This window comes from Rattus norvegicus, chromosome 9 (genome assembly GCF_021556685.1).
Source record: "Rattus norvegicus strain SHRSP/BbbUtx chromosome 9, alternate assembly SHRSP_T2T, whole genome shotgun sequence".
In the NCBI taxonomy this organism is placed as follows: domain Eukaryota; kingdom Metazoa; phylum Chordata; class Mammalia; order Rodentia; family Muridae; genus Rattus; species Rattus norvegicus.
This window is the reverse complement of record NC_141542.1, coordinates 29,163,573-29,409,589: the sequence shown is the minus strand read 5'-3', so window position 1 is coordinate 29,409,589 and position 246,017 is coordinate 29,163,573. Positions and strand designations below refer to the sequence as shown.

The following is a 246,017-nucleotide window of genomic DNA, read 5'->3' as shown; positions in this document are numbered from 1 at the left end:
TTTCTTTGTTTCTTTGTTTCTTCCTTCCTTCCTTCCTTCCTTCCTTCCTTCCTTCCTTCCTTCCCCTTTTCTTTTTTTGAGACAGGGTCTCATGACATTGTCCAGGATAGACCCAACTCTTGATCTTCTTGCTCTAAATCTCCCGCGTGCTGTGGTTACAGGCCCTTGCCACCAATAGCAGTTGGTTTTTGGGGTCTAGATAGCTATTCTAAGTTGGTGGATGCAAGCGATACAGAATTACAGTTTTACTGCATTTCCCTAACGAGCCCTTATTATTTATTTACTTACTTTCAAAGGCTCTCATGTCGCTTGCAAGCCTGCCAACTTTTCTCAGACCTGTAGTCTTTTGTCATTGGGTGTTTGTTTGTTTGTTTGTTTGTTATGTGCATTGGTGTTTTGTCTGTGTAAAGGTGTCAGATTCCCCAGAACTGGACCTACAGACAGTTGTGAGCTTGCATGTGTGCGTGCTGGGAATTGAACCACGCTCCTCTGGAAGAGCAGCCAGTATGCTTACCCCATGAGACATTTCCATAGCCCTTTTGTTTGTTCGTTTGTTTGTTTGTTTCGGGACCAGGAAAGAATTTCAAACCTAGCGAGCCCCCGCATGTCTAGAGAATTCATATTAATTCTGCTTTCTCTTGGGCTGAGCTTAGGGTGCGTTTGTCCTTCCAGGAGTATGCCAGAGGGTTCCAGCCGGGACTGCAATGTGAGACCCTGCCTCAAAAAGGAAAGGAAAACAAAAGCAAAAGTGTGTGCGTGCATCGTTTAATCTTACCCACTCCACCTCCTTTCTCTGATAGGAGACATATTTTGGTTCGAGTATAGCACACAGGAACTAATTAACCCAAGATTGCTTGCAGAATAGCCCTCGCTGACCTTGAAGTCTCCTTATAACACGTTGTGTCTCTTCTACACACACCTTTATTTCTTCCTCTCCTTTATTCTTGTGCCAGCCTTGCCCCACTGTGCCACTGTGCCGGGAGGGCAGTTTTAATGGCCACTTGCCTGCCCTCTCCTGACCCTGCACAAGGGCCCTTGGGGTGGCTTTCGGTGCTGTGGGCTCCACATGTTCCCAGGCCCTGCTGGGCCCAGGTGCAGCACGGTGGCTTCCCGCCCTGCAGTGGGAGGAGGGGAGGCAGGTGTCCCTAACGACTCTGCCTCTGTCATTCTCCAGTCTGGGGAAGTGCTGGCCCAGGCTCTGTGACCACAATGCAGATGGGAGAGGGGCCTCGAGACAGAAAGGCAAGGAATGCTAGCAGTGTGAGCAGCTGCTGGCTTGGTGACTCATACCCAGCCCAGCTCCCTCCTCCCTCCTGGATGGCCGGGACAATCAGTCTGGAAGCTTCTCCTTCCTGATCCCAATATCTGTTCTCTCTTTCCAGAAGCTCCAGAAGGTCTCCCTGGCCCTGAGTCTCCAAAGATCCTCACTCAGGGTAAATAAGGATGCCATGCGTCTGCATGCACCTGTCATGTGCAGGTCACAGCCCCTGCCTTGGGCCTTAACTGCCTGTTTCTGGCTGAGGAGCTCAGGCTGAGGGAAACCAAGTTATATCACTGAGAGCATTTATTCTAGCAAGCCATGAAGGGCCTCATGTGCTAGGCCAACCCTCTATCACTGAGCCACATCCTCAGCCTGGATCCCGCCTTTGAAGAATCTCAGTGTTTGGCTTCTAAATGGCCAGGGTGACATCACCTACAGTCAGACCAGGGAGTCCAGTGCTGCTGACCCGTGAAGCAATTCCAGCCATGAGAGCAAGCCAAGGACCCTGGCGACCCTCCTCTTGCCTCTTCTTCCTTCCTTCCTTCTTTTCCGTGATAACAGTTTGTAGGAACACGGATGATGTGTGTACACATTTGTGAGTGAGGGTTGCACAGAAAGAACGTAATGGAGTCAGAGGACAACTTCAGGTGTCCACCCTGGCCTTCCACCTTGTTTGAGACAGGATCTCTTCCTTCCTTCCTTCCTTCCTTCCTTCCTTCCTTCCTTCCTTCCTTCCTTTCTTTGCATTCTTTTTTTTTTTCCCCCGGAGCTGGGGACCGAACCCAGGGCCCAGGGCCTTTAGCTCGCTAGGCAAGCGCTCTACCGCTGAGCTAAATCCCCAACCCCCCTTTCTTTCTTTTTAAAAGATTTATTTGGTTTTTTTTTTTTTTTCTTTTCTTTTTTTTCAGAGCCGGGGACCGAACCAAGGGCCTTGCACTTGCTAGGCAAGCTCTCTACCACTGAGCTAAATCCCCAACCCCGATTTATTTGTTTTATGTAAGTAAGTACACTGTAGCTGTTTTCAGACACACCGGAAGAGGGCATCAGATCCCATTACAGATGGTTGTGAGCCACCATGTGGTTGCTGAGAATTGAACTCAGGACCTCTGGAAGAGCAGTCAGTGCTCTTAGCCACTGAGCCATCTCTCCAGTTTTCTCTCTTTTGTTGTTAGCATTGCTCGCTCTGGGCTAGCTCAACAAGTTTCCACCGTTCTCCTGTTCCCACCTTCGCCTAAGGTCACTAGGAATCTAGAGCGTGCTACCATATCCAACTGTTAGGACGGCGCTATGAATTCAAACTCAGATGGGTCCTCAGGCTCTCTGGGGAAATGCTTTACCTACTGAGCCTCTCTTCAGTACTCTCCCTCGATTTTCCTCCCCTCCCCCATCTTGCTAAGTAGCCCAGGTTGGCCTCAGACTACTCTCCTCCTGCCTCAACCTCCCATGTGCTAGGATCACAAGCAGGAGCTACCCCACTGCTCCCTACACATTTCTGAATGGTTCAGTTTGGGAAATGTCTTCTGGCTCCTTTAAATGTGTGACCGGGCTGGCTCGAGTTCATACAATAAACCCAGTCCAGCATTCTCATCTCCAAAAAATTCCAATTCCTTCTACAGGATGCCAGGGAAGCCCTAGATCTTTAAGCTTATTAACTGTGGGCTGCTAGTAAAACTTTACAGCTTTAATTAGCCAAACCGACAGCCACGTTAGTGCTCCTTCGAGGGGCTGGAGCCGAGAGAGTAAATCCCAGCTCTTGGATGAGCATCCGTGGAAATGAACTTGGGTAACCTTTCGTTCCAAGGGTCCTGTCTTCTTCCCCCCTCCTCTCCCCCCGCCCCATCTCTGAGACAGGGTCTCGTGGAGCCCAGTCTGTCCTCTCTCCATCTTTTTTTTTTTTTTTGGTTCTTTTTTTTTTTCGGAGCTGGGGACCGAACCCAGGGCCTTGCGCTTCCTAGGCAAGCGCTCTACCACTGAGCCAAATCCCCAGCCCCGTCCTCTCTCCATCTTGAACTGACCCTCACACCTCCATCTCCCAAGTGCTAGAGGTAGAGGATCACGACGCCACTGCGCTTGGTCATATGTGGTGTTGGGGATGGAACTCACGGCTTCATGCAACCAATCTTCTATCATTTCAGCTACACCTCCAGCTTGGTTTATTTGTGTGTGTGTGTGTGTGTGTGTGTGTGTGTGTGTCTGTGTGTGTTTATGTGTGTCTGTGTCTGTGTGTGTGTTTATGTGTGTGTATGTGTGTGTGTCTGTGTGTGTTTATGTGTGTGTGTGTGTTTATGTGTGTGTGTGTCTTTATGTATGTGTGTGTCTGTGTGTGTGTCTGTGTGTGTGTTTATGTGTATGTGTTTAAGTGTGTGTGTATGTGTGTGTGTCTGTGTATATGTGTTTAAGTGTGTGTGTATGTGTGTGTGTTTATGTGTGTGTGTATATGTGTGTGTTTATGTGTCTGTGTATATGTGTGTGTTTATGTGTGTGTGTGTGTCTGTGTATATGTGTTTGTGTGTGTCTGTGTGTGTCTGTGTGTGTGTGTTTATGTGTGTGTGTATATGTGTGGGTATATGTGTGTGTATGTGTTTAAGTGTGTGTGTATGTGTGTGTGTCTGTGTATATGTGTTTAAGTGTGTGTGTATGTGTGTGTGTTTATGTGTGTGTGTATATGTGTGGGTATGTGTGTGTGTCTGTGTATGTGTTTAAGTGTGTGTGTCTGTGTGTGTTTATGTGTGTGTGTATATGTGTGTGTTTATGTGTGTGTGTATATGTGTGTGTTTATGTGTGTGTGTATATGTGTGTGTATGTGTCTGTGTATATGTGTTTAAGTGTGTGTGTCTGTGTGTGTCTGTGTGTGTGTTTATGTGTGTGTATATGTGTGGGTATATGTGTGTGTATGTGTTTAAGTGTGTATGTGTGTGTGCGTGTGTGCACGCGCGAGCATGTGCGCACGCATAGGACAGTGTGTGTGTGTAAGTCGGAGGACAGTGTATACCCTGAGTTGGTTCTTGTTTTCCCCCTGTCGAGGTGGGGGTCCCTCATTTATGTCACAGTACATCTCTATCTACATATCGACATGGATATCGTAGCTATGTAGACAGAGATACATGATGTCTCTGACCATCTCAAGGTCCACTCGGTAACTCTCACCTTTCTGATTTTTGCAGACAAGATCTGGAAGGCCAGGGGTGGGAGTTCATGCTAGAGCTGGGCAACTAAGGCACATGGGCGGTGAGTTCAAGGCCCTGGCCTACAAAAATGAAATCCTGTCAGAAGAAAGGAAGGACTGATGTACTGGAACCTGGTGACCTTACAGGGATGTCTCAAGGCCAGGTTTCTGCCAGGGTGCCAATCCAAGCGACCATCAAGGTACCCTGGGTGTACCCTCACCTTCTGTCTTAGGGTTTTACTGCTGTGAACAGACACCATGACCAAGGCAACTCTTATAAGGACAACATTTAGGGCTGGTTTACAGGTTCAGAGGTTCAGTCCATTATCACCAAGTCGGGAACATGGCAGTGTCCAGTCAGGAATGGTGCAGGAGGAGCCGAGAGTTCAACATCTTCATTTAAGGCTGCTAGCAGAATACTGGCCCCTAGGCAGCCAGAACAAGGGTATTAAAGCCCACACCCACAAAGCCACACCTACTCCATCGAGGCCACACCTCCCAACAGTGCCACTCTGGGCCAAGCATATACAAACCATCACACCTTCTGTCAGATGTTAATGACCCCTTTGTGTTCTCCTGTGGGCATCAGAACAAGCAACAAGACCATGCACCTCATCTATTCATGATTTCCTCACACACAATACCAGTCACATGCATACCCTTCAACAATGTGGGAGGTGCAGTCATAACACACACACACACACACACACACACACACACACACACACACACCCTGGAAGGAACCACTTCTAGTGTTGTTGGTGAGGAAGGGCAGGAAAGAGTGATACAAGGGCATTGGAAAATCTGAGGAGAATTTAGTAGAGTCCATTGACAGAGATGTGGGCAAGGACAACGGAGTTCCCAGGGGCAACACAGCACCTGAGAGAGTGAGAAGGGAGCAGTGTCAGAACCTTAAACCAGAGGGCTGTGTTCGTGGATGGGCTGTGCCAATGTGACCTTGAAGAGGGGAAACAGAAGGAAATCTGTCATATCCTTCTCTTCTTTTCTCCTGCTGCCCTCTCCCACCTCCTGGTCAGACCCCAAAGCTAGGGAGCCCATTGAACTAACTTTGTCTGGTCCAGGAAGTTGGATGAGCTAGGATGAAGAGACAGCTTCAGGGGCTACAGGAGAGATCACTGATGACTCGAAATAATGGCCTCCAGGAATAAAAAGATAGCTCAGTGGTTAAGAGTATTGGCTGTCCTTCCAGAAAACCAAAGAGTTCAATTCCCAGCACCCACATGATGGCTAAAAAACAAGGGTTCTGTTGCCCTCTTCTGGCTTTTGGGAATACTGCATGCATGTAGTACACAGACATGGATGCACAGAATAAAATAAAATTAAAGGGGAAAATATTAAAAAAGACAAGCCGGGCTGTGGCAGTGCACACCTTTGATCCCAGCACTCAGGAGGCAGAGGCAGATAGAGCTCTGTGAGTTCGAGGCCAGTGTGGTTTACAGAACCACACTGGTTCCAGGACAGCTAGGGGCTGTTGAATAGAGAAACCCTGTCTCAAAAAGAAAAAGAAAAGAAGAGAGATGGGGGGAGGGGGCATATATATGCCCTCAGAGTTTCACAGCGCTGAGGTGGGAATTGGATGCGATTGAAATCACGCTATTGTATGGTGCTATGACAGAATAGCACACACTAGGTTAATTTATGAGGAAAATAAGTTGTGCTCAGGATATACCCCAGTGATAGAGTGCTTGCCTACAGTACAAGGCCTAGGGTTCAATCCTCAGTTCCCAAAAGAAAAAAAAAAACGAAATTATTTCTCACAGTTCTGCAATATGAAAACTCTAAGAGGTTCAGCGTTACATGAGGAAGAGGGTGCCATGAGGGGCTGCAAGACATAGAGTAGAGGGCTTGGCTAATATATATAAACTCCTGTGTTCTATTCCCAGAACCATACAACATGACGGTGCACCCCTTTAATCCCAGCACTGGGGAGGTTCAAAGCTAGAGTTGGGGGGTTGGCGATTTAGTTCAGTGGTAGAGTGCTTGCCTAGCAAGCGCAAGGCCCTGGGTTCGGTCGGTCCCCAGCTCCAAAAAAAAAAAAAAGAAAAAAAGGAAAAAAAAAAAAAAAAAAGCTAGAGTTGGGATTGGTCAGCAGTTAAACGCCTGCCACACAGGTGTGAGGGTCAGAGTGCGAAATGCCCACAAACCCAGATAAATGCCAGGTGGGCGTGGAGGCCTGCCCACAGTCCACAGAGACAAGGATCCACAGTCGCACACGTGCACGTACACACACACACACACACACACACACACACACACACACACACACACACACACACACACACACACACACACACATACACTATATTTTGAGTACAAGGTCAGTTTTGGCTACAGGAGACCTTGAAAACATCAACGGAGTGGGGATAAAGGTCAAAAGCCCTACCTGCTGAGCTACCTCACCCACCCCACCTTTTTGGGTTTCATAGGGTTGTTTACAGTGAAGGGTAAGCGTGCTATATGCTTCTAACATTATGCAGAGTATGCGTTCTTTTCTGATTCCTGGGGTGTGCCAGATCAGGCTGCTTATTTTTTATATATCTACATCTTTCAGTATGTAGCTCAGGCTGGCTCTATGGGCCAAGCATATGGTACTACAGGCGTGGGCCACTTCTCAGGCTAGTTTTGATAACTTCAGAAATCAGAACATCCGAGCTGGGAGGTGTAGCGCGGCAGACACTGTGGGAGACGATGAATCCTTGCCTCAAAACCAAACCGGACAACCAAGTCCCAAACAACAGCACCCCTCCCCCACCTCCGCCCAGGGACTGGATCCTTAGTACCACAATTAACAGATGTGAAGAGCGGCACGCTTGGGGAAAGCGAACAATCAGTCTGGACTTTAGTGCCAAACTTAATCTCAAAAACAAAGAAGACCCTCCCGGTCTTGCGCACATTCTGCGTGCGCATGCAAGTGCGGAAGGGAGGTACTTTTTTTACAGCCTCGCCTCCTCACACTTGTCTCAGTGGGTGCAAAACCTTTTGGCTCGTTCATTGCCCCCACACCCCAAATATATTTCACGTTGCAGAATGAGACCTGGAGGTTAACGGAGGCTTCAGCTTCTGCACAAATAGCTCGGGTTCTGGGGGTCTACCCTGGGCTAGGTTCCTTGATATGGTGTGAGGCCTCCCCTCCCCATTCCATTAAGGTGGTTGCTTCCACGCCACCCGGAAGTGCTTGTGGCCCGGTTCCGGGGGTGAGCTGGTGGCAGGACATGGACGTGCCTGGCGGAGTCTGCAGCCGGAGCGGAGCACTTTCGTCTGCGGATCCGGCTCCTGCCTCGGTGACCCTGGCGGAGCTCCTGCATCTGGTCCAGAAGGGCCAGGAGATCCCAGGCCTGGAGAAACGCCACATCACTGCGACCCACGGTGAACCCACGGTGTCTCTGCTCCCACGGAAGTCCAAGCCCTGGGAAGACGCGGGCTCGGCCGCCTCATCCTGCACTGCCGCCCTAGACTCGAGGACGCAGCCTCCGACCATCGAGGAGCCGTCCCGGGGCAGCCCAGCCTACCAACTCGATGGAGGCCCAAGGGATTCCTGAGGCTCGAGGTGTTTCCGCAACTGAGATCCGGAGGGCGTGACAGGATCCTACACGAACTTGAGAGTCTGGACACATGCCACCTTTACTCATCTTTCTGCATCTGCCACGATCTGTCTCAAGCAGACCCAGTATTCATGGGGGATTCAGTGTTGCCCAGTAATCTTGGTTTTGGACGGTGAACTTCAACTTTATACTGTGTTCTAGTCCATCTGTGTAATTGAAACAAGTTTTCCTAGTCACAGTAACAGCACGACCTCCTGGGTCAGCTTATTCTAATAATACTGATAAAGTGAAACATATCTAAAAAGCGTTGGGGATTTAGCTCAGTGGTAGAGCGCTTACCTAGGAAGCACAAGGCCCTGGGTTCGGTCCCCAGCTCCGAAAAAAAGAAAAGAAAAAAATAAAAAGCATTTCTAATTTTGCAGTCGTTTGGGTTTGATGAAAAAGTTACTTCCCGGAATGATGCATAGAACTCCTGTATCACGGAGGCGGGGGTGGGGTGGGGGGCGGAGTTGAGGGCTCAGTGGTTAAGAGCACTGACTGCATCTCCTGATAGAGTCTGACAAATACAGAGGCAAATGCTCACAGGCAACCATTGGACAGAACAGGGTCTCCAGTGGAGTCGTTAAAGGACGGAAGGAGCTGAAGGGATTTGCAACCCCATAAAAACAATACCAACGAACTAGACACCCCAGCGCTCCCAAGGACTAAACGACCAACCAGAGTACACACGGAGCAACCCATGGCTCCAGCTGCATGTGTAGCAGAGGATGGCCTTGTTGGGCATCAATGGGAGAAGCCCTTGGTCCTGTAAAGGCTCGATGCCCCAGTGTAGAGGAATGGCAGGGCAGTGGATGGGTGAGCACCCTCATGGGAGCAGGGCGTTGGAGCATAAGCTAGGAGGCTGTGTGTGTGTGTGTGTGTGCGCGCGCGCGCGTGCGCGCAGGAAAGGGGTTAACACTTGAAATGTAAATAAAATAACCAATTAAAAAACTAGTAGTGGGGTTGGGGATTTAGCTCAGTGGTAGAACGCTTGCCTAGGAAGCGCAAGGCCCTGGGTTCGGTCCCCAGCTCCGAAAAAAAAGAACCAAAAAAAAAAAAAAAAAAAAGAGCACTGGGGCTGGAGAGATGGCTCAGAGGTTAAGAGCTCTTCCAGAAGTCCTGAGTTTGATTCCCAGCAACCACATGGTGGCTCACAACCATCTGTAATGAGATCTGATGCCCTCTTCTGGTGTGTCTGAAGACAGAGACAGTGCACTTACATAAAATAAATCTTAAAAAAAAAAAAAAAAAGAGCACTGACTGCTTTTGCAGTTAAATTCCCAGCAAAACACATAACTCACAACCAGCTGTAAGAGGGATCTGATGCCCTCTTCTGGTGTCTGAGGACAGCTACAGTGTACTTCTACACATAAATCTTTTAAATCCTGATTGTTGGAACAGCTAAGTCAGGTAGTGCGAGCAGAGGCAATCTGAGAATTGGTGCCCCTTGTAGGCTTTCACCTCCCATCATGCACCAGACATCCCAGTTAAGCTCTGGTTTGGCCAGATGCCTTACCCACTGAGCCATCTCCAAGGCTGAAAAGAATTGTTTGGAATTAAACCCAGGATTTCTGAAGGAGCATCAGTGCTCTTAACCTGAGTCGCCCTTCCACTCCCCTACCCCAGAAGACTTGTGAAACCCTGTCAGATGCTTTGGGGCTGGGTGAACAGCTTTTAACCAAGAGCTGACCTTGGGCCCCCTAAAGTCTGATTTTGAGGGCAGTGTCTGATAGGCCTTTATTACATGGATCTGTGTCTGCCTCCACATTGACACCACACCAAGCTTCCCTGTAGTCTTTCAGACAGGCTCAGTGGCTGTTTCTCCATAGTCTATAAAACCCAAATGGCAGGCAGTATGCTAGCTGCGGGAATGTCTATCCATGTAGTTAAGTAGCTAATACATCTGGCTGATAACCAGCAATATGGACAGCAGAACGTCTTGTTTTGGGGGTTTCAACTCATTGTTAGGGGGCAACACCACTTGTTTTTTTGACAGTCTATTTAACCCAAGCTACCTTTGAATTTGTGGTCCGCCTGGCAGGCATCACCAAGCTTAGAATAAACCACTTTACCTTTGGGGCCCGAAGGCACATGCTAAGAGGACTTGCTTCTGCAGAAGGCCTAGAATTGGCCCCAGCCCCCACAGGAACCTTCACTTGTCAGTATATCTAACTCCAAGACATGGGGACAGTTTCTGGCTACTTTGGGACCCACACTGATGGCACATACTCACACACAAAAATAAATTTTAAAAATCATCTTTTACTATATAGAAAAAACCCTTGCTTTAAACTCTGAGCAACTAGAAATGGAAGACTTGGCTCAGCTCATCCAGGGGCTCTTACACAGCAGACAAGCACCACCAACACTGCAGTGCTCCCCAACTTAGTAAGATCCAGGACTCATTTCTCCAAGACTGCAATGCATTTTTGGTCACCTCATTTCCCAATGCCCTACAACAGTTACCACTGATATCCCAAGGCCCCATGAAGTCAGGGTTATAGGCAAGCCCAAGGGAAGCATGTGTTAGGAATGTGGACTCATGTGGGTTTTAAGGAAAGGCAAGACGGGAATCCTTAAGCCAAGGGCGAAGTTTAGGGGGCGTTTCCTGGGTATGGGAAGTTTAAAAACAATAGTCTTTCATATCATTGGTTTTTGTTGGTCTTTAATATTTTCTCTGTGTGTAGCCCTGGGTATCCTGGAACTCTGTAGAACAGGCTTGCCTGGCCTTGAACTCAGGAGATCTGCCTGCCTCTGCCTCTCAAGTGTTGTGACTAAAGGTGTGTGCCATCAGGCCCAGCTAAACACTATTTCGTAGTTGAAAACAAGTGGTTGAACTTCAGTCCCCTCCTGTAGCACAGAACAAGACTAGCTTCACAGACCAATGTGCATAGAAAAACAGGCTGTCCTCACAAAAGACTTCCGTGTGCCAAGAGGGTGTGTGTCACCGTTGTGGAGTTCCAAGCACAGTGTATGGATTTATGCTTGTGTTTTTCTAAATCCTGAGCTACAGGAAAGGACTGTCACTGCAGGTCAGGGTACAAATGCTGTTACACTGATCAAGGGCAGCAAGCCCCAGAGGTCCCAAAGCGGTTGTAACATGGCCTCACATAAGACTGAGCACCACCATTGTTGCCTTTCTGCCTGAGGAACAAGCCCCCAGGCTTATACACCAACAGCTGGGGGTGGGCGTGGGTTTCAGGGCGGGGCGGAGGCAGGGCTGCTGTGGAGTTTAAGGCTAGCCAGGGCCACACAGGAAGACGTTGTATTGAACAAACCAACCATCTCTGACAAAAATAAAAAGTAAAACCAAGACCCTCTTCATCCAGATTCAAGTGTGCCCCTTGGTCTGCCCCACTGCTTTAAGAGTCTTGGAGGGCGTGGGAGGGATACTTGGGCTAGTCGCTCACCCAACATTAAACACCGAGATGGAAGGAAGGCAGGGCAGTTCTTTCCTCCACAGCTTGTGCGGATCTCAGAGACGGGCAGCCAACTGGAGAACAATCGCCCTGTTCCATGAACTGGTCCCTGCTAAATGTCTTCGATGCTCGCACACCCTACTGTGGTTCTCCTGGCCCTTTCCTTCAGTTTTTGAAGGCAGAAAATAATCTTCTCTGAAGATACTTGGTAATTTTATACAAACAAAAGCATTTCCAATTCATGCTTTTGGAAAACCTAAGGAAGGAAAACACAGTTGTGTCGACAAACCAATGGCAGTCTAGGACTGAGAGCAACAATAGCGGTATACTGCTCCAGGCTGACCCCTTCAACAAACCAGCTAACTGCTCTTCAGTCTTTCTGAAATCAGCTGATTGATTTCTTCTCCACTGGAGGCTAAATGTCCACAGCAACACAGACGGTTTCTAGCCTGTGACCTAACAGTCAGAGCTGTATTAGGGTCTGTCCCAACAGGTCAACACGCGTGTTCCTGTCTTCCGAGGACTCTCAAATTCCAGCACACACAAGCTCTCTCCTTGCAGTACTAGGTCTACGAGCTTGCATCCTTAGCCAACTGTACCTCCAGCTCACAGGGACTTCTAGGTGACAGCACAGCCCACCAGAAGTCAGACACGGTGCTGACAAGATGGCTCATTAAGTAAGACTTCTTGCCATGAAGACTACCCAAATAAAGATTCTCAGAACCAATGAAGGAGAGTGCTGGGTCTGGCATGGCCTTGGTGGGGACAGAATGACATGGCTCCCGTCTTTGAGACAGAGCCAGCAGGTGTGGGCTTCCACAAGTGTGGTGGTCACTACTGGCGAAAGACCTGTTTGCATAAATGTCTGTATAATAATTTATACTTTTCAGGAACGTCCTCTCAGTTAACATTAATGATTCCATGGTAATCTGAGACAGTGTGAGTCTGGGAGGTGAAGGTGTGGTTAATGTCTCAGCAAAATGTCCTGATCTCGGGAGTTGGGGATTTAGCTCAGTGGTAGAGCGCTTGCCTAGGAAGCGCAAGGCCCTGGGTTCGGTCCCCAGCTCCGAAAAAAAAGAACCAAAAAAAAAAAAAAAAAAAAAAAAAAAGTCCTGATCTTCAGGACAGCCTGAAGGTTGTGGATAAGGACTCTAAATACATGGTTCAAATACATGTTAATTTAAGGCTGGAGAGATGGCTCAGCTGTTAAGAGCATTGACTGCTCTTCTAGAGGTCCTGAGTTCAATCCTCAGCAACCACACGGTGGCTCACAACCATCTGTAATGAGATCTGGTGCCCTCTTCTGGTGTGTCTAAGGATGGATATAGTATACTCTTTCTTTTTGTCTGAAGGGGACTGGCAGAATTACTATATGCAGTTACTCTGCTAATGAACCTTCAACTATTAGTATAGCACATAAGAATTAACACTGCTCCCACAGTCAAAGGAAAGCAGGTCAATGAATGTGCAGTAGTATACCCATAAAATAACAAATCTTTAAAAAAAACATAATTTCTCAAGAAGTAAAGATGCAGTATGAATTACAGGAGGGGCCTATCAAACCTAAGGGTACAAAAGCAGCTCTACTGTAAGCCAACTTGTGAGAAAGACAGTAAAGAAGGGGACAAATGTAGGGAGTGATGGTCACAGACCCCACCCAGCTAAGGTTTTGTTGTTGCCACTGTTTACGATGACAAAAGCTGACAGGTTCCTAAGTCCAGGGTCAGCTGGAGACAGAGCAAGGTTGGGCCCAGCAGTGGTTGAGATGGTGATGGGATCCCACCAGCTGGCTTATTGTATGTGCTTAACAGAGGTGGGCAGACCTCTGAACTCTTTTGCAAAGTAAAAAAAAAAAAGCCATTTGCTGTCTCCTGAAAATTAAGGAGCTGGGGTTATGGGTGCTGACTCTGGAAACCTGGAGTCAACATCTGGACTGATATGTAAAATAAGAGTTGTCCTTATCATCTGCAAGAGATGAGCTATCCAGTCAGTCTCAAGCAGAGAACAGAGCCACCTGGGGATCTTAGGAGAAGACGGAACAAAGAAAAAGGTGTCTAGAGTAGAGCAAGGCCACAGCTCCGACCCAGCACTGACTGTGAGCAGTCTGTTCCTCCGCTCCCACACACCCCGTCCGTAGCCCCTCTCAAAGTCTTTGGCAACAGGAGCACTGGCTGTACTGTGGCACACGCCGGTCTCACCTGCTCCTGCTCTAGTTGAGCTGCCGGATGAGCTGGTTGATGCGGTCACCCCGGTAGCCAGGCGAGCCCATCTCCTTGAGGAAGCCCACTCTATTCTTGGTAGCATGACGGGCCACAGAGAGGTGGAAAGGGCACAAGAATGAAGAGATCTGCTGGAAATGCTTCCCAGGGAAGGCAATTTCATGGATGAGGTCTTCCAGGCAAATGACACCAAACTGCCCTGAAAAACAAGAGGGTATCGATCCCCTTGTTCACTACTAGCCGGTACACAGGAAAAAAGCTGGGCCTGTAATGTGAGGAACAGACCCTGGGTCCAAATCCCAGCAGCCACCAAACCCCCATGCTGCAGCACTCACCCAAGTGCTCCTCAATCACTGTGTTGTCGGTCAGAGGGACAGTCTTATTGTTAATCTTTGCTTGTCCACGCTTCAAGATGAGTTCTCGGACAGACTTCAGATTTGGAAATCTACACAAGGCACAACAGAGACACTGGCCATTAAGAACAAGCTGAGAAGAGGTGTCAGCCTCTCGACCCGGACCTCCCACAGGCAGGGCGTGGACTACTGAGTGACAACTGAGAGGAAGAATGAAAAGCACAGTGGCTCAAGCCTGCAATTCCAGCACCTGAGACAGAGGCCGGAGGGTCCTGAGCTATCTATACAGGAGTCTGAAGTGAGCCAACTGAAAAGCCCAGCACAGGCTTAAGAATATAATTAGAGGGGTTGGGGATTTAGCTCAGTGGTAGAGCGCTTGCCTAGGAAGCGCAAGGCCCTGGGTTCGGTCCCCAGCTCCGAAAAAAAAAAAAAAAAAAAAAAAGAATATAATTAGAAACTTAGGCATTTTTTGAGATCAGGTCTTATGCTGGCCTCAAACTTGCAGCAATCCTCCTGCCTCAGAGGTTTTACACCAAGAGGTACACAGCTGTATTTGAGTGAGGACAGCTATGAAGCCTGCTAAGTGTGGACACGGCTTCCCAGCACCATACCTTGTACCTTCACAGGACATATGTCCATGAGCGATACTAAACTTCTTCATGTCTGTCCTTTGGTGTACAGGGATGGGAGGCCCAAGACACCATGCTCAGTTCTAAAATGTGTTTTTCTTTCTTTGAGAACATCTTGCAGCAGAATGGCTCAGGCTGGCCTGGGATCCACAGCAACCTCCCTGCCACAGCCTCCAAGTGCTGGGATGTAGGTGTGAGCCACCACACTCGGCGACGATCACTACCACGGTGGCTTCAAGCACTAATCTCTGTGTCATTCATTTTACCTTCTCTCTCTCTCTCTTTTTTTTTTTTTTGGTTCTTTTTTTCAGAGCTGGGGACCGAACCCAGGGCCTTGCGCTTCCTAGGTAAGCGCTCTACCACTGAGCTAAATCCCCAGCCCCCATTTTACCTTCTCTTAACCGACAGCCGAGTAAGTCCCAAACACTTGGGGCATTATCAGCATCACTGACCTTCCCAGGTTCTAAGGCTCTTTATTTCTGGTGACTGGCCACAGCAAAATGGCCAACACACAGCATGAGCCTTGGAAGACAATACCCTGTGTGTCTTACACACTCAAAGAACGAGGTGATTCACGTGGGAAAACGGTACTTACCCCCAGGTCACATAAGGCTCCACTGTGCGCAGCATTCTCATACTCTGAGGGGTGACCCTGACAAAGACGCCACTGAACAACTTCTTCAGGCCAAGTTTCATGATGGTGCTCTTTACCAATAAACTCACTCCTTGAATCCTGAAACCAACAGGCAGGCGTCTGAGCTCAGTCTACGCTGGTCTGCTTGCAAGCAGCTCTGACACCAAGACTGCTAAATAGAATCCACCTCAGAGCTCAAGAGCAGTGGGAGGCAGGCTGGAAACAGACCTCGGCCCATTTTGTGGAGCAATCCCTGGGTGCTACAGGATACAGTTCCTGATGGACTGGGGGGTTGGGGGGGGATGCTAGGCTATATGGTCAAGTATGTCTACCCGAGGAAGCCAGATTGCTTCAGTAGGTAGGCAGTAAAAGCAGGGAACATAGTCACAGCAGATCTGAGTCTGACATCAGAACCAGGGAAGCTTGAAGAGAGCAGAGCTCAGAGTTTTAAACACAGAGGTTTTACACCAAGAGGTGCACAGCTGTATTTGAGTGAGGACAGCTATGAAGCCTGCTAAGTGTGGACACGGCTTCCCAGCACCATACCTTGTACCTTCACAGGACATATGTCCATGAGTGATACTAAACTTCTTCATGTCTGTCCTCTCTCTGTGCTTCAGTGTTGGGGTTAAACCTGGCCTACTTTCCTGTCTTGTGTCAAGCTGTGGTTCCTACTTTAGAAAGGGTAAGAGCCCCACCTTCGCCCTGAGTGTCTGCGTCACTGAACTTATGTCACCTGTGGTCCTAACTCTGAATCCTACACAATCTACTGTAACAGGTTAGGCTTTATCTCCCTACAGAGACATCAAAGTTGAACCAAAAGCTCATCTGCCCCCGGGACCCTGAAACACACTGGTACTGTACCTTTCCATGCGTATAACGAAGGCCAAGGAGTGTTTATCAGGGACCTCCAAAGCGTGCGGCTTCACTTCTAGTCGCCGGACACGCACCTTGTCTCGTTGCTGCCGCCAGGAATCATGCACGAAAGATTCTAGTCGTCTAAACCGGAATTCTTTCCCTTTTCTCTAAGGTAGAGAAGACAAATATCACCATCTCTTGCCTTCCACAATCAACCCAGGAGCCATTAAAAAGAGAGCTCATCTCTCCCATGTTCTGCAAAGGGGGGCAAAACTCTACATAAGGGACACACGAGGAAGCCAAGGTGGAACTGAGAAAGCTTAAGACGTTATGAAGAAAACTTTGTGCTGTAAGTTTATATGCTGGTAACATTTACAACAAGTGTGTATGAAACCCAACACTAGATTAGGAATCATTAAATACAAGAGGGTTTTCTTCTCTTTTCATTCAAAAATCTTGTATATACTATGTGCAGAATCCACACATACACAGACTCTAAATAAACTTTAAAAATTGTTAAGATACTTTTGGTTTGAGACGGGTTCTCACTGTACAGCCAAACTCTCCATTCTCCTGTCTCAACCTTCCAGAATGCAGAAATTGCCACAGTTCAGTTGGCAGTTTAATCTCAGCATTGCAGAGGTCGAATTAGACTGATCTGTTAGTATTCCAAACCGTATATGCAGACCCTGTCTAAGAAGCAAACAAAAAACAAAAAACAAAAAAAAAAAAAAAAACCAAAAAAACAAAAACAACAACAAAAAAAACCAAGAACTTTTTTCTCCCAAATTTGGTGTTTTACCACTTAATATGAATTTAGAAAATGTCTTCACTTTTCCCTTAAACGCCATTCTAGCATTTTGCTCACAGAAAGATGTAGGGTAAATCTTTGCTATATGGGAGAAACCAGTGAGGGATCTGCTAACAAATCTAGTTCAACAAACATCCTCTAGTAAAATCCATCCACCTCAAATCCTAATATCCCTCTTCCCTTGCTCCCAGATTTACCTCTCTCTTTGCCAAAAGAGCCTGCTTTGCCTGAGTGGCTTTGAGCGCTTGATAAGCCTTCCTCTTTTTCAGGAGATTTTCTGGAACCAAAGGGATCTTTTTTCTTTCCCTGATAAAGAAAAATTGACATCAACAAAAATTACTAAACCAACATTCAGGGCTTTCCAAACCAAGTCGAGATCCTGGTCTTCCTGGGACCTATGGTTTCTGATCAGTCTTCACCATGGACCTGTATTACTTGTCCCCAAAAACCTTTGGTCTCTGGGTTCGTTTTGGTCCATAGAGCTTTAACAACTATAGCCTGTCACAGTCACTAGCGGCAAGGAAACACTAGTAAAACCCGCAAAGGGTTGGGGCTGTTACAGATCCACCAAGAGAGTAGTTAGTCAAGCTAGGGTGAGGTGGGGGAGACACATGAAAGTAGGAGGGAGACTTGGGGAGAAAGAGCTTGGTGGAAGACAGGGGGTGGGGGGGGGGGAAGAGATGGTAGGGGGAGGGGATAGGATCAAAATAACACTATGTGTACGAAACTGTGAAAACATATGGTAGCCAAGTTGAGCGAACCAAACTCTGGCACTCTCCAGCCACTCTCCCCTCAGTTCCTTTCCTCGCTGCATCAAAAGTCGCCCCAGATGTCCTATCCACCGTCGAGGAGCCCTACGGTATTTCAGTCCCCATCTTTATTGCGTAATATGGAGCCTTTTTCTTTCCTTTCCACAGCCCACAGTATCCTTTTGTAGCACCAAAGTACAAACAGAAGGGATGGCATCGGATTCTCAAAGCCCCACTAGAGAGATTCAAAGACCAACACACTCACCCTTCCTCCGCCATCTTCCCAGTGCTCCAGCTACTGCTCATGCGCAGTCTCACCAGGCAGGGTAGAGAGGCCCGCCTCTATGTCTCCTTGATCATAGAGACGGGACTCTCGCTCACGCTGGAGGACTCAGGCGGCCTGAGATTCCTTAGCGGCTGTGAGGTTCTGAGAAATGGTCTTGCTAGCCCTGATTCCAGCAAAAACACCTCCAGTTTCCGTCACATTCCTTCTAGGTTTTCTAGAGTCTGACACCCGTCTAGATCCAGCCTTTTTCGGTTAGGAATGTAGCGCCTCGAACACGGCCGCCTGTCAACGAGTTAAAGGCTTCCCACAATGCATCTGCAGCTTCCACTACAGCGCCGATGACACACTTCCGGCACGGGCTCTACGGAAGTGGACAGCCTTGCTGCTGTGATGTTTTTAATCCCCGGAGTCTCGAGGGACCGTCTTGGCGCTCACACTTGGGTGGCGGTTATTTGTGGAGGATTTGGGGAAATAAAAATGTGTCTCCTACTCTGTGAGCCTTTGAATTTCTTACCTCGGGTTTCCTTATCAGTACAATTAATATATGGGCGTTCCCAGTAGCCGCTAGGAGGCGCTTTGAGATTTACAAAGTATTAGCACAAGTTGGGTAAACAGTCGAGCCTAGAAAGGGTTCATTTTTCATCTCAGCTATTTCACTTGTTTAAGTATCGCAGAATTTACTCACGTTGCCACATTCTTGCACAGTGCCTTTTTATGCTCTAGCCTAGGACAATGCCATTAACAGCACTTGAAGGAGTCGCCACCGCCTTTATCCTTCTACACCTTTGGCTTATGGGCAGGAGACTTTATTTCCTCTGTGTCTCTTCTACACATCACTACAGTGGGACTCTGCAAGGAATTGTTGTTAAGTACCCGAGGATTGGTGCGTCATGTTGACACACATTAAGAAACTAGTCCACTCAGAACGCCAGCTGCTCATTACCAGATGAATGTCAACGAGGATTAAAGGCTTGAGAGATGGTTGAGCTATTAGAGGACCCATGGTTGGTTCCCAGCACCTACATAGTGGCTCCCAATCATATGTAACTCCAATTCTAAGGGATTCATGACCTCTTCTGCCTCGGGCACCAGACACACCGACATACATGCAGGCAAAAACATGCATACCATTCCCAGTGGGGAATTTTGCTGTTCATCTCATACTTTTTCATTTTTTTTTTTTTTTTGGTTCTTTTTTTCGGAGCTGGGGACCGAACCCAGGGCCTTGCGCTTCCTAGGTAAGCGCTCTACCACTGAGCTAAATCCCCAGCCCCATACTTTTTCATTTTTAAAGATTTAATTAATTTACTTTACTTATATATGAAAACACTGTAGCTGTCTTCAGACACACCAGAAGAGGGCATCAGATCCCTTTACAGATGGTTGTGAGCCACCATGTGGTTGCTGGAATTGAACTCAGGACCTCTGGAAGAGCAGTCAGTGCTCTTGACTGCTGAGCCATCTTTCAAACCCTGGTTCTCTTGGGGTTTTTTTGGTTGTTGTTGTTTTTGTTTTTTGTTTTTTTTTTGTTTTGTTTTGTTTTTTTGAGACAGGGTTTCTCTGTGTAGTCTTGTCTGTCCTGGAACTCTCTCTGCACACCATCTGGTCTCAAACTCAAAGGTCCTCCTACCTCTACCTCCTGAACACTGAGATTAAAGGTGTGAGTCACCACTGCCTGGATCACCTCATATTCTTTTGATTTTAGCTTAATGCTCTAAAATTTTTGTTCAAGTATAAATCTCATCTTCATATTTGTAAGATTATTGTGTAACTTTCAGTATCTCAAGATTTATAAGCATATTGGGTACAATTAAAAACCTGAAACAAAAGAGTTAGGGGTTGTAACAACCAGGTTGAGAGTAAAAAAAAAAATCTATATAGGTAATCTTAAAGGAAACGTGTGGCTTGTCACTGTCTTAGCTGATGTTCCTACGTAGGGACGGAGGCAGCCATCTTTGCTAGGGTTGGAAAGGTTGGATTTGGTCTCGTGACCTCATTACCACCTTTTCCAGTTTATATTTTGCTTTTTGGTTTTGAAGGCAGGCTATCTCCCTCTATCCCTGGCTGTCCTGGAACTCACTCTGTAGATCAGGCTGGCCTCAAACTCACAAGGTCCACCTGCCTCTGCCTCCCAAATGCTGGGATTAAAGGTGTGCACCACCACTGAGCTGCTCCCATCATGATTAAAAGTAACCAAGGGCAAAGCCAACCAAGAAACAGCTCCTTCTAGTGTAAGACTCAAAGTGAGCCTTAGCTGCCGGGAGACCCCCAAATGAGACTTGAGAATGAGGTTTGATGCAAAAGCAAGAGGTTTATTGTTCCAGCATGCTGGTGTCGTCCAGCACCCAAAGGAGAGGAGAGGGGACCCTTCTCTTTCATAAGCTTTGTATGCAAATTTTGAGGGCAGAGTCTAGCAACAGCAATTAGGCATGTAATGATTGGTGATCCTGGTGACTTTTACATTAATTGGCTGGGCAGGGAGGGGGACTCACGGACCCTCGATAAGGCCCAGTGGGAAATTCTGAGTCAGGACTCTTTCTCAACCACATGGCATAAGCAACTTCTTCTAGCCATCACACTCAAACCAGAGATTTCTCCATTATTTTTGATCATGCTAACAAGCTTCCCCTTCTCTGCCCATCCCACAATCCCTTCTTTTCTGATCTGGCCTTTGCTGTCAGTCTCCTTATCTCAGCAATGGGTCACCCAAATCAATACCCTCAGGCACCTACTTTGAGCCCACTTGCAACCCTTAGTATCCCTGTTTCTCCATGCCACTCTGCCGTGGGAACCCCTTTACCTTCCCCTACCTGGTCTAACCCAACCATGGTTCTCTGTCTGGAGGAAGTCACCCAGGTGAATGGCTTGGTCTGAAGGGCTCTAGGGGCTTTCGCCAGCCTTACCCCCACCCCACTCCGGGCAAGGCTAGGTTGAGTTCCAGCTTCCTGACTTGGGTCAAGCCTAGTTCCATTCTCCACCCACAGGAACATTCTTGAGTAGAAAATTCTCAGAATGTACCAACTAATGCTTGCTAGCCAGTAGATTTAAAGGTCAATATGCTTAGCCAATAAGTTTGAACTGTAACTGAAAGATCCCCATTTGATATTAGTGCAGCCATTTCTTAAAAATGAGAATCTTTTAAGGTGGCCCTTGCTTAGCCCCTAGACATTAGACAGTAGACCAGAAAGTACAGAAAGCACATTCCTACCCCTTCTCTAGGAAGCTGCCCGACCATAAGAACAGATGGTATAGATCGTATTCACTGCAGGGCAATTACAAGACAGGAAACATCTCTGGGAAGCTGACTGACCACTATAGATTGTGCCCCAGGACAGGAAAACCTATATCAAGTTAGATGTCCTTGGTACTGACATAGCTATAGCCTTGTCCTGGGAACTCCAGAAGAGAAACATCTGCCAAGTCAGATATCCTTGGTCCTTGTCCTGGGAACACCAGGATGGGAAAACATATATCAAGTCAAACATCCTTGGTACTGAAATGGCTGCGTTGATATGGTTGCGGCCTTGCCCGAATTCCAGGACGAGAAACATCTGCCTTGTCAGTTATCCTTGGCACTGAAATAGCTGAGCTAATGAAACTGTGTAATCTTAAATGAATATTTAAGCTGTACATTTCTGCTGTTTGAAGCTCTTCACATCCCTCCTGCGTGAGAACCGTGTCCAGCCCCAATGCATTGGTATCCCAAAGTAAACCTCTTGTTTTTACATCAAGACTGAGTCCTGCATGTTTGTGGGGTGGTGGGTGTCCTCAGGGTTGGAGCGAAGGTCTCCTCAATCTGAGGGTCTTTCATAACCTTGCTGAGGTAACTTGCACCCCTAGGAAGTATAAAAACTGCTTGTAATAGCTGTTCAGGGTCAACTTCAGGTCACCCCCCTCGAGGGACTAATTGAGGATTGACCTCGGTGCACTAGAAAATAAACTCTTGCTTTTGCACAGATCTGTGCCTTTGTGTCTCAAGGGGGTGGGGGTGGGGTCTCAAAGTAAGTACCACTGACCAAGGGTTGGGGTCCTTTTTTTTAAAATTTTTTCGGAGCTAGGGACCGAACCCAGGGCCTCGCGCTTGTTAGGCAAGCGCTCTACCACTGAGCTAAATCCCCAACCCCAAGGGTTGGGGTCTTACAGTCAGTGTACACACATGCTCTACTCATTAAAAGAAAAATCTCAAAGAGAAAAGGGCCCATTGCAAGGGTCCATGATTTGCCAAAGAATGATACTAAACTCAATTAGTATGCAAAGGGGAAGAACATTTTATTCTATAGAAGCCCAGCATGCTGGGGTCTACCTTCAGCGAGATGGAGATGCCCAAGTGAGCTCACAGGCCCAATTTAAAGCTCATTAGGGGAATTTCAGGGAGGGGTAGGTGACCTTTATCTTAATTGGTTGGTTCTCTATCTAGGAACATTCCAGAACCATTGCTGGGAGGTTTAAGGGGTTTTTGGGATTGGGACTGGAAACTGTTTCTGGGGAAGCCTGGAAACTGTAGCTGACCCATTGCCCTTGCCTCAGGCCAGGTGTGGGACAGCTACCGATGACAGGGCAGTTCCTGGTTGGGTGCCTGAAGCCTTGAGGCAGGGGGGTTGGTGGTGGTTAGGGGTGAGGGGGTGAGGGATGTTTCCAGTTATTGACTTGCCTAGTTCTTGGAAACAGGATCTAGGCCTAGTCTCCTGAACTGTCATTTTGCTGCCTGTCATGGCTCAGTCCTCTTACTATATATACCAATGTTGGGAGCGATGCCCTTGAAACCCTCCATTATTGATGTTATTATTATGGTTAGAATTAAGTATGACTAGGTTCATGGAAAATCCCCAGCCAGCTGCAGAAGACTAATACAAATCTGGTGGTTAAGATGAATAATGATGGGGCTGGAGATATGGCTCAGCGGTTAAGAGCACTGACTGCTCTTCCAGCGGTCCTGAGTTCAAATCCCAGCAACCACATGGTGGCTCACAACCATCAGTAAAGAGCTCCGATGCCCTTTTCTGGTGTGTCTGAAGACAGCTACAGTGTACTTAATAAATTAATAAATCTTTAAAAAAAAGGATGAATAATGATATGATAAAGTTCTGACCTTGCTGAGAAATACATCTGATGTCAAGATGCCCAATGTGATGACCTGTAACCTTCTGAAAAACCAACATCTTGCTGACTAATAGATATGACAAACCCGTGACCTTTATAACATCGTGTTAACGTCAGTCAGTTGCCTGACCGCACGAATATTGTGTCCTTGGCCTGTGTAAATGTTTCACACTTCCCCCTGCCCTCTGTTACCCCTGTTATGGTATAAATTCAGCCTTGGGAAAAAATAAAATTGTCACATTGATCAGACTCTTGTCTTGGCATCCTTCTTCGTGTCCCTTGTCCCCCATTCTCTTCCAGGAACCCTCTGCACCCTCGTTGACCTACCAATAGTTCTTCTGCGCTTTATTAAAGAATTACAGTAGATTACAAATATATTACCAATCTTACAACCTTACTTTCCAAGACGTTTATGATTCTTAGCAACAAGGTTCTTCCCCAGGATCGTAGTCTTCCAATGACTTTTGATGACAATCCAGTGACCTTCTCCCTTGAGGACCGACCTCAGGCAAGTCTGGGACCAGGTTAGAGCACATACAGGCAAGTCCAGACACCTTGCCTCTTGGTCTGTCTCTGTGAGCCTGCCCATAAAGAGCTACTTCTCCTGACATTATGGCCAAATTTAAACATCTAGAGAGAGGCCCCCAAAAACCAGACAGGGGCCAATCTGATACAACCCACAGCAGGGTCTTTATCCTAGCTCATCCCTCCCCCCAACACACTGCCATCATGCAGGATGGTTTTGGTGGCGGGAGAGCCCCGAATGTCTATGGACTGAGGCTTTATAGTAAGCAGCAAGCAGGGAGTACGTGTGCAAGCATCTAATTGGAAAGCTACTGTGGTCTTTAACATAATTGGCTGGTGCTGGGAGTCCTATCATAAACCTAATTTCTGCTTCCCTCTCTGTATGGGTGGTCCTTAGGGAGGGGGTAGGTTGTAACCTGGGGGTGCAGGTTTGTTGGGGGAATAACCTAGAAATACTGGTTTTGTTGAGGATTAGGCTAGAGACTGGAGCTAGGCTGAGGTTTTATTGGGGGTTAACTTGGAAACTAATGCTAGGTACCAGCCTGTTAGTTTACCTGAATTCAAACTTAGGTCAGGTTCTCTAAAATGGAGTCTGAACTTAAAAGATTTGGCCTTTCAGGATCCCTGAGTAGTCATCACAGTACCAGGGCAACACAGATCCCCCCTTCTAGGCAATGGTGTCATCTACTTGGTCCTGACAGATGTTTGGTGGAGAACAGCCTTATTAACCTCACCAAACCCCAGCACTTAATTATATCCTCTTATTGGGACAGGACCTCTTAGTCAAAGTGGGGGCCTTTATCTCCTTCGCTCCCCCAATCTGCTTGAGCGTAGGATCACCAATTATTCTTTTCCTTCTCCTCCAAGTTACACAGTCTGACACACCCTGTCCCCATCAGCTTTCCAGGTGGATCCCGGAGTACAGGACACCCAATCCCCATCCAGCCGAGCATAATCCTTCCCTCATCTAACTACAAAATCCTTCCACACCCACCCAGGGCAAAAGCAAATGTGTGCTCCCCCCGTCCTGGTTGTTGGAAGGTTTTGAGAGTGCCGATGGGTCGGCTGTGTCTCTAAGTCTTGGAGCGAGCATGGGAGTCAGATGAGAATGGGTCAGGCTCAGGGGGATGTGTGAACTGCTTACTTTGTTTCTGACCGGTCTTTGAACCTGTGAGCTTTTCTGTGCTCATTGGTTTTGTGTTTGTGTAAAGACCTGACTGAGACAGACAAAGGAGAACAAAAGGATTCGAAGGAACTTGCTTTGCCATGACGGCTCTCTCGGGAATGGTTAGATGGAGAACGCAAAACTAAGCTGGGCATAGTGGTCCATGCCTTTAATCCCAGCACTTGGGAGAAAGAAGCAGGTAGTTCAAGGCCAGTCTGGTCTACTGAGTGCTTTCCAGGACAGCCAGTACGACATAGTGAGACTGTCTCAAAACAAGCAACAAAACAAACAGGGTGGAGAGATGGCTCAGCAGTTGAGAGCACTGACTGCTCTTCCAGAGGACCCAGGTTCAAATCCCAGCATCCACGTGGCAGCTCCCATTGCCAGTAGCCCCGACACACAGAGATGCAGGCAAACACCAATGCACATTAAACAACAACAACAACAACAGCAGCAGCAACAACAACCCTTAAAGCAAGATTTGCAACTCTAAGAAGTGTCTAAGAATGTCACAGCTGGGTTTTAAGGTAAATGCAAATTGTAAGGGTATAAAAGAGTCATCTAAGGTAATAAAAAATGTTTCTGATTTCTTGCTCCCCTAGGCTTTTGTTATATTGATTGGAAAGGTTCAGGAAACCTATACTCCATGGTTTGGCCAGACCACTCACATGGTGCGGTCTGGCATGGCCAAGGCAGGGACAGTATGGCATGGTTCCTGCCCCTGGGACAGAGCCAGCAGGGTGCGGGACCATGTGTGTCAATGGTCATGTGTGTAAGGCTTGTTGCTCCTCCTTCAGGAAATATTCTCCCCGACCAGGTTAATGACTCCATGATAATTAGAAATAACGAGAGTCAAGGGTGTGTCTACGTCTCTGCAAAACCGTAAACACCAAGACCTTCAGGACAGCCTTCAAGGCTGAGGGAAAGAACTCTGAAAACAGGAGTTCAAAACATATAATTTCTCAACTATGCAAAATATAAGGACACAATATGAATTGTGTAAAGAGCTTCGCAGATGTAAAGGAGCAGAGGCGGCTGCACTCTGAGCCAGCCTGTCAGAAAGATACTAAGGAAGGAGATAAAGAGTTAGGGAGAGTTGGGGGTTGGGGATTTAGCTCAGTGGTAGAGCGCTTGCCTAGCAAGCGCAAGGCCCTGGGTTCGGTCCCCAGCTCCTAAAAAAAAAAAAAAAAAAAAGAACAGAAGAGTTAGGGAGAGTCGATCCCAGGGTTGCAAAGACAGGCAGATTCCTGAGTTCAAGGTCAGCCTGGGACATGAGTTTAGGTCCTGGCCCACACCTGGCTTATTGTCTGTGATTACAAAGGTAGACAGATTGTGTTTGCTGTCTCTAAGAATCAAGGGGCTGGGGGCACGGAACGTTGATTTAGACGGTAATCAAAAGAGAACCTGGGGTAAGGACTGAATTGATATGTAAGTAAAGACTGGGCTTCTGGTTTGCATGAGATGAGCTCTCTAGAGAGGTCTTGGAATTTGCAAGAGAGCTGGGGAGAGAGAGAGAGAGAGAGAGAGAGAGAGAGAGAGAGAGAGAGAGAGAGAGAGAGAGAGAGATATCATGCTTTCTGGAAGGCTGTCTCAAAAGAACATAGCCTGTCAGCTTGTACCCCACATCCCCACATTTTGAGTTGCTCTCAGGCTACTCCCAAACACCTTTGCACTCAGGAACCCCCTTCCCAAGCAGGGCACTGAGGCTCCTCACCAGCATACTGCTGGAAGGAGATGCTTTTTCCTATAACATCTAGACGTATGGAGACTCCTCTCATAGGAGATATGATGCATATTCAGTAAAGCATTTGTCTTAGGGTTTTATTGCTGTGAGGAGACACCATGACCAAACCAACGCCTATAAAAGAAAACATTTACTTGGGGCTGGCTTACAGTTTCAGAGGTTCAGTGCATTATCATCATGGCAGGAAACATGGCAGTGTTCAGGCAGACATGGTGCTGGAAAAGGAGCTGAGAGTTCTGCATCTTGATTCACAGACAGCAAAAGGAGACTATGTCACCGGGCTTAGATTTAAAATAGGAGACCTCAAAGTCTGCTTCTACAATGGCGCACTTCCTCCAACAACGAGGCCACACCTAGGACTACTCCCTCTGGCCACGCATTCAAACCCACAAGTCTATGGGGCCACGCCCATTCAAACCACCAAGGCACCCTACCTTTTATGAAGAATGGGGAATCTTTTATACCCTAATTAAGGACCCTTGACATCCCAGATGGGAGACAGGAGTCATTGGTAAACTTTGCTATAGAATATATAGACATGTTAGTAGTGGTCCAGTGCTCTTCAAAGGCGCTTGCCTCTCTAACATCACCCCTTAGACAATGTTGATCTACGATCCTGTCACACCATCTGGTTGAGTGTCCCTCCTGGGTCAACTTTGCAACCATTTGTGGCCTCACCCGTTGTCTTGTTGCACTCTTCACCCTGATGCCCATTAATTGCTCTATGTCAAATATCACTACCACCCCCTTATCTGTCCCACATCTCTCTTTGGTATCACAGGCTTCTTTAACTCCTCGGGAACATGGTTTGTGGACACACTGGCTTCCGCGAACTGCAGTAATACCTCGGTACTACCACCCAAACTCTAGACCCAAACATTTGCAACGCCTCAGCTATCTTCGTGACTACATACAGCACTGCCTACTCACTAGGTAGTCAGAGACTTGTGCCCCGGTGCTCCTTTTTCCAAACCAAAAATGATCCAGTGACAAACCCTTGCTGCTGCTTCCTCTCACGGGATCCATAGAAGCAAAGCGTGACAAACCAGCAGTTCAGGTCATACCCTTTCTCCAAGTCCTGGGCATAACCCCTGGTATGGCCACAGGAGTGGCAGCACTGACTACCTCCCTAGCTTTTACCATTGTTTTCCTTTAAGTTCATTGGATCTCCAATTGGTGGGTCATTCTTACCATCCAGGGTCAAAGAGACACACTGCCCGCCGTAGTGCTACAAAATCAGCAAAGATTTACTAATGGCAGGGAGAGGTGGCCTTTGCTTCTGTGTCAAACCAGTCAGGTATAGTGAAAGTTAAGATCCAACACTCAAGATGGATCTCCAGAAAAACCATTAAAAACAGCTTGACGGGCTGGAGAGATGGCTCAGTGGTTACGAGCACGGGCTGCTCTTCCCTATGTACTGAGTTCAAATCCCAGCAACCACGTGGTGGCTCACAACCATCTGTAATGGGATCTGATGCCCCCTTCTGGTGTGTCTCTAGACAGCAACAGTGTACTCACATACATAAAATACATAAAATCTTAAAAAAAAAAGAAAAAGAAACGGCTTGATGTCTGGGGCCAGTGGATCACCAACAGTCCAATGTGGAAGTGGATACTGTCCTTCTGAACCCCCTTCTCCTTCTCTTAATCCTACTAGACACATTCTACTTTATAAACTTGTCTAGATTTCTTCAACAAGAGATCCAAAAGATTTCCAACCAGACTTGGAAAAATCAGTTGCTATTACAAGATTACCAGCCCCTAACTGGAGCCAGAGGGCTATGACATTCCATTATATCCTGATGGCGAAGATCAAACTTCCCAAGGACTTCACCACCCTCATCCAGTAGGAAGCAATCTAACCACAACGTCACACACTTTTCCCAACCCCATCCCTCAAGGCACTGGAGTAGCCAGGCCTTCTAACTGATGGCGTCCATCCACCAAGCCCTGACCTCCAGGGCTGACTCTTACACTCTTCCCCAGCCCCTCAAGACACAGGCAGCCAAGCCCTGCTCTACACAGTCAAAAGCCCAAGGTCAGGACTTTGAAAACCCACAAATGCTCCAACCTGGAAAACTCTACCAAGAAACTATATACGACCTGCATCCTGTTCAGTTCCCTGCTGCTTCTTGCCCAAGCAGAGGCAGCCATACTCTTGTGCCTTTTTAAAAAGTATTTAGTGTATATTACAGATGGTTGTGAGCCACCATGTGGTTGCTGGGAATTGAACTCAGGACCTCTGGAAGAGCAATCAGTGCTCTTAACCTCCGAGCCATCTCTCCAGCCCCCATTAAATCTCATGTGAGGTTTGTTGTGCTGTGTGATTTTGTGGTATTGCTTGGCTCCTGAGTGCCAGGATACCTTTCCCCTCAGAGCTGCAACACTTAATCCGTGGCTGCTGCAAGGAACTGCTGCTTAAGCCTTCCCTCTTCAGCTGGGTACCAAAGATGTTCTGCCTCGAAGGGAAATCAGAGCTGAGGCACAGCCACGCTCTGGAGTCCTAGGCTACTCCCCACAGGACAACACAGTGTCCTGCCAGTGCAGTGCTGTGCCAGGGTCTCCAGCTACAGAGGAAGTTTCTATCTTTTTTTTTTTTTTTTTTTTTGGTTCTTTTTTTTTCGGAGCTGGGGACCGAACCCAGGGCCTTGCGCTTCCTAGGTAAGCGCTCTACCACTGAGCTAAATCCCCAGCCCCAGTTTCTATCTTTCTTGATGTTTCCCCCAATAGCCCACTGGCTGCTCTCTCTGAACCAGAACTACCAAGATGCCATTTTCTAAATGGTGACCGCCCTAAATCAAACTGGGGCTTTCACTAGCCTGACAGAAGCCTTGGGTCACCTCTGGGCATGCCAAGGGAATACAGGCACTTTATCCCTAACAGCAATCAGATGAGCCTTCCTTTAAAAAGATGTACCACATTATTATTATATTTTATTTATGTTCATGGGTGTGTTTTCTGTATGTATGTCTGTGTACCACTGCATGCCTAGTACCCTCAGGGGCCCTGTTACCCTAGTAACTGGAGTTACAATGGTTTTGAGCCATGTGGTTGCTGGGAATTAAACACGGCTCCTCTGGAAGTGCTTGTTTGGTGAGCCATCTCTCTTGTCCTTTTTTATTATTATTATTATATTATTATTATTACTATTATTATTTATTATTGAGACACGGTTGGCTTGTCATGTAGATAAATTTGATGGTCTCAAGCTCACAAGGGATCCGCCCGCTTCTGTGTTTGTCTGTCTCTATCGTGCCTGTAGCGGCTAGATGGCATCGGATCCCCTAGAGCTGAAGTCACAAGTCGTTCTGAGCTCCCCAACATGGTTGCTAGGAACTGAAGAGCAGCCAATGGCTGAGCCAGCTCTTGAGTTTCTACTCTTCCTATTTGAAGCTTCATTCCCGGGGTGATCAGTGCCCAAAGCAAAGGGCCTGAACAGGGGCCATAATGCGATGTTGGGTGCAGACTTACACTTGGCACTGAGAGAAACATGACCTCAGGGTAACACAGTAAAGGACACCAAAGGATCTGTGACATTGCAGCTTGTGCCAGGATGAGGAGACACTGCCCTGACGTCCACTGGTCCCCGCTGAGTCTAATCTACCTCACGGAGCACAGGACACCTTGAGTCAGCTGTGCGTGCAGCCGTGGATAAACTCGAACTCCTGCTTCTCTTGCCTTTGGCTTCAGTGTCATGGCCACAAGCAAGTATCCCTGCTTAGGTGTTTATGGATGGGATCAAAGGACTTCCGAGTGTGGCAGGTAAGCACTCTGCCTCCTGGGCTGCTGCTGAGGCTGAAGTGCCCGACCTTTGCTTACAGCCACCATTAGGGCAACTAATCCCCCAAGGGGCCCAAGTGTCAATTCTAAACCCCGAGGGGGAAACCAGTGGGTCTAATCCCATTCGTGAGGGGCGTCTTAGGGCTGACATTACACAGAGGATTCCATTACGCATGCTCACTACAATCTGGTTAATATGGGGATCAAAGAGAAAGGTGACCATTCTAGAGGAAGTGTTACATGAGATTAATCTTTTACCCCTTAGCTTTTTCCTTGTCCCTGGAAAACCAAATGAAACTACTGAAAAACTGAAACAAATGCAAACCTTCCCGCACAGGCTCCATGATGCCGTCCGGAACGATTCCCACTGTCCCTAAGGACCCAGGTGCCAGCAGGGAGGGAGGCCTGACACGTCCGAGAGACATTTCACTCAGCAAACTCGGCCTACCCTGTGACCGTGGGGAGGCTGGCCGGTTGGGATCCTGTCTTCCCAGTGAAGGCCGTTTCTGACTATGCCCACTGGACACTTACCCGATTCTGGTTGCAGGAACCGTTCCTGGTTGCAAAATGAAGACAATCACAGTTACATTTTCCCAAATCTTTGGCTGTATTGCAATGGTTGTTTCATTCTGTAATCTCCAACTGAACATTTCCTAACCATGGATTAACAATATAGGTACTGACTGGTTTAACAGTATTTATCCAACATAACAAAATAAACTGCAATTTCTTATACTTTTTTTTTACAAAACATTTTATAAATATTTTTACAAAATGTATACAAAGCAATTTCAAGTGAGACATACTATACAAATGAAGGTATTTAAGCAAATAAAGCCCACACCACACTGACAGTGAGTGACCGTCCTCGGAGCCGGCCAGCCTGTGAGGCCTCCCAATCTAACAGAGCCCACTAAATTCTCCAGAGCTAAAGGATTTCCTTATAGTAATTGCCACTTCAAAATTTGCTTCATCTTTAGGCAGTACTTAAGGACACAGAAAATCAATGCGTAATAACAAATTCATACTTTTCCACAACAACAAACAGATTAAAAACAAAGGGAAGGAAAAATGATTTTTGTTACTGAGCACGCGTTCTAAAACTCAACTGACTAATGACCCTGAACCACCAACCGTTGGCCACTGAGGCAGAGCATTTCCCTTCACCAGCGGGGGCTCGTGAGTGAGTTATGACCCATGTGGTGTAACCTGATCACAGGAGTAAAATACACTTTGTAATCTTCATTTGTCATTATCTAGAGTCTTTCCTCCATAGAAAGTAAACTTACATACAAGGACACAAAAATTTACAAGTTTCATTTTGGTACGGTAGGCTCTCGGTGTGTGGGACCAATGTCAGGGATGAGAAGCCCTGTGATTTGACAGACAGGAAAGAAAGCTGGGGCTGGAGCGGGAGGGAAGAGGTAAGGAATATACACGAGACTTCTTAAGAATTCCACTGATTTGCAATAATTAAAGTAATTCATCACTAGCCGTGTGCAGGCGGTCATGAGGCTATGAGAAGAGCCTGTGACGCCAGAGAGAGCAGGGCAGGCTGGTAACCCAGGGAAGCCCAGACAGAGTCCTAACTGGCACATAACTCATTTTTCTAATGTGTTACAATACAGGAAGGAAGTCAGCAACTTGGATATTGGCACAGAGAAGGAAGAAAAGGGCAACTCTAAGACAGCCCAGAGTTTTCTGTTTCGGTTGGCTGGGTTGTGGGTGGGAGAAGGTACATTGCTCTCAAAGGCTGTCTGTCTGTCTCGCAGAGTTTGTCTATGTAGTGGACACAGGGGTAGAAAGGGTCCACACACTCTGCTATTTCTCAGCTTTTTCTTCTTGTTTGGCCTTGAACCTGTGACTCCTGCTTCAGTCACCTGACTGCTGGGATTACAGGTGTATGCCAACATGCCTAGATTGCTGCTGTGTTATTTGAAAAAAAGATCAAAGTCAAAATCAAAAGCCTTCCTTTCCACTGCAGGCCAATCTGGAAAAGAAACACTCCACATGATGACCGAAGGGACAACTGCGTTGGGGGATGACGAAGCAGAAATCAACGGGTACATTTACACAGCCAGAGGGATGGCCGGAGGGAACGAGCCCTCACAGTAACCAAAACGACCTCCGATCCCCGCTGACGGCTGGGGTGGAGGTGGTGGGGAGGCAGCAAACAGCAGCACCATGACCTGTTACTACGGCAGGAAGAGAGCCAGTAGCAACAGAAGCATCATGCCTGGTACAGGCCCACAGGAGCGGAAAACAGGGAACGCTCCCCGCAAAGAACATAAATAAAAAAGAGGAAGGCTCCACGGGTGAGTGAGGAGCACCCACGGCGAGGCGGGGCCAGGACATGCCCGTCTCCTGCCTCAGTTCCTTCCTTTAGTGGCCTGCTGGTTGTGACCTTTGGTTTACTGTGTTTGGGAATAAATGACACACTGCTGACTACTATTCTCACAAACGAGGCCAGCGAACCCTTCAAAAGCGTCAACTGAGAGAGCACAGCGTGATTTTCAAGTTGAAAGCCTTTTGATCCTTGGCTGTGGGCTGAGGGAGAGGAGACACAGAGGCTAAATGGAACGGAGTCAGCAACACTAAAGAACATAGGTTACGTTGCCTTTACCCGGTTGTAAAACGCAAAACTCTTTAAGCTGCACGCACCAAGACCCTGGGGGCTCCAGCAGCCTCCCCAGCTTGCTGCCTTAGAACTGGCTCCCATTGTTCCCTACTGAGCTCGTGAGAATTTCAAGGCGTACACCTGGGGTTAAGAACAGAACATTGGCAGACAGAATTCAACATAAATATGCTTAAAAAAAAAAAAAAAAAAACAACAAACCCAAAAGGCTTTGCTTCAGCAGCGTCACACAGCACTGGCAGTCTGAGGGTGCTCTGCGCTGTGCTACTGGCGTCTAAGGCCAGGCCTGTGGGGTTCCAGGCAGAGCACTGGCTGTCACTGCTCAGAGGGCCGAGCATGGAGGAGAGTCATGGGGTCTTCCCTACGCAAATACCCTCTCCCCCAAAACAGAACAAAAGCAAACCACTACTTTGGAGCTGCAGTGAGAGAGTCTTTAAAAAAGTGGCTTCTATCAGTCCTGTTTGATTTTTCTTTAATAAGTCTGTTCTTTTGAAATGACTTATGATTGTCAAAATGTTACCCAGGGCCAAGTGTACTGTGGTCTCGAGTGACAGTGCTAAGAAACAAACCACAAAACAAATTAACCAACAATGGCCATAAAACTTCCATGACACTTGAAATGTGGAGGGCCTATCGGACTGCTTTCTAGAGAGGGGGGTTTACTGAGGGTCTCTCTGCAGCCACGAAGACATGTATTGCTCTTCAAAAGAACAGGGTGGAGATTAGAAAGATAACCTGTGACGGAGGACCAAGCAGGCTGGGGACAGGAGACGTTTCCATTTGCTTTGCTGGGAGAGAATGTAACTGGTCCAGGGCAGGGTCTGGGGGAGGACGGCTGCTATTAACACTCTAGGATACTATTTACAGCTGCTTCTAAAATGGAGTCCGTTTCTACAACGCCTTCGCTGTGGTCCGGGATGAACTTTTCCAGGCAGTTTTCCTGCGAAGCCATTGGAGAAAAGCTGGGGAAGTCCAGGTCCACCGCGCCGCTGGCCGCTGGGTCGTTCTGCGGCCGCCCCGCATTCTTGAGTTCCAGGATGTTCTTAAAGGTTTTCTCTAGGCTCTTGGTGAGCTGGAGATCTGGCTGGGGTTCACCCGACCCTTTCATGATGTCTGTGTGTAAAACCTCATTCTTTGGGGAATTCCTCAGGGCTTTGTCCTGGAAGGAGTCGAGGCACGGCATCTCCATGTGCGAGCTGGCCAGGATACCCGGGAGCTTGCTCTCAGAGCCATGGTCTGGCCTGGGCAAAGTTTTGCGGTGGCCTTCAGGGCCTGGAGAGCACCCGCTGGCCTTGGCAGGGTCCCTCCGGCCGCCCTTGTCCTCAGGCGGACCCCGGTATTGGCCTAAGACCCCTTTGTCAAATTTCAGTGTTCTACTGTGGCCTTCTGACTTTTTAGAAATGTTTCCCTCTGCAGAGACCACTATGTGGTTAGGCACTAGATGAAACTGGTCATGATTCGTTGCTTCTGCCACGCCTGGCTTGGCTCGGTCTCTGCTTTGGGCCCTGGGCACCTGATGGAGCGAGCTGGTTTTGCTGCGATGCTGGTCACTCCTGTCAAGCGGTGTCTCAGGTGCAGCTTCGTCAAGTTTAAAGGAACAACAGAAATCGGCCTGAAAACCCTCTGGAAATGAGATCAGAAAGAGCTTTAGCGGTCACAGGATTAGCGCTGGGCAGTCTCTTGATTAAGGGCGGTCCTACAGTAGTGGCTAGCCCCACCCCCTGTCCTCTTCCCGCCCACTCCACCTGAGACCCGGCCCACAGAGACACAGAGATGATTGGAGTGTCTTCAAGTCCCAAGGCTCTGGGGCCAGCTTCTCCACAGGAAGCCGCACGCAAAGGAGGTACTCTCCCAAGTGAATTATTACAAGCCTACTGCCCCCAGTGTGTGAGAACTGACTGCTTTAAAATAAAAGTTCTGGCTGCAAGCTGCTTCCTTCCTGAGAGCAGTGGGCTTTGTGGCAGAAGGGGATTAACACAATCTGTCTCTGAGTGACCTTTGTTTACAGACAGGTGAGGATCATAAAACAAATGGCAAAAAGGCACAGTTATCTGCATGGAAGGACAGCAGGGCCAGGGCATAAAAGAATGGTGGTAAAAGAAGCATTTGTGAGGAGTTGAGGTAGAGAACACAGCAGCTATCGAGATAGGCCTGAGGAGTGTTAAGGAAGGAGCAGTTACATCTAGATAACCAGACAGGACGCAGAGCACCGATCACACCTCCAATCCCAAGCTACTGGGACAGAGGCTAAGACGTAAAGAGAGGAGTCCCATCTGGTTGACACTGGCTACACAGCTCTCACGAAGGGCATGACAAACTGACACGGTCATCACAAGCTATTTTACCAAAGACAGAGATTTCAGTTTCTCAGAAAAGGGATAGAAACAGATCTTCTAACATTGCCCGCCTGTGAGATTCCTGGTACATACCCAGTATTCCGTCCACATGCTACCATTCCTAGCACTGCTCAGTGTATTTATAAACGCCTTAGCCAAGGTCTAAACAGAATCTTTACATTTAACTGTCAGTGAAGAACAGCTAGGCATGGTGGCTCTTGTCTGTGTGCCAGCACTGAGGCAGGTGGATTACCTTGAGTTCAATACCAGTTCAATATCATGAATTGTGGCATAGCTTGAGCTTCAGAGTGAAATGTTATCTCAACAAACAACCAAAATGACAACCCAGACTAGAATACTGGGGGACAAAGGCCACGCAGCTGTCAGGGCACTGGCTGTCCTTGCAGAGGATGCAGTGTGGTCCCCGGCATTCACAGGGTGGCTCATGACCATTTGTGACTCCAATTCAAGGAATCTGATGCCCCCTTCTGGGCTCCGTAAGCATGTACGTGGTACACACACCCACACACCCACACCCACCCACCCACACACACACACACACACACACACACACACCCACACACAGGCAAAACAACCTTATACACAAAAGTTAAAAAAGCTAAGCACACACCTTTAATGTCACTTGGGAGGCAGAGGCAGGTGGATTTCTACCTGAGTTTGAGGCCAGCCTGATCTACGTAGTGAGTTCCAGAACAGCTAAGACAGAGAAACCGTGTCTCAAAAACAAACAAACAAACAGAACAAAAAAAGACAAGGTGTTGGAGGAAGGAGACTACAGCCAAGGAACACAGCAGTGCAGCCGTAGGGAGGAGCCCACTGAGCCCCCTGAGGTGTGAAGCAAATGCACTCAGACGTTACTGAGCAAGATAAGAACTGTAGGGATTCCATTGGTGTCTCAAAGGAGCACCTGCTGTTCTACCAGAAGACCTGAGGTCACGGCACCCGAGAGAGAGAGAGAGAGAGAGAGAGAGAGAGAGAGAGAGAGAGAGAGAGACAGAGACAGAGACAGAGACAGAGACAGAGAGACAGAGAGAGGCAAGAGCGCGTGTGAGAACGAGTGCGCTCACACAACTGAATGTAACTCAAATTCCAGGAATCTAAAGCTCTCTTCTGGCCTCTGAGGACCCCCATATGTGGCATCCAAACACACACAGACAAAAAGTATATCTATTATAATATATGTGTGCATATAAATAAACCTATAACACACATAAATCTATCACACACACACACACACACACACACACACACACACACACACACCCCTACCTTAAACACCCAGTGTCTTAAGGAGCTTGCCACCCAGTCTGATGACTGCAGTCCAACCCCAGGACCCACAAGTTTGAAAGAGAGAGCCAACTCCCACAGGCTGTCTTCTGACACACACATGTATACTGACATTGTATCTTTCTCTCTCACCCATACATTTTTTAAATTAAAAAAAAAGTATAAATGCTAGGATGCTATTTAAAAAAACTCAGAATGTAAAATCCTATTAGCATGTGACTTCTAAAACCATTTGTTTTTTACATTTATTTATTTTATTTATGAGTACACTGTAGCTGTCTTCAGACACACCAGAAGAGGGCATCGGATCCCATTACAAATGGTTGTGAGCCACCATGTGGGTGCTAGGATTTGAACTCAGGACCTCTGGGAAAGCAGTCAGTGCTCTTAACCATTGAACCATCTCTCCAGCCCCACCTAAGACCATTTTTATAAATAAATCCACGTGAGGCCTAACATTCCATGAGATCAACCTGGGCAATATACCTAAGTGAGTGAGGCAGGAGCACCCACGTGTTAGAGCTCAGGCCTGTGAGGTGGCTCAGAGAGAGGAAGCTCCCTCTGCAGGCTGGAGAGATGGCTCAGAGGTCCTGAGTTCAATTCCCAGTAACCATGTGGTGGCTCACGACCATCTGTAATGAGATCTGATGCTCTCTTCTGGTGTGTGTGAAGACAGTGACAGTGTATTCACATATATTAAATTAACCAAGCAACCAATCAATAAATATATCATTTAAGAACTGAAATAGAAAAAGATTTAAAATAAGCATTTAAAAGGGCAGACTTGGAGCTGAGCGCTCACAACTTTCATCCCAGCACTTGGGAGGCCATGAGTTCAAGGATAGCCTGGGCTCCAAAGCCAGACCTTATGGGTGGGGAAAATTGAAAGTATGCAGGAGGTGGGACCCTGGTGGGATAAGGGAAAAGTACTTGGCTCATAATCAGGGACTTGCTTCCCTGATGTTTCTAACTGCGGCCTGCAAACAAGGGCTTTTCCTTATGTACTGAGAAGCTTCTGGCTTAATTTAGTTCTCAAAGACTAGAAAGACGGGATTTGAAGTTTAACGGGGGAAAACCAGACACTTAACTGAATGAAAATTCCAGTTTGGATTTTGTGGACTAGAATCATTCTTGGTATATTCACATATACTCAAGTGTGTCCCCAGAATTCACCTTCTACCTTTTGGACTCACCAAAGGTTGGTTCACACAACTTCCCACTCTGCTGGGGAACTGTCACAGCCTACCTGTACCCTACCTGTACCCTGATGATTCTTACCAGGATCTACGAGCGCCAGACGCTTGTCCCGTGACAGGGAAGCTCTTTCCTCCTGGTTGAACATCCTATCAATCATCACCATCTCTGCAGAGGGGTTGATCCTCTGAAAAGGAGAGGGGACAGTCACTTCAGAAGCTCTGACTGCGTGATTCAAAGCTCTGGGTTTGGGGACGGAATGGAGCAGGGTAAGTGAGAGGGAGCATGGCGTCCACATGCTCTCAAGCCCCCTGCTACCCGATGCTCTACACACCGAATACTATTATCACATTTGCTGTTGTTTTACAAGGGTCTCATGGAGCCTAGGCTGGCCTTCGACTTGTGGCCATCACGTGCGTCAGCTTCCTGACTGCTGGGATTGTGGGTATGGGCAGCCATGCCCAGCTGTGCTTGCGGAGCCCTTCTCAAACAACAGAGCTAATCTTTAGAGACAGGGTCTCACTATGTAATCTTGGCTACCCTCAAACTCACTACTATGCAAACCAGGCTGGCCTTGGATTCACAGAGCTCCATCTGCCTCTGTCTCCTGAGGGCTGGGAATACAAGTGTGTGCCACCATGCCTGGTGAGGGAGTCTCTTGTGATGGTTCAGAAATTCTGTATCAGAAATGGCCGTAAGTGACATTAACTGCTGTCCCTCACAGTGATGGCCAAGTGTGCAGTTTTCCTTCAACCTTAAACATTTCTGCTTTATAAACTGTGCCCCGGGTGTGAAGTCCTGGGCCTTTCCTTCTCAGTGCCTTGGGGCTGGCTGAGCTGCGCAGGCAGCCATGCTGGGAAGCACATGTTTACCATGGCGTCTTCGAGGAGCAGGGATCTGTATTTGTTCAGCATAGCGTGGGTCCTTTTGAGGAGCTGAGTGGCGACTTCTTCAAATTCACTGTCCACTTTAAAAAAAATGCAGGGAGAAAACAGTAAGGGAGAATCATCCATAGACTGGCTGGCCCTCTGTTCCCGAGACTGATACAGACTCACTCCAGCCAATGTGCAGCAAGCTTCCTTCTTAGAGAGGACTAGCACCTTGCGTAAGCCGCCTGCAGATGCCTGGGGTTCCTGCTCGGCATGTAGTAAGGGAACGCACTCTAACTGTTGAAGCTGCTATAGGGGGGCCGGGAAGAAAGAGCAATGGGCTCTACCCTCTGGCTGATGGGCTAGTTCCCGAAGCCTCTGTCCCTTCGCGGAAGCAGTGACAGGAAGAGTGGAAACGGTGAAGACTGGGCTGAGAACACACAAACCAGGCCACGACACCTGGCACGTCATGACCTCTCAGGAAAAGTTACAACTCCCCATCCACTCTTCCTAGAATCTTCCAAATATTTGCTGTTGAGTCTGGAAGCCACTCACCAGCCCTCCTAGGAAGCCCCAGTGTGTCAGGAAATCAGAGGTCCTGGGAGGATCAAGACCATGACAGTGGAGGAAGATGACATCATGGAGAGCTTGGCAGATGGGGGGGAAAGCAGGGTAGCACCAAGTCCCTACTACTGGACTTATTCACAGAACAAACAGGTAAAGGGACTGGGGTGGGCGGGGTTCTCCGTGGTTCTTAACTTTCTTGTTGGTTTCCCAAAACTGTTGGTCCTCAGACATTCAGACTTGCTGGGGACCTCAGGGAGCTGCTAACCTGTGCAACAGCTAAGGTGGAGGTCATTTGCACTGCAAAGTCCCTGGTACAATGCCACACGACCTATATAGTCAGCAGCCTCAACTGTGCCTCCCAGTCACTGCTGCCCCTGTGCGAGCAAGGCACTGCCTTTGGAGATGCCGTTCTGGGACTGTTAGGAACAAGTTGCACCTTACCCTCGGGCTGGGGTATCGAGTAACAGAAGACAAGCCATGCCTGTGATGGGCAGACTCGTCCCAGGCAGGGTGCCACACTGTGTTTCCGGACTGTGCTGCTCACCTTTGCTCAGGTCTTCCTCCGTGGGCATGGAGCCTTGGCACACGTGGTAGGAGAGCAGTCTCTGCACGGTGTCAGTCAGTGATCGGAACTGGCTTTTGTCCGGTGTCACAGCATGGGCTTGGTCCCTCTGTAACTGCTGGAGGATGCTTTAAGAGGGAAACAGTGAGTGTTCAGCTAAGGCCACGTTAGGAAACTCATAGGTCAAGATATTTATCAACGGTGCCGTTTCTGTAGTACGTTTTTATTCTGTATGTTGTTGAGCTATGACCCTGACCTCAAAACCAGTAGTTTTTCCACCAGGTCTCAGTGTGTGAGAGACCACGCAATGGCTGACCACTGGCTAGCAACTCTCAGGCCAACACCACTAATTTACATACAAACCGTCTCTCCAGAGAGCCTCTGCCTCTAAAGACAGGGACTCACTTCAAGAATAAAGGAAGATGGGGCTGGGGATTTAGCTCAGTGGTAGAGCGCTTACCTAGGAAGCGCAAGGCCCTGGGTTCGGTCCCCAGCTCCGAAAAAAAGAACCAAAAAAAAAAAAAAAAAAAAAAAAAGAATAAAGGAAGAGTGTACTTTATCTCATCTACGGGTCCTGGTGAAAGCAAACTATAGGAAAAGGTGTTGAAAGTGAATCAGTACCCCCGCCTCTTTTCCTGTGCGAGCATGTGTTAAGCCCCACAGCCCGCACACGTAGAGGCCAGAGAGCAGCCTGCAGGAGTCGGCTCTGTCCTTCTACCCTGTGGGCTGCACAATCTGAGCCACCTCTGGCTATCACTTGCTGGGCCATCTCGTGAGGACCCGATCACTGCCTTGTTTTTTGAAACAGGTTCTAAGTGGCCTGGACCTGGCTAACAGGCTCGGCCAGCCGAGATTCCCAGGGACCCACCTATGCTCGCCTCCCAGCCTGGGATTAGAGGAGCTGGCTGGCTGCTGTGCATGGCTTGTTTTCCATACGTCAGAGACTGAACTCTGGTCCGAATTTGCCAACTAAGCCATTGCCCAGCTCTCAAATTCCTTAAAAAGAAAAAAAAAATTGTAGCCCTGGCTGGTCTGTCATTTGAAGTACATTTTTAAAAGGAGGAGAAACTCAAGCGCTGTGAGTGAGGTGTGTAGTGTTTAGTGAACACAGCCCTGAGGTACTCTGAGGAAAAAGGAATGGAAACAACTCACAAAGCTCCTTTAGTCAGCTGTTTGGCAGCAGGCCTCTTCTGTCCTGAATGACTGTCCACCTAACGAAAACACAGGAAAAAATAATCACAAAATATACTTACAGGGAAAGGTTACTGTCCTCCAAGTGTTTCCCATTATCTGTCAACAAAGACTTCAAAATGCATCCTGCTAAAGACAGAGACCAGCAAGCACACCCACTTCCTAGTAACACAGAGAACCAGGTATGGCTACCGACAGCCGGGCAGCAACTTTAGTTTTTGTTTTCAAAGACAGGGCTTCTCTGTGTAGCCCTGGCTGTCCTGGAACTCAGAGATCTGCCTGCCTCTGCATCCCCAGTGCGGGGACTAAAGATGTGTGCCACCACTGCCCAGCTAGCAACTTTTATTAAGCTATTGATCAACAAATTTAGGGTAAGAAACTAAGGTCTTAGAGAGGTAAACACGAGGCGGCTTTCCTGCCTTTTTAAGACTAGCAGTCTGGAATGCCTTGAGATTTTACACAGTACAAAGTTGGGTCCAACAGCTACAGAAATGGCTTCTTTCGTGCATTCATGACTGGTCCTTATATAAAAACAAACAAAACCCCAACCCTCCCCTATCACCATGAACAGGCACACTTGTTTGTTTTTGAGTTAGCCTTGCCTTGCTGTGACCCCTGGCTGTCCTGGAGCTCATATAAGTCAGGTTGGTCCCGGTTTGTGGGACAGGAACCCCTCTGCCATGGCAACTGTTCTGATTTTCCTTTGTGGAGTGCCAGGGATCGAACCCTGGGACATGTGCTCACCAGGTAAGGGTTAATTACTGATTACACCTTGTGAGTGAGCGGAGAGCCACCGACTACAGGTGGCATCTTCCCATGGAGTGAACAAGGAGGTAAGTGGGCACTGCCACTTTCAGTTTCCTGGCTGAAGACACAACCCGGCCAGCTGCTTCCCACTGCGGCCATCAGCATGTCCCTGCCAGAGACCACCCTCTGCAACAGGGAGCCGGACCGAACCTTCCTTCCTTAATTGCTTTCCGTCCAGGATTTTGCTTTCAAAGCTCTATAATCTGCAGCCTTAAGAGTGCAGTGTTTTAAGTGGCTAGCACATGCTGGCTACTGTTCTCTCTCTCTCTCTCTCTCTCTCTCTCTCTCTCTCTCTCTCTCTCTCTCTCTCTGTGTGTGTGTGTGTGTGTGTGTGTGTGTGTGTGTGTGTCCTGCACTCTTGGGACTCAATCCCAAGGGTGTAGAGTCTCGGCAAGTGCTTTCCCACTGAGCTATAGGTCTGTTGTTTCCTTTCTGCTGCTGTGGTAAGACTTCTGATCAAAAGCAAGTTTGGGGAGAAAAGCATTTCTTTGGCTTACAGTCTCAGGTTAAGGCCCATAGGTGGAGGAAGTCAGGGAAGAAACTAGCAGAGGCCGTGAAGAGACACTCCTTGCTGGTCTCTTCTTCAGTCGCAGGCTCAGACTTAGCTTTCTTTTTTTTTTTTTTTTTGGTTCTTTTTTTCGGAGCTGGGGACCGAACCCAGGGCCTTGCGCTTCCTAGGTAAGCGCTCTACCACTGTGCTAAATCCCCAGCCCCCAGACTTAGCTTTCTTAAACAGCCCAGGTTTACCTGCCCAGAAAATGGTGGCACTCATAGTGGGATGGACCCTCTGTCGACTATGACAGTTAAAGAGAGTTTCTTACAGACATGCTCACTTTACAGAGAGGAAACCTCATCTCTAGGCAATTCCTCAAGGCTTCTGTCTCAGATGACTCTAAGCTGTGCCAAATTGAGAAAACTAGCTAGAACAACTCATAATCAAGCAAGCACATCCATCTATCCATCTGTCCATCCATCTATCCATCCATCCATATGTCCATTTAATATATGTAGGGTACTGGTGTGCATGGCTAGGCATTAAACCCAGGGCCTTGCCCATACTAGGCAAGTGCTCTACATCGTAATCTATGATGGGTTCACAAGGCACCATACATAAACACATCAGGAACAGCTGTGAGAGATACATCCTGGAAAGGACGTGACCAGGCCTGGCCCGGGGAAGGTCTTCAGCATCCACACTGTGACAAGTGCTTGGAGGCAGACTGGTGGTGTGCACTGTGCTCGATACCAACCACCAAGCCTCCTGAGACCGCACACTCTGCCTACCAGTCAGGAATGGCGCCTGCAAACAGTTTCCTACCTGCACGGCTGTCTGGCTCGGGGAAGATCCAACTGAGTTTTCCTGCTGTGGCTGTGTGGTCCCCAAGGGTGCTGGCATAATTTTGCTTCCACAATCCTGTCCTGTTAGAATGAACACAGAAGACGGAAGTCAGATCCAGCATGTGTTCCGAAAGGCAGTTCTTTTTTTTCTTCTTTCCTTTTTTTTTTTTTTTGATACGAGGTCTCACTTTTACCCCCATCTGGCCTGGAACTTGCTGAGCAGACCAGGCTGACTTTGAATTTACAGAGACCTGTCCTGCTTCTGCCTCCAGAGTGCAGAGATGAAAGGGCTAGATCACCACAACCAGTCTGAGAGAATTTCTGGATGAATACCTGTTGGGAGGACGGGAGTGGGGGACACCGGTCTCTCGGCTGTGGAGGCAGAGGTAGGCACTATTAAACTCTGGCTGGGTAATAGAACCAACTTAATCCCAGGTAGTGACAGAACTTCGTCTCCCTCTGACAGATACACGTCAGCCTGTATCTGTCATGTCATAACCCACCCAGGCACCACACTTTGTATCAAATGGCAGGGTAGGTGTGTCTCAGTGTTTTCACTTGCTCAAGGCTGTGCGGGCAGAGTCCAGTGATGGCAGGAAACTTGGTATTGTCATTTTTATGGCTCAGTAACTGTTTTCTATATGTAGAGGACAGTTCTTCCTCACCAGCCTAAAAGATGATTCCTGGAGACTACCACCACTTGAAAAAGCAAGCAGCAGGGATAAAGGTCACGCAGCCCTGACAGGCAAAGGGCGTGGACAGAGAAGGCCATCTGGCTGCTGACTGGTTCAGACTGGATGGATCAGGAGTGTGGTTTTTTAAAGACTAGATCAGAAGGCTGAGTCTGGGGCTGAATGACTGGGTTGACAAAGGAGGAAGAGAAGCAGGCAGGACAGAAGCAGAGTGGAACAGGGCAGGGAGGCAGGCAAGGTGGAGAGGCACAAAGCCAGATTAAGTTAGGGGCTGGCTAAGAGACTGCCCCAGCAAACAGGCCAACAGACTTATCCTGTACAGATGTTCTGGGTCTTAATTATTAAACCTCAAATGGGAGCCCAAAAATACACCTGCTGGAAGGGAGCTCTAGAGCCTTTTTTTTAACCATGTGTCGAGCTGGTAAGAACAGTCAGTCGCTACACTCATCCTAGTCAAAAGGCTGCTTGTACTCAGTATGGATGGAGTCCAGCAGGTGGTAAGGGCCTTAAGACAGGATACAGCCTACAAACACACACACGCACGCACGCATGCACGCACACGTGGGGATAGTCACAAAGCTGTGTGCCTTGCATAGCCAGGACTCATCCCTCCTCAGAGGCACATTTCTCTATGTAACTTACTGTCATAACTAATGGTACCCTGCAGCCACAGGGCCACACTCTATTCTCTGGGTGGGAAGGGAACAGAGGAAAGGAGTTATCAGGGAGAACTCAGTGATTAGGCAAGATTCAAACAGAACCACTGAAAACGGAGGTGGGCAGAGCGTGCTCCAGCGTGGGCAGAGTGTGCTCCAGCGTGGGAAGACGGGCAGACTGCAGGGTTATCTGCAGCAGGCTCCTCACCTGGCAGTGCTGTGCTCAAGAGCCCAGGGATCTGTGGTTGCCGCAGGCTGTCTGTGGTCTTGGACGTGGGAATGGGGGCGGTCTGGTTCAAACACTTCTTCGGAGCCTGTAGAACAAAGAACCAAGAAGGATGTTAATGTATTGTTTTAAGTCCTAATAGATTACTTTTTAAAAGATTTATTTCACGTATATGAGTGATTTGCCCTTGTGTATGCACTGTGTAGGACCGACAACAAGCCCTCTGGCTCTGATTCGTTTAAAGACTATGGTGGTCTGAATGAGAACGGACCCCCAAAGGTCCACTTGGTCACCATGGAGAGCACGAGTATTTGATTTCAGACCTGGGACAAGGCCTGAGGTGCATATTTTACATATCAAAGCAGACTTCCCTCCAGGGGCTGGGCTTTTCCTCCCTGAGAAAGAATCCAGACCTTTGATTTCCTAGCCTTCTTGCTGTCTTCTCTCTTTGTGTGCAAACCCTTCTTTCTCTCTTCCCCACCCCCTTCTTCCCATGGTGATCCCCCCTTTGCCCCCCACCACCTTGGTCCTTGGGACCAGCTTCCCAATAAACCTGCATTTCATATAATCCAATCTGGCTCGAATTGGCTCATTCCACCAGTAGAGAAATAACTTCTCAGATGGGGCCTTGTTGGACATGTGTCACGGAGGTAGGCTTGGAGGTTCCAAAAAGCCCATTCCCTGCCTAAAATTTCTGTCTCTTCCCACTGCCTGTAGGTGCACCATGCCTGCTGCATGGCACCAAACTTCCCCACCAAGATGTCAGTGGACTGAATCTCAGTCCCGATTCCGCGCTTCTGCATTGCTGTGATCATGTCTCTTCACAGCAATAAAACACTGATTAAGACAAATATTGTGACAGACCAGTGATACGGATCAGTTAATAAGAGCGCTTGCCTTATTAGAACCCTGGGTTCTGACTCCAGCAGTGCATAAACCCTAGAAAATGGCACACTGATTTTAGCCCTTGGGAGAAACAGGAGGATCATAAGTTCAAGGTCATCAGCTACTCAGCCAGCTCAAGACCAGCCTGAGATACTAGAGATCCTCCTAGAAATTTTGCAGTCCAGCCTGGGCTACAGAGTAAGACAGATACTGTTTTTTTTTTTTTTTTTTTTCTTTTTTCTTTTTTTCGGGGCTGGGGATTGAACCCAGGACCTTGCGCTTCCTAGGCAAGTGCTCTACCCCTGAGCCAAATCCCCAGATACTGTTTTTAAAGCAAAAGCAAACAAAAGTTTCCCTGACTCCTGATCTTCACAGCTCCCACCCTGTCAGGAGCCTCTGTTTCTAAGTTGTCCATGCCTACGACCACACTTCCCCCCCCCTCTCTATAAATATATATTCATATACTATGTATGTATGAATGAATGTGTGTATGTATGAATGTATGTATGAATGCATGCATGTATGTGTATTTTCCACATTTATTTATTTAAAAGTTGTATCTTATTTTAAATTATGTACATGTGCATCTTGCATATAAGTCAGTGTCCACCTAAGCCAGAGCTGTCAGACGGCCTGCAGTTGGGGTTATAGGTGGCTGTGAGCTGACCCCAGCTGAGCTGCTGGAAGGCAATCTCAGGTCCTCAGCAAGGGCGGTAGGGCTCTTTACTGAGTCATCTCTCCAGCCTGGTTCCCCTTTAAAAACTGTTGACTTATGCTAGGTGGTGGTGGCACACCTTTAATCCCAGCACTCAGGAGGCAGAAGCAGGCATTTCTGAGGTTGAGGCCAGCCTGGTCTACAGAGTGAGTTCCTGGACAGCCAGGGCTACACAGAGAAACCCTGTCTCAAGAAAATGAAAACAAACAACTAAAACAAACAAAAGCCAAACAACTAAAACAAACAAAAGCCCCACAAAATCAATTAGTGATACTGTGTGTGTGTGTGTGTTTGTGTGTGTGTTGTGTGTGTGTGTATGAGTGAGTCTGTGTGTATGCAAGTGCATGGTTGTGTACACATGGTGTGCATGTCTGTACATAAACTTAGAGGCCAGAAGAGGGTGGCAGGTGTCTTTCCTGTCACTCTTGGCCTGTTGCTCCAAGGCTGGAGTTCTCTGGGCTGCATCATAGCCATCCTGTAGTTTCCACCCCTCAATGTCAGCATGTGTTGGACTTTAGGCTCCCCACCTGGAGAGCCCAGCCCCCAGCCCTTGTGTTTACACAGCGAGTGCTCTTAACCACTGGGCCATCTCTCCAGCCCTTCTGTTTTTCTGAGAAAGGGCCTCATTGTAAAGCCCAGGCTGGCCTCAGTGTCCCAAGGTCTAGGTCTTCAGGAGCTCTACTCCTTCTCTACCTACAAAAAGAAGTTATTTCACCAGTGTCCCAAGTGTCTAGGTCTTCAGGAGCTCTACTTCTATACCTACAAAACTCCCCGTTCATCCCCGTCACTATGACAGCCTCAATTATAGTGTACACACTGCTCCATCAGTTCCTTTGCGTCCATACGTAGGCCCTCACTTTTATGGCTTGTTTAATACCAGCTGTCCTTTGGCTTCCTCAGGTTGAATGAGCACACCTGAGACTCAGGAACTTCTCTAGAAGTAAGAATGCTCTGTTCTCTCCCTCAGGGAACCTGAATGTCACTGTCAGGATCTGTGCCATCCTTGCTCCTCAACCACGCATGGTAGCCATGCATGAGCTCTCACTCCACTGTTGGATTCCATGGACTTACCGCCATGTCCACCACTCCAAGGCTAGCACGGTCCTCACTACTTCATACTTAAGTTAATGTGTTGGCTTCTTTGGGATTTTTTGAGAAAGGTCTCACAAAGTCCACGGTGGCTTCAGACCTGCTTTGTAGCCAAGGCTAACCTTGAACTCCTGATCTGGTCTCTACCTGCCAATTCTTAAGAGTCAGGACTGCACACAGGTGTGTGTCCACACCTGGACTGCACACAGGTGTGTGTCCACACTTGGTCCATGACACTGGTTGTTTTGTTTGCTTTTGAGACAGGATCTCACTAGGTAGCCCTGGTTGTCCTATGTAGACCAGGCTGGTCTCAAACTCAACAACATCTGCCTGCATCTGCCTCCTGAGTGCTGGGATTGCATGCTCATCTGGCGTAACTCGGCTTTGACCTCTAAGACCCACAGGATAGGCACCTGACACACCTTTCCCACCCCACATCTTATCTCCTGGACTTGCTTTCCTTGCCCACAGCTCACGCCATCTTCTCTTCCTGGCTTTCACTTGTGATTTCTCCTTTCTGGACCAGTCCCCACCCAGACCCTCTGTCTTGTTGGCCTCTGCTGCCCTTTGGAAGGTCCCAGATCAGCAGCCAGCAAGAAGGCTCAGCAAGTGAGGGCTCCTGCCCTCAGGCTTGATAACCGGAGTGTGGTCCCTGGGTCCCTGGGGCTTGGGAGGGGAGAAGAGAACCGGCTCCTGCGAATGGTCCTCTGATCTGCATCCTCCCTGTGGCATGTGCGGCCGCACTCTCTCATAATAAACAGTGGACAGTCCTCGGCCAGTCAGCACTGTCTTCTTTGCTGTCCCATCCTAACACATGTCCATTTGGGACACAGTGTGTGTAGACTGGCTTCTCACTGATCCTGGAACAAGGCTTTATGTTCTAGTGCCTGACGTGTGGCAGTGCTCCGTGCTGAGTACAAAGTGGGGTCATGTGCTTAGTGGTCAGTACAAATGACAAGAACAACAGGTGAAGAGATTCCAGAGGAAAGGAAAACAGTCTCTGAACTCCCAGCGGGTCTCTGGGTGGGAGCACAGGGAGGAGGGCTGCTGAAGCAGGATGGGAAGCGGAAGACTGATACCAGAGCATAGGTTCACAAGCACCATGTGTCCCGTCTACTCAGAGGACCATAGGGGACCAGAGACCTTGAGTGTAGGCCAGCGATGTGTGTCTCCTCTTAGGAGTGGGTAGCTCCCAGAGGACCTGGCTCAGGTCACCAGGCAAAGGGTTTAGGAGGATTAGTGTTGTGGAATCGAGCTGTGAGGAAAGGCTGAAGGCACATCAATCACTCTGACAAGGAACACATCTATGTCTAATGATAGACATAGGGCTGTGCCGACTGTGGGAATGGCTGGCCCTATGCCCTCCACCCGAGCTGCACTTTGGCATGTCTTGGGAGCTTCTGGAAAATGCTGGTGCCTGAAGTGCTTGCTTCAGGCTGTTGAAATCAGAATTTGTGGGGATAAGGGGGGCAGGAATGTCCCCCAGACGCCTCTACTGCACAGCTAAGCTCTGCTTTTCCTGACCTGAAGACAGGCTTAGCCACAGCTGCCTACTGACAGGGCATAGGCAAGGATGACTGGCTGGGCTTCCTCCCAAACGCCTACTTCCCCAGGAGGGCTACCTGCAGCCTGCTGCAGAGTGACTGTGGGAAGGGAGGGAGAGGGGAAGATACCTAGCGGCCCTCCTCCTCCTCTGTGCTGTGGGACTGTCACAGGGCTGCTTATGTGCAGCTTCGAGGAAAGGATTAAAAATAATCTGTTCAAGTCCCAGCACTGTCTTGGTTACTGTCAATATCTCTTCACTCATGGAGAGAATGTTTGAGAGATTTTCACAGAAGAGTCTCAAGCTGGACGTGGTAGTGTCTGTCAGCTGTGGGGAAGAGGAGGCAGGTGGATCTCTGTGAGTGTGAAGCCAGCCTGAGCTTATTAAAAGGGAGGAGAAAGCAAGTCCGTCTAGCTGGACATCTGCAGACACAGGAGGCAGGAGGGAGTAGGGATGGGAGAGAGGCAGGGCTGGAGACCAGGACAGAACTCAGGTCGCTCGCACCTGCACCCTCACACCCAAGGCCATGAGGGTGGGTGCATGCTGGCTCATGGGTCTTGAGGAATTTTAGATCTACTAAATCTTTTGGAGCTCTGAAAAGGTTTGGCCCTATCATAGTTTTGGCTTGGTCACTGACATTTTGATCCAGTCAGAAGACAGCGTAAAGGCTTCGGCTCAAGGGGCTCATGGAGGATGACTGGGTCTCAGTTTGAGGCAAGGCATTCCCAACCAAGCCTTCAGCAGGGAGAAGTGCTTAGTGCAGTAGGAAACCTGTCAGGGTGGAGGGCCTGTGTGAGGGGCCCCAGCGGCTCACCCCTTGGGGCAACTGGAGCATCGAGGGGAAGGAAAGAAGGATATTGGAGGTGTGCACCTGACTGTCTGGACTGGGACAGAGTTGGGAGGCACAGATGAACAGTCGGGGCCAGGAGCTCCTCTGGGCCACACCCAATCACTGGCTCAAGATTCAGGCTTATTACGCTGGTTTATCTACTTTGTCCAAATATTTATTTTTACATTTGTGGGGTATGGGGAGGACATGCTACACGTGTGTGGTGATCAGAGGGACAACTTCTGGGACTAGGCTCTCTCTTTCCAATGTGTGAATTCCAGAGATTGTACCGTTACCTACTGAGCTACCGTGCAGGACCTCAAGTCTTTTCAAAAATGCTGATTTGGGGGGGGGGTGAAGTGGGGCTGAATATGGTGTATGACTTAAAATTAATCCTAGCACTCAGGAGGCAGAGGCAGGCAGATCTCTGAGTTCAAGGCCAGCCTTTTTTTTTTTTTTTTCTCGGAGCTGGGGACCGAACCCAGGGCCTTGCGCTTGCCTAGCAAGCGCTCTACCACTGAGCCAAATCCCCAACCCAAGGCCAGCCTTGTCTATAGAGTGGGTTCCAGGGTAGAAACGTCAGAGCCCCCCCCTGGAACTGGAGTTATAAACAGTTGTGAGCTGTCCCAGGGGGGTGCTGGGAATCGAACTCTGTAAGAGCAGCAAGTGCTCTTAACCACTGGGTTGAAGGTATAAACCACCAATGAGCAAACAACATCTGAATTCTGGGTGGAAATCTATTGTAAAGTGTATTAATGTCTTTACTCAAAGAAATCTAACATTATTTGACTTAGCGCTAAATCTCTTGGGGCAGTAACAACACGAAAGTCAGGAAGCCCCTGTTCTCAGAGGGTGCTGAAGAAGTTACAGGCACAGTCAGTGTTTATAAAGGACTGAGGTGGTGCAGAGGAAAATGTGTTTGTTCTTGTGCACACCATACAGGCACGCAGACCCTTAGTACAAGTAACACAGACACTGCAGAGTCTGGGCTGTGGGAAACAGCAGGGGAACAGTTTCCTGTTGCCTTCCAGTTTCTGTGGCTCTGCAGTCTCTGCATTCTAGAGAGTGGGAAGCAGACTCAGCCCAGGCTCCAGGCTCCGTTAAGCAAGTGGTGGCTGGAAAGCAGGGGAGTGAACATCCTGTTCTCTGTGAGCGTCTGGAGCAGGCTAAGGACCTACCCACACTGATCCAACACCAAGAAATGCAGTCCTCTTGGGTGTTAACAATTAAAAGTATATGACTATTACGTGTGTGCACGTGTGGGCTGGTGTGCATGTGTGCCAGTGTGCATGTGTGAGGTAAGAGGACATCTTTGTGGAATGGCCCTCCCCTCCTTCTACCTTTGCATGGGTTTCAGGGATCAGTTCAGGTAGCTAGGCTTGCTTAGCCATTACTTAACTGTTGAGCTCTCTCACTGGTCCATACTATTAACCATATATGTTATTAAGTGCTGGATGATGAGACTGGAGAGCTGGCTCAGTAGTTTAGGGCACTGACTGCTCTTGCAGAGGGCCAGAGTTCAGTTCCCAGCATCCACCTCGTTGGCTCACAACTGCCTGCAACTCTAGCTCCAGGGGACGGGCATCTCCAGCTACCTCAGGCACCCGTGCTCATATACCTATCCCTACACAAGCACACACATCAACAAGTTAAAAGTAATAAGGCAAATCTTTAAAAAACATTTGCTAAGTTAAAACTTTAACAAACATACACAGTACATACTTCTGATAATGGCGGGGGTTTTTTTTTGTTTGTTTTGTTTTGTTTGTTTTGTTTTGTTTTGTTTTGTTCATTACAATAGTCTGGGATTTCTATAGAAAATTTACGCAGCAATTCTCAAGTGGAGTCACTCTTGGTGCCATGGATTTAACGGCTGGTGACCTAGTTATTGCCCTGCAGTGCGTGCTGCCCCCAAAGCTCTGCCCGCATCCCTTCACTGCAGGACGGAGTTCCCAAAACCTCCAGAGGAACACCCTGGACAAGATACCAACGACCTACTCCCCTCATCCTGAGAAAGTCACAAAAAACTATTCTGAAGCTTCTAGGAGAGGCTTCTTGTTAGCTTCATATACAAGGAATTGGGGAGTCAGCCATATGCTCCCCCCACTTGGGGGGGAGGGGAAATGGCGAAGCTATAGGTGAAGATAATCAATTATAATAAAAATAAAGCAGATCATATGTACTATCTCAAGTTGCATAATGGAGTGCAGTGTCCACAGTGCTTCAGAGAACAGCCTGTGTAGCCATGTCACGTTAAGTACAGAGGCTGTGTCACAGGGAATCTAAAGGTCTAGCAAGAATGGGGCCTGGGGGGCTGGAGAGATGGCTCAGCAGTTAAGAGCACCCGACTGCTCTTCCAGAGGTCATGAGTTCAATTCCCAGCAACCACATGGTGGCTCACAACCATCTGTAAAGAGTTCCGATGCCCTCTTCTGGTGTATCTGAAGACAGCTACAGTGTACTTAAATATAATAAATAAATAAATCTTTAAAAAAAAAAGAAAAAAAAAAGAATGGGGCCTGGGGAGATGGGGACCGGCAGACTGGTGATGAGCGCGTGACTATTTGGTACCAATCTGTATTTTATCGTCGTACAGACTATGTTTGAGTCAGGGTCTGTAACTCTTGGCCCAGGCTGCATAGAACTTATGACAATCCTTCTCAGCCTCCTGTGTGCTGGAACACACACCAAGGATCCATGGATATAAATGATACCAGAGGAGAAGGGAAACCACCGGAAAACACGATCAGTACAGAACAGCTATGGAAAAGTCCCCACCTGCGGACACTGTGGTAGTGACAGCCACACCTGGGGACACTCTAGTGACAGTCACACCTGGGACACAGTAGTGACAGCCAGGAGTGGCCACTGGGGACACTGTAGTGACAGCCAGGAGTGGCCGCGGAAGGCTAGACTAGTGTAGTCCATCTGAGGGAAATCTGTGTATCTGCAGAGTCTCAAGCATTACTATATTGTAAAAAACTGGGTCTCAGGTAGCCCAGGGTAGCCTCGAGTTCACTATGTAGCCAAGGCTAGTTTTGACTCCTGATGGTCTTTCTTGCTTCCATCTCCCAAGTGCTGGATCACGGGTGTCCCCCCTCCCCCCAGCAGAAGGAAGCATAGGGCGAGACCTGGCAGACAGCCAGTGCTCAGAGTTAACAGTTTCAGGACAAGACCAATCACATGGAGTCTTGAGGACTCAACATCTGAGAGCCCTGAAAATTATAAAATTATCCCGAGTTCACTCACAGTAACCCAACCCAGGGACACCATAAAAAATAACAGCTTTGTATTTTTCCAAAACTTGAGGACAAAGAATGACTAGGGAGCACGCATGCGTACATACGTACACACACACACACACACACACACACACACACACACACACACACACACACGGGCTGGCGATATCTCATGATATCTTAGACAGTCAGGGGGCTTGCTGCCAGGTCTGAGCTGAGTCTACTTCCCGGGGCCCAGGCATGGTGAGGAGAGGCCCCATCAGCTCTCCTATGACCCCCACAGTGCTCATGGCATGAGTGTATACCATCCCTCCCTCCAAAATAAATAAGTAGTTGTGCTAAGAAACAAACAAGTAAAAGCAGCAGCAGCAGTCAGGAGAGCCGCTGGAGGCTCTGGAGCTCGGCGCCGAAGAAGAAACAGCCGTGACCACACACACCAGATGCAAGGGCCCTCCTCCTCCTGCAGCCCAGTGCAGACTATAGTAGTTAATATTTGTGAAGTCAACAAAAGCTGAGTCACCTGAGAAGAGAGAGTCCCAGTTCAGGAACGGCTTCCATGAGACGACTGGCCTGTAGGCAAGTCTGTGGGACATTGTCTCACCATTGATGTTGGAGGGCCCAGCCCACTGTGGGCAGTGTCATTCCCTAGGCAGGTGGTTAAGAAACTAGCTGAGGAGTGGGGCCTAGTGGTGCACACCTTTAATCCCAGCACATGGGAGGCAGAGGCAGGGGGATCTCAGTAAGTTTGAGGCCAGCCTGGTCTACAGAGCAAGTTACAGGACAGCCAGAGCTACACAGAGAAACTCTGTCTTGAAACAAAACAAAACAAAAACTAGCTGAGCAAGCCATAGTAAGTAAGCCAGGAAGCAGTGCTTCTCCGCCCTATGCACTGAGCCTGTCTCCAGGGATCCACTCTGAATTACCACACTGGCTTCCCTCATTATGGACTCTGGCGTGAAGTGTAACCCGCTCCTCCTCACGGCGCTCTTGGTCCTAGTGTGTCATCTCAGTGGTAAGACGGTAAGCTAATACAGCAGCCCTGCACAGCTTGTGTGTCAATGTCAGAGGGCCACCGAGGGGAGCAGCTGTCTTCTACCATGTGGGCCCCAGGGGTCAGACTCAGGTCACCTCACTGGCCCCAAATCCAATTTGATTCCAGATTTTCACTGTAGAGTGGCTAAGGAAGAATGGCCAACCATAAAGCAAAGACCCTAAGTTCTAAGTACATGTCCTCTAAGGTGACAACCGTATTTGAGCAAATGCAACAGGAACTCCCCTGTCACACATGTGCCTGGCACTGACCTGACAGAAGAACTGCTGCTGAGTCCCCGGGGTGCTGCTCAAGGTGCTGGGAGATTTGGAAGCAGAGACTGGAAGACGGTGGGACACACTGACGGGTACCGGAGTTCTGTTTGCCTGTGTCAGCTGGTCTCCTGTAAAGTTTGATCCTGATGCCCCAGACTGTACTGCAGGCCCAAGAGTAGGGTGGGCAGTACTAGCTGAGCTGACGGCGGGGAACCGAGCAGGTCCTGACATGCTGCTCACCGAGGCCATGGTGGCGAAGCCTGGCCTTCCTTGGGAAACACTGCTCTGCCCAGGCGACAGGTGTAGCACAGTTGGTGAGGCCTGCTGCAAGGGCATCTGTCCTCCCACGATCTGAGGAGAGGCATGGTTGACGATCACTGGGCTTCCAGAGGTGGCAAAAGTCTGCCCAGACACCAGCTGGACAGCGGCACTCTGGTTGTTGAGCATCTGTCCGGCATATGGTTGGTTGGTCCTGAGCATGTTAGAAGAATTCCTATTCAACATGACATGCTCTGAGGCCACTTGGCCAGAGATGAGCTGGGAGGGCTGAGTCTGAACAAGTTGCCCATTTATAGTCTGGACATGGTGGACCGAGTTGGAGCTGACAGAAAGGCTTGTGGGTATAAGGAACTGACTTTGGGGTGTGTGAGGCTGGCCCATGGGGGAGTGAATAACAATGCTGCCCCCTGCGCTGCTCACCGCCTGTGAGGTGACAGGCTTCCTCGTGTTCTGTTGGTTGACAATGTTCACAGACATGTGTGGACCAACCACGGAGCCCTGGGGCGAGCTTGCAGAGGCGAAGGAGATCCCTTGCTGGACGTGGTGCTGCTGGAGTCCAAGGCTGTTCACATTGTATGTACTCTGCTGACCCATCTGGATCGGCTTTGGCTGGATATTAATTGGGACTTTATTTGAATTTGGTGCGAGACCCCTTTGAATAATGATGTTATGCACAGGTAGAGATGCTTGAAAATTTGTGCTGTTAAATGGGACGGTGACAGGCTGTGCTCCGGGGCTGGAAGTGGGGTTCCCAAACAAAGAGTTGCCGTTAGGAGTCTGTCTGTGAACCAGAAGCCCCCCACTCACACTGGACGGGGCTTGCTGCCCACTGCCTTTCAATATGATTTGAGAGCCATCTAGGTTATTAATAGTCATCATGGAAGGCTGATTACCAAAGGACCCGATTAACTGAATCTGACCGGAGCCACTGATCTGGCTGCTATTGGGCAAATGCTGGCTGGGAACACTGATCCCCACGTGTTGCATAAAGCCATGCTGTACACCCACTGTATTGCTTGCAAACGATGCTCCGACAGGCACGTGAGTCACCCCGATAGGCTGCAGTGTCTGACCTGAGTAATTAGAAACATTAGAAGCCTGAGTAAAGGATGCTGATGAAGAAGGATGAAGCTGGGCTTGTGCAAACTGTTGGCTCGAGCCTATACTGGCATCCAGATATGCCTCTTCTGCCAGCGTCTGTTCAGTGATATTAGCCTCCTGCAAGGATTTCTGAAGAATGTCAAAGGGTTGGTCCTCACTGAGATCAGGGAGAGGAGAAGACTCAAGTTCATCTTCAAGAAACTGAAGGCTGCTTGCAAGCGGCAGCCCGTCACTGGGCCCTTCTCCGAGCTGGTTACTTACACCTTTGAGGGATGACTTAGGGTCAGCGTTCTAAAAAGCAGAAACAGTGTGTTACAAGGCACATCTAACCTTCAGAAAAGACACTCATAAATCCCACTGCTGAATAAATAAATGTAAATACAAAGTTTAATGATAAGGTTTCAGGGCATGCTGATTTTATAATTGCTGTTATGTTGAAACAAGGTACTGCTCAGGCTGGTCTGGAACCTGCAGTCCTCCTGGAAAATACAGCTTTCTCCAAACCACTTACTTTCTTTCTCCTGTCTTATTTCTTTTTTTTTTTTTTTTTTTTTTTTTTGGTTCTATTTTTCGGAGCTGGGGACCGAACCCAAGGCCTTGCGCTTCCTAGGCAAGCGCTCTACCACTGAGCTAAATCCCCAACCCCGTCTTATTTCTTTAGTTATACTGACTAGTCTGTATGGCTATTGCTTTGACAGATGATTTTATAGGGAACATACAAAAACCTAGCTGAGGTGAGGCTCACGTGTGCTATCTCAGCGCGGACGCTCAGTAGGGATGACCAGGAATTTGAGGTCAGCTTGGGCTGACACGCAGGGTGAGGCCAATCTGAGCCACATTGTGAGACTCTGTCCCACACATAAAGACAAGCTAGACATGCTGGCGCAGGCCTTTAAACCCAGCACTCTGGAGGCAGGAGAGCTCCGTGAGTTAACACCACCACCACCCACCCCTGCCCCCCAAAAAGGAAAAAAAGCATGACCCAGTAGCTCAGAGATAAGAAGTAGATCTCTAGATGCCCTTAGTCATGTCATGTGCCTGTCTACATCTAGTTTCTTGTTTTGTTTTTGAGGCAAGTCTTACGCTGTAGCCCTGGCGTCCTGGAACTCACTATGTAGACTAGGCTGGCCTTGAACTCACAGAGATCCATCCGCCTGCCTATTTCCTGAGCGCTGGGATTAAAGGTGTGTACCACCAGTGCCAGCTAGCCTTCCTTTTTGAGGGGGTGAGTGGGGGTGCTAAGGATTGAACCTGCAACCCCAGCGGTGATATGAATTCCCAGAAATACTTTTTCAGGTTGTTTCCAAGGTTTTATTGGGATTCAGCCCAGGGGGTATATATCCAGACCACCGTACACCAAGGAGTCAAAATGGGTTTGAGGAGCCCTGGGTATCACTCTACTAGATGTCCAAGAAGGTATCTCTACAGTCCCCAGAAGACCAGAGCAGACCAAAGTGAGTCCCATGTAAAATGAATGCCCTTCTGACTTCCTATAAACATTTACTTATTAACACTCTAGTAGTTGGGAAAACTATCTCAAACTAAAAACAAACTCGGGTAATTCCAAAGGAAAAGCCACCCCTTCCCAGATATGCATGTGTGTGTTAGTTATGTCCTGAAGGAACCCCCAGGGAACAGACAATGCATGGAGGCCACAGTGCAGACCCAGGCGGGGAAGCTGAAGAGAGTAATAGGAGCTAAGACACCTGCAGGGCCCTGCCATCCTCTGTGGCACGGACAGGAAAAGGGTTTTTTAAAGATTTATCTACTTATTTATTTTATTTATATGAGTACACTGTGGCTGTCTTCAGACACACCAGAAGAGGGCATCGGATCTCATTACAGATGGTTGTGAGCCACCATGTGGTTGCTGGGAATTGAACTCAGGACCTCTGGGAGAGCAGTCAGTGCTCTTAACCACTGAGCCATCTCTCCAGGCCTAGAAAAAAGTTTTAACTTGCTGTTCTGGAAAAGGAACCAAAGACATCATGCACGATGAAGGCAAACTCTATCTACCACAAGCCCCCTCATCCCTCAGGAGTGATTCTGCTCTGTGTACTATACTATAGTCAAAAAGAAACAAAAAGAAAAGGAAAATTAAAAACAGACTGACCAAGCATTCTAGTCCAGTGGTGGTGGCGGTGGCAGTGGCAGACACCTTTAAATATCAACACTTGGGAGTCAGGGGCAGGTGGATCTCTGAGTTCAGGGCCAGCCTGGTGTATAGAGTGAGTTCTAAGACAACCAGGGCTACACAGAGAAACCCTGTCTCAAACAAAGCAAAAGAAATGAAATAAATGAAAGAACGAACGAGTATTCTTGTGTGTGGTGGCACACACCTTTAGATCCCAACACTCAGGAGGCAGAGGCAAGCAGATCTCTGTGAGTTTGAAGCCAGCTTATAGGTCTATAGGGCTATAGAGAGAGACCCTGTCTCAAAAAAAAAAAAAAAAAAAAAAAAAGAAGGAAGAAAGAAAGAAAGAAAAAAGCCTTCTGATTTGCAAAACTCTGCGCAGTTCTGAGTCTTCAGCTGGTTGAGTATCAATGGCTGGATGATTAGACAGAAGAGCCAAGGCTGGGCTACCTCACGGCAGGTCTGAAAGAACCATTTGAGAGGTAGTGGGAAGAGCAATTGAGGGGCTGGAGAGAGGGCCCAGTGGTTAAGAGCACTCAGTGAAGGAACCCCTGGGGAACTTATATGTAATGAGTACATCTTTAAAAAGAAAAGCAAAGCAACTGAGAGCCAGGCGGTTATGATCTCTGGAGCAGTGTCAAGGCAGAAGAGAGGCAGGGCGGCCGGCACCCACAACTAGCATGTAGAAGGTCAAGCCTGGGAACTGCTGAGAGTTGGGGGTCATAATGGACTCAGAATGAGCCCAGCCTTAAAAGAGAAGACAGGATGGTGGTGGAGCACCTTTAGTGCTAGCATTTGCGAGGCAGAGGCAGGCGGTGTCTAAGTTCCAGGCCAGCCTGGTCTGCACAGAGAGACACCATCTCACGAGGCTGGGGGTGGGGTTTGGGGATGCAGCTCAGTAGGTAGAGCACTTGCCCAGCATGCATGACGGCTGGAAATGGGTGCCCAGCTCCAAGACAAATAAAAAGGCCACTGAGTCACAAGACTTCCAGGACATCAGCACTGAGGCTTTGAAGCCACCAAAACAGGTCAAGGTTCGTTACATGATGTGATCAGATAATACCACTGAAATACTCGAAAGACTTGAGCATGTCCACAGACTGTGTAAGCCATCGAGGTCCCCAGATGAGGGACACAAGGCTGTAAGGGATGATGCTGAGTCCGTGTTTGGTGACTACATAGCCAAGTGGTCTCTATGAACCGCTGTAAGGTAGTTTGTTATTGTGTTTTCCTACTGAGAAAATAGAATATCATTGAGATTTACAAACCTACCTATGATCAGCATAACTCGTGAGTGTCAGAAGGACAAAGGTTTGGGCAGTCCCATAGCAGACCGTCACGTGTAGAAGAGGAACGCAATGGAAAAGATTAAGGTCATGTAAGTTTAAAGAGCAGCTCTTCATTGTGTGTGCATGGTGTATGTGTGCATATATGGTGTGTGTGCGCACGCGCGTGTGTGTGTGTGTGTGTGTGTGTGTGTGTGTGTATGTGCATGGTCTATGTGCATGGTGTATGTGTCATGATGTATGCATGATGTATGCATGTGTGGGCCTAGGTATGCATGGACAGGGGCCTAGGTGTCCTGCTGCCTGCCACATGCTATCTGACTTCGGTGAGCCAGGGCCTCTCACTGAAGCCGCAGCTGGGCTGGCTCCTGTCATGACCCTCAGCCCTGCGGTGGACGCACTTCCGCAGCTAGAAGTTTTATGTGGGTCCTGGGGATTTGAACTCAGGTCCTTCTTCTGGCCCAGCAAGTGCTCCCACCTTGAGGCCTTTCCCCAGCCCCTAAACACAGGGATCTGAAGATCTCCAAGTAAGACTCTAAACTTTCCCATCTTGTCTACATGCCTAGAGCTTAATAGTCTGGGCTGTAGAGGCTGGGGCCTGAGTCAGAATCCTAGCGCTGCACCTCTTGGCTGTGTAAAAATCTCTCTGGGCCTTGGTTTCCTTGTCTATAAGACCGAGTTAATGGTAAAACCACTTCGTGCAAGTACTGTGAGTATCAAATGCAGTCTGTACGAGCAAGTGGTGGTCAGCACCTTTATCTTGGTTTTAAGATTAACATTATTTGTAAGTAACTATAATTAAAATGTCTCCTTAAAGCAAGATTCTAAACATTCTCATGCGCCTTCCTCACATCACAACACTGTCATTTCAGGAGGTTAAGGCCTTAAAAAGCTGGCAGTGCAGGGCTGGAGGGACAGCTCCGTAGGCGAAGGCTCATCACAAGGTCTGAAGGCTTGAAAGTGATCCCTGGGACCCACTGGGTGGAATGAGGCAACCAGCTCAAGGTTGTCTGTCCTCCTCCTGACTGCTGCACACACACATGGGCCCATACGTAAGCCCTCCTACACACATACACAACATAAATGTTAAAAACAAGAAGAAACTGGCAAGGTATGTGTCTTTTTTTTTTTTTCTTTTCTTTTCTTTTTTTCGGAGCTGGGGACCGAACCCAGGGGCAAGCGCCCTACCACTGAACTAAATCCCCAACCCCTAAGGTATGTGTCTTGAAAGCCTGATCCTATAACAAGAAGAACACTGACATATGGGTTTTTCCTCTCCTGTCAATTACAAGGTGAGGTAATGATTCTTAGCACTCTACGGAGGCAATTAAAGTCTCTCCTGTTAGGTTTCCTTGAGAGAGAAAGGCTGCAGGTTCTGTTTTCAACACTCACCGTGGAGTTGGCGAAAATTGAATTAGAATTGGCTGCAGAATACCCTGCGTTCGTCACGTCATCGCCGCTCTGCAAAGTGGGAATTCAATATGGCAGTTACTGCAGGGTGTGGAGAAACGAAAGCCAAGCCTGAGACATTGTCACTCACCGATTTACTGCTAGGTCCGTGCAGAAAATAGTTCAATGCTTGTGGGTCTCTAGAAAGAAAGAAAAGAGAGGGAAAACAAGTAAATATTGCTACTTCTATTTAAATATGTCGCTGATATTTCAGTAAGGCAAAAAGAGAACGACGTACTAGCCTGAGTAAAATCTCCCCATTCTGACCATTTCTACAGCTCTGCCTCCTGAAAGCACCTACTGTTTCAGTCCCGGGCATTGAACTCAGGATCTTGCTCAGGTGAGAATGCTAAAACTAAGCCACACCCTGGCCCTGGGTCCTTCCTGAGACTTACTAAAAGATAACAAGTAAAACCAAAAGGAATGGATTGCTGTGTTATGACCCGTGTGTAAAACTAACTGCCTGTCTGTCCCAGAGCTGTGGCCACGGTAAATGATTATCTTTTATTTTAAGAGCCCAGATGCTTCAGAGAGCTACTGAGTTCGTTTTGTTCCTCACACCTCACACAAGTGGTCCACCCCAGGTTCCGCAAGAGCATCTTACCCAATAAGATCGAGGAGACAGGAGTCATCGTCATCATCCATGACAACTGCAAGGAAAGAGGACAGTGAGTCTGAGCAGAGCGACTGGCAGTGTGGACGCAGCGGGGCTGCTGCGCGCTGAGCCTCCTTCTGCAGAGGAACTGTCATCATGGGAGCTTCCTCTAGTCGCCTGTCAAGTTTGCCATTTGCAAAACGTTGTGGCTGTTGGGCACAGTCATTTGCCAGAAGTCCTGGCTACTCAGTTAGGACTGAGAAGGGAAGGGAACTTGAGTCTAAGAGTTCAAGGCCAGCCTGGGCAACAGCAAGATCCCCAGTTCATAAATAGTAAACACCAAATACCAAATACAACCGAGCAAGCCAGGCATGCTGGCAAACACCTGTGATCCCAGGAGTTGGAAGGCAGAGACAGGAGGATCAGGAAGTGAAGGCTATCCTTGCCTACATGACAAGGTTAAGGCCAGCCTGGGCTACATGAGATCCCATGTCAAAAACAAAGTTAATCAAAATAAAGGTAGAAACTATAAAATTAAGTTACTTGGATACGTTTTTGACTTAAAGGTGTTTTCACTGTAAGTCAGTTTTCAACTTAGAGGTCCAGAGGCTCACACACATCTAAGACAGCTGTAGCCACCTCCCATGTGCAGACTCCCGAGAGGACCATGAAGGACGGAGTGACGCCATCAAATGGAGAATGAGCACGGGCAGAGAACAAATTTTGGTTTAGAAAAGCTCTCAGACTCTTAAGTCTTTCAGTGTTGTAACTGGATACTTCTAAACACTGAGAGCAATTCCGATTTCTCAACATATTTTGATGATTTCTAGGAAGGCAAAAAGCGGGTTCTCTCCACATCTGGAGACAGACCAGGAGGCCGTGTGGTGCAGGCCATACGGGCTCCAGGAGCGGGGCCTGAGTGCTTCCCAGTGCAGCAATACTGTCTAAGTTCAATGCTGAATAGTCCATAGCTGGACCAGGAATGTTTAAAGTAGAAACTGCAGCCCAAGCTCGCCCCACTGCAGCTCGGAGCTCCCTCTCCCTGCCCGCAGCAGCCACACGCACGGCCAGCATAGCTCTGGCCCAGACTGTAACAACTGAACAAATTCCAGGAGTGGTTCTCCCCGAGAGCCAGTCAACTTACACTAGTGATCGACACCTGGCAACCCTGCTTCTCACCCATTTCAAGCCATGCGTGGAATAATTTACATCACAGAACGCCAGGGCCAAGAGTTCTGGAGCAGTTGGAAAGGGCAGTTGTGAACGGCAGTTGGACGGAGGAATGAAATCCTGTAGAGATGCCCAGAGGAGGGGCATGCCCAGGGATGGCAGAGGGAAGGACGAGTCAGACGGAGAGATTTTTCTCTGTTCAAACTCCCTGCTCCCATTAGTTCCCCCAAACCAATCACAGGGCTAACAGATGTGGAATTCCCTCCTGCCGGGAAGGGCGCTTTCTCTGCTCTAGAAGAGTGGAAGGGTAAGTTTCCCCGAAGTGGGACCCTCCTGGGGGTGCTGGATTGGCAGGGTTGCTGAGTGGCCAGGCTGATTTCAATCCACCGAGCAGAGCGCAGGGTGAGGAGAGAGGATGGGTGAGGGAGATGGAGATGGGAGAAGTGAAGCAGAAGAGGCTGCTGGCCACTGAGGCTAAGAGCAGTCAGCCATGAGAAACGGGCTCTTTAGGACCCAGGCTGAGTCATTTGAGGTCATACTGGCACCGATGTTCCTGCACACATGACTTCTGGAAACAAGACTGGGAGGGAAACAGGAAAACTATCATCAAATGGATATGTGATCTGTTACACAAGCCAGGCATGGTGACATGATGACATCTGTGTTCTCAGCCCTTGGGAGGCAGAGGCAGAGGCAGAGGCAGAGGCAGAGGCAGAGGCAGAGGCAGAGGCAGAGGCAGAGGCAGAGGCCTGATGCACGTTTAAGGACAGCCTGGTGGTCTACCTAATGAGTACCAGGACAGCCTAGGCCACATACAAACCTGCCTCAAACAAACGCCACTAAAGAGAAGACATGTCCTGATAACAGGCAGGCATTAGCCATAGCTCGTGTCATTGTAAACCCCGCCTCCACCCCAGACGTCACAATCACACGGAATAAACTGTCCAATTATGATGTATCTTTTGGCCTATAAAGAATATGTTATTTCCTCACTTTGACATGGCTATTCAAATGAAGGATCCCTGTATCCTCATAAAGTTTTTTCTTTTTTCTTTTACTTGAGACTGAGCTTCACTATGTATCCCTGGCTAATTTGGAATTCACTGTGAAGACGCCCCTGGCCTTGGCCTGAGAATGCTGGGATTACGAGCATGCGTGATCATGCCTGCTCCTTCTGAACTTAATTTTTAAAATCGAAGCTCAGACTCGGTAGCCCAGCACACATGAAGCCTAGGTGTGATCTTTCCAATCACAAAACCACAGCATCTAAGGCTCTAGTACACAAGGACTGAGAATACTGTGAATGTTACTTAGGAAACGGCTCATTGGGTAAAGAGTTTTATTCTTAGCACCCAGATATGGTGGCACACATGGTGATCCCAATCCTGGGGTGCACAGAGGCAGGAGGATACCTGGCACTCGCTGACTTGCATCGAAGCATAACTGACAAGCTCCAGATCCTGTCTTAAAAATAAAGTGGGTTCCCCAGCTCCGAAAAAAAGAACCAAAAAAAAAAAAAAATAAAGTGGGTTACTCCTGGGGGCTGACACTCAAAGTGGACTCCAGCCTACACACACACACACACACACACACACACACACACACCACGCACACCACACACACACATACAGTACACACACACTACACACCACGTACACTCTATACACATACACTTTACACACCACACACACAGTACACGCTCTACACACACTACACACCACACACACACAGAAAAACGTGTGAAAACTCTCCCTCCCCCCACAAAATATGTGCACACCCTCCCTGCTGACACCCTTACCTAGCTCCTCTATTTGACAGATTCTGTGAGGGGAACTCAAGCCTTTGCAAAGGGCTAACCACATGGTCTCTCCCGATAGCATTCCAAGGTCGAGGTTGTAGAGTGTGAAGTGAAGGGCTGCTCATTAAGTGGTCCTAATAGAACAATTAGGATTTGATACATACAGATTTGATAATTGGGGGTGAAGCCAGGGTACGCAGTGAGCATTCTGTCCCCACGTAAACAAGTGTATACTATATGACGAACTTAAGTTGGGATACAGTCTCCTCTACTGAACCACTGTCACTTGTCAAACACTTGATCTGAAAGACAGCCCAACCAAGGCTGGCAGCCTTCTTGATCTGTGTGTAGAAAGCTATCAGCTTTCATAGTCAGGGGACCCTGAGAATTCTACTTTTTAAAGGGCCACAGCTGGCAGTGGTGGTAGACGCTTGCACTCCCAGCACTCTCCAGGGAGACTTAGGTGGATCTCTGTGAGTTCAAGGCCAACCTAAGCTACATAGAGATCCTATCTCAAACAACAACAGACGGGCCTGGGAGAGGTCTCAGTGGGTTGAAGCATCTGCCACACAAGCCTGGTAACCCGAGCTTCACCCACATAGCACACACGGGGTAGAGAGGAAAAACCAGCTCCATAAAGGTGTCCTCTACCCACTACACGTGCACTCCCCACAAGAAAAACAGAACAAAAAAGGTTCCCCAATTTAAATCGATTTATTTTCATTTTGTGTGCATGAGTGTTTGCCTGCAAGTACGTCTGTGTACTGCCTGTGTGCCTGGGGTCCGAGGAGGAGGCCAGAGAGAGTGCTGAACCCCTTGGCACTGGAGTTCCAGATGATCTGCCAAGTAGGTGCTGAGAGTTGAACCTGCGTCCTCTGAAAGGGCAGCAAAGCACTCTGGAGCCTTCTCTCTACTCCCCAACTGAAATGATAAATTAGCTTGTTTAGTGTGTGTTGTGTGCATGTCATGGCCCATGTGTGGACAACGGAGTCAGCTTGGGCCTCCTACCATGTGGGAGCCATCCCTGGGCCCTCTGAGATCCGTGCTCTGTGCAATCTTCCTGGTTTTGTTGTTTGTTTTAGGTTTTTTCAAGGGTGGTGTAAGGGGCTGAGGAGAAGCAATGGAAGCCTTGGAAGGTAATAAGACAGAACTTCAACTTCTTTACCAGGGGAACTTTGCAATCTAAAGGTTAGTGGAACTATTCCCCTCCCTTATTTTGCCCTGTCTGGTTTTGGTTTTTCTTGTTTGTTTCGTTTGTAGTTGTTTTGTTTTGGGTGGGGCAGGGGAATCACATTTAGTACCCAGTGTCACATCTTTTGTAGCGTCTCATCTGCTAGATTTACCCAGATTTCTCATTTACTTCCTTCCCTCTCCTTCCTTCTCTCTTTGCGATAAGAGTGTCCTGTAGACCAGGCTGGACCCAAATCCAATCTGAAACCCAAGATGACCTCGACCTCCTGATTCTGCTTTGCCTTCTGGAGAGCTGGGATTGCAGGTGTGCACTCCCACCTCTGGCTGCTCGAGAGGTACCAGGGAGGTACCCCATTAGAGCAAGCAGACGGGCAGGCAGGCATTCTACCAGCTCGGCTACAGTCCAGCCCTGGCCTGCTGTGTTTTTATTTTCAAACACTGTTTTCATATCTAGAAGGTTAGAACTGTGTGAGGGCACTCTCTAGGGTGTGTGTGGGCAGAGGATAAGCTTAGGTGTTGTCTCAGATGCTGTCCTAAGGCTGGTTGAGTACTTAGGCTGGCTGTCCAAAAAGGCGGGATGTGTCTGTCTGTTTTTCTAGGGCTGCGACTACAGGTGTGAGGCGCTGAGCTTGGCTTTTTGGGATGTTCAAGGATGGAACTCGGGTCTGTGCTAACACTGGGTCTTTTTTTAACCTTCATTTACTGTATTTCATTTCCCCTCTGTGGTCTTGGCCCTTTCTGTGGTGCTGCAGATAGAAACCAAGACCTCAGGCTCGCTATGCATGCGCTGTCACTGAGCGCTATCCCAGGCCTCTCCTCTAAGGTTTTAAGCTTATGTAAAGTAGTGGTAACCATTTCCCTCCACAAAGTCCGTCCGCCATTTACTGCCTGCTCATTATGAGTGGCATTTCTTGCTGCTTTGATCTCTTTTCAGTCTTGACTGAATGCCAGGCAAATATCTCTCTTTTTTTTTTTTTTTTTTTTTTTTTTTGGTTTTTCAAGACAGTTTCTCAGTGTAGCCTTGGCTGTCCTGGAACTCTGTGGACCAGAGTGGCCTTGAACTGACAGAAATCCTCCTGCCTCAGTTTCCTAAGTAGCTGGGACCACAGACAAGGGTGGACATAGTAGGCCTCACATCTGTGTATGTTAAATTTATATTACCAGGTGCTGAATATTTTTTTTAATAAAAAACTATTTTTGTGTATGGGGCTTTTCCTGAATTATTTTGCCTGTTATGAGTACCTAGTACTTCGATCTGGTCCTTGGAAATTGTGAGCTATCATGTGGGTGCTGAGAACTAAACCTGGGTCCTCTGCAAGAGCAGCCAGTGAGTGCTCCTTAAGAAGCCGCCTCTCCACCTAGGTGCGGGGCATTCTTATGTCCATATAGATACCTTTCTGGTTTAGGATGCAGTGGAAAAAAAAACCATTTTTCTCCTTCTAAATCTTGTGGGTTTCTTGTTTGTTTTTGTCTTTTAAGACAGGGTCCTGGAATTCACTATGTAGATCAGGCTGGTCTTGAACTCACAGAGATCTGCTTATCTCTTTACTAGAGTGCTAGGATTAAAGGCATCCACCACCATGCCTGCCTGCTTTTAAATTTTGTTTGTTTTTGTTTTTTTGAGACAGGGTTTCTCTGGAACTCCAGCTGTTCTGGAACTCATTGTGTAGACCAGGCTGGCCTCAACTCAGAGATCCTCCCGGCTCTGTCTCCTGAGTTCTGAGTGGGAACTTCGATGAAGCTTAGGATGATTTTTGAACTGATCTTTCTATGCACCTCCACCTCTGGGTTACATGGTTCTGGGGAACTTTCCCGGAGCCTAGTGTACTAGTCAATGCCTCTCCTGGGCCACAGTCCCAGTCCACGCTTCTTAATTTTACTTTATTAGTATTTATCTTATTACCCTTATTAATATTTATTAATATATGTTAAATTTCAGTAGGGGACGGCTTGTGAAAGTCCACTGTCTTCTCTACTGTGTGGGTCCTGGGGATTGGAAGCAGGAAGCTCGACCTGCTGAGCCATCTTACCAGCCCCTCGTTAATTTTCAATAGAGGGTTAATTTAATTCCAGTCTAGACTGAGGCCCTTCTGCGTACTTAACTTGATGCCCCAGGAACTACATGAGTTAGGAGGGAGCTTCGTGTGCAGCTGGCTGTGGTCCTTTTGGCTGGTTCCTAAGACCTGTGGGTCACTAACGCTAGGGACTGAGTAGAGCATTTGCCTAGAATGAATGCATCAGGTAGGAGCTAAGGAGGGTCACGTCCAGTCCCCAGGAACTTCCTCTCCACCCCCACACCCTTAACTACCAGAAGAAAGAGGCAGTGCAAGTTTTCAGAGTGTGTTCTCTGTGCAGCACTTTCCTGCTGCCCCACTGTGTGCCAAGGCCTCACAGGAAGCTGGGCACTTAAAGGCTCATCACTAACTTCCCCTCTCAGGGGTCAGAACTTTGTGCTGCCTCAGACCTAGTGGCTAAAGTCTACTGTTTCATGTATTATGTTCAAAGAGGAAGAGCATTACATTAATTAATTCGTGCATGCATGTGTGCACGTGTGCGCAGCTATGTGCATGCCACACAAAGCAAAGGTCAGAGGACAGCTTCGGGGCGTCAGTTATTTTTGTTCCATGAGACAGAGGAGACAGAGCTCCCGTCTTCAGCTTGGCAGCCTATACTGAGCTGCTATGCTAGCTTTCCAAGCTTTAATTGTTTCTTGTGTAGGTAGATAAAGCCACCACCGCTCTGCAGTGTTTTAAATGTGTTTAGTTTCTTATCTATCTTTGTGGGTGTGAGCATGGGGGCCTGCATTCCTGTGCCCAGAAACTAGGACAGCGGCTCTCTGCCGTTCCCACATCCCATCATATTTGAGATGGGCTCTCGCACTAGAACTAGTTTGCCATTTCAGCTGGGATGCCTGGCCAGAGAGCTTCTGCACTGCCTTGGCCTCTCTCTGCCTCAGGAGCTTCTAGATCTGCCTGCCTCCTCCCTGGCATCCTTGGGGTTACAGGAACACATAGCTACGCCCAGCATTTTACTCCGCTGGTTTCATCTAGACCTTCATGTTTACACAGTAAGTGCTAGAACCGCTGGGCTATCTCCTTAGCCCTCCTACCCCTGAGGTTTCAGTTAAAGAATAAAATCACTTTAAGGGAGCTAGATGTGATGATGTGTGCTCCTGTCTATAATGTCAGCCAGAGGGAGGCTGAGGCAGGAGACTTGTCTAGAATTTGAGGCCAGCCAGGGCTACCTAGTAAGTTTTAGTCCAGCTTGGACTGAGAATAAGAGTTTGTCTTAACAGGAGCCAGTGGCCTCTGAGCCTTGGCTGCCACTCTGGAACTTCCTTGGTGGGAGGAGGGAGCTGATTTCTCCTAACCACCAAATCCCAATCGTGGTGTACCGAGTTCCAGCATATTCACACAAGGTAAATGTACCCGAAACTCTGAAAGTCAGGGAGCATGGACTGAAATCAGACTGTCCCCAAGAGTGAGGACGGGGCACTTCCTCTTTGACTGTGATGGAGCTTGGGAAACGCAAGGCTTCTTGTAACGTGGTCAGTAATCATGTTCAGGGCTATAAGAAGATCCAACTCCTACTGTTAGCCAGGTACTATATGAGGGGCCTGGACATCAAAGTAGGACGCCATGACATGTAATGAAGGCAGAAAGCTAGCAGGGTTTTGTGGCACAAGCCACTGGTCACAGCACTCCAGAGGGAGAGGGTGGGAGGCTCTCTGAGTTAGAGGCCGGCCTCGTCTGCACAGCAAGCTCTAGGCCAGACAGGGCTCTATACAGCCTAAGAATCTGCTTGAAGGGAAAGGTAAACACAATGCATGTTTTATAGGACTGAGAACTTTACCCACTGTATAAGGAACTGTTTCCAAAGGGCACCCAGAGCTTGTTAGGCAATGCCCACTACTCACAGAATAACTCATTTTTTTTATTTTGTTATTTTGAGCAGGGTCTCTCCACATAGCCCTGGCTGTCCTGGAACTCACTATGTGGATCAGGTTGGTCTTGAACTCACAGAGATCTGCCTGCCTCTGTCTCCAAAGCAGTATGATCAAGGGCGTGCAGCACGGGGCCAGCGTCAGGATGAGTTGTACTTTACTGTCATTTAGGATGGTGCTGGGCTGGCAGGTCTGTAGCTACAGGATGTCACCCACTAGGGTGTCTGCTGCCTCTAGGGAGCTCATTGCCTTTTGAAGGAGGCACATGGAAGCTGGCAGGATGGCCCAGTGGGTAAAGGTGCTTGCCACACAAGCCTGGCAACCTGAACTCAATCACCAGCGCCAACTGCACGGAGCTGTCGTGTCTCCAGGCGTGCACTGCAGCTGGTTCGCCCCTTCCCCGTCCCGGAACACTCTCCTCGGCCTGATTTCCCTGACTTTTCCAGGTGAGCTGACGAGAATCTTCCTGGACTGACACCGGTAGCAGGGGTGGAAGAGAGGAGCTGTCTCCAGTGGATGGAAGTCAGAACAGCTCCGAGGACACGGAGCAGGCAAGACTGTAGGTCACCCAGGCGGCAGGCACGGGCTGGTAAGCAGGACGACTCATTGTTTCACTGTCCCTCCAGGTTAATTCTGTTCCAGGGAGCGAGGGATACCAGGCTTGGCCAACAGGGTACAAGCAGCGCTGTCCGCGGACCACTAAGGACATCAATACTCCATATCTAGTAGCTGGTCTTTCCCACCTCGTTCTACCTCAAGCACCAGATTTCTTATGAAATATGACCCCGTGAGTTAGAAAAGAACATGACTGTGTGTTCAGTTGTAGTCCGTGGGAGAAGACAAACTAAACTGAAGTTGTCAGGGCAGGAGACAGGACTGGCAGGTGTGACGGTTTGAAGAATGGCCCCACAGGCTCACCAGGGAGTGGCACTATTTGAAAAATGATAAGGATCAGGAGGGGTGGCTTTGTTTGAGGAAGTGTGTCACTGGGGTGGCCTGTGGACTGGGATGTATCTCAGCTCCGGCTCCAGCATCACGTGGGCTGCAATGCTCCTAGCCAAGATGATAATGGACTAAGCCTCTGAAATTGTAAGCAAGAAACTAAATGCTTTCTTTAATCCCATGCAGCAGGGAGTCAGGCAGTGGCCAGCAGATCGCTGAGTTCAAGACCAGCCTGGTTCATAGAGTAAGTTCAAGGTCAGTCAGGGTTACACAGAGAAACCCTGCCGGGGGGCTCAGGTCGCCTTGGTTGGAGTTCTCACTGATGGAACAGTGACAAGAGAGCAGGTGAAGTGCTTACCTACAGGACTAATATCCTGAGACTGAACCCACATCTCTCAAGAAACTAGACAGAGCTGTGCACATCTAGACTCCCACTGTCTCCCTGGGGAATGGCCAGAAGTTCATGGCCAGCCAGTGAACTGAAAGAGACACTGTCTAAAACACAATGCAAGTCAAGGCCTGACACCCAAGGTTATCCTCTGGGACACATATTCAAAGACACATATGCATCACACACACAAGGAGGAGGAGTCAGACTCAATATGCTTGCCTCCGGCTTTGCAGCTACTGTTCAGTTAAAGACATACATGTTCACTGTGTCACCAGCTAATGGCCCAGCAGAAGGGGAACGTAGAAAAGGCTAAGACGGTGACTCTAACAGTGGGCAGGCAGAAACCTCTAATGCCGTGTGGTTTGCAGGCCTTTTAAATTACGTCTTGACCAGGCGTGGTGGCACACACACTAATCCCAGTACCTGAGAGGCGGAGGCAGGAGGGCCACAGTAAGTTTCAGGCCAGCCTGGCCTGCATAGTGAGTTCCGGGTTAGACAGGGATCTATAATGAAACCTTGCCTCAAAAACAATTTAGGCCCTCTGTGGTGACATGCGCCTTTAATCCCAGCTCTTAGGAAGCAGGCAGACCTCTGTGAGTTCACAGAGAGTTCCAGGGTAGCCAGGGCTACACAAAGACCCTGTCTTAAAAACAAATAACAAAATTAATTTTAAAAAGCAAAAAGGAAATCCTGTCTGAAATGAAGAGGGAGAGTAATAAGGCTAATATACTAAGCACCACGTCAGCAAAACCAAATGCACCCCACGTGGGCAGCAGAGAGGCCTCGCAGTCTGAGGAGCTATAGGAGCAGGGTTGTGCAGAGGATGGGGACCTACAGGAGACGGGGCTCATTTGTTTTGGAGAATGCTTTAAATATAATAAAGGCAATAAATCTTACCTGCTACCATGTCTAAGTTTTTCTATTATGTTTACTTTGTGTGTGCGCGCGCGCACACGTGTGTGTGTGTGTGTGTGTGTGTGTGTGTGTGTGTGTGTGTGTGGTGCATACATGGGCGTCAGAAGACAGCCTGAGGGAATCAGTTCTCTCCTTACCTGGTCCTGGGTAAGGAACCAAGTTGGCAGGCTTGGCAGCAGACGCCGTTCCTAACTGAGTTATCACATTAGCTCCTGTTTTTTTTCTACTTAAAAAAAAAAAAAAAAAAAAAAAAGACACTGTTACGTGCTGTCAGGGAGGCGAGCTGCCCCACCCAAGCCTAAAGTTCACTGAACACATCAAAACTAATGAGGCAGCTCCAGGGTTGGGGGGTGGCTCAGTATGTAAGGGACTTGCTGCCTAAGCAATGGTGATTGAGGTCAGATCTCTGGGACCCATGGAAAACAAAAACTAAACCAGACACAGGTAGACACTGAGCGTGCCTAAAAAAACACGAGGAAGGGTAAGAGAGAAGTCCGTGTGACAGTAGCCCCAGATCTCTGCACACCCACACATATGTGTGGCATACACTACATGCACACACACCCAAAATTAATTAGGGGCTGGAGAGAAAGAGCACCAGCTGCTCCCGTAGAGGACTCTGATTCAGTCTGCAGCACTGACATGGCAGCTGACCGCCATCTGCACTCCAGCCCCAGGATCTGCAGCTCTGTGGATACTGTATGGGCATGGTACACAGACACTGTATGGACACGGTGCACAGACACTGTATGGACACGGTGCACAGACACTGTATGGACACGGTGCACAGACACTGTATGGACACGGTACACAGAAATATATGCAAGCAAAACATCCACATATATCAAATAAAATGGGAAAAAATTAATTAAAAAGATTTCATTCTAACACTTGGGAGGTAGAGGCAGGAGGATCAGGAGTTGGAGGCCAGTCTGGGCTGGACACCCAGCCTCGGAGGGGAGAAGGCCAGAGATGGAGCAGTTCTAAACAACAGTGCTTTCTGTGGTGAAGCCCTGACTGGTTACGCTCGCTCTTCAATCCCACTGCTCTGTCAATGAGTACCATGTAAAATGTCTTGGCTTTGCAGCATGTTCCAAGGAAAACAGCCCTATGGAAACAACCAACAGACAGAGGAGTTGCTGAGGATTCCCCTTCCTAAGGGCACCTCAAGGAGAATGTGTGGCAAAATCAAGTTTTAAAGGAGAAACATGAGAGGACTTTTAAACAAAAGTTTAAAATGATTTAGCTTGTAATGTAGCAGGACAGAGGCCAAGGAAGGGTTCTGAGTTCAAGACTGGCCTGGGTCACGAAGTAATCATCTTCCATAAACAAAGTAGTAACAGGCTGAGCCTGCTGGCTACACCTTTAATCCCAGCACTCGGGAGGCTGAGGCACCACTGAGAGTTCAAGGCTAGCCTGGACCACATGGGGAGTGCCAGTCCACCCACGGCTATAGTCCTTGCTTTCACACATAAGCACTCAGGGAGTTGGGCATGTTAAATACACAGGCTTGCTCCATTAAAGGAAGGGATGTAAAACCTGCTTCCACGCAGAAGGCCAGGAGCAGACGTGCTTAATGAATGAATGGCCTAGTAACCACTGCACTATGTGGCTGCGAGCACAGCAGACCCCTCCCAGGCCCTTGTCATGAGCCTGTCCATCTACAGAGCCCACCTTTATGGAAGATGTCACATGTGCCACATCTCACTACACTACACGTAGGGCTAAGTTCATTACCACCGGGAAAAGTCTCATGCTTTAATATGCCTCAAGTAAACTGCTCGGCCAGGCTCTCACAACACACACACACACACACACACACACACACACACACACACACACACACACACACACATGGCCGCAGAGTGAGACCCTACCTCAAAATAAGCAAAGAAATCTAAAAGCCACAGGACAGTGAGTGGCTCAGCAGACAGAGGTGCTTATGACAAGCTTGACTGTGATGCCCAAGACCTCCATGGTAGGTAGAGGTCTCCTACCTGTTATCCTCCCTTCTCTAGTATGTGCAGCAAATAAATGTATTAAAATATTTGAAAATAAAAGTATAATTAAACAATCTCTAAGTATAATGAGGATAGTAAAGTCAGCATTTCAAACCTCGGAGGAAAAGGAGCATTATCAATCAGAGTTCCTAGCATGTGCTTGCCGAAGGCACGGAGTCTAACCTGAGGAAGACTAGGGGGGAACCTCGTCTTTCTTTGTTGAGATGGGGTTTTGCTCAAGTGACCTCCCTGGCAGGCTCCTCAGTAGCTGGACTACAGGTAGATGCCAGCACACCAGGAACAGATACCTTATGAACCAAACAGCAGCGGTCCCACTGGAGAGACGCTGCCTGTGCACCACAGGCCTCTCTGGGCCTCCTCTCTGTGGTAATTTACAAGGTAAATTGCCCATCTGCTGGATGAAAGTCGCTTCCCACGGAGCCTGCCTTCTTCCCCAACTCCTTTTCCTGACTTAGCAGCTCCCAGAAGGCCAAGCGTGGCTGTCCTTTCCAACACAAAGGTTACAGGGAGAGCTACTGAAAGTGTGAATTTTCTAGCAGCAAGTGTGTGGGGGCTGGGGGTCACCCAGGACTTGACACATGCCCAGGTACACAGCCTGCTCTGGGCTGCCTCCTAGAGCCCCACTTTAAAATCTCTCGAGGGAGGGAAGGGGAGGTAAGTGTGTGTGCTCTCACACGGGCATGCGTGCGGACATCATGCTTGTGTGTGAAGTCAGAGGACAGCTTTTTGGAGCTAGGAGGCTCTCTGGCTAGCTGCTGCACTGCAGACCCAGGTCACCTGGGATGAGGCACTCTCCTGTCTCCACTTCCCACCTTACCTCTGGAGTGCTAAGATTACATGTGCACCCCCACATCTGCCTTTTCACAGGGTGCAGGCAGTAAGCCCAGGACTTCAGACTCCCGGGCAAGTGGATTTACACTCTGAGCCACTTCCCTGATTCAGTGCCCCAAATTTCTAAAAGTATAATTATAAGTAGCCCAGCATATCTAAGATATTAATTAGAACATGTAGTTAAGGGGTTGGGGATTTAGCTCAGTGGTAGAGCACTTGCCTAGCAAGTGCAAGGCCCTAGGTTCGGTCCCCAGCTCCAAAAAAAAGAAAAAGAAAAAAAAAAAAAGAACATGTAGTTAATATACTTACAAGATACTTTACATTTTTTCAAGACAGGGTTTCAAGACAGGCATGCAAATTTACGAGATCCTGGTCTACAGAGAGAGTTCCAGGACATCTAGGGCTATACAGAGAAACCCTGTCTCAAAACAAACCACACACACACACACACACACACACACACACACACCCCAAACCCAAAAACCAAAACACAAAAACCAAAAACAAAGACCAAAAATTTTTTTGAAGAATTGAGCTGAGCATGGTGACACAGGCCTGCAATATGGGAGGCTCACAATGGAGAAAGGCTCAAGACTAGTCTGAGCTACATACACGCAGTGAGACCACTGCCTCACCGAGAGGAGGGGACGTGGGGAGGCCTGGAGAGGCTCAGTGGTTCGAACCAGTTGCCCCTGCAGAGGTTTCCTTTGGTTCCCAGCCACTCAGAGCTCACAACTTTCTGTAACTCCAGATCCAAAGGATCTGACACCCTCTACTGGCCTCCGTGGTCACCAGTCATGAGTGATGCCACACACAAAACCAATCTAAAATAAAGCAGGGGGAGCGGCAGGGAGGGGGGACTTGTTAGAAGGATATGAGTAAGGCTGGTGGACCTCAAGGTCATAAGACCCTGGGTTCCACCTTTCAACTGCAGAGAAGTAAAGAGTGGACAATATCCACCCCGAGTACCCCTACTTGCTTCTGCAGATTGAACCCAAGGCCTCGTGTATGCTAATAATGCTCTCCACTGAAATGCATCTGTAGCTAGGTCAGGGGTGAGGACCGTTCAGTCATCACAGAAGTAACATCTGAGTTTGCCCAACTTGGAAAGCGGTGCGGCCTTGTCTACCCTGTACCGCTTGAAGGCTCCCGTGAACTGGCCTTAGCTTAGAGTCCTCCTACCTCCTCTTCCCGGGCACGGAGATGACGGGTGTGCACCACCACACCCAATTAATGCCACGCTGGGACCAGAGTTACTCAGGAAGGCCTGCGTGTCTGCTGTGTGTGTATGGTGGGTCTGTATGGCCGCAAGTGTGAGTGCATGTGTATGTGCATCTGTAGGCATGCAAGTGTGGAGGTCTGAGGTGGTTACCAGACCCCTTCCAAGATTAATTTCCATTTTTATTTATTGAGGCAGTGTCCTTCAACTGAACCTAGAGTTTGCCAGTGGCGAGACTAGCTAGCCAGCTTGCCTTGGCGTGTACATCTCTGACTCCTGGGTTCTGGGATTACAGGTCACTGCCAGCCCAGTCCACATGGCTCTTGTTTTGGGGGCTGGTGACCCAGAGTCCAGTCCCCATGCTTGCACACAAATGCTGTCATCTCATTTGCTGGGAACTGGATTTTTTGGTGGGTGAAGTGAATGAAGTCTACAATGTTTCCCACCTAACACACCACTCTGCAGGAAGCTCGGGAAGGACAAGGAGGGAAAACCTGAGGCAGATTTCTTCAGGGAGGTGGGGAGAACACATGTCTGTCTGGTCCCAATGCGGTTAGCTACGGTGATTTCTGGTTATGCTTCCAAGTGACTGGCTTGCTTGAGAACCGATTTTGTGACGTGCAAGTAAAAGCTTTTAACTGTTGGGCCTTCTGTTTAGTGCGCAGCCCAGCCTTCTCTCCTGCGTACACTCTTTCCTTCCACTCAAAGCTGTCCCCTCACAGCTGCCTCTCTCAGTCAATCCCTTTGTGTGCCATTACACTGGGGTGTCCACTGAAAAGGCCCTGCAGCGCTTGAGGGGAGAAATGCTCCTGCAGCGCTTGAGGGGTGCCCGTGCACATTAAGGAGCAGCCACACTGACAGGACGGGGAAAAGCTACTCCATCTCTCAGGTGAGGACAGACAGAGGTCCCTCTGCCTCTGCTTTTTCTTAAAATGTGTCCCCTGTCCCACAGAGAGTACCCCTTTAAAACAAGCTCCTCTCGGAGAAACTCCACTCCCATTACTGTAAAGGCCAACTCCCTCTTTCCTGCTCTTCTTACACAACTGAAATGGCCTGCACCGGCTCTTTGTGTGCCTGGTTCCCAGCCCTGTGGAGCCACAAGTGCAGGGCTCACCACTCATGCATGCTCTGTGCTCAGCTTGCACTCCACTGTCTGCTGGCACATCTTTCCTCCAGAGCCGCATGCTTGCCTGCTACCTCGTCCAGATCTCTTCCTACCTATCACAGCCACATACACTTCCATCACCCCTCGGCACGCTATGAACCTTACTCAGCTCCTCTGCTTGTCCTGAGGAAGGTGTAGGTTAGGATTCACGGGAACACCCTGAATACTCCCAAGAGGACCTGATAGACCTGCTTACTGCTTGCTGAGTGAATGAACGAATGACGGCTGCTCCCATGCCACCCTAACGAAGGCTTTCTCTGTCCTGACTGTACTTCCACTTAGCCACAGATCACAGAGTCATCCTCCAAGATACATGTACCCCCAAATGCTCTTTCAAGTGCTGTGCACACACACACACACAATTAATACTTAGTATTTAATGGGGAAGAAGGGCTCAGGAGATGATCAGGAGTAAAGGTGTATCCAAGCCTGATAACTTGAATCCCATCTCTAGAATTCAAAAGGTAGGAGAATCAACTCTCACGAGTTGTCCTCTGACCTCCACTCTGGAACTGTTGCTACATACATATACACACATACATACAAATATACATACGTACATGTAATTTTAAAATTGCAAATCAATATCGGATGGGGCTGGGGTTATAGTTTGGTAACACATTTTCCTGGCATGGCTTCATCCCCAGTACCAAACCAACCAACCAACCTATCAACCAAACCAACCAACCAACCAATCAACCAACCAACCTATCAACCAAACTAACCAACCAACCAACCTATCAACCAACCAACCAACCAACCAACCAGCCACTTATCAACCAACCTACCTACCAACCAACCAACCAGCCAACCAACCTATCAACCAACCAACCAACCAGCCAACCAAACAACCAAACAACCAACCAACCTACCAACCAACCTATCAACCAACCAACCAACCAACCAATCAACCTACCTACCAACCAACCAACCAACCAACCAACCAACCAACCAACCTACCTACCTACCAACCAACCTACCAACCAACCTATCAACCAACCAACCATCCAACCAGCCAACCAATCAACCAACCTATCAACTAACCTACCAACCATCCAACCAACCAACCAACCTACCTACCAACCAACCAACCAACCAACCTACCTACCAACCAACCAACCAACCAACCAACCAACCAGCCAGCCAGCCAACCCACCAACCAACCTATCAACCAACCAATCAACCAACCAAACTATCAACCTATCAACCAACCTATCAACCAACCAATCGATCTATTAACCAAGAGAGCGAACCCCATAGAACAATGGAAGAAAATTTGGGTTATTTAAAACTGAACGTAAAGACAAGGCAGTCTCATTGTGTAGAACAGGCTGGCCTTGAACTCAGACATCCTGCTGCATCTGCCTCCAAGTGCTGAGGTTACTATGCCTGACAAGAATGGAAAATGCTTTGAAGATGAATATATACAATCTCAAATTCATTGTGGTCAGGATGACCTGGAGCCTCTGGTCTTGCTTCCCAAGTCCTAATATTTCAGACGTGTACCACCACGCCTGGTTTATGCTGAGCTGGAGACTGAATCCAGACCGTTGCTGGACTGCTATGGCAGCTCACTGGACTACATCCTCAGTCCCTTCCTGTGCACACCTCTAGACAACTTATCCCAAATACAGTGTAGCTCTCATATTGTACTAAGAGATGATGAGTCTAGGGGTTTTCTCTGAGTATTTCCCCCTGGTGGTTAGTTGAATCCATAGGGGTGGATCTGGACAAGCTGATTGCATTTCTCATGTGTGTAGTGTGCATGTGTGCCTGCATGTTATGTGTGTAGATATGTGGCACTGCAGTCTTGCTGCTCTCCATCTTATCCTTTGGGGCAGGGTCTCAACTGAGCTCCCTAGTGTCCCAGTCTAGCCAGCCAGCCTGCTTTGAGAACTTTACCTTCCAACGTCTAGAATTACAGGGGGGGCCCGCCCAGCATTTGACCGGGTTCTGGCTGACCCAATTGTGAGGCAAGCAGCTGATCCACAGAAGGCACCATCTCTACAGCCTGAGAGAGGGATATTTTAAGGGCATTAAATAATCACTAAGGTACCTGACGCTATTTTACAATTTTACATTCAGGTAAGCTCTCTAGGCCCTCTGTTTCAAACATTGCCTGTTACACTGTTTCAAGTCCACCATGTACACCACATATGCGACAGATGTTTCTGCTGTTTTAGACAAGGGTCTATGTGGCTTGGTTGTTCTGAAGGTGGTCATGCCTGGAGTTCCAGAGTTCTGACTCCCTCTGCCTGCTAAGTGATTATAGGGGTGTGACATCACACTTGGACAAAGGTCCTACTTGTAAAGAGAAGCAGACTCTGAAGTAAAATAGCTATTAAAAAAAGGGGCTATCTGGAAAGCCAAATACAGTGACTTCTGTTGTAGTCCCAGGACTTAGGGCTAAGGCAGGGCTGCCAACAGTTCAAGGCCAGCCTGGGCTGGATAGCTCATGAAGGAAAAAAGGGGGGAAGGGGGTTAAAGAGCAGATGTGGCTCTAAACACAGTGGCAAGGCTTCTATTTTTCTTTGTGTGTGATCTCACCTAGAGGAACCCCGGGCAGACTTCTGCAGTTTTTAATGTCAAATGTTCACAGATCAGAATACAAACAGGAGTAAGGATTAGCCTACTTCTAGAATACTTACTTGCACTCCTAGGAAATCTGAGTTTTATAAAGAAAAGATGGCTTGCTTCTTTTATATTAAAAGCTAAAAGTAAGGCTGGGTGGTGGTGGTGGGTGGCTCATGCCTTTAATCCCAGCACAGGCAGAGGCAGGCGGATCTTTGTGTCTGAGGTCAGTCTGGTCTATAGAGAGAGTTCCAAGGCAGTGAGGACTACACTGAGAAACCCTTTCTCAAAAACAAAAAAAGCAAGCTAAAACAAACTTCAAATCAAAACCACAAAACTGTGGTAGCAATCAAAGGCGTGTAACTTTAGTTCCAAAGGATCTTTGAGGCCCTCTTCTGGCCTCCCCCAAGGGCTGTATGCATGTGGTGTACATACACAAATGCAGGCAAAACATCCATACATGTAAAATAAAAATATGATCTCAAAACCACAAAAACAAAATATACTTTTTTTCGGAGCTGGGGACCGAACCCAGGGCCTTGCATTTGCTAGGCAAGCGCTCTATCACTGAGCTAAATCCCCAACCCCCAAAATATACTTTTAATCAGGCACAAATGTGATTCCAGGATTCAGGATGCTGAGGCAGGAGGACTTTTTTGAGGCCAGTCTCTTGGGTGAAATAAGTTCTAGGCCAGCCAGAGCATCAAATGGTCCTTGTCTCAAAACAAAACAGGTTGGGAATGAATGTGACAGGCAAGCCTGAAGCCCAGGGCTTGATCACCAGTAAACACCCAGATAAGCTGTCAGCTCAGGCCTATAATGAGACCATCTCCAAAACTACCTTACTGCCGAGACCCACTGGATATTAAATTAGTCATGATTATGGGAGTCTACTGTGGTATGTGTGTAGAGGTTGGAATTTGGGGTTGGGGATTTAGCTCAGTGGTAGAGCGCTTGCCTAGCAAGCGCAAGGCCCTGGGTTCGGTCCCCAGCTCCAGAAAAAAAAAAAAAAAAAAAAAAAAAAGAAGTTGGAATTTGAGTCTCTCCTTCCACCCCGGGACACACAGGTGTCAGATTCATGGCAACTGGTTTTTACTACTAACCGTCTCATCTCAGCAGCCTTGATTTTATTAAAAACACACACACACAAAACAACACCACAGGGACCTGGCTAAGGTCAACTTTACCTTGTTCGACCGCAGAGTTCTCAGGTGTCTATAGTGTGCTGGTTGTAGATTAAAGTTTAATAGGAATGGTGAAATGAGATTCACGGACTCCCTGCAGCGACCTTAGGCAAGTCGGTTGCTTTCATAATACAGAAATTAGGGATAGAGTCCAATTCTTCTGAGACTTCAGCAGTATGCTTTTGAGACAGGCTCTCACCATGTAGCCTTGTGTGGCCTAGAACCCAGTGTAGACCACGCTGGACTCAAACTTAAGAGATACTCCTGCTTCTGCCTCCCTGAGAGTTGGTGTGCGCCACTGTACCAACTTTAACATCTATTAAATGGCCATCGGGGTGTGAGGCAGAATAAAAGTCTGACAAATAGTATTTGTGAAATGCTCACATTCTAGCCAGAGACAGAGTTGAACTCCTGATGATTGAAGCAGCTGGACTTGGTGGACCGGAAATAAGCACTTGGAGAGGGAACACCTGTCCTGACTTATGGATTCAAAGGTTCTGCTAATGCAATGTTTAATGTGTTTGTAGCTAGTGAGCCAAAGAAGCCACAAGAACAGAAGTGTCCAATTTACAACTTTATTAAGAAAATTATAATTAAACAAGTCACGACCTTTTAAGAATGTGGTTAGGACTAAGGCAGATCTCAGGACTTTCCCTGAATAGAAACACACATGGGTAGAGAGAGCAGTAAAGACCCAGTGGACCCTCCCAGCCCCAGGGCCCTCTTCTCCCACCTTCCCTAAGAGCCTGGGTGGGCACTACGAATGCTCAGTCTGGCCAGCACAGCCTCACCCTGCACTCCAATTCCAACCAGCCATGTACACGGTAGCCCATCCTAAGGCTTTCCTTTAAGCATCTTTTCTGCCCCTCGATGGACACCACCCACTTTATCAACATTACTCATCTGGAGAGGTCTGTTCCAGACATGCTGCTGCTCAGTAGCTATTTCTTTTACCCACTATTTCCATCAGACTAGGACACTTTCCACAAATGCGTCCTTTCTCCTTATATTCAGGCCTTTTTAACCTCCATCCCTAACAAATGATTCTGAATCTTCTAAGATGGCAGGAATCTGTTTTGAAACCCCCCCCACCCCCAATTTCCCTCTACTGTTACTTTGTAGCCAGTTCAGAGGACAGGAAACTGAGGAAAAAGTAACACCAGCTGCTTCAAAGACAAAGTAGCCGGTTAAGGGTTTATACATTTCCACTGGCATCCTTTGGATACTTTCTTCCCTCCACTCCTCCCTCCTCCAATGGAACTGTGCAAAGATCAGAAAGTCAGCACACTTAGTGCTCAGACTCGGGACTCCAGCCAGCAGCCAGCACGTTTCTTAGGTCCCACTTGCCCTGCAGCCCAGATGACCAATTTCCTTCTGAAACCAGTCACCACCTGTTCTTCCTAAAGCAGGCTGGCTGTGCTTTGGGTTTACACACCACAGCCTTCCTCCCGCTCCCTTCCCCCTCTCCCACAGTTACACTCCCTTTAATCTGCGCTCACTTTGTCTGCCTTCACTCCACTCTCCTCCCACCCTGACAGACCTTGTTCTTAGATCTGAAATTCTCTGTCACTTTCTCAAGAATCCTGCCCCTTTATCAGACTTCCTGTTTTATTAATCTCTCTCTTTGGTAGACACTCTCAGCTCAAGTGAAAATGAATTTCTGGGATGGGAAAACGGCTCAGGAGGTAAAGCACTTGCTGTCCAAGCCTTGGGCTTGATCCCCAGAGCCATTTGAAGATGGAAGACCTGACGGCCTCCACACACACAGCTCTCCTCACTACGTACACAGAATGAGAATGCAATCATTCGCCCATACACATTCTTTGAGCCCACTTCCCCCAAGCACTGCTGGACTTACACTGCAACACCCTGCAGCAGCCCTTCTACCCACACATCAGAGAAGCTACTTGTCAGGGTGGTCAGCCTAACTTTCACACTACTGTCCTTTCACAGCTTGTTCCTAGCTGCTCCTGTGATCACAAATGGCCTGGCCGCTCCCAGGACACACCTCCCATCTACAGCCCAGTGAGTGACTTCCAGCAGCCCAACCTCAGTACCCACAGGTACCATATGCATTCCAGTGACCATCCCTTCCAGCTAGCCCTCTTTTGCTCTTTTCTCCAATTGTAAGTGGCACCATCAGCCATTCAGGGCTTGGTCCATAAATGAGAAGGCATTCTTAAGATTCCTTCTGTCTTGCAGAGCCAGCCTACCGTGCACACCTCTCTCATCCCTACCTTGTACCCTGCAGCCATATTGTCTATAAAAAATATGAGCATCGGGGCTGGAGAGATGGCTCAGCGGTTAAGAGCACTGACTGTTCTTCCGGAGGTCCTGAGTTCAAATCCCAGCAACCACATGGTGGCTCACAACCATCTGTAAAAGAGATCCGATGCCCTCTTCTGGTGTGTCTGAAGACAGCTACAGTGTACTCATGTATCATAAATAAATACATTTAAAAAAAAAATGAGCATCTTTGCACCGGCTGTCCTAGGACTCAGGAAGCTGAGGCAGGAGGATCACACGAACACAGTACGTGAGACCAAAGTTTCCGCAGTGGAATGCTCCTTGGCAGGCACTCAGCCCTGATTTCAAATCCCCACCCCTCTCCCTTGGGCCCCTGCTTCAACTCTGCATGGCTTCTCACTGCAATTAGGACAAAAATCTAAAATCTCCCTAACTGGCCTAATCAAAGCAGCCCCAGAGAAGAGCTGCAACAACCTCTTCCTTCCAGTCTGCACCCTACACAGGCTCGGAATGTCAAACTCTGCTGAGATGTCTAACACAAGTTTATTCAAGTTTCAGCTCACGACATCTCAACAAGACTTACTAGCCAAAAAGGGTTATTCCCTTTATAACTTCCTGCTTACGTTTTCTCCCACTGCCTGTAAATTCCATGAGTTTAGACATCTTATTTTAAATTCCACTCAACATTATTCTTTCCCTATATGCTAGATTATTTTAGAGAAACCATTGTTTTAAAAGCTTTTTTGGATTTTTGCCAGACAAGTCACTTTAAAACAAATGTTTACAAACTTTGGGCTTTTTGTTTGCATGTATGTGTAAACCTATTTTTTTTTTTTAAAAAAAGATTTATTGGGGTTGGGGATTTAGCTCAGTGGTAGAGCGCTTGCCTAGGAAGCGCAAGGCCCTGGGTTCGGTCCCCAGCTCCGAAAAAAAGAACCAAAAAAAAAAAAAAAAAAAAAAGATCTATTTATTTTATGTATGTAAGTACACAGTCACTTTCTTCAGACACCAGAAGGCGGCATCAGATTTCATTACAGACGGTTGTGAGCAACCATATGGTTGCTGGGAATTGAACTCAGGACCTCTGCAAGAGCAGTAGGGGCTCTTAACTGCTGAGCCATCTCTCCAGCCCATAAACCTATTTTTTAAGTTGCATGGCTGCCCTGCCTACTTGGCCTGGCTGGACTTGAAGGCGGGCAGTTATTGGCCTAACTCACTCTCTGTTTACTTCTTTTTTTTTTCCCCACCCCCACTCCCCTCTGTTTACTTCTTAATCTTTCCTCTTGAGTCACCTTGAATTCTAGGAACAAGCAGGACTGATAAACATCCCTGTGGCATGGGCCTCAGGGACAATGTGCCTGCCTGAAGGGGTGCCCAAACCCAGTCACTATGGTGGTGGGGTGACTGGTTGGAGCAGAAGCAACTTGTAGCTTCAGAACCAGATTACACCTGAACCGGATCTCCTGCATTCCACCCCCACCTCATGCTTTCCTGAATAACATCAAAACCAGCTGGGGATGGAACTCTGGATAATGTCAACACCTGGAAGGTGGGTTCCAGGTCACTGAGTCCCTTGACTGTCCCTGTCTCAATGAGTAAGCTTTTCACTATTTACTTGCCTTTTAATGGCGTAACGGAATGGGCATGGAGGGGTCTAGCCTATTGGTACTGCCAGAGCCAGGCTTTTGCCCTAAGTACTCCAGTAATTGGGCCACAAAAATGGCCCAGGGAAAAGGTGATCTGCCACAGACTAATGCCCCAAGTTTAATCCTCAGGATCCACGTGGTAGAAAGGAAATGCAGTTTAAAAAACCCTCCACTAACGTTCAAACTCAGTACTAATATTTTAAAATCTCAAGATATCTAAATTTTCTACAAGAAAATGTTTTAAATGACTTTAATACATGGCAGGAAGGGGAAAATAATGAGCAGTCACACAAACCAAAATATGGACCTCAAATCTGATGTTTCAATCCCCCACCCCAAAATGTACAGTCTAGTTCTATATCGGCACTTACTAGCTTTCCCTGAGGGCTCTCAAACAATGGACTCTCATTCTGACTTCTCCCCGGTGGGGCTGGAATTTCAGTCCTGAGGAAGAATGCCAAGCTAAAACTGAACACAGCCTCTCTTGGTAAACAATGGAGATGACAATCTGGTTTTTAAAAACATCTCCCAGTTCATTTTGATGGTCAGATTAAAAAATTAAGTATGGAGCTTTTGGGGGGAACGCAATTTTTGCTGCTTAAAATGATACCACCCTCAACTAGATTAATAAAAACAGTATCTCAGGATGATAGAATAAACCTCAAGTATTTAAAGCACTAAACACTTTCTGGAATAAAAGTGCTCAATGTGTGGCCGGATGACAAAGTCCCTAACACCCACTGCCTACTGCTGTACTCAGAACACAAAGAGCAAAGCCACTGCTACTTCTGCCGACCAGAAACTTAACTATTTCCATCTCGGGGTGACTCCTTAGCTTTTCAAGCTGCTCTCTTTTCCTTTAACATTCTAAGATCTCTACACACCTAGCTGTATTTATGTACATAAGAAAACTTGTTTTTTACAAAGTGAAAAAAGTGCATTTTTAAGCTTATCTTAACTTCTTCACATCAGAGATTTTAAAAAGTCTTATTTTTGAAGTACCCTGAAGGCCCAAACCAGAAGTCACTTGCAACCATCTCGTCCCCGCATTCTGAGGACCAGATCCGGGTCTGTTTTACGATACAACCGACTGAACATAACCGGATTAAATGAATACTTGGGCCACTGGGTTACCGGAAGGCAGACCGACCCTGTTCTTGGCTTTGTTAGCTGGGGCTCTAACCCCCAATAAACAAGAAAACGAAGGGTCCCAAGTCCTGCCCTCGGCCGGGCCTGAAAGACCAAACCGTCCAGCCCAAGATCAAAGGAGAAAACACGGGGGAATGCGGGGAGACAGGGAGGGAAGCCATCAACCAAGGACCCCGACCGCATCCCACTATTTTCGGCCTGAGACAAATGACAGAAAGCAAACCGCCGCCAACTCAGCCCCTTCAAGCCCCAACCCAGCGAGCCAGCCTTTTGGGTCAGGGGTCGTGGTGGTCGCACGGGTCTCCGCGGCCTCGGCTCCATCCTCCGGACCCGGCGGTCCGCTCCTGGCTCCGGGGCTCCCCGGCTCCGCGGCTCCCGGCATAGGCCGAGCTTCCACACCGGGCGCCGCCCGCGCCACGAGGGAAGATGGCGGCCGCCGAGGAACTGCGCCACCAGCCCTGGCCACAGGCCAGGCCCAGCGCCATCTTAGCGTCCTCCAGTCCGCCGTCCCCACCCCGAGAAGCCGCTTTCGGGGCGACTCGGGAAGGGGGACCCTGAGAAGCCCTCTGGGTCGAAAAAAAAAAAAGCAAAAAGAAAACCAAAACAAACAAAAAAATCACCAAAACACAAAAAGCGCTCCCCGCCACAGTCCTCGGTCTCCCGGCCCGCCGGCTGACACGGGCCTCGCAGGCGGCCTCCCCACGGCCGAGCGGAGCGTGCAGCGGCCTGGGCCGCGTCCTCCGCAGGGCCTCGCGGCCGGCCGACAACCGCTACGGCAGGCCGGGCTTGCGCCACGACCCAGGCCCGGATGAGGCCCAGGGAGCCCGCGAACCCGGCACTGCCTCGGCCCCGGCCTCCCCCACGGCCCCGGCCTCTCTCCGCGGACGGGTGCGGCGGGAAAGAGGGAACCGCCCGGGTGCAAATGGAAGCGGGCTCTCGGGCCGGCCCCGCCGCCTCCCTCCCCTCTCCTCCGCCGACTCCATTTTTTTTTTCCTTCCCCGAGAAGCAAGAAAACGCGACTCCCCACCCCAGAGCCTCGGAGGAGGCGAGTGGGAGAGAAGGACCGAGGGGGTGTGCGGAGCCGCGAGGGGAGGAGATTGGGAGAAACTGATTTTTCTCGCTCGGCCGCCGTCACTCCAGGCCCTCCCTCGCCCCCTGCTCGCGGCCCCGCCGCGCCGCCGTCCTCCCCTCGCCGAGCCCCGCTCCCTCCTCCGCGGCTCCCCGGGCGGCTCCGGGGGGCGGAATACACACACTCGCGCACACACACTCGGCGCACACAACTAATTTGAAAGCGGCTCAATCAATGAGTCATTAAAAGGCTTCCCTCCCCTCCTCCCCTCCCCAGCGCCAACCGCCACGCCGCCACCTCCCCTCCTTTTTTATCCCACAACCCCCCCCCCCCCCTTCCCGGGCTCTCCCACTCCCCGCTCCAGAAATTTGCATCCGCGGATGGGGGGGGAGAAGGAAGAAAAAGGAAGGGGGGGAAAAAGGCAGGCGCCAGGCCCCCCACGCGGCCGCGGCGCCCCCCGGCCCGGCGCCGCCGCCCCCGGGCCGCCCGCGCCCCCGCCCGAGACACTGAACTTGGTCTTCCCAGGGCCCCGGCGGCGCCGGGAGAGGCATCCACACTAGATTCCCCTTTTCTCCGTGTCCATTAAACATCCACCCACCACCATCACCCACCCACAAACCCACCCCCCCCCCAAAAAAAACACAGCCTTAGCCAATAGCTCTCTGGGCTGAAACCTAATATCCTGGTTTTGGCAACTCGGTGTTTAATTTGCTCCTCTTTCTTTTCTGTCTGGCTGGAGATCTATCTCCAGCTCTCCTCCTCTCCACCCCCCCCTTCTCCTTCCCTCACTTCTCCCCTCCCCGAAGGAAAAAAGAGGCAGAGGAAGGAGGTTGTGTTTTTTTTTTTTTTCTCCTTGAAATTTTTATCACAAAATTATAATACACTCAAAGGGAAACTCACCGTCATGAAAAAGCAGTGCCTTGTCAACGGGGTTTCTGCGCCATCGCACCAGGGGCGGCGGCGGCGGCGGCGGCGGCGGCGGGCGCGGGGCGCGGGGCGCGGGCGCGGGAGCTCCAGGCCGAGCGGCGCCGGCCACACGCGCTCCGCTCTCTCTCTCGCTCACCCCCGCGCCGGGCGGCGGGCGCCCGCTCCCCGCGCCCGCCCGGCCTTCATGCTCTGCGCCCGGGCAAACGGCTCGCCTGCTCGTCTACCTCAAACTTCGGTCTTGCCTAGTTTTAAAAAAAAAAAAAAAAAAAAAAAAAAAAGGAGCAGCAGAAAGATTAGGATTTCTTTAATTAAAATTAAAAAAAAATTTTTTTTCAAAAGAAGACCAAGCTCATGGCGTGTTGATTTCTGTTTCTTTTGAGAAAAAAAAAATGGGAGTAGGGGGACTTTGAAATGTACTGGGGTCGATTCAAGAAACAGGTTTGTTTGTGTATCCACCCTCCCCCATCTACAAGATGTGAGTTGATTCTCCTTAGGGGCCCTGTACACACACACACACACACACACACACACACACCAGTTTTAGCTTAAATTGGAGGAGGGATAAGCAAAAAATGGTTGAGAAACTCCAAATAGAACCATAAGAAATTTTTTTGCATATTTATTTAAAAACTAACGCATCCATTGACTTTAACTTGGCAGATACTGGGTTAGCCTTAAGTTTCTCATGTGCTACTACTAAACTTTACAATATCCCTTTCCACTCCGAAATGCTGTGCAATCTTATCTGTGAAATCTTAAGATTAAAAGGGAAAATAAAACTAATGACTAAGGAGAGACGCTAAGTATTCCCTGGCCTTCTCTATTTAGACTATCGTTTGTAGTCATGTTTGTGGGGTTTGCATTAAATAACTTCCATTCTTAAAAACGAAGCTACAAAACCCTTTAGCACCCTTTGGTCCAACCATAATTACCACCTGTTTTAAATTTCAAATTGTTGACACTTCTTAAACCGCCTAGTAGTACGCAAAACATAAGTGTTCATTACCAGAGTTCTGTGTAGCCTAACCACTAATGCCCAAATGCCCACGAAATATAGCAAGGGGTGGGGGGCCTGTTGTCACTTGTTTTAAACAAATAACAGAAATAGGCAACATGTGAGTTGTACAAGAATGTAATTCAGGTTTTAAGATACAGATTTAAGCCTTAATTTTTTTTCCTGATATTATTTAAAGTTAGCTGATGAGGTCTTTTTTGTTGATAAACATATATCGGGTGAGTTCTAAATAAAATTATCCCCAGATCTAAGTTCCTTTTTTTTTTTTTTTTTTGGTTCTTTTTTTCGGAGCTGGGGACCGAACCCCGGGCCTTGCGCTTCCTAGGTAAGCGCTCTACCACTGAGCTAAATCCCCAGCCCCCAGATTTAAGTTCTTTAAAATACTGTTTGGATTCTATATCCTTTCCTAGGAATCAAAACCAAAGCTTCAGGGCAAAGGTGGAGGTGATATCCAGTGAGTGGTAGAGCGTAAGCACGTTCTGCCTGTGGGACATCCTGGCTCCAGCCCCAGCACATGCACAAGTGCTTTATGCACCTTGCTTACTTATGTGAGCATAACATCACACTACAGTTTGTCAAAGCTGCTACGGTATGCTGCTTCATTCAACTTCTTTTTCAAAAGCAAACCACCTCACGTTTCAGTGACTGGCACTCCATCATTCTACATAATGTGGGCTTGGTATTTAGACCTGATGATAGATAGATACATAGTATCTATCATTGAGGGTTTTTTCTTAGAAGCCTTGTATGTATGTATGTATGTATGTATGTATGTATGTATGTATGTAGTTAACTAATTAATTTGCTTTGAATTCAGCAAATGCTTCCCTGGACCTTGCATATATTAGCATTTCTTTACACTTGATGGTTGGATCAACCAGTTTTCTAATTGGCTTGAGAACCTTTAAAACATGTTTTAAAGTGCCTTTGGATTGGTAGGAATTTAATTAGAATGCCCATGAAGTGTGCGTTGCGATCTGGGCAGAGTAAGCGGTACAGCTGGTGTTCCAGGTTGCCAATGAAACATTAATGGGTTTCAGGAAGATAGCCTTCCTCATTGGCCAAAATCCCAAGCAAACCAGAAGTCTCGCTTTAAATCTGACCTACCACTGCCCAGATTTGATCATTGGACAATGTGTGTGTATATTCCATGTAAACATTTTGCACCTCATAAATATGTATTATATAAAAAAAAGCTATTACATAGCTTTCGAGAACAAAATTAATTTTTAAAAAGATGACCTAGGGCACTGCAGCCTTTTTAGTGTAAGAACAGTGGTGTGTGCTGAGTGGGTACTCGAGGCACTTTGCTATCATTCCCGTCATCTGTCTGTCCAGGTCATCTGTCTGTCCCAGTCACCTGTCTGTCTCAGTCACCTGTCTGTCCCGAAAACTTGCCCTGGAATCTAAGGAACCTAAGTTTTAATGACTCTGGCTTTGCAGATCGGCTCTCAGCACTTTCACGGATTTGTATGAAGTCACTAACCTACTAAGGACTGACGGGAGAAGCCCCACCTGCTGGTTCCAGAACTTACCCCTCTCTCAGGTCTGACAAGTATCTTGGAAAAGTGTAGCCTTGCCGTGTCGATGTCATACCAGTCCAGGGGAGAGGCACAGGCTGAGGGGCAACCCTTAATTAGTCCAGACCTACTCAGAGATGGCCAGTTGTCAAATCTAATTTAAGTCTGGGGGAGGGGTTTGCAAAATACTGGGACAGCAGAGGGGTGGGCCTCAGCCTCCAGACATGCTTACATTTGTAGGCATGCCCTAATTCTGTGGACTCACGGGACTAGAACAGCAGTTTAAACAGGGAACATGCTTAAATTTGCTTGTAACATTTCAAACTCTGTTGTAAGGGTTTTGGAATCTAAGTTAAAACTAAGAAACTTTTTAAGAGGACGTGTTTTTCCTCCAAAGAGGACCATTCTTTTTCTTAAAAAAAAAAAAAAGAAACAACATTGTTTCATTTTCTATATACAGGAGTTTTGTTTGCATGCTTGTCTAGACCACGTGAGAGCCTCAAGCTCATGGAAGCCACAAGAACTGCAGGGACAGATGGCTGTGAGCCTCCATGACAATGCCGGGAGTCAAACCGGCTCCCTCTGCAAGAGCAGCTGGTGCCTTTACCCCCCAAGCCATCTCCCCATCCCAGGACTCTTTTTTGGGTTTTTTTTTTTTTTTTTTTTTTGTTTTGTTTTTTTTAAAGACAGGGTAGACCAGGCTGGCCTCGAACTCACAGGGATCCACCTGCCTCTGTCTCCTAAGTGCTGGGATCAAAGGCGTGCGCCACCACCGCTTGGCTCAATTCTTCAACTTTATGAGAGATTTTCTCATTATTTTATAAGGAACAACAAGGGAGTTAATGCCTAAGCCAAGATTCTCTTAAACTAAATTCTCTGGAAGTCTCTAGACCACCCACTGCCTGTCACCTGGACCATTCTCAAAATGGCTGTCCTACATGTAAATGAGCGTGACTGTACACGCAACGACTTGATCTACAAGTATTCCTTTCTGCGCAAGAGACCGAGAACAAGGAAAGTCAGACACGCATTTTGAAACAAACAAACAAACAAAAATGATTGTTTCCAAATGTTCTAGGATGTGCTTGGACCTTCAAATAAATAGGGCCCAAGTTCACATAACTTAAGAGTGAATGTGGGGTGGAGGAGACAGCTCAGCCCAGTACAATCCCCACCACTAGGGCAATAGAGAACATGAACCCTAACTCGGTTGGACTTTCTTAGAAGAGATGCAGGCCAGAGAGATGGCTCGGCTGGTAGCTGTGTCAGCCACAGAGTCTCGGAACCTAAATTAGATTTCTGGGACCCACATGGTGGAGGTCAAAAACCGGAAATGACTCTGACTTCACACAAGTATCACGGCATGCTAACACACATGCGCGCACACACACACACACACACACACACACACACACACACTCACTCACAAATAAATAAATAATAAATAAAACAGAATTTAAAAAGCAAGATTCGGTGGTACAGGAGGTAGCTTTGTGCGTGTGTGCACACCAGCCAGAGGAACCCACTGTGGAGGTAACAGGAGAGCCATCAAATGAGGTAGCAATGTGCGAGACACGTTCTACATTCTCAGGTGGGCAGCTGGCTGAGTGGGCAGACACTCGCCATCATCCTTGCTGACATGACCTCCCATAGTGGAGGGAGAGAGCTGACTCCCACAAGCTGTCCTGTGGCCTTCACAAGTGTTCGTGGTACGTATGTACATACAATGTGCACACAGAAACACTAAAAGAATGTGACAAAACAAAATTATTCTAACTCTCACCGTCTATCCATGACGTTTTTATCTTTATATCTTTGCTTCTACATAATCTAGAGCTCTGGGATCAGTCTACGTGGGTTCAAATTCCACCTGTGTCACTCCCAAGGTGGTGGCACTCCCCCGTTGGAGCCTCAACTCTCTCATCTATAAAATGAGGCTAATTATAGTATTCACCTCTGAGAGTTATTTTAAGGCATTGGGAACTAGTGCACGGAGGACGTTTTAGCAGGGCACTAAGAACCAGATGAGCTTGTGGACTCTTCCAGAGTGAGCAGCCAGTGGTAGCCTTCTGTGTGACTTGGGTGTACTATATTTGTTTGAAACAGGATCTCATTGTGCATCCATTGCTCTCCTAGGACCCTCTATGAAGACCAGGCTGGGCTCTTGACCTATAAGATCTGTTTGCCTCTGCCTCCTGAGTGCCCAGATTAAGTATATGGGCCACCATAAAGGCCACTGTGACTTTTTATACATGTGACTTTAAGGGGGACATGGGACAGGGATTGAAACAGGCTCTCTCCGTGTAGCTCAGGTTGGCACATAACTTGCTCTATAAACCAGGTTAGCCTGGAACTTATAGAGTCCTGCCTGTCTCTGCCTCCAGAATGCTCGTATTAAAGGTATATGCCACCTCGGCCTACCTTTTTGACATCTTAGTGTGTGTGTGTGTGTGTGTGTGTGTGTGTGTGTGTGTGCGCGCGCCCACGCAGGCACACACCACTCAGGTCAGTAAGCTTGGCAGCAAGCCCTTTACCCGCTGAGCTGGCTGGTCAATCCTTTAGCCTGCCTTTTAAATGTCTCTCCGTTTCCTGTTTGTAAAAAAGGGGGCAAGCAATACATGTGTCTGAGGTTGGTGTGTGAGCTAAGGGACACTCGTGACAGGAAACCCCTTGCTCGGTGCCAGGTAAACAGTGGACATTCAACAAAAGTTGCCATTATTCTTGTGACTCCTCCTGCTAAAAGTAATGTGTACGTGGAGAGACAGCTCAGCAGTTAAGAGAGCTTGCTGTTCTTAGGACCAGAGTTTGATTCTAGTACCCAGAGTAGGTGGCCTACAACCACCTGTAATGGAACCGTAGGAGAGCTGGTTCTGGCCCCCCACAGACACCCACCCATACAAACACACACAAAGAAAATTAAAATACATCTTTTAAAAGGGGAGGGGGAGGTTGGCTGGGCAGAGTGGTACAGGTCTTTAATCCTAGCGCTCAGGAGGCAGAGGCAAGTTGATCTCTTTGAATTCAAGGCCAGCCTGGTCTACGAAGAGAGCTCCAAGCCAGCCAGAGGACTGCATAGTAACACGGCCCCAAGTGTAGAGGCACTCAGGGGGCTGAGTGAGGCAGGAGGCTTACAAGTTGGTGGCTAGCCAGTGTAATAGAAACACAGTGAGGCCTTATTTCAATAAAGTAATAAGTGACTGAATAATTAAATGAATGAAAAGGACAACTACAGTGAAAGGTTTGTGGTGTGGCTAAGTGACAGCCACCCACTCAGCAAGCTGGAGGTCCAGGGTCCAATTCCCAGACCCCTCCCCTCAAAAGAAAGCCTGAAATTGGCTTCAAAGGGATAGCTACCCAATGTATTGGACCGATGCCACTGCTCTCACTATCTTGTCTACACTGTTACTTTGTTTGACAGTGGCTATGAACACTTTAGAACACCCCTCTTGATGCCAAGGCTATTTAAGTCATGACGTGGTTTCCGGGCTGGTCATTTTCCTTGACAGACTTTTTAAAAACTCTGAAGTCCTACAAGCTTCTAGCCCCGAGACAAGGAGTTGATACAACACCTCCGAGATGTTTGTTTTCAGAGGCAGCCAGCACTCCCACTGGCCGCCAGTCTCACACACCCAGCCTGTTTCCCCACAGGGAACAAGTGGAGGAGGACAGCCACTGGGTTAGGAGGTATCAGTCTTGGCTGGAAGACAGCTAGGGGGCTGGGCTGGGACACCTCCCTGTGCTCAGGGGGCCCCCAGTGCCCTACCTGTCTTAGGCAGATCCTTCCACTCCAGGCACCCAGAAGGACGGGGGATGGTACAAGGCAAGAAGTCAGTCACGTGATCATCCAGGCAGTAGACTGCTGTTTTGGAGGGGGAAAAAAAAAAAGTCATTTTCAGCCAGGTTTGGTGGCACACAAATGAAATCCTTGCACTCGGGACATTAGGAGCTAGGGGCAGAAAGCCACACAGTGAGCCCAGCTCTCTGGAAAGTTCGAGGACGGCCTGGGCTGCACATGCCAAGGAACTTGCTTCATCATTGCGCTCTCCTGAAAATGAACTTAGTAAGCTGACGAAGATGAGTGTGCCCGTGATCCTAGAGGTGGAGGCGGCGAGAGGCTGCTGCAAGCCTGAGACAAGCCCGGGCCCACTGCAAGACCCTAGCTCAAAATCTAAAACAAGGGGCTGGAGAGATGGCTCAGAGGTTAAGATCAAAGGATCTAGCTTCTTTTTCCAGAACCATCGTGGCAGCTCACAACGGCATCTAACTCTAGCTCCAGAGGGTCTAATACCCTCCTCTGGCCTCTACAAGCACCAGGCACATATCTGGCATATACGAACATAAATATACAAAACACAATATAAAATGGAAAAAAAAAACCAAAAAAGCAAAAAACGTGTACTAAGCCAGTCAGATGTGCTCAGCTCAGCGCTTGGGAGTCTAAGGCCGGAGGATCTCTGACCAGCCTGGTCTACAGAGTGAGTTCCGGGCCAGCCAGGGCTACATAGTGAGACCCCATCTCAAAACAGAACAAATAAGGGGTTGGGGATTTAGCTCAGTGGTAGAGCGCTTGCCTAGCAAGCGCAAGGCCCTGGGTTCGGTCCCCAGCTCCGAAAAAAAGAAAAAAAAAAAACAGAACAAATAAGAAAACACAAAATAAACAAGACGTCTGAAGAAGGGGTTGATGTAATGGTCACTTATTAATGAGATGGGGGAGAGAGAGAAGCAGGTATTAAGCAGGCCTCTAAGATGTATTCTCCACACTCACGGAACACTGAGGAGGGCAGGAGAGACGGCTCAGTCAGTAAAGACACTGCTGCACAAACATGAGGACCTGAGTTCAGCCCCAGAAGCCATGATAAAGAGCCGGGTGTTGATGGCAGGAGCTTGTAGCCCTAGCACTAGGGAGGCAGGAAGGGAAGGCCAGAGGGCAGCGAGGAGGGCCTCTCTGATGAGTTCCAGGCCAGAGAGAGCCTGACTCCAAAACAAGGTAGGTAACTTCTGACAAATGACACCCCAGGTTGTCCTGCCTCCACAGGCACATGCACACACACGTGTGCACACACATGTGAACATACACACACACACACACACACACACACACAAAGTAAAAAGAGGGAAAGCAAGGAGAAGGGACACTGTGGGACTGACATCTGGGACCATTCTGGTCATTCAAGGGCCACATGGTTTAAAGGCGCATGGTTCTTGGAACACCAAAGGGTTAACCAGGTGTCGACGGAGGACGCCCTGTGCAAAGGTACAAACACTCACTCTCACGTTGCACGCACCATGTTCGCACGTTGACTGGTGATGAATCACACCAGTCAAATACCAGTTGGGTACAAGAGTCATCTCCTTGTGAGTTAACATGAGTCATATCTGACACAACCAGGAGGTTGTTCAGAAACTGAGAGTCAAGAGCGAGGGGCACGGGTGTTCAGGAGGAACAGAACACAAGGGCCTGGCATGGAAGCCTTATGAGTTCATCTTACCCACAGAAAGCAGGACGCACGGAGAGTCACGTGACCATTTCTTCTAACTGTTCTTTCTAGTCTCCACATTTGTGACTCAAACCTTTCCCCTCAGCCACGCCCTGGACACTGTAGAGTTCTGCTTCCTCATTCTTTCCTTCAAAGCACAGAGCCCACACATGAGCCTCCCCTAAAGCCAGCCCTTCTCCTCCACAGACATTCAGGCTTCATCTCTTGCTTGGCCCCCCATCAATCTCCTCCAGATGCAGAGGCATCTCTCTAAAGCAGAAATGCACCCCAGCTCCATCTGCACCTCACTGACTGGGGAGTTGCTCAAAACACAAGCTCCCCAGCTGGGGCAACGCTCAGTACAGGCCCATGCTGGGCCTCAACCCTGGCCACTCTGTAATGAACTAAGATACAGACCCCTAAACCGAAGGCCCGGAGCTTAGGCTCCTGCCTGTAACCTCATCTTTAACTATATGCAAAGTCTTGGGTCAGCCTGGGCTGTGTCTCAAACAAAAGCTGGAATCTAGGGACGTGGCTCAGTGGTTACAGCACTGCCGGAATCTAGGGACGTGGCTCAGTGGTTACAGCACTGCCGGTGTAGGGGACCTGAGCTCACATCAGGGGACTCACAAACATCTGCAACTCCAGCTTGAGCGTAACTGACGCCACCTCTAGCCTCCTCCTCACCTGCATTCACTTGCACATATAGCCATGTGTGGACACGTATGGCTACGCATAATTAAAGATAATAAGATAAAATTTGGAAACGGGCTGTGGGCGTGGCTCTCACTAGAGTTCTGGCCTTGCCTAGGGTCCCGAGCTCCCCCTCCATCGAGCATGGTGGCTCATAGCCGTAATCCTAGCATTTTGGAAGGTGAAGCCAGGAGGATCAGGAGTGCCAGGTCATCCTTAACACAGTGAGTTTCAGGCCAGCCTGGGCTACATGAGCCTGTAGCTAAATTGTAATGGGAAAAAAACTCGAAACAAAGAACAAACAACAACAAAAAACAGATTGTCTTACGGAAATCACGTCAGAGGACACAACTGGGAAGGACCAAGGTTTGGCTCGGACTTTCTTATCTTACTACAGATTGAACCCAGAACCTCATGAAGGTTACTTATTCTCTACCACTGAGCTACGTCCCCAGCCCAGGAACCAACTGTTCCTTATCTCCTCCAGCTTCCCTGGATACAGACATCATCGTCATCGTCATCGTAATGGTCAACGTCAACGTCATTGTCATTTTATTTATTTTGTGTTTTTCAGGGGGCATGTGTGTGGGGGTCAGAGGACAACTTTTGGGAATCAGTTCTCTCCTATAACCACATGAAGCCCAGGGATCAAACTCCGGTCTCTCCCCACAGAGCCCTCTGCTCAGCAAGCCTCTCCTATGCCCCACACTCTGACTGTGGTGACTCCTAGCCCTGGGACAACAAACGATTTGCCTAGACCCCTCCCTTCGTCCTTATTCTGAGGCAATCTACCACAGTCAAAGTCACTTCTCAAAACGCCACCTTGCCTTCTGTGTCCACAACAGCAGCTTTCAGACTCTGACTGAGACCCAGTCTCAAGACCTGTGTTTCACATTAGAATGCCATGGGAATGGAGATTTTTTTCAAAAAAGGCCTCCAAGCTTATTGAAAGAATGTCTGAGCCAGGCGTGGCGACACACACCTGTAATCCCAGCATTCTGGGGCAGAGGCAGGCAGACCTCTGAGTTTGAGGGCAGCCTGGTCTACAAATCAAGTTGCAGGACAGCCAGGGCTACGGAGAGAAACCCTGTCTCGAAAGACAAAAATGCGACCAACTAACACACAGAATGACGAAAATCAGCAAATGACTTTTCTGCGCACATCTGACAGGCACATACCATGGCTACGGCAATAATCCATTACACCTGTCTACACAGTTCCCCAGGATCTGCCCCATAATCAAGTGTACACAGCCCTTACACACTACTGACAACTCCAGGAGGGAGACTCTGAAGAAAGATTCTTTAACTGTTTCCACTTACATGAAGTATGTGTGCATGTGTGTTTAGGAGTGTATGAATGTATGTATGAGTTTATTTTTTCCTGGTTACAGTTCACAGCATACTGAGGTTCCCAATCGCTTGGGAATTATGTTAGATTAGGCCCTAAAGTTAACAGTAACTTTTATTAATTAATTAATTAAATGTACACGAGTACACTGTAACTATCTTCAGACACATGAGGGCATCGGATCCCATTACAATGGTTGGGAGTCACCATGTGGTTGCTGGGAATTGAACCAGGGTCCTCTGCAGGAACAGCACTGAGCCATCTCTCCAGCCCATTAAGCACAGTTTCACCAAGGTGTAAATCCTTCTCCACTTTAAAAGTAAAAACCACACACAAAACCAACCAGAAAGCATCTTCTCAGGTTGCTAGCTTGCCAAGATATCACAAATGTGGGCAAGCAAATCTCTCGCTCAGATACTCAGAAGCAATACTCACAAACCTCAAAACCTCCTTCCTGCCACTTCAGAAAGGAAACCCCCTTGGGTGGGTGCAGCCAAGGCCTCTCTACTGTGGTGACGGTAGATCCACTGTCACTATGCTGTCCCCATCGCCACAGACAAATAAGAAAAGTGGAGAAAGTAAAGAAGAAACAAGAGCAGTCCATACGGACAGCAGCAGTGAAGCTTGCGGACAAGTACCTGGGATGTATGGATGGATGGACGGACGGACAGATGGGTAGCTGGGTGGGAGGATGGATGGGTGGGTGGATGGGTGTGGTCTCAGGGAGGGAGGGAACCCTGTATCAAAAAGAGAGAGAGAGAGAGAGAGAGAGAGAGAGAGAGAGAGAGAGAGAGAGAGAGAGAGAAGTTGGAGAGCAACTGAAGAACACACACCAGATGTTGACCTCTGGACACAGGCACACAAGAGCACACAAAACTAAAGGTCAAAGCCACCATTTCAGAGCAGAGGTAAGCACAGCCGGGGAGAGGCAGATTCCCACTGAGGGAGGGGAAGAGACTGCGAGGTGATGGGCTAGGCTCTCAGAGGCCTGCCTGCCCCAAAACGTCCTTTACCCCTGTGCATCCGACCCACTCTGAGCCCCCGCTCTGCTTGCTTATCATCATTTATTTTTATCTCACAAGCATCTGGCCTGCATCTAGGCATGTGTGCCTCGTGTATGCTCGGCACTGGAGGAGACCAGAGAGTGTCAGGTCCTCTGGAACTGGAGTTACAACCCAGTGAGCCCCCATGTGGGTGCTGGGAATCGAACCTAGGTTCTCCACAAGAGCAGCCAGTGCTCTTAACTGCTGGGCCGCCGTCCCTCATGCCTTGCCTTACTTTTAGGTTTTTTTCTTGGTCACTCTTCAGAACTTATTAGTGGCCTGATTATATTTTTTAAAAGATTTATTCATTTATTATGTATACAGCGGTCTGCCTGCATGTACACCTGCAGGCCAGCAGAGGGCCTCAGCTCTCACTACAGATGGCTGTGAGCCACCATGTGGTTGCTGGGATTTGAACTCAGGACCTCTAGAAGGACAGACAGTGCTCTTAACCTCTGAGCCATCTCTCCAGCCCTTGCCTTACTTTTTTTTTTTTCTTTTTTCTTTCTTTCGGAGCTGGGGACCAAACTCAGGGCCTTGTGCTTGCTAGGCAAGCACTCTACCACTGAGCTAAATCCCCAACCCCTTGCCTTACTTTTTAAAAATACTTTTTAAAAATATACTTTTTTTATATTTTACTCTTCGATGACAATAGGGTCTCACTATACAGCCCAGGCTGGTCTTGAACTTGTAGCAATCCTCCTGCCTCCACTTCCCAAGCACTGGAATTGCAGGCTTGCACTATCGCACACAGCAAATTCTAGTTTTAATAACGGAAGTTTGACAGATAGCCTCTCTCCAGGGCAGGGCAAAGCAGCAGGCTCCCGCTGTGGCCAGTCAGTCTCTGCGGGGGAGTTTAACAGCTCGCTGGAGACTAGCTTTATTTGTAGGTCTGTGGAAACGCCGTGGATTGAGTAAAAAGCCCTTCTGGACCACACAACTCCTTTTGTACCTTAAATCCTTGTCCTGAGCAATCCTTTGGTTGGTTTCAACACCAGGCACAGACATTGGGTAAGTATGTGCCTACTTTATAAATTCAGACTGGCTGGGCACGGTGGCACAAGCCTTTGATCCCAGAGCTGGGAGTTCAAGTCCAACCTGGTCCACAAAGTGATTTCCAGTACACCCAGGACTGTTATAAGGAGGAACCTTCTCTTGAAAAACCGAAAACCAAACCAAACAAACATAAAAATAAAATACCTGGGGTTGGGGATTTGGCTCAGTGGTAGAGCGCTTGCCTAGGAAGTGCAAGGTCCTGGGTTCGGTCCCCAGCCCCGAAAAAAAAGAGAAAAAAAAATACCTAACGGATTCACACTTTGGCCTCGGAGCACAAATCATTCTTGGGTGATCTCCATCTCCTTCCCACTGCTTCTGTTTGGCCCCATTGGCTTTTCCAGGGAACCACTGCAACGGCCTTAACACTGCCCTCCCAGTTCCAACCCATTCTCTTCACCTTCCCATCCTGAACGACCCAGATGCCAGGAGTTCTGATGTTCTCCAGAAACCCCAGGATGCCTGCCAGTCAGTTCTGTTCCTGTCCCCCCTTTCCGGGGACACTCATTTCCTCTGGCTCCTGTCCTTACCCTCGCTCCTCTCTCCTTTGTACTTCCAAACAACTTCCTTTCCCTTGATAACACACACCACATCGAGTGACTCATAGTCACTCTGGAGCCTGGACTCCGAGGCTCCAAGAGACGAGGACCAGGCTTTGTCTATTTTTATACCTCCCCATCTCCCCTGGGCAGCTGTGGCATCCTGCATCAGGACACTAAGTGACCACTTCTTGAGTCTCTGTTGTGTCAAGGCACCTGGCTGCTGCTGGAGGTAGCAGATGCTTCACAAAGGCTAGTGACTTGTCCCCACCAACAGTGTTCTCCAGACTTAGGACGTTCAGCCAAGACGTCCTCCTCAGCATGGCTGTGTGGAACTGAGACAGCCGTTAGGCTCCTGGGTAGTGGTAGTTGTTTTTATCCCTTCCCTCATGGGAAGGACAATGGTTGAAGTAGAGAGAAGAGAGGGTTGCCACCAGACCTATAGACTTGAGCTTGATCCCTGGAACCCGGAAAGTAAGAGACAATAAGAGGCTTCCACAGTAGCTCTCACAAGCTTGCTCTGACGTGTATACCCACACGCATACAGAAAACACACAGATGACTGCTTTTAACAGAGTCACGTCTTATATCCCAACTAACATGCTTCTCTTTTTTTCCTCATATAATTGCTTTAAAAACAAATAAAACAAACAAGCAAAAAAAAAAAAAAAAAAAAAAAAGGAGGGGGCTGAAGAGATGGCTCAGTGGTTAAGAGCACTGGCTGTTCTTCCAGAGGTCCTGAGTTCAAATCCCAGCAACCACATGGTGGCTCACAACCATCTGTAATGAGATCCAATGCCCTCTTCTGGTGTGTCTTAAGACAGCTACAATGTACTTATATGTAATAAATAAATAAATCTTAAAAAAAAAAAAAGAGGGTCTCTGTAAGCTCAGGCTGGTCTCAAACTCTAAATCCTCCTGCCTCAGCCTCCAAAATACTGGAATTACAGGCGTGACCCACCACCCGGCCTCCTGTAGGTGGGAAGGAGAGATAATTCTGAGTGTTCCTCAGGCACCATGCACCTTGGTTATTTTGTAACTGTACAGGTGTGTGTGTGTGTGTGTGTGTGTGTGTGTGTGTGTGTGTGTGTGGACTTGCTTGAACATGTATGCTTGTCCTCACGCGTGCTCCACTGTGTCTGTAAGTATTCAAACGTGTGGAGGCCAGAGGACATGTTCAAGTGTTCTTTCTTACCGGCTCTCTACCTTGTTCTTTGAGATGGGATTTCCCGCAGGAGGGGACTCAGCGGGTAGGCTAGGCTGGCCAGCCAGCAAGGTCTAGGAATCCTCTAGCCATGCCTTCGCAGAGGTGGGACTGTAAGTGTGGACTACCATGTCCAGCCTTTTCTTAAATGTTGGTTCTAGAAGTCGAACTCACATCTCGATGCTTGCAATAGCAAACGCTCTGCTGACTAAGCTCTCCTAACTCCAACACACACTTATGAATAAATAAATGTGATAGCAATTTTAAAGCACGGGGCTGGAGAGACGGCTCAGTGGTTAAGAGCACTGACTGCTCTTCCAGAGGTCCAGAGTTCAATTCCCACCAACCACATGGGGGCTCACAACCGTCTGTAATGAGATCTGGTGCCCTCTTCTGGCCTGCAGATGTACACACAGGCAGAATGCTGTATGCTTAATAAATCAAAATAAAGATTTTTATAAAAAAAAGATTTAAACACAAAAAGGAAGCTATGACGGCTGTTGTTTGCAACCTGACTACACATGGAATTAACTAAAACCTGAGAAGCTAGGCACACCTGTGAAGGTTTTTTCTTTTTTTAAAGAATTATTAAAATTTATTTATTTATTTTATGTGAGCGTGCTATCTGCATATACACCCGCATGCCAAAAGAAGGCATCAGATCCCATTACAGATGGTTGTGAGCCACCATGTGGTTGCTGGGAATTGAACTCAGGACCTCTGGAAGAGCGGTCAGTGCTCTTAACCGCTGAGCTGTCTCTCCAACTCCCAGGGGATTTTTTTTCTTAATTAAATCATTTGAGGTGGGAAGATACATTTTTTTTTTTTTTGGTTCTTTTTTTCGGAGCTGGGGACCGAACCCAGGGCCTTGCGCTTCCTAGGTAAGCGCTCTACCACTGAGCTAAATCCCCAGTCCCGGAAGATACATTTTTAATCCAGATATTTTGAGGTGAGAAGAGTCGCCCTCGATCTGCGCCACACCTTCTGCAGGCGGCCACTTTAAGGACATGGAGAAGGAAGCTCTCTCTCTGCCTGCTTGTTCTCCCTAGCAAGTCCATTGCTTTAGTCGTTACAGCCTAAATGTTCAGGATTCCGGCTATACTGACCAACTGAGACAAGCACCTTTGTGGACTGAATAGCTACTGGATTTTTGGACCTTCCATTCATAGGCAGTCAGCATTGCAATAAATCTCTCCTCCCTCCCTCCTCTCTCTACATACATACATACATACATACATACATACATACATACATATATATATATGCTTCCCATGGAGGAGTCGCTGACAGAGTTATGCCTCAGAATTCTAGGAAGGGTATCAGGCTCCTAGAAATGTGCTCCATGTGTTCTCTCCAAGCAGCCGTCCCTTACGACATTTGGTTTTGCCTCCTTTTCACTGAACCATTTATTCACTGTGTGTGCATGTGCGTGCCTTCGTGTGCTGTGGAGGTCAGGGGGCAACTGTCAGGAACCAGTTCTAGCTCTCACCTTTCTCTGTGTGGCTCTAAGGACTGACCTCATGTCCTCAAGCTTGACGACGAGCTTCCTTACCCACGAGCCACCTCACCAGCCCTGTTTCTGCTTCTTGTTAAGGAAAGGAAGGTTCATACACACCACACCTACGTCTCGCATACGCCATGCAATGATTCAATACTGCCTCGAATCAGCGCCAACTCTCGCATGTTCTAAAAATACAGGAAAGACTATGATATGGCAGGGCTCACCTTAACCCTTGTGCTTCGGAGGCAAACTCAGGAGGAGTACCAATTAAAGGCCAGGCTGAGCGACACAGGGAGAACCTGCCTCAAAAACAAACGAGCAAAATGGGGTGGATGGGAGACAGTAATGTGCTCACCGCGCAAGCATGAGGACTTGGGTTCAATCCCCAGCACCCACAGAAAAAGCCAAGTATGGTAGGGGATGCTTAAAGTCTCAGTGCTGACAGGTGGTTAAGAGATTCCTGGGGCTCACTGGCCAGCCTAATGAACAGGCCTTAGGTCCCAGTGAGAGAGACTGTTTCTAGGGACATGGTAGGGGTCTGGAAGACAGCTCAGGGAGCAAAAGCTAGCCAAGAGGCAGGACTGACTTTGATCTCCAGGAACAATGTAAAAAGCCCAGTATGGAGGCAAACATCTATAAACCTAGCATTCCAACAGACAGGTGGGAGGCAGAGGGTAGAGGACAGGGGGCAGAGGGCAGAGGGCAGAGGCAGGAGAATTACCTGGAAGTTCAGCTCCTGGGCCAGCTAGCCTGCAGTAGTCGGCAACAGAAAGTAAGGGATATCACCTCAATGAGGTGGGGTCGGAACTGACTCCTGAAAGTTGTTGTCCTCTGACCTCTGCATGAGTGCTCCCCCCCCCCCCAAGGGAGGGAGAGAGGAAAGGGCTGGAGAGGTGGCTCTTGTAGAAGACCTGAGTTCAGTTCCCAACACCTATGTCAACTCCCTGTGATCACAGCTCCTTCAGGGAGCTCTCTTACAGCCTCCCTGTGCCCTCACATGGTCATACACACATACGCATGATTAAAACATGTGATGGTTTGAAGAAGCTTGGTCCATGATAAGTGGCACTCTTAGGAGGTGTGGCCTTATTGGAGGTATAGCGTTGATAGAGGAAGTGTGTCACTGAAGGGGTGGGGCTTTGAGGTTCCTATGTGTAGGGTCTGCCCAGTGGGAAAGAGACCACCCCTCCCCTTCACCCCGCTCCTGGGAGCCTGTGGAAGACAGTCTCCTCGTGGCTGCCTTCGGATCAAGATGTGTAGAACTCTTGGAACTTCTAGCACCATGTCTGCCTGCACGCTGCCGTGCTTCCCGTCATGAGGATAACGGACAAAACCTCTGAAACCGTGAGCCAGCCCCAGTTCAATGTTCCCCGTTATAAGAGTGTCCTGTGATCATGGTGTCTCTTTGCAGCAAGGAAACCCTAAGACAAAACATAAATTCTTAGGGGAGAAATAAATAAGAACAAGGTGGATGGCTCCTGTGGGTTCCAGGCCGGCCTGGCCTACATTGTGAGTTCTGGGACAGCCAAGGCTACTCAGAGAAATCCTGTCTGAACCACCCCCTCAAAAAAACCCCTTTCACCCTAGGTTCCTTCTGCTTCACAGCTGCTCCTCAGACACAAATGAAGTCTTTGTCACTTGAGTTAAGCTTAAGGCAATGAGCAGGAAGAACAGCACACAATGCTCACACAGTCACCGGAGTAACGCTCACACTCGGAATGCAGTCAGGAGGACTGGGAGTGCAAGGCTAACCTCAGCTATACGGTGACTCTGGAGCCGACTGGGCCACACGAGACCCTGTCACAAACACACAAACATGCGTGCGAAAGATGTCAGTCACTAAATGATGCTCCTCCCCCACAAACCACCACGGAGATGCTTGTACCTCTGTCTAGGCAAGTCAAGAGTCACCGGTCACCATAGACGCTGGGGCCTCCTAGAAAAGAGAAACCTCGGGCCGGCTACACACACCCTTTACCTACACGTGGGTGTCGCTGTCCCCCGAAAACCGGCAACTTTTAAAAGTACGCATCGGCAAGCTTTAGTTAAGTTGCAAACTAAAGGAGGAGGCAGTCTCTCGGCACGAGCGGGTCCCCCTTGACAGGACACTCAATAGTGCTACCTCAGCATATCCGTGACTGACACACGGGCTCTCTCTTATCCTCTCAGTCAGACCTTCTGCACATTACTACACACAAGGCCGACACAGCTGCTTTCAAGCCCTCCCTCACTCACCTCGCTCCCTTCTCTCTTCCAGTGTTATGACTTGAACTAAGTACCAAAAAAAAAAAAAAAAAAAAAAAAGATCTAGTCTACTGCTAAGCTTTAGACACAGACTTTTTTCATATGACAACCTATAAAGAGAAACCGAGGGCTGGCAAGATAGCTCAGCGGGTAAAGATGACAACCTGAGTTGGATCCCCCCAAGACGCACGTGGTAGACAGATCCAATTCCCACTGGTCCCTATGACTCTTAAAAACTGTCGCTGCTTCAGATCATTCGCTTTGGGGGCTTATGCATAGTAAGTATCACTACAGGGGCTGGTGAGGTGGCTCAGGGGAGAGAGGCACTTGGTGCTAAGCCTGGCCACCTAGGTTCGAACTCACGAGATGAAAAGAGAGAACCAACTCTCTCAAGAGCCCCTCTGACCTCCACACACATGCTCTTACACAAACAAGTACAGAATAAATATCACTGCAATCCCGCCTCTAGACTGAGTGTTTACTCCCTGAACGAGTAACTGTCCAGAGTCTACTCTGACAGGCACTGCTTTTGTACTGGATCACGGTATAGCATTTTGACTCTGTGCTGACAGTTCCCTAAAGGCCTTGTGTTGAAGGATTGATGTCATCCATTGGCTTTAAGAGACAGAGTCTAGAGGGAGGAAATAACTCACTGGTGACAAGCTTTCAGAGGGGATTCAGGATACACCTCTTCCTCTCCTACCTCCAAGGGACAATACGGTGAACAGGCCTCCAACTGAAGCTTCTGCCATGGGCCCGAAGCATACAGGGCCAACTGACACAGACTGAAACCTCGGAGGCCATGAGTCAAATACACATTCCCTTCTTGCAGGCTACTTATCTAACCTGTTTATCCCGTCGTGACAATGAAAAGCTAAGTAACGCAGGCATGAAGATACCAGATATAGGCCAGGAATGGAGGTACACGGATCTCTTCGTGTCTGAGGCCCAGCCGGGTCTACATTGTGACACCGTGTCTCAAATAACAAAGAAGACACAGTCACGGTCCTTACAGAGCTTAGAGTCACACAGGGACTCAGCAATTGTCGCATGTTCTAACCTAATCTCGAGGCATGTGCTTATTGATATCAGTTAGGAGAGGTGGGGTTAGATTAACATTCCCCAACATAGAAGATTATAAACAGTAAAGTTTACACAAAAGAATCATAATGCCTGGGTCTGGTGACGCCTGGGTCTGGTGATGCATGCCTACAACCCCAGCAATAAGGAGATCCCGAGTTCAAAGCTTGCCTGGCCTCAGAGTGAGTCTGAGGCTGGGATATGACAGAGAGCTTGCCTAGCATGTTCAAGGCCTGATGTTTAGTCCTAAGTAATGCAAGGACAGGACAGGACAGGACAGGGGGGTGGGGGGCAGAGAGAGCTGAGTGGTTAAGAGCTCTTCCAGAGGACCTAGGTTCGATTCCCAGCACCTACATAATGCAGCTTATAAATGCCTGTAACTCTAGTTCCAAGGGATCTGATGACCTTTTCTGGCCTCCACGGCCTGCCTTCCTGCCCACGCACGCACACACATACACACATTCTTCTAATTAAAAATAAATCATTACGGGGGCTGGAGAGATGGCTCAGTGGTTAAGAGCACCGACTGCTCTCCCAGAGGTCCTGAGTTCAAATCCCAGCAACCACATGGTGGCTCACAACCATCTGTAATGAGATCTGATGCCCTCTTCTGGTGTGTCTGAAGACAGCTACAGTGTACTCATATACAATAAATAAAATCTTTAAAAAAAAAATCATTACAAAGGTTCTGAAAGACTTACATGTCCTAACATGAAAAGAAGCCGAAACTATATGTAAATGGTAATGCGATCCAGCTACCAGGGAGGCTGAGGCAGGAGCGTGACAAGTTCAAGGACTGCCTGATGTAATGGGGTGTGTTTACGTCAGCCCGACCAACTTAGTGACCCTGTCTCAAAACCAAAAAGGGCCAGCAACGTAGCTCAGTCATGGAGCACTTGCCTGGCATGGGAGCGTCCGAAAATGAGTCCCCAGCACCGCTCCCATGCAGAGAATAGACAACTCACAGTTATCACTCCATCTCAAGACCCCATGAACTAGACCCCGCTCCTCATCAGCTCAGTACATTCTCTCTGGGCCTGGACCCCTTCTATCGTTAGCCAGAAGTGAGAACAGGCTCAGGTCCCCCTTGTCACACTTCTAAGGGAAGGTCACAGAGTGCTGGGCGGGCACACCAGCCTGCTCGTTATTCCAGAGCTCAAACTGGTGCCGGCAATTCCCAGGACAAGCTGCCTAACCAGACCAGCCCCTCTGCGATTTCTGGGTTCAACTGAGAGACCCTGTGTCAAAGAATAAGGTGGAGAGTCATCCAGGAAGACTCCTGATGCCCGCTTCCAAATCTAAGTACATACGCAGCCACGCCAATTCGAACACGCGTCCACGCAAGCCTGCACACCGCACACGTTATATGGGGGGAAAGAGAGGCAGACAGTGGCCTCACCGCTCACACACACCAGTGATGGAGAACACAGCCCAGAGAGGAGGGGCGTGACTGACAGGTCATGTAGGAAGCAAGTGTTTGGTCACATGGAGAGGATAACGCATGCTGTACTAGGGAGAGGGATAACACAGACCTGCTGGCTCTCTCAAAGCCTGTGCCTCCTGGCTCACAGCCTCGAGCATCACGGTTCCCCAGGTTCCACAGCCTCGGCTCCCCAGGTGGAAGTTTCCCGTTATCACTAAGTCCTGTCTCGTCCCTTCTAGCTCTCTCTGACACTTCCCCATCCCTCCTCTCCCTTGCTCCCAACTCTAGTTGTTGGTGACTCCAACCACTCCCTCCGGCTCCTGCAAGCTGCTGAACTGACAACCATTTGACAGCCTTGGCTCGACTCTGAATCATGCTGCCTGGGGCTTCCAGGCTGACCCTGGGTTAGAATGGGAGGGGGCGGGAGGGTTAGCACGACACTGTTATTATCCAGCTTGTATCCCCTAGGAGATGTGAAGGTGCCTTCAAGATGAAGTGTAAAGTTTCTGCCATGATTTATAAGGACCCATGGTGGTGGGACTCAGCTCACCTCCCAATCCCGTCTCTGATCTCTGTTTTGGGGCAGGGGATTCAGAATCCCAGGAAGGCTGGGTGTGGTGGTACACACGAAATACCGGGATAAGGAATTCGCAGCCAGCCTGGGCTGTACAGCAAGTTTGAAGCCAGCTTGGGCTATACGAGGTCTTGTCTCAAAAAACCATTGAACATCAGGTGTGATTTCTCCGGAGATCATCAGAGGGAACCAGAACAGAGAGGAAGAGAGACAGGGACGTGCTATGCTGGCATCACAATGTCATTACGTCCCCACGTGACACAGCAGGGCTGATACTGCTGATCTGGTCAGACTAGTCTTTCCCACAGATCTGGGTTGCCTGCACCTGCTTTGTTGCTAGGCGTACTGGAGCCACGAAACCAGACCTCGTTACCTCTCTCTCCTGTCCACTGCTGAACTCCGGGCACCCAGCACCTGAATGAAACATTTGCCAAAAGAAACGGAGTAGAAGAGTAAATGTCCCTGTCACCTAGTTAGCCTGCCTCACACCATGCTGATTACATTTCTCTCTCAGCCCACACGCTCTGCAGGAGCCCTGCTTTACGAGCCCCCGCCACACTTGCATGTCTAGCAGGGTGGCCAGCCTAAGGTAGCCCGACTTTAAAAAGTGCAGCAGGACACATGGAAAAACAGGACACATGGAAGTACGTGAATGTCCTGTGCTGGGCAAAGTGGGGATTCAGGGTGGCTACAGAGGCGATGGTGGCAGACGGGGCTGGGAGGCACAACGCTGCTAACAGCTTTGTGACCTTGTGGCCACCCGAGGAGGCAGAGGCGGAACTCTTTGAACAATAAGTCAGCAGACTTATTTTTACACAGAGTGACTCTATCAGCTTTAACTAGCACAGGGGGCTACGGGCATTCAGGGAAGCAGAATAGAGAGGAAGAGAGAGGCAGAGATGTGTTCTAGATGATCCTGACGTCGGTGTGGAAGACTGTGGCTGGAGCACAATTAGATGTGGCGTCGGGGTCAGACGATGCGGCAGCTTGGATGCGGGAGCCAGACTGCCTTGATTCAAATCTCAGTGTGTGAACAGGGCTTCGGGAAATGGGAAAGTCAGACAGATAAGAAGGGAGAACAGAACAGAGAGTGAAACTCTGCCTGGCGGATGAAGAAAGGGAGAGGAAGTCTGTGAAGAAGACAAGAGGTAGTGATCAGGGGGAGCAAAGAACCGAACCGAGAGAAGCACAGCGGTAGAATACTTTCCGTTACAAGCAGCTACGGGGTGGGAGTGGGGGGCAGCGAGGAGGTAAAGGCGCTTGCCATACACGACTGGTAACATGAGTTCAAACCCTGAAGACCACAAAAAGCCAGATATGGTGGCTCACATCTGTAATTCTGGCACTCCTAAGGTGATGTATAAGGTGGGGACAGGAACTGGAAGCTCTGGGCTTCTTGTCTGGAACACCGGCCCCAAAACAAGATGACACTGGTGAACCAGAACCCATATGGGGGAGTCAAGAACTGATTTCTGATTTCTACAAGATGTCCTCTGACCTCCACATGTACACACACACACACACACACACACACACACACACACACACAAGCACAAAATGTAAAACCAAAGTGGGGGTTAGAGAGATGGCTCAGCGATTAAGAGTATTTGCTGATCTTCCAGAATTCACTTTCTGCACTTCAAGAATATCCACACACACTCACGGCACACACAAACACACATTCGGACGCATGCATCAGACATAAATTTTAAAAACTAAAGCTAAGAGGTGGTGGTCCACCTTTAGTCCCAACACTCAGGAGACAGAGACAGGAGGATCCCTGAGTTCAAGGTCAACCTGGTCTACAAAGCAATTTCCAGGACAGCCAGGGCTAAACAGAGAAAACCTGTCTACAAAACCAAAATAAATAAATAAATAGATTAATTAATTAATTAATTAAAAAAAAAAAACCACCACAGTGCTAGAAAGATGTCTCAGTGGTTAAGAGCACACACTGCTCTCACAGAGAACCCAGTCATATTTTTTTCTTTCCCTGAGACAGGGTTTCTCTGTGTAGCCCTGGCTTCCTGGAACTCACTATGTCGATCAGGCTGGCCTTGAATTCAGGGATCCTCCTGACTGTGCCTCCTGAGTGCTGGGACTACACACCTATACCACCGCCTCCTGGTGAGGACCTGGGTTTTTTTTCTCAGCATCCACACAGAAGCTCAAGGCTATCTGTAACTCCAGTTCTAAAGGATCTAACTCCCTCTTCTGGCTAGTGCAGGAACGGCACGTATGTAGTGCACATACGTAAATGCAGGCAAAATCATTTTAAAAAGTAATTTAAGGAATTAAAACCAAACCTGATTGCAGCCAGGAAGCATCCTTTCTCCCATCCAAAGGGAACCTGTGCCTGGCCTCACCCCCTCCAGCCTTCGAGGATGGCCTAGGTCTTATCTCCCTTCTAGGTTTTTTCCTCTCCGCTGAATCTTTCCCTCTGGCCTACAGACATACATAATCAAAACAGAACAAAGCACCTCACTGGCTTCTATTCCTTCTCTTTCTCCTCCCCAGTCAAGGAGTTGCCAGCTGACACTTGTCCTAAATCTGTGTGATTATTTCCTAAGCTTTTGGCTTCCAGGTATATATCTGTTGTTTTTTATTTATGTGTACGTACACACACACACACACACACACACACACACACACACACACCACACACACACACCACACACACTCGAGTGCAGGCCAGAAATGAGCATCGGACCCCCTGGAACCAGAGTCACAGGTGGTTACGGGCCACCTGACAAGAGTGCTGGAAAATGAACTCTGAGCCTCTGGAAGAGCGGCAGGCTCTCTACTGAGCCACCTCTCCAGCCCCACTGAGTGTGCATCTCTGTAACTTTAGCAGCCCCAGGGTCTCCCTGGCATAGCTCCTTTTGCTTTTGATGTGTGTCTTGTGTGAGGGTCAGAGGGCTTCTTCCCTTCCTCTGTTCCGTTGGTTTCTGAGATCCAAGGCGGGTCCATCCCATCGGGCTTGCTTGGTCAGTGCTCTCCACACGGAGCCATCTCACCACCCTAGCACAGTTAGTTCTGACTGGCAGATAGGAACCTGAGCGGCCTCTGCCTGAGGCACAATTGTGTTGAGGGGGAGGTGACAGCCAGGAGTGGAGGCCGAGGGGAGCAGCTGCCGCACATGCTCCAGATAAGGATGGAGCCCTTTAAAGAACGGGACAAGTCTTCACAGCTGTCTTTCGTTGTCTCTGTGCCAGGAACGTTGGCATTCGTGGTGGGAAGACCGGCCTACTCTCCGATAAGAGAGGACCAGGTCTCCTCAGCCACAGCCCAGGGGCGTTCCTAGCTTGCTTGCCGAGGGGCGAACAGGTGAATGTCTCCCCCTTTGGCCATCAACCACTAGAAAGCAGGGCTTGGATCTGCCTTGCTTCGGCTGGCGTCTGCCATCTGCCCAACAACTCTGATAAATCCCACTGAACAGCAAGGGGCCTCCGTCCAGAGCTGTCCAGGAACAGACCAAGGCTTCCTTCGTTTAAATGCTTTTGCCATTTACTGATTTCCTAGGGCATATGATTACAAACACAAGCTTTTTCTTCTTTAAAAGACAGGATCTTGCTGTGTACCCTAAGCTGGCCTGGAATTCTTGACCCTCCCCCTTCAGATTCCTGAGTGCTGGGATTACAAGCTGTTGTGGTTTGCCCTGAAGTTATCTGTATTTTGATGCTAATTCCACTGCCCCAAGGACAGCTACCTAGTCAGTACTCAGAAGTCGGATGACTTCACCAGAACCACCTCCCCATAGAATTTGTAAAAAAAACAGGTGAGGGGCAGGTACAGGAGAGAAGGAAGCCTGTCATTGGAGGAGAAAGAAGGATGGGCGGAAGAGAAGTTTGAAGGAGGAGGAGGAGACTAGGAAAGAGAGGAAGAGACAGGACACTGAAGAGAGAGAGCGTGAGAAGCCATGGCAGGTGATGTTAAGATTCTGCTCTGTGTATTTACAGGTTGTTATTAATGTTCTCAAGGGATGGATGGTACCGGGCTTTGTATGTTTAAGTGGGCAATTATATCTTGTCAATTGCATCTAAGATTATTGTGTTGTGTGTTCTTTTATGTGAGGGTTTGAGTGTAGGAAAGTGTGCGGCTGGGATGTGTGTCCGCCAAGATATCTAGCAGATATCATGGGGCACCGAGGTGTAGACCCAGCGGGGAAAAGACCAACAATACTTTTTATTTTTATATTTTTACAACAACAACAAGCACGAACCACCAAAGCCTGGTTTAAGACTCACTTTTAAGGGGGTTGGGGATTTAGCTCAGGGGTAGAGCGCTTAAGGCCCTGGGTTCGGTCCCCAGCTCCGAAAAAAAGAAAAGGAAAAAAAAAAAGAACACTGGCTGCTCTTCCAGAGGACCCAGGTTCAATTCCCAGCACCCACATGGCAGCTCCTAACTGTCTGTAACCCCAGTCGTAGGGAATAAGACACCCTCACATAGACGCACATGTTGCAAATCACCAATGCACATAAAAATTATAAAAACGCAAGGTCCTGGGTTCAGTCCTCAGCTCAAAAAAAAAAAAAAAATTCAAGCTCAACACAGAGAACCATAAAATATACAAACCATTGTTAAAGGTTGGACAGACCGGAGTGCCGAATTGGTCAAGTGTTTACCTAAAGCCCGAGCCCACATAAACATACAAAAAGAGAAACTCCTGGAAGGTATCCTCTGACCTCCACATCCACGGCGTGGTGTGTCTATATCCCCCTCCCCCAGTAAATAAAATAAAATAAAACATTAAAATTCATAGCTCTGCTATGTCCTTTCACTTCGAAAGTTGTCTGCAAGATCCAGCACCCCCCACCCCACCCCTGCTGCAGAATTAATGCTTCTTGCCTTCTGCAACCCTCTGCTTCCTTCTGCATGCCTCCCCGCTCTCTCCTTCCACCAGGGTGGGTACTTACCTTTGAGGAGCCAGGATCATCTTGTCAAGGACGCATTCGCAACTCACTGCCCTCCCCCAAATGTTAGGAAGAGGGTGTAATGTGTCTGGCAAATGGCCAGCATTTAGCAACCTTCCTGTGGTTTCTAACTCAGAAACCAGACACATAGCTTGACACCTGCCTTGGCCGCCTACTCCAGCCTGGGGACGACAATCACCCCAGTGCACCAAGGCTGCCTCAAAGCCACCTCTCTCAGGCCTCACACTTGGTTTTTTTTTTTTTTTTTTAAGGTCCCCAACACACAGTCGATTGCAGGACCCTCCATCTATGTCCTCCAATGCTTAAACGTTAGGTTAAACAACAGATAATTTTTAGCACCTTCAAGTCAAGCAGACACTGCAAAAAGCTCTCCCTAGGCAGAAATGCAATCTTGAAAGGGTTGGTAACACCAACTTCTACCTTGCATACAGTTTATACTTAAAACCACTGATAGATTCGTCACAGCTGACAGTCAAGCTCAAGAAACCTTTTACCAACTAACTTTCTTTGGGGGGGGGAAAGGGGGAGTTGAAGCATTTCTTTGTGTAGCCCTGAGTGTCCTGGTTCTCGATCTGCAGACCAGGTTATCCTTGAACTCACAGAGATCCTCCTGTCCTGGGATTAAAGGCATGCACCTCCATACCCTGCAGCTTTCTTAATTAGAATGGGATAGGCTCTGATACAGGAAGACTAAAGCGAAGCCAATCAGGGGTGTTGCTATTTCCCATAGCAAATCAGTCTCCTTTTAATCTTCATAGGTCAAATCTATCTTTCATCTGGAGAGATGGCTCGATGGCTAAGTGCACTTGTGCTCTTTTATGAGACCTAGATTCCTCTCCCAGCACCCACACAGTAGTTCACAACCACCTGTTAACTCCAATTCCAGGGATCTGACACCCTCTTCTGGTCTCCACAAACACTGCACACTCTCGTGGGCACACATACACCAACGCACGCAAAACACCTCTATATACATAAAATACGAATAAATAAATCTAAAAGAACCTATCCTTCATGAAAGAAAGCAGCTATTACATTCCTTTAGGTAACCTGAACCGTCATCAGCCATATTTCAGTAGTCCAAAATTCATATTTTGTGAAATAAAAGTGCTTTTTAAAAGGAGAAAACGAGAGCCTCATCTATCTTGCCCAAGAAACAAAACTAACAAAAATATGGTGCCTGAATAAGTGACCACCGCCCCTCCCCCTACCGGCGCTGTTACATCAGGTATACACACAGGAACACAAGAACATGTGATTTCCCCCTCCGACCCTCCACCTAGGAAAGAATTTGCCACCCAGTGACACCTGTCTTGATTTAGTAGTGCAATGCTCTCTCTTCAATCAAGTATTTGTGCTTGAGGTTTATATAATATATATTATATATTATATATATATTTTTTTAAATGGTTCAGAAAGGAGACAGATGGGATGTGAGGATTGAAACTCAAGTCTTAATTCCACCTTAATTGAATGGCTTTCATTTCCTCCCATCTTTATCTGCAGGAAAACGCAGGCATATGGGTAAAATTTCAAATGAATATTTTGGGCAGTTTTTTTTTTTTTTTAAATCCCAATTAAAAGAACAAAAATGGAGGTTGACAACCAGGGTGGAGATGGGGCTGAAACCGAGGGCCGCCGGAGTCTAGAAGGCACGGTGGCTGAAGGCAGCATGCGAGGATGCCACCCGACTCCTCCGCGGCCGCCGCCTTGGGCTTCTGCCAGAGACTGCACGGTCTTGGCTGCCCACTCGCACCTCGGGTTGGTCCGGACTTTAGGCTAGGCTCGTTCACTTCCGGTGACAAATCCCTCCCACCACCTCTAGAAATAATGTACCGTTTCCCCATCGCCTTCCTAAAGACAGTCGGCCCTATAGGGAGAGGCGAGGCGCTCGGGCTGGGGGTCTTAGCCCCGCGCGGCCAGAGGTTGCCAGCTGCGCAGGGAGTGGCTGCCACCGCGTCAGGGAGCAAGACGGTGGGGGTGGCATGTCATCCTCCCCCGCTCCCCCCTCCGACTGCAGCAATTGGCCATTAAAGAAATAATCTGTTTTTAGACTCCCCCAGGAACCCCAGAGCCCGCTCCAGCGAGGAACCAAGTCTCTCCCTTAGCGGTGCCTCGCGCCTTCTTCCCGCCCCAGTAACTGCCCACGGGGACCCAGACGCCCCCAGGCCGCGCCGAGCTGCAGTGGATGGGGGAGGGCAGGAAGGATGAGGGTTACCGGGGCGGCAGGGACCAGTGGAGCAAAAAGGTGATGGAAGGGAAAAGGGAAAGAAAAAAAAAAAAGAGAGAAAGAAAAAAAAAACCCAGAGGCATGCAAGCGGCTCCCTGGCCAGCTGTTCCAGCTGCAGCTTCCTCCGGCGCGGCCCGGGAGGTGCAATAACCCCCCCTCCATCTTTCTCGCACTACCTGTCCCCCACAACACCACAAGCACAGATTCCTCCCCACCACCCTGCAGCAGATCTCCGGCCTGTAAGGGGGTAGCAGGGAGGAGCTGGGGGGAGGGGGAGGCCTGCGAGTTTCTAACCTTGTTCTTATAAACAAACCCACATGTGCAGCTGCCGCTGCTGCAACTCACCCCACAATCCCGGATATAAGTCCTGCCCCTTTAAGAAGGAAAAAAAAAAAAAAAGCTTCACCCGCCTGCCTCCCACCCCACCCATCCACCAGGACCTTTGTCTCCCCACCCCCTCCTGTCAGTCAGCCCCGCCCTCCTCCCCGCCCCTCTAACGCGAAGAAACCAATAGGCGAAGAGAATATGGCGGGATCTGACGTCACCACAGCCGGCCAATCACAGCGCGCGTTGGTGGGAGGCCTTGCGGAGAGCGCTCGGAGGAAAGGCGGTGGGGGAGGAAGGTTGGAGTCAAGATGGAGGGAGTGGACTGCTCGGTGGCTCTGGCGGACGCTGCCGCCGGGTCCCCGCGGGACCTGAGCCTGGTACCCGAGCGACTTCAGAGGCGCGAGCAGGAGCGACAGATGGAGGTGGAGAGGCGCAAGCAGAAGCGGCAGGACCAGGAGGTGGAGGAGGAGAAGAGCGGCTTCTTCGCCGCCGCCTTCGCCCGGGAGCGCGCGGCAGCGGAGGAGCTGCTGCAGGGCGAGGCGTCGGCCGAGCGGCTGGAAGAGGCGGCCAACCGGCTCCAGGCGCTGCGGAAACTCTTGAACGACTCGGTTCTGTTCCTCGCTGCCTACGACCTGCGGCAGGGCCAGGCGGCGCTGGCGCAGCTGCAGTCGGTCCTAACGGAACGGCGCCAGGAGCTGCAGCCCAAGAAGCGCTTCGCCTTCAAGGCTCGAAAGAAGGATGCTGCCGGGACTGCCCAGGTAGATGCCGCACCCGTCACCTCGGCGGCCCCTTCTCCTCCCTTGACCGAGGAGGAGGGAGCTCCCGGGGCCAGCTGGGCCTGTGGCTTCTCCAACCTGGAATCCCAAGATCTGGAGAAGAGAGCGGAGGAGCTGCACCAGCGTGACATTCTTTTGAGCGACCTGACCAACTGCACTGTCAGACTGCGTGGCAATCCCAACACCTTGCGGTTGGCAAAGGCCCGAGGCTGCAAGGTGCTCTGCGGCCCAGTGACCACCTCTGTGTTCCTGGAGGACTGTCGAGATTGCATCCTGGCTGTGGCTTGCCAGCAGCTCCGCGTACACACTACCAAAGACACCCGCATCTTCTTGCAGGTGACCAGCAGGGCCATCGTGGAGGACTGCAGCGGCATCCAGTTTGCTCCTTACACCTGGAGCTACCCTGGGATCGACAAGGACTTCCAGGACTCCGGTTTAGATAGGAGCAAAAATAACTGGAACCAGGTTGACGATTTCAATTGGCTAGCCCAAAATGTGCCCTCCCCAAATTGGAGTATTCTTCCTGAGGAGGATCGAGACATCCAGTGGGACTGAGCACTGGCCACGCTCAGTGACATCCCAATCGGTTTACCTGATATTGTTCTGTTTATGTTTGGAGTAGTAGGGGCTTGAAATTGTTGAAACTCCCCTCCTTGTGAGTCCTATTAAATTTCATAACAGAGTAATGGGTTTTTGCTACTTTGATGACGTTTTCCTGCCTCCCTTTGAGTATGACAGCTTGAAGAATTAGGGGAAGGATGGAGGAGCTTTGAGGGATTTGCTGCTTTTACAGTTAGTCACAGAGCGATAAAGCAGGTCTTCAATAAATAATAAGGATGTTAGGAGAACTCCATTAGCCGACAGTTTAAGTGGAAGTAGCAAGCCCATAAAAGCTCTATTAAGGGCTATTTTTTCCCCCCACTAAAGGTTTGTTCTGTGTATTTTTCAGCAAGGCTATGAAGACTCCTTCCTGGACCTCTGGAATCCAGTGTTGTGTTAGGTCTCAAGTTTTGAATGGGCTCAAGAGGTGTACCAACTACCTTCCTTTCGTCTTTCTTGTTGATACAGGGTTTCTCTGTGCAGCTCTGGAAGTGGAACTCACAGAGATGCCCCTGTCTCTGAGACCTCTGAGTGTTTGCACCCACCCTAATCACATATTGTTTGTACACTTACATTATTATCAGAACACTGGTGGCATGAGATCACCGCTCATGTGATATGCTGCCGGAATCTGAAATCAGGTGAGGACTCATCTTTTTTTTTTTTTTAAAGTAAGCTCCATGCTAACCTGGAACTTACTCTGTAGGCTCTGAACTCATGCTGATCCTCCCACTCAACCTCCCGAATGCTAGATTTGGAGCCTGAGGCTTCACTCCCAGTGGGATCCCCATCTTTACCACACATGCTGATTGTGAGCACTGAGCATGGGGTTGGGAAGAAAGCTAAACACAGGCCAAATTAAATGTGGGTCATAGTTATGCTGCTAGCTGTGAATGGAGTCAACGTGCTGAGTGAAGTTTCCCAGTCTTCTTGTTCCAACACCCTGTTACCACCTTGTTCCACTCTGAAAACCACTGTCCAGCATTATCAGTTGCAAAATTTACGTTTATTCTGTTTGATTTGCTTTTGAGATTGGTCTCACTGTGCAGCCCCCAGCTCTGGCACTTGTCCACAAAGATGCCCTCTGTGCTGAGATTAAACGTGCGAATCACTGTACCTAGCCTGGGAGTTAATTTTAGGACATGATTTTTTAGATTTTAATATGGCTTAATACCTCAAGGATTACTACGATATTTGACATGACTTTTACACGCTTATGTATGAAAAGTATTCATTCTGCCTCCAGAAGAGGATTTAAAGTAGCTCCTTGGGAAAATGGAATCTGACAGGGTGACAAAAGGAAGGGGCCTGGGCGTCCTCAGACGACAGAGACAATTCCTGAGTAGGAAGTGAGCAGTTTCTTCCCCTTACCCACTAGCCAAGAAAGGGAATGCTAATAGTTCCAGGGTATGCAGCATCTACTAAGGAGAAGTCAGTTACTTAGGAAGAAACACTCCTAGTGGTAACAGGAGAGATGGGTAGAATAATTGTGTGCGTCATGGTCATTCAGTCACAGGCTGAGCCACCGCAGGAAGCAACACCAGCGGCGGACACTAATGATCTTGCTACTAAACTTCACTACATTTAGAAAAATTCTGGCATTAGATCTCCATTACCAGCAAGAGGGAGGAAAAAAAAAAAAACAAGAATAAAAGTAAAGTATCAGGAGCCGTCAGTGGTGGCATGAAACTCTAACCCCAGTGCTTGGGAGACAGAGGCATGTGGATCTCCGAATTTGAGGCCAGCCTGGTCTACAGAGCTAGTTCTAGGCCATCCAGGGCTACACAGAGAAATCTTGTCTTGAAAAAAGAAAAGAGGACAGAAAATGCTGTGACTGGGAGATGGCTCAGCGGTTGCCGAGGACCAGCCCCAGTCATTTCATGGATCGGCACAAACTCAGTCTCAGGCAGGGGTGCAGGTGCAAGCGACCGGTGACTCCTTCTGAAGCTGAGCTCAGAGGCAGCTTTAACGCTTTTCTCCGAGTGCACCCCAATCTTTTATTGGCTACACACTTCCTTGTTAAAGAATAATATATAATCAAAAGCCTTTCATCTTCCTCAAACCCATTATTTTTTCCCCAAAAGCCCCATGTAACTATGTCACCAAAAAACACAATGCACACATAAAGTCACAATTGAGTGTCTGCAAAAGCAAGTTACACACTAACTTTTGACTCTCAGGAAAACCTCTGAGTTGCAGGTCATCCAGGCATGAACTTGTGGTCACAACATTAGCGTGAGCACAGAAAGGTGCTAAGCAGGTCAGCTTGTCTTAATTCACAGAATCTCTTCCTCTGCTCTGTTGAGCTCATCCAAACGTCTCTCTCTCTCTCTTTTTTTTTTTTTTTCTTTTTCTTTTTTTCGGAGCTGGGGACCTAACCCAGGGTCTTGCGCTTCCTAGGCAAGCGCTCTACCACTGAGCTAAATCCCCAACCCTTTTTTTTTTTTTTTTAAGATTTTATTTATTTTATTTATATGAGTACACTAGCTGTCTTCAGACACACCAGAAGAGGGCATCGGATCCTATTACAGATGGTTGTGAGCCACCATGTGGTTGCTGGGAATTGAACTCAGGACCTCTGGAAGGGCAGCCAGTGCTCTTAACCTCTGAGCCATCTGTCCAGCCCCAAATGTCTATTTCTACAGTGCTTTTCAAACTCTCCCATATGCAATGTTAGTTTCCCTTGCAGCTGCCTCCGCTCCCCAGGAGGCTCCCTCACAAGCCTGAATCTATTTCACAGGACGTGTACCCTAATTTCCTTAGGCAGGCAATGCCAGGGGGGTCAGGTCAGTATGCTCAAATCTCTCCAGGAAGTTCAGTTCACTAATCCGACAGAACCCTCACGAGGTCCAAACTCTTCTACCCACCCTTTTGTGTTTTTATTATACATATATCTTCCAATTTTGCCCAATAATATTTCTGGATCAAACTATTATTAGAGATCTCCCCTCATGGGGGCCTCCCCATTGCTCACTGGTCCAGTGCACCCAGCTATTCCTTCCTCTGTCTTGTCCCTTGTGTTTTCTGTGACCATCCCATAGTGTCCTTAGTGACCCAGGCCCAGTGTTCCCTTTCCTTGGCATCTTCATTTCTCTTAACTACTAAAGCTTCAGGCTTCTCAAAACGTTTCCTGCTTTAAATATTTCCTGGCATAACTTAATCATCATGAGTTGGCTAAAATTTCCCAGAGAACAATTAAGCTTCCACATCCAGAACCCCTTGTCCTGTTATGCCTGAGTTGACTGCTTCAATGGCCAGGGCCAGAGCAGTTTGTTTCTATAGACATCAGAGCTATTCTCTAATAATGCCCTCAATCCCTTTCCCAGAACATTTTTACCAGAGTTGTATTTAAGGACAAATGTGGTATAGAAAAAAGCCAAACATAAGCATACAAGAAAGAGCAAGACCGGGCTGGAGATTTAGCTCAGTGGTAGAGCGCTTACCTAGGAAGCGCTAGGCCCTGGGTTCGGTCCCCAGCTCCGAAAAAAAGAACCAAAAAAAAAAAAAAAAAAAAGGAAGAGCAAGACCAACTGTGTACTAGAAAGCCAGAGCTGCCTTATCTATTCAGGTCGACAGTGCTCTGGCAGCATAAACTCAGCCGAGTTCACAACCAGATTGCACCTGACAAGTGGTGAGAGCACTTGTGCAAGCTTCACCTGAGTCGGCGGGAGAATCAAGGTCACTGAACCCCCAGTCTCCAGGTCCCATGAGAGACCCTAGCCAAAGAAACAAAGGTCAAAAGGGGAATGTACCTCTGGCCTTAACACAGGCGGGCAGATGCGAGCTCCCACCGAATCCCCTAAGTAGATATAAAACGCCTTGAAATCCCTTAGATCTCAGAAATCTATCATTTGGTTTTTCGTTTATTTGTCCTTCAGACAGGGTTGCACATAGCCCAGGCTAGGCTGGAGCTCTTCATCTCCCTGCCTCAACTTCCCTTCACTTGGCCACAAAGCAGCACATTGTAATAGACAGAGAGACCGTTTGAACCGTCATCTGTGCTGGCTGTCTTAGTTTTCCCTGCTGGTCAGGGCCCTCTGTTCCTCCCTAAGTCATCATGTCACCTGTGACTCGGTGGGCAAAGCTCACTGTCAACATCCTTCGCAGCACCCACATGGCGGTTAACAACCTCCTCACTCCAGTCGCTGGCCGGATGGACCTCCTCTTGTGGCCTCCCTGGGCACTGCCTGTAAGTGTGCACAGGCCCACTGGCAGGAAAAAATGCCCATATACATACAGGAAAAGGGGGAAGGGAATACAAGAGGATTAGTATACAATCAGTTTCCCTTCCTGCTTAACCCTGGGCCTTTGTGTGTTTGAGGACAAGTCACTTTCAGTACCAGTTTTTTTCCTGTCTATACATTATAAACATTATTCTGAATACCCTTTTCTTCCTCCCAATAGAAGCATGTATACTATCCTGTCCCTTCCCAATGGGTACATTAAACAGCAAGTGACATCTTGTTCTTTAACCAGTGTTCACACAGGGAACCTATGATTCACTTAATCACCATCTAAGGAACATTAAAGTCCATAAGCTGTGTGTGACCAGCACTCTTAGGCAGAGGCAGGCTGATCTGAGTTGGAGGCCAGCCTGGTCCACAGAGCAAGTTCCAGGACACCCAGGGCTACACAGAGAAACTCTGGTCTCAGAAAAGTTATCAGGGAATATCTTTGTGTAGAGATGACTCAGCGATGTGCCATTCTAGCCGTAGGCCAAGACCTAGGACTGAAATCCCTGCCTGGACTGGCTATGAGCGTCCAGGAGGTTGACATCGGTGGTGTTCCTAAGAGGTTTGTTAATTCACAGTTGCTCTGAGTGCTGTCTTCCCGTCTCTGACACAGCCAGCTGCAAACTGGTTCAGCTCTGGATCTCTGCCAGTTTGATAACAACTGTTATCTTCTTTTTTTTTTTTTCTTTTTTTTGGAGCTGGGGACCGAACCCAGGGCCTTGCGCTTGCTAGGCAAGCGCTCTACCACTGAGCTAAATCCCCAACCCCAACTGTTATCTTCTTATAGTCTAACTATAATTGTCTCCCCTTCTCCGTTGTTTAAACCATTTTGTATGCTGCCACCAAACTGGTCTTTTTAAAGTATGTCTCTCTTGGTCTACACCTCTCCTAGGCTCCCCTTCTCCCCGGGACTGGCTCCTGGTCAGCGAAGAGAAGCCTTCCCTTCAGCTGTTCCTCTAGTTGTACCACTTCCTCAGACGTGGCACACTCATCTGAACTCACAGTCATCACACACAAACACACACACACACACACACACACACACACACACACACACACACACGGCACTAGTCAGGGACCTGGTGGGAGACAGAGGGCTCATGAAGAAACTCAGGGCAGTCCGTGAAGAGCTTAACATAGGAGCCGTTTACAGAGGTGCAGCAGAGTTTAGGAAAAGCAATGAGATGGCCGGAGACCTGACCTTCCCTAGGGCTGAAGCTGGTACTGGACGAGAGGGACACCGTTCAAGCATTGTAGGTTTCAGCGGAAGAACACAACCAACCCTGAGAGTGGAGGCAACTGGGGGCCAGTCCCACGTGGGTACTGAGTCTCCTATTGCCCGTCACTGGCTGAACCCAACTGGACGTGTCAGAGCAGTGTAGACTGTTGGTACAGCCATACATTAATCAACCTCCAGGACACTGGTCAGGGTGGGAAAAATGAAGACAGGCTCTAGAGAAGCAAATGGAAGACTGTTTGGTCACAAACATTTTTCTTCCAAACTTCCTGGGCTCTGTTTCATCAGATTCCACACAGTTTGGGTGGGTCTGTGTACACTGGCCAAAGTTTTGTATAACTCAAATGTCACTTCCTCTGGGGTTTTTCTCAGTCTCTGTAAATGAAGCACAATGTGTACACACACACACACTCTCTCTCTGACACACACACTTTGGGCAGTACTAAGGATGATTTACAGTCTGCAGTGCAGTTAACCCAGCGGTGGGCAGCTGTGACTGGGAGGCTGCTCGGTCCCAGGAGGCTGAGTGTTCCAGCTGCCTTTCTGTATGAGCTGGAATCCTGAAGAAGTAGGTGCCAACAGATGTGCTGGCAAGCAAGTGCAAGCAGGTGAAGAACAGAGTCTTCCCTCTTCCACTGTCCTTATGTAGACCTCATTTGTCCAGATTAAAGGTGTGCACCACGACGCTGCCTGGACCTAAGCTGTTCTTTACTTGGAGCTTGCTCTGTCCCAGGCTAGCCTTGAACTCAGAGATCCGCTTGCTTCTGTCTCCTGGGATTAAAGATTTGTACTACCTTGCCTGGGCCTAAGCTTTTCATAGCCACTATGTCTCAAGATCTGGATCAAAAGCCTGTGTCTCCCAGCCTCAAGATCTGGATCACAGGTGTGCCCTCCATCTCTGGATTGTAGTTCAGGCCAGATTAAAAGTCCAAATGAAAACAATGACCAACAGCAGTAATGCCTAACATGATATGACTATCCTTTGTTCGACTGCAAATGCATAAACCATAAGCTATGCTGGGTGGGATCGTGCCGGGCGATCTGAAGTCCATTTAATACCCTTGAACACAGGATTCAGCTCTCTTTTCCTTCCCCTTTATTATTACTTCAATACATTTTTGTATTTTCCCTTTTTGAGCTTGCTATGCTTGATCAAAACTCTCTTCATGAGACTAAACCAGAGGACAAAGTCTATGCTGGGCTTTTCTGAGACTTCCTTTGTCAAAGCAATTAACATAAATCTCTCTGCCTCAGCCTCAGGTAGACTCTTCAGATGAGAGCGAAAAGCAGTCATATTCTTCAACAAGATATCACAAGAAGTCTCTAGGCCACATACTCTTCTCCGTTGAAACCTCTTGGGTAAGGTCTGCAGGCCAAATCCTCCTCAGTACTAATGTTTTCCATATTCCTGCTAGAATGGTTCACATTCCACTGCTTTGCAAATTCAAAGTCCCCAAGTCCACATTCCTCCAAACAAAAGACCTATCACAACAATTCTCCAGTCCCTGGCACCAACTTCTCTCTTAGTTAGGGTTTGACTGCTGTGAACAGACACCATGACCAAAGCAACTCTTTCTTTTTTTTTTTCCTTTTTTTTTTCTTTTTTTTTTTTCAGAGCTGGGGACCGAACCCAGGGCCATGCGCTCGCTAGGCAAGCGCTCTACCGCTGAGCTAAATCCCCAACCCCAAGGCAACTCTTATAAGGACAACATTTAACTGGGGCTGGCTTACAGGTTCAGAGGTTCAGTCCATTATCATCAAGGTGGGAGCATGTCAATTAAATATACTCCTTTATTTATAAGAGTTGCCGGGGTTGGGGATTTGGCTCAGTGGTAGAGTGCTTGCCTAGCAAGCGCAAGGCCCTGGGTTCGGTCCCCAGCTCCGAAAAAAAAAAAAAAAAAAAAAAGAGTTGCCTCGGTCATGGCGTCTCTGCACAGCAATGGAATCTTAACTAAGAGAGATGGAATCCAGGGTCTTAGCACACTTTAGGCAAGCGCTCTACCACTTAACTATGTTACTGGCAGAATGGTTTTTCTTTTGTTTGTTTTTTTTTTTTTTTTTTTTTGCTTTTAAGAAGTGTCTCACTGGGCTGGAGAGATGGCTCAGCGATTAAGAACACCGGCTGCTCTTCCAGACGTTCTAAGTTCAAATCCTAGCAACCACATGGTAGCTCACAACCATCTGTAATGAAATCTGGTGCCCGAAGACAGCTACAGTGTACTCATATAAATATAAGTTAATAAATTAAAATATGTGTGTGTGTGTGTGTGTGACTGCATAGCTCTGACTGGCCTTGAACTCACAGAGATCTGCCTGCCTCTGGCCCAAGAGTGCTGAGGTCATAGTTGTGAGTCACCACGCTCAGCTCAGAGTCATTCCTTATATTCTGAGACAATAGGAACAAAACAAGGACTGTGAAGGAGCTTGTCTCTGAGGGCAAGTTGTCAGATTTTCCAGTAGCTACATTTTTTTTTTTAAAAGATCTTTGAGACAGGGTCTCATGTAGCTCAGGCTGGCCTCAGACTTGCTGTGTAGCCAAGGATAGCATTGAAGGATGCTTCCTGAGTGCTGGGAGTAGAGCCGCATGCCCTTACGCCTGGTTTGTGCAGTACTGAGGATCAAGCCCAGGTTATTTCTCCATGCTGGGTTAGTGTTCTCCCCACAGAGCCCCATCTCTAGTCCATTCGTTTGACGTTTGTTTAAGATACAGATTCTCACCATGTCTTCCTGGATGGTTTCCATCTTTTGATCCTCCTGTTGGAACCTTCAGACAGGTAGTGTGCACTGCCCACTCAGTACAGCAGACTTGATGTCAGAGGGGAAAACCGCTGGGGAATGTGAACCACACAGGCCAACTCAGTCAATACTTCCTAGACCCCATGGTCTCCGAGCCAGTCAGGCCCGCTGGCGCCTGATTTCAGCAAAGGTGCTGTTTCTCTTGAAGCACTCGAGATAAGGTGAGACATCAGAGGAAAGACCCTAAGGGAGATCACTACAGGAGGACAAAAGAAACAGTTCTTGCCTCTAAGGAATAAAAGGCCAAGTGCCTGTGGTCTAGGAACATAGAGTTAGGTCTCCTCAAATACTGTGTTCTGACATGGGAGCGACTTCCTGAACTTTTTATAGTAAGAGAGCGAGAAAGTCAGATTCCAGTTACAGCAAAGCAGGAGTGACTGCTACCGGCCTGGGATGTCGGCTGTCAGCATTCCGAGACCTTTGACTGGTGGAAACCAGGGCTCTGTTCACCCACACCAAAGAATTTACCTCGAGGTCACAAAAAATCAGCGACAGAGAAAGGCAGTGGGTGGCTATTAAGGGGCCAATGATGTCCAAGAAAATGTGGCTCTGGACCTGCAATAGTTCAACCTCCTCGTGTCACTGACATACTAATCAGTCAATCGGTCTTTCCTTCTAAGGACCAGCCTCCTTCTAAGGATTCTAGTTTACAATGGGAAGAAGTGAGGAAGACTTCAGTGTTAACTGTGATCTCGGAGGAAATGAAAAAGGGAAAGAAACTGCTTCTTCCTAGCTTGGGTTACTGAAGTCCTTGAGGGAAGGGGCATTTGTTCATGTCCTATCATAATGACAATTTCCAAAAGAGATGACAAGATTGTTGACTGACTCAGCTTCCAAAGAACTAGGAGTTAGACAGTCCCCTGAGAGACAGACTGATAAAAGGGCCCGGATATATAATGAAGATGGCGAACTCTGATTTCGTCCTCACCCCCTGACATGAGACAAATGCCTGGTGGGCTTTCTCTCCTGCCAATAGCCAGCTCTTCCAGCTAACTAGTCTAGGCTGGCCAGATATGGTCAAGGGTGGCCTTGAACCTGTCTACCCAAACCCATGGGCCTGTCAGTCTCTGTTTCTTTGCTTAGAATTGGGAAAGGGGTCCCACCTCAGGCCACCAACAACACTTGAACCTCAAGAGGAAAAGTGAATTTCAGTCAGCTCTGTGCTCTGCAGGGATCTTTCTGTGAGCACTGCTCTTCGTGAGCTGTGCATGAGTATAAATGTGCAAATGTGTGTGTGTGCATCTCCTGTATGCTACTTGCTGTGTGTGAGATTTTTTTCTACCTTTTAGTTATGTTTTTTGATACAGGGTTTCTCTGTGTAGCCCCTGGCTGTCTTGGAGCTCACTGTGTAGACCAAGCTGGCCTTGAACTCACAGAGAGTCTCCTGCCTCTGCCTCCTGAGTTCTAGGGTTAAAGGTGTGCACCACCATTGCCAGACTCCAAGAGTTCCCCCTACTTAAAAAAAAAAGACTTATTTATTTTATATATGTGAGTACACTGTCATTGTCTCAGACACACCAGAAAAGGGCATCTCATCCCATTACAGATGGTTGTGAGCCACCATGTGGGTGCTGGGAATTGAACTCAGGACCTCTGGAAGGGCAGCCAGTGCTCTTAACCGCTGAGCCATTTCTCTAGCCCAAGATTCTACTCTTTACTGTTCCCTTCCTGAAGAGTCCATCCTTTTCTCTTGTTTCTCCTCTTCCTTCTCCCCCTCCTCCTCCTTCTAGTCCTCTCTCTCTCTGCATCTCCATTTCCCAAATTAGCTAACTTCCACTTAGAGCCGTGTTTCTTGATTTTTTTTCACTATTACATCCTTAAGGAGCCTTTAATTTTTTTCAAAATAGAAGTTTATTTCTTTCATGGTGTTTTGCCTGCATGTGTGTCTGTGTGAGGGTGTTGGATTCATGGAATAGGAGTTACAGACGGTTGTGAGCTGCCATGTGGGTGCTGGGAATTGAACACCTGGTCCTTTGGAAGAGTAGCCAGTGCTCTTAACTGCTGAGCCACCTCTCCAGCCCAGGAACCCTTTAATTTGACCTAGTTTATGTATTTGTCCTTTTGAGATAGGGTCTCATGTATCTCAGCCTGTCTCTGACCTCCCTGCGTTCCCTTTTACAGAGAAAGTGTGCCATGGAAAGTGGAATTCTCAACCACTGGTGGCTTTGCCTTTCTGAGGATCCTTGACAATGATGCATTTCTCCTTGCCACAGTTGGGCTACAGTGAGCAGTGAGAAGCAGCCACGGATTCTGAAAGTAACCTGTAATATACTGAGTATCCCTCCATAACAGAAAACTATGTGGTCCAAATGAAAATTCAGTTCACACACAAAGAGATGGCAGTTAGGGGCATGGCTGTCACTATTTACGACAGCAACTGGAAAACCCTGGAACAGTTCCAAAGCATCGAGAGACAAACAAAATGTAACCTATAATAACATAATAATACTGTGTGGTTAGAAGGTTTCAAGTCAGACTTGGTGGCACATGTCATTAACTCCAGCACTCAGGCAGAGGCAGGCAGATCTCTGAAAATTTAAGGCCAGTCTGGTCTGTAGAGTGATTTCCGGGTCAGCCGGGGATCCATAGCGAGGCTTCCCTATCAAAAGCAAAACTAACTCAATTTCATACTAAAATTTATAGATATGTTCAGAAACAATAAAATCTAACAGCTTCCTGGAGTGCTGACTCATGCCTTGGTTCTTGTGAGGAGAGGCAGGCATATCAAGGTGAATTCTAGGTCAGCCTGATCTATACACAGTGAGTTCGAGGCTAACCAGGGCCACACAGAGAGCCACGAACTCAAAAACAACAAAAAGCAAAACGAACAAGTAAAATTAAAAAACCAAGATCCCTAAACATAATTTCAACAAACAGAATCCGATACTCAGACAAGCCTGGCGTCCTATGTGGTTCTGGGTATCAATCAAGCTCGGGTGCCGGAAATTGGGGCTTCAGTGCCTGTGACGGCGGAACCATTTGGCCAGCTCTCCATTCCATATTTTAAATATAACATAGGAAACATTTACGGAGATTTAATTATAGCGTAATTTCCTGATGAAAGTGAAACGTTTTCCTCTCGTGGGCCCATTTCTAGTTTGCTTTTGCCTTCCACGATAATTTGACCCCAGGGATGCTGGCGAATGACCTCACCGTCATCCATTGAAGCCATTCCTTTCATGACCACCAGGGGGCGCGCATGGGCTCAGAATAACCTCTGCCCGGTCCCTAGGCGATTTACTATCCACAGACCAGGAGAAAGGTGCGTGGCTAATTCCATCGTCTTTGCAGCTATTTTTACACGCTCATTTCTGGCTTCTGCTCAGCCCTTCCTTCCTGTTTTTCTCTCATTCACAAACGTGCCCTAAGGGCATCCCACAGCCATGTAAACCCCGTTTCTGGGAAGCTTCCGCATGCTTGTGTGAGAAAGGCAGGAGTGTCCCGCACCAAAACGATGCAACTCCTTTCCGATGAAGTTCGTCCTTTCCGATGTCTCTGGTGGCAAAAAGGTGAAATGTTTTGAAAATCCGAAGATGTGAAGAGCCGGGCGACAGCACACCTTTAATCTAGTTACCCTGTTGAGGCGCGGCAGGTCGATTTCTGTTGGTTCGAGGCCAGCCTGGTCTTTAGGGCCAGTTCCCAGACAGCCAGGAGTATATCGTGAAACCCTGTTTGGACACACGCCCCACCCCTAAAAACAAACAAACAAAAACAAACAAACAAAAACCCCCACAGTAGATAAAATGAAACAAATCGGAGACCTTGGGTAATATTTTTTGGTCTGTTTGTTTTAAGCAACGGTGTATGACAGTAATAAAAGAAAACTGTTTTCTATATGTCCCCGATTTGCCTGTGGCTATCCGTCAAGAGGCTTTGCTTCAGCAAAGCAGTCAGTGCTGTTTTCCAAGGTGACTGACTGTGATGGAGGAAAAACAACCTTTCTTTCGTGGCTTTGTTCTCATGCCTCTTCTCTCTAATGTGCATTTTGGTTTGATTTTACTTAGAGATCTGGAAACAAAGATTTTGGAGACAGGGTCTTGCTATGCCTGGTGTGGAAATTACAGTCCTCTATAGTACTGGGATTGCAGGCATGTACCATAGCACCCAGGTTACCTGGAAATTATTTAAAAAAAAAAAACAAAAAACAAAAAACCAAAACCTTCTTGTATTTAGTGTGTGTGTGTGTGTGTGTGTGTGTGTCTGTCTGTCTGTCTGTCTGTCTGTCTGCCTGCCTGCCCATCTATTTCTGCCACAACATGTGAGTGGAAGCCATAGGAGAACTTGTTGGTTTAAAGTGCACATTTCTGTGGCTGGAGAGATGGCCCAGTGGTTAAGAGGGCTTGCTGCTCTTGCAGAGGACCCTAGTTTGGTTCTGAACACCTACATGACCCCAGCTCTGGAGGATCTGATGTTCTCTCTGGCCTGCTTAGGCTTGTGCGCTCTCTCTCTCTCTCTCTCTCTCTCTCTCTCTCTCTCTCCCCTCTCCCCTCCCCCTCCCCCTCTCCCCCCCTCCCCCTCTCCCTCTCCCCTCCTCCCTCTCCCCTTTTCCCCTCTCCTCTCTCCTCTCTCGAGTCCTGGCTGTTCTGGAATTCACTCTGTAGACCAGGCTGACCCTGAACTCAGAGATCCTCCTGCCTCTGCTTGCCAAGTGCTGGGACTAATGACATGTGCTACCACACCTGGCTGACCTGGAAGGCTAAAAGGGAGGCATGCAAACAGAACTGATGTGTGAGGGGAGGGAGGGGGACTCTGACCTGAAGGCCTGACCTACCTGCCGGGCTCTTATCCTAGTCATAAACGCTTTAGTTTTAGATGGGCAGGAATGTGAAGAAATGATTGGTTTGTTCATGTCATTCCTCCCCTTTATTCATAGGCTGTTCTGAGAAATGGCATTACTGCTGGGAATGTAACTTGAAAGAGTTACTTCTTTTTATTTCTATTTCTGTTTCTCTGTGTGTGTGCCAAAGTAGGGCAGAGGATCTCCAGAGCTGGGGTCATGTAGGTGTTTGGAACCAAACTAGGATCCTCTGCAAGAGCAGCAAGCCCTCTTAACCACCGCACCATCTCTCCAGCCCCAGAAATGTGCACTTTAAACTTTAACAGGTGGATCTAGACTCCTTCTCAAACAGCCTGTACAAATGTATGTTCTAAAGGAAAGGCATCTGTGTGATTCTTGCTGTGTCGAAAGAATAGAAAGTCTTGTGGGGTTGAAGCTGGTGGGCCAATTCACCGTCCTCAGCTATATAGAGGGCTTAAAGCCAGCCTGGGATTTGTGTGTGCTGCCTCACAAGTAAATAAACAAGCACATACATGAACAGAAAACATAGACCCCTATTAACTGATAGGCAAACGGACAGCACTTCCGTGGTGTGGAGCAGTTTCTCTTCACTTTGTACCTACACTCTGTCTACAACTGGTTTTTTTTTTTTTTTTGGTTCTTTTTTTCGGAGCTGGGGACCGAACCCAGGACCTTGCGCTTCCTAGGCAAGCGCTCTGCCACTGAGCCAAATCCCCAGCCCCTACAACTGCTTTTAAAGCATTGATTCCAAACCCAGACAATATTGTGGATGCCAAGAAGTGCATGCTGACAGGAGCCTGCCATAGTTGTCTGCTGAGAGGCTCTGCCAGAGCCTGGCAAATACAGAGGTGGATGAGTGCAGACAACCATTGAACTAAGAACGGGGTCCCCGTTGAAGGAGTTAGAGAAAGGACTGAAGGAGCTGAAGGGGTTTGCAACCTCATAAGAAGAACAACAATAGGGGTTGGGGATTTGGCTCAGTGGTAGAGCGCTTGCCTAGCAAGCGCAAGGCCCTGGGTTCAGTCCCCAGCTCCAAAAAAAAAAAAAAAAAAAAAAAAAAAAAAAGAAGAAGAACAACAATATCAGCCAACCAGACCCCACCAGAGCTCCCAGGGACTAAACCACCATCCCAAGAGTAAACATGGAGTGACCCATGGCTCCATCCGCATATGTAGCAGAGGATGGCCTTGTCAGGCATCAATGGGAGGAGAGGTCCTTGGTTCTGTCAAGGCTTGATGCCCCAGTATAGGGGAATCTCAGGGCAGGGAGGTGGGAGGGAGAGGGTGGGTGGGTAGGGGAGCATCCTCATAGAAGCAGGGTAGGAGAATGGGTTTCTGGAGGGGAAACCAGGAAATGATAACATTTAAAATGTAAATAAAAATGCAATTTAAAAAAGGAAAAAAAGGCACTGATTCCTCCTTTAGCGTGATCCCATAGCTTAGAAATGACTTAATTTTTTTATTTAGGTATTTTATATGTATGACTGCTCTCTTTGCAATATACCCACATGCCAGAAGAGGACATCAGATTCCATTATAGATTGTTATGAGCTGCCATGTGGGTGCCGGGAATTGAACCCAGGTCCTTAGGAAGAATAACCAGTGCAGTACAGGCTATTTGATAAGGAATCTAGATACACCTGTTAAAGTTTAAAGTGCACATTTCTGGGGCTGGAGAGATGGCTCGGTGGTTAAGAGGGATCAAAGGTGTGCACTACCCCCACCTGGCTTGGATTTAGCATTTTTATTTAAGTATTTTTGTTCTTTGGTTTGGTGGGGTGGGCTGTTTCCTATGAGAGGAAGGGTGGGCTTGAGAGGACTGGGAAGTGAATGGAACTGGGGTACCTTATGCGAAATTTCTAAATAATCAATAAAAACATGAAGTCAAAAAAATCAGTGGATTAAAAAAGTAATTTCAAACAGACACTTCATCAAAAAAGGTACCCGTGATAAATAGGTGGGGAAAAGATGGTCTGGGGCTGGAGAGATGGCTCAGTGAGTAAAGACCTGGCCTAGCAAGTGTGAGGACCTGAGTTATGTCCCTGGCGCCCATGGGAAAGGCTGGCATCGTGGCTCATTCCCATAACCCCTGCTCTAGGAGTACTGCGTGACCTGGGTACCTGGGCGCCAGGGCGCCAGTGTAGCCAGGGGGAGACTGTAGAGAGAGACACCAACACCTCTGTCCCCACCCCATGCAGAAGTACTGACACACGTACCTGAGCACACATGTACACACATGATCCTCAGCATCGATGTGAGACAATAGCAGTGTGCTACCACCACACACACTTAGGAATGGTGGAGATCATCAGGCATGGTGTTGCACACCTTTAATGCCAGTGCTTGAGAGGCGGAGGTTGGGGGAATCTTTGAGAGCTTGAGAGGTCTGCCTGGTCTACATAGTAAGTTCCAGAACAGCCTGGGACTACTTAGAGAGACCCTGTCTGAAAAAGACAGAGACAGAGACAGAGACAGAGAGACAGAGAGACACAGAGAGACACAGAGAGACACAGAGAGACAGAGAGAGACACAGAGAGACACAGAGAGGCAGAGAGACACAGAGAGACACCGAGAGAGACAGAAAGACACAGAGAGACAGAGAGACAGAGAGCCAGAAAGACACAGAGAGACACAGAGAAACAGAGAGAGAGACAGAGAGAGAGACAGAGAGAGAGAGAGAGAGAGAGAGAGAGACAGAGAGAGACAGAGTGGTGGGGGGATTGGGGCAGGAGAGGTGTCCTTTGTTGCTCTTGCTCTTATAGACAACTGGTGTTTGGTCCCAGCCCTTCAAAACCAGGCGGCTCACAGCTGCCTGTAACTTCAGCTGCAGGGAAGTTCTTCTGGCCTTGGTGAGCTCCTGCACCCATGTGTACATCTCCCTCTCTGCTCCCTCTGCCCACATATATATGTAACTAAAAAGAAAATCTTTTTAAAAATGTATACTCCAGCAGTTGAGACAGAAAGGGGGGTAATTCAAGACGAGCCTGGGCTACATGGCAAAATACTGTCTCAAACAAAACAATATGAAACATAACAAGAGTCAGGCAATCTAGGACTGGTCAGGATGTTTGGGGATGGTAACTCTGTATTTTCTATTCAAAATTTTCGCAAGTCTAAAATTGCTTTTAAAATATCTACTAATTAGAAATGACAATGAACTGGCTTGGTGGTGCTGAGATTGGAAGATCCCTTCAATTTCGAGGCCAGCCTGGGCTATATAGTGATATGAGGGCTATAGGGAACTTGTCAGAACAATGGAAAAACCAGGACAGAAAAACCAACCGCAAACAGCAACAAGAAGCAGCAGACCCACTCAGGAAGGCTTCCTGTGCCTCTTTGCTTGTGACCATGGTGACAGATGTTTAATGCAGTCACTGCTTTGGTTGACAATTTATTTGTTGGTTTGAGATAGACCCTCAAGTAGCTCACACTGGCCTTGAATTTGCTACATGTAGCCATTTGTCGTACTGAACTCCTTTAGTCTGGGCACTCAGGATGTAGAGGCAGTTGGACCTCTGTGCATTTGAGACAATCTGGTATACACAGTGAATTCCAGACCAGCCAGAGCTACATAGTAAGACCCTGTCTAAAATAAAAACAAAGCCGCAAACACCCAACCACCAAGACGGACTGGGTGGAATCTGGAATTATTTGTGATTTTTAGTTTGAGACAGGGTTTCTCTGTGTAGCCCTGACTGTCTTGGAACTCCCTTTGTAGACCAGACTGACCTCAAACTCAGAGATCTGCCTGCCTCTGCTTCCCTAGTGTGGGATTGACCGTAGGCACCACGGCTGCCTTGTTTATTGTCTTAACACATGTGAGTGGTCGTTTTGCCTGCATGTATGTCTGTGCACCACTTACGTGTCTGGGGCTCATGGACGCCAGAATCGGGCGTCAGATCCCCTGGAAATGAATTACAGATGGGTGTGAGCCACTGTGCGTGCTGGGAATCAAGCCTGAGTTCTCTGCAAGAGCACTCAGTGTTCTTAATCATGGAGCCCTCTCTCCAGCCCCGAGAGTTAAATCTCTCTTGTCTCAGACTCATAGACCCATGAGAACCTCGCTGTGGCTTGCAGGAGCTGCCCAGCCTATTTTTCTAGCCAGACTCTATTCTTTTGGCTCTGGAGTTTTGGGCTGAGCTGGGTCCAGCATGTACATACACGGAGGCTCCTCCTGGCCATGTTTTGAATTGGCATAGCTTTGTCTAATGGGATGACCGGGCTAAAGAGATTAGCGACTGCATTATGGATCCCACTTTTAATCCGCACTTTTCGGACTGACTGTCCCTCCTTGGCTGGGAAGGACTCTGCAGAGAAGGTGGCCTAGACTAGCTCCGGCTACCGTTACTGAATTAACGGGGATCCCAGGCTAGGGAGGCCCCAGAATGGGCAACTCCCTGCAGCTTGGGCCCATGGTGCTCTTCCCAAGACCCTGAGTGGTCCAGCCCCTAAGCTCATTCGGGCTTGGAGTGGAAGCTGAACTAGGGGAGGCTGCTGAACCCCCTCGGTAAGCATGGCGCTGCTCAAAGTCAAGTTTGACCAGAAGAAGCGGGTCAAGTTGGCCCAGGGGCTATGGCTTATGAACTGGCTGTCCGTGTTGGCCGGCATCGTCCTCTTCAGCCTGGGGCTGTTCCTGAAGATTGAACTCCGCAAGAGGAGTGACGTGATGGATAACTCCGAGAGCCACTTTGTGCCCAACTCCCTGATTGGGGTGGGGGTCCTGTCCTGTGTCTTCAACTCTCTGGCTGGGAAGATCTGCTATGACGCCCTGGACCCTGCCAAGTACGCCAAGTGGAAGCCCTGGCTGAAGCTGTACCTGGCCGTCTGCGTCTTCTTTAACGTCATCCTCTTCCTGGTGGCGCTCTGCTGCTTTCTGCTGCGAGGCTCCCTGGAGAGCACCCTGGCGTACGGGCTCAAGAACGGGATGAAGTACTATCGGGACACGGACACGCCAGGCCGGTGCTTCATGAAAAAGACCATCGACATGCTCCAGATCGAGTTCAAGTGCTGTGGGAACAACGGCTTCCGGGACTGGTTCGAGATTCAGTGGATCAGCAATCGCTATCTGGACTTTTCCTCCAAGGAGGTCAAAGAGTGAGTAGCCACCACTCCCACCCAGGTCGTCGATTTCCCCAGCCTACCCGGTCCCCTTCCCCCTGGATTGGGTACGGAGCGGGTATCTGTGTGAGGGGCATTACGCTGGACCGGGTGACATTGCGGGCAGCGTGGTCCATCTGGCCCTCAACGAGGGCAACCTCATCTGGTTCAGCTTACATAGACTTACATTTCCTGGTTTGCACCTCAGGTTCCCAAGCTTTTGGTGAGGCCAAAGGTTTCTACCCACCTTTCAAGGAAAGATACTGGGATGTGTAACCGGAGAGTGCTTTACTATGCCTGGTACACAGCAGGTGTTAGTTAAATGCCTGCTTATTCTGGTTTTTCTCTTCCTTTTTTTTTTGACTCAGGGTCATATGTAGTTTGGCTGCCTAGAATTCCTCATGTAGACTAGACTGGTCTTGAACTCAGAGGGATCCTTTTATTTCTGCCTTTCAAGTGCTGGGATTAAAGGCATGTGCCACCATGCCTGGCACGGTGGGTGTATACAGTGTGGCACAGCGTGTTCAGAGGGCAGGGGGCAGTGGTAGGGAGTTCGGTCTTTCTTGGCATGGTGGCCTCGTGGTACTTCCTCTCAGGTTGGCAGGCATGCACAGCATGGCAAAGCCCTTTTACCCACAGAGCTGTTTTGTTTGCTGGCATGGCACAGTTAACGTATTCCCAAGGTACCCTTGGTATGTGTGAAGATGAAGTGCTATGGTGGGGAGGTTTCAGGGAGAATCAACCTCAGTCTCAGCTCCTCCCCAGAGGATGCTCTCTAGGAGGGACACACTCTGTGACCTAATGAGGCTGACACCCCACGGCAGTGGTCCATCCAGGTTTTGTTTGTTTGTTTTTCCTTCCTTTGAGTAACTGGCAAACCCCGCGGGTCTTGAACTGACGGGCAGCCCAGCAGCAGGATGCACTTGAAGCCCAGAGGCTCCTGGGAGGCTGGCATCTAGCTTAGACAAGGCTTTGCTCCTTGGGTGGAGGGAAGCCAGTGAAGGTCACTGCTGGGATGTCATTTTCTCTGTGGAAGGAGATTAGAGCCACAAATCCCCAGGCAAGGAGAGGATTGTGACTAGCGATGCCCTTCCAGATGCTTGCTTCAGGGACAGGGCAGGAGGGTGGGATTTGCATAAGTTACCGAAGAGGAAGTGAAGCCAGGGACAAGTAGAACTCTTGGACATCAGAGAGGCCAGTGCTAAAGTGGATTCTGGATGATAGGAACCTTTTCTTTTTTCTCCTTTTCAAATTGACTGAGTTTCACATGTGTCTAATGTATTTTTTTTTCTATTCTTTTTTTCGGAGCTGGGGACCGAACCCAGGGCCTTACACTTCCTAGGCAAGTGCTCTACCACTGAGCCAAATCCCCAACCCCATGTCTAATGTATTTTAATTCCATCCCATGCCCTTCTAACTCCCCGGCCCACCCTCCTTACTCCCTCCCAGTTTCAAGTTCTTTTTCTCTGTCTTTCTCTCTCTCTCTCTCTCTCTCTCTCTCTCTCTCTCTCTCTCTCCCTACCTCCTCCTCCCTCCCTCTCCCCCCCCCCCAAATAGTTAGTGTTATCTGTATGTGCCTGAATGTCTGTCCCCGTTTGGGCGCCAGTTGCCCCATCCTACAGTGCAGTCGACCAGGGTCTGGGGTCCACCTAGGAGAGAATGGGGGACAAGAGACACAAAGAACAGACAGCAAGTCAAGAGGTCTGATCGAGCTGACAATTTTTAATTTTTCTCAGGCAGAAGATATACTGGTAGAAACAGGATGTGGGGAGGGGTTAGGTAACCACAAAGAAATGAGCCTGACTCAATGACCAGGATATTTGCTGGGTAAATTGGTCAGCGGGAGGAACAGTACAGGGTGGGTTGCTTAGTGACCTGACCACCAGTGCTAAGCAACCTGACAACAAGATTTATTCTATTTATTAAGTTCAAGCAGAACTGCAGGTGCAGGCTTAGGTATGGCTGCTTTGATCTAACATGGAGGTTGCTCCCAACATCATCTACTGAGCATGGATACAGTTTCTCAGGGCCCACATCCCTGAGGAAAATTGTTCCCTCCCCAACTCCCAGCAGCCATTAGTGGCCAATAACCCCTCAGTGATTGGGGTCCTGTCCGTACCCATGCTGGGACGTTTTCTGGCTTGATTTCTTGCAGGTCTCATGCATGCTCACAGTTCATAGATGCCATCGCTCTGCTGTGTCTGGAAAGCACAGGGTCTTACAGGCTTTCTGCTGCCTTCTCCTGGGACGATCCCTGAGCTTGGGGTGTGATAGAAATGTCCCGTTTAGGGCGGAGCATTCTGCAGTCGTACGTTTTCTGCACTTGGCCAGTCGTGAGCCTCTGTACTCACAGAGTCTACGGTCAGGAGCTGCCCTACTGGAGGTTGGGAGCCCTCATCGGCAGTGTAATAAGTCGTTAGGAGTTGGTTTAATGCTATGGTCACTTAGCAGAACAGCAGTAAGTTCTTCCCTTTCCCCACTCAGAGCTAGGGATCTACTTAACCTAGGGCCTTGGGCATGCTAAGCAACTGCTTTACCATTGATCCACCTTCTCAACAGCTGTCCTCCTGCCTGCTTCCCTCCCTCCCTCCATCTCTCCTCATCCCTCTCCCTTCTCCCCCACTCCTTCCTTCCCACTCTCTCCCCTCTCCCTTCTTCCTCCCTCCTTCCCTCTTCCCTCTTCCCCTGTCCCTTCCCCTCCTTCCCCTCTTCTTCCTTTCATAGAGGAGGCAGGAGCCGTCCCTTTCAGCCGTTGCTTCCCCCACTTCTCTCTGTCAGGGTCTTGTCTCCCCCTTAGAGCCTGTCTCTGAAGAACAATATGAAACTGTCTTTGTAATTGCAAATTCCTTTTGCTTTGAGAGTGGAGAAATGACTCAGGTCACTCTACTCTCAATGACCAGGGGACCCAAATTTCCAAGTGGACATTTAACTCTGTCAGAACTACTTCAGTGGGACTAGGAAGCTGACACTGGTGAAGGTTCTCGCTGCTGAGTCTGACAGTGTGACTTTGATGCCACAGGACGAGAGAACTCTCTCTAGCAAGTGTTCCCTGACCTCCTCACAAACGCTGTGGCATGCTTCGGCCCCCGCCACAATAAATAGTATGTTTTAAAAATCCTTTTAAATTTACCTCTGGGGGGGTTGGGGATTTGGCTCAGTGGCAGAGCGCTTACCTAGGAAGCGCAAGGTCCTGGGTTCGGTCCCCAGCCCCGAAAAAAAAAAAGAAAAAAAAATTTACCTCTGGGTACTATACCAACTCTCTGGGATGCAATTGAAAAGTTCCGTTGTCCTGGAGGAAAATTTTGCTACTGTACACACTGAAAATATGACTGACCACAGTAAGAGGCTTGACACTAGAAAGAGAAGCAGGCACATCTCTGAGGTCAAGGTCAGTTGGGTCTATAGAGCAAGCCTGACAGCCAGGGCTACATGGAGAAATCCTGTCTCTAAAAACGAAATAAATAGGGCTGGAGAGATGGCTCAGTGGTTAAGAGCACTGACTGCTCTTCCAGAAGTCCTGAGTTCAATTCCCAGCAACCACATGGTGGCTCACAACCATCTGTAATGGGATCCGATGCCCTCTTCTGGTGTGTCTGAAGATAGTGACAGTGTACTCACATACATAAAGTAAATAAATATTAAAAAAACTAAATAAATAATTAGAAAAACATAGAAGAGATTCTGGACAGATTCTCGTCCACAGCTGACAGGAGTTTTACATCTTCTCCATTTTCATCTAGTATTGCTCACACTGTAATCACCACAGGTGACTACGGAATCCTGCGAGTACAGTCTGATCATGTGACTTGTGCATATCTTCACCATGACCTTTTTAAACTGCCACATACTATCCCCCTGAAGTACACACACACACACACACACACACACACACACCACATATATACTCATACCACACACCACACACACATACATATACTCACACTACACACCACACACACACCACACATATCAGACACACACACACCACACACCACACACACCAGAGACACACACACACACCACAAATCACACACACACACCACACATATATACTCATACCACACACCACACACACATACATATACTCACACTACACACCATACACACACCACACATACCAGACACACACACACCACACACCACACACCACACACACCAGAGACACACACACCCCACAAATCACACACACACACCACAAATCACACATACACACACCACAAATCACACATACACACACCACAAATCACACATACACACACCACACACATATATACTCATACCACACACCACACACACATATATATACTCACACTACATACCACACACACACCACATATACCAGATACACACACACCACACACCACACACACCAGACACACACACACACACCACAAATCACACACATACACACATACTACAAACCAACACATAACACACATACCACACCCCCACACACACCACACCACACACACACACACATACACACCACACACACACATATACTCATACCACACACCACACACACATACATATACTCACACTATACACCACACACACCACACATACCAGACACACACACACCACACACACCAGACACACACACACACACCACAAATCACACACACACACACACACACCACACACACACATACACACCACACACACACATATACTCATACCACACACCACACACACATACATATACTCACACTATACACCACACACACCACACATACCAGACACACACACACCACACACACCAGACACACACACACACCACAAATCACACACACACACACACACACACCACACACACACACATACACACCACACCACACACACACACACACACACACCACACATGCATACTACACATACACACACACTACAAACCACACACATAACACACACACCACACCCCCACCCCCACACCCCCCACACGCAGGTAGGCACATGAGTGTTCTCATTTCTGCTGTTGTAACCTTGGAGCAGTCCTATCCCAGTCTTTTTTTCTCACTGCCCTTTGGCCAGATTTGGTTTTCCTTTGCACAAAGTTGGTCTTAGAGTGATTAAGAGTACAATCAGTCCTGAGTTCAAATCCCAGTAACCACAAGGTGGCTCAAAACCATCTGTAATGGGATCTGATGCCCTCTTCTGGTGTGTCTGAAGACAGTTACAATGTACTTATATACATAAATCTAATAAAACAACAACAACAAACAAACAAAAAACAAAAAAAGCCCTCTGGAACCAGGTGATAGCACACGCCTTTAATCCCAGCATTTAGGAGACAGAGGCAGGCAGCTCTCTGTGAATTTGAAGTCAGTCTGGGCTACTGAGCGAGTTCTAGGACAGGCAGAGCTACACAGAGAAACCTTGTCTTGAAAACAAAACAAAAAATAATCATACTAACAAAAAAAAAGGAAGAGGAAATTCTGACGTTTGTAAAGTTTATTTATTTGTATTTTGAGACCTCAAGTCCTGAGAAGTAGTCTGCATTTATTTTTTGGATTCTGGATTAGGGTAAGATTCTGACGGCAGGGACCAGGCTAGAAAAGTGTGTGTGTGTGTGTGTGTGTGTGTGTGTGTGTGTGTGTCTCACATGACCAGTCACAAAAAGCTTTAAAAAGAAATTTAAAATAACGTATTTATTTATTAAATTTTTTGTTTATTTACTGTGGTGCAAGAACCACAGTTCGTAGAGATCAGAGGACAACGTGAGTTTTGGTGCTTCTATGTCAGTAGAGAGCAAAGAGGTGCCCTCCCAAACCAGAACTACCCCCCTTAACCTTCCCTCCGTATCCAGGTTCTGCATGCAGCCCTGCAGGCTGTAACTGTGCCTTAGCATCCCTCCTCGGCCGGCCGGGGGTCCTGGATGGACCTGGAAGCAGGGACTTACTGCCTTTCACCACCTGACATCTGCAGAGGGAGGGGCCAAGGCCAGGAATGACCCCAGGTCTCAGGGACGCGTGTCTGTCCCCAGTCAGTACTTCTTTTCTCTCATTTTAGGACTGAGCCTCTTTCATCGGACTGGGGTGTTGGGTCCCGAAGAAGGACCCCCGATTTAGCACAGGGGAGGAAGGGCCAAGCTCCAGGTGGGACTTCCCTGGGCCCTCCCAGCACGCGCATGCTCGGCACAGCTCTGCCCTCATCCTGGAATCACCTTGTTTACTTAGGGCCTGCTTTCTTTCCGCCGGCAGATTAGGGCCCCACCCCCCTCCTAAGACAGGGCCAGGTCAGTGTGAGCTTCTTAGGGGTGAGCTGGCTATTTATAGCGGCGCAGTTCCCAGGTTATAAAAGTTCTCTGCTGTGGGGAGGGGGAAGGGTAGATTGTGGGGATGGGAGAGGGGGGGAGGGTCGGGTCGGGTCAGTGGGTCTCCAGCCTGTGCTCCGGGCTCCACCCCGCATCCAGGGCAGTCTCAAGGCAGCCCGCAGAGTCTCCTGGAGAAACGTGGGATTTAGTGGGTGACCTGCTATATCAATAGGGAAAGAGTGAGGTGGGATTCAGGCATCCAGCGATGTAATCCTACTCAAGGGGCAGAGGGACAGCTGGGAAGTCGGGGTCATCCCCTTGACCTCTGACCTTCGGTAACCCATCTAAACAGTGAGAATGGAAGAAACTGTGGTGGAGAGTTGCCCCGGGAGTCTGTTTAGAGAGGGGTGGGGGTATATAAGGGATTGGCGTCCTGCTCTCCCCCCTCCTCTCTGCTTGCTTTTTCACCCCACTTCCGGTGGTGAGGAGCTATAGAGGGAATTGAGGCTGTGCTGAGGGAGTCCCAGTCTGAAGGAGACCAGCAGGGTGTCTTGCTCCCTGAAGGTTAGGAAGGGGAGATGGGGAGTTGGGGACACTCAGGAGTCTCTGCTGGCCCAATGACCTCAGGCACACCTGTAGCATGTGTGAGGCAGGTGGGCAGGCTTTAGTCCATCTTGGGGGTACCTGGGGCGGGTGTAGGGACAAGGATGGAGCTAGGCAGTGGATCCTGAGGTGCAGGGTGAGTAAGAGGGTCATGTTTCTTTCTTACTTAACTGTCTCGAGGTAGCAGCCCCAGAGAAGTGGGCGTGGGCTGGAACTTGGTCGAATGTGTACCTAGCATGACGTGCCTTTGAGATCTATCTCCGTCTCCATGTATACGGGGTGTGGTGACGAATGCCTGTGCTCTTAGCACTTGTGGGGGTGAAGGCAGGAGGATAGGAAGTTCAAGTTCATCCTCAGTGACCAAGGAAGTTCAAGGCCAAGGTAGGAGAGAGACCCATGTGGTCTTAGATGAGACTGTCCTCCTCAGGGTCCCACTGGCTTCTCAATGGAATCATCTGGTGGGTTTTCAAGGTCCTCTTCAGAGGGCTTTAGGTGGAGAGGAGCCAAGATTTTCTGAAGGCTTGGCCAGAGGTGTTCCTTGTATGACCTGTGGGCTTCTGAGGTGACGGGCTCACAGCCATCCGACACATGTCCAGAAAGGATCAGCATCTCGGAACAAGTGGCACTGTAGTCTGTTCTCTGACAAACCCCGCCTGTGCCTGGGGATACTAGAAACGGCTTCTGGAGGGTCAAGGCAGGCTCCAGGACAGCCTGCGAAGTCAGCAGCACATCTGAGTGTGGGGCCCCTCAGCTTTGAATAAAGCCACTCGAGGGTCCTGGGTGCTCGGAGGGAAGAAACGTGTCAGAGACTAAGTTCTGCTCGGTGTGGCCAGGGTCACCGACCTTCGAGAGGGGAGGGGTGGAGGGAGATGGGAGCCTCTGCCGGCCTCAGCCTCAGGACTACTGAGGCTCATTTCAGATATCCTTGGGGTAGACTTGAGAGGCAGGTACAGGCTTCACCTCATCTTAAGGACACCGGAAGGCCCTGCCAACACCCCTCTAGCCTGCCTTCCTGCCCTGTCCCACTAGGGCACCGTCATCAGCATTGGCCTAGTACTGTATGGGCCACGCAGTGAACTCAAGCTTCAGGGACTTGGCAGAAGCCAGGCAAGATCTGGCTTATCTGCCGCGCGCGCACCAAGGCATCACCAGGGATCCTGATAGCCCCTTCCGAAGCCAAAGCTTAAGCAGCCCCAGCCTCCCACCGAGCATTGCGCCTGCGCATTCCTGCCTTGCAGAGACTCGTGCCCTGCAGGTGCCCTCAAAGGCCAAGAACAACAGTTACTAACTCACAAGTGACCCTGTCCCTGTGATGTCTGTCCTCCAGTCTGTTCATTTCCTAACCCGATGTGGGCTCCCAGTCCCCGGGATGGCTCTTGCTGGACCACTGTCTGGTGAGGCACCCTTTGCGCATGCGCTGACCCTTACTTTGTATTTCACGTGCGCCATGCTCTCTTCAAGCATTTGTACCTGTCTCTTCACATAATCCTCACGGCACAAGGAAGCCGAGGCAGTCCAGGGTTAAGGGATTTGTCTGGAGGGAAGAAGCTGGTCTGTACAGGACAAGAGTCAAAGCCAGTGGTTGGTCCTCTTTTACCCGTCCCATGCCTGTGCTACCTAGTGCCACCTATTAGGTAATGCACCCTGCCCATGAGTAATGTCAGGACTGAAGGACATGTGGACATACTGCGTAACCCACGCCACCGTAAGCAGCCTTCTTAGAGCCCTAACTTATCCCAGTGAGTGGGAAAGCAGCAGGCAGCTCATAGACATGGCCCACAGGTGGACCCTATGGCAAAGGCTCTTGGAAGGAGAGAAGTGTAAGTTCAGGTGAGTTGAAGGGAGCAAGTGGGATGCTTCAGCTCCTTCAAGTTGTCCTCTGACTTCTACATGGCATCAAGATACAGGCGTGTGCACACAGTAACAAATGTAAGAGACATTTACCTTCTGAAGTAAGACACTAATTGATTCTCTTAATGATGATGATGATGATGATGATGATGATGACGACGACGACGCTGATGATGATGATAATAATAATTCCATAAAACTCCGAGCTACTCATTCATCTACTTGGTCTGCAGAGATCAGAGCTTGGACTTATATGGTACAGGTTGTCTCTCCCATGGCTGGCTCCATAGATGACAGAGGTCTCTGAAGGGGTCACCCACAGACACAGGGCACTCATTTGGATTCACCGTCTATATTTCCCTTGAGGAAACCTATGGACCACGTGGGCCACCCCCACAGCAGCCACAGATGTTGCTCGATGAAATAAAAAATAAAAAAATTGCGGACACTCTTCATTGTTGGATGAGGAAAGATCTCTAAGGTTTAAGGCCAGCACGCAAGGCAGCTGTGTGGGCTTTCCAGTTATTAAAAACAATTAACTATAATCATCATCATCATCACCACCATCATCATCATCGTGAGTCTGTGGTGTGTGTCTGCAGGCGTGCATAATCTGCAACATGCCTCTGGAGGTCAGAAGACAACTTGTGGAAACTGGTTTTCCCTTTCTACCATATGGTCTTGGTGATCAGACGCAGGCCACAAAGCTCAGCCCCTTTACCCACTGAGCCATCTTGCCAGCCCAACGTGGGCTCTTTCAGATGAGGGCTCAGAGACAGTCTTTATTTTATATGTGTGTCTGAGGGTGTGTGGGCATTCATGCAAGAGAACACATGGGTGTGTGGGAAGTGTTGAGGACAACCTCAGGTGACCTCAGGGGCTGTCCCCCCCATCCTTCTCCTCCTCTTCTTCTTACAACAGAGTCTCTCCCTGGCCTGGAACTTGCCAAGTAGGCTATCCTAGCTAGCCGATGAGTTCCAGAAATCCATCTGTCTGAGTCCCTAAGCCACCATATCAGCAGACTGAAGTCCGCTCCACTCCTCCTGCTTGCACTGTCTAGCTCTTTACCAAGAGGGCTGTCTCCTTAGCTACTTTTATTTATGTATTTATCTCCGGAGACAACCTTTTGTAATCTGAGCTGGCCCTGAATGCACTGTGTAGCTGAGGATAGCTTTAAACTGATCAATCCTCCTGCCTCCACCTCCCTAGAGCTGGGAGTATAGGGTGCCCCACCACACCCAGCCAAGTACACACATCAATGCCTTCAGACACACCAGAAAAGGGCATCAGATCCCATTACAGATGGCTGTGAGCCACCATGTGGTTGCTGGGGATTTGAACTCATGACCTCTGGAAGAGCAGTCAGTGCTCTTCACCGCTGAGCCATCGCTCCGGGCCCCCATAAGTACACACATCTTAAGTATGCTGCTGGAAGAATTTTTGCCAAGCCCTGGTCAGGCAGCGTGAACAGTCTGTGGGGGTGGGAGGGACTTTTCACCGTAAAGATGCCTCTGAGGCTGTGGGTCACTGTGGGTCACTGTGGGTCACTGTGGGTCACTGTGGGTCACTGTGGAAGCATAGCAGACCCTAACGGAATATGAACGAATCCAGACGTGCAGAGTTGCTGGGAGTCTTTCCTGGCAGTGTAGAGAGTAGAGGACACAGCCTTGTCTTTCAAAGGGAGTAAGGGGATTCTGCTGCTACTGTGGAGTTTACAGGTGAGGCCTGTGCCTGTCCCCAGCCTCCACATACTGCCTCTGCACAGGCCCGGAGCCAGAGCAAGTGATCTGTGAAGGGGAGAGATGGTTGGTGAAGGGAGAGGGTTTAAATCCTGCTCCCGCCTTCTAGAACACCCGCTCCAGGAGGCTGGGATGGGTTCACTGTCCTATGTGTAGTTCCTAGCACAGAGGCTGGCATGTGGTGGACGTTCACGGGCAGTGCACAATGACAATTCAGGTTCTTGGTGCACGGGAGGACCTGCTGCTTGGTGAGTTGTCCCCGGAGGCTGAACCAGGCTGTTTCTCTTCCAGCCGCATCAAGAGTAATGTGGATGGGAGGTACCTGGTGGACGGCGTCCCCTTCAGCTGCTGCAACCCCAGCTCCCCGCGGCCCTGTATTCAGTACCAGCTCACCAACAACTCTGCGCACTACAGCTATGACCACCAGACCGAGGAGCTCAACCTCTGGCTGCGGGGTTGCAGGGCTGCCCTGCTGAATTACTACAGCAGCCTCATGAACTCCATGGGCGTTGTCACGCTTCTCATCTGGCTCTTTGAGGTAGGTCCACAGAGGACAGGGAAAGGGAGCCCGCCAAACTTGGGTTTAACATGGTGAGGCCAGACCTGGTGAGCAAACCTACAGGGTCTCATGCGATCTAGGCTGGCCTTAAGCTTGATACGTAGCCAAGGCTAGCCCTGAATTCCTTATCCTTCCAAGTGCCAGGAAACAGGTGTTCATCCCCATGCCTGGCATCTTTCTGTGGTTGAGACATACTCTCATTATGTTGCCCATGCTGCCCTCAAATTCACGATCTTCTGCCTCAGCATCCCCGGAAAGCTGGGACCACAGAAGTGCCATCGTGCCTGGCATCATTACTTACAAAAATACTTAGTTAAAAATCAACATAAAATTGACTTTTTTTCTTCCTTTATTTTTGAGATAGAGTCTTTCTATATATAGACCCGGCTATTCTGGAACTCTCCATGTAGACCAGGCTGGCCCCAAACCCACAGAGATCTGCCTGCCTCCACCTACTAAGCCCTGAGATTAAAGGCGTGCGTGAAACGAAGCCGTTTATTTTATCTATAGTGGCACGCATCCACCATTGAGCTAGTCCTAAAGCACTTCATTCACCCTCCCCAAGCAACTTTACACTCACTAAACAGCAACGCTCAGCACCCCAGCCCACGGCAGCTACCCATTTGCAACTGTGGCCGTGCCTGTACCTGTTCTGGACACCTGGTGTACATGAACCTTTCTGCCGCACGACCTCTTGCCTGGCTCTTCGCTTAGCCAGCACTTTGCCTGCTTGTTTCTGAGGCCTTGGATGATTACATTACCTGTTACATGGGACAGCGGCATTATCTCGGGACGACTGGGAGTCTCCGTGTGCAGTGATGGGTAGGTTGGGTCTTCGGGCAAGAGAGTCTGTAAGGATTTGTACTGTGGAAGAGTCTAGATGGTGTGTATCTTCTAGTCTTCCTTTTGCCATCTGTAAGGCGCAGTTCCCTTTTCTGCAGTTTCGTGAAACTCAGCACCCCCCTCCCCTGTATCCATGATCTTTCCTTGTCCAAGTAATCCTTGGACGGAAATGCTAACGAGCGATGCTGGGAGCTGTTCTAGGTGCTGAACGGGCCACAAACTCGTCGAGGGTGACGACGAGAAAATCTATCCTCCAATACCAAAATGTAGCAAGACAGAAACATTAGCTGAGGCAGTTTCTTTCTATCAGAGAAGATTTCTTGGCTCTGTCTTGTCTCCCACGGACAAGGACAGGGCGTATCTACACATTTCTTCTAAGCCACCATAGGTGGCTGGACCGCATGCGAAAGCTTTTGATATCAAGGCAAAGGCAGCATGTCATGACCTTTTATTGGTTCCATGACACCTTGAGGCAGTCTTGGGAATGAGTGTCACCAGGGGAGCAGCTAAACACCAGCCTGGCAGTCACCACCCAAGATCCATGACAAGATGCCGGCCCCGTAAGACTGCCATGGAGCACCCCATCTCCTTCCAGCTCGCTGTTGTTGGAACCCAGCCCCCAGGGACCAGGTCACAGGGAACACCCCCAACTTCTAGAGACCAGAGCTGCCTCAGGCAGTAGACTGCTGGCGCTGAGGGCAACGTTGTAACCTTAGCCTTGACCTCTTGTGCATCCCAGTCCAGTCAGGAGATGATCAACCATAGTCAAAAGGGCAGACCACCACCAAGTGCGGAGTCCATAGTGCAGCAGGTTTCCTCCAGAAAGACACAGCTTTTCTTAGGAAACAGCCAGAAGCTGCACAGGAAACTTGAGCTTGCGTAGGGGGAAGCAGTGAATGGAATACAAAATGAAAGGAAAAAAATGGTACCTGCCGTGCCAATCGGCTGACAGGTCTACTGGCCTGTTGGGTGCACAAAAGGTGTGCTCTGCACATGCAGGTCCCACGCCATCCAGGGGGGCCACTTACATGCAGGCCGGTAGCCAATCCAGATGCTTTAGGACCCAGAGTCTGCACCGTGGCTGCTGGTGCCTGCATCCACTCATTACCACAGGGATAAGAGATCACCCCGCACCAGGGTATGCAAAAGAGGAGATGAATTTTCATCTTCTCAGATCTATTTTATGTTAAGTGTCTCGTCTGCCTGTATGCGTGTGTATCACGAGCTCACCTGGTGTCAGTGGAGGTCAGCAGGGGGGGGGGTCACATCCCAGGGAACCGGAGTGACAGGTGGTTCTGAACTGCCCTGTGGGTGCTGGGAACCGAACCTGCGTCCTGTGCGAGAGCAGGCGCTCTTGACTGCTGAGCCATCTCCCCGCCCCAGAAGTGACTCTTTTGTTGTTTTGAGACAGGATCTCTCTTCACAGTTCTGGCTGTCCTAGATCTCTATGTAGACCAGGCTGGCCTCAAACTCATAGAAATCTACCAGCCTCTGCCCCCTGAGTGCTGGGATTAAGGGCATGCACGCACTACCATGCTTGGCCTGGCAGTGAGTTTTAAAAAAGATTACATTTGTTTGTTTGTGTGTGTGTATACATGTTTGGGCATATGTGTGCCGTGGGACACTTGTGGAGGTCAGAGGACAACTTGCAGGAGTCAGCTGTCTCTTTCCACTATGGGGAAATCCAAAGTGGATTCTTGGCAGCAAGTCTCTACCCATCAAGCCGGAAGCCACCTTGCCAGCCCTGGAAGTGAGTGTGTGATCCCATCCAGTAAAGCGGCCAACCTTCTTACGGACAAAGAAATTCACTGTGACAGGGCGGGACACAGTGTGAAGGGCTGGTGTGTTCAGCCTGCTGTGGGGAAGGGCAGGAAGAAGGGGAGGGGTAGACACAGCACAGGTCACTTAGGGTTAACTCTGGATTCACAGGCAAGTCAGGAGCCATGATGATCTATGCAGAGAACATCAAATGTTCTGAACACCTTCAGGGGGCTGGAAGGGAGGCCAGGGTGCAACGGGTCGCAATGTGGATCAGTTCAAGTCCCACACCCAGGGAGCTGGGAGCTGCCCCGGCTCACATCGCCCTGACAGCCCCCCTACCTGTGCCCCACGTCTGTTCTAAGTCTCTGTTCTCCCCACCAGGTGAGCATCACTGCCGGACTCCGCTTCCTCCACACAGCGCTGGAGAGCGTGTCCAACCCGGAGGACCCTGAGTGTGAGAGCGAGGGCTGGTTGCTGGAGAATAGCGTGTCCGAGACCTGGAAGGCCTTTCTGGAGAGCTTTAAAAAACTGGGCAAGAGCAATCAGGTGGAGGCTGAAGCTGCAGACGCAGGCCAGGCCCCAGAGGCTGGCTGACGGCCTGGGGCGTCTCCCTTCCTCACCACTTAGTGGACTCCAGGGAATGTGGATACCCCTTGTCCAGCTGAAGGTCCAAATTTCCCAAGAAAGCTGGTCACCTACTGACTCTCCTTGACGTGGGCCTTGAAGTTCAGAGTCCTTAGGGCACACTATGCTACAAACATCGGTGAAATGGCTGCCTGCAAATGTGAGTGACTGAACAAACACTCCCAGTGGATGCCTGTCTCACAGGACTGGCTAGTCCAGGGCTCTGACCAAGTGTGAGCCCAGTTCTCCCATAGGTGACTGGCCACACCAAGGGCCTCCCCCTCCTTAGTAGTTAGTGTCTGCCTCTTTTAAGCTCTAAGTTTCTGCATCCCAACCATTATTTGACACATAAAATCAAGGTGAAAAAACAAAACCCTTCGGGCCATGTTGTCTCTTCCTTAATGGTAGGGTTAACTGCTGGTCACTGTTTGCTTAGCGGCACACAATGGGGAAGAAGCAGTTATGTTTTTTTTTTTTTTTTTTTTTGGTTCTTTTTTTTTTTTTTCGGAGCTGGGGACCGAACCCAGGACCTTGCGCTTCCTAGGTAAACGCTCTACCACTGAGCTAAATCCCCAGCCCCAGCAGTTATGTTTTTATAAGAGTAATGGACTCCCCTAGAGGGTCATAGACACTCACAGATGGTGCAGGGATTGAACACTTTCCCTTACCAAAACCCATACCTGCCCCCGTCCCGGACCCTCAGTTACTCCAGCTGGCTTACCCAGCATCCCCTCCACTCACAAAGAGCTGGGTGAGTCACCGCTTGTGGCATGTCTGAGAAAGCCCCAGGTGAGTTTGTTGTCCTGTAGGAGAGAGACGAGATGATCAATTAACAGTCCACCACTTGGGACTCTTACCTCCTGGGTGGGCTTGGGGACATGGTCTCAGATGGCTTCAGCAGTCCTTGTGGACTGCACAGTCAGGAGGAGGGCAAGGACCTCTGGGAGCTTCTGTTTTCCCTCCCACAAAACACTATGGGGATGCTGCTGTACTGGGGAAGATTCTGGGAGACAGGCTATCTTTCCGAGCTAGCGCGTGTGGAAGCGGCGGTTTCTTCTGGGAATGACAGGCAAGCTCTTAGGGGAAGCAAAAGATGATTTTGGTGGCACCCAGACTAAGGTACCGAGATTACCACAGGGCTCAGCTGCTGCTGGCCTGTCCTGTGGCTCCAACTCTCTCAGGGGGGAAGACCAGACTAGAGACAACGGTATACCCAAGAAACTATGGCCCCAATGTTGTTTAGTATCCTGAGTCTCTCAGAGCAAGGAATGGCCCAGGTACACCAGGCATCTGTGGCGGGCACCTCAGGGTCCTGCCGTCACCTCTCAGGAGGGCTGAGACCGTGGCGAAAGGTACTCTAGACCCACTTCTAACTGTGCTGTCAACCATGTATTAAGAGATATTAAAACTATATTGTATGAAAATCACTTTTGTTACGTGACTGTCCATCTATTCAATAGTATACATCAGAGGACGTCCGATTCTAGCCAGTGCCTGTCTAAAAAGGCAGGAGCCAGGTCTGACAGTGCATGCCTCGCTGATCCCAGCATTTGGGAGGTGGAGGCCAGAGGACCAGTTCAATGTCATCTTCTACTACATAGTAAGTTCCAAAGCTAGCCTGGGCTATATGAGACCAATCTTATAAATAGGGTGGGGGTGGGGCTAGAGAGATGGCTTAGTGATTAAGGGTACACAGGTGCAGTTCTCAGTACCTAAAGGTGTATTTTTACAACAGCTTGTAACTCCAGCTCCAGGGACCCGATGCCTTCTTCTGGCCCCCATGGGCACCCCTACGTGTGGCACCCTCCCACTGATGCAGAAATAACTTCAAATAATCAAGTCTTAGCTGGGCAGGGATGGCACCCACTCTTAATCTCAGCACTCAAGAGGTAGAGGCAGGTCAATCCCTGCATTTGAGGCTAGCCTGGTCTACAGAGTGAGTTCCAGGACAGCCAGGGCTACACGGAGAAACCCTGCCTTGAACCCTGCTCCCCTGTAAGCTCACCTCCAAAATCAATTTTCTTTTTTCCTGCTGGATTTCTAAAACAATCATTTTTCCGAACAGGTAATCGTAAGCGTCCCTGGAGCAGGGTACAGGGTATGTGGTTCCCAGAAGATTTAGGATTAACTGCATTGGAAATAGTCGTAGGCAGCCGGAGAGTTGCCAGGAAGACCTAGCCCATTCCTGTTGGCGATTTACCAGTGCCCGGTAATACTCTGGTACCAACCTCTTCTTTATGCAGTATTTGTACCTCTTCACACTTGTGTAAACTCACTTCCTGCTGTTTCAGCCCAGCCCTAGGCAGGGTCACTGGTAAAGACAGAACCAGGGATGCTTCCTTTTTAAACGCTGTGATGGGGATTTGCTACACCCTAGCACAGGCTTTACACCACCAAGCCACAGCCACAATCCAGACTTTTTGAAACCCTGGAATGTGCTAAGTAGACCGGAGTGTGTCTTGGGTTTACAGAGCTCTGCCAGCCTCTGCATCCTGAGTGTTGAGATTGAAAGCCACATCGCCAGTTTGGCCCAGTTTTTTATGTTCAAAACAGTCTCTAGCAAAACAACAGTTGGTGACTTCTTATGCTCAGCACCCAGAAGGGCAGGAATCCTGGGAGTTTGTAGTCCCAGCTAAAGTTAGAACTTACAACTCCTTTTGGCATGTTTCCAGCTCAAAACTAAGCCACCAAGTAAACCCCAAGTAACCTCAATATGGGCTAATGAGATTAGCTACTGCTCTCCTTGGCGAGCTCCCGGTGCCTCCTCACCTGGGCACCTGTCATGCTAGCCCAGCAGGTTTGCAGCTTAGCTAGAACAACCAGGGCTCCTCAGCCACGAGTGGAGTGGAGTTCTTGGTGGCTGTGTGTCGGGGCAGAGTTGTACCCATGCAAGGTATGAAGTCTATGCACGGGTTGGCTGGACACGGTCCCAATTTGCTGTGGACATGGGACATTGCATGATTGAAGGAAACTCATAGCCATTCACTTAAGGAAATTTAAAAAAAAAAAAAAGGGTCCACACAAAACTATACAGGAGTGCTTGTAATCACAAGATGGTTACTAACTATCTCCCAGGCCTTTAGTCGGTGACTGGACTAAGGTCTGCACAGTGGGTACCATTAGCACCCAGAGGCACATATGACTCTCAAACGTACTCGACCTTTTAATGCTTGTTAGAAGCCTGTCTCATGTACCCTAAGGCCTCAAACTGTGGATTTGAGATGACTTTGAACCCTTGATCATTCTACCTCTGCAGCCCACCTGCTGGGATGTAGGCTGCACCTTTTGTGGTGTTGGGGATGGAACCTAGAACTTCCCAAACGCTCAGTAACTAGCTATGTTCTCTGGCTCTGAAATGCACTGGTAGGCACAGATGCAGGCTGGGGAGGCACCTAATGTGACTCCAGTCACCTACTGTTCCGGAAGGGGTGCAGGACGGAGGAGTGAGAGCCAGCACTTAGGGCAAAGAGGAGGGGATCACAGAGGGGCATGACGGTTTCAATTCCCAATTGTGCTGGTTAAACAACTGTGCATTTGGCAAAATGTAAAAAACCCTGTATCCTTACAAAGGGTTAACCTGTCTGTCAAGTATACCTCAGTAAACATCACTAGATAAGGGTAGGGTCAGAGTGGCTGGGTTATGGTGGCACACACAGCATTTGGATTTCTGAGTTCGAGGCCAGCCTTGTCTAGAGCGAGCTCCAAGACAGCCAAGGTTACACAGGGAAACTCTTATCTCAAAAACCCAAACCAATCAACACCTCCCCCACCCCCACACCCCAAACAGAGCCAGAGGCAGCAGCTAGTGAGAGGCGGCTGGCTTAGGAGTTAGCCTTCATGACCAGGAGGTGGGAAGCCCAATGGAGATCCTGATGACTGACAGCATGCCATGGAGAACTTGGTGCTTAGACTCAAGTCTGAGGACACAGACCCTCTCCGAGTCAGTTTCCTTCTTGAACACATCCCAAAAGCTAAGTGTCTGTCTGGTGAGTGCATAAGGGCAGGGACCCGCAGGGAAGCAGGAAGACCAAGCAGGCGGTTACTCAAGGGTCCCACAGACCCGCTTCACACCCATCTGAGGTCTAGTGGTCCCCACTCCAGCACGCTTGGACACCAAGCAGGAGATGTAACCGTCCGAGATAACACCCCTGCTGTCCGGCAAGGTCAGTGCGGCCTGGCTAATGGCCACGCTGACACTAATAGTTTAAGCTTCTTAAATTCTAGGCTAATATCGATGTCCCACTTTTGCAGCAAGGTGACACAGGGAGCTTTGCTGGGCCTTGTGTGTGTGAAGTGAAAGGGAGAGGATGGAGACAACGTAGACAATGTCAACACCTAAAGCATTTATTTGAATATCTTTAAACTTTTTACATATGATACATTCCAAATTTTACAATTGTCCACAGATATTAAAATTATAGCCAATTTATTAAACATATGATTTTTCCCTGATATGGAAAGCATGTTATATAAACATTTCTACAACAAAAACATGCGGCACAAATGAAAGGAAGATGTGTGGGTAGGAGAGGAGCAAACAGGACATTGCCACAGTGTGAGTGACGGCTCAGCGCTCTGGGAAGTCATTGCCCAGACCGACATTCCCAGGAGTGAAAGAAACACAGGCCACCCTCTGCTAATGCCAGGCTCCTGTGGAGTCAGGCCTGAAGGCGGAAGTGCAGATGTTTAAAGCCTGCTTGGAAGAAGCAAGCTGTGCTCATGATTTTTTTCTTCCTTCTGGGCTGAACCCGGGACCTCACTCATGCTAGGCAAGTGCTCTAGCCCGGGGCTCAAGCCTCGAGATGTTCCCACAACTTTACATTTAAGCCTGGTAAATGGAAGGTGAAAAGCCAACGGAGGCTGAATTTAAAATCTAAAGAAACTGCACGTCTCAAAGGTCAAGAGAAGCATCAGTTACCTCATCCGTTACAGCCCATTCAGACCATGGCGAGGGCAGGCTAGAGAAAGGGAGTGCACAGGAGTCTAGATTGGGCTTCCTGTTCAAACCCTCCCAGTTCCTGAGCCTGTGCCCCGCTGAAGAGCTAACTGAAGTCCGTCCTTTGAAGGGAGGCAGCCCCTCACATGATCCTTGAGACTGTGCTGTCTGCACTTCTTCGAGCCTCTGGTCTGGATTTCTGACCCTGCTGATACAGAGGCATGGAGACAGCTGTGTGGAACAGAAGGTGTGGACGCGATTTGAGAGGCTGAGTGAAAGGTTCTTTGATGGTTAGGAAATCTGAAAGGCCCTTTCTGTTCCTGGAGACTGGAGTTCGTCCCTCTGCTGAACCTGCTGTCACCGTGTCTATGTGGCGGCTCTGCACACATCCGTCAGATGAGGAAATAGGTGTGCGGCACCAAGTGGCTCTAGTTCTAGAAAGGCACCTCTTAGAAAAATACCTAAAAAGGACAGATGTTTGTGTGCATCTGAGGAAGGCCCTGAACCAGCCAGCAGACTAGTAGCAACACATCTGATCCAGGGTCTCCTCAAGTTACCCAGGCTGGCCTGAGCTTGTAACATGGTTGAAGCCAGCCTTGAACTCTTCGTGCAGCTTAAGCAGTCTGAGTGCTGGGTTACAGGCTTGGAGCAGTGCACTTGGCTGAGGCCTGTCTGTCTGTCGGCCACTGTCTGCCTGAGGGTGCACGCTCTCTGCTTAGCCTTGGGGCAGAAGGTTAGAGTCTGGAAAACTAGGGGGTCCTTTATGTCTCATAAAGCCCTTTAAGTGAGTAATGCTCTCAAAGCCAAACGTCTGGACAAAGACAGTGAAAGGCGGCCATCTCCACCCTAGCCTTTCCTGTTAGAGTCCCCAGCCCTTTAGGCCATGGGGAGAAGGGAATCCTGTCTTCAAATTCAACTGCTTTGCTCTGGAGGTGAGGTCCAGTCCCAGAGGTGAACTACACTCAGCCTCAGGGCACCAAGGAAGGAAGGATCGTCCTGACAGGCCCCAGGCTCCTCTTGGCCTCTGCTGAATCCGTGGGCAATGTTGGACCGGCTTGGTTACTGGCAATTGAAGCAGGCGGCATCGGAAGGAGCGTGGCTCCAGTCTAGAAAGGATTCTCAGTCCAGGGAACATCTGAGGGACACGGGAATAAAATCTGGCGGAAAATGATTTTCATCAGTCCCTGGAGCCAGACTAAAAAAAAATAAAACTGGGAAGAAAAGCTTAAATAAAGAATTTATTTCAAAATAGATTCAGCCGAACTTATTTCCTGTTGTCTTTCTGGAAAAGCCAGCTGGGTTACAAAACTCCAAGTCCAGGTTTGTGGTGGAGCAGCAGTTACAAATGCTGCCAGTCGATGCCCACCAGGGTCTGGTTGGCCTCCTGCGCGTGTCCGATCTCCTCGGTGATGCTGTGCTGCTGCCAGAGCTTCTGGATCTTTCGAAACCGCTCTTGGCATAAATGTAAAGGATTTCCTCGTCTAGAAAGAGACACAAGTCACTCACAGGCTCAGTTTATCCATCCCTTGAGTCCCAGCCCCTCCTGCGCCAGGAAAGGGACATGGCAATTGCTGCCAATTGTAGTCTCTGTTCAGTGCATGACCGAACATTCGTGCACCCACGCACGCACGCGCACGCACGCGCACACGGCTGGGCAGATGTGCTGAGCAGAGAAGGTAGGTACTCCAGTGCCACACTGCTAGACTGAGGTCAGGGAACGGCTGCTGGCCCAGGTCTGAGTTCCGAGGCTAAAACTGTTCTGTGGGTGTTGTGTAAAAAGGTGGTGGGGCGAAGGCCAGGGTGGAAGGATGACAGAAGACAGGCCTGTCACCTAGGAGTACAGGCTCTGCTGGGTGGCCTTCCTGTGGCTCTCACTCCTCAGGGCTACAGGATGAACTGCCAGCAGGTGGCATAAGGCCCAACCTTGGCTGGCATTGAAGTCACATCTGCTTTAACCCTTTCATCCCCTGGGCAAGAAGCTCTGCACCTGCCTCTGTGACTCTGTCTTCTCCACACCTATCTCTGGGCAGGCGCACCTGGTCTGCCACCAGGACAGGAAAGGCCTCCCCAGAAGGGAGCCCCACAGGCCGGACCTGTGAGGCCGATGATGGGGATGCTACGTGACAACTCAAGGCAGTGATAGATGGGACTGAGTTGCAGTCTCTCATCTTCCTCATACCTGTCCTGTGTTCCTCATGACGGTCTCTTAAAGTTCTTATTCTCTCCTCTCTCCTCTCCCCTCCTCCCTCCCCCTCTCCCTCTCCCCCACCTCCCTCTCCCTCCCCCTCTCCCCCACCTCCCTCTCCCTCTCCTTTTGGCCACACGTGCACATGAGGCAGTTGGAGGGCTCTCTCTGGGTTACTCTCCCTTCCATTATTCTCTGTGGGAGTCTGCAGCCTTTACCATGCCGCCCTTTTGTTTATTAATGAACTGAAAACTTTATTCCACCACGTGCATGCACATGCGGGGCCACAGGCCATGCTTGCCCCGTGGGTGCCTTCCTCTGTCTCCTCCACCTCATCTCCTGGACAGGGCCTTTTCACTGAGCCTGGAGCTCACCATTTTGGTTGGGCTGCCGAGCTCTGGGGTGGCCTTTATCACGCCCACACTAGGGCATGAGTGTGGGGGATCTGAATACAAGCCCTCGGGCTTTGGAGGCAAGCACTTTACCCTCCGTGTGATCTCCACTTTAAAAGAATCAATGTTTTTCTGTTGACATGTGAGTGGTCATAACCTGTGTGTAACACAGGGAGAAGTCAGAAGTCACCCTCAGGCGTCTTCCTCCTTAGTTACTTGCCAGTGTGTTTCCTGAGAGAGGGTTTCTTGCTCTTTGTCTGAGCTCACTGACGGTGAGGCTGAGGAACACCTCCCTCTCCTGCCATCTCTACCTCCTCAGACTGGGGTCACAAGGGTGCAGCACCACACTCAGCCTTTCGCACATGTCCTGGTGTCCTCAGTCCTCATGCCTGCATGGCACGAGTGTTACCACTGCAGCCTTCTCCCCACCCACTCCTGGCTTCTCCAAGGTAGAAAAAAAAGGAGCCAGGTGCCTCCTTGAAAACCAGAGTCCACCGGCAGCAAGCCACCTTCAACAGAAGCTACGCCTGGGTACCGGCCCAGCTGGCCCTCCCGGCTCATCATGCTCACCATGAAGGAAGGGTTCTTTGGCTTAGGGTCAGTCTTCCTAACCCCAGGCTGGGTCCTTACCTGAGTCCCTGGTCAGTCTCCCCGTAGTCATCAAGGTAAGGAGGAGAATAAAAACAGCCTTTGGTTTTGCCAGCTAAAAATAGCACCTGACATTCCCGTACTCTGTGGAGAGAGCAGTCATCATTGTGCATTTATGTAAGTAACAGGGTGTTACATTAATTCAACTCGAAGAGAAAGGGCTTACGTAGGGAAAAAAATGCATGAGCACCCCGGGTCAGGAGACCGGAGTAACTACAGCAGACACCGGAGAGCAGCAAGGTACCTGCCCAAGTCTGGTGTGGTGCAGGATATCCAATCACACCGTGAACACCATGATTGTGTTACTTACTGAGAAAAACTGTTTCTAGTTGTGGTGCAGCTCAATTTTAGCACACACCTTTAATTCCCGTAGCTGAATAGACATGCCCTTAGCACACACCTTTAATCCCAGAGTTTGCAGAAGGAAACACCCATGTTTGAATGTGATGAGCAGAAAGGTGATGAATCAGAAAGATTTGACAGAATAGGATAGATCTAGTTCTCTCAGGGAGATGAAGGAAAGGGAAGCTACTTAAGAGGCAGAGGGGGCGTTGGGGATTTAGCTCAGTGGTAGAGCGCTTGCCTAGCAAGCACAAGGCCTTGGGTTCGGTCCCCAGCTCCGGAAAAAAAAAAAAAAAAAAGAGGCAGAGGGAAGTGAGGGAGGAGGCAGTTTTCCCGAGAGTTTCACAGAGATAGGATGAAAAGAGAATGAGCCAGACAGAGGTGAAGACAGAACAAGCCAGAGAAGGAGAAGGAGCCAGAGATTAGAACAGATCGCCAAAAGGTAGTGTGAGATCAAGCAGAGCAATTCAGAAGCCGAGAGAAGCCAGACTGAATCAGTCAGGGTGGAGGAGTTTGACTGAGTCAGAACAGCTGAGCTGAGCAGCCAGCCAGACCTCAGAAGTAACTGGGAAGGGGTGAGCTTATTCAGCAGTAGGTCTCTGAGGCTGAACACAGTGTAGACCTAGGTTAGATTGTGGAGGGTAGACGCTCTTAGGACTAGGCCTAGGTTAGCAGTAAGCCTCTGGGGGAACAGTTACTCCAGGAAAGTCAGAAACAGTTTTACACAAGTCTTCAGTGGAACCCCGATGTTGGAGTGTACCTGGTAGTGATGTGCTATGAACGCATACAGTGACTTTGTGTCGAGAACCCAGGGCTCCAAGAGTAGAATTTAAAACAGGTAAGTGTGGGAAAGACAGCTAACTTGTAATCAAAATGCTATTAATCTTCCCCCAAATTATGAGAAAATTACGCGTTTTGAAAACTGCACAACAGTTACTAAGTCCTTCCTGTCTGAGTACAGTTCCCACTGACAGCCTGTGACTGCAGGAAAAGCCAACAGCACTGGCAAAGCAGAGGGAAGCTATGCTGGTTTACAGACTCAGGAGGTGTATGTGTAGGTGTGGGAGTCCACAGAGACAGCAGACCCTGAGCAGTTGTGAGCTGCCATGCGGACCCACACGCGGGTCTTCTGCAAGAGCAGCGAGTCCTGACAGGGAGATCGTTACCTGATAGGGGGAGGGAACTGGGGACAGGGTGCTCATATTTAAGGAGACACAGGGGAACTGAGCTGTCAGCGGCCATACGGGCGATGTGAGAGCCACGGCCCTTCATGGTCTGCACACAGTGGCACAGTGGCTTCAAAGTGCCTGTGGCGTTCAGGTGACCAGCACGGCCGAGGCCCTACCTCAGGAAGATGCCGGCCCCAGAGCCGCAGGAGTAGGTGTGTGCTGTGCAGGCCCCGACATCCTCGCCCTCCAGCTCGGCTTGGCAGCAGTAACTCTGAGAGCAGAGGAGACTCCCACATACGAGGCACAGGGTAGGGGCTCTGCTCTTGTCACCACCTGATTTGGGGCACCTGTAAGACAGAGACACGATAGCCAGCAGTGCTACGGAGGAACAGGTACAGAGCACCCTGGAAGATAATCTGTCAGTGCTAACTATCCTGTGACAGGACACTGGGACACACACTAAAACCACGTACCAGAAACACCCAAGGGAGCAACATCGGGGGGACAGGCACACACGAGTACCATGTGAACAACAGGAAAGACTCCGGGGCAGGAAGAGTGATGTCCGCAGTCACGCCCAGATCTCAGATGCAGTGCCAAGTACTGCAGACACAGACAGCCACTTAAATGGACAACTGCTGTCACTCAGACACAGGGAAGGGGAGAGAAGAAACTTCAAATGACAGATTGCATCGGTCAGGATGGCACGTCTGGGCTGTATGCATAAGGGAGCAGACTGAGCAAACCAGTAAGCAGCGTGTGGCCTCTGCCTCAGTTCCTGCCTCCAGGTTCCTATTCTGAGTCCCTGCTCTGACCTCTGTCAGTGACAGACTGCAACCTGTGACCAGGTTAACACTTTCTCCTCCCCATGTTGCTCTGGTCAGTGCTTTATCACATCAGGAGAGTAAATTAGGGCAGAGACTTAGCACAGAACCCAGAATGCTGTGTCTACGGGAAAGGAGGGAGACGCAGGAGATACCCGGAGCTTCAGTCTCACAACAATGCTTGATTTATGATGAGCATCCTCTATGCTGCCTGAGCACGAAGTGCTTAAAAACTCATTAGGAATCACAAACTTAGGGCTGGAGAGATGGCTCAGTGGTTAAGAGCACTGACTGCTTTCCCTGAGGTCCTGAGTTCAATTCCCAGCACCCACATGGTGGCTCACAACCATCTGTAATGGGACCAGATGCCCTCTTCTGGTGTCTGAGACAGAGACAGTGCACTCAATATGGGTAAATAAGTAAATCTTCCCATGGCAGTGACACTGTCCCCATCATGTCATGGAAAGGACTGCTGATCTTTCTCCCCCAGTGAAAACAAAGAGCAGCACAAACCCTCCCTCCGCCTGCCTGCAGAAGGATCTGGGGAGGGCGCTAAGGAAGTAACTTACGAGAAATTGGAAGCTTGGTTGATGAGGCTGCTGTAGTCCTCCGGAAGGTCTATCAGTTTGTTGGCTCCTCTCGGGTAGCTACGAGGATAGAAATGAGAAGGTGAGTAAACATGTAAAAGGTTAGTAAATGCCTCCCCTGTAACCTACGATGGACGGCTTGGAGAACTAGGGACCCGCACTGCAGGCCTTCACTGCGGACAAACGTAGTACCTGGCTGTGGTGGAGGTGAACCTGATCGGCCATTAACAGATAACCCTCTAAACTGCCTAAGATTGTGTTCCAGCACAAGGTTTCCTGGTAGAGAACAGGACACAATCCTCACTGTCTTCCCCTAAGTTATTCCAAATGGCTGTCAGTCTTCTGGGCAGACTTTAGGAATGGAAAAAGCCCACCTGTAATGGCTGTCCCTTTGGAGTGTCCCAGTGACTATGTCCACTGCTCATGGTGAGACAGCTCGGCAGGCAGAGGTGCTTGGTGCCAAGCTGATGACCCGAGTTCAACTCCGGGAACCCATAGGTTGGAAGGAGAGAACTGACACCTGCAAGCTGTCCTCTGACCTCCACACAGGCATGGCATGTCCACACCAACATCCATTTGCAAATAAAAATGTTAGAAAACAAGACAAAAACAAAACAAAACAAAACAACAACAACAAAAAAAGAAAAAACCAAAGAAAACAGAAAAACCCCACAGAAAACCAAAAACCAAAAAAACCCAAACCAAACCAATTCTGTCTTCTACACTCTGTTGTAGGTTCTTTCAGTGGAGCGGGTGGGCAGGGGTGGGTGGGGCTATGATGGCAGTGTCTCAACAGTTCCCACTCTTCACTTGGTGTGCTCAGAATAAGTGAAGAGCTTATCAGAAATGCCTTTTTTTTTTTTTTTGGTTCTTTTTTTCGGAGCTGGGGACCGAACCCAGGGCCTTGCGCTTCCTAGGTAAGCGCTCTACCTACCGCTGAGCTAAATCCCCAGCCCCCAGAAATGCCTTTAGTTTCTGCCCATTTAGGCAAAAGTCTGGTGGGTGTGGAAGGTGGGAGAGCAGGCGAGAGCGCCCACTCTTGGCTTCTACTGGTTGGCACAGTATCAGGAAGCTCCGCAATGCAACCTCAGGACTGACATGGGAAGGTGTGTACTTACTAGGGTGATCTGAAGGCACTATGAGAACCAACCATTTTCTCTCCCAGCTACATTGGTCCTGTGACGCAAGAAACTCAGAACAGGAAGTTCAAATCCAGTCAGTACCCGAGGGCCTCTTTCTCAGTGTGAGGCGCTGTTGCACCTGCGGCTGCTCAGCGCAGGGAATGCTGTGTGGGTGTCCACTCTCCAGCTCCTGAGAGCCAAGCCTGCACTTCCCTGTGGGAGACTCTGGACAGCACTCTCTAGTCACCATCACCCACTGCAGTTTAAAGGGAGCACACACTAGGACGCCAACCTTAGAGAAGCACGGTGCCAGGAGTGGCGTCCATGCTCTCACAGCTTGCCATTATTATCCTGAGCACTCCAAGGCGAGAAGAATGTCCTGTTCCACAGGGAGGCTGCTAGCTCAGGCTGGGTGGCTGAGGAGCCACCATTTACATGTGTGAAACCTTCACAAGGCCCAAGCTCCTCATAGCAGGCACTCTCAGCTCTGGGTATGTACCAGCGAGCTCACCCAGTCTCCTAATATGGTGGTGTAGACTCGAGAAACAGCAGGCTTGGGCTGGAGACATGGCCCAGCTGTTAAGAGCACTGACTGCTCTTCCAGAGGTCCTGAGTTCAAATCCCAGCAACCACATGTTTGGGGGCTGGTTGGCTCAGTGGTTAAGAACACTGACTGCTCTTCCAGATGGTCCTGAGTTCAAATCCCAGCAACCACATGGTGGCTCACAGCCATCTGTAATGGGATCTGATGCCCTCTTCTGCTGTGTATGAAGACAGCCACAGTGTGCTCACATACATAAAATAAATTAAAAAATAAGGAAAGCAGCAGGCTTGAGCAGTGAGACACCTGTATGATGCAGAGGAACGTTTTACACAAGTGCTGCACAACCAGTGCGTGGCCGTTTGAATGAGAGTGGCCTCCACAGGCTCAAAGGGAGCGGTAGTAGTAGTGGGTGTGGCTGCTTGGAGGAAGTGTGTCATTAGGGAGCGAGCTCTGAGGTCTCAGAAGGTCAGGTCTGACCCAGTGGTGGTGCCTCTTCTGGTGCCTGTGGATCCAGACGCAGAACGCTCAGCTTCCTTTCTAGTGCCATGTCTGCCTGTGGGCTGTCAGAGACTGTCAGGGGACCAAACCTCTGAACTGTAAACCAGCCCCAGTCAAAGGTTTTCCTTTATCAGAGTGGCCACCGGATCCCTTCATGGCTGAAGGCCCAGTGTTCAACTAATGCTCAGACACAGCTGAAATAAACAGGGAAAGAAGTGGTCTTGGACAGTCACTAGGGGATGCTGTGGTGGTCAGCTGACTTCCTCCCAGCTGACGTGGAGCATGGAGGGCGCCAGGCGGGTCCACAATTATGTGAGAAGCACATGGGGTAGCTGGGTTTGTGCACTGTCAAGGTATGAACACTTACTCCCTCAGGAAGGAGGTGGGGTAGCCAGAGGCTGCACCCGAGATCCAGCCCCCGTTTCCCTAGCTCACAGCAGCCTTTGGTCTTGGGGGCAGGAAGCCTGAGTACAGAAGGTACAGGGTTGTCTGTGGTTTCTGAACAATCACCCTCCCTCCTTCCAGTAAGTAGCCACTAAGCCACATCCTGCACGTGACAAGTGACTCCTAAATTGACCAGCTGGAAACGTCTCCTCTGCTCAGTGGACACCAGCTCATGGAAGCTCATTATACGATCCCTGATATTTGGGTCATCTGAACTTCCTCACAATGAAAGAGGAGAAACAGAAAAACAGCCAACAAACTTGGGTGAAGAGCTACATTTCTAAAAGCAACTTTCCCATAACGTAACTTCCCCAAGCACAGTTAATGTGGTTGTTTTTTCTCTATCAAGGGTGCAGGGTACTTTTGCTCTTGTCCAATGCCTGGCAGGAGACTGAAGTGTGCAGGCACACCATCTTCTGAAAGCCAGGAGGTCAAGGGCCATAGCACCAAAGGAACACGGCCTTCACACTCATTGTGGCCTCTCACCACCCACACACGAACATCCCAGTTCCTCTAACTCACCTTATCGCTCCTCTCTCGCCGTTTAGATACCTTTTAACTTCGCTGTTCTGGCACCAACTTTAAGGCAAACAGAGGAGGGGAAGTTACTATTTTGTGAGACAGCTGGCCCTGACTCAGCCTTCTGTCTCAACCTCCCAAGTGTTAGGATTCCCTGGATTTTCTGACATTTACCAGTTCTCTGACACTAAGTACATTCCAATTGTACAACCCTTACTGCCACCCGTTCTTACCTGGACTCTAACATCCCTTACAGCACTCCTCCCTCTCCATAGACTCTAACATCCCTTACAGCACTCCTCCCTCTCCATAGACTCTAACACCCCTTACAGCACTCCTCCCTCTCCATGGACTCTAACATCCCTTACAGCACTCCTCCCTCTCCATAGACTCTAACATCCCTTACAGCACTCCTCCCTCTCCATGGACTCTAACATCCCTTACAGCACTCCTCCCTCTCCATAGACTCTAACATCCCTTACAGCACTCCTCCCTCTCCATGGACTCTAACATCCCTTACAGCACTCCTCCCTCTTCATGGACTCTAACATCCCTTACAGCACTTCTCTTCTTCTCTGTGAACTATACACATTTCCCCTTCCTCTCCATGGACACTACTAGGTTGGTAGCAATCTTCCTATGAAGCCAAATCCTTAGCTAGACACTCACATTCTTTCTCTTAAAAACCTATGCATTCATGCCCGCTTCGGCAGCACCTGGACTAACATTGGAATGGTACAGAGAAGATTAGCATGGCCCCTGCGCAAGGATGACACGCAAATTTGTAAAGCGTTCCATGTTTTGCAATCTCGACTCCTTTTTGTCTATAGTATTAAATAAAGTACATTGGTTTACCCCCCCCCAAAAAAAACCCACAACAACAACAACAACAACAACAACAAAAACCAAAAAAATCCTCCCCTATGCATTCATTACTTTTGTTCTTTTTTTTTTTTTCCGGAGCTGGGGACCGAACACAGGGCCTTGCGCTTCCTAGGCAAGCGCTCTACCACTGAGCTAAATCCCCAACCCCTCATTACTTTTGAGGCAGGGTTTCTCTGTGCAGCCCTGGCTGTCCTGGAACTCACTATGTTGACTAGACTGGCCTCGAACTCACAGATTTCCACTGCCTGCCTCCCGGAGTACTGGGGTTAAAGGCGTGTGCTGCCTGCCACACTTGGTGAAACATCCTAATTCTTATAACTTGAGGAATATGTTGAATTCTATCAAGTTTAGAAGTGAAAAATTTTGAAACATGAAAGACTAAGCTTTATTTTATTTTATTTTATTTTTTACTTTTTCTTTTTTTCGGAGCTGGGGACGGAACCCAGGGCCTTGCGTTTGCTAGGCAAGCGCTCTACCACTGAGCTAAATCCTCAACCCCTAAGCTTTATTTTATAAACCATTCTAAATAATGTGGAAAAACGTCTAATCATTACCTTTCAATCAGAGAGTTCATGATGTCACTGTTTTCTTGAAAAAGGCGGATGAGGTTGGTTGGTAGGGAAAGGTAGTTACATAAGTGTTCAAAATGGCTTGCTCCAGAAACTGCAGATAGGAAGGAGAAGAGGTGTAAACACAGACTTACGTCCTCACAAAAGCGAGAGCGAGCAGATTCTTGCCCCTCCCCCCCTTTTTTGAGACAGATCTCACTACGTATCCTTGACTGTCCTGGAATTCACTCTGTAGACCAGACTGGCTTCAAACTCAGAGATCTGCCTGCTTCTGCCTCCTGAGTGCTCAGTTTAAAGGCATGCCCCACCACGGCGAGCCTCTTTCTTTAAGTAAGACAAAATTAAATATAATACAACTTGTAAGAGGTCCCTGGTAGAACATGACTTCCATGAACAGGATGGTGTCAGATGACTCCCTGTGACTCAGCCTGGGCCTTTGCAGATGTGCAAACCTATAACTACATCCTGGGCTGAGTGTGAGCCCGGAGTAACAGAAGCCGTCCCCTAGATGCTCGGGGCAGGAGAGAGCAGCACAGAGGGCAGGTGGCTCTACCTAGAGTGGACTCACACGTCGCCACTGCCAGAGCTGATGCTAGTTTAAGCATCTTCAGGAGATGCTGCGTGGGCGTCTCTGATGACCAGTGCTAGCACCAGCCAGGATCAGAGAGAGAACCATGGTCCTCCCACCTCTGAACAGAGTCGGAAAAGACAAGGAGAATACGGGAGAGCAACCCACTTGCTGTCCCTGAAGAGCCATGATGCCATGACGCCACTGGAGTTTCATGTGCAACAAAGAGACCTGACTCCCAAAGCTGACTTCTGACGTCACTGCGCACACATGCACGCATGTGCATGCACACATGCACAGACACACAACATAATAAAGTTGTTTTTTAAAGCTCTTACATTGTTAGTCTTTGTTGTTTCAAATCTGAGGGGCTGGGGCTGTTGAGATGACTCCATGGTTAAGAGCATTTGTTGCTCCTGCAGAGGACCCAGGTTCAATTCTTGGCACCCATGTGGCAACTCACAACCATCTATACCTATAACCCCAGAGCGAGGGGGTCCAATAGGTATTCCTGGGCACACAGATGCATGCCAGCAAAAAAGTCACACGTAGAAAGTAAACTGAATAAATTAAAAACCGGAGGAACCTAGCTTTTGCGTAACATATGAAGTGAGCCTTGCTTCTGAGTAAGGTGACAGAGCAGATCCTCCTGAGACCCTGAGTGCTGTGTGAACACACACAGAGGTTCTCTCAGTCACGACTGCCTGGGATGCGGAGGCACAGCACACACATGCGCGTTCTACAGGGCGTGCTGCCACAGCCGTGCCCTAAGCTCTCACTAGCTCATCAGACACATTTGTTTGCTGTTCCTTTTCCTCAGTGCGGGGTGTCAGGCAAGCCCTGCCTCTGAGCTCTGTAGCAGCCACTCACATCTCTAACTTGCCGTTAGTCTAGTTACTGCTGTCACTTTCACTTGTTTCTCTGTGGAGCAACGGCTGTCCTGGAACTGATGATGTAGACTACAATGCCCCGCCTCCCAGTGCTGTTGTCTCATCTTTACTCTAAATAGCTGGAGCAGAGACTGCAAACACTCCCTACAGTTTGGAAGACAGGGACGTTACCTTGCAGGTCTGGTGGGGCCGGGACTCCATTTAAATAGTGGAAGAACAGAGCAGAGCACTTGAGGAAAGGCAGGATGCCAGCCCGCACGCTCCTCCACAGGTGCCAGCCGGATGGGGCTTCGTCCAAGGCACTGAGGACAACAAAAGGGTGTTAGGGAAGTGGTAAGGGAAGATCGCTGTGCTAAAGCAGTCTGGGAAGGGAAGACTGACATCTGGAATTGCTGATGCTTGGTTAGGAGGTGTGGGTCAAAGGCTGGCAACAGCCTTCTTAAGTATAAAGGACGTCAAGGATACATAGTGAGAGAGCCGCCAGTGACAAATTAGGATTTACAAAAGGCATATAGCCACATATGCAGAAAAATTAGAAAATGAAAACCCATACCAGGTATGGTGACACATGGGAGGCAAAGGTAGGCAGATCTCTGTGAGTTCAAGGCCAGCCAGGGCAACACGTAGAGGATTCATCTTAAAACAGGAAACCAAAACTCAGCAGTTACTCCAGAACCTTACACCACATCTTATTCAGGTATATTCCGTGCTAATGTGTCTCATACAGCTCTGGCTATATGAATTCAAGACTACCATGCTACCTACAACACACTACATGCTATAACTTTTATTCTATCCATTGCATTTCAGAGTGGATCACAACTGACATCAAACTATGCCCCCATGCAAACATCTGGATCACTTTTAGCTCCTTGCTTGCATAAAGAACACCAGCATGCATCTGTGAACCATTGTAAGCTGTTCTGTATTTAAGATTACTCCATTAGTGCATATTCTCCGATGGGATAACGCCGTCACAGGACATGCACGACGTATCCAAATGTGTGCGCGCAGAGGCCGGGAGAGGATGCTGGGTGCCTGCCCGCCATCTCTTTACATTCATCCCTTTGGGGCACAGCCTCTCACTGAGCTGGAGGCCAGCAGGCCCCAGTGACTCTCTGCCTCCACCACCCCGGGGCTTTTCACAGTGGTGCTGGGATACAAACTGAGGCCGCCATGTAGGCACAGCAAGCACTTTCCTCTATTGCCCATGTCTCCAGCCAGAAGAAACGCTCTCCTAGCTTCTTGCTACACACTGTTCAGATCTAAGCAGGACTCCTACTACTGACCTGCTGCTCTAAGAACTGAACATTATCTGACACTCCTGGACATCATCTTGGAAATTGCTAATAACATAACACAGGTTCTGGGAAAGCAACTTCACAGTGCGTCTGAGCACTACTTGGCATTGATGAGCAATGGAGGCCTCATGGCCATGCAAGTGTGGGCAGCTGCAGACACCGCCATCTTCCTCTCAGGAACAGTAATCGGATCAGGTATATGAAGTCACTCCTGTAGGTTTTTTTTTTTTTTTTTAAAAGATTTATTTATTTATTATATATAAGTACACTGTAGCTGTCTTCAGATACACCAGAAGAGGGCATTGGATCTCTTTACAGATGGTTGTGAGCCACCATGTGGTTGCTGGGAATTGAACTCAGGACCTCTGGAAGAGCAGTCGGGTGCTCTTAACCGCTGAGCCATCTCTCCAGCCCACTCCCGTAGGTTTTTATAACACGCCCGCGCCCTTAGTTAACAAATCAACCCCATTCTCGAGCTGACTCCTATCAACACCGACTGCATGAGGAAATGCAGGCCATGGAAGATTAGGCTCTCACCTTCCAGTACACCGGTGAAGTGTTTTGTGCAAAGAGAGAATGGCGAGTTCTTCTTCCCCAGTGGGATTCTCTTGATCCATGCCATTCTCTTCTGAAAGACAAGGAAATACTTGTGGTCTCCATTCCTATTGTGTGGCTGAGAGGGCTGATCAGCACACCAGCCAAGCACCCAAGCACACCCACACACTCATATATAACAGGAAATAGGCCTATAATACACAGGGTTTTCATTTCCAACTGTGCACACAGTATGGACCCCCATCTGACCAGAGAACTACCATCACACAGTGGGGCTGTCAGCTAGCCAACACACTGACTCGCAATGTCTGAGTAGCAGGATGCTTGAATGGAAGCAAATCTTAAGAATGAGCTCGCTGGGCTGTACTGAAATCTGTGAGTTCAAAGGAAACGGGCATTCTGAACACAACAGTCAGCTGAGCTGTAAATGGACTAAATCTGAGAAAGCAAAACTGTTCAACCCATAGGGGATTTTCAGAGGAGAAAGAAACGTTCTAAGGACGACAAAGAGAAAGAGTAACCTGCTGTGCTGTATTCACTGCCTCTCCCGAACACAGTACCTGTACATGAGGTAAGTAAGATCTGTACGATGTGTGCCAGAGTAACCAGGTGGAAGATGTGCAGGTCTCCCGTGGCCAGGCTGCTTCCTGAGAAATCCTGACACTGCAGAGCCGGGAAGGAGAGCACCAGGCCCACCTAGACACCAAACGGAGCGTCAGCGTCAGCGTCAGCGCAGGCCTCTCCTCTCAGCTACACTCCTGTGGCCGCGCCTGGGATCTTTTCCAAACTTAGCCCTCGCTTAAACTCAAAGGGGAGGAAGGGAAATGTCTGCAAATCCGCTGAGGCTGGCTCAGTGATCTGAGTGGAGCTGACAGGGCCTGGAGGGTCGGCCAATAGCCTCTAATTGATCCAGTGGATCCCTAGGGTTTGTACGAACAGACTCCTGCTAATGATAAGGAACGGTATGTGACAGCCTTTCTTTTTCTTTCCATTTATTTTTTGTGTATGCACTCAAGAGGTCAGAGGATATGACCTCCATGTTTGAGCTGTGGTATACATGGTCAAGTTTCTTTTTAAAGGAAACACACAAGGTAGTATTACTTAGTCATTGAGAATGCAGTGAGGTCATGTACTGGGGAAGGGAGGGAACCAGATATCATATTAAATGAAAAATGTCAGACCGGAAAGACAGATACAGAATGTTTGAGTTTCATCTGTGATATCTAGATTAAGAAAGAAAGGAAGAAAGAAAGAGAAAGAGAAAGAAAGAAAGAAAGAAAGAAAGAAAGAAAGAAAGAAAGAAAGGAAGGAAAGAAAGCAAGCAAGCAAAAAGGAAGGGAGAAGGGGCCCAGGAAGCAGGAGGGACAAAAGAGTAGAGGGAAGTGATATGACCAAAGTATGTGATATGTATGTGTGTGTGTGTTATGTGATATGTATGTGATATATGATGTGTGTAAGTGATATGTGTATGTGTGTATGTGATATATGATGTATGTGTATGTGATATGTGTATGTGATATGTGTATGTATGCATGTGTATGTGATATGTGTGATATACATGTGCGTGCATGTCATTATGTGTATGTGTGTGATATGTGTATATGTGATATGTGTGTGCGGTGTGTGTGATATATATGTGTGTGCATGTGACTGTGTATGTGTGGTGTGTGTATATGATATGTGTAAGTATGAGATATGTGTTTGATATGTGTATGTGTATGTTTGTGATATGTGTGTGTAATATGTGTATGTGATGTATGTGTGATAAGTATGTATGTAATATGTGTATGTATGTGTACGTGTATGTGATATGTGTATGTGATACGTATGAGTATGTGATATGTATGTATGTGATTTGTATAAGTATGTGATGTATGTTTGATATGTGTGTGTATGCACGTGTGGTATGTATGTGTGTATATGTGATATGTGGTGATATGTTTGTGATATATGATATATGTGTGTGTATCTACGGAAAATTCATAGAAAAACTACAATTTTGTACACCGAACAGATCCTAATTTAAAGAGTATAAAAAAGGGAGAGGAGGCAGTCTGCCACTAACTATTACAACTGCAGGGCGAGATCTGCTCAGCTTTCCTCAAATGCACAAAACCACCAAGTAGATTGTGCATACATGTCAGCATGGCTTGTGTAGCCATTGCTATTTTTTCCTTAGTGGGTTAATAGCAGATGGTTGTATTACAAATCTCAGTCACAAAGCTGAGCATGAGAGGAAGGGGCTGCAGACCCGACTAGACAAGGTGTGTGGAAACCCACTGCTCAACAGTGCCTCCCATCTGCCTTTCTGTCTGCTGACTCAGCAAGTCCAGGCTAGTGCCTGGAGTCCCATGAAGAGGATGCCAAGCAAACCGTGAACACCCACCAGCAAATGAAACATGTCGATGTCTAATATGCACGGGAGGTCTTCAGAGCCGTCACTAGGCACCAAGGCTGGAGGTGGAAGAAGACACATCAGCACACTTGAGACACCAGCATCACCCTCAGAAGCACGCAGTAGCGACATGTCTGAATCTACAAGCTGGAGCACCAGCAGCAACAGTTGTAGAAAGCACTTCATTTGTCATGGAGAGATGTTAGACTCCTCAAACAAGACTCCCAAACGCCAGAAGCTGCCAGAACACAGATGGTTGTCCACACTGAACACTCACATGCAAAGAGTTTACAGAAGTGTCCTTGTACCACGGGAAGTAACGCCACTGTCCAATGTGCTGCTGCAAAGCGTGTTAAGGACCTGAGACAGTCGTCCTGAAATAAAGACGCCCCTACAGTTAGCAGAGAAAGGAGCAGATCCTGTCTGAAAATACAATGGAACAAACACAAGCCAGGCAATGCCAGCCTGGGCACCTCTGTGTGGGCACAATGTATTTGGCGTCTTTAGGGCACGTGGGTTTTCCTGAGAGGAGTGAGTGTTCTTACCAGTCTGCAGGGCAGAGGTCCGAACACGGGCTTTTCCTCCTCACTCAGAATTCTTTCTAGAGATTCAAGAGGGTTGAGAAGGAAGTTGAATGCCGTGTGTATTTTTAAAGTTACTTATTCTTTGCACATTTTTAAGAAGTTCAATTATTTCTGAGAATGATTTTGTCAAGTTTTGTCATCTCTTATTATCCCCCCCCCCACAACACCACAGTTTTTTTTATCAAGACAGGGTTTCTCTGTATAGACCTTCTTGTCCTGGAAATGACCTCTGTAGACCAGGCTGGCCCAGACATTTGCCTCCCAAGTGCTAGCACTGAAGTTGTGTAACATGACTTCCAGCTAGATTTTAAAATCTTTAAGTTTCGTAAGAATTCACTTTGAATGAAAGAAAAAAAAGGGCTAAAAGGCTCAGCAGTGAGGAGCGCTGCTGCTCTTGCAGAGGCCCTGAGTTTGGTTCCCAGCACCCACTTGGTCACTCATAACTGTCTGCAACTCTGTCAACTCGGTCTCAGGGGACCGGATGCCCAGTTCTGGTCTCTGCAGGTAGCAGGTTCACTTGAGGTACACAGACATTCATGCAGGCAAACATTCCCATGCATGAAATTAAGGAAACCTCAATAAAAACCACCCCTAGATTCGTTTCCTGTCACTGTCCTTATTTAGAAGCTGTCAAACTATCATTTCGCCCATACACAACTTTCTTGATTTCTTTTCATTACTTCTTCATACTGCTATTCATTTTTTTTTTTCTTTTTTTTTCCGGAGCTGGGGACCGAACCCAGGGCCTTGCGCTTGCTAGGCAAGCGCTCTACCACTGAGCTAAATCCCCAGCCCCTCACACTGCTATTCATACTAAATGTTTTATTAGAAACTATGAGTGTCTGCCTCCATAGCACATGTACCATAGCACATCTGTGCCTGGTACCCAAGGTCTCACTCGGGAGTCCTGGCTGGCAGAACCTACAGACAAGGCTGGCTTCGCAGAGTGTGTCTGCCTCTGCCTGGGATTAAGGCCGCTGTCCCCACAACCAGCTTCTACGAACATTTCTAATCAACACTGGTGACTTAGGAGGCTCCGCTGTGAGTCTTACCTATGCTCTGGATAGTGTATGCACAGGTCCCCCAGCACATGATGGGTACACGGGGGTCACCTTCATTGGGATGAACCTTTAGTCCCACCTTGTAAGTAGCTGTTCCAAACGTTGTTAGCATCTCCTTTATGCTATCGGAATATGGGTTCCTGTGTGAACACACATGATTAGCTCACAAGCTGCACACATGGGTAAGACAGCTCCATCTCTGTTCCTTGCTGCGATCAAACCATTTACCATACGCGGACAGCTGTGGGTCGTTGTGCCTGACTGAGGGGAGATGTGCTCTGTGCATGAGTGGAGAGGCTCAGGACTGAAGGTGGGACAAGCACACACATCTTCTATTTGAACTAGGGAATTTCTGGGTTGCTCTTAGGAATATCCCCCACACCCACAGAGACTGGTGTTCCCAGGACAGAACCTCAGAGGACATGACTACACCCTGACATTTGGGAGTCCTTGTGTCAAAGACTGGTGGTGGCTACTGACCCTGCTGTGAGACTCAGCATACCCTGACCGGCTCAGCAGGGCCCCACTGAGCACCTGTGTCTGACTGTAATTAGCAATCCAAGGAGCAGACACACATAAGGAAATGCCACAACATTCACTTAAGCTAGCGAGCAGAAACAAAACTCGGGAGTAGAGTGGGTGAGCAAGGCTTTGGGTTCAATTCCTAACATGGGAGGGAGCCATGCTGGAACACCTGTCAAGATAACGAGAAGACCGACCTGAGAAGACCGGCCTAGAAGGCCAATGTGAGCAGAGAGAGGACCACTTCAGAAGACAGAAGTCCCAAGGGAAACCTCATCAGGACTCCACATACAGACTTAGCATGAGAGACAGCAAGATGAGAAGGGTTCAAAAACCCGCCCCTCCAAGTCACTTAAAGGAAGGCACATCAGAAGGACATTTCACACACTCCAGACAAGAGAAGACGCAAGAGTTCAAAGTAGTTCTGTGGTAAGGCGTGAGTCAGAAAGGTATTTTTTCTCAACAGACACTTAAGCATGTACAACATTTCACACGACAGTGCAAGGCCACCGCTGCGAGGCACCGCTGTGAAAAGGAGCCAGCGCCACACCATGGGACCCTGTCTCAAAACAACAGAACAAACGAATGCACACAGCCAGGGACAGCTGCCAGGACTGCTGGGCCTTGTCCTGACCGGTGTGGAGACCAAGCTGTGTGCTGCAGCAGGGCCTCCTGGACAGAGGACATAGACAGGTCTGAGCCCGTGGAAGAGCATGCACCAGGCACAGAGCAGGACCACTGCACCGCCGGGCACAAACACTCTACAGAAGAGACAAGGAGCTTCCCAGTACAGGAGACACTGTACATAAGGGCTGCCTCAGGATGGACGCCCTTATGACACAGATTATTATTAGAAGAAATACACAGTGCGAAAGCTGACTATTGATTCAATCCCAAACTGAAAGAAAACTGATCTTATTCAACAATAAGGCATTACTGACTTCAGCAGGGAAATGCTCAGCTCAGTGGCAGAGCCCATGCACTCATCAGGCCACGTTCAACACCAGTGTAAGTCAGCAAGAACAGCAAAGGGGAGGTTAGCGAGGGAATGCATGCAGGTATTCCAAGAGACAAAGAAAGGGCAGGCACGCTGTGGCGAGCACAGCGGCAGAGCCCTGATGCCCTGTTCACTGGGTCACTCAGGACACAACTCAATTCCACAGGGCATTACGTCATTAGCTCACCTCACTATTACCAGAGCTGGACATGTCTTTGTGTACAGATGTGGGAATTTAGGGAATGAGCAGGGGCGCCATGTTCTGGACCCCAACTGTCTACTGTAACTTACTGGCTCTCGGGGACAAGATGGGGAACATTCTGGTTTGGACCCAGGGGACTAAGAGCTTGGTGGGTCTCTGAGAGAAAGGGAGGAGTCGGAAGGAGGCCTGAGACCTGGTGGGCGAGCCCAGTGGCCAGGATTAGATGTGATGATGTAAGGAACTTGGGGACACTGTGGCAGCGGCTGCCGGTCAGAGCAAACAGTTCCTCACGTGTGGAGACCCCAACCGTTTCGTACTATTATTTCACTTCTACTTCCCAACCGTAATTCTGCTGCTGAGAATCGTAGTGTGAATATCTGATGTGCAGGGTATTGAGAGGCGACCCTGTGAGGGGTTACTCCACCACACAGTGGTCTCGACCCACCATTCTCCACGCACGTACGTTTTGGCTTCAGGTGCCATTCTGCCCTCAGTCCTGCCAGCACACCCCACCAACAACTCACTTAGCTTCATTTCCAATGGGCCAGATTGAAAGGGAGGCACATCTTGTACTCACCGAGGATAAAAATCAGGCCTGAAGCCTTCTGGGATGGGAATTATATTCATGTCTTCTGTGTCCTCTGAAGAGGGCTTGTCTGTAGAAATAGGCACTTTAGATAATTTCTTAGCAAAGTACAACCAATGCAATCTTTATGTACTTTAGCCATGTGGTCAAAGAAACAAACAACTAAATATAAAACCCTGGAAAACATTCCTATCACTCCCATCACTCCCATCAAACTGCCAGAATACCCCGGAAGTGCAGTGAGCAAGGCCGTGGCTGACCTCACAGCATAGCCCTGGGGAGGAAGCGGAGTTGAGAGCAGTTGCCCGTGTGGGAACTAATGGCGGCCTCTGCCCACACGGCGTCCCCAGGCCGAGTGCAGAGCAGGGATCACGTGCGTCAACAGCAGCAGGATACGCTGTCACAAACATGAGCTTGTGTTCTCAAGAGAATGAACAGTCAAGTGCAGTAACTATGGTAGGGACACATGCAACAAGTCAGCTACTTAGAGCCTAGGTAGGGACATGTAGCCCAGGATGGCCTCTTATGATCCTCCTGCCCCAGTCACCCAGTGCTGAGATTACAGATGTGTGTCACCATAACTAGCTTATATCCGACTTTAAAATGGAGATTGCATTTTCTAAATACTACAGAAAGAGATTGTATTTATTTACTTATTTTTAGTTCTTTGAGATGGGGTTTCTCTGTGCAGCTCTGGCTATCCTGGAACTCGCTCTGTAGACCAGGCTGGCCTTGAACTTGATCTACCTGCTCTTGCCTCCCAGAGTGCTGGGATTAAAGGTGTTTGCCACTAGCCCTCCTCAGAAAGGGGTTTTATTATTTGTTTATATACTTTATTTTTTATTTTTGAGATAAGTCACCACCCCACTCTGCCTGGGCTTAACTGACAGAGGTCTGCCTGCCTCTGTCTCCCCAGTGCTGGGATTGAAGGCTGTGCCAAGAGGCTCAGACTATTTATATATATATTTTTTTCTTTTTTTCAGAGCTGGGGACCTAACCCAGGGCCTTGTGCTTGCTAGGCAAGCGCTCTACCACTGAGCTAAATCCCCAACCCCCTATATTTTTTAGAAGATGTATTTATTTATTTTTATTTTGTGTGAGTGTTTTCCCTGCATATAAGTCTGTGCACCATGTGTTTGGTGCCCACTCAGAGCATCAGATCCACTGGAGCAGAAACACAAATGGCCACCATGCAGGTATTAGTAAATGGGCGTGGCTCTCTTAGGAAGCACCAGTGCTCTTAACCGCCGAGCCACTGCTCCAGCCCCCGGCCCCTCATTTTCAAATCCTTTAAGGCAATCTTGGAGACACACTTTCCAATCAACTTCCACTTCAGAGGGAAAGACAAGTTCCCAGGGCAGGAGCTGCCTCAGGTGTTTAGTGAAGCACTTGCTGCCCAGGCTCATGACCTGAGCTCCTCCCCTGTAACCCATGTGGGAGGAGAGAACCAACTCCTCAGTTTCTTCTGACTTCCCGATGTGCAGCACGGAATGTACATGGGCACGTGTGAACACAGACACAGACACACACACACACGCGTACATATGCACATACATGTATACATACATGTAAGAAACCAAGCTGAAGCAGGTTGTAGCACTTACCAGCAGCACTGTCTCCTTTCCTTAGCATCTGGATCACCTTTATCTGCTGGGCTATTGTTCTGGTCCACTGTGCCAGATCTGGTTGGTCTGAAAAATTTAACCTCCTAAAAGAGATTACAAAGAACATTCAATTCTTTATTGATTAGATTAATGCAAAAGCTTTCTTAGATAACATGTATTTTAGACGTCTGAAATATTTGAGAATCAGGGTTGGGGGTAGAGAACTGGCTTAGAGGAAAGGGCCCTGGTCGCGCTTACAGAGGACCCAGGATAGCTCCCAGCACCCACATGGTGGCTCCCAGCCATCTGTCATTCCAGTTCCAGGGGACCCAATATTCTCTTGGGGCTCCATGGGTAACAAGCACTGGTGTGACACATAGACACATGTGCAGTCAAGACACCCATGCACAGAAAACAAAACACAAAAAAATTAGGGTAGGGAAATTTGCTGTATCAAAAGCAAAAAAAAAAAAAAAAAAAAAAAAATCTGGGTTGTGTGAGATGGCTGGGGTGACAAGCCCAGTTTAGTCCCAAGAGCCTGTGGGGTGACAGGAAGAGAGCAGCGTCCTCACAACTGTCATCTGACTCTCCCACGATGGACTGCAATGCTTACATGAGTAAGACCATCAGTTCAACACAGGCACTGTAGGTAAAAATGCGGACCGGACACCGGCCAACAGAGATGAGGCTCTGATGCCATTCTGACCAATGGCAGTACTACTGAAAACTTCACTCACTCTTTGTACTGGGACATGGCAGAATTTCTTCAACACCGCAATCGCCACAGAAGTTCACCACATGCGTGACAGACCAAGCAAAGCCCTTACTGTGAGACGCTCGAAGCAGCCCGTCTAACTCTCTATGGACAACTCAGAAACTGAGCTGTGAAGCCTGACGTAGGCCATGAGAGGCAGAGCTGACAGCACTGCAGTTGTGTCAGATCCCACAGACTGCTCTTCAGTGACAGCTATGCTACCAGTGACAGCCATGACAAGAAACCAAAAACCAAGCCACCAAAGTCACAGTCAAAGTCGACAAATGCAGTTTCTCCTCTTGGGCAGTTGATGCGTCTTAGTCCAAATACAGGGTAAGTTTAGCACCGTGGTGCTCTCGAGATTAGAAAGCAGAGCATGTGGGAGCCTGACCAGTTTACGGGTGTTTTATGGCCCCAGACACAGGGCCAAACTCCGAGTTCCCGTCCTTCAGTGTTATGTGTGTAGGAGCATTTGCCTGTGTGTATGCATATGAACCACACGTGAGCAGTGGCCACCATGTCCTCCCTTGTGCACAGCGCCGATCTCTGGTGTGTGCAGCATGGCGGGCAGCGGGCAGCGGGCAGCGGGCAGCGGACAGCCGACAGCGTACCTGCTGAGGATGCTCCTGGGAGGAAGCAGCAGGGGGATCACGGTGTTGCTCAGGCACTCACAGAGCGGGCAGAGGAACTCGCCGTTCTCTACATCGTAGCTAGTGTGCAGGCGCAGTCGCTGCTGCCTTCGCTGCTCCTTAGCTTGAACGGAATCAAAATACCTTCACAATTAGAGAACAGGGGCGTCAAAATCCGAGCGTTCATGTCAGCAGGAGGTCAAAGCATCTAAGGCATTTTTCTCACATCAATTAAAGGCATGAACTCGTGAACTGAACTGAACTGAACTGAACTGAACTCAGGCGGTATGACTTGCTCGGAGTGGATCTGGAGTCCTAGCACAGAAACTCTATAAACAACAAACAAGACCTGACTGATCTAAGAAGCACTCCAGAGAGGGAAGAGGCACTTGGTGCTCTCGCTGGCTGGCCATTTTCTCAGAGCTGGTGGCCTTGTCTGCAGCGGCCACACTCACAGTAAGCAGAGTGCTGGGACCAGTGCTGAGGAGCCCACAGCGCAGGGCAAGGGAGGCCCCTTTGGCTCTAGGAGTCACTGCAGTCTTGGGAGCCACAGAGGGTGTACTAAGACCTCTGGGATCCAGGACTGCTCACCTTGGACCTGAGGAAAGAATATATTACTCACACAGCCTACACGACACAGGCTTACTCTACCGCATCCTTCTGTCTTTTCAGCTGGTTACCTAACAGATTCATGCCTTTCTCTGGAAAGATGCAGATTCCGATACAAAGCTACGTTAAAGGTGCACCCCCGACACTCTCGTTTCCTGTTATTCTTTTACACTCATTGCAAAGCAAGTATTTATTTATAAAGCAAATGTCTAGGAAGTTTGCCAGGCTCTTTAGTTCTTTTCTTCTCACCCCTAGAACAAATTTTCCTTTGCTTTAAAAGTCAATTCTGAGTCTGCGGCTGGCTTCCCTTGAGTAATATAAGATCACAGATTACCTTTGCCAACAATGGGCGTGCATGGCGTGCCCACAGCTGCCAGTGTGTGTTCCACAGGACAGATCAGGGTGCATGAATAGTGGGTCATATTTTTCTGCATTGCAAAACAAACAAATCAAAAACAAAACAAACTCCAAGCATTTAACTTCCCTATGATCAATGTGCATCTCTGGATGTGTGAAGACCTAGGGAAAGAAATGCTAATTTATTCTGACTTTAGATGGAATGTTTAAATTTGCAAGAGTCTTGGAACATAAAAACTGGGACTTGTAATTCTCGTCGCCTGTGGAAATCAAATGGCCTTGAACTGTAATGTGAGACCGAGAGAGCACTGAGTAAGTGGCCCTTAGATCCATGAGCAGAAGGGGGACCACTCTACAGGTGCTGACTCGCCTGCCTGGTTCATGTCCTTGTCATTCTCTCTCATTAAACAGCACTGAAATCAAGTACTGAGGAAGAAGATGAACCAAGGTCACACACAAATTCTATGCATTGAGCAGGGCTCTCCCCTAACTCAGTGCACCCCTGGCAGTGAGCGAGTGCTCTGCCCTGGGGCTCCCTCCCCAGCGCTATGCCAACCTGTCCAGGGACTTGAGCATCTTCTCTGGATTCCAATGGATCCTGATCTATCGGAACAAAGCTTGGTTGCAGAGAGAGTCTAACCCCCCACATCATGCCTCATGCCCTAGCTCAGAGCAGAAATGCTAAGGGGTGTGCCCAGATGCAGTCCAATACTACAGCCTGGCTGGCCTTGACCTCACAGCCATCCTCTGGCCTCTGGGCAGGAATTACAGACATGAATATGAAGCCTGGCATGGTGGCTGCTTGCATTCTGTCATCGAGGCTGGGTTATGGTCTAATCAGGCAGCTAGGACGACTTACCTGGGTCCTCAATGACTTTCGATCTGTCTTTTGACAGCACAGTTGACCTCTGAACAAACGCTGCCAAGACCATTGCTCTGCTTTCCACAGTGACCTCCTGCTCCTCCTGACACAGTATACAGGTGACAAACTGTCTGGGCTCAGGGACCTGTGTCTGTGCCGGACCCAATGCTGTCAGAGCCGCGTCTGGAACCAGAGGGCTGCAATAAAAGGTTAGGACAATACTGAATAAGCCCAAGAAGTTCCTCTGTAATCATTAGACGAGACCCAGATAGGTACACGCTGAACTCGTGCTCTCGCCTCGCTTTATCAGAGTGGCCACCGTATCTCTTCAGAGCAAGGCACAGTGTTCAACTAATGCTCAGACACAGCTGAAATAAACAGGGAAAGAAGTGGTCTTGGACAGTCACTAGGGGATGCTGTGGTGGTCAGCTGATTTCCTCCCAGCTGATGTGGAGCAGAGAGGGCGCCAGGCGGCAGGATTCGTTCATGTGCTCAAAGCCATCTCTACTCCTCACAGCAATCTGCCTGCAACACATACCAGCCTGGAGCGTTCACTCTCTCATGTCAAAGGTTTGTTGTGGAAAATGACACTTTAGGTCAGAGGCCGAGATTTCTTTCTGTGTATGTGTGCACAAGTGTGTGGGGAGCCCAGGAGACAGGCTTTACTCAATTAAAGGCAAACCAGAGAAGCAATGGAGCAATGGTCGAGCATCTTGGGAGCCATTCCTTGCGTTACCTGTTGTCGAGAGCGGCAGAGGCAGAGGCGTCCAGCTCTATGGTCTGCTGGAAGAGCTCTTTGTTCTCGTCAATGAAGTGCCTCTGCATCTCGGACATCTGAGCCATGATCTTCTCTCGGCGCAGTCTGGCGATCTCCGCTTTCCTTTTTCTCTCTGCTTTGTCTTTGTCTCTTGAGCTCTGGAATGATGCTCCATTTAGCTAGACTCTTAGAGGCTGCACAGTCTTTCCCCTAAGCAAAGCATCTGTACTGTAGGCATTAACTAAGCTCACTCTGTCACTCTTTTTTTTTTTTTAAGATTTATTCATTTATTATATATGAGCACACTGTAGCTGTCTTCAGACACACCAGAAGAGGGCATCGGATATCATTACAGATGGTTGTGAGCCACCATGTGGTTGCTCGGAATTGAACTCAGGACCTCTGGAAGAGCAGTTGGTGCTCTTAACCCCTGAGCTATCTCTCCAGCCCCACTCTGTCACTCTTGCATGTAAATGCAAGAGTCAATCTAAGATGCTAAGGGAAAAAACACAGTAGAAAACTGTTATAAATCTCTCTCCCCCCCCCCCTATCTTTCTTTTGGAATTTAACATTTGTGAATATTATCAACTACTGATTTACTGAAGAGAATATTTGTTCATATTAACCTGCTAAATTTTTTTTTTTTTGAGACACAGCTTTAACATGTAACAGCCCTGGTTGACCTGGAAAAGTTCTGTAGCGCAGGCTAGCCTGGAACTCACAGAGACCCACCCTTCTGCGTCTCAGGAAATGGAGAATGGCACACGCCTGACACACCCGACTTTACCTTGTTTTCTATTACCTCTTCCATTATGGCTCCTTCTGCCTCTGCCACAGGGCTGCTGGATGAACTCTCTCTTATCTTCTTAATTGTATTAAACATCTTGAAAAAACAAACCCCCAAAACGCTGTTATGCTGGCGTTAAGAAATGTTATTCAAATAACAAATATTTAATGTTTCTCACAAGACACACAGCAATGTGGAGATGTTACCTTTAGCAACCACCTAATCATGTCCTTGTGGACCTCCAGGGAGGGAGCGTTCTGCAAGGTCTCTAGCATAGCGAGGATGCTTGGGGAGTTATTCGGTGCATCGCCAGGTTCTGAGAGGGAAAGAGAAGGCACGTTAGCAGCTAACACTTCACAGCACTTGTTCCTACCAGAGAGACATGGAACTGCTGACAATGCCTGCTGCCTATCATTTGACTCCACTTAGACAGTCATGTGTATGTGTCTGTACACGCATGTGGGAGCCGGAGGTCAGCAGTCTCCCTCTTGTCCTCCACTGTATTTTTTGAGACAGGATCTCTCACTAGGCGGTGTGTTCAGAGACCGCTAGACTAGCTGGCCAGCCAGCTCTTGGGATGCACCCCCTGGAAACTGACACCTTATAGCGATGAGACCATGGGTGGATTCAGAGCTTGGTATGGCTACTGGAAAATAAAAGCACCGTAGACAAAGAAGGCAGAAGGTAGAATGTAAACTCATGGGAAATGGGAAAAATGCCCATAGAGACAGGATGTAGCAGGCTGGGCCATGAAGACAGCGTGTAGGCAGCGGGCAGAGGCGGCTTCCTTTCCCTGCTGCTCTTCTTCACATGCGAGGGGGAAAGCAGGAAACCGGTGCTGTCTGGACAAACAGGCCCAGTCCCACTCACCTCCCTCGTACAGGACAGGGAACATTCTCATCGCACTTAAAAGAAACAAGGTTAAAACAGAAATCCTTTCACCCAGGAATTCCTACCCCCCATGAAAACACTTGAATCCACCCATCAACCAATGGCGTGAGGTAGGCAGGGAAAGCACAAGTTGAGGCGATCGTCTTTGGGACCAGAGTGTCACAGAAACTGAATGAGTGTTCCCATGGGCAGAAAATGACACAGCCTGATCCAGGAAGTATGAAGACCAACCACATGAGACCCACAGCTGCCCTGAGGAGGGGCAGAGCGCGTCTACTTTAAAAGGGAAACACAGGGTTTTCTTTCATAAAGTGACGCAGCACTTTTCATAAAGTGGCACACACCCTTTGATCCCAGCACTTGGGAGGCAGAGGCAGGAGGGTTTCTGTGAGTTCAAGGCCAGTCAGGTCTACACATTAAGCTCCAGGACAGCCAGGGCTACTTAGTTTGTCTCAAAAACAAAAAAAGTTAAATTCCGAATCAGGCATGATGGTATAGTCTAATGCCAGCACTAAGGAAGTAAGAGCAGGCAGGTCCCTGTGAGCTCCAGGCCAGCCTGGTTTACAGTGGGACCTTGTCTCCATAACAAACAGAAATAAGAAAGCAACTGTACTGAGTACTAACTGGTGATCCTCAGCAGAATGTATGCATGGGGTGATACATATAACTCTTCCAGCTTCTCATGTACACACATGTGTGTATTCATACACACACACACACACATACATGTATATATGAACTGTTACTGTATGTGTGATTACTGAGGATTGAATTCAGAATTGCTGGAATAATTTTAAAATAAAAAGTCAGAAAACATTTCCCTGGGCTTTTTAAAAGTAGCATTACTCAAAAACAAACTGACAAAAGAGTCAAATTCGTTTCTATAAAGCTCATCTTTTGTTTGTGAGCACTGCAGAGTACCACGTTTTGTAAGCAGTAACTTAAGGGAGATGCTGACCACAGCTGTGTTTCTCCAGTAGAAGGCATACCCTAGAGGTAAATTTCACAGAGGGACCACACAACAGAGCCAATCCTCCAGAGGTGGCACTGGACCAAGTCCACTTGTGTCTCAGGCTGAGCTGTGATCTGTCACACCTGTCTCAAGCTAATGGCTCCAATTACTTTCTGCTGTTTGTGAATTAACATTTGTGTAGTTGAGCGTGCACAGACCTTTAATGTTCTTATGTTAGAACCCAGGAGCTGCCGCCCACACGCAGTCTCTCTAATACAGTGTTTTTCTACCAGGTCACTGATACAGACAGACAAGGGGCCTCTGGTACTGGTCTCAGTGTGAGCCATCAGAGCCCGTGCTGTAAAAACTGTTACGAGCTGTCATTCACTACCACTTAGTGAGGGCAGGGTAAGTGGAAAGGCTGCACGTACTTGAAATCTTCTGCGTGAAGGTGAACGTCTGCACGTGCCCTTCCACAGCATTCTCCAAGTGGTGCTTCTCTTCCTGGAGCGCCATCCCAATCAAATGCAGCACCTCAAGCAAAAACTCCCATGTTTAGAAAATAAAAAGTAGAAAAACCAAAACACAAGTATATATTTAAAAGAATAAAAATATTTATTATTGAAGAGTGTCAAGTCAGAGAGTAAACAGATAAGACCAACTCCTGGTTGCTTCTTTAGTCAGAGAGGTCAGGTTGGCACCTAAACAGAGAGGTCCTGGGAGAGAAAGCTAGCACTCCCAAGTCACTAGGCAGAGAATGGAGTCCTGAGGTTCTCTAGGGCTACTGCTGTGACACACAATGTATGTATAATGTATGTATAACGTATGTATAGACGTGCACATCTCTAGCTCTCCCTCAGACCTGCACTAGAGCCTGTACTAGCCTCTATCTAGACAACACTAGGGAGGAAAAGCCCTACCTAGGTGATCAAATTCAAGACTGTGGCATCTAACACCCTTACCCATCCTGACACTATCTAGTTCCCATCTTCTGGGACTCAATTTTCTTTCCAAAATATCTTAATGTAATTTAATTTTATGTGTGTGACTTCCTGCATGCCTGTGTACTACATGTCTGGTGCTTGAGGAGGCCAGAAGAGGGTCCAATCCCCTAAAGCTGGAGTGCCAGGAGTTTGTAAGCCACAATGTGGGTGTTGGGAATCAAACCCTGATCTTCTAAGAGCAGTAAGGACCTTAACCACTGAGCCATCTCTGCAGCCCCTCTGAACACTAACCCCAACGATCTGAAATACTTTTCTCTTGAATGCTACAGTTTCTCACAAACTATTCCTCGTGTGTCTGAGAGCAGCAGAGGGCACTGAGCCTACTGCTCTGTGTTCTTTGCACAGTTATCTTGCCTCCAAGGTGTGAAGGAAGGGTGTGAGCTACTCTAGCGTTCTCTCCGTGCAGGGCAGCTGGCTGCCAAGGCTGCTAGACAGGCCTGTGGGATGGACAGACAGCCTGCACACAGGACGGACCCTGCATTCTAACCCCATCACTCCCTTGGCTATTTTTTCACATAGCAGTGGTAGTGTCCCAGATAGCTGCCTGCATTTATATCTTAAATACGTGTTTACAGAGGGGAGGGTTCCACATTTTAACCAATGAGGCAGTAAGCCTGCTGAGACAGTCCAAGCGTGGCTACTGAGAGGAAGGCTCGCCTTCCCTCGGACTCTTGGGGTGACTGCTCACATTGGAGTCTTGCAGGGAGCCCCTCAGGGACTCTGCCATCATCTGTACCTAGAAACAGACTGAGGTTCTAGGTTCTGGAGGTACAGCCTGGTGGAGGCAGGGCAGAGAGGCAGTCTGGAAACTGAGCAGTAGATGAGCCTCGCCACTGTGGGACAGACAAAGCAGGAGCTGGTCATGGAGTGTCTGATCCGACACTGAAGACACTAAGGCTGTGACGTGAGAGTGGCTCTGTACTGGCCACATTTGGTTACTGGAACCTAAGTATCCATGGGGACACCGATGAGCTTTAAATGAGGAACACACGTGAGAGCTTTTACATCGCCAGCACCCTAGACTGTGCAAAGGCTGGAACAGGAGGCTGGCCCAGGCCGGCTGGTGGGCGACCACAGCACCACCTGGCATGAAACATCCAGCAGCACGCAGTCGTCATCAGGGACAACAGGAGAGGCAGTGAAGTACATCCCATGGCCTAGTTCCTCTCTTTACTGACTGACTTTTTCCCCAGCTACAAAACATTCAAACTGTACATAAACCTACCCTTTGCAGCATAGACTCTGACCAGGCAGACCCATGGCGCTCTACAGCCCACTGCAGTATTGTTCCCATGATGGACAGCATGACATCACACTGCAAGATGTTAACCAGGCTCCCGAACAGAGGGCAGAACGGTGGCAAAGCCGGAGGAGGAAGTGCTGGGAACAAAGGGAGACATGTTTACAGGAACTATCCCTCTCAGCGGCCCCGCCTCTGACTCCTCTGTAGATTCGCGGTGTCAGCCTCATACCTGTCTTGTCAGGAACTTCTTTTTAAAAAGATGTATGTATGTATGCATGTATGTATGTTTGTATGTATGTATTTAATGTGGACTTTTTTTTGCCTATATGTGTGTCTGTTTAGAGTGTTGGATCCCCTGGAACTGGAATTACAGACAGTTGTGAGCTGGGTCCTCTGAAAGAGTGGCCAGTACTCTTCCCTGCTGAGCCACTCCTCTAGCACCTTGTGAGGGACTTTTGATGGTCATAGAGGATGTTTACTAGCCCTATCCTTTGGCTCCATTCTCCATTCAAATGCACAAGGACAGCTGTATATTAAAAAGAAAATACTCACAACCCCAGCTATAAGAAAGAGCCACTCGTATCTCCATCAGTGTCTCAAGATCTACAGAAAACTGCTGACCACAGAGTGACTCAGTACAGACTTCCTTCTCTCCCAGTGTGTATGTGGTGTGTGTGATGTATGTATATGGTATGTGTGTGTATGTTATGTATGTGTATGTGGTATGTGTGTGTGTGAGAGAGAGAGATATGTGTGGGTGTGGGTGCACAAGTCTGTGGAGGCCAGAGGCTGACCTTGGGTGCCTTCCTTGATTACTTTGTGAGAGGTAATAGACACAGACGAAGGCCAGACCTCCCAGTCCTTGGCTAGTCAGGAAGCTGTGTTGCTCTGCGTGTCCCTGCCTTTGCTGGGCCCTGCTTGCTCACGGAGCCACCACACCCACCGAGTTTTTATATGTCTTCTGGGGATACAAACTCTTCTCTAGCCCACTGTCTCATGAGCTAAGCTTTCCTGGAGCATCTTTCGCTTCTGTCTGTGAGACAGGAGACAGTCGGGAGGCAGATGAATGGGTAAGAGGACTGAAGAGGGCTGAAAACCTATTCTTGGCCCGACTTCTGTTCCTGACTGAAACCCTTACCAGAACACAAACAGTACCACTGGGAATGAAAGGGGTCGGGGAAGCACTGAGGCACCTGCAGGCAGGCACTGGACAAATCAGGCCAATGCAGCCATTTCCAGATGTCTGGGGAGGGAACAACGGTCTCCAGTGTGCAGAGCATCTTAAAACTGCTGCACTTGGGGTTGGGGATTTAGCTCAGTGGTAGAGCGCTTGCCTAGGAAGCGCAAGGCCCTGGGTTCGGTCCCCAGCTCCGAAAAAAAGAACCAAAAAAAAAAAAAAAACAAAAAACAAAAACAAAAAAACAAAAAAAACAAAAAACTGCTGCACTTGTTATTCCTCAGAACAGGAGAATGTTCACCTAAAAAGCGTAGAGTTAAATTGTCCACCTCACCATGGAGAGTCATCATGGCCAAGAGAAAATGTTTTTGAGGAAGAGATTGATGTGGACTTTTGGAAAGATTAAAATACCTGTATCTTCTTTATTTTCTCTTTTCAACTTCCGCTGAGCTTCCTCCGCCTAAAGAAAGACAAAGTAATATGGATAAGAATTACAATACTTAACAATTCAGGATGCGAGTCTGTCTTCATTTCTTAGCATCTGTTTTTAACTCTCCCACCACCCATTTTTATAAAGATAGGAGGGACCCACACAGCCCAGGCTGGCCTTGAACTGACCTTTCTGCCTAGGAATGGCTTGGGTAGAAGGCTTCTACTTCCACATGTTTAGCTTCCACCCCCAACCCCATATAGCAAGGTTAATTCTTTTTGTCAATGAACAGAATCCTCAAGTGTGTTTCTTTAGTGCTTCAGATCCAAGGCAAAGAGGTACAGTGGAAACTTAACTTAGGCTTGAATGCTATGCAATGTATCTAAACAAAATAAAAACTTCACAATTTTATTTTTACACCATTTATCAAAAACATATGTTAAAAGAAGAATACAAAACAGGGCCAAAGTGCATATCAGCCAGTACAAAGCTGAGTGTGTCAAATGGGCTTGGATCACGGCACCCGTTGAAAATCTGTTTTCAGAAGCCATGAGAAATGAACGGGGAATGGACGATAGTGGTGGAGTGCTTGTCTGGCACAGGCATCCACGAGCAAGGTCCCGGTATGATCCCAGCACAGAGAAGTAAATACACAGATGAGGTCAGGAGCGCTTATGTGCATCCGGCTGTATTCATCCACACACAGACACTGCAGTGCTGAAAGCCCTGCCCTGTCACACAGCCCTGCTGTGTTACTCGTGTCCTCTGGGACCCTTCCCTCAGGCTGTGAGAGTTGCTCCCTCTAAGAAACCACACTTAGCAGCAGCGCCTCCCACTGCACTGAGCTCCCCTTACCTTGGACTGCTCTGCCCTGGAGAAATGATAAAAATACAGGTTGAACTCTTTGGCACACTCTGGCTTCAGCTCGTACATGCCTCGTCCTGTCAGACCAGGTTTCCTATTGGGAAGAATGTCATTAGCAAAGTCACACGTACCAAGAGAAAGACAGGAGATCTCACGTCTACATTTTAGAAACTGTTCTGGGGGTTGACGTGCGTGACAGTTCGTATCCAAAGCCCTTGCAGCAGCCATCTTATCCAGCTCCTCCACTGTGAACCTGTCCAAACTACATAGATGAGTGTGTAGAGACATAGCCCCAAAGCCCAACAGAATGGGGCTCAAAACTGCTGCATTTCTAAGCCACAGAATACCAGCAGACATGGTATCAACTTTTCTGCTTAAACACAGAATATACATGGTGTTAACCTTTCTGTATTAACAAGAAAAATACATGGTCTGTCTTTAGAATTCATAAAGACATTGCAGCTACAGTGTGGCGCAAGAAAAAGGAGGATAAAAAATTACCCTGGGGCTGGAGATGACTTAGCAGTTCAGAACAGTTGCTGCCTTTCCAGGGGCAGCTTCCAGTGCCCATGTCAGGTGGTTTATGACTGCTAACTCTAGCTCCACGGATCTGTGTACACACACAAACACACACACACACACATACACCACACACACACACACACACACACACACACACACACACACACACACACACACCACATACCACACAAACACCACACACACCCTGATCTTAAATACCAATGAGAAGTCTAGTCCAGAATTAAAACTTGAAAAGTTCTGCTACCCTCAAAACAACCCTTGGTTGTCTCAGGAGAAACACATTATGAAGTGATTATGGCTGAGCTTGGTCCCTGGAACACACTGTGGAAGAGAGCTGACTTTAAGTTGTCCCTGACTTCTGTACGTATGCTGCAATGAGCACAGGTGCACAGAACATAAATACATTTAAATAAAACTTTACAAAGCAGGTGTTGGGGATTTAGCTCAGTGGTAGAGCACTTGCCCAGCAAGCACAAGGCCCTGGGTTCGGTCCCCAGCTCCGAAAAAAAAGAAAAAACTTTACAAAGCATTCATGAACTCACTTGAAATGTGCTACGGTCTCGATGACACTCTCCATGCCGGTCTCCTTGTTCTCCTGGAGAACAGAAAACAGGGTGCTCAGCAAACGGATGGCAATTGCTTGTCCCGGGACCTCACAGTGACCTGGGACAGAATGCTATCCACCGATTTTAAAGACTGGAGATTCCACAGCAAGCAGAAGGCCAGGACTAAACACAGAGAGCAAGGGTCTGTCTAACTGAGACCCTTGGTCCAAGAAGCATCCCTGTGTCAGGAAAGGGTCAGAACACGGTGACTAAGCAGGCCACCAAATTAATCAAGGCCTAGACCTGTACAGCCCTGGGCTGTGTAAAAAAGTTTAAAGGCTTCATCTACTTCAACTCTGGCAAGAGAGACAGCTCAGCAGTTAAGACCATTTATTGCTGTTCTAGAGGACCTGAGTTCAATCCCAGCGCTCACATTAGGTAGCTCACAAGCATCTATGACTCCAGCTCCGGGGCTCCAATACTGTCTTCTGGGCTCTTTGGGTATTGTACTCACAGGTGGACACACACACACACACAGACACACATACACATAATTTAAAACAAAAAGTAAAGCAACGAGCAAATGCATTGATGCCTTAATGAAAAGTGGCTCTTCTCATCTGCGTGAGCTGAAAACCTGGAAAGCCCCAGAGCTGAAAATTATGTTGCTGAGAGCCTAATGGCCTTGGGAGAAAAACAGTTATATTTCAACCTACGAATGTCCTTATACCAGTGACTTTAGTCACCTCAATGCTAAAGAAAAAGACTTTTCCACCAGATGATAGTGGTGCACGACTTTGATCCTGTCCCCACGGAGGCAGAGAGGCAGGGTCTCTAAGTTTGAGGCCAGCTTGGTCTACAGAGAATTTCAGGACAGTCAGGGCTACACAGAGAAACCCTCTTGAAAAATGGAAACCAAACCAACCAACCAAACAAAAGACTCTTCTACATCTGAGTAGGAAAGAGCCCTGAGAACTCGTGTCTAACTCATCTTAAGTGTGCAGACGCTTCCTCCTCAATCCAAAGTGTCATGTGCACCCCTGGGACTTCAGAAAGACCCTAACATGCCCTCTTTCTGTGGATAAAACCATTTAGCTTGCTCTAAGCACCATGTTCTTTGGAGTTCTCTCTCCTGCCCTGCCTCCCAGTCAACGTTCCCGACAGTCTCCTCTCCCGACAGTCTCCTCTCCCGACAGTCTCCTCTCCCGACTACTCAGTCTGGAAGACCCCCACCTGGAAACTCTAGCTCCTACCACGTGGGAAGCGCATGGGGTGCCCTGTGCATACTGCTGGGTAGGAGCTCCCTGCTCCCCTCTAAGAACTTACGTCTTCGGGCAGAGACTTCACCAGCTCGCTGTGCGCCATGGGCTTGATGCTCAGCTGATGGATAATCTCCCGCTTGATTTCATCTGTGGCGCCCACCTGTCCAACCCCAGGGCTGAATCTTTCTCCTGTCCAAAGTGAAAGGCACACACACACACGTTACAGCCCCACAGTACTTATGACAGACTTCCTGTCCTGCAACAGAATCCACCCTCTGGGTCACTCTGTTGGTTTTCTGCTGCACTTGAGTTGATGCCGACTGAGGCTTCGTGGTGGCTTTGGAAGACAGAAGGGTGATGGGGCAGAGGAAGTCACACCCTATCTCCTCTGTGCTTCTGTTTCGGACAGGGCGGACCTCGCCTCGAGACCCTCTTCATTAGTGCCATCCCTGCCAGCTGGATTGGCCACAGAAGGTCTGAACAGAGGGGTGAATGACAGAGCAGAAGGGATAAAAGACCTGGGAAATCAGGGCCAGAGGACGGAGACATAGGTAATAAACTGACATCCATGAGCCGCTGGTCTTCATTAACTTGCAATTGCCATCTTTGGAGTCAAGAAGACATTTATACCAAGAAGCAAGAGAGAAGGAATGAAGCAAGGATTTAAGTCCTAGCAGCTCTCTGCTCACTGTCCTGTGTGCTCTGGGTCCCTCCCCAACTAAGGGACAAGCTCAGAGCCCGCTGTGGTCGACCCCGCACCAGCAGGTGAGGCGGTGTGAACTCACCGACGAGCATGATGATGAGGTAGAGCATCTCTTCTATCAGAGTGTTGTTCTGCTGAACAACGTCCTACGGAGGAGGATTGGGTCAACAACACTTGCACTGCTGCTCAGCACCAAACAGGACACATGGGTTTTGTGGCACAGGCTCTTACCTTATGGGTAACCTCGGAACTGAATCTCTTGCCGTAGTCAGGCGTGCTGAAGATCTGATAGAGCTCAAAGCGGCTGAGCATGATCATCAGGAAGTGGTTTGGATCCATCATGGAGACACCTGTCTTTTTTGTTTGTTTGAGGCAAAGGAGAAGAGGAAGGTCAGAAGGGACACTCGTTGTTAGTGAGAGATGTTTAAGGCTGCACAAAGAAAAACCCCAGCTCACTGACCACTATTTCGAAGAAAAATGGACACCTACTTAGCCACACCCTATATCTTGTGGCCGCCAAGAGGGGACAGGAATCTAAGCTGGTCAAACTATCCACACAAACGACCCTCCCTTAAAACACTAAACCCAGGAGAACCACATGGGCTATTCTAGCTCCTTCCTGTCTGACAGTCCCCGGAAGGACATGTCTATGAAGTCTGTTGTAGTTTCCTATCAGAGCTGACTAACAATAGGAACTGAGAGGAATGTCAATTAAGCTCCTAGTGTGTAAATACATAAACTATTACTGAGACCCTTTTGTGTAGCACTCCATTACAGCTCCAGGATAGCGCCATGATTACTCCACGACAGCTTCTACATTAGTTTTAATTTTCTTTTTAATGCCATTTTTAAAAGTTCTAAATCAAACTGGATCTCAACAGCTGGGAACTGAAGTACAGTTCTCTGGAAGAGCAGCCAGTGCTGGATCGTATCCATGGCTGCCGCTGATACTAAGTCTCTTTGAGACAGGGTCTCATTACGTCAGGCTGGCTTCGAACTCAGAGATCTTTCTGTCTCTGCCTCCTAGGCCATGGGATTAAAGGTGTGTGCCATCAGCCAGTCTATTTTAGTTCTGAGAATTTTATGGTTATGTCCATCTGTGTCTCCAATGTGAGTGCTGTGTCTACATCGAGCAGGAAGGAGCTGGAGTCCCGGGTGCTTATGGGCTGCCGATGTGGGTGCTAGGAAAAGAACTCGGTTTCTCTGAGGAGCAGCAGAGCTCTTACGCACTGTGCCGTCTGTCTAGCCAGAGTTTCTGATTCTAGCAGTGGTATCTGGCATGCCGGACCCGACACTGCTCTGGAGATGGGGTGGCAGCGTTCTGCAGCTGTTGACCTTGAGTGGGTAGTGTTAGTGGACAGGGCAGGCAGGATTCAGAGATGAGCAGATGAGTGTTAAGTCACTGACTCGGTGGAATAAGACTCCCCGTGGCCCTGAGGTCAGGGCGTTTAACTCATTACCTGAAGCATCACTATGTCCTTGTCGAACATCTCCCGCCTGCATTTCACATTATGGTAGTAATAGATCTATAAACAATAATTATTTATGTTATCACGCATGCTGATTCTTATAGTCAAATAAAAAAGATTTTCATCTTACTACACTCTGACATTTTTGTTGTTGTTGAGGTTACTGTATAGGTAGATCAAGCTAGCCTCAAATTCACAGATCACAGATTCCCCGTCTGTCTTCTGAATACCCGAGTAAAGGCATGAGCCTATCACATCTAATTTTCTTCCTGCACTTATTGCTCATGCGTGTCTGTGTGTGTGTGTGTGTGTGTGTGTGCATGCGCGCACGCAAACGAGTGCATATATATACCAGGAAGGTCAGAGGACAGTTTGCAGAGTAGGTTCTCTTCTTTTGCCACATGTGTGGTTAGTTTTCCTGTCAACTTGACACGAGCTAAGGTCAGAGAGGAAGAAGGAACCGAAACTGAGAAATGTCTCCACTAGATTTATGATAGATGTGCGAGGACCCGCCCACTGTGAGCAGTGGCCCCGCTGGGCAAGCGGCCTTGGGTTGTAAGCAGTGCTCCTCCATGCACTTGGATTCAGCTCCTGCCTTGACTGACCTCCATGAGGAGAGATCACCCCACTCAAAGCTGCTGTTGGTCATGGCAGTTATCACAGCAATAAAAAGCAAACTGGGTCAGTGTGGATGCTGAGAACTGAACTAAGGCTAAGGTCGCCAGGTTTGGCTACAAGTGCCCTTACACACTGAGCCACCTCACGGGCTCACACACCCGGTGTTTAACTTAATGTAAGCAAAAACAAATTTTAGTTTTTACTTTCCAACTTTGTTCTAAAAACTGTTTCAAGTAAATGCTAAGAGCACTGGTGTTCATCTCCACATTCCTTGAGGAAATGCAAGAGATCTAAGGAACCTTGGCTTAGCTTGCATTGGATTTTTCTAACAATTTATCAGATACCAAACCTTTTTGTAAAGAAGATTTATGTGTGTGTCTATCTGTCTGTGCCAAATATATGTGGTGGGCACCCTCACAGGCCAAGATAGAGGGTGTCAGTGTTCTCTGCACAGGCAGCAGCACTCCTAACTGCTGAGCCCTCTCCACATCCCAGGTTCAAAATGGTCAATGGCTAAGTCCATTTAAAACTGTGAAAGCTTTCTCAGAAAAGCTAATGAATGGAATCAAAACACCACAGAATTAAAAAACAAAACCCACTTACCTGGTTTACTAGAGAGAAGCCATTTCTTCTCCACATCCCAGCATGCACTTGGGCACATAAGACAAGACATCTAAGAGGATGCTCTATCAACATGGGTGGGCTCAGTTCACTCTGCGTGTTAAAAGTAACCCAGTTGTTAACATCTGCAAAAGGCCCGGTGGCTGACTGGAAAGCTTAAAGAACATTCTGTCAGACTTGCTCTAAGATGTCTGTGTGACAGTTAATTCTGTGCTAACTTAGCTAGGTTATGGCCAGCTCCATCTATTGGAGGCCGGGAGGCCTTCTTCATCAAGGTTGAAAATGGCCATTTATCAACATCCTCTATAGAGACCGGAGGTAGGCTTTACTGACTCAGATGGAGTTAGCTGTAAGAAAGTAAAGTTTCTCATGGGTGGGGCACACACGTGCTGTGCATGTATGGAGGTCAGAGGAAAGCCTGGCCAATCGGCAGCTCTTGCCTTCCGCTTCGTTTCCAGCGGGCTGTCACAGCTGCTGTGGTCTTGAATGTCCCTGGATTCTCCTGTCTCTGTCACTATTACAGACCCATGTGCTCCTGCACACAGCTCTTCGTGGTTCTGGTGAGCCACACTCTGGTCCTAACACTTGTACAGTGAGCACTGTCCCACTGCGTCACCTCCCCAGCCCCAAAAGCATGGTCACTGAAAAGGAATTCTTCCTCCAATGTCAGATGTCCTCTGGGCTCTCCTGACTCCTTTCCAACCCCATAAATGCATGAGGAAGACCTTAAAAGCAACCCCTCAGCTCTACTCCCACCCACGTGTACACCCACACAAACTGGACTCCCCACCCCCACCCACCCATAGGCTCCATTTCTCTGGAGAACCTAAACTAATTCAAGTTTGTTTCAGTTTGGTTTCAAGTAACACACACATAATGCCTAGATGTTCTGTTTGATGTCAAAGCCACTTACTAGAGGTAGGAGCTCGGGGAATTTATATGCCACTTCACTTTTGCTTAATAACACATGCAAACCTGTGTGGGAGAACAAACACAGATGGTTTTCTGTAGGTAAAACTGGTGTGCAACTGGCTCCAGGATCCCTCGGCCTTACCAAACCAGCCTTGGGCATGAACGGATTACAGATTAAGTTATAAATGACCTGTATTATTAACAAAGCTTATCTACAAATATATACCACAGGGCGTTAGAACTCACCTTCCTCAATACCGCTGACATTTTAGAAGCAAATGCTGGATGTACAGACAGGCAGGCAACCAAACCAATTTATACCCATCAGCCAGTATGGAGTTACTGCTCAGGCCACAGGCTTCATTACTGCTAGAAGCTGAGATCCTTCTAGCAATGGAAGAGAGGAACTGGCCCTGGACTCACTGTCTACACTGACTGCAACCTCAGAGCTAAGCTCCCTAGACTCTCCAGGTTATATCCCCGTCCACGAGAGGAGCAAATTCAGCTCAAGCTCGGGGCGCTCCCAAGGCTACTGTTTGGTCATCCCTCTGACACACAGTACTTGTCAGGTCTTGTCTGGCCTGAGGCTTCCTTCTGTGCTGGCCAGTTCTTAGCCTGTCAAAGCGTTACGGCTGAAGCACCAGCAGCTCCCTCTCCACCTTGACTGCCAACTCTGCTTTGTTTGTTCTGTTCCGAGACAAGCTCTTGCTACACAGCCCTGGCTGGTCTGGAGTTTGTGGTCTGTCCTTCTGCCTCTGCCTCCCAAGTGCGGAGGTGACAGGCATGTGCCAAGCCAGCTGCGCAGACCTCAGTCTGTTTACTGTGTCCTCTATTCTGATTTCAAACACCCAGGGCAGGCAGGGCTCATCCACTACTGGGAGCTGAAGATGCCCACCTTTCAGGAGGTGAAGATGCAGAGACATCAGTGTATTTGGAGCATCAGCTTTCACTGTGGGTAATGAGTCTCAGCTTCTACCCAGACAATCAGGTTTTGGAAAGATGGCTGGGCAAGTCACTGAGTGCTTCGGTCAGGTCACTAATGACCAATGGTTTAACTGCTGAAAGCAGGAGGGGCAGGAGAGCTCTTTCCTATGGTCAGAATGTTATCTCTTTGGTTCTTCTGTCCTTTATCCATTCCCTCCCTTCTTTCCCTTCCTCTCTCTTGTTGGTTAGGGACAGGTCTCACTCTGTAGTGCTGGCCTTGAGTCCACTATAGACCAGGCTAACCTAGAGGTCAGGTAGCCCTTCTCCTCCCAAGTGCTGAGGTCACTGGTGTCAGCCAGCACCCACAGCTTGTATTATTTCACTATTCAGATGTTTGCAAATAATGCTCATAAGCCTCTCAGTGGAAGGGACCTCACACTCCCTGATGAACACGGGGTGTGTGTGTGTGTGTGTGTGTGTGTGTGTATGTGCAGGGGCATCAGCCAGAGAATGTGAAGATGCTCAAAATAGGCCTTTCAGAATGGAAGGAGTCATTAATAGTTGATCCCATGACATGGAAGCAATAAAAGTCGATTCACAATGTAATAATTTGGATAAAATGGGCCAATTCCTTGGATGATATTAACTGTCAATACTCACACGAGGAATGGATAACCTCAACAAGGACATGGTCTATCAAAGGAGTTGAATCAGGAATTAATAACCTCTCCAGTATACAGTTAAGGAAGCTATGGTAATGGACTCTCCAGTTCCCCTTCAAGTTTCCGAGCCACCATCATTAATTACAAGCTCTGTGATGGTAAACAGGATGTCCATATTTTCTAAGTTAAGAGTGAACTAAGGAAACACAGTGCGAGCAGGATAGGAATTGTCTAGAATCAGGGACCCACCAGGAAAGTTAGGTGCATACTCACAGCCTCTGGCTCTTGCAAAAAATCAGTTTTAGACAGTGCTGTGAGTTTTAAGTGACTTGTAAATCAACGTGAGATCAGTAAGGCATTCATGTGTAACCTTCTGCTTAAAAGGTTATTGATCAATAAACAATGAAGAGCTTACAGAGAAAAGCCATGGTGCTTGGATTTATTAGCAGTGTCTGAAGGTGGGGGGTCAGCGTGACTTCCAACAGACTGAGCTCAGACACTAGGATGTGATGTGCCGTAATGTCAGAATAAGTCCTGCTGTAACACGTTACATGGATCCTGTACCCAAACCCCTCAGAATGTCAGCCTGGCTGCTTTCTCGTTCTGCCACTGAGGTCTGTATGCCTCAGTCCTCCCACGTATGGATCTACTGTAGTAATCTCTACTTCACAGCAGGGTGAACAGACAGGTGAGCAGAACTCCCAGGAGAACGCCCAGCACACAGTGGATGCACAAATACCACAGTCACTTGGGGAGACTTTAAGGTTCTTTTTAGGGGAGATGCTTTACCTGCAAGTAAGCGAGAAATTGGGAGGTGAATGCTAACTTTTTCTTGGGAAACACAGTATCTGATCGTTTCCACCGAGTGTCCACAAATACTGAGTGTGATTGGCTGTTCCCCATCAGTAAATCCCCCATGACACTGCATCAGCACAGCCAGGCATTTCTTGTAAGCTTCAATTAACACTTTTTCCTAAAAAAGAGGTTTGCAGCATAAGTTACAAAAGACTGGGTTGCTACAACATTCATTTAGTACCTCAAGTAATAATATAGGCCAACCCAAACTCAGTCCTCCCTCCCAGAATGCCACTGTCCTCTCCCTAGTAGATGGCATCACTTATCAATAGAGCTGTGGAAGTCAACACGTTACCAGTAATGTTCTTCACCTCAGTCCATGCTGTCTAGTCTATCATCAAAGTGACAACTTTTTATTTTCAATTTCCCTCAAAACTAGCTACTCTCTCATTGTCCAGTAACTCAAAGCACTGTCTGCCATGTCTCTGTTAAATGTTTTCCTCCAACTCTTGTCCCATGCATCCAATCTCCCCAGAGAGTAGTTCTTAAAACACAAATGGACCACGGCACTGCTAGGTAGACACTAATGGCCGCCAACCTCAACTAGACTGTGACTCACATGACCTCCACAGTCCAGACATTAGGTAGCCCTGCCCACCCCATCCTCCACCTCTGGCTCCTTGAAGAGCCTTCTCACAGCTCCCAGACAAGCACAGGCCTCTCATCTCACAGCCCACTGTAGTTGCCCTTTGACAGAAACCCTTTTGTCCCTGTATGGTAGGTCTTCATACACTGTTCAAGTCTTGTGGATGCTTCTCAGACCTCTGACCTCTTTTTGATTAAAGGTCAAAATTATTTTAAGTCACAGGATAAATGACCAAGAGTTATTTTTGGATAAAGATATGCATTATTTTGTAAAGGCTTACTGTCCGGAGAGGATTCTGGAGAAAATAAGCATACTTAGAGAAGGGTATACACCATTTCCTCCTCACTTGATCACACCACACCCCACAATTTGAGCTTTTGAGCCCTTGCTGAGTGTGCCATGAGCTCCGTTTACAAGCACTTCCTCACGTCTCTTACCCCCCAAGCTTCTGCCTGCACCTCCCTTTCCTTCGCAGCCCCCACAAGAAGGAACTCACGTCCAAAGCACACCAATCCTGCACCATGGAAATCACGTGCGTCAGTTTCATTTGCAGCGTGAAGGCCGCCTCCCACTCTGGCTCCATTTCAATGTGCTGTCCTACCTGCCGTGTGATTGGATCCATTCCCTTAGAAAGCAGAGAGAGTGGAAGAATGAGAGCTAGTTTCTTTTTCTGATCCAGAAACCTAAGGAGGAGTTCAATAAAAAGGACAAAATAGAAAAAAGAAACCCCAGGAGCGATGCATAAGAAATACAAACTGATAAAAAGACTCTTCAAAAACCATAGCATCAGGGGAATGTATGTACATGTGTATGTATACATGTGTGTATGCACATACGTATGTCTGTACGTATGTATGTATGTTTGAGGCACGGTCTCCTTAAGCAAACATGGCTGGCCTGAAGCACATGGCCCGCTGCTGCAACTTCCTCCAAGCTGCCATTACAGGTATGTGTCCCGCTCCTCCATGGGCTCTGTGTGCCAGTGATGGCTGAGCCCAAGGCCCGCAGATAACCAAGCACATGCTTCAGCAGACTTCCATCCTCTGCCCTTTGACAGGCTTGTTTGTCACTCAACATGAACATGCAGCTAGATTAGAAGACAGGTTTATACTCACTAACATGTAGCCCACAGTGCTAAAAGCACCAGAATGAGGCCAGATAAACAAACATCCTTTGATACAAAGAAGTGTAACTTAAGAAAGAAACTAACTAAACTATCCTGGTGCTTAAGAATCCTTTACTAACAGAGACTACAGAACACTTCCAAGTTTGCAAAAGGGAAGAGCCAATCTTGATCACCCCTTGAACAGGACCACAGGACCCACCACAGTTCTTCCTAAGTGTTTATAGAGAGATCCCCTGGCTTCCGTCTTCCAACTGCCTACACACTGACTGGTTTCTGCTCCTCCACTCTGATTTGCATATAGGTATGCTTCACAGAGACTAATTAGGAAAAATATTAGTAATAAAACAAGGGCTATAGAGATGGCTCAGCGGGTGGCAGAGCCTGATGTCACTCTGAAACCCACATGGTAGTAGGAAAGAACAGATTCTCAGTGTGCTATGGTGTATTCCCCAGCGCACACACACACGCACACACACACACACACACACCCCTTTCACAACACAAACAACCAAGAGGCTGTGAGTTTAGCCGGAGCTAGGCTTTGTGACAGAACGCCTGTCTCCTGTCAGTGCACAGAGTCCTGAGTCTGATACAAGCAAGCATCAGGAAACAACTACAGTTTCTGAAATAATGAAGCATTATACATTTCCAAGTATGTCGCTAACAAACAGCCACACAGAAGGCCGTGCGACCTCTTAGCAGTACTTACGAGAACCCAAATGTATTTTTTACATTAACAATTTTTTTCCTTCATGCATTTTGCTTGCACCACATTCATGCAGTGCCCACGGTGACCAGAAGAGGGCACTGGCTCCGTGGACCTGGAGCTACAGATGGTTCAGAGCTGTCAAGTGGACGGAAAGTAGGAACCTAACCTGGTCCTCGGGAGCAGCCAGTGCTTTAACCTGCTTAGCCATCTCTCCAGTCCCAACCAAAACATCTTTTTCAAAAAAAAAAATCTTATTTACAACTACTGTATTTTGTGCAAGGACAGTGGGCTCAGGACTCAGGCCATCCAACTTGACAGTAAGCACTGTCATGGACTGCTCCATTGAAACATCTCTGCTGGTTCTCAGGGGCTCAATCACAGAGGAATGTCTCCACCCAACTGGTCTTTTGGACATGTGCCCAGAGTGGGGTGTGGGGCAGCAAACAGAAATATGTTTAGTTTCCACAAACCTGCATGCACTTCAGTAATTCCAAGAAGGCATCGAAGCCTTGCAAGAACTTCTGCCTCAGCTCATCTGACCACTCCGTTGGTTTGCTGATCAACACATACCTACACAGACAGACAGCAGGGGCTGTGAACACAAAACACTGGCGTTTTACAAGCTGTAATGGGCTTGGAAATCAAGGAATACTCACTTGAGATCTAAGATAAGGCTCTGAACTCTCCTGAACTTGAAGGCTTGGAGGGCAGTGTAACGTTCAAATTGGAATCTGCCTTGGGCATCTCTGTGTTTCAAATGATCCATGAAGGCCTTAATGATAACAGTCATCAGGTTCTCTTCTGTGATGAGCATTCGAGCCTAAAACAGGGTTTATCAGAGAGTCTGGTCATCGCCTCCCAGAGCGGGCATCGCCTCCCAGAGCGGGCATCAGTGTTTAGCTCCTGGACTTTAGACTTTCAACACAAATATCTCGGATCTCAGTGACTATCAGATCGTGTAAAGACTGACCTGTCTTTCGTGAACGAGCATCTGCCTGCATGTGTGTATGTGCAGCATGGGTGTGCAGTGCCCACGAGGGCCAGAAGGGGGCAGACGTTTAGATACACTGTGTGGTAAGCATGGGCACTTGCTGCAGGGTACACGGGTTTGTCACTGATTTTCGAAAGTTGAGGATGAAACTGCATCCATTTCACTAGTGGACATTTCTGCTTTTCTGTCTCTGTGCAGAGAACTCTGGGGAGTGAAAGGTCTCCTGGCTTTATACACTGTATGTAGGAGAAGCCTCGGCATGCAGTGAATAGCTAAGTACGGCTGTATACACCCATCTCTTTCCCCACACTGAGGTACTATCAACTGTGACTGCCCTCAACTGTGACCAGATACACTCACTCATTCCTCACTCACTCACTCACTCGCTCACTCACTCACGCACTCACTCGCTCACTCGCTCGCTCACTCACTCACACACTCACTCGCTCGCTCGCTCACTCACACACTCACTCGCTCACTCCTCACTCACTCACTCCTCACTCACTCACTCCTCACTCGCTCACTCCTCACTCGCTCACTCACTCACTCACTCCTCACTCACTCCTCACTCGCTCGCTCACACACTCACTCACTCACTTGCTCACTCCTCACTCACTCACTCCTCACTCACTGCTCACTCGCTCGCTCACTCACACACTCACTCACTTGCTCACTCCTCACTCACTCACTCCTCACTCACTCCTCGCTCGCTCACTCACTCGCTCACTCACTCCTCACTCACTCCTCACTCACTCACTCGCTCACTCACTCCTCACTCACTCCTCACTCACTCGCTCGCTCACTCACTCCTCACTCACTCACTCGAGATTGCCTGTGCACACAGCCAGCAGTGCACAGTTTGCTCCCTTCTTCGTAGCCATCTCTACGGCTGGTATGGAAAGTAAGACAGGCACACGTTCCTAGGGTAGTTACCAGGTCTGGACTGCTGTCATGTGCATTGCCTTTGGGTCTGTGATAGCACAGATGTCACAAATATCCGCTATGTAAAGTGGCAGAATAACTTCCTGCAAGTGGACTCCAGAGTGGGGACAGCCCACGTCTGACAGCACCACCAACCTCATGAATATTCATGAGCAGGTTAGAGGACAACTCCCTGTGTTGTTTCTTAAGTACTGTCCACTTTGTTGTTGTCATTGTTATTGTTATTATTATTTTTTTTTGAGGCAAGTCTTTTCATGAGCTGGAAACCTGCTAGTCAGGCAAGGCAGGCAGGCCAGCTCGTTCCCGGCTCTTTATGTGGGTGCTGGGAATCAAACTCAGGTCCCCATGCTTCCCAATCAACCACTTTACCAACATGAGCCGATTCACCAGCCATCTAAACTGCTGGTCTTGGTTAGACTGTCCTGAAATCAAGGTGGAGGGACTTGACGGTGGCTCTGGTGACAAAGTCCAACTGCTTTACAACATTTGTACTTTTGCTAATATCCAGTGCACATGATTTTTAGCCAGGGATATGCTAAGAATTACTAACAAGGCTTCTCACAAACCTAGTCAGCTTTCTTCTGTTTGCAGTCAGGTGGGGGCAGCTGATCAATACTTCTATAGGGAATGACAGAAGCACAAGAAAGGGGCAGGAAGTCTGAAAACACCAGTGAGCTGCTGGGCTCCCAGAGACAGGACCATGCAGACAGATGCTGCAGTGAGGCCAGCCATGCTACCATACCTTTCCTGGGCTCACTATCCTGAGTGGCAGAAGAGCGAGGCTCCGTATGGGTAGAGGTGCAGTTAAGAGGCAGGGGACCAAACTGGGCAGTGGCACACAGTTTTAATCCCGGCACTCAGGAGGTAGAGGCAGGTGAACCTCTTTGAGTTTCAGGCCAGCCTGGTCTACAAAGTGAGTTCCAGAAGAGCCAGGGCTACACAGAGAAAGCCTGTCTTAAAAAACAAAGCCCTGACCACACATTTCCTTTCTTCCTTCTTTCAACCTCCCCTCTTTCTGGTGTGTGTGTGTGTGTGTGTGTGTACTTGTGCGTGCGCGTGTGTCCAGGTATGCGGACACCAGCTGTCCTACTGTCCTTCACCTCATTCCTTTGAGACTTGGTCTCTCGCTGTATTTCATTGCCCTTCCTCCCTGCTGCAGCCCCATCAAGCCCTCATGAGCACCCCATCCCATCGGCCATCACCCCAGTATCCGTGTTACTCTCAGTGGGGTCCCCTCCCCCTTCCAGGCTAACTCTAGTAAGGCGTTTTCTTTATGCACCAGGATTCTAAACCTGAGCGCCTGGGTCATGTCACTCCCACGTTGGGACACGTCTGCCACGCCAGGGGAGACAGCAGGTGGGACTAACCAGTAGAAGGCCCAGAAATAGATTTGACGCAGACAATAGATGGACGCGGAGGGTGTGACAAATCTTTATATCCTATTTACCCACATTTCATGGTAGCTCCCACGGGCTCAATATTGAGTAACATACAGGAATAAAACATGTTAAGAAGAAAACAATACAATACCTTCATCAAAGACTTTAGAAATTCCAGTAATTTCAGTCAGAAACCTCAGAGCCATCTGAACCATTGCCCTCAATTTCAAGATCTCAGTAACCATAAAGCTATCGTCCTTCAAGTCCCTCACGCATCCTTCGAAATCTGTACATCCCCATGAACACTCTGTGTATCCAGCCTCCTCTGACTGTCCTTCAACTTCCTACATTTTAAAGATCAATCAATCAGTTAATTAACTGATCACATGTGTGCAGTGTGCGGTGGAGGTTAGAGGACAACCTGTAGGAGTCGCTTCTCCTTCCTCCTTGTGGGTCGTAGCAGTGAACTTGGGTGTAAGTCAGCAGTGAGCGCCTTGGCTAGCTAATTCCCTCAGCCCCGCTGCACTAACTTCCAATGAAGTTCCCCAGATTCACGCTCTTGTCTCTCTCCAGTTTACTGTCTGACCTACAGACAGCCCAGCCTTTCAAAGCCACAAATGCAGGCTGGAGCTACAGCTAGAGTGAGCTTCCTTAGCATGTATGAGGCCCCGAGTTAGAGCCTGATATTGCAGAAACACACGCACACATGTGTGCACACGTGCACACATACATGATAAATCAAATACAGTGAGTCAAGTGCCCTTAAGATAAACACAATTCTTTGATTTAGCCTATAACAACATTCATTAATGAGCAAATTACTGAAACATATTCATTAGTAGAACAGTCCTTAACAAAAATAAATGAAAAAAAATTCTCACGTGTACTTGTTAGGGAAGTGCATACAAACCATCCTGAAAGCTTCAGAGCCTTGCTCTGTGCTCTGGGTCTCCAGGTACCCTGAGAGCTCTGCTCCCCCATGCAGGGACCCTCCCACTGCAGACTCTGCACACGTCCGCCTTCCTTCAATCACCACATAAGGTACCTATCTAATTGAAGCTTCCAAACTCTGGGAGAGGCCAGATCTCCCTTATCTTCTCTCTCAGAAACCAAATTTACTGTGTAGCAGTGTTTGCCTGCATGGGTGTGCACTACATTCAAGCCTAGTGCCTGTGGAGGCCAAGGGGCAGCATGAGAGGCTGGGACTAGTTAGTTTTTAGCTGCTGGAAGGTCCTGGGAACTGAACCAGGTCCTCTGGCTGGAGTGTTAACTGCTGATCTGAGCCACATCTGTTCTGCTCACCGTTTCACATTAAGAAACCATGCCTAATAAATGATAGTGCTTTTGTTCAACAAAGTCTGATTTTTAGTTACCACACAGGAAAACCTTGATTAATGGAACCTTCAGGAGTGTGCTGGCTGATTTTATGTCAACTTGACACAAGCTAGAGTCATCTGAGAGGAGGAAGCCTCAACTGAGAAAACGCGTCCATCAGACAGCGTTAGCAGGTCTATAAAGCGTTTTCTTAATTTGTGATTGATGGTAGGGGGCCCAGCGCACTGTGGGCAGTGCCATCGCTGGGTTCTGTAAGAAAGCAGGCCGAGCAAATCAGTAAGCAGCTCCCCACCAGTGCCTCTGCATCAGCTCCCGCCTGTGTAAGCTCCTGTCCTGATTCCTTCACTGACATTGTGCAGTGTGGAGGCATGCGCCAGTAACCCTTTCCTCCCCACGCTGCTCTCAGCCATGCAGTCTCAGCATAGCAGTTACCCTGACTAGGTCAGGGAGTGCCTGGTGAGCTGGAGCAAAAAGACAGACCAAGCAGCGTGACTCAGTTGCCTTAGCTGCTCTTTCCATATGAGGGGAGAGTTGAGGAGAAGATCCTTCAAGACCTAAGGTGGTATTTGGCGCATTACCACCAGTTTGAATGTGAAGAATATATTTGATAAACCAACCAGTTGAATGTTATCAGTCCAAAGCACTAGGAAACGCTGTGGGAAAGTAAGCACTGATCACACGCACTATCCTCCACGATTGCCTTGATAGTCAAAGGTATGTTTTGTGAGTTGGCCCTGTCTGACATCTGACTGCCTCCTGAAGAAGCATCCCCTGTCAGGGACACGCAGGTCTTACCTCGCTTATTCTGAAGCTTAATGGACACAGGGCGTGCTCTAGTCTTTCAGTACTTACAAGCGAAGGGACTGTGAATATCTGAACCGAGAGGTCTGCGACTGAAAACTCTCTGTCGTGGTCATCTGTCACATAATCTCTCTGCAAACGCTCATAGTTCTAGTAAGAAGGCAAAAAGAGGCAAGGAGTGCCAGCTATGAGTTACAGAGAGGCAAACACTACTCACCAGCGTAGGTGCGGTGAAGAACTGGACAGACAGGGCAGTCACCGACACTGCCCGCTCGTGATCATCCTCCATAAAATCTCTCTGCAACTGCCGGTAATTCTAGACAACAAGGGAGATTCACCTCTAATCCACAGCGGCCAAATGGTCAGGGATCAGACTGAGAGGTCAGTGCTGGAGGCAGCAGCGGAGGGCACTGCTCGGACAGCGGACACTGGAGGACGTGCTGCTTCTGGGGAGCTGCGTCAATAGGCTCTTCTGAAGCCTGAGAGCCAGAACTCCCAACACCCTGGGGCCACTGTACACTGGGGTGGGAGTGGGACATGGCAACATCATGCTGTCTGTCCCCAAACTAGGCTTGCACTGCTTCAGAACACATAAGCACGCGACTCCTTCAAGGTCATCATCAGTAGATTTGGAAACAGGACACACACACAGATGCTCTGGTAAAAAGAGCTCTCCAAAGGACAATCACAGGCTTCCTCGGCTAAGAGCCTCTACTTGGGGACATACATAAAGTAAGTGCTTAGTGGCTTCATGTGCAAACCGTGAGTCAACTCTGCCAACCGCCTGGACTCACCATTCCCATCCTGAACCAACAGAGGCACACAGCCTTTAACGGAGGGCGAGACTGATTTATAACAGCATGGCGGTGCCTCCATTTCACAGCCCAATCGCTGCATTTTTATTTTCGGGGAATGGGGCAAGGAGTCTACTCCTTTATTAATGAAAGACTGAAGTTTCTCAGATTTTCAAGTGGCCAGCCTGACAGCTTACTACTAAACACTAATCTTTTTGGAGTTCATATACTATAGGCATTCCTTATATAACCTATTTATCATGGAAACTGAGGGAAACACCTACTTACTTTTGCAAAGCGAACAGCAAACAGCTTCTTATACTTGAGATCCATGAGCAGGCTGCTCATGAACAGCTGGTGGTACACACTCCGAGCGCCTTCAGAGAAGAGCAGAGCATGAGACAGGCCAGAGTCCTCCCTCATAGCTTTAAGTGCCTCAGATCACAAGAACAAAACCCTCTGCTTTGTTCAGAACTGACATTTATAATCAATCCCGCTATGTTTCAGGAAGATCTTACTTATCTACATGCTGTCCATGCATGCACGTGTGTCCAGGAGACAATGAGATCATGGGACTGGCATGGGCAGGTGGCTCTGAGCCACCTGATGTGTATGTTGGGGACAGAACTTGGGTCCTCTGCTAGAGCTGTGTGTCCTATTACCCACGGAGTCACTTCTCCCACCCTGCAATGTTTTAAAAATAAAATGCATGCAGAGTTAGTCCTCCTCCCCTTTGATCTGAAGGAGAAAATATAGTAGGGGAGGTCTATGACCTAGAGTAAACAACCTTTACATTTTATTATAAAATCAAATAATTCAGAGTTAGGGAAGGTAGCACATGCCTATATTCCCAGCACTCCAGAGCCAAGGCAGGGGACTGAGAGTTCCACAGCACCAAGGCTCGAGGCCTGCAAAGGTTATTTATTCAGGTCAAACACCTCCCTACAAATGTTTCTCCAAAGGTAAGATTAGAGTGTTCATATGTCTGAGTGTGTTTGCTAGTGACTGTATCTAGCTTTGCAATTATAATTTTAAAAACCATAAATATATTAACAACATTTTCAAATGGAAAGAAACTTTGATCTCTCAACCCTTAGAAGCAATAAACAAGTTACCTTTCCATAATTTGGAATCATTAAGCATCAGTCTGTCGACCAGAGAAGAGTTTTCACCATCTGGACCTTCTTGTAATCCAACTTGACACAAAATCCGGCGAAGGCCATCTTTGAACAGAAGATAGAACAGTCAATGGGACAGAATCCAAACGCTTCAAATGCTAATGGAAGATGACTTCAGGGGCTCCAATCAGAGCTCCCCATAACTTAATGTGGTTAGACTGAGATAGGAGCCCATTAGCTATTTTATTTTTACAAACAGGAGAAAAAAATTAGAAATCTCAAATTACAAACATCTCTTATTCAGGATGCCAGAGTTAATGTCTGTCAGAATGGCAACGACCTTCTCTGCTTTAATGAACTCAATTAAAGAAAAAGAATCCCCAACCACTGACAGACAGAAGGCTGTTCTCTAGGCGTTTATGCTAATAGGAGCAGACGTAGTAGGATTAGCCGTAAACGCCATCATGTTTAAGGAAGCTATGAGACAACCTGGCAGCAGAAGAGCCCATGACCCCTATACTATAATGTGAATTGATACGCGTTACCTATACTATAATACGCATTGATACGCGTTATCAGTGCCATGCAAAATATTCCCATCAACTGAAACCCACTACAGCTCAGTCACGAGAGGCCTGGAAAACAGACTCTCACATCTTATAAATGTCACACTCTAGGCAAGCTCCCCAGCCTCTGCATAGGGAGAGCCTTGTCCCCATTTTTAACCACAGGTTCACAGTGTGGTGTTTTCCTAACAGCCTTCAGTACAAACATTAAGGGCCTCCCTTACAGTAACATTACAATGCCTTGCCTCCCTGTGACAGGTAGATCTATCCCTAATTCAACCAACTTGCACTTTTGGCTTTGGGTTCGAGGTGTGTAACTGTAGTAATACTACAATCGTCTCTGTAAGCAGAGAAAAGAAAAATCTAAAATTCAGCCAACACAAACTGTATGTTCCAAGTACACATTTTCAGAGATGCAAAGTATCAGCCTTCTACAAAAGCTGTAGGAGGTCAAACATTGAAATGATTTAAACTAGTTTTATTTAAATTGCATCATTACTGTGTTTTTATGAGGGTAGCATCTTCAGCTTCCCTTGTGAAGTGTTTGACAGGATGTGTCACTGAAAACGGTTCTTTTTGTCCAGTATTTAGGTTTGGTCTCAACCATTAACTACTAATAACTACTAAACCTACCTGAGTATCCAATAACACTTCCCAGCCAAGACAGAGCTTTCAAACCAAAATTCTGATGAGCGGCCACGGAGGAGTGCATAACCTGAACTTTGAGCGGCTTGGTCTGCCTGCTGGTGTTCCTCTTAAGGGAAACAGGGGGAGAGGAGACGGACTTAAAACAGCTGTTTAAGAGGCAGAGCGATGTCAGCATTCTCAGTACAACCACACCACCACATGCAATTTTCAAGTATCCGTGGAATAAAGCACTTTTTTTAATTTATTATTTTTTTTAAATTCAGGTTACTTTCTAGACAGAATCTAAAGATTCAGAGACAACAGTAAGAGACCCTACCTTGTGAGTCACCGGTGCCTTTGGTCATGTATTTGAAATGGCCTAAATGTTCAAGTAAGCTTGCTTTCTGCCTTTGATTTCTTTTTTCTTTTTCTTTTTTTTTTTTTTTTTTGGTTCTTTTTTTCGGAGCTGGGGACCGAACCCAGGGCCTTGCGCTTCCTAGGTAAGCGCTCTACCACTGAGCTAAATCCCCAGCCCCCTTTGATTTCTTAAAAAGACTTACATTATTTACTTAAAAAATTCAGATCACTGCACGCAGCTGTGTGTAATCGACTTTAAAAACCATGCTAGCTCACATACAACATAAACCTCTCCTCCTAACTGCTTCTAAGAACACAGTGCAGAACTGCCGTTCAGTGGTCACACAGTCGGACGACACCGTCTGAACTCAGAGCTCCTACTCCTTCTGCCTTTGGCTGGGATTAAAGCCACTACACTTAGCTGGAGAATCTGGTCTTTTACTTTCAATGTCTTATTCTTTAATTTTATGTGTCTGGGTGTTCTGCCCCCACGATTGTCTGCATACCACATGCACAGTGCCCGCGGAGGTCAGAAGATAGTGTTAGAGCCCCCTAGACTGTTGTCATACGTGGTTGTTAGCGGTCATGTGATCCTGGGACTTGAATCTGGATCTTCCACTAGAGCAGCTGGTGCTTTTAAGCTCTGAGCCATCTTATCGATTTAGCTCCAAGAATGTTTCATGTTGAAAGCTGAGACTGAACACGGGCCTGTGCCTCCCCCTCCATTAGCCACCACCGCTCTGCTCGTCTGTCCCTCATACAAGTGTTCTTCCACTGCTTGCTCATTTCCCTGTACAGCAGCCAAGAGCTGGACACAGTGTATCATCTGCCAAACGGCCTTCACAGACAGACAGACACACACACACACACACACACACACTTTTTAGACTATGAAGAGTTAAGTTGTTCACATCATAGCCTATTATACTTAAATATGATGATAGCATTTCCTCAAAGTAAGAGCCGATGCTTTTGCATAGCCACGATAAAGCTTCCAATCATTTACACAGTGTGTTCAGTAAGAAAGGCACAGTAACAGATGGGTACCAATTCAAGGACAGCAGAATGGCAGCTTTTTAATGCATAGTAGCTGGTGAGAGGTGGGGTGAGGTGGCTGGATCTCTGCTGAGTTCAAGGCCAGACGGATCTACACACTGGGTCCCAGGTGAGTCAGGGTTTTTTTTTTTTCCTTTCCTTTTTTTCGGAGCTGGGAACCGAACCCAGGGCCTTGTACTTGCTAGGCAAGCGCTCTACCACTGAGCTAAATTCCCAACCCTTTTTTTTTTTTTAAAGATTTATTTATTTTTGTTTATATCAGTACACTGTAGCTGTCTTCAGACACACCAGAAGAAGGCATCAGATCCCATTACAGATGGTTGTGAGCCACCATGTGGTTGCTGGGAATTGAACTCAGGACCTCTGAGAGCAGTCAGTGCTCTTAACCTCTGAGCCATCTCTCCAGCCCAAGTCGGGGCTTCTTAAGCATTTGTCTTAAACAGAGAAATAACCCACAAACCAAAATCTAGTGTGTGAGGGAAGTTAGTTCTGAATGTCTTCTCCAGGGGCGGAGACATTCCTCCTTCTTCCTCAGGGAAGGAGAGCAGGATCAAGAGGACACAAAGCAGAGGCCTCCCAGCTACCTGGTTACAGAAACAGCTGGTCTGCAATGACAGTGGAGGCTGAGGGACCAGGCAGACACCTTAAGGTGAGCTCAGCTACGTCCAGCGAGCTTGTGACCGGCACGGGCTACCAGAGACTACTCTTTATACTAGCTCAAGAAAAGAAATGGAAATAAAACCCCTAAAACGAGCAGGAAGGAAGGAAGACAGCCCGTCTCTCCAGAGGTGTTCTGACTACATGTTGAAGGTACTGTGCAACACATAAAATTCTCTTCAGAAAAAGAACAACTGCATAGAATGCAGTTATATGAAATAATTAAAAATAAACCTAAGCTGATCCCAGCACTTAGGGATGGAGGGGGAGGAGGGGCGGGGGTGCGGCAGTTCTCTCTGAGTTCAAGGCCAGCCTGTTCTACTGAGAGAGCTCCAGGACAGTCAGGGCTACACAGAGGGACCCTGTCTCAACCCCTCACCCCCAAATATATAAACAAACCGAAATGTGGGGAAGATTTTTTAAAAAAGCAAAATACTGGGGCTGGGGATTTAGCTCAGTGGTAGAGCGCTTACCTAGGAAGCGCAAGGCCCTGGGTTCGGTCCCCAGCTCCGAAAAAAAGAACCAAAAAAAAAAAAAAAAAAGCAAAATACTAAATACTATTAAATATTGAATATAACATCATAGAATGACAGAAAGTAATTTCTTGAATTTTAATATTGTTCCTAAAGGTCAGTTTAGTTCCTAAAAGTCAGTGTGGAACCCTCACAACTAGAAATGAGCAGCAGGGTGGGTGACTCGGAGGTTAAGAACAGCTGCTGCTCTTGAAGAGGCCCCGGCTGGTGCCGAGCACCTGCAGGACAGGTGCCAGTGGCCCGAGACTCCAGTCCAGAGCACACAGTGCTTCCTCCTCCTGTCAGAGCAGGACACACACAAACATGGACGCACAGCACTCACACACATAAAATGAACCGGAAAGTAATTAATGACCAAGCAAAGAATCAGGACCACGGAGGCAGCTCGGGGGGTTGAGTGCAGAGAACCTTCCAAGGTGTCTCTGATGAGACGGGAACAGAGGACACACGTCTGAGCTAAGCATCCACTATCCTGTTAGCAATCCTACAGAGCTCTGAGAGAACTAGAGTAACCAGTGTCAAGGAACATGATCTGTAAACAAAACTTAGGTGATCCTGGATTTATGAAGGCGTAAAAATGTCTTAATAAACGCTGAAATATAGAGCTAGTCTTAATAAAAAAATAGACATGTGTTTAAATCACTTACCACAATGACTGTCTTTGCTTGATCACAGTACTGGAAATCTCCATACCGGACAGACCTACGCCCCTGGAGAAGACATTCAGAACTAACTTAGCATGACTAGCTAGCACACCAGAAGTGCGTTACCCTGACAACACATCATTCATTCTAGCAGACTTCTACAACGACCATTCTCTTGGCCCACTAGTTTTTCACTTTAAAAAACATTTTTATTTATTTTTCAACAATTTCATATATGCATTGTATCTTCCTCCCGAAGGACCCCAAATGCCCTCTTCCTCCAGGAGCTCCTTGGCTACAGGTAGAGCCTCAGAGACTGTCCCCAACTGCACCAGAATTATGGCCCAGTATTTTTAATCACCGAGCAGAATTAGGGCAACTTATATTCTTTTTAACATTCTACCTGGTCTGAACTAAGCAGTTGCTTAGTTCTAGCAATATATATTTGGACCAATATTCAAGTGAAATAAAAAAATTATCCTAGAGACACATACTTTTAACTACTTTTTCAAGAGCAGCTTATCTGTAATCAAAGTTCAATTTCGTCAATCCCAGACTTTGGGAGGTAGAGGCATGCAAATCTCTCTAAGTTCGAGGCCAACTAAGTTCTAAGTTCGTATGGTCAACACAATAAGTTCTAGCCAGCCAGGAGTATGCATCGAGACCCCACATCAAAAAGATGTAGGATTTGTTACGATAAATTACTTACATCTCGATCGACTGTAGTTGCAAAGCCAATGGCTTCTTTCTGAGTACAGTTCACAGCTTTCTGAAGAGTATAAATGACTTGCTCATAGGTGTGAACCTCATCGTTAAACAGCATGCAGTAGTAGGTGTCAGTCTTCTCTCTGGGGAGAAGCACAGCAGACACTAATGTAGTGTAGAGTGGGCGTGTCCACCATGGCGGGCAGGCAGGCAGCTGTGGGTATCAGCAGAGGCTGGAGGGAGGGGCCCAGCTCAAGTGCTGGCCAAAGCGCTCTGACTGGTGCAGGCTGCTAGCCAAATGATAATGGGCATAGCACGTATTACCAGAGAAGCCCATTAAAGCGCTCTGTGTTAGTGGCCCTGGGCAACTAAATGACAATAAAGTCAAACTAAACCAACTTGAAAGCTGGGCATGGTGGCACACACTTTTAATTCCAGCACTTGGGAACCAGAGGCAGACCTTATAGAGGGAGTTCCAGGACAGCTAGGGCTACAAAGAGACAACCCCTCTCCCCCACCCCACCACACAAACAGGGGAGAGGGAGAGGGCGCCATCTGTTTCTCAGGCATTCAACTCAGATCTCAGAGCTGAACTGACCAACTGAATTTCATGGATACAATTACTGTCAACATTTCTAAAATAGTATAGCAACCTTGTCCTATTAAAGACACTTTACCCTGCTGGGTGGTGGTGGCACACGCCTTCAGATCCCAGGATTAAGGAAGCAGAGGCAGAAGCAGGTGGATCTCCCAAGTTTGAGCTAGCCTGATCTAGAGTGAGTTCTAGGACAGTCAGGTTTACACAGAGAAAGCCTGTTACAAACAAAAACAAAAAAGAAAGAAAAAAGCCATCCAACCCTTTACCCACAATACCAATTATCTAGAGTACACTGGAAAAAACAAACAAACAAACAAAAACAACCCCCAAAACAGATAAGTCAACCTCTGTGACTGACATTCATTTAATCTGGTGACCTTCTAACATCCAATCCCCAGCCTCTCTAGCCCACAATCACCCTCAGCTATGAACCGAGGTCAGACAAGCAGGGGATGACCTTTCAGAGAAGAGAAGGCTGTGTGAGGCAAGCATGTAGCCAGGGACAAGCAGCCAGCCCTTTTAACACAGTGTGGCTGAATCCAACTGTCTGATCACAAGATTATGACCTCAATAGTCTAAATAAAAATGTCGGATATACAGGAAAATAGCACAGTGTTGAGTAAAATTTAAAATTAGAAGCAAAATGCCTAAAACTGCATTTAAAGTTTTCATAAATGCTCTAAATTCACTCATATATAAACGAGCTCATCCCCTAACCTCTTTCCAGTTTTATTAGTTGGCGCAGTGGAGCACCTTTAATCCCAGCACTTGGGAGGCAGAGGCAGGTTACAAGGACAGGGAGGTGAGGGTTCACGTGGGTTCTTTCTAGGGGTCAAATTCAAGCTGTCAGGTTTGCTGCAAGGACTTTACTGCTGGCCCTACATAGTTTAACACTGTTATAAACCAGTCGACTTAGGAAAGCCTTCACTGATTAATTATATGAACTGCAAAACTGTAATATCAAACTTAAGATTCTGCTAAAATCCAGCCATTGTTTTAAAAAGTCCTAGGACAGTGAGGAGGCTAAGCAGGTATGCACAGCTGCTGTCTGTCTGACAACCTGAGTTCCACCCCCAGGACCTACTTTGGTAGCTAGAATTGCCTGAGCAGGCTCTCTCTCCTCTGACCTCCATCCATGTGCCAATGTAAATACTCCCTCCTCCCCACATACAAGTAAAGGGATGGATAAATGTAATAATTTTGAAAGAAGAGACCACGTCTTCTCCTTGCTGTGTGAAAGATGTTAAAACCTGGCAGTTTCATATACACAAGGAGTGGGCAATACTTACCCCACCTCTAAGTCTTCCGGCAATTCACTTTCTTTTTCCCAGGTCAGCATATCTACTGCATATCGAAACATAATAGCAAAAATGTTGTACGTTCTTGCTATCACGTCTTCTGACAGATGCACAAGAGGATCCTGAGGGAGGACAGAAGACACAACCCATTGGTGCACAGTCTTCCTCTGCCTTCCGGCTTCAACTCTCAAACACAAGAAGGCTGGCAGGTTTGTTTTTAATTTCTGAATTTAATCCTGTATGTGCTACAAAATACATAGTTAAATTTCCTAAAATGTTTTCTTTCAGTGATCTCAATTTTAAATCAGCGGAGTCAAAATAAGCAGATACTCAAATGCCCAGTAAATGTAACTAAATACTCTGGAATGGTACACAGGAATCTCTAGATTCTAACATCAAGCTACCTCTCCAGCTTTGTGTGGGAAGCTCCAAGTGGTAGAACTGAGGAATGGTCTGCAGTCAAGTCTAATCCCTGAGGCTCACACGGTGCACGAAGAGAACGAACTTCCTACAAGGTGCTCTGACATTCACACATGAGCGTGTGGTTTGCACGTGTGCACACGCGCGCGCGCACACACACACACAAAAACCCAAACCAAACCAACCAATCAACCAAAAAAACCACCTGTACAAAACAAGGAAGCAAAGACTATCAGCTATCAAATTTACATGGAAAGAGCATGGCTGTTCCTACCTAGGACCTGGGAGATGTTCCTTAAATTAACAAAGGAGGTGTCACATGGTGTGCTGTGGTCCCTGATACCCACTACCTTCTGTTCACTCCTTCTGCCAAGGGGCCATGTGGGATTTTGATGGGCTTTTGTTAACTCCCACAGTGAGGGAGACACTGCAGTTAATGCAGGGGAACCAGACATGCTCAGCATAACTTATCTGCTGGCCTCAGTGCCTGCTCGACAAATGTTCTCCACAATCAAGGCAGTGCTTGCAACGGTTCATCTTTTAAAATTATTTTTGTTTACTGGTATGGATGTTCTGCCTACCAGTGTTTCTGTGTAGCCCATGCTTGCCTGCACTCTTGAGAGGTCAGCAGAGTTGGTCAGATTCCTCAAACAGGAGTTACAGGTTGTTGTGAGGGCTGGGAACTGAGCCTGGGTCCTCCAGCAGAGCAGCAAGGGCTGCTCTGTCCAGTTGCTGAGCTCTCTCTGGTCCTGCTGTGGCCAATGTTGATCGGCATGTTGAGGGAATTTGGTGTTACCTAGGAGACCCAAGTCTGGGTCTATTCTGGGGTCATTTACACAAAGGTTTACTGAGGAGGAAAACCCTCCCTAAAGTTTGCTGCACCTTCTGACGAGGATCCAGCAGGAAAGAGGTCCCATTCAAGTGCCTATCTATGTTCACTTCTGAGAAAGTGCAGCTAGAGCTGCTGCCATCAAACTCCAGCCTCTGCAAATTTTGGCTTCCCAAAGTGACTGAGCAGTGGAGACTCTCCAGAAACTCCCAGGGCTTCAGTGCTAAGAGGGATTGCTGGGGTTCTCAGTCTCTCTAGCGTGCAGATGGCCACTGCTGGACAGGCCAGCTCCCTGCATAAGCCTAGAGTCTAGTAAGTCCCCCTTCGGAATCTGTCTGTTCTTGTTGGGTCTGTTCCTATACAGAGCCTGGCCTAATCAGCACTTTAAGTCGCCACTGGATGTGGGGCTCTGCTCTACGACTGTGCTGCTATGATGGGAAAGAGGTTACAGACAACACATTCAAACAGAGGAACAGTACTGAGAGGGGCTCAGCATTAGCACACTGGCTGCTCTTCCAGAGGACCTGGGTTTGACTCCCAGCAACCACATGGTAGCTCACAACATCTATGACTCTGGTTCCATGGGATTTGACACTCTCTTCTGGCCTCTGAGGACATGGTACCTACATAGTCCAAAGACATACAAGCAGGCAAACATCCACGCACTAGATAACATGTGCATGTGATTGGGATAATCTTCTTGTTCATGGGTAAAGGCTGACTTCTGTCTGCACCAGCTGAGAGCTGAGTCCGTCCAGCCGTTGGGATTGTTACTTTTATGAAGCATCTCCTGTCCCTGACTGGTTCAGTAAAAGCAGGGCACGAGAGGAAAGGTGGCATCTGGCAGGTGTAGGCGCTGGGGTGATTGGCCAGCCAGACGTGGAGGAAGAAATAGGTCCTGGGAGTGAAGGAGAGGCAACGCGCCCATGCTGAACACGGGGTAGAATAGATGGGTAATTAAGTTATACAAGCTACCCAGGAAAGTCTAAGCTTTAAGGTCTGAGCCTCCATAAATAAACAAATACAAGTCTCTGTGACATTTGGAAGCTGGCAGTTCAGAGACAAGTCAGGCAATATATATACACACATATCTTTAAAGCAATAAAGTATGACTGCATTCAAAAAGTATTTATGAATAATAAAATTTAGATTTCACATCAGTTTTGCATGACAAAATACTATTCTGTTCTTTTTTTTTTTAAGATTTATTTATTTATTATATGTAAGTACACTGTAGCTGTCTTCAGACACACCAGAAGAGGGCATCGGATCTCTTTACAGATGGTTGTGAGCCACCATGTGGTTGCTGGGAATTGAACTCAGGACCTCTGGAAGAGCAGTCATCCGCTGAGCCATCTCTCCAGCCCTATTCTGTTCTTTTTTACCCAAATTGTTTTACTTTAATTCTTTTGTAGGCATGTGTATGTGTGGTATGTTTATATATGTAGGGAGGTACACACACACATGTGTACATGTGTATAGGGGTCAGAGCTGATGTCAGGTGTCTTTCTATCACCTTCTACTCTTTCTGAGGCAGGGGCTCTTGCTGAAGCTGAAGGCTGGCTAGTTTAGCTCGCCTGCTTGCCACGGACACAAGGATCTAAGTTAGCCCTAGCACCTGAGGTAAAAGCTGGGCTAGAACAGCAAGTGCACCTACTTAAAGTGCTACCAGGCAGGGCTCTCCACAGAACAGAGTCCCTCATTAAAATGCTACTAGGGAAGGTTCTCCACAGAAGAGTCCCTCAATGGGGAGGAGACTCTAGCTCAAAAAGGGAAGCCACAGAAGATGGCCAACATTAGCTTCTGGCTTTGAACACACATATATGCGCGCGCATGCGCGCGCGTGCACACACACACACACACACACACACACGCACGCGCACACACACACACACACACACACTCCTTAGCAACACAGTACACACTTTTTTTTTTTTTTTTTTTTTGGTTCTTTTTTTTCGGAGCTGGGGACCGAACCCAGCACAGTACACACTTAAAGACAACTTTTGGGGTGTGTTTACCTCCTCCTCCACAACTTCTGAACTGCTAAGCTCGTGTCTTTGGCAGTAAGGACCCTCTTTCCACGCTTCAGTGTCACCACAGTCACAGAAGCCGCCACCTCCTGATGTGGTCATCTTGAAGGGAAAGAAGAAGCTATCTGGTAAGAGGTCACTGGGTTATCAGATGATAAATTAGAATGTCAAGTGCTGAGGACAGAAAGCTGCCTAAGTGTATCCTTGCTTTGGAGGGAAACATATCAAATAAAAGGGGACTTATCAATGTCTTCTGGTACGTAAGCCCTTTCAAATGAAAAGCGCTACTTTGCTACAATTGGAAAGTCCAGATATGTCAGGGCCTCGTCTGCATACACCCCTTTCTTAATTAGACTGCAGAGGTTCCCCAGGGCTTTGTTCAGGAGCACTGCTGTCTATGCTAATGACACCATAACATAGCAGGCTCAGGGAAACAGTTTTTTCCTTTAACAGCTCCTAGAGGTCTATGCTTTGAAAGGATTGGGGAAAATCACTCACTGTGGAAACTGTTATCACCTGGAGACTTCATTCATTAGTCACACGTTCTTAAGCTAAGCACCTAGGCACTAAGTCTGGCAGACAGACCCTACAGGCTAATATGTGGCACATCAGAAATTCGGCTATTAAAAAAAGCCCCACCAAAAACAACAAAATCAAAAAAGCATTAGGGGTGGGTAAATTCAAATGCACCAAATTTTAGAATAAATTCTATTCTATTCTGGCAAAAGTAAGCATCTGTGTGCTCTGTGTAACCACAGCACAAACATCGTCAGTCTGCACATTCCCCTCATTCCCAGGAGATGCAGATGTGGGCCAAGAAACGTGGGGAGGCAGCCCTGTGGGAACAGCAGCCCTGCTCTGGTGGTTTGGTCTTCTGTCACCAAACACCAGCCAGAGCAGCTGAAGGGACTGGGAGCCTCTCCCTGGCCTACTAGAATAAAGACAACTGATTTTCTATATGGCTCCCTTTTCTTATTACCTTCAACACCAGGCTAGAGTGAACAAAAGCAAACTGGTGGAAAGGCCCTGACACAGCCACTCCCTAACTAAGAAGAGGATTAGAGCTCCTCCCACCATTTTATTTTCCCCCAAGAGCAAAAGGTTCCTCTTAGCAACTGTCTGTGACCATCTGAGTCCTGATGCACCATTCTCAGTAGAGAAAGAAGGGCAGGTCTGGGATAATCCCCACAATAAAACTCCAGTCAGGTGCTGGAGGTGGCCCTGAATGACCCACCAGCGCACGCCTCTTCAATAGTCCTTTAAAATACCAGATCAAACTGGCTGACGCTGGCATGGAAGGCCTGATTTCTGGGTTGTCGTTCTATCTGTGAGTTCTGGGCAGCATAGGCCTGTAAGCCCTTTCTGTGCTGACACTTCTGTTCCCCCTGGGAGAAGCCAGGGCTCTGCCCAGCCCATGCCCATCTACTATCCAGCTACATTCCCTAAAAACCAAACTAACCCCAGTGTGAAAACCACCCTCTGCCCTCACTGTTACCTACTCAGGCTTTGAAATGAGAACTGGTTTGGAGGGTCCAGCAAAGGACCCATCCCCTGTTGTGCCTCTTGCATTTGGGGAGGTCTTTGTTCTCCACTGAGCATGCAGCTTGAGGAGGGAACTCAAGCAGAACAGTGAGGGAGAAGGGGACAGTCACCTTGCCACAGGTCAGCTAAACCAAGCTGGGGACAGACACTGCAGCCAGCTTGCTCTTACATCCATTAAAGCTTAAAATGAGACAAAATTAGTATAAAGTCAATACTGTGCGTGCTTGCCATCTGAACGTTACTGACCCTGTATCGATGGTCTCTGTGGATACTTCCCAAGAAGCACTGCATGCATAAAACGCAGGTGGGGTCGACTGCACAGTCTCTGTGAAGTTAAAGAAAAGGAGGATGAATAAATCAGAGAGTTAAAAATTAATGCATTCTCCCGAAACATCAGAATCTGCTGGGGGATGGTCTGGTGCTGCTCTGTATCCCAATGCTAAATGCTGGCCCCAACCCTGGCTGCAGTCCAGACAGCACTTCTCATGTATACCAAATGATGTGTAAGGTTTGCTGGACAATCTTCTGACTGGTGGAATAGGAGTGGCTGACAGCCAGTCACTGGGCACAACAGAGGCAGGCGAGGCTTTGATTAGTAGGCTTGGGGTTGCAGGTGGGGACCAGGAAGAGAGAGGGAGGAAGAGGAGGAGAAAGAGGATGGAGAAGCAGGTCTTCCTCAGACAGGATGGCCCAGGAATAACCCAGGGGAGACTCAGACAGCAAGGAACGTGGTGAGTGCAGCGGAGGAATGGCCAGTCCAGCACAGAGTGACAATTTAGGAGTAACTTCCCAGAAACTGCTGAAGCTAATTAAATCAGTGACTGGCTTGATTACTGGGGGCTGCTCAGGTCATAAGAACTAGAAAGAGTTATTAAATACCTATAACAACAAGAATCCTTCCACCAGTGCCAAAATAGCACTCCACTGCCCCAAACCATTAGGTCTCAGTCAATGAAACCAGCACAATGATTTGGTTTGCTACTGGAGAGTACGAGGACGCCTCTGAGTGCATCCTTGACTACAATGGTCCATTTCTCCACAGGTCTGGGAACACCTGCCCTAGGAAGCTAAGCAGACCCTTAAGTCAGAGCTTACAACTTTTTGTTGGAAGTAACATCTGCAGTGCTGAGTGCTGATGATACTGTTTTCTTTGAGACAGGGTCTCTCTGTACAGCCCAGGCTGTCCTGGGACACACTATGTAGACCAGGCTGGTCTCAAACCCCCAGAGATCTGACCACTTCTTCCTCCCAAGTGTTGGGATTAAAGGTTAAGTTTTATTACTTGACTACTTGGTGTTCTTAGATTCACATTTCCCGCTTCTGGATTTTCCCATCCGTGTGGGTTTCTCATCTCTAGTGGGTAAAGGCCCTTGTGTTTAGCACCCATAATAAATTCAAGACAGTTCTGGCAGTTTGCCAGTTTGCTTGTCTATAGTAAAACAAAAAAATTCCCAAAGAATGGGGTGGCGAATGTTCCTATGAGACACAGAGGCCTCATATACTAAGACAGAGTGAATATTTGAGGCTGCAAAACCCAGAATGGCACGATTTTCTATGCTTAATTTGAAGAACACTTTCGAGAGTAGCTGGCTGACAAACACTGCTGAACAAGGATCGGAAACATACAGCTACCGGGACTAACACAGAACAGAGTGGCCAGCCAGATGTCACCTCTGTGCACATTCAACAGGAGCACTGGGGTCTGACAAGGCTTGTTCTTCTGCCTGGGACACTGGATACATAGTTCACATCTGCAACCGGGAAACAGGAGCTCACAGAGATCTGAGTTCAGGACAAGTCCACAGTGCTCAGTTAGCGACATCTCTTTCCACAGCCCAAGCTGTCTGTGCAGTAACCTTGGCATGGACTTTGTGGTGAGAGGCAGCAGCACTACAAGACAACTTGATTTCCACTAAGGGTCAAACTGCATGGAGGCCTACTGCTGATGCAACCTCAGAGCCATGTTACCGCAGGACATCCTGTGGCTGCTGCAACACTAAACCACCCCAAGCAGCTGGAACCAGCCTGGACAGCTGTGGTGGCCACCATCCTGTTCATCTTAATGGTGTCTCTGACTCTTAGCCTTTCAAACAAGCTGTTTCCATCACGCACACAGCACACCTGAAAACCATGTGAGGACAGAGAGTCAGCCCAACAGGAGCAAATCACAGCCCTGTCTTTGAATAATTCACTGAACTCGTTCCTCTCCTCCATTCAGTGTGCCTATTAGACAAACTGTCTCAAATCACACGGCTCACAGAGCAGCACGGCTCTCTCACAAGGCCCGCATGCCTTACTTGTCTCTGCAATAAAATTCATCAAGATCCCTAACTTTGGGATTCTTACCCCGCAATTCTTTCTCTCGGGTGACAAAGAACCTAGGAAACCGGATAGAGGTCTTGTTTTGTTTTCTCCACCTCGGAAACTCCCCAGCCTTTACTAGGGACCACAGTTCCCAACAGCAGTCCACAGTTCTGAGTTACAGTGGTCATGAGAAATAATCCATTAAATTAAAACAATACTCAAAAACAAGACTTTTATTACAATCAACTCATATAGTCGTTATTTATTTATTGGTGTGTGTGTGTGTGTGTGTGTGTGTGTACATGTGTGAACATGTCTATGTACACAGTGCACTTGTGGAGGTCAGTCCTTTCCTTCCATCATGTGGGTCTTGAAAATTTGACTCAAGGTCTAAGGCTTGATGACACAGACCTCCTCTTGCTGAACCATCTTGCCAGCATATGACACGTTTTCCAGTATCTATTGTGAGTATCTTAACTTATCCGTATTTCTAAAGATGGGTGTGTGCACTTGAGTGCACGAGCCCGCACAGGACAGAGGTGAGCTGGCCTCCTTGGAACTGGGTTCCGAGTGGTTTCAAGTGGACCAACATGGATGCTGGGAGGGAACTTGCGTCCTCTGCAAGGGCAGACAGCGCTCTTAACTACTGGGCTGCTCTCCAGCCTCCCTCCTCGATAGTTTTAACAAAAAGGAAACACCTACACATTTGAATTTAGCTGCATTTAGCTGAAAAAACAAAATCCCGGCCCATTCCCACATTCATTACATGGGAGTAACTCCTAGCGCACTGGTGCATGGACGAGGAGCAGTCGGGAAGCATGAGAAAGGGCTCTGCAGTCAGAGGCCTGCTGTGACATGGCCCTAGTGGCTGGAAGAACACCGAGATGCCTCAGGCCTCAGAAAGCAAACTCCTTCCCACCTTCTCCTGCCAAACCTGTTTTCCCTTGTAAGCCAGGCCACCAGAACTGGGAGTACACTCATCCCAGCCTTTGAGGGGCTAAGTAGATCCAATGGAGATTCCAGAAGAGATCCTGCCCCACACCACCTAGAGGAAATGCTCAGAGGCCGAGAAGAATCCACAGACAGGCTCTGCTGGGTTCACCACTCAGTCTATTATTAGCATCACGCCTTACCCTTTTTGTCCAATCACGTTCCTGCATGATTGTTTGAGCTTCACGCATATTCCAGAAAAACCAGAAAGGCTGCAGCATGGAAAGCTTACGGAAGCCTGAGCACCCGGAGGGAGAGGCACACCCTGCTTCTCATATCCTGCCCTGCACATCACGCTGTCTGTATCCTTTGCAACAGGATTTACAGTAGCTCAAGAAATACAATTCCATGCAGCAAGTTAACCAAGGAGAGTCATAGGACTCTTACGCAAACCCTCCCGAACACAGGGGGTTCAGAACTGTGACAACTGTTTGAGATGAGGAGAGTGTGTATGTGTGTGGGGGGAGGGTGAGAGACTGAATCTGAGTTTTCCTCTATATTGGATGTAGTTTTAAGTTTTTTTTTTTTTTTAATTTATGTATGTGAGTACACTGTCACTATCTTCAGACACAACAGAAGAGGGCATCGGATCCCATGACAGATGGCTGTGAGGTACCATGTGGTTGCTGGGAATGGAACTCAGGACCTCTGGAAGAGCAGTCGGTGCTCTTAACTGCTGAGCACTTCCTACAGGGCTGTGTAACAAAGAGCACCACACAGAGACACTTGATCTAACAGGCAGACAACCAGGGGGCTTCAGAGTTCCGGTCAAGGCTGATGTCCAGCAGAGACACATGGAAGGCTAGGCTATGTCCTGCACATGGAAAGAAGGGTGATTACACACAGCTGGGTGGCAAGAACCAAACAATGGCCACACACAGAAAAATGATGGAGTCAAATTCCTTCTGTCAGGGCAGAAACTACACAAACTCAGAAAAGAACCCAGATGGATTAATTAAAACTACAAAGAAAACCAGTTTCTTGGGAAAATGGTTGATTTCAGGCAGACTGGGAGAAATCCGAGACAACATCGTGGCATCTTGTGCCAGAAACTAAGCAAACAGTGTGACAACCCGAGCTGTGTAAACGAGAGCTGACGGCGTGGACAGGAGGCAAAGACAGGGAGCACAAGACAACAACAACAGTCAGTGCATTTCAGGTTCAAGTTCCAGAGCGTCACTAATATTAAAGCACAAGGAAACTCAAAGTGTATAAAGAAAAGGCAGCTACAAGGCCAAAGCTCCCCCACAGGACACTGGCTCACACAGGGGAAAGTGACCTCACAGTAGAGAGAGCATCACCGTCAGGTGATCAATGGCCCATAGGCCACGGCAGGGTCAGATCCCTCATCCTGTGGTGGCCAAAAGTACAAGGATCATGTCCCAGATGAACCCAACTGGAAGGACATTTTCAAAATAACTAGTTTGTAATTTTCAAAAGTGTCAAGATCATAGGAAAAAAAATCAAATAAAAACCAAGGGTTGTGGTCAGACTGTAGATTTAAAAACCGTGGGGCTGGGGATTTAGCTCAGTGGTAGAGCGCTTACTTAGGAAGCGCAAGGCCCTGGGTTCAGTCCCCAGCTCCGAAAAAAAGAACCAAAAAAAACCACAAAACCGTACAAATGTGTGACTGGACTTGTACCTTTTGGGTATAAAGGACACTGTGAAACGCATTGAATGCAGCTTCCATATTCATAAATCACAAGGTTGAGCTTGACCTGTTCTCTAAGCGTCAGCAGTACACACACAAAGAGATCTCTATAATACTAAAGAATTCAATCTAACAATCAGAATTCATATTCCGACCACGCTAATGAGGGGAAACTAACATAGAAACCCAGACACCTTAATTACCTTAATTTGAATTTTACAAGAAAGTGCTTTTTAAGTCAAACAGGGCCTCTATCAACAGTCTATCTGCACAGTGGAACATTATCTAGCCACACAAACTCAACGGAAAGATGCTAAGTTACATCTGCGTACATGTATCTTTTCTTTCTTTTGAGACAAGGTCTGTCCTGGATGGAACTCACTATGTAGACCAGGCTGGACCTGCCTTTGACTCAAAAGGCTGGTAGGAGAGGCGTGCAACACCACACCCGGCTTCTATGTTTACTTTCATCAGTTATTCACTCTGTGTGTGGGCACACGTGCGTGGGCTTTTGAGTCCCGTAGAGCATGTGTGGAGGTCTCTCCTTCTACCAGTGGTCTCCCCTCGAGGTTTAGCAGCAGGCGCCTTTCCCCACCGAGCCACCTCACCAGCCCAGAGATGCCTTTTTGTGTGTATGTGTGCATACTTACGGCTAAGGTAGTCTGTCCATACATACAGGCACACTCAATATCTATTATACATAGGGAATTTCTTGACAGACAAATGCGTTAACAGTGATATTCAGAATGGAAAGTCAGACCGGTCAGGGCACATTACTCTTGGTCTTCTCACAGATTCAATTTCACCAATCTTTTAAGGTCATCGTGTATCAGTAAGCCCATGCAGCCAACATATCCTACTTTCTACCATTCCCAATTAAGAAACTCCTTGGAGAAATGGCTAGCTCTCCATATAGGTCACAGCAAATACAGGAAGCTATGGCACCTCACCCTGCCAGAGAGGACAGAAGCACCCCAACGCTAATAACGAGACAGGAGAGAAAGGTGCCGATGCGACGAGGTTCCACAGCCAGTTCTGGAGTAGTGGCCCCATCAGAAAGAATCACTGTGAGCACCATGCATCAGGAAGGGCCAGGAAGAACTGCAGCCAGCACAGGGACAGCCAGATTTCTCCCGTGCTGCTGACAGGCTGCTTCTTGGACTGGGAAATCATTCTGTGAATATTTGTTTCCAAATTACTTTATTAAACAGTAGACTTTTAAATGCATACATTTTATAATTAGAAGTAAACCCTGAGGTCTTACAGGAGAGCTGTAGATTTTACCTGCAGGAGTAGGTAGGTTCCCCTACTTTAAACACTCGGCCACAGAGGTGAGAAGGCTTGTTCGCCTGCTCCAGCTTTGGAAACCCCAGCGCAGGGTCTTCGCCGCAGATATACCACTCCATTGGTCCCAGCAAGATGTGCTGTGCCAGTGTGTCTTCCTTCTGAGGGAAAGGGTTGGGGCCCCGGCAGTAGATTTTGGGCACACAATGGGCTAAATGCTGGTATACTTCTCTGGTGAGGTCGGTTGCTTGCAGCCATTTCTTCAGAAAAAGAAAACAAGGTTAACTGACTGTTAGTTTGAGTAATTATACCCAACTTCATTTTTGCTGAGAAACTAATTTTACTACTACTAAAAATCATATTTTGATTATACTGTTGTACATTAAATTTCATCTGGGTCAGTGAGATGGCTCAATGGGTAAAGTGCTTGCCAAATGACTTGATTTCAAACCAGGACCCTCATAAAGGAAGAGGGAGGAAACAAGACTCCATTGGGTTGTCCCTTTGCCTTGACATATGTGCCCTGTACCCTCCACCCCCAACACACTCTGCTTATTCAGATCCCAGCTGCTATGCTCATCTGATCTAATGCTTTACTTGAACGTTATTCCAACTGTTACCGGGATGTTTTGGTCAGGGATGGATGAATGGAGGGAGGTATATATACGCACGCACACGAGTGTCATCTCACACGAGCCTGACCAACTTCTCCCTACAAACCCTTTCCCCTTGGCTCTCCCCACTAAATACAAAAGGAAAACAACAAAACAAAACAAATACCTCCCTTTTCTGTGCCTCAACTTTTGCTCCAACTCTAGTATACTTGGGTATCTCACATGTGCCAGTCAAAATGCCCAAAACTGAACTCTTAGTCTTCCCACCGCCATCCAAATCTGTGAAGATCTCTCCCTCTCTGCTTCACTCAGCCATCAGGCAGGCATCCTCAAACTGCCGAATCAACTCCTTATCCACCATCACCAAGAGCATTTGCTTTGCCTCCTGCAAGGTGTCTTCTCAGCCCATTTCCCAACTCCCTCCCCTTTGTCAGGTTTAAAACACTGAGCACCAGTGAATCCCTGCGAATTTGTTTACACTCCTGTTGTACTTATACACAGAAAGAAAGCAGGGGTGTGGGGGTGTAGGGCTGGGGAGGGGTAAGGAGTGGGTCAGGTAGGTCTATAAACATTAAAACCTCTGAACCCCTCCCTGAGTCACTGCTTGACTTTCCCTACCTTCTGCCCCACATGCCTCCCCCCACTCCCACCTCTGTTTCCTGCCCCCCTCCCATGCCTGGCCTCCCTATCAACCCTTGCCCCCCACCCTATCTCCTGCTACCCTCCCCATCAATCCTTACTTCCCCTTCCCTACCTCTGCCTCCTGCTCCCCACCATATGCCTGCCCTCCCTATCCACCCCTCCCCCTCCCCACCTCCTGCTCCCCCCCCATGCCTGCCCTCCGCCCCTGTGCTCTTTGTTCTCATAAATGTCTTTGTGTTCTGTTGCCTCTAAGCCAAGAAAAAGATTATAAACCTCAAAATGTGAGGTAAAATGACCCTCTTCTCCTAAAGCACAGTTACCTGTGTGCTGACACAGCCCTCAGACCCAACCTTTATTAGGGCTGCAACCAGTCTTGCTAAATCTCCTATTTGCCGGGCAGTGGTGGTGCACACCAGAACTTGGGAAGCAGAGGCAGGCAGATCTCTGAGTTTGAGGCCAGCCTGGTCTACAGAGTGAGTTGCAGGACAGCTAGGGATACACAGAGAAACCCTGTTTTGAAAGTCAAAAAGAAAATAAAAAGACGCCTAGTCAAGCCAGGCATGGTGATGTGTACCTGTAATCCCAGAACACCCAGGGTGGAAGCAGGAAGGTCAGGAATTCAAGGGACTATGATGAAACCTAAAACCTTAGAAGTCTGACGGGGCTGGAGAGCTGGCTCAGAGTTAAAGCACTTGCTGCTCTTGCAGAGGTCCCAGGCTCAGTTCCCAGTACCCAAGTGGTGGCCCACAAACCACCAACTGGTAATTCAGTTCTGGGAAATGTGACGCCCTCCTCTAAACTCCAAGGGCACTAGACATGCATCTAGACAAAATGCCCAGACACATAAAAAAAGAAAAAAGTTAAAAAGTAAATGTAAAGCCTTTATGTAACTATTCTCTTCAGAAACCTTAACCCCCATATTTCCTTCTAATAGTAACACTTTAAATATTCATGAGGTAGGCCAGGGATTATGGTTCATGGCTTTAATCCCAGCACCCAAGAGGCAAAGGCAGGTGGATCTTTTGAGAGTTTGAGGTCAGTTTGGTCTACATAGGGAGTTCCAGGAAAACCAGGGCTATTACACAGGAAAATCCTATCTCGAAAAACAAAAACAAACAACAAAAATTCCATGAGTGGCATATATTAACATTTTAGTCACTCTCACGTTCCAGAAAACTTTTGCTAAAAATCTAAACACTTGGTTCATAGGGAATGGAATTGAGAGAAAGGCTGTAATGTGAGTTTTTACTGCTTAGGTAAAAGTGAATTTTCCAAACACTGCCTTCAGAGGGACAGGAAGAGACTAAATTATTTTAAAATGATAGTTACTTCTTAGGAGACCATCCCAAGATCTTAATGATTCTCCCCTTTTAAAGAGTAGTTCTAAACCAAAATGCTGCATTGGAAGGATATGTACAGGTGAGTGAGCGTGCACGCATACACGCTCACGTTAAGTCCACTGTTACGAGGACAGTGCGCTCCCACTCACGGAGGGGTTTGTTTTGTTTTGATTTGTTTTGTTTTTTTTCTTGACACAGGGTCCCGTCTACACAGCCCCGACTGTCCTGGAACTCTCAAATATTCTCTTGCTCTCCTTCCCAAGTGCTGGGATTAAAGGCAGAAGCCATCATATCCAACTCACTGAGTTTTAAGTGACACCTTTATTGTCATATCCAAGGGGAAAGGTCCAATTGTTTACCCACTGTCAGGCAAGCAAAGAATAAGGATTATCAAAGGCCTATGCCCTTTTCTTTATGAATGAAAAAGTAAAACACCTGTATATAATTTTAATTGACAGCACTATGAAAAGTTTTCCTGAAAAGCATTTTTTTAAAGAAAAAAATTAGTTTTCTTTACTTTATGCTGGATTTCTCCTAAAACCTTACTTCTACAGCACTGTAAAATGGTTCTTAGAAGAAATTATGTTTTATTAATAATTGTGGCTCCAACAGCAGATGTATCAAATTTGCTCCTAAAGGTCAAAGGAGAAGCTTGGACCTGGGAAGGGTCTGCGGCACACACCCCGAACTCGGTCTCCACAGTTTCACAGCGCAGCTCACAACCACCTGTGGCTCTAGATCCAGGGGAGCAGACGACTTCTTTTGGCATCGTTAAGGGCAGGCACCAGCACACATGGACATACACACAGATATATACATAACTAAAAATTAACTAAAAATTAAAAATACATCTTAGAGGAAAGAAAAAAGTTGAGGCTGTTATCCTTACACAAAACATGGCATTAGTAAAACAAGCGTCTAATTTTAAATATCATTTTATCATGTGCTATTATTTCAGAACCTAGCTAAAAAGGCTGACATATGTTACCCATATGTCAAGTCTAGAAAGTCAAGGACCGGGGCTGGCAATGTTGCTCAGTAGTTAGTACAGAACATGAGGCCCTGGGCACAGCACCCAGCACTGCCCAAATAACAAATGCACAAGTTTACTGCTGCTGTGGGAAAAATTCAAAGCCGCACAGTATGTGTATTTGAACTCCATTACAGACACCGTAATCTGATTAAACTTAGCATCACTATACAAAGCAAGAAAATTTTAGAATGTTCCTCACAGTGATTGCTCACACATTTCTCAAAGTAATAAAACCAACAGGGGTTGGGGATTTAGCTCATTTGTAGAGCGCTTGCCTAGCAAGCGCAAGGCCCTGGGTTCGGTCCCCAGCTCTGGGGAAAAAAAAAAGAAAAAAAAAAAAAAAAAACCAACAGCTTTCTCTATCAGTTCTCCCCTGCTCCTGCAGCCGAGGGAGGGGTCCATGGGAGACGTTACTGGGGTTTCTAAGTTGACTGCTTTCATTTGTCCTTTCTGATACGTGGACTAGAGCAATAAGTCCCCATGAGGAAATAAAGAAACTGTCACCTCATGCCACCTGAGTAAACGTTCCCAGCCTTCCTATCATTGAAGGTTAAAGTCTTGGGGTTGAGAGCATTTATAAAAACATAAACACAAAAACAAAAGGGTCCCCAGGGGCTGGCCTCCTCATTACCGTTTCTAAGTGTTCTATAGCCAATTAGTTCGCATCCTCAAGCACATCTGGTTTGCTTTCAAACAAGGCTACAATGCAGCCTGCGAGCTGGCAGCTATGAAATAGCAAACCCTCCTGGTCAGATGGAGGAGAGCTGGGGAGAGCTCCATTAATAAACAGGTAGGAAGATCCAGAAACCAAGCTCATGGCATGTGTTCACCACCGTGATCGCCAATCATGAGAGACAGTCCTCCTCACCTCACATACTATCATAGCAACAATCAGAAGCAGGCGAGAGCTGGCCAGGATGCAGAAAACCACGGTCCCTCCTGCCCTGCTGAGTATAAAACACAGCAGCCACTTTGGAAGACAGGCTGGCAGTTCCTCAAAAGAGTTATTAACATATGACCCAGCAGCTCCCCCCCTAGGGACACGGCCAAGAGAAATCAAAGCGTGCACACACAACTACACAAATATTCCCAGTAGCACGTTCCAGAGATCCAAACAGCACCCAGCGCAGATATCTCTCCATTCACGAACAGGTAAGATGTGCTGTATCCATCGGCACAAGGTTCTACTATTTGGCAATAAAAAAGAATTAAGTCTCGATGCACCTTACAACCCGGATGAACTCCGTGAAAAGAAAGGAGGTATCACAAAATAAACTATAAGATTCCACTTATATGATGTTCAGAATGAGTCTACGGAGATGGAAAATAGATTAGCAGTTGTTTACAGCTTGGGGATCTGAAGAGAGATGAAAACATAAAAGGGAACTTCATGAGCATCCAACTCCAGGAAGGCTCCCCAACCCTGTGCGCCGTTCACCATGGGAAGCTAGAAAGAAGCAACACGCACACAACGCTATACAAAACATCTATAATGAGTGCTGGCCAGAGCCCACTGGTTAAAGGAGCTTGCCTGCTGACCTGTGTTTGATCCCCAGAGTCCACAAAAGAGATGGAAGGAAAGCATGGAGCCCACGTGATATTCTATGATCTCCACAAAAAAGCCTGGCACGCAGGTGAACCCACATCCACTCATCACTCACATACTACATACAGACACAAACTCAAGCTCATGACAGAAATGCTTGCAGCCTCTCATTTGCTCTCTCTGTGTGTGTGCACACACGCGCATGCCCGAGGAGGAGGGAGCATCAGATGTCTTCCTCGTTGCCTTATTTTAAATAAGTCTCTCGCAGAATCTAGAGTTCACTGATTTGGCCAGACTAGCTTGCTAGCAAGTCTCAGGAATCCTCCAGTCTCCTGCTCTCCTGGGATCACATATATTGCTGTGCCTGAACGAGCCATCTACCCAGCTCCAAATTTCTTTTCTCTTCTCTTTCCCCTTCTCCCTCCTTCCCCCCACCCCCCTTTCTGAGACAAGAATCCCCTAGGTAGCACAGGCTGATTGGAATGTCCAAATAACCCCGCTGTCTCAGCCTCCTGAGTGCTGGGATTATAGATTTGCACCATCCGACACAGCTTGAATTTCTTTTTAGGCTTGGGAGAAAACAATACATGTACTTCTTAAATGATAATTTAAGCCCATGATAGCATATGGGAACAATCAATCATACACATCAATTACATCAAGGAGAAGACTGACAGCAGCTGGCTTCACTGGCCCCCTCTAAAATTACAACAGTAGAGTCAGCTTGGTTAAAAAGGATGGGATCACAAAGTCTTTCTTTTGTGCCAATCAAGTGTTGAAGACTTGATACTTACTCATAAGCCAGGTGTGGTTGTCACACCTGGAAGTCTAAGGCAGGAAGACTGTGAGTTCAGGGCTAGCCTGGGACACACAGAAAGCCAAATGACACAAAAGGCATCGCTACTTACTAAGTCAAAATGGAATTACTTGGTCTTAGAAAATTATCTATTTTCTAAATTGGTCTAAATTCTGCAATAAATACGTTTTCTACAACATCTTTTCTAAAATTTACTTTTTGAAAATAAGATTTTTTTTTTTTAAAATAGCCCTGGCTGGCCTGGAACTCCACGTAGAACAGGCTAGCCTCAAACTGACATGCGCCTACCTCTACCTGAGCAGCAATGGAATTAAAAGTATGAACCACCACACCTGACTAAAATTTTCAGTTGTGGTCAAGGGTCAGGCTGGGGCCTAAGCGGAAAGAACAATGTTAAGAGTTTGGCATCCTGACTAAATGCACCCAGTAGACTCCTCCAGACATAACAGCATCGATCCTAGTGTGCACCTGCCCTATTTGAAGGCCTTCAGACTACATCTCCTCAAGTTTAATTTCATAAATCTATATAGAACAGCGCTTAAAAGTAAAGAGAGCTCAGATGGTGATCTCCTCAAACTCAGAGTCAGCACAAGTTAACGGAAGTTCTGCTTGGGCCTGGAGAGACCACTCTCAAAGCAGCATCCATGCTAGCGTCTGTCACTGCAGTTCCAGGGGACCTGGAATATGTACATACCCCGACACAGACATACACAAATACACATAATTATAAATTAAAAAAAATAAATAAAGGTTTTGTTGCATTTCCCTTATTTTCCCCCATTCCATATGCTTGAAATTTTCAGCGAGCTGGGAGTAACAGCCTCCGGCGCTGGGCTTCCTCAGGATCAAACCGAAGATACCTCACCACTGTCAGAATGGGGGTAACACAGCTGCTGTCACCATCAGCAACTGATGCAACAAGCTAAGGGGTCAGGAGGAAAACAAAATCCCCCTGCCTCCGACACGAGCAGATTTGACAGTTAGAATAAGATAGCAAGTCACTTAGTCTTATTTTCCTGTTTTCTTATAACAGGGCTTTTTTTTATCTCTTCCAGATGTCTTTCATAAGTCAAAGGCAGATGGGGGGTAAAATCCTTCTGAGTACAGGAAAACAGACTGCACGCCTACCTTACTTAGCCTTACCAAAAAAATTTCAAAACTTAAATTCATCAGGCAACAATGTATTTTTTTAAAAAAATTACCCCCACACCCCTCCCCTTCACTTCCACCTACACTTATCTAAGTCTCATCAGCTCACTCCAAAGATTCGTCACCAGCTGCACATCCCAACTTACTGACCCTAACATCCCGTGTGACGATGTGTTGAACAGTCACCCATTTCCTGGGAGCTTTTTCAGCTGGAGGCCTCTGAGTCTAGGCTCCAATTGTCTGAGCTATTTCCAGTCGCTGTGGACAATCCGTTCTGATAGGTGTCCCCTGCCCTCACTGGCAAAAGACTGACACTGAGTTTGTTGAAGTTGTTGTCTTCGTAACTTTGCTACTTGTATCAGCGCTGTTCATAATACATTTTAAGTCCTTTCTATGTTCTGAAGGGCTTAGGTTGAGGGCCTAAGGGCTCCTGATAGGCTGGGATCAACGCTATCATCCCTAATGAGTTTGCATCTGTTATCCAAAGCTGCTTTCTCAAAGTTATATAATGTTTGTTCTTCGTCCAACTTTTCCCAACTCCTAGAAAAATTGGGTAGTTTAAAAAAAAAAAAAATCTCCCACCCTCCATGTCGAGACACCACTAGTACACACAGGCAACCAACGTTGCCATCTAACGAGATAAACAAGTGCAAAACAACTTTTTTAAAAAAAGCACGGAGGGAGGAATGTCGGACTGTGCTGTTTGCAGCCTGGGTACCCTCCAACCCCCTTCCCCAGCAGTCCCAGCAACAAAGTTGGAGCTGGGTGAGGGTAGAAAGCTTCGGCGCGGACACTGCTCCGCTTATCCCAAGAAAAGGAATCAGAAGATAAGTAGGGCGCTTATACCACAACGTTAGGAAGAGGCTTGCTTCCTCCCATCTTCCAGCAGCTAGCATATAGGGCAAAGGCCCAAGTGTTGTCGACTTAATGGAGGGTGAAAGGTAATTAGGGATAATGAAAGCACTGTAGTAGAGTCGCCGGGTATAAGGAGGATCTGAGTACCGAAGGCGCAGAGCAGGCTCGATGGCCTCCTGGGTCCTTTCCCCACAGGACATGGCCAGCGCGGCTGTTACCCGAAGTCAGTGGCGGGCTCCCGGATTTCCAGGACTCTGTTCCTCCCCTGGGGCGCGGCCTGCGAGGGCCGGACGTACTCCTCCCGGGCTCCCGCACTCACCCCTGCGATCTCCTCGGCAGAACATTCCAGCAAACTGCGGTCGATGGCCTGCACCTCGGGCTCCATCTCCGACGCCATCTTCTCACCTCCTCCTCTCCCCGGGTGCTCTCGCCGCTGTCGCCTCTTCCCGGGCCTCAGCTTCGCCTCTGCTCCCGCAGCCGCGACGGTCACCCCTGTCCCGGGGCCGTCAGTCCCGGGCCGTCCCGGCGGCCGCGAGCCGAGCTGCGCAAGGAGCAAAGCGGGACGCGAACCTGCAGCGGGGACGGCAGCCGCTTGCGCGCGCGCCCGGGCTCGGCGCCCAGAAGTCAAGTCGCCTCCTCGCCCGTGACCCGGGGAAGGACACCGAGAACCCCAGGCCTGGCACTCCGGATGGCCACTACCGCGTTCAACGCCAAGAGAGGGGCAAAAACACCCAAGCGGGAGAGCAGAGCATTCTGGGAACTGTAGTCGTCCCCTGCGCGGCCAGGGAGAGAAGCGAAGCCTCTAATAAGGAGCGGCGCACGAGTATCATGGGAGTTGTAGTCCATCCCCCTGGCGGAAGCCTGGAAAAAGACAATTTAGAATCCGTGAGGTGGGCTCGACCACGGAAGAGCGAAATAACGTTTGAGCTCTCGTTTTAGTCTCTTAGTCCCATTTATTCTTGTCATTTTTTGATCTCCCCAGCACCAAGAACAAACGTTCCAGGCGCGATATCCACTCAGCTGTCTGTCAAAAGTCTGGTATCTCAATTGTCAAAAGAATGAATGAATCGCGCGTTCTATTCCGGAGGTTCTAATGCCTTGTCATCCTGGCACTAGTCACCGAGGTGTATTTAGTACCGAGATTTTGAAAGGTTTTAAGGCACATTTGCAAGAAATTTAGTTTATGACCATTTGACTGATATATATATTTTCTTTTTTAAGTCTTGCTGCAACAGAAAAGGAGTCTAACAAGTCAACTTAAAGATCGACTCTCAGAGTAAAACAACCCTGAAAGCGCGCGCTTACTTCCGCGTCCTGCCTGCCTGCGTCCTGCGGCTGCGCGGAGGGAGAGCCCGGGCGAGAGCTGCGACTGCCATTGTTTTTGCCGTTTCTCAAAAGGTCAAGGAAAAAAATTTTTTAGGGTTCAATGGCAGGCCACAAAGCAGCAGCAGAAATACTGGATATTTCAGCTGCGTTGCTTTAAAACTAGACTGACAGAAGCAGATCTAAAAGTAGATCGATCGGAGGTTTACATATACTGACTGTAATTTGTGACATGCATTTAAATACCTTTTAAATTGTCTTCGTGGAGAAGTTTAGGCTCTCACAGATGACCAGACAAACCCTAGTTGCCCTGTAGGAAGAGGCTGATATTTTGTACTGGTGTTGTTAGGGTGAGATCTTGGAGCCAGCAGCTCTAACAAGCTAGGCTCAAGCATGTATCCTCGATATGGCAATTAAAAAGATACGCAATAACGAAGAGGTAGAGAAAGGAGGCTTATTCGATGTAGCCACATCGGGAAGAGGGACAAAAAGGTCCAATGACCCCCTGCCCACTCCCGAGTTCACCACCTTCAGAGTCCTGACATGAGGTGTTGCCTGTGCCTTGGACAGCTCTCTGCCTGACCCTACCTGCCCTTGGGGCTTGGCAGTGAGTTGGCAAAGAGTCAACAACACAGACTCCAGGAGCAGGTGAGAAATGCAGCAAGCTCATCAGAGCACCGCTACAAGCTCCTTTAATATCCTCCACCCACGCCTCCATTGGTCCCAAGAAAGCATCTCTTCTAAGCAGCAGTTCCTGATTGGCTGGCATTGTTCGCACCAGCAATACTTGCTCCTCAGGCAGTCCTCAATTAGGTCTTCTTGCAGGAGATGCCTTTGCAGCTGCACAGCCCGCAGCGTTTACATGGAGGCAGCCCTGGCATTCCTGCTACAATGAGGTTTATATTTAAGACAAGGGCGGCCCTGGTCAAGGTGTGGTCCTAGTCCATCGCTGATCCATACTGTCTTGACTCCAGTCTCTCTTGTCAAGATGCTTTTCCAACTCTTATAAATTGGGATCCATTGTCTTAAGAGCCTGGTAGCCAAAGGGAGGAGCTTTGGTGGATACCTTGATGTTAGGGGACACAAAGGCATTATTATCCAAAGTCAGGAGTCCTGGAAGAGCACGTGTGGTTGTCTGAATGAGAATGGCCCATCTAGGGGCACATATATTTAAATGTTTTGGTTCCCCATTGGTGGAACTGTGCAGAGGGTGTGTCACTGGGCGGGGCTTTCAGGTTTCAGAAGCCCTTGCCATTCCCAGTTAGCTCCTACCTCTGCCTACTGCTTGTGGATCAGCAGTAAACTTTCAGCTACTGCTCCACAAATTAACACGCCTACCTGCTTCCAGGCTCCCCGCCATGACGTGGACTCACTCTCTGAAACCATAAGCTGCAATAAGCCCTTTCTCCTATCAGTTGCTCTGCTCGTGATATCTTATCACAACGACAAAAAAGTAATTAAGTCGGCATCCACTCTTTGGAAGTCTGCCTTGAATTCATAACCCTCAGCAAAGAGGAAGAAGGCTAGCCTTAAGTCGGTCAGATGGTTTAGGCCCTTCTACAAGCACACATGTCCCCAACCCAAAATATTATTTTTTAACTAGAAAAATAAACCTTTTTCACATATAAGAAAATCTGCTATTGGAAGTGGACCTTACTTACTAGGTACTAGGTCCTGGTTTTGATCTCCTAACTTAAAAAAAAAAAAACAAAAACAAAAAACTCTGTGTTCATAAGATGCCTCAGTGGGGGGTTGGGGATTTAGCTCAGTGGTAGAGCGCTTGCCTAGGCCCTGGGCTCGGTCCCCAGCTCCGGAAAAAAAAGAAAAAAAAATCCCTCAGTGGGTAAAAGAGCTTGCCACACAAACTTGACAACTGGAGTGTCATCACCAGAGACCGTAGTGAAAGGAGAGAAATAACTTCCAGTAATTGTCCTCTGATCTTCATACACGACATAACATGAGTGCACATTTGCGCACATCACACAATTATAATAAGTTTTTAATTAAAAAAAATGAGGGAGTGGTGAGATGGCTCAGTGGTTAGGACTGTTTGTTGCTCTTACAGAGGACCCAGGGTTGATTCCCAGCACCAATATGGTGGTTCACAACCATCCATAGCTCCAGTCCCGTGAGATCTGGTGACTCCTAAGGCACCAGGCACACACAGTGATAGAAAGAATCTCTTGTGTATTGTGTAAAAGCATCTACCTGTCAATAAAAAAAGCCTTTGGCCAATGAGCTGAGGCAGGAAATAGAAGGTGGGAGTTCTGGGAGACAGAGACACAGGGGGAGGATTCTGAGGACAGAGATACATAAAACCAAGAAGAAGGTAACATCCATGAGGCATGATTAGAACAGAATAAACACTTCTACAGATAAAAACCAATCAATCTCTTAATCTCAGCACTTTGGAAGCAGATGCCGGCCTCTGTAAGTTTGAGGCAAGCCTGGTCTACAGAATGAGTTCCAGGACAGCTAGGGCTACACACAGAAAATCTGTCTTTAAAACAAAAATCTCTTCAAGGCTACCAAGGTGGCATATGTGTGCATTCCTATAACCCCAGCACTTGGGGTGTTGAGGCAGGAAGATCCCTGCCCTCAGTTACATAGCAAATTCAAAGCCGCCAGAGCTGTTACAAAGATAAATAAGTAAGTCTTGGGAAAAGGATGGAGCCAGTTATCACACATGCTACAAATTTTTTGCATATTTATCAGGAATGCTAATGTATTCCCAGAAGAAAACTGTGGTTTGCATAGAAAACAAAAGTTCCCACCCAGATCAGGTTTGAGACATGTTTATGGTTTTTTCTTGGATATTTTACGTATTTACATTTCAAAGTTACCCCCTTCCCCCCTTTTCTCATACCCTCTTCCCCCTCCTCCTGCTTCTATGTAGATGTTCCCTCTTCCACCCACCCACTCCCACCTCAATGCCCTGGCATTTCCCTACTTTGGGAAAACAAGCCTTCACAGGACCAAGGGCTTTTCCTCCTATTGATGCTGGACAATGCCATCCTCTGCTACATATGCGGCTGGAGCCATGGGTCCCTTCACGTGTACTCATTGGTTGGTACAGAGCCCCCTAGGAGCTCTGCTGGGTTCTGGTTGGTTGGCATTGTTGTTCTTCTATGGGGCTGCAAACCCCTTCAGCTCCTTCAGTCTTTTCTCTAACTCCTCCTCTATTGGGGTCCCCTTTTATTCAAACTTTTTTTTTCTTTTTCTTTTTTTTTTTTTTTTTCGGAGCTGGGGACCGAACCCAGGGCTAGGCAAGCGCTCTACCACTGAGCTAAATCCCCAACCCCCTTTTATTCAAACTTTTAAAAAGATGAAAATATATTGCCAGGCTTGGTGGCACTTACCTTTAATCTCAGCCCTCTGTGGGCAGAGGCAGGGGGAATGACAATATTCGAGGACAATCTATATGTACAGTTCTGGGACAGACCATTTTGCATTTGTTTGCTTGTTTATTTACATATTTATTTGTGCGTGCGTGTGCGTGCGTGTGTGTGTGTGTGTGTGTGTGCGCGCGCGCGTGCCACAACACACATGTAAACATCAGAGCACAGCTCATGCTACTTTGTTTTCTCTTTCCATCGTGTGAGACCTGAGAATTGAACTCAGGTCGTCAGGCTTGGGGGCAAGTATCTTTATCTATGGACCCCACAGACTCATTATGATATCTTCCTACATATGTATCATTGAACTTGGCTCCCCTACTCTAGCTCTAATCTGTTAGCTGCTCTGAGCCCCCAGCGGGTGCCCGGGGCTCTGCACCAGCCCAAGAGCTCTTGATTCGTGAGTGATAGACACACGCATGCAACGTTACTTTTTTTTTTTTTTTTTTTTTTTTTTGGTTCTTTTTTTCCGGAGCTGGGGACCGAACCCAGGGCCTTGCGCTTCCTAGGTAAGCGCTCTACCACTGAGCTAAATCCCCAGCCCCACAACGTTACTTTTAATACCCTTATCTAGCTCAGTGGTTGGGCACTTCCAAACCTCCCCACCGCTATCACACACTCCCCTCTGGTATTTCTAAATTAATACTTGCTGAATCTATATTTCATCTTTGCTACCCCAGACCCAATCCAGGGAGTAGCTACTTTCCCAGATTCTTATATGTCTGTGGGCTCTTAAGTCTGATCTCTCTGCCTCACTGTCGTAGCGATTCTGTTCCTGCTTTCCTCTCCTTTTCTTGCCGAGGAATCCTAAAAGTCCGGTCTCTGTCCCCTTGCCCGGCCATTGGCTCTGTTGGCAGGGACCTGCAGCGGGCACGTGAATTCCCAACATTCAAACTCCCAACACCTACTGTAGGGCACGTGGACCGTGCCAGCAGCTGGGCATGGGATGGTTGAGGTGGAACATGTTCAAACCCCAGCAATCTCACAGATTTGAGATGCCGGAGTAGAACGGCCTCTTCCCTCCTCTATGCCTGCTCTGGAGCAGGTAACCTCAACCCTCATGGTCAACTAAGGTGACCACGGGCAGTCAGTCACATAGCACAGCTCCTGAAATGCCTCTCAGTGATGGTGAGGCATCTCCGTAGCCTTAGCTTTCAGTCAGTGACCTTCCCTTCCTGAATATCCTCACACCCTTTCCCAAAAGTGTATGATTTTTTGGTTCACTCCAAATTAAGGACATGCATCCAAATCTCCCCTCTCCCCTGCAATGTGAACAAGCAAAGATCATCTCAGAGAGCCGCTTCATTAGAGATGGCCTTTGCCTAAAAGAGCCACACTACTAAGACTCTGAAGAAGGCCTTCTCTCTTCTTCCACCCCTCAGCCACTTAGCCCTCCCTCCCTGTAGGGTGCGGTTCTGATGCTTTAACTGGGAATGTGTGTGTGAATGCGGAAGGTCCTGTTGCCCAGTTGGTTCTTTTTTTAACCAGTCCATTGGTTTACATCCCAATTCCCAGTTATCCCTCCACAACCTCCCCATCCCACATCTGCCCTCCCCTCCCTCCCCTTTGCCTCTATGAGGGTGCTCTCCCAGCTCCCCACACTCTCCTGCCCCACTTCTCCAGCATCCCCCTACGCTGGGGCATCAGACCTCCACAGGACCAAGGGCCTACCCTCCCATTGTTGTCAGACAAGGCCATCCTCTGTTACATATGCATCTGGAGCCATGGATCCCTTCCTCTACAGTCCTTGGTAGTCTAGTACCTGGGATCACTGGGTAGTCTGGTTAGCTGATATTCTTTTTCCTATGGAGTTCTAATCCTCCTCAGCTCCTCCAGTCCTCCCACTAGCTCCCCCACAAGGGTTCTTGAGCTCAGTCTGATGACTGGCTCCAAGCATCCACATCTGCATTGGTCAGTTGCTGGCTGAGCCTCCCAAGGAGCAGTCACACCAGGTTCCTGTCAGCAAGCGCCTCTTGGCAATGGCAACAGTGTCAGGTTTGGTGTCTGCAGACAGAATGAATCCCCAGGTGGGGCAGTCCCTGGATGGCCCATCCTTCAGTCTCTGCTCCAGTTTTTGGCCCTGTTCTTCCTTTAGACAGGAATGTTTTGGGTTAAAAACTTTGAGATGGTTGGGTGGCCCCATCCCTTGACTGGGGGCCATGCTTATTTACTTGAGGTAGTCTTGTCAGGGTCTCTTTTCCCTTCTCTGCACATTTTGGCTAACATTCATCCCCGTTGGGTCCTGGAAGCCTCTCGTTTTCCTGGCGTCTGGGACCCTACAGTGGCTACCCTCAGTTCCTCATCCCCCACTGATACATATTTTTATCCGATTTTCTAATTCTCTGTACCTCTCTCCCGTCCCCTCCAGTATCTGACATTGCCCCTTTATTTACTTCCCTTCCTCTCTCCCTCTCAGGACCCCTTCCTCCATCTCCCTCAATCATCCTGTTCCCCCGCCAATGCAGGACTGAAGCATCCACACCCTGGTCTTCCTTCCTCTTTAGCTCCATATGTTCTGTGGGTTGTATCGTGGGCATTGTGAATTTTTAGGCTAATATTCACTTATCAGTGACTACATGCCATGTATGTTCTTTTGTGTCGGGGTTACCTCATTCACGATGATATTTTCTAATTCTATCCACTTGCCTGTGAATTTCATGAAATCATTGTTTTTAATAGCTGAATAGTACTCCATTGTATAACTGTGCCACATTTTCTGTATCATTCTTCTGTTGAGGGACACATGGCTTCTTTCCAGTTTCTGGCTATTATAAATAAGGCTGCTATGAACATAGTGGAGCGTGTGCCTTGTTGTATGTTGGATCATCTTTTGGGTATATGCCCAAGAGAGGTATAGCTGGGTCCTCAGGTAGTGCAATGTCCAATTTTCTGAGGAACCTCCAGACTGATTTCCAGAATGGTTGTACCAGTCTGCAATCCCACCAACAATGGAGGAGTGTTCCTCTTTCTCCACATCCTTACCATCATCTGCTGTCACCTGAATTTTTAATCTTAGCCATTCTGACTGATATAAGGAGGAATCTCAGGGTCATTTTGATTTTCATTTCCCTGATGACTAAGGATTTTGAACATTTCTTTAAGTGCTTCTCAGCCATTTGAGATTCCTCAGTTGAGAATTCTGTTTAGCTCTGTACTCCATTTTTAAAATAGGGTTATTTGGTTCTCTGGAGTCTAACTTCTTGAGTTCTTTGTATATTTTGGACATTAACCCTCTACCTGATGTAGAGTTGGTAAAAATCTTTTCCTAATCCCTTGGTTGCCATTTTGTCCTAATGACAGTGTCCTTTGCCTTACAGAAACCTTGCAGTTTTATGGGGTCGATTTGAGTTTTGATTTTAGCAGGTTACTAGGAGTTGTGATTATAACCAAGAAAGCAGATGTTGGGAATGTGAACAAAGTCCACAGAAGAGAGCCTTGGTGACAGACAGCATCTGATGGGGCTAGCCATGGAGGCAGAGAGATCTCCACAGGGCCCAGGGAGTAGCTGGCGCTAGTGTGGGATGAAAATTGAGTCGGGTGGAGACAATTTGAGAACTCTGAGCCTGAGAGTCTGATGAGTCTGGCTGCTGACGATATGTGGCCTGCTGGTGCCAACAATAGCTTAAGATGGAGTTTTTATTTTTTATTATTTACTGCTACATTAAATGCTGACTTTTTCCCACTGGATTTGTTTAGCTTCCTTGTCAAAGATCAAGTGACCATAGGCGTGTGGGTTCATTTCTGGGTCTTCAATTCTATTTCATTGATCTACCTGCCTGTCTCTGTACCAATACCATACAGATTATTGCTTTGTAATACTGCTTGAGGTCAGGGATGGTGATTCCCCCCAGAAGTTCTTTTATTGTTGAGTATAGTTTTCACCATCCTGGGTTTTTTGTTATTCCAAATGAATTTGCAAATTGTTCTTTCTATCTCTATGAAGAATTGAGTTGGAATTTTGATGGGATGGCATTGAATCTGTTGATCACTTTTGGCAAAATGGCCATTTTTTACTATATTAGTCCTGCCAATCCATGAGCATGGGAGATCTTTCCATTTTCTGAGATCTTATTCAATTTTTTTCTTCAGGGACTTGAAGTTCTTATCATACAGATCTTTCACTTGCTTGGTAAGAGTCACACCGAAGTATTTTATATTATTTGTGACTATTGTAAGGAATATTGTTTCCATAATTTCTTTCTCAGCCTGTTTATCCTTTGAGTAGAGGAAGGCTACTGATTTGTTAGAGTTAATTTTATATCCAGCCACTTTGCTGAAGTTGTTTATCAGCTATAAGAGTTCTCTGGTAGAATTTTTGGGGTTGCTTATGTATACTATCATAACATCTGCAAATAGTCATACTTTAACTTCTTCCTTCCGAATCTTTATCCCTTTGATCTCCTTTTGTTGTCTGATTGCTATGGCTAGGACTTTGAGCACTATATCGAATAAGTAGGGAGAGAGTGAGCAGCCTTGTCTTGTCCCTGATTTTAATGGGATTGCTTCAAGTTTCTCTCCATTTAGTTTGATGTTGGGTATTGGTTTGCTGTATATTGTTTTTATTTAGTAAGGGTCTTGAATTCCTGATCTCTCCAATACTTTTAACATGAATGGGTGTTGTATTTTGTCAAAGGCTTTTTCAGCATCTAATGAGATGATCGTGGGCTTTTTAAGTTTGTTTATATAATGGATTATGTCGATGGGTTTCTGTGTATTGAACTATCCCTGCATCCCTGGGATGAAGCCTACTTGATTATGATGATTGATCATTTTGATGTGTTCTTGGATTCAGTTTGTGAGAATTTTATTGAGTATTTTTTAAAGATTTATTTATTTTTATTTATAAATACACTGTCACTGTCTCAGACACACCAGAATAGTCCATGGGATCCCATTACAGATGGTTGTGAGCCACCATGTGGTTGCTGGGAATTGAACTCAGGACCTCTGGAAGAGCAGTCAGTGCTCTTAACCACTGAGCCATCTCTCTAGCCCTTATTGAGTATTTTTGTATCGATATTCATAAGGGAAATTGGTCTGAAGTTCTCTTTCTTTGTTGGGTCTTTTTGTGGTTTAGGTATCAGTGTAACTGTGGCTTCATAGAAAGAATTGGGTAGTGTTTCTTCTGTTTCTATTTTGTGGAATAGTTTAAGAAGTATTAGTATTAGGTCTTCTTTGAAGGTCTGACAGAATTCTGCACTAAAACCATCTGGCCCTGGGCTTTTTTTGTTTTGGTTGGGAGACTTCTAGTGACTGCTTCTATTTTTTTTTTTTAGGAGTTATGGGACTCTTCAGATGGTTTATTTGATCCTGATTTATTTTTGGTACCTTGTATCTGTCTAGAAAATCATCCATTTCATCTAGATTTTCCAGTTTTGTTGAATATAGGCTTTTGTAGTAGAATCTGATTAATTTTTAATTTCCTCAGTTTCTCTTGTTATGTCTCCCTTTTCATTTCTGATTTTGTTAATTTGGACACACTCTCTGTGCCCTCTGGTTAGTCTGGCTAGGGGTTTATCTATTTTGTTGATTTTTCTCAAAGAACCAGCTCCTGGTTTTGTTGATTCTTTGTATAGTTCTCTTTGTTTCTACTTTGTTGATTTCAACCCTGAGTTTGATTATTTCCTGATGTCTACTTCTCTTGGGTGTATCTGCTTCTTTTTGTTCTAGAGCTTTCAGATGAGCTGTCAAGCTGCTAGTGTATGATCTCTCCAGTTTCTGTATGGAGGCACTCAGGGCAGAGTTTTTCTCTTAGCACTGCTTTCATTGTGTCCCCTAAGTTTGGGTATGCTGTGCCTTCACTTTCATTAAATCCTAAAAAGTCTTTTAATTTCTTTCTTTATTTCTTCCCTGACCAAGTCATCATTGAGTAGATAGTTGTTAGTGGTAGATAGCTTCCATGTGTATGTGGAATTTCTGGTGTTTTTCTTGTTATTGAAGACCAGCCTTAGTCCGTGTCGGTCCGATAGAATGCATGGGATTAATTCAATGTCCTTATATTTGTTATGGTTTGTTTTGTGTCTGATTATATGATAGATTTTTGAGAAGGTACCATGAAGTGCTGAGAATAAGGTATATTCTTTTGTTTTAGGGTGAAATGTTCTGTAGATATCTGTTAAATCTATTTGGTTCATAATGTCTTTTAGTTTCACTGTGTCTCTGTTTAGTTTCTGTTTCCATGATCTGCCCATTGGTGAGAGTGGGGTGTTGAAATCTCTTAGTATTATTGTATGAGGTTCAATGTGTGCTTTGAGTAATGTTTTTTTTAAACATATGTGGGTGCCCTTGCATTTGGAGAATAGATGTTCAGAATTAAGAGTTTATCTTGGTGGATTTTTCCTTTGATGAGTAGGTAGTGTCCTTCCCCATTTTTTTTTTTGATATTTTTGGTTTGAAGTCTATTTTATTGGGTATTAGAATGGCTAGCTTGTTTCTTGGGACTATTTGCTTGGAAAAAAATTTCAGCCTTTTACTTTGAAATAGTGTCTGTCTTTGTGACTGTGGTATATTTCCTGTTTGCAGCAAAATTCTGGGTCCTGTTTACATATCCAGTCTGTTAGCCTTTTTTTTTTTATTGGAAAATCGAGTCCATTGATATTGAGAGATACTAGGGACCAATAATTGTTGCTTCCTGCTATTTTTGTTAGAGGTAGAATTTTGTTTGTGTGTTTCTCTTCTTTAGGTTTGTTTGTTGTGAAAAGATTAATTTCTTGCTTTTTCTTGGATGTAGTTTCCCTCCTTGTGTTGGACTTTTCCTTCTATTATTCTCTGTAGAGCTGGGTTAAGGGAAAGATGTTTAAATTTGGTTATGTTTTGGAATGTCTTGGTTTCTCCATCTACGGTAATTGAGAGTTTTGCTGCATATAGTAGCCTGGGCTGGCATTTTTGTTCTCTTAGGGTCCGTATGACATCTGCCCAGGATCTTCTTTCTGACTTTTAGAATCTCTGTTGAGAAATCTGGTGTAATTCTTATAGTTCTGTCTTTATATGTTACTTGACCTTTTTCCCTTACTACACTCAATATTCTTTCTTTGTTCTATCCATTTTGTGTTTTAATTATTATGTGGTGGCAGGAATTTCTTTTCTGTTCTTTTGGTGTTCTATAGACTTCTTGTATGTCTATGGGAATCTCTATATTTAGGATAAGGAAGTTTTCTTCTATAATTTTCTTGAAGATGTTTGCTGGCCCTTTGAGTTGGGAATCTTCACTCTCTTCTATAGCTATTTTTCTTTTTTTTAAAATATTTTATTTATTTATTATATATGAGTACACTGTAGCTGTCTTCAGACACACCAGAAGAAGGCATCAGATCCCATTATAGATGGTTGTGAGCCACCATGTGGTTGCTGGGATTTGAACTCAGGACCTCAGGAAGAGCAGTCGGTGCTCTTAACCACTGAGCCATCTCTCCAGCCCATCAAATAGGGGGTATTTTTCTTAAGTTGGGTCTTTTCATTGGATCCTGGATTTCTTGAATGTTTTGAGCTAGGAGTTTTTTGCTTTTTGTTTTTTCCTTGACTGTTGAGTTGATGTCTTCTATGGTAACTTCTGCCCCTGAGATTCTCTCTTCTATCTCTTGTATTCTGTTGGTGATGCTTGCATCTACGACTCCTGATCTCTTTCCTAGGTTTCCCATCTCCAGGGTTGTCTCCCTTTGTGTTTTCTTTATTGTTTCTATTTCCATTTTTAGATCCTAGATGGTTTTGTTCAATTCCTCCACCTATTTGATTGTGTTTTCCTGTATTTCTTTTTCTTTTTTTTTTTTTTTTCGGAGCTGGGGACCGAACCCAGGGTCTTGTGCTTCCTAGGCAAGTGCTCTACCACTGAGCTAAATCCCCAACCCCATTTTCCTGTATTTCTTTAAGGGAGTTATTTATTCTTCAAGTCCTCTGTCATCTTCATGAAATGAGAGTTTAGATCTGAGTCTTGCTTTCTAGGTGTGTTGGGGTATCCGGTGCTTGCTGTGGTGGGAGAACTGGGTTCTGATGTTGCCAAGTGGTATTGGTTCTTGTGCTTGCCTCTCATCATCTGGTTATCTCTGGTGTTAACTGGCCTCACTGTCTCTGACTGGAGCCTGTCCCTCCTTCGAGCCTGGATGTGTCAGGACACCTGGGGAGTTGAGCTGTGACCGGGGTGTAGGCTGAACAGGTGGGGATCCAGAGCAGAGGCTCTGCTCCAGACACAGGTGCAAACCTGAAGGACCTCACTTGGTTCTTGCTCGATCAATAAAATGCTAACAGCTCATGGCTGGGTGGAAGAGGTGGGGCTTCCAGGTTCTCATAGGTAGTCTAGGAGAGGCAGGAGGAGGAAATAATGTTCACCATGCTTTGGAGGAGAGAGAGCTACCAGCCATGTGAGATCTCAGGGGGACTGGCCATTGGCTGCTTCCCCGACTGGGCTTGGGGTAGCAGGCGGGAGATTAGAAACCTAACTAAGCTGAGGGCAAACTTAGGAAGCTGAGCAAGGAGAAGATAAGGAGAAGGTAACGGGGCAACTAAGTTGAGGGCAGATTCAGAGATATTGAGAAGGTAAGGGCAGGTTAGCCACGGGGGGCTTAGAAGTGCCCAACCATTGAGCTAAA

At 48.0% G+C, this 246,017-nt stretch overlaps 6 protein-coding genes, 1 long non-coding RNA gene and 2 other non-coding genes across 23 annotated transcripts; 4 read left to right on the top strand and 5 right to left on the bottom strand.

The window, feature by feature from the left end:
- The first annotated feature begins 7,644 nt into the window (after positions 1-7,644).
- On the top strand, positions 7,645-8,414 carry Pex39 (peroxisomal biogenesis factor 39). Its single transcript, NM_001433334.1, is given in 1 exon segment — positions 7,645-8,414. A coding segment is annotated over 1 exon segment (327 nt). The 5' UTR covers positions 7,645-7,660; the 3' UTR covers positions 7,988-8,414.
- A 1,857-nt stretch (positions 8,415-10,271) lies between these two features.
- Rpl7l1 (ribosomal protein L7-like 1) lies at positions 10,272-18,295 on the bottom strand. The gene is given in 7 exon segments (NM_001399334.1): positions 10,272-11,704; positions 13,647-13,866; positions 14,003-14,112; positions 15,245-15,382; positions 16,148-16,308; positions 17,150-17,258; positions 17,967-18,295. Coding segments are annotated over 6 exon segments (768 nt in total). The 5' UTR covers positions 18,008-18,295; the 3' UTR covers positions 10,272-11,704; positions 13,647-13,657.
- Positions 12,789-12,919, bottom strand: LOC120093043 (small nucleolar RNA SNORA19). Its single transcript, XR_015630022.1, has one exon. It is a non-coding gene; the product is annotated as a small nucleolar RNA SNORA19 (small nucleolar RNA).
- A 12,589-nt stretch (positions 18,296-30,884) lies between the features above and the next one.
- Positions 30,885-115,782, bottom strand: Bicral (BICRA like chromatin remodeling complex associated protein). 6 transcript variants are annotated; one of them, NM_001437649.1, is given in 14 exon segments: positions 30,885-34,559; positions 37,859-37,961; positions 38,647-38,741; positions 39,755-39,900; positions 40,925-40,983; positions 43,089-43,189; positions 44,665-44,770; positions 54,288-55,961; positions 60,483-60,551; positions 60,631-60,679; positions 61,144-61,189; positions 87,487-87,755; positions 93,812-93,907; positions 115,739-115,782. In NM_001437649.1, coding segments are annotated over 11 exon segments (3,225 nt in total). In that variant the 5' UTR covers positions 61,185-61,189; positions 87,487-87,755; positions 93,812-93,907; positions 115,739-115,782; the 3' UTR covers positions 30,885-33,777.
- On the bottom strand, positions 56,323-59,501 carry LOC148003620 (uncharacterized). Its single transcript, XR_015629397.1, has 2 exons — positions 58,354-59,501; positions 56,323-57,590 (listed from the first exon to the last, which is right to left on the bottom strand). It is a non-coding gene; the product is annotated as an uncharacterized LOC148003620 (long non-coding RNA).
- A 224-nt stretch (positions 115,783-116,006) lies between the features above and the next one.
- On the top strand, positions 116,007-117,195 carry Tbcc (tubulin folding cofactor C). Its single transcript, NM_001108200.3, has one exon. It carries the CDS (start codon positions 116,029-116,031, stop codon positions 117,049-117,051), a length of 1,023 nt encoding a protein of 340 aa, NP_001101670.1. The 5' UTR covers positions 116,007-116,028; the 3' UTR covers positions 117,052-117,195.
- Positions 117,196-134,550: 17,355 nt separating this feature from the next.
- Prph2 (peripherin 2) lies at positions 134,551-149,857 on the top strand. Its single transcript, NM_013021.2, is given in 3 exon segments — positions 134,551-135,252; positions 145,993-146,239; positions 149,246-149,857. Coding segments are annotated over 3 exon segments (1,041 nt in total). The 5' UTR covers positions 134,551-134,671; the 3' UTR covers positions 149,459-149,857.
- A 3,959-nt stretch (positions 149,858-153,816) lies between these two features.
- On the bottom strand, positions 153,817-233,426 carry Ubr2 (ubiquitin protein ligase E3 component n-recognin 2). Of its 10 annotated transcripts, none has more exons than XM_087566594.1 (47): positions 233,037-233,426; positions 224,722-224,981; positions 218,739-218,817; positions 216,939-217,052; positions 213,660-213,790; positions 211,777-211,915; positions 211,071-211,133; positions 207,827-207,947; positions 206,625-206,732; positions 205,798-205,886; positions 204,933-205,031; positions 199,924-200,087; positions 199,738-199,837; positions 197,929-198,057; positions 196,781-196,964; positions 194,407-194,468; positions 193,476-193,586; positions 192,246-192,311; positions 191,017-191,139; positions 190,868-190,931; positions 190,147-190,271; positions 188,818-188,870; positions 187,724-187,826; positions 186,850-186,898; positions 185,244-185,398; positions 183,446-183,548; positions 181,378-181,487; positions 181,172-181,267; positions 180,364-180,542; positions 179,625-179,824; positions 178,743-178,836; positions 177,782-177,943; positions 176,417-176,520; positions 174,804-174,882; positions 172,497-172,645; positions 171,406-171,461; positions 171,138-171,234; positions 170,852-170,919; positions 169,026-169,161; positions 168,448-168,538; positions 166,781-166,911; positions 165,137-165,245; positions 163,701-163,757; positions 160,554-160,631; positions 159,337-159,507; positions 157,632-157,733; positions 153,817-155,905 (listed from the first exon to the last, which is right to left on the bottom strand). In XM_087566594.1, exons 1-47 carry the CDS (start codon positions 233,112-233,114, stop codon positions 155,764-155,766), a joined length of 5,283 nt encoding a protein of 1,760 aa, XP_087422720.1. In that variant the 5' UTR covers positions 233,115-233,426; the 3' UTR covers positions 153,817-155,763.
- LOC120094984 (U6 spliceosomal RNA) lies at positions 164,395-164,501 on the top strand. Its single transcript, XR_015630071.1, has one exon. It is a non-coding gene; the product is annotated as a U6 spliceosomal RNA (small nuclear RNA).
- Positions 233,427-246,017: the final 12,591 nt, after the last annotated feature.

Bases quoted from the DNA above. Each gene is read 5' to 3' on its own strand.
- Bicral (XM_087565089.1), bottom strand. From the start codon at position 61,184: ATGGATGATGACGATGACTCCTGTCTCCTCGATCTTATTGG. The intron at 38,742-39,754 runs GTGAGCAGCACA...TTTTTTTTAAAG, and splicing joins GGAGGAAGACCTGAGCAAAG to TGGACAGTGAATTTGAAGAA. The intron at 34,560-37,858 runs GTAAGAATCATC...TCTCATTTCCAG, and splicing joins TCTGGCGCTCGTAGATCCTG to AGGGTTTTCAGGCCGATTTC.
- Tbcc (NM_001108200.3), top strand. From the start codon at position 116,029: ATGGAGGGAGTGGACTGCTCGGTGGCTCTGGCGGACGCTGCCGCCGGG.
- Ubr2 (XM_087566594.1), bottom strand. From the start codon at position 233,114: ATGGCGTCGGAGATGGAGCCCGAGGTGCAGGCCATCGACCGCAGTTTG. The intron at 200,088-204,932 runs GTGAGTAGTGTT...ACCCTGTTTTAG, and splicing joins TCTTCACCGCACCTACGCTG to GCTCGAATGCTCATCACAGA. The intron at 160,632-163,700 runs GTGAGTTAGAGG...CTATCCTCGTAG, and splicing joins GGCGAGAGAGGAGCGATAAG to CTACCCGAGAGGAGCCAACA.